The sequence below is a fragment of the Bos mutus genome, chromosome 18 (genome assembly GCF_027580195.1).
Source record: "Bos mutus isolate GX-2022 chromosome 18, NWIPB_WYAK_1.1, whole genome shotgun sequence".
In the NCBI taxonomy this organism is placed as follows: domain Eukaryota; kingdom Metazoa; phylum Chordata; class Mammalia; order Artiodactyla; family Bovidae; genus Bos; species Bos mutus.
The window spans coordinates 7,188,760-7,391,528 of NC_091634.1; the positions used below are offsets into that span (position 1 = coordinate 7,188,760).

The following is a 202,769-nucleotide window of genomic DNA, read 5'->3' on the forward strand; positions in this document are numbered from 1 at the left end:
GGTCTTTCAAATAGCTGAGAAAAGAGAAGTGAAAAGCAAAGGAGAAAAGGAAAGATATACCCATTTGAATGCAGAATTCCAAAGAATAGCAAGGGGAGATAAGAAAGCCTGCCTTAGTGATCAATGCAAAGAAATAGAAGAAAACAATAAAATGGGAAAGACTAGAGATCTCTTCAAGAAAATTAGAGATACAAAGGGAACATTTCATGCAAAAATGGGCACAAGAAAGGACAGAAATGGTATGGACCTAACAGAAGCAGAAGAGATTAAGAAGAGGGGGCAAGAATACATAGAAGAACTGTACAAAAAAGATCTTAATGACCCAGATAACCACGATGGTGTGATCACTGAACTAGAGCCAGACATCTTGGAGTGCGAAGTCAAGTGGGCCTTAGGAAGCATCACTACGAACAAAGCTAATGGAGGTGATGGAATTCCAGTTGAGCTATCTCAAATCTTAAAAGATGATGCTGTGAAAGTGTTGCACTCAATATGCCAGCAAATCTGGAAAACTCAGCAGTGGCCACAAGACTAGAAAGATCAGTTTTCATTCAAATCCCAAAAAAGGCAATGCCAAAGAATGTTCAAACTACCGCAAAATTGCACTCATCTCACATGCTAGCAAAGTAATGCTCAAAATTCTCCAAGCTAGGCTTCAACAGTACGTGAACTGTGAACTTCCAGATGTTCAAGCTGGATTTAGAAGAGGCAGAGGAACCAGAAATCAAATTGCCAACAACCACAGGATCGTCGAAAAAGCAAGAGAGTTCCAGAAAAACATCTATTTCTGCTTTATTGACTATGCCAAAGCCTTTGACTGTGTGGATCACAACAAATTGTGGAAAATTCTTGAAGAGATGGGAATACCAGACCACCTGACCTGCCTCCTGAGAAAACTGTATGCAGGTCAAGAAGCAACAGTTAGAACCGGACATGGAACAACAGACTGGTTCCAAACCGGGAAAGGAGTACGTCAAGGGTGTATATTGTCACTCTGCTTATTCAACTTATATGCAGAGTTCAGTTTAGTTCAGTTCAGTCGCTCAGTCGTGTCCAACTCTTTGCGACCCCATGAATCGCAGCACGCCAGGCCTCCCTGTCCATCACCAACTCCCGGAGTTCACTCAAACTCACGTCCATCAAGTCAGGGATGCCATCCAGCCATCTCATCCTCTGTCCCCTTTTCCTCCTGCCCCCAGTCCCTCCCAGCATCAGAGTCTTTTCCAATGAGTCAACTCTTCGCATGAGGTAGCCAAAGTATATGCAGAGTACAACATGAGAAATGCTGGGCTGGATGAAGCACAAGCTGCAATCAAGATTGCCGGGAGAAATATAACCTCAGATATGCAGATGACACCACTCTTATGGCAGAAAATGAAGATGAACTAAAGAGCCTCTTGATGAAGGTGAAAAAGGAGCATGAAAAAGCTGGCTTAAAACTCAACATTCAGAAAAAGAAGATCATGGCATCTGGTCCCATCACTTCACACAGCAAATAGATGGGGAAACAATGGAAACAGTGAGACTTTATTTTTGGGGGCTCCAAAATCACTGTAGATGGTGACTACAGCCATGACATGAAAAAACGCTTGCTCCTTGGAAGAAAAGCCATGACCAACCTAGACAGCATATTAAAAAGCAGAAACATTACTTTGCTGACAAAAGTCTGTATAGTCAAAGCTATGGTTTTTCCAGTAGTCATGTATGGTTGTGTAAAGAAGACTGAACGCCGAAGAACTGATGCTTTTGAGCTGTGGTGTTGGAGAAGACTCTTGAGAGTCCCTTAGACTACAAGAAGATCAAACCAGTCAATCCTAAAGGAAATCAGCCCTGAATATTCATTGGAAGGACTGATGCTGAAACTCCAATACTTTGGCCACCTGATGTGAAGAACTGACTCATTGGAAAAGACCCTGATGCTGGGAAAGATTGAAGGTGGGAGGAGAAGGGGACGACAGAGGATGAGATGGTTGGATGGTGTCACCACCTTGATGGATGTGAGTTTGAGTAAACTCCGGGAATTGGTGATGGACACAGAAGCCTGGCGTGGTGCAGTCCATGGGGTGGCAGGGAGTCAGACGTGACTGAGCGACTAAACTGGGAAAAGAAATAGAAGTCTCAGAAAACTGGGAAAGAAATAGAAGCACAGAGTTAGTACAGAAATAGTAAACTGCAGGAAGCAGATATCACCCCATGGAGATGTCTCTCCATTGAGAGACAAAGGGAAGAGAATAGAATTAGCAGAACCTAAACTTTTGGAGAAGTGCTTCTGGGAGCTGAAACCCACTCTAGAAAAGGGGGCTGCCTGGATGGAGTGGGTGTGACTGAGGGCATACATGGAACTTGTCACAGGAGTGCTGGAGGGAAGATGAAAACTGCAATCAGAGAAAGCAATGCTATGAGGCTGTCCTCAGGAACCAGAAGCAAATAGGAAGCAGCCCGTTCCCTTCTTCCTCCTCCAGTTGCCATTCTCCTTCTGCTGTTGTTCAGTCACTCAGTCATGTTCGACCCTTTGCGACCCATGGACCGCGGCATGCCAGGCTTCCCTGTCCTTCACCACCTCCCAGAGCTTGCTCAAACTCATGTCCATTGGGTCAGTGATGCCATCCAACCATCTAGTTCCCAGTTGTCCCCTTCTCCTCCTGCCTTCCTTCTTTCCCAGCATCAGGGTCTTTTCTAAAGAGTTAGCTCTTTGTATCATATGGCCAGAGTTGGAGTTTCAGCTTCAGCATCAGTCCTTCCAATAAATATTCAGGACTGATTTCCTTTAGGATTGATTGGTTGGACCTCCTTGCAGTCCAAGGGACTCTCAAGAGTCTTCTCCAACACCACAGTTCAAAAGCATCAGTTCTTCGGCGTTCAGTCTTCTTTATGGTCCAACTCTCACATCCATACATGACTACTGGAAAAACCATAGCTTTAACTATACAGATCTTTGTTGGCAAAGTAATGTTTCTGCTTTTTAATATGCTATCTAGGTTGGTCATGGCTTTTCTTCCAAGGAGCAAGTGTTTTTTCATACATGGCTGTAGTCACCATCTACAGTGATTTTGGAGCCCCCAAAAATAAAGTCTCACTGTTTCCATTGTTTCCCCATCTATTTGTTGTGTGAAGTGATGGGACCAGATGCCATGATCTTCTTTTTCTGAATGTTGAGCTTTAAGCCAACTTTTTCACTCTCTACTTTCACTTTCATCAAGAGGCTTTTTAGTTCCTCTTCACTTTCTGCCATAAGGGTGGTGTCATCTGCATATCTGAGGTTATTGATATTTCTCCCAGCAATCTTGATTCCAGCTTGTGCTTCTTCCAGCCCAGCATTTCTCATGATGTACTCTGCATATAAGTTGAATAAGCAGAGTGACAATATACACCCTTGACGTACTCCTTTCCCGGTTTGGAACCAGCCTGTGGTTCCATGTCCGGTTCTAACTGTCGCTTCTTGACCTGCATACAGTTTTCTCAGGAGGCAGGTCAGGTGGTCTGGTATTCCCATTTCTTCAGGAATTTTCCACAATTTGTTGTGATCCACACAGTCAAAGGCTTTGGCTTAGTCAATAAAGCAAAAGTAGATGTTTTTCTGGAACTCTCTTGCTTTTTCGATGATCCTGTGGTTGTTGGCAATTTGATTTCTGGTTCCTCTGCCTCTTCTAAATCCAGCTTTAACATCTAGTTCATGGTTCACATATTGCTGAAGCCTGACTTAGAGAATTTTGAGTGCAATTGTGCAGTAGCTTGAACATTCTTTAGCATTGCCTTTCTTTGATCTTTCCAGTCCTGTGGCCACTGCTGAGTTTTCCAAATTTGCTGGCATGTGCAGCACTTTCACAGCATCATCTTTTAGGATTTGAAATAGCTCAGCTGAAATTCTATTACCTCCACTAGCTTTGTTCATAGTGATGCTTCCTAAAGCCCACTTGACTTTGCACTCCAAGATGTCTGGCTCTAGTCCAGTGGTCACACCATCATGGTTATCTGGGTCATTAAGATCTTTTTTGCACAGTTCTGTGTATTCTTGCCCCCTCTTCTTAATCTCTTCTGCTTCTGTTAGGTCCATACCATTTCTGTCCTTTATTGTGCCTATCTTTGCATGAAATGTTCCCTTGGTATCTCCAGTTTTCTTAAAGAGATCCCTAGCCTTTCCCATTCTATTGTTTTCCTCTATTTCTTTGCATTATTCACTTAGGAAGGCTTTCTTATCTCTCCTTGCTATTCTTTGGAACTCTGCACTGAAATGGGTGTATCTTTCCTTTTCTCCTTTGCCTTTCACTTCTCCCTCTAGCGCCCCCTTTGTGCTGTGTGCTGAGTTGCTTCAAATCGGCCTTTCTAGACTCACTTCTGTCATCCTGGGGCCCTGCAAGGAGCTTCCCAGGTAGCTCAGCTGGGAAAGAACTGGCCTGCAATGCAAGAGACCCTGGTTCTATTCCTGGAGAAGGGATAGGCTACCCACTTCAGTGTTTTCAGTATTCTTGGGCTTTCCCGGTGGCTCAGACAGTAAAGAATCCCCCAGCAATGCAGGAGACCTGGGTCGCAAAGAGTCCGACATGACCGAGTGCATAAGCACATTACAGCAAGTGCTCTTTACAGCCCTATGGACTGTAACCCACCTTCTCCAGGCAATAATACTGGAGTGGGTTGCCATTCCCTTCTCTAGGGGACCATTTTCTAGCTCTATGACTTTGTGTGAGTCACATAATTTTCATTGTGCCTCAGTTTTCCAATCCGCAAAATGGAGACATCAGCACTTACCTGATATGGTTTTCATGAGAATTCCTTGATTTAGCACCCGTGAAGCACTTAAACACAATGCCAGGCACACAGCACTCTTATTAGCTGTTGTTGTTGCCACCATCGTCATTACTGATGATATTACTACTTGGGTTACTAAGAATTGACTCGGTCATCTTCCAGAGATAGCTGGCTGCCACAAAACACTTGGCAATATTTCAAAGCTACTCTGCACCCAAAGTGGCAGACAGTTGGAATTCCTCCAATTTAGAAAAAGGATGTTTTGGTTTTCATTTTTGGATGTGTTGTTGGTGGCTTTCTTGCTATTTTACTAATAATTGCTGTCAGTTCAGCCTTGTCATTACCAGTTTAGTTTGTTACGGGTTGTTTAGTTAAATGGCATGTATAATGATGCATATTTGCCTCAATCCCAGGCGTGTGTGGCCTGCAATTTTCCACTAATTAGACTTTTTAAAGACACATATGCAGTTATCTACTCAAATTTGCATCATCTGTTCCCCTATTGCCAAAGCAGATGTACACAGTGCCCACCCACCCCTCCTCCAGGAAATAATTTGCTTTTTATCTCCAAGTTCTTTTTGCACTGGTAGGCAGGAATGGGTGTTGGAGGGTACAGATGGATGGGGTTCTTGTCCCACTGAAGTGAGAGTCATCAAGCAGTGCAGACAAGAGGTGCTGGGCCTGAGTCAGACAGGAGTAGTGGGGCTGAGAGGAAGAAACAGCCCCGGTGAGACCTGAAATGCAGTAGTAGCAAATGGACCAAGGACCCCAAACACACCCCCCGCTTCAGCTGCCATCCCAAAAGGATCTAGCCACCCACCAATTCCCCAAAGAATCCAGCATTCAGACCCTACTCCTCTCAAATGGCTTTATTTCCCCAGTGTGGGGAGCTGTGATTGGACTCTGGTCCCTGTGCCACAAGGACCCGGTAGCCTTCTCCAGTCCAGCGGGCTGTGATACAGCCCTCAGAGAGGGAACGCCTGGGCTCCAGAGGCTCATCCTCCCAGAGTAGGGCTGGTTCTGGGAGGAGCCAGGCCTGCCGTGGTTTGCATGAGTGACCCTGACAGCATCCAAGGTGGTAGTCCACGGGCATCCGGTTCACCTCAAAGACAAGGCCGCCAGGTGCAGGAGTCAAGGACATGCTAGGCCTTACTCTGGGAGCAAAGCTCCCTCTGGCAGCTACTCCTTGACGTCCACCAGCAGGGCTCAGTCTGGGGGAAGAGAGGAGAGAAAAGAAGCGATGGGCATAGAGAGGAGGGCAGAAAAAATAAGAGACTGACAAAAAGAAAGATGCACAAAAAGCCCAAAAGAGACCAAGAATGAACCAGGGGCAAAGGAAGGCCAGTGAAAGAGAGAAACACTGAGATATGGGAAGAGACCCAGAAAGCAAGGACACAGACGTAGGTGGTGACAGACGCCAGACATACACACAAGTAGACGGTAAACACTGACCTTTGGGCCCAGGTGGGATTGGGGGGGGTGGTCCCCCTGGGGGAAGCAATGCAGAACGGCTCAGGGCCTCAGCTACCCAGCCCAGGACGCGGGTACAGTGCTGGACCTGGGGAGCAGCGGAAGACATCAGGGCACCCGGCTGGAGTCTGCTGCCCCTCACCCTAGCCGTCCTCCTCCAGCCTGGCCCGGAGCCCTCACCTCCAGTTCCAGCCCTTTCAGACGCTGCTCGTACTCGCGGATCTGTGTCAGCTGCTTCAGTGCTGTGTCCACCCTGGGGATCCAGGGTTTTAGGTGGGTGCCAGCAGCCTACCAGCCCCGCCCACCTTGAAAGACCCGCCCCCCGCAGCTCTGCTTTCCTCCCTAGCGTTCCAGGACGCTGCCCTGGTAGGCCTCGCCTCTAGCCTGGGCTTTTGTAGGAAGTAAATCACGAGATCGATCCGGGAGGACAGAAGCCCCGCCCAGAGCCAGGCCCCGCCCTCACTTCTGCGACGTGCGCTTCAGACGTTCAGAGTTGCTCTCCCGTTTGTCCCGAGCACGCGCCAGCAAGAAATTCTCCTTTTGCACTGACTCCCACGTCAACAGCCTCCGCTCCGCTTCCTTCGAGAGGTGGACCCCTGGACAGTGGGGCCAGAATAGAGTCAAAGGGACTGCCCATCCTCGGGCCACGCCCGCTCCTAGACCCAGCTTCCCCACCCAAAACCTCGAGCTTCAGTGATCTCCCAGACTGCACCTCCTCAGCGTTTTTGGTCTTCCACTAATACCCCACGCCCAGCCCCTTGACAGACTAAGCCCTGCCCACGAGTGCTCCTAAGCGTCCTCCTGTATATACATGCTCTTGTTTCTCTCCAGGTTCCGCCCCCTGAGTTTTTCTCTTTTGGGCCAAGCCGGGCTCTCACGAAAATGCTCGACGTCTGGGGATGGTGGCAAGCGCGCCCGGCGCCTGCGAAATCGATGGATGAGGGAGCGCACGTGCGATATGAAAATGAGAGGCGGGGCCAGTGCGGGCCGAGAGTGAAATTCCCGGATGAGGCTGTAGCGCTGCGCCTTCCAGTAGAGGTCGCTGTTGCCCTGCACTTTGCCGAAGGTATGGCTGTAGGGACCAGAGATCAAGAGTCACTAGAGGTAGAGGCGCCCCTTGGAAAAGCAGATCAAGATTACCTGTCAGGCAATATCTGTTTGAAACCCAAGGCAGAAGGCAGATGTCAGGATTAATAAAGTCAGAGGCATTTGGTAGCTGGGTTAGGAGGCTCCAGAGTCGGATGTTAGAGATTAAGTTGGGAAAGCTAACACGAATTAGGTAGATTTGAGTCAGGTTCACAAGTCAGCCTGGACACAAGTAACTAAAATAAAAAATGAAAATGGGGACATTACTATCAACATTATAGAATCCTCCTAAAAACCATTATGTGTGTGCTAAGTCGCTTCAGTCGTGTCCAGCTCTTTGCGACCCTATGTGTAGCCTACCAGGCTCCTCTGTCCATCCAGGCAAGGATACTGGAGTGGGTTGCCATTTCCTTCTCCAGGGGATCTTTCCCAACTAGAGATGGGACCAGTGTCTCTTAGGTCTCCTGCACTGGCAGGCACATTCTTTTACCACTAGCACCACCCGAGAAGCCAAAAACCATTATAAGAGAATGCTATTAATAATTGTATGCCAACAAATTAGACAACCTAGATGAAATGGAAGAATTACTAGAAACACACAAATTACCTAAACTGACTCAAGAAGAAATAGACAATCTCAAAAGACCTATAACAAGTAAAGAGATTGAATCACTAATCAGAAATGTCCCAACAAAATAAGCCCAGGACCAGATGGCTTAACTGGTGACTTTTACCAAACATTTAAAAGAGAATTAACACCAATCTTTCTCAAACTCTTCTAAAATATTGAAGAGGAGAGAACACTTCCCAACTCATTCTGTGAGGCCAGAACTACCATGATGATACCAAGGTGAAAGTGAAAGTGAACTCACTCAGTCGTGTCCGACTCTTTTCGACCCCATGGACTATAGCCTACCAGGCTCCTCCGTCCATGGGATTTTCCAGGCAAGAATACTGGAGTGGGTTGCCATTTCCTTCTCTAGGGGATCTTCCCCACCCAGGGATCGAACCTGGGTCCCCACATTGTAGGCAGGTGCTTTACCATCTGAGCCGCCAGGGAAATTAAAGTCAGATAAAAATATCACAATTATAGACCAATAGCCTTTATGAATATACATGAAAAAATCCTCAAGAATATATTAGAAAACTAATTCAACCGCATATTAAAAGGATTATAAGTGGGATGTGTGCATGCTAAGTTGCTTCAGTCGTGTCCGACTCTTTGCAACACTATGGACTGTCGCCTGCCAGGCTCCTCTGTCCATGGGATTCTCCAGTCAAGAATACTAGTCAGTAGGAAAATGCAAATCAAAACGAAAATGAAATAACAAGTTCATGCCCACTAGGACATCTATAACCTCTTAATAAGGAAAGCACCTATTAGTAAGGATGTGGAAAAGCTAAACACAGAATTAACACATGACCCAGCATTTTATTCTAGAAATAAAATCAAAAGAAATAAAAACAGAGACTCAAACAGATATGTAAACACCAATGTTATTGCAGCATTATCCCCAATAGCCAAAAGATGGAACAACCCAAGTCTCATTAGATGAATGGATCAACTAAATGCCTTTTATCAGTACATCAGTATTGTTCAGCCATAAAAAAGAATGGAGTGATCCATGAAAACATTATGCCAGACACAAAAGGACAAATACTGTATGACTCTACTTACCTCCAAGAGGCAGAGTCATAGAGACAGAAAGTAAAGTGGAGGTTACCAGGGACTGGAAGGGAGGGGAAAATGAGAAGTTATCCCTTGCTTAATGGTTACACACTCTGTTTGGAGTGATGAAAATGTTTAGGAAATAGTGGTGGTGGCTGTATAACGTTATAAATGTAATTAATGTCACTGCATTGTACACTTTAAAATGGAGAAGGTGGCAGTTTTTATGTTATATATATATAGCCACAATTTAAAAAATTTTAATCTTCAGCCTGGACTCAGAGAGCAGATCAGATTCCAAAGTCCAGGTCAAGAGCACACTCTGGCTGGATTTGGGAACAAGCCAGCATTAGATTTTAATCGGAGTTCAGAGACTAAAACTAGAATTACTTAGACTGGGATCAAAAATCATGCTGGGGTCAAGGGTTAAGCTGGGATCAAGAGTCACTCTGGGGTCAAGGGTCATGCATGAGGCCAGATCATCAGAGAGCAGTAGTGAAGTCGCTCAGTTGTGTCCAACTGTCTGGGACCCCATGGACTGTAGCCTGCCAGGTTTCTCCGTCCATGGGATTTTCCAGGCAAGAATACTGGAGTGGATTGCCATTTTCTTCTCTTGGGAATCTTCCCAACCCAGAGATCAAAGACGGGTCTCCTGCATTGCAGGCAGACTCTTTACCGTCTGAGCCACCAGGGAAGTAGGGACTCACCTGAACATCGCAATGAGCAGATTGAGCAGCAGGATGTTGGCCACCAGCAGGAAGACAACAAGGAGGAGCACCACCAGCCAGTTGGCATAAAGCGAGACACATTTGCCAGAGAGGTTCCCTTCGGGGTGCCCCCATGAGCCCTGCCCCAGTGAACAGTTGCCGTGCTCCATGAGGGCCACTGTGAAGGAAGACAGTTAGAGATGGAGCCAGAGGGACAGGGACCTAAGGAAGACAGAAATCCAGAGGGTGGAGGAGAGCAAAGCCCCGGGGAGAGGGAGACAGAATCCCAGAAAGAGAGGGGGACAGAGACGCAAAAAAAAAGAGGGAAGGGTCAGAGACCCAGAGATAGGGGAGGTGGAGGGGGGCTCACTTGGATGTCAGGTCCTCTCATCCTCCTTACCGTCCATCTCCCCCTGAGGGATCTGCCCAAAGATCTGCAGGTAGGGCCGGTAGAAGACACGGCGCAGGATATTCGGGAGGCTACGGTCCTGGGGCCTAAGGAGCCCCTCGGTGGCCACCCCGTAGGCAACCAGCCACACGCCGAGGAAGAAGAGGAAGAAGAACACATCCTTCACCTGCAGAAGAGGAAGATGAGACCAAGCCTGGCCCCGCCCTTCCCTACTCTAGCCCCGCCCCAGTACCCTAAGCCCCTCCTCCTCACCAGACGCTCAGTTACAGCGAATCCATGACAGCTTCTTGGCCCCGCCCCTTTCATCCTCAGGCCCCGCCCACACAAGCGCGACCCCACCCCTCACCATCTTGCTCACGATGACGATCTTGGGCCCCAGCTGTTTGTTGACTGTGAAGATGTGCAGCAGCCTCAGCGTGAAGATCATGAAGTCAAGGCAGAGGACAGTGCGGCCCAGGTCATACAGGCCCGGGGTCAGCCTGGGTATAGGGAGACGCGGCAGACGTCACTCAAGGGTTACAGGGTGCAAAGAAAGCCCCGAGTCTTCCCAACACCAGACTGAAGGCGAGGATGTGGCCTCTCCAGGGCCAGAACTGGCACACTCCCCACTCCAGTTCACCTGGGGTTTACTCAAAATTTGGCACCGTGACACTGCCAAGCAGGGCTTCGCAGGGCGCTGGTACCCATTAAATAATGGCTGTATGGAAAACGGCCTTAGCAAAAAGCTGGGAGGGAGGCCCCTATAACATCAAGTTGGGAAAACTGCAGGTATATTTGCCCAACCTATAAATGGCAAAATATGGAGCCTTCCAGCAAACCAGGAAGCAGAAGACAATGAACCTAACAGGAAAATGGATAAAGGATAAGGACACACAATTCACAGAAGAAGGTCAAACAGTGAATAATGTTAGCAATCCCTAAGGGGAAAACGAAAATTATATCCCTATTTTGCATCATCGTGTACTTCAACTTTGAAGGAATTAAAAACCTAAAGTTAAAGGTAAGACATCAAATCTTAATAAGAAAATATAGAAGAATTTCTTCATGAACTTGGAATAAGATAACTGTCATTAAGAAAAAGAGTCCTATATACAAGACACAAAATCATGGCAAAAGAAAATACTGAAAAGTTAACTACTTTGAAATATAAAATTTATGCATATTAAGAGATAACATAAATATGATGGACAGAGAAAGGCAAAATTCTCTGCCAAAAAATGTATAGCCTAAATTTGATCCTAAGGGAGTACTAGACAAACTCCAATGGAGGCAAATTCTCCAAAATAACTAGTCTGGACTGATTGTAAAAGTTAAAGATGGACTGCAAACCTGTCCCAGATTAGAGACAATTAAGGAGACGTGACAACTAAAGGCAACATGGAATCCTGGATTGGCTCCTGATCCAGAAAAAGGACATCTGTGGACAATTGATGAAATTTAAATAAAATCTCCCGGTTTTGATAATGTAAGATGTTAACATTTGGGGGATCTGGATGAATGGTGTATGGGAATTCTTTGTGCTGTTTCTGCAACATTTTTTATAAGTTTAAGGGTTTTTCAAAATGAAAAGTTAAAGAATAAAAAATGTTTAAAGAACATATGAAAGTGAAAAGACAAGTTTCAGACTGTGAGATGATATTTAGAACAAAACCACCAAGGACTGGGATCCAGAGTAAAAGAAGAGCTGCTGCTGCTGCTGCTAAGTCACTTCAGTCGTGTCCGACTCTTTTGACCCCATAGATGGCAGCCCACCAGGTTTCCCCGTCCCTGGGATTCTCCAGGCAAGAACACTGGAGTGGGTTGCCATTTCCTTCTCCAGTGCATGAAAGTGAAAAGTGAAAGTGAAGTCGCTCAGTCATGTCCGACTCTTAGCGACCCCATGGACTGCAGCCTACCAGGCTCCTCCGTCCGTGGGATTTTCCAGGCAAGAGTACTGGAGTGGGGTGCCATTGCCTTCTCCAATAAGAAGAGCACCTACCAAAAAGTATATACGTGCACGAGATCAGTTCAGTTCAGTTCAGTCGCTCAGTTGTGTCCGACTCTGTGACCCCATGAATCGCAGCACGCCAGGCCTCCCTGTCTATCACCAACTCCCGGAGTTCACTCAGACTCACGTGATGCCATCCAGCCATCTCATCCTCTGTCGTCCCCTTCTCCTCCTGCCCCCAATCCCTCCCAGCATCAGAGTCTTTTCCAATGAGTCAACTCTTCGCATGACGTGGCCAAAGTACTGGAGTTTCAGCTTTACCATCATTCCTTCCAAAGAAATCCCAGGGCTGATCTCCTTCAGAATGGACTGGTTGGATCTCCCTGCAGTCCAAGGGACTCTCAAGAGTCTTCTCCAACACCACAGTTCAAAAGCATCAATTCTTCGGCGCTCAGCCTTCTTCACAGTCCATCTCTCACATCCATACATGACCACAGGAAAAACCATAGCCTTGACTAGACGGACCTTTGTTGGCAAAGTGATGTCTCTGCTTTTTAATATGCTGTCTAGGTTGGTCATAACTTTCCTTCCAAAGAGTAAGTGTCTTTTAATTTCATGGCTGCAGTCACCATCTGCAGTGATTTTGGAGCCCAAAAAAATAAAGTCTGACACTGTTTCCACTGCTTCCCCATCTATTTCCCATGAAGTGATGTGACCGGATGCCATGATCTTCGTTTTCTGAATGTTGAGCTTTAAGCCAACTTTTTCACTCTCCACTTTCACTTTCATCAAGAGGCTTTTTAGTTCCTCTTCACTTTCTGCCATAAGGGTGGTGTCATCTGCATATCTGAGGTTATTGATATTTCTCCCGGCAATCTTGATTCCAGCTTGTGCTTCTTCCAGCCCAGCATTTCTCATGATGTACTCTGCATATACGTTAAATAAGCAGGGTGACAATATATAGCCTTGATGTACTCCTTTTCCTATTTGGAACCAGTCTGTTGTTCCATGTCCAGTTCTAACTGCTGCTTCCTGACCTGCATACAGGTTTCTCAAGAGGCAGGTCAGGTGGTCTGGTATTCCCATCTCTTCAAGAATTTTCCACAGTTTATTGTGATCCACACAGTCAAAGGTTTTGGCATAGTCAATAAAACAGAAATAGATGTTTTTCTGGAACTCTCTTGCTTTTTCCATCATTCAGCAGATGTTGGCAATTTGATCTCTGGTTCCTCTGCCTTTTCTAAAACCAGCTTGAACATCAGGAAGTTCATGGTTCACATATTGCTGAAGCCTGGCTTGGAGAATTTTGAGCATTACTTTACTAGCGTGTGAGATGAGTGCAATTGTGCGGTAGTTTGAGCATTCTTTGGCATTGCCTTTCTTGGGATCGGAATGAAAACTGACCTTTTCCAGTTCTGTGGCCACTGCTGAGTTTTCCAAATTTGCTGGCATATTGAGTGCAGCACTTTCACAGCATCATCTTTCAGGATTTGAAATAGCTCAACTGGAATTCCATCACCTCCACTAGCTTTGTTCGTAGTGATGCTTTCTAAGGCCCACTTGACTTCACATTCCAGGATGTCTGGCTCTAGGCGAGTGATCACACCATCGTGATTATCTTGGTCGTGAAGATCTTTTTTGTACAGTTCTTCTGTGTATTCCTGCCACCTCTTCTTAATATCTACTGCTTCTGTTAGGTCCATACCATTTCTGTCCTTTATCGAGCCCATCTTTGCATGAAATGTTCCCTTGGAATCTCTAATTTTCTTGAAGAGATCGCTAGTCTTTCCCATTCTGTTGTTTTCCTCTATTTCTTTGCATTGATCGCTGAGGAAGGCTTTCTTATCTCTTCTTGCTATTCTTTGGAACTCTGCATTCAGATGCTTATCTTTCCTTTTCTCCTTTGCTTTTCGCTTCTCTTCTTTTCACAGCTATTTGTAAGGCCTCCTCAGACAGCTATTTTGCTTTTTTGCATTTCTTTTCCATGGGGATGGTCTTGATCCCTGTCTCCTGTACAATGTCACGAACCTCATTCCATAGTTCATCAGGCACTCTATCTATCAGATCTAGTCCCTTGAATCTATTTCTCACTTCCACTGGATAATCAATACGAGATCAGTGAACATAATAAATTAACTGGGACAGAGAATATGAAAAGACAGGTGACAAAGTACATGTGCCATTAGATATGAAAGATGCCCAACTTACCACCTAGGAGTCTTGGATGCATAAATTAAAACAAGGAGAGGTCCTTTTTACCCATCAGATTGGCAAAACATGTAAAGGTTAAATGGAGAGCTACAAACTCTGATTGAAAATATCGGGTATCATCAAGCATGTCCTCAAGGGGGCAGTGTCTTACCCAGATGGTGGGTGTGTAGCTGGAAGAAGCTATTTTTCCAAGGAAAGCAATGAACCTCAAAAATACACATGCCCTTTGACTCACAAAATGTACGTCCAGGATGTAAACCTGTATAACTTTGGAATAATAAAAAATTAGAAACAACTGAAATGTCCATCCAGAAGGGACTGGCAAAATAAAACGGTTCATGCATTCAATTCTGGAGAATGCTGGAAATTTGTCCTGTGTAAACTGAGATTTTTGGTCTTTTTTTCCCCCTTGCAATAATTCTTCCCCCATCTAGAACATGATGAGCTTGACAAAAATATCTAAAATATCAGTGGGATTCCTAAAGAACGTCAGCACATGGCCTTAGTCCTTTCCTCTCAGAAGATACTTGATACAAAACATGAGGAATAAACAGAAGCACAATGTTCTATAAAACTTTCTTATCTTGCTGTTTGAAAAAATTATTCATTTCAAGGGACTTTGTACCATTTTTAACAGCACAGAGGAACCATGCCTCTCAGTGTGTCAGAATATTTAAAAGAATAGAGGGTCATTGCTGTCAACTGTCCAAATTATGAAAGGGGGCATCAGGACCCTTCATCCCCTACAAATAGTCACTAGGTTGTGACCACAAAGTTCTTTGCTGTCTTCAAAAGCAGCCATGTCCTAACAGCTAATACTTTATTTTTAAAAAATATATCATCAGAGTACTGGACTCAGAGCAGCTAATATCTGATTAAAACTTCATGTTATCTCAAGTAGAAAATGAAAGACACTTTAGAGAGAAATATTTGGTCTGATTCTCTCTCTTGAAGTTCAGAATCTTTGTCCCACTGCCTCATGAAAAGAATTCATTCATTCATTAAATCTGGCAAGGAAAAGGCTTTCCTGGCTGCTTTAGCTGCCAATGATTGGCTAAAGCCCCTTCTTCAGGAATTGGATGCAGCATTTTTAAAGAATAAGGAATATTTGCAAATACTAACATGGAAAGAATGTCAGGGACATATTATGGAGAAAAAGAAGAGGTTGCAAAAGAATACATAACATATAGTATCTTCGACAGAAAACAACAAAATTCTGTAAAGCAATTATCCTTCAATAAAAGAACGAATTTTAAAAAACTTATAGTATCTTCTGTGTATAATATCTGTGCATAAAAGAAGTATGTAAATGCATAGAGAAAGAACAGGCAGGATGTTCACCGAACTGTTGATGGAGGTAACTACAGAGAAAAGGAGGAAGCTTGGGAAAAAAAAAAAAAGGAGAAATCTTGCAATGGCTGAGGAAGATAATTGGTTTCTGTTTTATTCTCTTCTACACTGGGACATAATCTTGTTCAATAAGGATGTCCTTCTGCATTTCTTTAGGAATAGACTATATTCAGAGATGTTTTAAGTTGCTGGAAGATGAGACAGACGGGGCTTGAGGAGTTTATAATCTTGCATTGAGAAGAGAGACGCAAAAGCCATGATCTAATCTCTATGGCGGGGAGCTCTCAGGATGTTAGGGGAACACAAAGGAGAGACCCAGAGTCTGAGAAGAAAAAAGGAGTTTCAGAGACAGACAGTAAAGCTGAGGCAGAAAGGAAGTACAGAAGGCTGGCCTGGCCAAGGAGAGGAGGGAAAAGCGTTTCAGGGTGGGCGAACAGCATGTGCCAAGACCCAAAAACAACAATGTATTCCCAAGAATATTTTGATTTTCCCTTTGCCTTCTCTCTGGGCACCACACAACATGATCTGGAAACTATAGAAGAAATGAACTAACATTACTGCTAAGTCACTTCAGTCGTGTCCGACTCTGTGCGACCCCATAGACGGCAGCCCACCAGGCTCCCCTGTCCCTGGGACTCTCCAGGCAAGAACACTGGAGTGGGTTGCCATTTCCTTCTCCAATGCATGAAAGTGAAAGTGAAGTCGCTCAGTCGTGTCCGACTCTTAGTGACCCCATGGACTGCAGCCCACCAGGCTCCTCGGCTCATGGGATTTTCCAGGCAAGAGTACTGGAGTGGTGTGCCGAACTAACATTATTTACACATATATCCCAACCTGGGCAACAGAAAATACTTCAGGGTAATTCCCCACAATTTGTTTTATTAATTAGCTAAGAAATAAGCAGAAAGTCAAGATTTTTATGGAGTAAGTGAAAGTGAAAGTCACTCGGTCGTGTCCAGCTCTTTTCGACCCCATGGACTGTATAGTCCTTGGAATTCTCCAGGCCAGAATACTAGCCTTTCCCTTCTCCAGGGGATCTTCCCAACCCAGGAATCAAACTGGGGTCTCCTGCATTGCAGGCAGATTCTTTACCAACTGAGCTATCAGGGAAACCCTGATTTATCAGGGAGTAAAAAGTTGATAAAACACTCAGGCTTCCCTGATGAAATTTAAAACTATGAAATTTGACCCAGGAAAATCAGACATGACAGAATTAAAGTCACAAAGTAAAATTCACAAACATAGTTTGAGCAGATTTTAGCAAAATCTGAAATGGATTAAAAACACGAACACTGAACCGAATACTTGTAAAACTTAACTTGAACAGTAATCAAACTGAAGTAATTTCAGAAACTGAAAAAGAAAATAATTGAAGCTGCTTTCACCACCCTGCAATATAAAATTGATCAAGGCCGTTTAAAGTAACTAGAAAATACTTCCTTGATAAGAATCTGTCAGTCGAATTCTGATTACCATTTTATAATCATACAGATTCAAAATACCGAGGATCAAGGTCAACGCCACTTGCCTTGTGAAGAAGGAATTGCAAGTAGTTCTCAGAGAGGCTGAAGCGTAGACGAAGAAGAGAGAAAGGAATCAGAGAGGCACCCCTGCAGAGAAGGGCAGACCCAGACCAGGTCCAGGGACTGTGGCGTGGCGCCGGGGAGCCCCGAGAAGCAAGGGAGCTCTGAGAGGCCAGCCCTGGGTAGAGAAGGCCCCTTGCAGACCCTGTAGAGGATGGACTAGGGAGGGAAGAGAATGGGGTCCAGGAAGCTGCTCGAGGATCCAGCTGGGACAGGCAGCCATGGAGATGAGTTGGGGATGGGACAGAGGAAGTCAGGGGACCTGAGGATGGGGCCTGGGACCAAGGACTGTAGAGGAAGAAGAGGGAGAATGTGAGGGTGGCTCTCGGTGTGTGGCCTGGTGTCTGGGGGCCAGGACAGGGGTGCAGCTGCAGGGCCAGGCTGAGGACTAGAGAAACGTCTTGTGAAGTCCAGATCTATTAATAGAACAAAGAGCAGTGGGATTCTCATTTTACCCCATCAGCCCCAAAGCCAGATACCCACGTGTGAGCAAACGACTTACAGAACATCTTTAGCCAGTACTTTCAATCAAGGTGGGATCTGAGCTTTTTTAAGAAAAAATGTTGGGCACCTTTCATATCTAATGGCACATGTACTTTATCACCTGTCTTTTCATATTCTCTGTCCCACTTTTTAATTTATTGTGTTCACTGATCTCGTGCCTGTATATATTTTTTGGTAGGTGCTCTTCTTATACTCTGGATCCCGATTCTTGGTGGTTTTGTTCTAAATATCATCTCACAGTCTGCAACTTGTCTTTTCACTTTCATATGTTCTTTAAACACTTTTTTTTAAGAAAAAAAAAAAAGTGGAGTTGTTTTAAAATTGTGAACCACCATACTGTATATCTGTAACGGATACCACAGGTGGCTCAGTGGTAAAGAATCCGCCTGCCAATGCAGGAGATGCAGGTTTGATCCCTGAGTCAGGAAGATCCCCTAGGGAAGGAAATGGCAACTCATTCCAGTGTTCTTACCTGGGAAATCCTATAGACAGAGGAGCCTGAGGGACTACAATCCATGAGTCGCAAAGAGTCAGACACGACTTCGCAACTAAACAACAATACCGTATGCCTACAACTGATATAATATTGTACATCAATTACATGTCAATGAAAAAAAAAGAAAAGAAGAAGCAGAATTGGATTTAGCTGCTGCCTGCTGCAGAGAAGCCAAGAGTTGAGGCCCCTAACCCCGCCCCTCACCTCCCATCCCCACCCTCCCACCCCCAGGAAGGAAGGGTCAGAGGTCGTGGGCAGGGCATGCAACGTCGCAGGGCACTCACCTGCAGCCCACGCCCAGAACGAAGCAGGCGAGGGCCACCAGGTCGCACTGGTTCCAGGCGTCAGAGAGGTAGAGTTGCAGGCGACGGCGCAGTGGGGCCCGGTGGGAGTCTGTCCCGGGTCCCCCCATGGCCAGGCTGCCCAGGCCGCTGCCCAGGCCCTGGCGGAACTCCTCGCAGAGCAGGGTGAAGGCCCAGAAGTAGAGCAGCAGTTCCAGCACGCTGGGCCTCTCCGGCTCGAAGTCGATGAGCAGCACTCGCGCAAACAGCAGCAGGAAGAGGAGGTAGCTGACCACGTTGCCCATGAAGGCCGTCACCGGCGCCCCCCAGAACTGCGGCCAGCGGCGCAGGCGCGGCAGGCACCCCCCACAGCAGTCCCTGCGTCTGGGCGGCCTCAGTACCCCCAAGGGCATCTTCTCAGGGGGCTCTGTGGCCCTGTGCGGGAGAAAGGGGGAGAAGGGAGGAGGGCTCACCCTGATCTCTGCACCTGACTTTCACCACCATCAAGACTCAGCTTTCTGACCCTCCTCATCCTGCTTTCCAGTCAGTCCCCACCTTCACGCCTTCGGACGCCCTCCATCTCCTCGAGTTTTGACCCCTGATCTAACCTTTGAAATCTACCTTCAACACTGCTGAGCTTCCACCCCTGACTTTCCCCACCCTTCTGACCTCTGGCCTCTGGCCTCTGGCCTGACTTCTGACTCTTGTCTGGCTTTTGGCTCCAAGTCCCTCTTCTTTCCCCCTCACAATCTCTGGCTCTCTGTCTGACCTTGGACCATCTACCTGACCTCTGGCCCTCATATATAACCTCTGACCTCCTCATTTCGCGACCTCGGTTCCCCAGGTTTGACAATTCTGTTAACTACAGTTGGCACTTGCCATCTACCTCTACAGGGCTTCCCAGGTGGCACTAGTGGTAAGAGATGCGGGTTGGATTCCTGGGTCAGGAAGATCCCCTGGAGAAGGAAATGGCACTGAAAATGGCACCCACTCCAGTATTCTTGCCTGGAAAATTCCACGGACAGAGTAGCCTGGTGGCCTACAGTCCATGGGGTTGCAAAGAGTCGGACACTGAAGTGACTGAGCACACATCTGCTCAAGGATTAAATCAGGGGCTGCTGCAGCTGGCTGACCTTCAACACCCCTTGAAGGGAATTCAGGGTGGAGAGCAGGAATGAGGCACTCTGTGCTCTGGGGAAAACTGGCAGAACAGGTTTTCAGATAGATATTTTCAGGTGCTAATCTTATGAACCCAGTTCTTGCATCTCCTCATATCTAGAAGAGCACCAGATTCCTTCATGGAACTCCACCCTGAAAGTTAACTTCTGACCCGCAACCAATTGCAGATTATCCAGCTGCATTTTCTCAGTTAATTCTTCCTTCCTGATATCTGATCTCTCACTGTATAGCCCTACCTGAATTCTAACCTTCTTGGTCCACTCATATCTCTGGCACTTTTCACCTGAGTTCTGATACTCTTCCCAGTTACATCCTAATTCTTAATTCTGATCTCAAATCAGAAACAGCAAAATGAATACTACTACTAGTAATAAATTCAGAAAGCTAACAGGAAAAATAAACTGGCTTGGAAAGGCATCCTGTCTTTAAAAAAAAATAAAAGCAGAAAGGAAACCCCAAAGTGGAGACAACCCAAATGTCCATCAACTGATGAACAGACAGATAAAAAAAGGTAGCGGATTCAAACAATGGAGTATTATCCAGCAATTAAAAAGGGATGAAGCACTGATACATGTTACACAGTGGATAAATCTTGAAAACATGATGCTACGTTAACGAAACCAGTCATAAAATACCACGTAGTATATGACTCCATTTACATGAAATATCCAGAACAGGCAAATCCATAGAGACAGAAAATAAATTAGTGGTTGCCTGAGGCTGGGGAAGGGAGGAGAGGGGAGTGAGACTGTTAATAGATACGAGATTTCTTGCTGCAGTGATGAAAATATTTTAAAATTAATTTTGTGATGATTTCACAACCCTGTGGATATACTGAAAACGACTGAGAATTGTACACCATAAGTGGGTGAGCTGAATGTATGGGAACTATATCTCACTAAAGCTGTTCTAAAACAAATAAGCAGAAAGCACAATAACAGGTAAAGAAAGTGAGGTGCAGAAAGAAGAACTAGTGATTTCCCTGGTGGTCCAGCGGTTAACGTCTGCCAATGCAGGGAATACAGGCTCCTAGAGGCTGCGCTCCACAATAAGAGCAGCCGCCAGAATGAGAAGCCTGTGCACGGCAACCAGAGAGCAGCCCCCATCATGGCAAATAAAGAAAGCCCTCGCACAGCAAAGAAGACCCAGTGCAGCCAAAAATAAAGAGTTTGAAAAAATAAAAATTAAAAAAAGAAAGGAGAATTAGCTCCCCAGTAACAGGAAAATATAGACCTGGTAACAAAAATATGTGGTGGGTCAGAGTGCTCCCCAAAGTCTGGCGTCTTAAATCCAAGCAAGACACACACAGATTCCTGGATGCTTCACTGAGGGAGCACAGGAATCTGTCCTTTAAGAAAGTTCTCCAGGAAGGTGGCTCTCCACAGTGGCTAAGAGCACAGATTTAGGAACAAGAAGATCTGGGTTCAAATCCCACCTCCCACCACTGACCAGTCAATCACATGATCTGAGGTGGGTGACTTAATGCCTCAGTTATTTCATCTGTAAAATGGGGATAACAGTAGACACGATAGCATATAGTTGTTGACAGAAGTAAATGGGCTGATTTCAAAATGGTTTAGTACACTGGCTGCCCACTGTAAGTGTTCTATAGCATCATCTATTTTTTTATATTTATTTTTATGTACTTATTTGGCTGTGCCTGGTCTTAGTTGCAGGATGCGGGATCTTCGATTTTCACTGGGATCTTTAGTTGTGGCATGCAAAGTCCTACTTGTGGCTTGTGGGATCCAGTTCCCTGACCAGGGATGGAACCCAGGCCTCCTGCATTGGAAGCACGGAGTCCCAGATGCCGGACCACCTGGGAAGTCCCCATCATCTCTTGTTGTCATTATCATATGGTACAAATGTTGGGAACTCACCAGGCAAGGACACCATTATGGATCCTGACACTGGAACCTTCTATCAAATTTATTTCCGATTTTTTTTTTTTTAGTTTCCTCTTCTACCTTGACAAATATTTTATATTCTTTGTGCATTATCTAAAAAAAAAGTATACATACTATATTTAAATTTGACTTCACAGTAGGCGGTGTGTTTTACAGACTTCTGGCAGCCTGACTATGTTTCTAACAGTTACCAGAAACATTTTTTTCTTCTAGAATATTGGGGCTGAGGTTCCTCCCTTTTCCTATTCAAGTGGTTAAAGTAGAGATGTGTGTGTGTGTGTATGTATATGTTAGTTGCTCGGAAATGTCTCACTTTGTGACCCCATGGACTGTAGCCCACCAAGCTCCTCTGTCCATGGGATTTCCCAGACAAGAATACTGGAGTCGGTTGCCATTTCCTCCTCCAGGGGATCTTCTTAACTGCGAATGAGTACACTGTATTACTGTGGACCAAATATTTTGGTCCCTCCCAGTGGGAGAATTAGGAGCTAAGGAATTAGCATATGACTAGTTTTTGCCAATGAAATGTGGGCAAAAGTGACGTGTCACTTCCAAGTGGAGGCTTTAAGATCCAGTACCTCCCTGGTTGCCATTGAGGCTTCCCGGGTGGCTTAGACGGTAAAGAATCTGCCTGCAATGCTGGAGACCCAGGTTTGATCTCTGGGTCAGGAAGATCCCCTGGAGAAGGGAATGGCTACCTACTTCAGTATTCTTGCCTGAAGAATTCCAGGGACAGAGGAGCCTGGAGGGAGTCAGACATGACTGAGACTGACATACCCGGTTCTTGTCTCTTTTCCTGCTACCATGAAACTGACAACATCTCAGCTAGAAGGTGCTTGCTTATCCCAAAGTGGAGACCATGTAGAGCAGAGCCACAGACAACCCCAAAACGGAGCATGAATGACAACAAAGTCCTCACTGTTGCCAGCCACTGAGAGTTTGGGATGCTTCATCACTGTAGCATCACCCAACCGAACCTGACTAATACCGTACAACCTTCTTTTTATAGAAAAGAAAGTTGAGGCTCTTGGGTGGAGCCACTTACAAAGTCAAAGTCAGGATTTGAACCCAGGTCTGCTCGACTCAGGACCAAGTCCTTCATGCCTCTGTTCTGCAGAATTACCGAAGATTGGTAAGTATTCTATTGCATTTGCTTAGGGCTCTGATTTTGAAAACACCTTCATGGGTACCACAGCACGGAGATTAAGAGCAAAATTCTTGGAGACAGAAAAATAAAAGTGGCAAAAGATCCCTAAATGAACCAAATCCACCCAGTTCTACTTGCTCTGTCGAGACAGAAATACATGTAACATGAAGCAAATTGATTGCCAGTGAGGAACTCCTTGGCAGCAGAACCAAACTGAGAACCAAGCCTTGAGCTTGGCATCTGGGAAACCTCCTCGGTGTTTTCAGTGGCTTCAAGAAACCCCCATCTCCTAAAGCCCCACGTCTCCCCTCTGGCCTTGTTCCCAGTGCCTGGTGCTCCTGGGGCTGCCCCGGGTGCCCCCACCCCTTCGAGGTGCTGCTGCTTCACTCACTCGACAGGCCCTTCCCCATTGATGTCGCCATCCACGTCAAGCATCGGGTCCTTCTGCGTGGGCTCCTCATCTGACTTCCTGGCGTGGAGGGACACCCAGAGTGAGGAATAGGGGAGAGGGAGGGTAGGAGAGGAGTTCTCCAGAGAGACCCAAACTCAGCACCCAGAGACATGGCAGGAAGGAGAGGAATTACCCCAAAGGGACCTGCCCCCAGAGCCCTGGTCAGAAAGCAGAGGAATCGTATAGAGTCCCCCGAAAGCTTCCCCTCCCACAACGTGCCCCCAGTCTGGGGGAGGGAAAGAATGAACATGGTTAGGCAAAGCACTAGACAGACCACGTAGAAAGGCGGCCAGAACTGAGCAGGAAGGAGAGGCCGATCGCCCCACCCCACCCCCAATCCCGCCTCCTGCCAATTTAACCCCAGGGACTGACCTGAAGGTGATGAGGTCGGTGTAGATGAGTGGGGGGCAAAAGAAGGCAAGAACCAGGGCCCAGATGGGCGTGGTGCTGTCCATCTCCCCCCACCACTTCTGTGTCAGCAGAGACTGCGGGGGTGGGGAGGATTAGGAGCCTGAATCTCCCCCGCAACCCCCTCCCGAAGACCCCAGGCAAGGATTGGACCCTGCTCCAGAGCCCAGGGCAAATGCTCCCTGCAGTGGTGGGGCTGGGGGCGGGGGGGACGGAAAGGGTCAAAGGCAGGACCATGTGTCGCAGATTTTAGTAGAGTTAAACAGCCAACATTTGTTAACACAATACACCAGATACTGGGCTAAGCACTTCGGACAGATCAGCTCACTTAAGCTTCACCACCCCGCCCCCCAGGAGGACAGGTACTATTATTTTCTCCTTTTCCATAGATGGGGTACAGGGAAGTTACGGAAGGGGCGAAAACTGGAACCCAGGAGTTTAACCATCATTCAGAGTAAAGGACTCTGGGAAAGTACTTGAAGTGCCAGCAAGTCATTCCGACAGTGAAGGTGGGACTCCCTGCTGCGTAGGCAAACCTCGTACTCTGGGTGGGACTCACTGAGCCCCTGTCAGATTTAGACTAAGGAAACCAAGAGAAGTTTCAAACTGTCAGGATTAAGGGCTTCCCTGGTGGGTAGTCCAGTGGTTAAGATTCCACGTTTCCACTTCAGGGGGCGTGGGTTCGATCTCTGGTCAGGGAATTTCCACGTGCCACTGTGTGCCCCCCAAAAAAGAAAGAAAGTAGAAACTGACAACCAGAATGCAAAAATGCGGGGCTGAGTACAAATAATGAGGTACGAAATTTACTCCCAATTATCATAAATAAGTCTTTTTCTTTTTTAATGTCAGGATTAGCAGAATGGGAGAGACAGAGGGGCACACAGAGCTTCCCAAAGGAAGGGTAGGATTCCCTAAACCAGAGTTTGTCTCCACCTGGAACACTAGGTAATTGTCCAGTGACGCCGTTCTGATTGTTGAAACCTGGAAACGGGGACCTCTCAGGGAAGTGGGAAGGACTTCCTGTGTGAGAGGCGGGACTTCCTACTAAAGTCACCAGTATTCCTGTATCTGGAATAGAATTTTTTTTTTTTTTGGCCACATTGCACAGGCATGCAGGATCTTAGTTCCCTGATCAGGGCTCAAACTTGTGCCCCGTGCAGTGGAAGCACAGAATCCTAATCACTGGACTGCCAGGGAATTCCCTGGAATAGAACTTTTAAAAAAATATTTGTTTGTTTTATTTGTTTGGCTGTGTCTAGTCTTAGCTGTGGCACGTGAGATGTTTTAGTTGCGGCATGTAGGATCTGACTCCCTGACCAGGGATCAAACCCAGGCGCCCTGCATTAGGAACGCAGAGTCCTAGGCATTGAAGCACCAGGAATTCCTGGAATAGAACTTTCTAGAAGGGTGTGCTTTGCTGTGGGAAGGTTGGCTTTCCTGTGGCACGGCGTGGGGCTTCTTTGGGGAAGAGCAAGCTTTCTGGGTGAGGGCTGAGATTTTCTGGAGGAGGGGTGGTCTCCAGGAAGGGGGTCAAGACCATGGACTGCCCATGGTCAAGACCATGGCAGGGGCTCATCCTGCAGACTTCCCAGAGTCCAGCTGAGGACTGTGTGGGTGTCTCAGATGCTCACCTGTACCCCATCCTGAGCAAAGAAGGCACGGGCATCCGCCTGTGTGGCGAGCTGCAGGCAAGTGGCATCACCCCAGAGTGGGCAGCGCCGAAGGAGCAGGCGGGCGGACCGTTCCTCGCTGCTGCGGTAGCATTCTCCAAAGAGGTCTGGGGAGGAAGAGTTGTGGGAAGACAGTGGGAGGGAAGAGATGAGGGGATCGCAGGGGAAGGGGCAGGGTTACTAGAGAAGGAAGGGGGAGACTTACAACCCCCCTTCCTGGCTGCTGCCTGTAGTGCCCCCAGGCACCCATACCCCACGCACCAACACCCAGCCCCTCGAACTTGGCCGCCAGCTCCTTCCTCCGCGCCGCCTCCTCGGCCTCAGTCTCCAGGCGCCCCAACACTCGCAGCAACAAAGAGGCCCCAAGAGCTGAGGCCACAGAATTGGAACCCTGGAGAGACAGAGACATGGGGTCATGGGTAGGGACAGAGTTTGAAGTGAGATTCATGGAGGTGGTAGAGAAGATGGGAGGAAAGCTTGTGATCAAGGGAAGGGACAGAGGCCAGAGGTCATCAGAAATTAACCAAGGGAATCAGAAACCAAGGATGTCTGCAGATGGATCTGGAAGAAACTGGACGTCAAGGGAACATGTCAGAAGTCAGATGGTTCAGAGACTGCCCGGGCTGGGCTGGAATTAAAAGGACATCAGAGCCGAGAAGCAGTCAGAAGTGTCACCTAAAATGGCAGAGGAAAAAGGAAGACAGCATCTCACGTCTTGGCCAGACCTATTGAAAGACAGCTACATGCTCAGTCCGACTCTTTGTGACCACGCGGACTGTAGCCCACCAGGCTCCTCTGTCCAGGAGATTCTCCAGGCAAGAACACTGGAGTAGGTTGCCATTCCCTTCTCCAGGGGATCTTCCCGACCCAGGGATCGAACCTGAGTCTCCTGCATTGCAGGCAGATTCTTTATCACTGAGCCACCTAGTAAGTTGAGAGAGATGGAAGAGGCTGCTGCTGCTGCTAAGTCGCTTCAGCCGTGTCTGACTCCGTGTGACCCCATAGATGGCAGCCCACCAGGCTCCTCCATCCCTGGGATTCTCCAGGCAAGAACACTGGAGTGGGTTGCCATTGCCTTCTCCAGTACAGGCATGCATGCTAAGTCGCCTCAGTTGGAGAGAACCTCAAAACTTGGTCCCTCCGCAATGGCAACAAATAAGCTGGCTAAAAAAGAAAAAACTGTCAGGATCAGCTTTTTCAGAATTCTGGAATCTAACATAAAATTTACAACAAACAGGAGAATGCTTAATGAAGAAAGATTTCAGTAAAAGAGCACTGTGACATTTTAACTAATCCACTTATCATTGCCAATTCCCCAGCACAGTGGTTGCCTTGAAAAAAATAGCCCATATTCTGCTGCAGGTTGTTGTTCTGCTGAGGGAACAACTCAGATCTTAACTCTTTTTTTTTTAATGTCTATGGGATCTTCCCGGATCAGGGATGGAACCCATGACTCTTGCACTGGCAGGCTGATTCCTTACCACTGAGCCACCAGAGAAGGCCCAGATCTTACTCTTAAATAACTGTGGTTGTGTGCATCAACCTAGCTGGTGGCTCTCTGAAGGGGCGGCTCAAGGGCTGGCGGTTGTTTCACTGTTCTTGCAGCTTCCCTCAGAGCAAGAGTGGCTTCCCAAGTGGTGTTTAAAAACATTAAAGACAAACATATTAGCCTTGGCTCCTTGATGCAAATAGTAACAGTCAAGGCAAGCGAGAGATACTCTGAACAACCCAGGAGGGCAGAGGGAAGCAGCAGGGAAAGGGGATGCTTGGGGGAGTGAGGGCTTTAAAAAGCTCCTACGTGCGGCTTCCCTGGTGGCTCAGTGGACAAGAATCCCCCTGCCAATGCAGGAGAAACAGGTTCGATCCCTGGTCTGGGAAGATCCCACATGCCGCAGAGCAACTAAGCCCATGTGTCACAACTATTGAGCATCTGCTCTAGAGCCGGAAGCCTGCACACCTAGAGCCTGCGTTCCACAACAAGAGAAGCCACGGCAATGAGCCCACGCACCACGACGAGAATGGAGCCCACTCGCTGCAGCTAGAGAAAAGGCTGTGCGGCAACAACTTGTGGTGTGCGTGCGTGCTCAGTCATGTCTCTTTGCCACCCCATTGACGGTAGCCCGCCAGGCTCCTCTGTCCATGGAATTTTCCAGGCAAGAATACTGAAGTGGTTTGCCATTTCCTACTCCAGGGGATCTTCCCAAACCAAGGATCGAACCCACATCTCCCAGGTCTCCCGCGTTTCCCAAGTCTCCCGTGTCTCCTGCATTGACAGGCAGATTCTCTACCACTGAGCCACCAGGAATACAGTTAATAAAGACTCAGTGCAGCCAAAAATAAATAAAATTTTTTTAAAAAAGCTGCTGTATATACCAGGAAATCTAGAAAACTGCAAACGACAGAGACTGGATGCGTGCTCAGAAAAGACTAAGGAAACCCCTAAGCTTTCCCCTCTGGCTGACCTTTAGGCTCAGCCAAAGCAGGAAGCTGAAGCTAAAGCAGAATTGCAAACAGCCTACCCAAGTGTTGAAAGACAGCTCCACAAACAGCCAGTTTGCACAGTGGGAGAGTTTTATTCCCCCACCTACATGCATTTAAGGAAATCTCTGTCAAGTCACTATCTGACCACTAAGCTAACACAACCGGATTTCAGTGGTCATACGTAATAAAGAAAATGGACTTTACAAAAATAGAAAAGTCACTAAACAAACAACAACCCACAAGCAGCAGCAACAACCCCTGAAGGAAGGAGCTAAGCTGATTTCCAGAGTTGCCATATTATAATAGTCAAAATGTCCTGTTTTCAACAACAAAAGATCATGAGTGTTACAAAGAACCAAGAAAGTATGACCCATTCACAGGACAAAAGAAATTAGGAAGCTGAGTCAGTGGAATTACTAGAAAAAGACTTTAAATCAACTGTCTTAAATGTGCTCAAAAAGCTAAAGGAAATTATGAACAAAGAGCTAAAGGAACCCAGAAGAACGATGTCTCAGAAAATAGAGAATAGAAATAAAGATATAGGGACTCCCCTGGTGGTCCAGTGGCTAAGACTCTGCACTCCCAGTGCAGGGAGTCCAAGTTCAATCCCTGGTTAGGGAACTAGATGCCACACGCCACAGCTGAAAATAGTGCCTGCTGCAACCAAGACCTCTCACAGCCAAATAAATAAATAGATTTTTTTTTAAAAGAAATAAAGATATAGAGATTACAGAAAGGAACCAAGTAGAAATTCTGGAGCTGAAAAGTGCAATAACTGAAATGAAAAACTCTTTTAAAGGGCTGAAGAGCAGCGTTAAGGAGGCAGAAGAAAGAGTTTGTAAACTAGGTCCACTGTGATTATCCAGCTTGAGGTGCAGAAAGAAAAAAATGAAGAAAAATAAACAGACCTTAAGAGATCTGTGGGACACCATTAATCAGACCAACACAAGCATAATGGGAACCCCAAAAGGAGAGGACAGAGAGAAAGAGACAGAAAGGATATCTGAAGATATAACAGACTGAAACTTCCCACATTTGACGAAATACATGAATCTATACTTCCAAGAAGATGAAGAAATCCAAGTAGGATAAGTTCAATGAGATTCACACTAAGAAACATTATAACCATTTAAAAAATTTAAAAAAGCAAAAAAAAAAAAAAAAGAAAGAAACATTATAACCAAATTGCTGAAAGCCAAACACAAAGAGAGCTTTAAAATCAGCAAGACAGAAGTGACTCATGTAAGATCAAATAATTATATATGATAGTTACAAAACCATAAAACTCTTAGAAACATAGGGATAAAACTTTATGACCTTGTATTTTGCAATGGTTACTTAGATATGCCACCTAAAGCACAAGAAATAAAGAAATAAAAGGACAAATAGGACTTCATCAAAATGTAAACTTTTGTGCACCAAAGGACACTATCAATAGAAGAAAAAGACCGTGCACAGAAAGGGAGAATGTATTTGCAAATCATATATCTAATAAGGGATTAATATCCAGAACATATAAAGAATTCTTTAAACTCACCAACAAAAAAGACCGACAACCCAATTTAAAAATGGGCAAAGACTTGAATAGACATTTCTCCAAAAATATATAGATCGCCAAGAATCACATGAAAAGATGCTCAATATCATCGATCGTTAAGAAAATGCAAATCAAAACCACAATGAGGTACCATTTCACACCCATTAGAATGACAATTATAAAAAAAAAAGAGACAGAGAGAAGAAGGAAGGAGGAAAAAAAGGGGAAGAGAAAAGAAAGTAACAACTGATGGTGAAGATATGGAGAAACTAGAATAACTGTGCATTGCTGGTAGAAATTTAAAGGGTAACCCCATCATGGAAAACAGTATGGCAGTTCCTCAAAAAATGAAACCTAGATGGTCCAGCAATTCCACTCTCAGATATGTACTCAAAATAATTGAAAGCAAAGACACAAATAGATGTTCATACACTAATCATAGCCATATTTTCCACGAGAGTCAAAAGGTCAAAACAATCCACATGTCCAGCAGCAGATAAACAGATAAAGAAAATATAGTATATCCATATAATGGAATAGTATTCAACCTTTAAAAGGAAGGATATTCTAACACATGCTATAACACTGATGAACCTTTATCTCAATTTTTAAAAAAATCTATATTTAGCTGATGACCAGATTACAATCCAAAGTTGAAGAACTCCTGTCAAGGTATTTCTTTGACACAAAAATAAGGTCTATCTCTGATCCTACTTGAATTTCATGACTTTCTTTTTAAACTTCTCAAATGCATCCCAACACCTCAGCTTTAGTCCAGGCCCCCATCCTGGCTGCCTGAAGGATCCCAGCTTACTTTCCCAGGCGCTGTCCTTGCCTCTAGTTTTGTCTGCTTCTGCATTGCAACCACAACAATGCTTCTAAACTGCAAGAACAGTTAAGGTGAAACGACATCCCATCATCTTCAGGTAACAGCTAACTTCCTCACAGAGGCAACTATTTGAAAGGATGAGATTGAGGCATATGTACTGGTGTTGTTTAGTCGCTAAGACATGTCCAATTTTTTGTGACCCCGTGGACTGTAGCCTGCCAGGCTCCTCCATCGGTGGGACCCCAGACAAGAATACTGGAGTGGGTTGCAATTTTCTTCTCCTGGGGATCATGCCTACCGGGGTATGCAACCCCCAATCTCCTGCATTTCAGGCAGACTCTTTACGGCTAAACCGCCTGGGAGAAGCCCCAATGCATATGCATGAATAGGGTAAATGCCCAGCATACATGGTGAATGGAAGAATCGAGTTACAAGAAATGCATAGTGGGAGAGGCAGGAGAAAGAAGCAGCACTCAGAGTCATATATCAAGAATGGAGGGGGACCTCCCCAGCAGTCCAGTGGTTAAGATTCCTTCTTCCAATGCGAGGGTGGGCGGGGATGAGGGTTCGATCCCGAGTCCGGGAACTAGGATCTCACACGCTGCAGAGTATGGGCAAAATTAAAAATAAATCAATAAAACTTAAAAAAAAAAATGGAGAGGTGAGTGGGGGTACCAGAACCTTCCTGCTCAGGCACTGGAGTCCGGTAGAAATAAAGGACAGGAATGTAGGAGAGAGTAGAATCAGAGATCAAGTCAGCACTCACCATCTCCCAGAAGTACAGGGCCATCTGAGCCCTGTTGAGCAGCAGTGCCCAGAGGAGCAGGTCGCTCCAGGGGGCCTGCCCGGGGACAGCTTCCATCAGTCCAGAGGCAGCCTTGTCTGACAGCATAAACGACTGCAGACGGGAAAGGTGCGATGAGGGTTGGCTCCGCCCCAGACCCTTTCTGACTCCGTCCCAACCATCAACCCCACACCGCGTTCAGTCGCACACCCAGCTCTCTGATCACACCGCCTCCTGGCAGAGCCCCGCCCCCAGGTCCTTTCGTGCCCCCCTGCTCCCAACCTCCTTTCTTACATTCTCTCTGCTGTTGTCGCTCCGGCGAGTGCCCCCGGCGGGGAACGTCGGCGCGCACGTCTTCCCCAGCAGCATGCGCAGCACCTGCCCCACCTTAGGAAACTGTGGCTCCTCAGAGGGTTTAAGGGCTGGGGCTTTGGTGCTTGCACCGTGTGACACTTGGTCCAGAAGGTTGTGGATAAGAGAGTTGGGGGGCGCTGCGTTGTAGAGCTGGGCCAGGCGCACTGGAGTCAGGAAATGGCCCAGGCTGAGGCCATGGGAGATAAGCAAGCGCACGAACTCCGGTCGGTCGTTCAGGAGGGCGTCCATGAGGGAGGCCTCCAGGTGGAAGGACTGGTAGGGGTGGAATGAATGGGGGAAGAGTTGAGCACAGAGAAGGGCAGAAGGCCAGGTGAGGTCAGAGGTTAAGGACAGGAGATGGGAGTACAGAACCATGAGTGATGGACAGATGGGGAGAGAGGAAATAAGATGGGGACAGACAGACAACCAGAGATGGGTGGACAATTAAGGCTGGACAGGCCATAATGGAAGACAGAGCCAGATGTCAAAGGAGTTGGAGGATGGAGAACGCATCCCTTTTGTCTGGGTCCCCACCTCCGGGCCCCAACCCCTCACCCGCCATTGGATGTCCCCCCGGAAGAGTTCACTCTGGGCAATGTCCACACGGTTCCAAGCCACAGCCAAACGCAACTCGTCCAGGTAAGCTGAGGCTTCAGAGCTCCCACAGGCTGAAAGGGTGACAGGGACAGGGGGCATGAAGTCAGGGCGGGGGGACTGGGAACAGGACGAGCATCTGTATTGCTTCTTCTTGAGATGCCTGACATTTAAACTCGGTATAAAGTGAGTGTTGTTGGGCAGAGTCTGGAGCCTTTAAGAAGCCAGGCTATTACAAGCATAAAGTCATTCAGCTCAGGGACAGAACACAGACCAGTGGTTTAGAGGCCCCAAAAAAAGGAAAAGGAATCATTTACATTCACTTTACATTTATTGAGGTAAGCTATGAGCCAGGTGGGCTTCCCTGGTGGCTCAGACTAAAGAATCTGCCTGCGATGCAGGAGACCCAGGTTAGATCCCAGGGTCAGGAAGATTCCCTGGAGAAGAAAATGGCTACCCACTCCAGTATATGGGGAATTCCATGGATGGAGAAGCCTGATGGGCTATAGTCCATGCGGTCGCAGAGTCGGACCTGACTTAGCGACTCAACAGCAACAACAACAACGAGCCAGGCAGTGAGAGAGATGGAGAGAGAAACCGGACGCAGGCTCTGCCCCGAAGGAACCTCATTCCAGGGAAATATGTCCCAGAATCACATAAACACCGTCCCCTTGGAGGTGGGTGAAGAATGTGATCAAGGCCAGAGGAGGCTACAGCCACAGAGGTGTGGAGAGACCCAAGGGAGCCTCCTAGAGGTAGACAATGAGGAAGGGCTTTTGAAAGACTAGTAGGATTTGTAAGTCTGCGTCTAAAATGAGAAAAGAATCTCTGAGGCAGCAGGGGCAGCCCAAGCAAAAGCCTGGGTGCAGGAAAGCACAGGATATGACAGCAAACGTGAGTCACTCTGGCTTCCTGCAACTTGGGAGTATCTGTGAGAAGAAAGAGGAGCCCGTAGCAGGAAAAAAATTCCAAACATTAGCAGGGCTCCAGGAGACCCTGAGGCCATTCAAAAGAACAAAGAAGAACAAGTGGCCTTTAAAACTTTGATCTCAAAGTGTGCAGTCAACCTCGTGTGACCTTGGGCAAGTCACTATCCCCCTTCTCTGAGCATTGTTTCTTCATCTGCAACCCGAGGAGACAATCCTTCTAGGCATGGGTGAAGGATCAGAGCAAAGACGTGTGCTACCCGCTCAGCACGGGGCCTGGGTGTTCCTAGACTCTAATAAGCATCCGTCCCCTTCCCCCATTCCTTCTTCACCTGCCGAAACCCCATCCCTTCAACTCTGCCAACACTGAGCCTGTCCAGCCATCTCCAGTTTCCCCAGCAGAGTTGCCCTGCTGCAAGCCACAGACTTATACCACCACCCCCTCAAACCACATCTTAGAGAGTGGCTGTGTTTTCTCCCAGGAGGCTGGTGAGTTAACTTCTGTGAAGTGAATCACATTTGCTCACTGACTGCCATCCTCTATTAAAGGATGTGTCCCCACAAGAAATGGAATCATATTAAGGAGAGCTCCCATTTATCAGGCTTCCCCTGGGGCAGGCACTGCTGAGGCTCAAAACACTCCTGCCAGGTATTATCTCAGTGTTTTCAGAGACAGAAACTAAAGCTCAGAGAAGGAAAGTGTCTTTCTCAAAGTCACACAGCAGAGAGGGGGGCGACGCTGGTATTCAGATTTCAGTTTTATCTGATTCCAGAGTCAAAAATAACTACCTCACCACAGAATATGCTAGATGCAATTGGGGTGGGAACCTGGGGCTCAGAACGCATTAAAAATTCACACTATGCCTCTTGGGAGTTTTTTATCTAGGTGAGTGCTTTCCCTGTAAAACTCTTCTGACACCAAAATGACCCTCCTCACACACATCCCCACAGAGCCCTGGGGATCCACCTTAGCACTTATTTATCCCACTACCCCATCTTACTGACTCCAGGTTCTACTGGCTCTTCAAGGCCCAACTCAAATACCACCTCCCAATTGAATTTTTCTCGCCTTTCTGACAGCAGTTCCTCTCCATGTTTTTGTCTTGAATTTTACTTAAGATGTGTCCAAACAGCCCTGGTAGGAACTGCTTTTATCTCTGAAGCCTAAGCTAGTCTTGGCTGAATGAATAATGAGCTCCAACATCAGCCTCTACCATGTGGCCACTGCGCTCCCTGTCTTGGTTTTCATCATTCATTCCTCTAGTGAAATATCAGAAGTCCCTCACTGTGAGACGGCACTCTGGTTCATCTCTGATGCCACCACACCTCAGGGCTTAAAACATATCGGAGGCATGTAGGAAAGGCAGAAAGGGTGAGTGGGTGGATAGACGGAAGAATGGATGGATAAGATGGATGGATGAAAGAATGAATGGATGAAAAGATGGATAGATGACAGATGGATGGATGGATGGATGAAAAGATGGATAGATGAAAAGATGAATGGATGGGTAGATGAATGGATGGATGGATGGATGAAAGGATGGATAGATGAAAGATGGATGGATGGATGAAAAGATGGATGGGTAAATGAAAGACAAACGGATGGAAGAATGACGAGTGGGTGGAATTGTTAACAGAGGGGTGAATAGATTGGTAGAAGGATGGGTGAATGGCAAGATGGATGAATGGTTGAACAGCTGAAGGAATGGAAGGATGAAGGGAATAATGGGTAGATAGATCAGTGTACATGTGGCTGGCTAGATGGATGAAAGGATGGGTGGATGGATGCAACAGAAAGAAAGCAATGTTGGAACATACTGAAAGTATCTTGGGACAACTGTTCAATAGCACCATGCAAAGCCCCAAAAGGCACTGACAAAAGGAAAGAGATAAAAAGAGGCACAACTTAGATTAGAGAGGATGGGTAAAGTGCCGAAGACAGGAGAGGTGTCCAAAGTGGAACTGACAGAAGCAGAGGTTGGGGGATTCCAAGTCTTACCCTTGACAAGGGCCCTTAAGACGATGGTCTCAAATTCCTCAGGGCCGTCATCAGTTGAATAGACCGTCAGCAGCTCCTTCCGAGTCATGATCCTCTCCACCTGCAGAATACCAAATTCTGCCACCCCCACCCAACCCCCTGGTCCTGTCCACAGAGATAAAGGAGAACATTCCCCTGAAGGACCCCATAGTCTAGGTGCCCAGCACCCTTTACTCCCAGAACCTAGGGGTGTCAAGGCCCCCAGGCCTCTTCTCCCTCAGACCCAGGAGTCCAGGTTCCCAGGCTTTCCTCATATCCATGAGGCTGGGCCCCCATTCCCCTTCCCTTGGATTCGGGACTCCAAATCTTCAGCATCCTCACATCTCAAGACCCAGGAATCCAAGCCCCCAGCTCTCTCCCATCTCAGGTTCCACAGTTGGGCCCTCAGTGTCCTACCTGGGCCTGCAGGACCTCGGGGTCCCCTTTGGGGAAGAAACGCTTAATCAGATCTCGGGGTTCACGTCGCCTGCCCCCGCCACTCCCTGGAGCCAGAGTGTCCTCCAGGATCTCTGCCAGGCAGTCCGCAGCTCCCCCAGATCCAGCCACCAGGAGGCAGGGGAGCTGAGCCTGGGTGGCATCCTCTATCTGCTACAGAATAAAAGGGGCAGGCAGGTTAGGGAAGGAAAGCATTCACCCTTCCTGGAGCCTAGATTCCCAGCCCTCTTCTCCTCCAGGACTTGGGACCCAGGAGTACAGCCCCCAGGCCCCCTGGGCTCCTGTACCTTCAACATCTTCTCATCACCATCAATCAGAAGGAGGAGGACAGGGATGTCAATGCCAGTCCCTGCAGGGAGAACAGAGCAGAAGGCTTGGGCAGTTCCCATCAGCCTCTGCTGGGGATGGCAGTCACATTTCCCAGGAGTCCCTGGGGCAAACGCTGGCTTCTGCCTAAAATCCTCAGTCCTGAGGCTCATGGGAACTGTCATGCCTTTGAGGGTGTTGGGAGGAGCCGGATCTCAAAGACAGTAGTGTTCAACTTCTCAAGGAAGGACAGAGCTGGGAACCTGGACTCCTGGGTTCCTGAATGAGGCATGAGTCAATCCTGTGACTGATTAACTGACCTGGAGCCAGGAGAGGATGAAAGTTCAAACAGAAAATGAAGGAAATAAGGAATAGGAAGGACTATCCAAATACAATAAAGATATGTATTAAAGCCCAATGGCAAACTCATAAAAGTTTTCTATTAACTCTATTCCCATTAAAATAAGAAATGAGACAACATTACTACTAATCACACTTATCTGGGTGTCTTGAGCTAATGCAATAATGCAAGAAAATGAAATAACTAGAGTGAAACTTGTATTTTTTTTTTGAAGCTGGAAGAGACAAAGGTATTTATTTGAAGAAAAGATGATCTACATTCTCAGAAAATTGGAGAGACTCCACTCAAAATATCTAAATACTAATAAGATAATTTGGCTAAGTGGGTTAATACAAGAAAAATATACAAAAATCAAAACCTTTTTTCCAGCTAGTAAGAATATGTATCTTATCCACATTTCCACAAAAATGATAAAATACCCAGGGATTAATTTGTATAGAAAGTTATGATATTTTTATAAGATTGATAAAACCTTATTTAAAGACAAGGTATGACTAAATGGAAAAGTAAATACTATGCTAACCTGTCACAATGTAACACAAATTCAATGCAGTCTGGGGAAAGAGGGAAGTCGAAGAAGGTTGGCAGTGTTTTTCCTTTGTTCTTTTTTAATGCAACAAAATAATTTTAAAATTCATACGAAAGAATAAATATTGAAGAGTTAAGAAATTGTTGAAAAAGGACAGTGAGGAGGAACTTTCTCTGATATATATATTTAAACATCTTTAAACTGCTGTAAACAAAATATATTTTTGGCACAGGAATAAATATATAGAGAAGTAGAAGAGGAAAAGGTTTAGAAATAGTTCAGTGTATAAAGGAACTGAATATATAACTGAAGTGGCATTTCAATTTAGCTGCGAAAAGATAGTTTATTTATTAAATGGTCATGAAGAAAATACAGCTTCCCATTTAGAAGAAAGAAATGTAGACTCTACCTCAAAATATGTAAAAATCATTTCCAGATGGATTGAGGTTTAAATATAAAAGTATAAGATATTAGAAAAGAAGACTTAGAATGTTTGTATAGCATTGGAGTGGAATGGACTTTTCTAAAAAGACCAAGAGAAACCAAGGGGTTATAAAAGGAACAACAAATATATCGAACCACGTTAATATGATCAAATTTTTATGGAAGTAGACACCAGAATTAAAGTATCTTTTAAAAATTTTACAATACATCTAACAGTTAAAGCTTTCCTATCAATAGGATACAAAGAATTCTTATAAAAAGATTTTTAAAAGAATCCAATTCAAAAAGGGCAAACAATATGAATAGACATTTCATATTTAGTTCATATTGAATAGAAATCTGATCAGCCAACAAAATGTGTTTTTATCTTTTACTAACGGTTAGATAAATTAAAACATCAAATTAAAAGTGCGAAATCAGGACTTCTCTGGTGGTCCAGTGGTTAAGAATCTGCTTGCCAATGCAGGGGACACGGGTTCAATCCCTGGTCTAGGAAGATTCCACATGCTGCTGGCAACTAAGTCCGTGTGCGACAACTACTGAGCCTGAGTTCTAGAGCCCAGCTTCTCAACAGGAGAAAACACTGCAGTGAGAAGCCTATGTATGCATCACGACTGGAGCGTAGACCCCACTCGCAGCAACCAGAGAAAGCCCAAGCGCAGCAATGAAGACCCAGCACAGCCAAAGTTAAAAAAAATTTTTTAAGTGATACATCACTTTCTACCCATCAAGTTGGCAAATAAAAGAAAAATTAAAGCAAGATTATCCAGAGTTGGTTAAGACTGAATGGAAAAGAAAACTCACACATTGTTGATGAGAGAGTGAATGAAAACCGCTACACATTTTGAGAAAGTTACCTAGTACTATTAGTACGCACAGCAATCTCAGTTTCAAGATCTACTGTATAGAATTTTAAACACCTGGATGTTGGAAGTTCCCTGGTGGTCCAGTGATTAGTCCTGAGTTGCCTCCCTGGTTGGGGAACTAAGATCCCACAAGTGGTGGAGCACAGCCAGGAAAAATAAATTTTTAATTAAACAAAATTAAAATGAAACACTGGGATGTAATTATGGACATTTATACAAAGGTATTTTTTCAGCATTGTTTGTAGTGCCAAACACTGATAGCAGTTTAAGTATCCACCAATTGAGAAAAATTTAAATAAGAGATGGAACAAACATTATAAAGGAATATCATGCAACCATTAGAAGGGGATGCAAGATAAAGAAGTTTGGACCTAAAAGGATGGTTATAAGAAAGTGATACATATATGTATAGTATAAAAGAAAGAAAGACCAGAGAGGTGGAAATATAATCGCATAGGATTTTATAAACACAGAGAAAAGTATAAAAGGATAAACCCCAAACCATATAACACTGATTACCCCAATAGACGGGGCTGGAGCTGGGAAGGGAATTTTCTAACTTCTTTTTTCTTCTTCTTCTTTGACCTGTGGGTTATTTACAAACTACAACTCATGCAATGATAAGAATTTCCTTACATACTTTCGCATGGTTTGATTAGCTCCAATAAACACATATTAAAGTTGCCACATATTAAACACATATTAATTTTTAAAATTTAATTAAATATTAAATTAATATTAAAATATTGAGTGAAAGGAGGCAATTTCAAAAGGTCATATATTATATTCCATGTATTTATCTTCTGGAAGAGAGAGGCCTCATGTGATAGTAAACAGGTTAGTAAACAGGGCTGGGTGCCAAAGGAGTGCCTTGATGGGAACAGAACTGGTCTGTGTCCTGATTGTGGAAATGGCCACATGAATCTCTGTACATATGCCTAAACTCACAGAATTATACACCCCAAAAAGTCAGTTTACACCCCAAAAAGATAATTTAAAAAATAAGATTAAGGGAAACCTCCTACGTTGTTGGTGTGAATGTAAATTGGTGTAGCCACTATGGAGAACAGTAAGGAGGTCCCTTAAAAAACTGAAAATAGAGCTACCGTATGATCCAACAATCCCACTCCTGGGCATATATTTGGAGAAAACCATGATGCGAAAAGATACATGTTCCCCAACGTTCACTGAGCACTATTTACAATAGCCAAGACATGGAAACATCCTAAATGTTTATCGATGGAGAACTGATAAAGAAGATGTGGTGTGTATATGTTTATATATGTGTATGTGTATATATGGGCTTCCCTGGTGGCTCAGTGGCAAGACTGCACCTGCAGTGCAGGAGACCAGGGTTCGACCCTGGGTTGGGACAATCCCCTGGGGAGGGCATGGCAACCCACTCCAGTATTCTTGCCTGGAGAATTCCATGGACAGAGGAGCCTGGCAGGCTACAGTCAATGGGCTTGCAAAGAATTGGACACGACTGAGCGACTAAGTCAGTCCACTCCAGTGTTCTTGCCTGGAGAATCCCATGGACAGAGGAGCCTGGTGGGCTGCCATCTATGGGGTCGCACAGAGTCGGACACGACTGAAGCGACTTAGCGGCAGCGGCGGCGGAGCGACTAAGTACAGCACGTATGTATAAATATATGTGCATATGTATATAAGATGTGATGTGTGTATATATATAATTATAATTTATATATATATTATATATAATGGAACACTACTCAGCCATAAAAAAGAATGAAATAATGTCATTTGCAGCAACATGGACGGACCTAGAGATTGTCATCCTGAGTGAAGTCAGACAGAAAAAGACAAATATCATATGATAATTGCTTATATGTGGAATTTTAAAAAATGGTACAAATGAAACTATTTACAAAACAGAGTCACAGATGTAGAAAACAAACTTATGGTTACCAAGGGGGAAAGCAGGGCAGGAGGGATAAGTTGGGAGACTGGAATTGACATATCACGCTAGGTACAAAAAGTGCAAGTGTTAGTCGCTCAGCATGTCCGACTCTTTGAGACCCCATAGACTGTAGCCTGCCAGGCTTCTCTGTCTATGGGATTGTCCAGGCAGAATACTGGAATAGGTAGCCATTCCTTTCTGCAGGGGGCTCTTCCTAACCCAGGGATCGAACCCAGGTCTCCTGCATTGCAGGCAGATTCCTTGCCATCTGAGGCACCAGCAAAGGCTGTTATGTATAAAGCCACTATGTATAAAATAGATAACTAATAAGAATTCTACTCAACACTCTGTAATGACCCCTATAGGAAAAGAATCTTAAAAATCATGGATATCTGAGTCACTTTGCTGTACAGCAGAAAGTAACACCACATCGTAAATCAGCTATATTCCAATAAAAATTAATTATATAAAAAAAATCCCTACATGTGTGAGTCAGACTCTGGAACCACTGGGCCCGATAAACTAGTGTGTATGCCCTATACTTTGACTCTGATCAAGGAATAGTGGCTGGAAGGAACTTTGAGTTGTCTCTTCTGAGAGGGTGTGTTCTATGAGTGGGAAGAAAAATAAAGTGGTTCGTTAGCCAAAAATAAAATAAAATGATAAAAATAAGACTAAAATTGCCCCAAAACTAATTAAATGTCAAGAATTAGGTGGACACCTTTTAAAATATAAGAAACGTTTATAAAGAAGCAGCTTTCTGTTCAGATGATTTTCTACACTGGACATTTGTTTCTGTTTTAGTGATTATGCTCTTGTCTGTATCAGTTCATTGCTTCTACTTCCTCTAGATTTGTCTTGCTCTTCTGTTTCTTCTGTTTGGATCTTCCCTGGTGGCTCAGACAGTAAAGTGTCTGCCTACAATGCCTAGCATGTGGGAGACCCGAGTTCAATCCCTGGGTCGGGAAGATCTCCTGGAGAAGGAAATGGCAACCCACTCCAGTATTCTTGCCTGGAAAATCCCATGGATGGTGGAACTTGGTAGGCTACAGTCCACGGGGTCGCAAAGAGTCGGACACGCCTGAGTGACTTCACTTCTGTTTCTAGGATTTTTTTAAATTGGAGACAAATCATTGATTTTCAACCTTCTTTTTCTTTTCTTTATTATATACGCATTTAAGTCTACAGATTTCCTAAGCACAGCACAATGCTGTGCTGTGCTTAGTCGCTCAGCCATGTCCAACTCTTTGTGACCCCATGGACTGTTAGCCCACCAGGCTCCTCTGTCCATGGGATTCTCCAGGCAAGAATACTGGAGTGGGTTGCCATTCCCTCCTCCAGGGGATCTTCCCAACCCAGGGATTGAACCCAGGTCTCCCACGTTGCAGGAGGACTCTACGGTCTGAGCCACCAGGGAAGCCCAAGAATACTGGTGTGGGTAGCCTATCCCTTCTCCAGGGGATCTTCCCGACCCAGGAATCGAATCTGGGTCTCCTGCATTTACCAGCTGAGCTACCAGGGAAGCCCGAGCATTAGCTGCCCCCGCAAACATGTTGGTATGTCATGACATAACCATCACTCAGTTCAAAATATTACCTAGCTTCTTTTTTTTCCTTCTTTGATCCATGGGTTAATTACAAACTACAATTCATGCAATGATATGGATGAATCTCACAGAAGTAACGTTGACTATGAGAAGCGAGAATTTAAGACGTGAGGATGGTATGATTCTAGTCATATGAAACAGGTTCAGAACTACCTGACGCTGTGACAAACACGATGAGGTGGCCTTTGGGTGTGGTTAGGAGAAGGCTTCTGAGGGCTGGTATTATTCTGTTTCTTGATTTGGGTCCTGGTTGCCTAAGTGGGTTCAGTTTGTTAAAAACTCATCAAGCTGTCCACCTTTGTGCATTGCAGATTTCAAGATAAAGGATTTTTTTAAGCACAGCAAGTGATGGGAGAAGGCCCTTGACCATAGGAAACTCCCCCTGGCTGCAGTCCCCAGATTCCAACCAGAGGGGACCACTGGGATCCTGAGCAGTGAATCCCCAGTGGAGGAAGCCACTCACCTCCCACGCCCGTCTTCTGTTGGGCCAGGTAGGACTCGAAGCCCAAGCGGAAGCGGTTCTCGCCGCCCAGGCGGCCGTGTGTGCCGTCATCCACCAGGAAGAAGGCCGAGTAGTTGTAGTCAAGAGGGAACTGGACCCCATCCTCTGGGTCTCCGCGCCACCGGTACCTTGCGGGGAACGAGCCCTGGTGGGGACAAGTTGCCAGACCAGGGGGTCTCTCCATCAGGGCCAAGGGCACAGACACTCGGCGCTCATCCCTCCCCTAGCCCTAAGTCCCAGCCCCCTCCCCACTCAGACCGGGGGCTCCAGGCCCCCAGCCCCCCCTTCCAAGACCCCGAATCCCACCTTGGGGTTGGTGAGAGTGTCTCTATTCCGCACCACGCCCCAGGGGGCCACGCCCATGGCCACCACTTTGCTGCCCCCAGTGCTGGCCGTCTGGTGGTCCCGCACAGCCGCACCGACGTGCCGGCCGATGCCTTTGTGCAGCCCTCCAGTGACAATCCAGGCCCCTACACAGGGACACAGAGAGTAGTGGTGAGGTCCAGAGACAACGCAGAGACACAGAAAGAGACCAGAGAGAGAGACAAAAGCCACACAGAGACGGCAGGGGAGAAGACAGGCATTCCAGGGAAGTGGGGGGAGATGGGGGGGCCAGGAGGCACAACCCCACCCCGCCTGTCACCTGTGCTCTGGGCAGCCCGCACCAGCCCGCGTCGCAGCAGGTCCTGCAGCCAGGTCTGGAGGATGGGGCCCCCTGACCCCCCCAGCACTGACACCACCAGGTTCGGGGCCCGGAAGCCCCACACTTTGGTGACCAGAGTATAAACCGTAGCTGGATCCGTGCGGTCCGAGAGCCGGAGGAACTGTGGACACACGAGAGGAAGGGACACGGGGAGAGGGGACAGAGAGAGAGGGACAGAGATGCAGAGAGAGGAGCACAGAGATGGGGGGACAGAGACCCAGAGAGAGGAGGACAGACTTACAAAAGAGAGGGGGTGGAGGGGACAGAGACCCAGGAGAGATGAAGACAAGGATGGGCAAGTGGGGAGACACAGAGTTCAGCTGGGATGCTGAGGCACGCAGTCCCACTGGCCAACCCCAGCCTTGTCCAGACATGCTGGCCTCACATTGCTGATCTTGCGGCCGGCGCCCAGGAAGTCCAGGTCCCCGAAGGCATCTGTGGGCTTCTCCGTGGTGTGCAAGTCACTGTCCCATACGGTCACCACGGCTGCCCCGAATGCATCCTCCACAGCCACGGATGGGTGGGCACCCCGAGGATGCCCACACTGGCACAAGCTCCCCCTGGGGGCGGGAGGAGAAGAAGATGAACCCCAGGAGTGTCCGCACCGACCCCAAGCATCCTGCAGAAACATCCCTGTCTCTGTGTGTCCCCCCAGAGGCACTCACAGTCCATGCTGACCCTGGCACTGCCCTTCCTTGGTAGGGAGAGACTGGGGCAGAACAAGCACAGTCACCTCGCCCAGCAGCTGGAAGCCACAGTGGCTCAAGCGAGCCTGGGCAGGGAGGTCTATGTACAGGGCCCCACACTCACTGTTGCCTTCAGGGCCTGAAGTGGGAAAGTTCCGGGGTGAACTTGCTGCCCCCGGTCCAGACAGATGATATTCGCATGAAAAGGGAAATCAAGAGAGTGATTCAGAGAGCATGCATGTTCTAGAGGCCAAGGAGGCTGTGCAACTTTGAGCAAGTAGCTTCACTTCTCTGAGCCTCAATTTCCCCCTCAAATGAAAAGACAATAATAGCACAGCCTACTTCAGAGAACTGTGAGGAGCCAATGAAATAACGTTTCTTCAGACGGGGGCTGCATACCAGATCCAGTCTCCGTGAACTCCGCACAGAGCTTTAAATAACCTTGAATAGCACAGTGAGAAAGTCATTCCTTTTTGAGCTCTCCTGATTACGGTCAAGCAGAGAGCTCTGCTCAGCTGAGTGCTAGAATATTTGTCATGCCTAACTCTTTACTATTTTTTTTTTTTAATAACAGAGACAAGTTAGCCTTGGGCTCAGAAAAAGGCTGGCAACAGCATCCATTTAGAAGGTAAATACTTCGGCTTAGTTTTTATTGTAATTGTCTTTTATGGCTTGTTTCTTTCTCTTTGTGGCAAATGGAACGGATTTTCCATTTATGGTGATCATATATGAGACATTTTCCCCCTAAATAAATATATAATTATCCCTAGTGACTTAATGGGATTGGCACCTGAGTTTTAAAAGAGCAAGCACCGAGGGTTGAGAGATGAGGGATTGGTTTGGAAAGGTATCTAAATTTCTTTGGTCCCTGATGCCAGAAGGGATTCAGATATCAGGGGAGACCAGCATTTATGTAAACAGTGAGTGAGTGATAGTCGCTCAGTCATGCCCGACTCTTTGCGACCCCATGGACTGTAGCCTGCCAGGTTTCTCTGTCTACGGAATTCTCCAGGCAAGAATACTGGAATGTAAACAGAGTAAGCTACAACTTAAACAGACTAATTTTCTAGAAGGAACAGCACGAGTGGTCCATGGATTTAGCAAAAGTTGTAAAGCCAACAGGGGCTTCCCAGGTGGCGCTCATGGTAAAGAACCTGCTAGCCAAGGCAGGAGACAAAAGTTAAGAGACTAGGGTTCAATCCCTGGGTCGGGAAGATCCCCTGAAGGAGAGCATGGCAACCTGCTCCAGTATACTTTCCTGGAGAACCCCATGGACAGAGGGACCTAGCGGGCTACAGTCCATAGGGCTGCAGAGAGTCAGACGCGATTGAAGCCACTTAGCACACACGCGCACACGCAAAGACAACAAAAATAATCAAGCCATCACGCTGAATATACCAGCTCCTGGCAGAGTGAGGACTATGGGACACACACCTCCTCCTTTCTGAGTCAACCGTCAGGGTCCTGGCATGCCTCAGTTTACCCACCTGATCCTTTCACCCATCTCAACCCAGTCCCTGGGCGCCCCCCTCCCTCGTTCCTGTCCATCTACTTCCCATGAGCCCTTCCTGGCAAAATTTCTTCAAGGAATGTTCTAGAACCTGAACTCTCCAGTACGATAGCCTCTAGCCACACAGCGCTCCTTGTAGTCAAATAAAATTAAATACAATTAAAAATTCAGTTCCACAGTCGCTCTGGCCACATTTCAAGTGACTAGGAGCCACACGTGTGTGGCCAGTGGGTGCCATATTGGATGTGACTATAGAACATTTTCATCATTCCAGAAAACTCTAGTGGACAGCACTGGCAGACACCCCATCTGCCTATCTCATCTCCTACCCACCCCTTTCTCTGCGTGGCCACAGAAACCAAAACTGTACCCGAAAAAATCAGCGGTCACCTGCACGAAAAAATCAGCGGTTACCTGCATGTCCCCAAATACAATGGTTTCTATTCAGGTTTTATCTGACTCTGACAAAACAGCACCAGTCATGGCTAAAAGGCTCTGATTCTAGAAAACTTTTTCCTTGGCAGAGCACACCCGTTCCCCTGGCTGCCCTGTCCAGCCTCATCTGCGGCTTTCTCTTCCTCTGTGCCTCCCTCGAGTCCAGGTGTTCCCCAGAGCCAGGGCCACGTGCCTTCCCGACATGGGTCTCAAGCTCAGTGTCCCCGAGGGCCAGGCAGGTGAAAGAAAGAAGCATCAGGGGGAAGATTATAAGTGGGTGTGGTGGACACCGTCCTGACTTGAGGTAGCATGTCTGTCTTGAAGCATTCAGAAACACGTTTTTAAGGAACCCTCTTCCATGGCAGTGGGTGGGAGGTGGAGGGGTGGAAGGACGGGCCATAGAATTACCCATTCGCAACATCCTCCGATTTTATGCTTTCTTCCCACGCCCATCCTACTTCCACAGTTTCCAATACCATCTACAGCTGCTGCTGCTGCATCACTTCAGTCGTGTCTGACTCTGTACGACCCCATAGATGGCAGCCCACCAGGCTCCCCCGTCCCGGGGATTCTCCAGGCAAAAACACTGGAGTGGGTTGCCATTTCCTTCTCCAGTGTATGAAAGTGAAAAACGAAAGTGAAGTTGCTCAGTCGTGTCTGACTCTTCGTGACCCCATGGACTGCAGCCTACCAGGCTCCTCTGTCCATGGGATTTTCCAGGCAAGACTACTGGAGTGGGGTCCCATCGCCTTCTCCTACCATCTACAGTTAGGACTTCTCAAATCCTTCTCAAATCTAGGATGGAAGTCGCAGACCTTTCCTGAGTCCCTGACCCAGGTCTGCCGTGCCCTTGGTTCTCATGCTCCTGGGTTCCCATCTCTGGGGCTCCCAAGCCCCAGACCAGATGTCTAGGCCCATCCTCCCCTTACCCCTCATTCCACAAATCCATCGGCCCCCAGGCTCTTGCCCCGTGACTCTTTGCCCTGACCCCTCCCCTCTGTGTCCCCACAGCCCTGGCTGCCTCAGGCCTCTTCTCCTCCCACTTGACCCTTGCCCGACATGGGTCTCAAGCTCAGTGTCCCCGAGGGCCAGGCAGGCGAAAGAAAGAAGCATCAGGGGGAAGATTATAAGTGGGTGTGGTGGACACCGTCCTGACTTGAGGTAGCATGTCTGTCTTGAAGCATTCAGAGACACGTTTTTAAGGAACCCTCTTCCATGGCAGTGGGTGGGAGGTGGAGGGGTGGAGAGATGGCCATAGAATTACCCATTCGCAACATCCTCCGATTTTATGCTTTCTTCCCACGCCATCCTACTCCCACAGTTTCCATTACCATCTACAGCTAGGACTTCTCAAATCCCTCTCAAATCTGGGATGGAAGTTGCAGACCTTTCCTGAGTCCCTGACCCAGGTCTGCCATGCCCTTGGTTCTCATGCTCCTGGGTTCCCATCTCTGGGGCTCCCAAGCCCCAGACTAGATGTCTGGATCCATCCTCCCCTCGCCCCTCATTCCACAAATCCATCGGCCCCCAGGTTCCTGCCCCCCGAATCTTTGCCCTGACCCCTCCCCTCTGTGTCCCCACAGCCCAGCCTGCCTCAGGCCTCTTCTCCTCCCACTTGGCCCTTGCCCAGCCTTTTCCCCGGCTTCCTGAACTCCCATCCATCTTCACGTGGCCCCCAGGGAGTTCCACACCCAGAGCTGACCCTGCCCCTCCCAGGGCTCCCTGGAACACCCAGACCCGGTCCCCAACCCCTCAGGGTGGCATTTGAGGCCCTGTAACTTCTGGTCCCACCCTCTTCCTTGGTTTCCTCTCTCCGATGGCCCTGGCACCCTGAACTCTGCCCTCTCTTCAATTCGCAATGTCAACAGGGGGCGATTTATACATGCTGTTCCCACTCCTGGAATCCAGCCCACCTTCAGCTGTCAAACTCCAACTCTGTCACCTTCAAATGTCCCCTCACTGGCCCCTCTTCCTGTGTCCCCTCCCAGCCTTAACCAGATGCTCCCCCGGGGGCCAGCGGCGTGTCCTCTGCAGCTCTCACTTCCTTGCCTTAGAATTATCTTCTTCCCACCAGACCAGAGGTTTCTAAACTTCCTTGACCACCCTTCCCCTCAGTAAAAGTTTCTGAGCACTCACCCCCAAATAGTATTTATATTTACGCATCATTCAAGCCATCCTGCACTAATAGAATATATTCATAATAGAACACACCCTAAATTAGGAACACTGACATTTCCCATACCCCAAGGGTGGTCTTAAGGACACCAGAAAGCCAGAGCCTCCTTGAGAGACCATCACTGAAGGCCAGGAGCTCCTAAGAGCCGCCACTCTTCACCCCGGCTTACCCAGCGCAAGCACAGGGTCTACGCACACGAGTTAGTAACTGTGACCTTCCAGTGGGAGTCAGACATATTTGCCAGGGCTTACTAAGCACTGGGTGCCATTTCAGAAATACCGCAAGCATTAACTTGTTTAATTCTCACAATAGCTTCAGGAACTAGAGCCTGTTTTTATGCCCAGATGATAGATGAGTACAATGCCCAGAAAGGTAAAATGATTTGCCGGAAGCCACCTAGCGCCTCAGTTGAAATTTGTATCTCCGTTCAAATGTGAACCATGGCAAGGGCCTGTACTCTTGCAAACAGTGCTCCCCCTTGGAAGTGCTGAGTGAGAGTTTCTTGGAGGAATGAAGGAAGGGATGAATGAATGAGACAGAGACAGCCAAGAAAGAAAGACAAGAGAAAGTGACACCAGAAGGCAGACACCCAGAAGGGAAACTGGGAAGGAAAGAAACAGAAACCTGCCCTGGGGCTTTAACACTGATCCTGAGCGCGAGGCCGGTAAGTTGCAAGTGTTTGCAGACTGACCCAAGGCCTCCCCGATATACAGGGCCACTGGGGAACGCCCTTGGGAGTGTCTGCAGTGACAGGACCCGGGACCGAAAGGACCCGAAGGGCGCGGTTTGCGGTGTGCGGGGCTCAGCGGGCCCGGGACGCTCGAGGGTCTGTCCCCTGGGCGAGCTCCTCACCCCGAATCTGTGGGGTCAGCGACGAAAGTCGTGCACGTCTTCTTCTTGAAGATCTTGGGAATCCAGCTCTGGGGGGACAGGAACAAGGGATGAGGGGATCCAGCTCAGTCCTGCGGACACGGAGTGACCCGCCCGCGCCCTAGCGGGAGATCCGGGAGTCCGCGACGCCCAGCATCATCCTCTCCCGGACTCCAGTGATTCGACCCCCACCCCCAGCCTCCCCGCTTCTATCCGTCCCCAGGGACCCAGGAGTCCCTGCCTCCAGCAACCCCCCCTCCTTTGTCTGACCGGAGAATCTAGGTCTCAAGCGCCCTCCTCCCCGCGAGCAAGGAGGCCCGGCCCAGGCTCCCTGTTCCCTCAGACCCGGGTCCGGCGCTGTACCTGCTCCTTCTCCGCACCCACCATGCTGCCACGGCCACAGCCACCTATCTGGCAGCCCGCACCCCCTCCACCAACCCGGGGCTGCAGACGCTCCCGGGACAGACCGGATCCGCCGCCTCCCCGCCCAGCCCGGGGCGGGACCAGGTCTGCGGGGCGGGGAGCACAGGGGATGCGTAGAGCGGGAGGCGGGGCCGAGGCTGGAACAGGACTCGGGGCAAGGGGTCAGGGACCAGAGAGAGGGGGACGGGGACCCAGGGAGAGGGGGACGGGGACCCAGGGAGAGGGGGACGGGGACCCAGGGAGAGGGGGTCAGGGACCAGAGAGAGGGGGACGGGGACCCAGGGAGAGGGGGACGGGGACCAGAGAGAGGGGGTCAGGGACCAGAGAGAGGGGGACGGGGACCAGAGAGAGGGGGACAGAGGTCAGAGAGAGGGGGACGGGGACACAGAGAGGAAATGCCAGCGATGAGGGAGGGGTCCACTGACTACACTGACGAAGTGTTGGGGGGAAACAAAGACTTAGGTGGGGGCAGAGAGTTGGATGGGTGGAGGGCTACACTGACCCAAGACAGTGAGAAAGGCTTGGCTAGGTGGATAGTGTGCACACAGACACACTCAAGAGTGAGAAGAAGGGGACAGAATTCTCAGGACGGGGGACAGGGGTCCTGAGAGAGCAGGTGAAGAAGGCTGGGACCCCAAAGAGCTGGAGTGGCAGTGCTGGGATGAGCAGTGGGAGGTGTGGGTAGGCAGACGGGCAGGGCCGCATGTCCCCTGCCAGCTCTCTGACAGGGACAGCTGTGGCCGCCTGGGTAACCTGAGCCCCCCGCCCCCTGCGCCACATTTATAGCCCTGGCCTGGCCCCATCCCCTGCCCCCAGATCTGAGTCCCAGGGACAGGAGGTCACGGGTGTGTGTGCTGCAGCAGAATGCCTCTCACCCCTCGCCAGGGCCTCCATTCTGGCATCCACCATCTCAGCAGAGCAGCCCATTCTGGCCGGAAACTCCCGGGAATCTAACCCTCCAGTCCTTCCTTGGCAGGGGTCTCTCCCTTCACATACATCCCACCTGCTCCCCTCCCCCAGGGTCCAGGCTCCCCGACACTGGCCAACTAAAAATCTAGCCATTGTCTTGGCAGCTGCCAAACATGAACGCATTGGCAGCCCAAAGTCAGAGACCCTCGACTCCTCTCTCCTGGCCAAAGAGAGACCCCTTCATCCACCCCCTTCCCAGCTGAGAGGAGGAGGTGCAGGAGGGGAGGGGCAGGAGGGGACTGACCCAGAATAACTCAGGGCCCAGAGTAAATTTAGCCACAGAAAGGGGAGGGGAGAGACCCTATTGGCTGGGAAGTGGGAGGGAGGGCCTGCGAGGGGGGTCAGGGGACTCTGAAGACAGCCTCAGAGGGGTGTCCAGAGGCTGACTGTGAGGGCCAGAGGGCAGAGACGGGGAGGGACACAGCAAAGGAACGACACACGGAGCCAGAAAGGGAAGGAGCCCCAAAGGGACAAGGAGCCCAACATCCATCCTTGCAGCCACAGCCGCAGTGGGAGCCAGCCCTGGGAGCAGCTCTGCTGCCCGTCTGTCCCCATGGGCCTCTGCGGGCCATGGCTGCACACTTCTGTCCTCTGGGCCGCAGTGGCTAGCCTGCTCCTCCCCCCCGCCATGACCCAGCAGCTGAGAGGGGCTGGACCCGGCCCCAGCAACTGGGACGACCATGCAGGAGCTTCGGGGTCCTCAGAAGACGTTTCGGGCAAGTCTGACCACCACGGAGGCCATGGAGATGAGAACAGGGATGTTTCCACAGACAATGGGCACCATTTCTGGGGCCACGGAGACCACGGAGAAGAGGATGAAGATGTCTCCAGAGAATCTCAAGGCCATAGGTACCAAGGCCGCGAGGTGGGAGATGAGAACATCTCTGACGAGGAGGAGTACCCCGAGCATGCTCAGCAGGCCCACGGACACAGACGCCACGGAAATGAAGACGCAGATGATTCAGCTGAGCGCGGGGACCACTTGCCCGGCCACGGGAGCCAGAGCCATCAAGACGAGGAGGAGGAGGAAGTTGTGTCCAGTGAGCATCACCAACATCACATCGTCAGGCAGGCCCACCGAGGCCACAGAGAAGAGGAAGATGAAGACGAGGAAGAGGAGAATGTCTCCCCTGGGTATGGACAGCAGGTCCACAGACGCCAGGACCGCGGGGAGCAGAAGGACGGAAACGGCTCAGAGGAACACGACCGCGGCCATGGCCCCAGCCACAGACATGGGGGCCACAAAGGTGACGATGATGGCGGTGATGCTGTCTCCACCGAGCACAGACATCAAGTCCACAGGCACCGAGATCATGGGGAGGAGGAGGATGAAGATGACTCAGAGGAACATCACCACCACCACAGCCCCAGCCACAGACACCGGGGCCACGAAGAAGAAGATGATGATGAAGATGATATTGTCTCCACTGAGCACAGACATCAAGTCCACAGGCACCGAAATCATGGGGAGGAGGAGGAGGAAGATGACTCAGAGGAACATCACCACCATCACAGCCCCAGCCACAGACACCGGGGCCACGAAAAAGAAGATGATGATGAAGATGATATTGTCTCCACTGAGCACAGACATCAAGTCCACAGACACCGAGATCATGGGGAGGAGGAGGAGGAGGCTGTCTCAGAGGAACATCCCCACCATCACAGCCCCAGCTACAGACACCGGGGCCACGAAGAAGATGATGATGAAGATGAAGATGATGTTGTCTCCACCGAGCACAGACATCAAGTCCACAGGCACCGAGATCATGGGGAGGAGGAGGAAGATGACTCAGAGGAACATCACCACCATCACAGCCCCAGCCACAGACACCGGGGCCACGAAGAAGAAGATGATGATGAAGATGATATTGTCTCCACTGAGCACAGACATCAAGTCCACAGGCACCGAGATCATGGGGAGGAGGAGGATGAAGATGACTCAGAGGAACATCACCACCATCACAGCCCCAGCCACAGACACCAGGGCCACGAAGAAGAAGAAGATGATGAAGATGAAGATGATGCTGTCTCCACCGAGCACAGACATCAAGTCCACAGGCACCGAGATCATGGGGAGGAGGAGGAGGAAGATGACTCAGAGGAACATCACCACCATCATGGTGGCAACAAGGAAGACGAGGATGAGGATCTGTCCACGGAACACTGGCACCAGGCCCCCAGACATACCCACCATGGCCTTGGAGATGAGGAGGAGGAGGAGGAAGAGGAGATCACAGTCAAGTTCAGCCACCATGTTGCAAGCCCCCAACCCCAAGGCCACAAGAGCGCTAAGGAGGAGGACTTCCCAGAAGATTATAAAAAAGCAGTCCCTGGCCATGACCACCAAGGAGTCCCCAAGGAGGAAGATGAGGACATCCCTGCCAGGCTTGGCCACCAGGCTCCCAGCCACAGGCAGCAAGACCACAGAGATGAGGGGACTGGCCACAGAGGGTCCATCAAGGAAGAGATGAGCCCCCAGTCCCCAGAACATATCGGGGTGAAGGATAGAAGCCACTTAAGGGAGAGCGATTCTGAGGAGGATGAGGAAGAGAAGGAAGAGGATCACAGCTCCCATGAAGAAGCCAACGAAGGTTCAGAAGAGGGAGAAGACACCCGCCATGGCAGCCTGGATGACCAGGAGGATGAGGAAGATGAGGAGGAAGGGCATGGCCTCAGCCTGAGCCAGGAGGAGGAGGAAGAGGAGAAGGAGGAAAAGAGAGGAGAGAGAGCTAAGGTTTGGGTCCCACTGAACCAAGACCACCAGGAGGAAGACAAAGAGGAGGTGGGGCTCGAAGAAGATGAACTCCCCTTCACCATCATCCCCAACCCGCTGACCCGGAAGGAGGTGTCTGGAGGTGCCTCCAGTGAGGAGGAGAGTGGCGAGGACACGGGTGAGTGATCTGACTGGTTGGGGGTGGGGAGGAGCGGAGTCAGCCTGGGTCATTGCTGCCCTCTTGTCCCCACAGGTCAGCAGGATGCCCAGGAGTATGGGAACTACCAGCCTGGGTCCCTGTGTGGCTACTGCTCCTTCTGCAATGTATGTCTGCAACCCAGATCCACCCACCAAGCTGTTTCTAGACTTTGTTCCAGGGCTCTGGTGTGCCTTGGGAGGGTCGTGAGCAAAGGAGAATCAGCGACAGTTCAGAGTGAACAAAGACACTTCTGGGGCTACCTGGGGGGCAGACTGGAGGCCAGGAGGCTGGGGAGGAGGCTGGGACAATGGTCCAAGAGTGGGAGGGTGAGGCCTGAGCTGCACTTGCAGACCCGAGGACAGGGAGGAGGGTGCAAGGCAGAGCCGAGGGGTGGGGGGGGGCAGGTGGTGGGACAGGACTGGAGACGGAGAGCAGGGAGGGAGGAGGTGAAGAGAGTATCCGAACGTCCAGCCCACAGTAACAAGGTGATGTCGCGGCACCTTACAATAGGGAAATGAGAGGGTGGAAAGCAGGTTGGAGGAAGATAACTGAGCTCAGTGTTGGAGGTGAGGAGGCTGAGAAGTTGGGGAAACGTCCAGCCGGCAGGGTGGAGAACTGGTGGATGGCTCCCAAACATTTCCGTCTAACCTGGCTCCTCTGGTCCCCAGCGATGCACTGAATGTGAGAACTGTCACTGTGACGAGGAGAACATGGGAGAGCATTGCGACCAATGCCAGGTGAGACTTCTCCCAGACCCAAGGATCCCCCAGGCTCAGGATGGCCCCGGACCAGCTGAGCAACCCCAGCCCCAAATCCTGCCCTCTGCCGTCAAACCGACCTAACCCCTTACTCTTGATGTAGCCTGGATTCCAAACCCCATCCTACCTCTGACCTTAACCTCCACCTAGCTAGTCTCAGCAGCTAGTCTCCTGCCCTCGTAGTGCCCACGCCCCATCCTGACCCCGCCCCTGACCACCTCCTATTTCTCTCTCTCCGTGTCCTCGCCCCCAGCACTGTCAGTTCTGCTACCTCTGCCCGCTGGTCTGCGAAACTCTCTGCTCCCCGGGTGAGCATGGGCGGGGCCCAGGAGGAACCCTGGTGAAGGGGCGGGGACTAGTGGGGGCGGAGCCAACCCGAGGAGGGGACCGGAAGGCTGTAGGGCGTGGCTATGTGGGGAGGCGTGGCCCAGGCTGGGCGTCTTTGACAGGAATGGGAGGAGCACTGAGGGGTGGGGCCCGCACAGAGGGAAGGTTGGGGATAGATGCCAAAACTAAAGGGGTTAGGATTGCCTGGAGGATTGAGGGGCTAGCCGAGAACCGAGAGGGTGGGGCCAAAACAAGAATGGGGCTCCTGAAGAATGAGAACACCCAGAGCCGAGGGGAAGGAGTGGGCCCTTCAAAGGTGTCCTGGAAGAAGGAATTCATTTGGGAGAAGGAACCCAGAAAGGGGGGTGGAGCTAGTCCTGATCCTGGACTGAGTGAAAAGTGACCCCCAAATTAACCCGTGGTGTACCCCTCAAGCCTCTTCTCTCCCACAGGAAGCTACGTCGACTATTTCTCCTCGTCCCTGTACCAGTAAGTATGTGGAAGGGAAAGTTTGAGGGCTCCTTTAGAAAGGTGCTGTCCCGCTATGAATTACTAGACAACCCTGGGATTCTATTTCCCCCTTGGTGAAATGGGCAGGTTAAGGACCTCTAAGCGCCCTGGGGTGAGCTAGGGACACTTCGACTATCCAATCTCTGCGTCCTTCTCTCCAGAGCCCTGGCAGACATGCTGGAAACTCCGGAACCCTGACCCAGCCTCGTGGCTGCGGCGCAGACATACCTCCCTGGCCCTCCAACCCCTTTCCACGAGCCATATTTATTTCTCTGAATAAACGTGCTCCCCGAGACCTCACTGTCAGGCGTGGGGTCGTGGATTTGAGGGAGAAGGGGCCTGAACTCCTCGAGGTGTTTGGTTACTAGGTCCTGATAAATAAATCAGTCAACACGGGAGCTTTTTGAAACAGTTCTCTTTACCCGTGATCACTGAGTGACGCCTGGGGCAGGGAGGCCGACCAAGAGTCGGGGGCGAGGGCTCCCCCACCGTCCTTCCTCCCCCCACGCCACGTCGCCCAGTGGCATCGTGGAAAGAGGATTCTCCCATGCAAACCCCGGAGCCGGAGCGGAACGGGGAGCTCAGTTCTGCACCCCGTACCCCCGGGGCACGAACACGGCCACAGCACGGGGGGCGGAGGGGCCTCGGGGACACGAGACACTGGGGAGAGAGAGGGAACCCCGCCCGCAGCTGACCCCAGGCACCAGCGACGGGACGCGGCGGGGCGGGGCTGAGTGGCACAAGGGGCGAGGCTTTTAGCAGCGAGTCCCCCCTCCCCTCCTTTCGGACGAAGAAGGAAGACTTGGGCCCCGCAACTGAGAAGAAAGAGGAGGGGTCAGCCTCTCCCCGCATGCGGCCCGGGAGGGAAGCCCCGCCCCCTTCCCGCGGGGAAAGGGCACCCATCTCCCATCGGAAACTGATCAATAAATTACAAAGTAGAGGATAGGGAGGCGGAAGTTTGGGGCGGGATTTCTTCCTGCCCTCTTCTTCCCCCCTCTCAGTCCAGTGCATGTGGTTTGGTCCAGGCCCAGTCCATTTGTGAGGCGGGGACCAGCATTCCCCGTTCGTCTGTACAGATGGTCCAGTCCGCGGCGCGAGCTCCCCAGTACACTCTCCCCGGCGAGACCATACTGTGGGCAGGAGGGGGAACAGCCCAGCCTCTGAAAGGTTCTTCCGTCCGAGTGAGGTCACCTGCATTGACGCCAGGCGTGAAGATCCACTGTGCCGCCCCGATCCCCAAGATCGCCCAGTACGGTCCTCACCTGGAAGCCTACACTAGCAGGAATAGGTCCGGACAGAAACGCCATCTGCCCGGGAACTCCCAGAAGTCTGGCCTGGAGGGAGAATGAGCATTGGTTCAGCAAAGCGCAAGCGCAAGCGCAAGCGCGCGCGCAAACACACACACACACACACACCCCTGACACACACACACACACCCCTGACACACACACACCCCTGACACACACACACACACCCCTGCCCAGTTCCTCCTCCACCTAAGCGTCCTCCCTTGGATTCTCCCTCCCGAGAAGCCAACGACTGCCTGACTCCCTCCAAGCCAGTTTCCATTCCTTTCTCAAAGCCTCCGGTTCCTTCAAAATGCCCCAGGTGACACTGGACGAGTTCATTTCCCACCCTGGAAAACGGGGTATGCTGGGATTAATCCATTCCACACCCTAAGGAGGGAGTTGGCTTGTTGGAGCGGTCCATTTGTCGTGGGTGGGGAAAAAGGGACTAGACCATTTCAGAACTCGGGAAGGCTGCTGGAATGTGGAGATGGTCTCTCCCCCGACACCTAAGAAGGGGAGGGGAGCAGAGGCTGTCCCATTTGGTATCCGCCCACCTTCCGGCTGCAGCTTGCGGAGAGGGAGCCCGGGCGAGCCCAGAGCCCCTGCTGCGGCCGAACGAAAGTTGGGGGGCAACATCTCAGCTGAGTCGGGGGTTACGCCTCGGAGGTCCTTCTCTCGGAACATCTTCCGCCAGGATGGGGAGCGGCTGAAGGACTTGGCACTGTCCTAGGTATTAGGGGTGCAGCCAGCTGGTGAGGGACTAGGGCCGCGTTTGGACTCCGCTCCTCTTTTTGACCCCACCCCTCTCCGGCTCCCTTCGCTCATTTAGCCTCGCCCCTTCCCTGGCACCGCCTCCAACCGCGACTCCTTGGCCAATCAAGCCCCACCCCTTTAGCTGCGAGTCTAGAGGGGCTGCCGGGAGCGTGGAGTCCCCTACGCTTGCTGCTGCTGCGCCCACCTCATCCAGCCGCCTGTCTGTGCCCAAGGAAATGAGGTTGCTGAATTCCTTTTCCAAGAGCTGCCGGGCCTGCAGGGGAGAGGTGGGAGAGAGGCTGCAGCGTGCAGTCTGCAAGATGGGGATGCCCAGTGTGCCCCGGGCCCGGCGGCAGCTCACCTGTGCATTTTGCGTGGGGATCTGCAGAAGCAAGGCCAGGTCGGAGTAGTCGAAGGTCTCGTCCAGGGCGAGCAGTGCCCCGTGCACCCCGCTCTCCGTGAGGTTCGTGGCGAATTCCTTCAGGCCCAGCCCGGACACCCAACCCATGACCCGCTCATTGGACCACACCATCACGTCTGGGGATGGAAGGGACCCTCAGCTGCACCCTTCCTGGGGCCTGGTCCTTCGTTTATCCTCTATCTCCAACCCCATTTCCTCTTCCTGTCTCCACCCCGTCTCCCCTGGCCTCCCTCCCCTTCCCTATTGATGCTTCCTCCAACCCTGTCCCAAACCCCTCCACATGGCTCCCAGCTGGACTCATACTTTTCTACTCACCTCGGATCTGGGTCTGACTCTCTTCCCGCCTCCGCTCCAAGTCCTTCCTGTCATAGTTGAGCCGTTTCAGACACATGATCCCATAATGCAGGCTCACCCTGAGTAGCAGAGATAGCAGAGTCACAGAAGAGCCCCACAACCCCAGTGACTGTTTTCCCTGTTGCTTGTGGTTTTCTGGGAGAGGCTGGGGAATTGCTCCACTGGATCTGTTCTATTGATTGCTGACCTTCCCAGGAGCAGGGATATTTTTTAAAAAGCAGTTCCTGTTAGCCAACCTGTAAGGGGTATGGGGTCAGCTAGCCAAGCTGTCTCAGGACTTGGACTATTCCTACTGGACCATCTTAATGGGTGGAAGGGGCACAGGAGTCTGGATTTCCTAACAATCCAGGCTAAAGGACCAAAGATAGTCCAAGATGAATTAATTCCCACATCACTGGTCCTATTTGCCAAAGACTCTCTAGAAGTGGGGGCCTCCCCCACTTGGACTGTCGCCACTGGCCAGGCAACTCACCTGTGAAAGCTGTCCACCATCTTGAGCTGGCCCCGGAGTTCCTTCTTGTTAAGATGATCTAACATTCGGGCATCCACCAGCGACTCCATGAAGTAGCTGCGGTACTGGGGCAGCCCCAAGCTGGGCAGCCAGTCGTTCCCCACCCATTCGTGGTTCATGTCGCCATATGCCAGGATCTGGGGCCATGGGCAGGTGGGGGAGCAGTCAGGCCTTCTGACCCCTTCCCATGTGTGTATGAAAGGGTACAGTACCACCCTCTCTCTCCCAAATCCAAGGTTGTTCTTTCTCTATCCCGTAGCAGGACAATGGCCAGTCTCTGCTCAGGACAACGGGCAATCCAAAACTGTTTCCTTCTCCTTCATACTGACAACACAGGCCCTTGTCTACTCAAAGCATCATTATCACTTGCGAACTTGCTGAAATTGCAGAATCTCAGACCCTAGGCTACTGAATCGAAATCCTCATTCTCACAAGAGCCTCAGGTGATCTGAACAGTATATCTAAGTACTAGTCTAGCATCGTCCCCAACTCAAAACAACTGATCAGTCCAATATCACTATTCCTCCAAGTCCGCACAACAGATTCTTCCAGCGTAGCTCCCTCCCCAACAAAGGATAACGGATTCATCTACCACTCTTGCGCTGTCCGAGAAATTCTAGCCCGATGCTACAATCTGGCCCAGGACAATATTCTGGATCCACCCCCAAGTCCTTCACTCCTCCCAGCATGAGCAAACAATCCATACCTTGGGCTGTTGGAAACAAAGACCCAACATAGCTCCTGTACTCAGGTGAGTTCATACCTCTCGCCCTCTTGAGAATAAAATGTACTTCCTTCTACCCAACTTCTTCTCAGCCTGATGTACCCTGCCCACCCGCAACCCCGCCCCAAATGCTTTCCCTTTTGCCCCAGTACAAAGTGAGGGGAACAGCCTCACTTCCCTCTGCCATAGGGCAAAGAGCCACTCAGCGTTTCCCTCTAGTTACAGCAATGAAACAGCCCCTGGAGCCCGCGCAACCGACCATAGTGGGATGACCCGCACACCACTGGCAATGGAACAGTCGGGCTTCTACACGGACCCCACCAAGTCACAGTGACAGCCCAGAGCAGAGCTCCGCGCAGCGCCCCCCCGCGGTGAGGATGGAATGCTCCGGCGAGGGGCGGGGCGGGGCGGGGCTCGGAGAAGGAGGGGCGTCCATGCAGCGTGCACAGCCTGTTCATGCGCCCACAGCCCGCCCCGCGCCCCCTACCTGCTCCCAGCTGATCTCCTTGGTCTCCTGACCAGTTAGTGGGAAGAGGGGAGAGAAGGGGTGGGTTAAGGGGCAGGCGGAGGAGGGCGGGAAGGACGAACGGACGGACAGACAGCCACAGACTCACCCGCCACCCGGCCCCTGCCCAGGGAAAGTTAGTGCCACCCCCAAGGCCACGGGCAGGGGGCACTCACAGGCTTGGTCGTCGCGGTAAGGGACTCCATCTCCTCGTGTGTCATCCACACATTTCCTGTGGACTGAGGGGTGAGAGGTGTTATGGAGGTTGGGAAAGAGCTTCTGGACAGGGGAGGGGAAGAGAGTCGTGCTCCTGGAGGAGCCGAATTAGGCATGGGAACACATCATTTTCTGTATGGAACAAAATGATAAAATGTTAGAAGGCAGTAAATGCCATGGGGTAAAAAAAAAAAAATAGGTGTTCATATATGATGGAGCTGGGGACTAGTTTAGCTGTTGAGTTAGGGAGGCCTCTTGGAGGTGGTGACATTTGAGCTGAGACCTCAGGGATGAGTAGGAGCCAGCCTTGGAGGTAAAAAAGAGGGAGGGGTGCTCCAAGAAAAGGGAGCAGCAAATGTCAAGGAGCAGAGCAGAAAAGGAGCTGGGAAAGGGGCCCCTCATCATGGGACTTGCAGAGAACCATATGAATTTGGGTTTTTTTTCCGGGATAGGATCCTTCTGCTGCGGTGTGTAAGACAGACTGAGGGTTGGAAGTAGAGGGGAGGCAGAGAGACCTGAAGGGTGTCCCACCCTCAGAGATAATCCAGTGAGAGACTGTGCGGAGCAGGGTATATCTGACAAGACAGAGCTAGAATGAGTGGACTCAGGACTGGCTACTCTGAGGACAGTACTCTGAGGATTGGCTACTCCAGCAGGGGCTGGGATTGGCTCTGGACACTCACGGTGCGAGAGGAGGCAGGAGCAGAGGGTGAGGTGAGTGAGACCATCTCCTGGATGGCAAGGCGCAGCTTGAGCCGGTGCAGTGGGTTGCTGATGCCAATCTCACGCTGGATCTCCGTGTCTGACAAGTTGGCCATGATGGCACCACTCTTGACATTGGCCCGGCAGGCGGCCACATACCATGCAGGCATGCCTACCCACAGCTGGACCAGAGGGAGAAAGTGAGGAAGGGGTGGAAATGAGACAGAGAGACAGAGATATATCACAAGAGAAATGGGAGAAGGACAGAAAGAAAGGGGGAGAGGGAGACAGAGAGGTGGGGAAAGGCAAGTGGGGGAGAAACAGAAAGACATGAGAAAATTGGCAGTGAGGCAAAGACATCAAGAGTCAGAGGGAAACACAAAGAGACGAAGGACAGTCAGAGAAGGGTGAGCCCAGAGTCAGAAGGGAGAGAGAGACAGAGATGAGAGGCAGAGAGGCGGAGAGAAAGCAGCAAAGCACATTGAGAGAGAGAGACATGGGAAGAAGTACGGGGAATGACAAAAACAGAGAGATGAGGAGAGGCAGAAAAATAGAGAAAGAGAATCCCAGAGACAGAGGCATGGGAAGACACAGAGAGAGAGACAATAGAGAAAGAGAATCCCAGAGACAGAGGCATGGGAAGACACAGAGAGAGACAATAGGGGCAAGATGGGCATGGTGAGGGGCGAGGGGAGAAGGAATAAAAAGCAACAGGAAGGTCCACAAGAAACCTGACCCCTCCCAGGACCTCACCCCCCAGCTCCCTTCCCCGACACCTCTGGGCCAGGAGGATGGCACAGGGTCAGCCAGCCCTGACCATGGGATTCTCAGAGGGATTGGGGATGAAGAGTCAGGACATTTCTGGACCCCAGTACCTCTAGCCAGGAGACCACAGTGGGCCCATCCCAGGCAGCAAAAGGCAGGCCCTGACGGCAGGCCTCTTCCAGAAGTTCATGCCTGAAGAGAGAGGGCCATGGCAGGAGGTCTCAGGGGTAGATACACCTAGCCCTCTCAGATAGCTCCCTTCACCAACTGCTCCCCGGCCCCATCCACAAAAACAACTTTTATGAATGTAGAAAACGTGGCAGAAGGTAAAAGAACACAAATACTGTGGTTCTTTATAATCCCCCTCCCCCAGCACACATGTACACACACACCAAACAAATGAAAAGAGGAGGGAAAAAAACCCCAACCCTCTAGGAGTTCCCAAATTTCCAAGCACGCTCAGGATCTTGGACGCCCCCTCCTAGAATTTTCTTACTTATGACCAACCCTCCCCCGCACACACACCACACACCCACACTCACTTCCTCTTGTTCCTCCGGTCCTTATCTCCTGGGCCCGTCAGCTTGGCTAGCCCCAGAGGGTCAGTGGCCAGTGTCTCGTCTGAGGGTGTTCCAGCTGGAGGCAGGGAGGGGCCAAAATTTGGAGAGTCTCAGAGGGGAGGCAGAATCTTTGATGCTGGGGGGTTGAGAAGGATGCCAGGAAAGCAGAGGCCCAGAGGGATTAGTAAATGAGGCCACACAGAGGGAGTGATAAAACCACACAGGAAGCAATGCCACCTCCTAGGCAAAGAATTGGAGAAACCCCCCAAATAGAGCTGATGCACTGGGCTGGCCTTGGTAAAGGTGGCAGTGCTATGCTGCTAAGTTCTTAACAACTGGCTCCCTGGGGACGAAGAGGTATTTCCTGATTGGTAGTATTTGCCAGTTTCCATGGTGTAAATAATCCCACCAATTTCAGGCTACCGAATGTGATGTCAAAGCAGCTCATAAAATTCCTGAAAATTTGACTAACTTGGATTTCACAAGTCAGACAAGCAAGCTCCTCTCTATTAAAAAAAAAAAACAAAAAAAAAAACAGGTAAATGAAATAAATTCATTTGTCCAACCATCACTCAGGCAGGCCTCAGAGTACCCTTCTTGCCCCTTCTCCCCTCGACTTCTGCCAAGGTTCCAGTGCTCAAAATGCATTACCAAATGATTGTGGACAGGACTGTATGTCAAGTGAATATGTAAAGGAGGAGGAAGGAAGGAATAAAGAAAGGGAGAGGAAATCAGGGGACTCACCCAGAGAAGAGCTGTCCCGACCTGGTGGTCCCATTCTCCCCTTCTCCTTCTTGCCAAAGAGACGGCCTATGGACGACTTGATGCTCTTCTTCTTGGGAGCTTTGTGCAGGGAATCTGGGGTGCCCTCACTGGGTGAGCAGGACAGAGTGAAGGTAGATCCCATCTGGTAGGTTCCAAGTCTTTGTCCACTCCCATCTCCTCCTCCCAAGCAAGTCCCTCCCTGTCTCGTCCCTTATTCTTACTGACCTTCCCCGTGATGGCCCTCCATCCTCCAGGGATCCCGCCTGCAGTGCCAAGGCTTGTGTCATTCTCTCAAGGCGGGCAGAGCGAGGAGTGGGAGGTGGGGTGTCTCCTGGGATTGCCGGCCCCTCCCCTCGGGGAGCCACAGCTTCCTCCTTAGGGACATGATTCTGTAGACAGGCAGAGTTGCTACTGAGTCAGAGGGATCATGTTGGGGGCTCCTCATTAGTTGGGAGGTATACCAGGTGTCTAGGATACCCCTGATTTGGACTATCACTTCTAAAGATAGGCTAGATTAAGTGGGAGTGAATTGCAGAAATATAAAGCCAATAACTTCAGTCCCCCTGGAGCTTGACGAGCCCATATTTCTACTGTCTTAGCTTCTGGTGTCAGGAGTGGGATCTGCTCAGTTTCAAGAAAATCTAATGACTTACAAGTTCTGAAAATAGGAAAGCTGAGTTTAAGGCAATAAAACAGGGTTATAGCTCTTGTGCCTGCCTCTAAGGTCAATTCTGGGGCCATTATAATAGTTCTCAAATGTACATTTAGTCACAGAATATATATATTCTGTATCCAGTGGTTAAGTGGTTAAGACTTGGTCCTCTCACTGCTGGAGCCCAGGGTCTGATCCCTGGTTGGAGAACTAAAATCCAGAAAGCTGCATGACATGGCCAAAAAATAAAAATCCTATGCAGAAATTTAACGCATAAAATAGGTAAAAGTAGATCAGGTCTGACTAAAGTACAAGTTAGGGTTCAGGAATCTAGTGACTCAGCCTCCCCTTTGCCCCCCTTTTTTAAATTTTGAGAATTATTTATTTTTAGCTGCACTGGGTCTTCATTGCTATGCATATGCTTTCTCTGGTTGCAGTGAGCACAGGCTGCTCTTTAGCTGCAGTGCACGGGCTTTTCATTGTAGTGGTTTCTCTTGTGGCGCATGGGCTCTAGGGCACAGGCTCAATAGTGGTGCATGGGCTTAGCCTCCCCCCAGCGTGTGAAATCTTCCTGGAGAAGGGATCGAATCTGTGTTCCCTGCACTGGCAGGCAAATTCCCAACCACTGGACCACCAGGGAAGTCCTCCTTTGCCCTCTGAGTTGAGCTTTTAGGGGAAGCTAAGGTTGCTATCACTGGTGTGATGGTTATCGTTGCTGTTTGTTAGAGAGCCCTGTTTATGACCTCCCTCCACCACCACCATCACCACCAAGCTGAGGAGACTTAAGAATACTCACAGCTTTGTCGGTGCCCTCACGGGCAGGGCTAGGGGGTGCCAGACGGGGTGTTGAGTGGCCAGAGCTGGGAGGGGAGGGGCTGGCGAGGGTAGAGGTGGTGAGGGAGGGGGGCAGTGAGCAGCTGCTGCGGTAGCGGCCCAGTGAGTCCAAGCCAGAGCCTGACACCCGGCTCTCCAGCTCTTCTGCCCTTTGTTCTGTTGTCTCCTTCTCCTCTTGGATTAACCTGAGGAGGGAAATGGGGAGACAGGATGAGAGGACTGAGGCAGGCAACAGGAGAGGGAGCCTGGGGGGGCTTCCCTGGTGGTCCAGAAGTTAAGACTCCATGCTTCCAATGCAGAGGATGCAGGTTCAATCCCTGCTTGGGGAACTAAGATCCCACATGCTGCACTGCACGTCCAAAAGGAGGAGTCTGGGGATCCCGATGGACCAGGAAGGCTTGGTGGAGCAAAAATAATTCTGGGGAAGGCACAGTGAGGTCTTGGTGGATCCCTGATGGCCTTACAGGTTCAAAGGGAGTCAAGGGATCATGTTAGGCTCTGGAGGTCGTGGAAAGATTAGGGATGACAGGATGACCAGAGTGTGCCTCAGGATGACCCTGATGATGACCAAGTGGCTCTGGAAAATCATAAATGGATGACCATGGGCAAGAGGTCAAGTTATAAGGAGGATAGAAAGAGCAAGCTCATAATAAGAGAAGGCTGAGATCAGGGACTCTGAAGTCAATCTGGGATCTGGGAAGGTCATAGAGACATTTGGTGAGAGTCAATATCTCCAGTCAGAATGAGTTGGAATGGAAGATGGTGGTCAGGTTGATATGTTTGCTGGGGCCCATGCAAAGTGTGTTATCAGAGAATTGCTAAGTAGGGCAATTGCTGGGGAATCCAAGTAGACTTTACGTGATGGGGGAGTCTTAATAAACTGAGGATTTTTGTTATATCAGGTAGAAGTTCTTGTTATCTAGAGTCGAGGTTCTTGAGGTGTTTTGGATTGGGGACCTCGTGTAGAGATTCTTAGGGTACTGGGAGTCTCTGGGTAATGGCTGCTTGAAGTCATGAAAGCTGTGATATAATGGAGGACTCTTGATGGACTGGATTGTGATTTTTGGTATCTGAGGATGCAGTCTTGGGTATTTTGGGAAATTGTGAGTACTATTTGGGGTGGGGAGGTGTATAATGTATAAGTAGCACATAGGAGACTTCTGGGTATTTCCTCAGACTATTCCAGAATAGTGTTGGGCTGGGAGAACTCCTTGAGGATGATTAGGAAAGGAGTTGGGCTTAGGTATTCAGATCAGTCTCCAGAGCCAGAGGGGCTGTGGGCTTAGCTCAGGCAGGACAAGAAAGAACTGGGCCAGTGCTCACTTGATCTCTTTGTTGATGGCCTCCAGCTGCTCCTGAAGCATGATGGCCAGTGTCTGAACATCTGCCTGCCCGCTGGGGGACAGGAGCTCAGCTCCAAACATCCCCTCGGCCTCCTCTTCATCTGAGCCATCCAGCTCGCCAGGGAATGGAGGTGGCATGGACCCCGCAGGGGCAGACCTCTCCCACTCCTGTCTCTGTGTGGAGACAGAAGGATGGCAGGTGGACAGGAGCCAAAGGCAGATGCTGTGTCTTCCCTCACTGCTCCGGACCCTTCCCACCCTCCGTGACCCTGCCCTCATCCGTTGACACTAACTGCCCTCACCCTGTGATCCAGTCCCCACAGTTTCCCCAGCCCACCTTTCTCTCTTGGTGGGGCCCTTTTTTGACCCCCCCTGACACCCCCCACAACCTCCCCTGAGTCCACTGTTTCTTTTGACACAGCCCACTTCTTTTCTTCACTTAGCCCCATCCATTCTAGGATTCTACACCTTGCACATCATCTCCCCCAAAACCCTCTTCCCAGCCCATCATTCCTCTAAAGTTCTCACCAGGCAGCAGGACATCCACGCGAGGAGACATCAAGGCAAGTGGGGATGATGAAAGAAGAGAAGACAGTGTGGGCCCAGGAAGCCTTACTTCTCCACTAGTCCCCACCCAGAGCCCTGCATACTGGGAACCACCTCCTACTGCTGCCCTCCCAGGCCCTGCTCAGTCCAGGCCCCAGAAGTGGCTGCTGACCTTAGAGGGCTCATCCTTGACCCCTGACCAGCGGCCCCTCTTGCTTGCCCGGCCACTGCCAGCCCCATAGGGGTCCAGGTGGGCACCAGAAGGTAAGGTGGGTGCCTGAGAGTAACGGAGCTCCAGGGCACTGCCAGGGAGAGATCTGTGGGCATGGAGAGGGTGGAGACCAAGGGGTCAGGAAAAGGAAATAGAGGTCAGTGGTCATGTGGAAGGGCTTGGGGTCAGAGGACTGGAAGAAGGATCTTATGTTAAAAGTCAGGAAAAAAGGGTCTGGGGCCAGAGATCATGAAATCAGGGGTCAAAAATAAGAGGGGCCAGTGGAAGTCTCAGGAGGACAGGGAGGGGAATCGGGAGACTTGGGAAGCAGAAGGGATGTGCTTGGCCAAGGGGGCCCCATGGGCACAGGAAAGTTACTGTCACCTGGAGTAGGACGACGGTGGCCTCCCCCGAAGCTGGTCAATCTCCATCTGCATCCGCTCCATCTCAGCCAGGAGCTGCTCCTGGGGGAGGAGGTTGGAGAGGCCAGGTCAGAATCTGCCCCCTTCTGAGATCGGTCCCTCCCAGCTGGGCTGATTCCAGCCCCAGTAAAGCCTGCTCCATTTCTCTGGCCCTCACCCCCCAGGCTCCTCCCTACCTTGTTGAGCAGCAGCTCATCCTGAAGCTTCTTCATGTTGGCAATCTCCTCGCTTAGTGAGTTCTGTAGGGGGACAGGGGTGCAGTGAGGGGCCAGAACCTGGAAGAAGCCTCCAGTGCACAGAGGCAGGCCTGAGGGGACCCCAAGGGGAATGGGTGGATTGGAATGGTGAGCTAGAGGGTTGTGGAGTGAAGATGCTGCTGAAGACGGGAAGTCCCTAGGAGCCCAGAATTCAGCATCCTGTGTAATTTCAGCAGATTCAGAGTTTGAGGACCCATAGGGCTATAGGCTTGGGGAAACGCCAAGAATTCAGGGTATAGGTGCCCCAGAATTCAGCTCTAGGGTGTTCAGGTGAAATAGTGCTGGTCCCAGCAATAGAGCAGTCTGTCAGATTCAAATTCCGGATGCCTAGATTTGAGGAGATCTCAGATAATGGTTTGGGGAAAGGTCTGGGCCCCCAAGATTCCAGTTTATGGGAGTCCTAGATTGGGGCGCACCTTCTCCTCCAGGGCCCCCATGCGCTCCTTGAGGTGAAGCTGCAGTCGTTCGTTGGACTCGCTCAGCAGCTTGTCCACTGTCTCGGACAGCCGCTTATTGTGGTCATCGTTCATCTTCTCCCGCTGCCGGGCCTGCCCAGAGGAGAGCAGGGCACAGGTGCTGGAACCCTGAGCGCTGCCCCTGCTCCCAGCTCCCACCCACTTCAGCCCACCTTCTCATCTAAGGCTCATCCCCCAAGCCTCAAAGCCCCCTCACCCGCTGCAGCTCCTGGTTCTTCTCCTCCAACTGGGCCTCCAGCTGCCGAAGCCGCTCCTCAAAATTCCCATGACGTTCCTCAGCCTGGAAGTTGGAACCCATGGCATCTGACTGTTCCACTAGGACCCGTTCAGGCCCCAGGCCCCACCTCCTCCAAGGCTGGCTTCCAGGCCCCGCCCCTGGAGCTCTAGGCTCCTGTCCAACAAAACTCCAAACCTTGCACTTGAGTCTCAAGCCCTGCCCTCTTCTATAAGCTCTGTCCCCTTCTCAGTTCAGGTCCCACCCATCCTTTTAGTCCAAACTAGAAAACACCCCTGAGTCGGGAAGATCCCCCGGAGGAGGAAATGGCAATCCACTCCAGTATTCTTGCCTGGAGAATCCCATGGACAGAGGAACCTGGCGGGCGCTACAGTCCACAGGGCGACTTAGCAGAGAACACCACCTTCCACCAAACCTCTAGGCCTTTCCCCCATTCTAAGTCACGTCCCTTTCTAGATCCCAGGCCCTGCCTTTTCCATCTGAATTCAGGCTGTAGGTCTTCAACCCCTCCAGCCTCTAGGCCCCGCCTCCCCTAAGCCCCACCCCTTCGCCCCAGAGACTCAAAGCCCCGCCCCAGGTCTCCCTCACTTTATTGAGAGCCGCCACGCGCTGGGCCAGCTGGGCCTCAATTTCTGGCAAGGTCTCTGCTTTCTGCAGTGTCTGCTGGAGCTTCTGCTTGGCGTCGTCCAGCCACTCGGCCAGCTGACGGCTCTTCTCTTCACTCTGGGGGACACAGACAAGGGAAAGGGAGGAGCTTGGTCATATGGGCCACAGCCTCGCCCCTCCGCCCCTCCCGGGCCGTGCCCTCACCTGTCGGTACAATGACTCCTTGCTGGCCAACTCGTTTTCCAACTTGTCGTTGGCGTCGTGCAGAGAGGTGGCCTCGCGCTGGGCACTCAAGTAGCGCTTCTCTAGGGTTGTGATCCGTTCCTCCATATCCTCCCGCTGTGCCAGTGCCTGCAGAGGTGACAAAGGACCGCGTGGACTACAGCTCCCACTAGGTCCTGTGGGTAGCCTAGGCTTAGAACCTCAATTCAGGCACCCCAGGGTACACTGGGAAATGAAGTCCCCTGCCATCTGGGGGTCAGAAAGATGGAACCACACCTGCCAAGAGCTCCTGAGAATAGCCAACATTACATTGCCTGCCCTCTGCCACCTGACAGATAAAATGGCGGTGCAGCACCTCCCATAAACTTCTGGGACAGTACTAGCTTATCATACGGATGACCTAAGGCCCAGGGGATGGAAAGTCTCTACTCTTCTTGGCCCACTCAAAAACCCAAGTCTTACATTTTTCAGCAACTTCTGGCACAACTCAGATTTAGAATCACAGAGCAAATGCCCTAGGGTCTCACAGAAAACAAATGTCCTTTCCATCTGGGAGGCAAAATCTCCCAAGACCTCCCAGGGTAGCACAGGTTTATAAAACCAGAGAAGGTGTTCCAGGGTATCGTGGGGGATGAACATCTGCCTGGAGGCCGGTGTGGTGAGACCACACTTCCTAATAAGCCCTTGGGCCATCCACACTTCAAATCCGAGGTAAAAGCCCCAGTGGATGATGAAAGCAAAAGTGCTCTCTCTTCTTTCTCATTCAGTGCTTTAAAGAATCCATGCCCTACATTTCTCAGCAGTCCCTGCAGCGTGGGAGTTGAGATCAAGGAGCGTCAGCCAGGATGGGGTGAAATACAGCCAATGGAGTTCAGCTAAGAGGTGGGAAAGAATTTCCCAGTGGTAACATAAAAACTACGACCAGATACTGGGTGACTACCATGTATGTGCCATGTACCAACTCTCTGACAAGGGCCATAAATCCCATTTTACAGGTGAGGAAACAAGCTCAGAGAGAAGAATCCGCACACCTTGTGGACTGAATCCAGGTTCATGAGTTCTGTGACTATGGGTAGAAGGGAACAGGGAGGGTTGGGGGGAGGGACAGAGGGCAGCCCAGCAGGGGCTCCGGCCTCACCTCCTTGAGGTCGCGCTGGAGCTTGGCGTTAGCTTCCTCGGCCTTACCCAGCTCGCGGTGGGCGGTGCCCAGCTCCTCCTCCAGCTGGCTCATCTGGCGGCACAACACCGCCAAGCGCTCCCGCAGCTGGCACACCTCCGCCCGCTGCCGCTCCAGGGCCTCCTCCAGCTCCGCCGTGCGCCGGTTCGAATCCCCACCAGGACCCAGGCCATTGGCAAGAGTCTGGAATGGGGACAGTGAGGAAGGAAAGCACAGAACTCAGATCAGGTAACAGAGATAGAATGCAAAGAGAAAGCTGATAGGGGTGAGGGGGAATCAAAGATCAGTTAAGGGCCATGGAGATCACAAATTTAGCTAGCTGACCTGAATCAGAGGTCAAAGGTCAGCAAGAGTCTGAGGGATTCAGATGGACTAGGGTCTGTGAGAATCATACCAAACATTAAAGGGACCATCGCAAAGTCACGGGGCTGAGTAGGACCACAGGGATGGGGGCCAGTGAAGAGCAAAGAGAGGGAAAGATGTCCACCTCTTACCTGCCCATCCCCATCCTTGCCGGGCTCCTCTAGCCCCGACCGGCGCCTAGACAGCTGCTCTCGAAGGCTCAGAGTCTGGCAACAGGAAAGGGAGATCAGAGTGAAGGGGGTCCTAGAATCCCTGTTTTACTTCCCACTGGCTCTGGTCCTGCTGGGCCTACCCTTATTCCATAGTCTACCCTTCGGCCCTGTGTCCTCGTCTCTCCTTAGCCACCCACCAGAGAGGAAGCCACCCTTAATCTTAACCTTAGCCTCCTTGTGCCCAGACTTACCCCACCCAACCATTTCCTCCGAAGTCAGTTCTTTCCCTTAGCCGCCCCCAGCCCTGGTTCTAACCCTAGTCCCACTGTCACAGAGCGGTACTCTACTCCCCTTAGTCCTGCCCAGTGAATTTCACCTTAGGAACCTGGTTCTCCACAGTCCAACCCTATTGGTCCTGTGCCCTAGTCCTGTCCCCAGTAGATTCTAGGACCCATCCAATCAGCTCCACCCCATTGGTAGTTCATTAGTCCCGCCTCCTTCTTGGCTACACCCCCACCTCCTGATTGCTCAGCTCCAGTTCTTCCTCTAGCACTGCCACCCGCTCCAGCGCCATTCGCAGCCGCTCTCGGACCTGAGGATGGGGGCAAGACCAAGTGAGATGGAGATCAGACCTGATCAAGGACAGCTGATGCAGAACACCTTGGGATGGACCTGATAGGATGACATTATCATTCCTCTATTTATAATAGGTGTGCAGCCCCAACCAGCTAGCAAGGCAGCTTCACCCCCTGGTATACTCCTATCCTATTACTTTTTTCCATTATCAGGTCTCAGTCAGCAGTAGTCTGTTTCAATCAATTTCAAGACAGTCAACATTCTTCCCACTTGGGCTATTTCCAACCAATCACAGCCAGAATTTCTGCCATTCAGGACAGCCCAGCCGACCACAGGTTTCTGTTCTATATGCAGTCTCTTCTGATTCTCATACCTTCTCATCCAGGGCCTTGTGATGCTCGAAGAGGGATTTTAGAGCCTTGAGTACTTCCACCTCGGAAGAGACCCCGCCGGAGACTGGGCCTGGCGCTTTACCACGGTCATGCGCAGTGACCTCTCGTGCCTGGACACCAGGCATTCCAGGTGTTCTAGGAGAAGCTACAGGGATAGAGCACCGGGCCAAGGAAAAGTGTCAAGGGAAGAGAGGCAGAGTGCAGGAAGAGGATTCAGACAGGTGGGGCAGACACAGGGAAGAAGTGGAGCCAAGTAAAGAGGTGTGGAGAAACAGGTCCGGAGAAGAGAGGGATAACGGGTCGGGGGTGGGGCGGTCAGGAAGAAGTGGTACAGAAAATGAGAACAGTTATGGAGATAGGGGAGGGGACATGAAGGAAGGAGGGGACCAGAGGAGACCCGCCCAAGTTGTGGAAGCAGGAAGAAGAAAGGAAGGCAAGAAAGGGTATAAAAAGATGGGTCAGGCTTCAACACCCAAGGCCCCGCCCACCCTGCTTAAGTCCCGCCCCCAAGACGCCTCACCCGTGTATTGTTCCGCTCCGCCTTCAGCTCCGCAATTTCTTCCTCCCGTTCTAGTAGCTGCTCCCGACACAAGTTCAGCTCCTTCGTCAGAGCCGCAAACTCCTGTTCAGTGGTGAGCAGAACTGTACATTCAGATCAATCCTTTTCCCATCTCCCTCATTCCAAAGGACTGGGAGGTTAGTAAGTCCCTCCCCTCTTGGCCAAGTCCCGCCCCTTCAAGCGACCTAGGCCCCGCCCATTAGGGGCAAGCCCCTCCTCCTTCCAAGAGTCAAGTCCCGCCCCTTCCGGCCTCCCTGCCCCTTGCCTTCGCGAGCCGAGGCCCCGCCTCCCTCAGGCCCCGCCCTGGCCCCGCCCAGACCTGGGGCAGCGCGATGCTGAGCTGCCGCTGCAAAGAGTCCTTCTCGTGGCCCAGCTCGCGCAGCCGCAACTGCGCCGTAGCAAGCCCGTCCTGCGCTTCGCGCAGCGTCTCCAGCAGGCGCTCGCGCTCGGTGAGCATCGTGACCATGAGGCGCTCCAGCTCGCCGCCAGCCTCGTCCGGGCCCAGCGCCGAGCCCCGCCGGCCATCCTCGCTGATGGTGGGCATCACCTCGCACATCATGGCGGCGGTGCTGGCCTGCGTGTACCGGGAGGGGCCAGGGAACCGAGAGCGGCTTCGTCAGAGCGCAGGCAACGAAACTGAGGCACGGTCACTGGGATACTACATAGTGAGAACTGAGGCTAGACAACCCAAGCAAGTGCACAACAGAAACGGAAACCCATCCATTCCGATCATGGTGCAAGATAAACGGAAACCCAATGCTCTCAGGAAACCAGACCTGGGTGAGAGCACTTGGAGAAACTGAGGTCAGACTTCATCTGACAACGGGCAGCAAATCTAGACTCAGCCTACTGAGAGAAACCAAAGCCGAGTGACCCACTCCCTGAGAGAAAGTGGAAAGCTTGGAAGCCCCTCCCCTCCCACCCAAGGGCTTCCCAGGTGGCTCAGTGGTAAAGAATCCACCTGCCAATGCAGGAGACACGGGTTCGATCCCTGGGTGGAGAAGATCCCCTGAAGAAGGGAATGGCAACCCACTCCAGTATTCTTGCCTGGGAAATCCATCGGGTCCCAAAGAGTCGGACATGACTGGGTGCACTAGCACTCCCCTCCAGTCCAAATCCCGCCCCTGCAAGGGGCTCAGGCCCCGCCCATCACTGGCACTGTGGGAAAATCAGTCTACCTATTCTGGCCCTGCTGAGAATTCCCTTCAACCTCACTGTATGAATGAGAAAACTCAGGCCCAGGAGAGGAAGACTATGTCTTCAGGAGGTCACTGGTAGGTAGTCAGCTGTATAATGTCACAGGGATGGCCCTGAACTGCTATTCAGCCCAATTCCTGCCTCCTTAATTGACCAGATATCTAGTTACAGGAGAATCTAAAGACTCTCTCCAGGCAGAGGGGAAAAAAAGATGGCATGGACCATGCTAGCCATTTCACACTACACAGGAATCCTAGATCCAGCTACTTCTTCCCTCAGGTCACAGGAATCTAGGTTCCCCTGTCCCTTCTGTCTCCCAGAGAAAGGAGTCTGAGCCTCCATCCTTCTCTTTCCCAGACCCAGAAGTCCGAGACCAGATCCCTCTCCTTCCAGGGCACAAGAGCCTGGGCTTTCAATCTCCAACCGTATACCCAGAAATCTCAGCCTTCAGATTTCTCTTCCCTCGGAATCCAGGCCCCCAGGCCCCAGGAGTCTGGGTGCGTGAGCTGTGGGCGGGGATGAAGGGAGCTCTCCGAGACACTCCCTCTGCTCACATCAGGTCAGACAGGTCTGGCTGGCCCAGCGGAAAGCGGGAGGGACTTACACTCTGTTCTCTCCTTTCTTTCTCTCCCTTCAGGCAGAGGAATAACCGGTTCTCAGAGTGGATAATTCCCAGCCCCACCCAATATTTGGACTATATCTACAGCCTGGGACTGGAACCTTGGACTCCAGGGAGGAGAGGTAGGGACTGAGAGCCCCAGGACCTGGGAGAGGAGACAACTAGATGCCTGTAACCTTGGGTCTTTGAAGAGGTATATCTGGAAATCTAGACATCTGAGTCCAAACACGGAGAGGTCAGATTCAAGAAAATGTTTATAAGAGAGCAAGCCAGACTTAAGGAAATTAAAAAAAAAAAAAATTAGCATGGTATCTAAAACTCAGAACCTACTCATGAGATGCAGCTAGGGATGTTTTCAGGAGGCTGCTCTAGAACTTCAGATTCCCTAAGAAGGAAGCAAAACTCAACAAGGCTGACTGTAGACTCTAGACACAATAGAGCATGCAGAAAGGATATATGCTTCCATATATACAATGTGCTTGGGGTAAGAGCCTCACATGGGGCCAAATAGAGGGGCATATTCTGGAACCCAGGTCTAGAACCGTGAACCAGCCAAGAGCAATCCAATAACTTAAAAGAGTGTCTGGCTCACCCTCAGAACCCCAAACATAGAGGGGAGGGAGATGATATCTAAGGACAGACCTAACGCAATGCTTAACAAACCTAAGTCAGAAGACAAACAAGAACTCAGAACCTACCAGGGACGAAAATATAACACAGAATATAACAGACGTCACATTCTTGGTTTCTTCACATGTCTAGATAATGTTAGAACTCAGAGGGCAGAATATTTGCTCTAGAATTCAGAACATGCCCTGGAGCAAAGGAAAAAAACCTAGAAAATAGCAAGGAGTTTGCCTGGAACTTAGAATTGCCTGGGGGAGAATGCTGAAGGAGGCATTCTGGCAATTGAGAATTTACTGGCATAAGGACTGAGCTGGCAAAGGAGGTGGGGGTGGGGGTGGTGTGTTCTAGAAATGAGGACATTTCTAGGCTGAAGACTCCAGAACAAGAGAGGGCCTAGAGCATGTTTAGAATGCTGAAGTGGCAGATGGAAGAAGCCCACAATCCACCAGGGGACAAGTTCTGAGCCAAGGTCACACTGAGGGAAAAGATAGAGAAGGTAGGGATGGATGGGCTTAGAATACAGAACCTGAAGAAGGAAGGTGCAGTGTAATCCTGGGGACTTAAGACTGTAGAACTGGATGGTATATAAAATAGGGAGGTTCAGGGACTTCCCTGGTGGTCCAGTGGTCAAGACTCTGCCTTTCACTGCAGAGGGTGTAGGTTCGATCCCTGGTTGGGGACCTAAGATCCTGCATACCTCACAGCAAAGCCCAAAAATAAATAAAATGAAATACGGAAGCATATCCTAGAACTGATAACGTGGTTTGGAGAAAAGCTAGAGCCCATAAATGGAACACACACACACATTCTAGGAGAGAATGCCCCTGGGAAAACAACAGAATCTAGAACAATGCCAAGGATTGGCTAGAACCTAGAACACACCCAAAATGAAATTTTAAAAGAAAATAAGCAAAGACTGGCTTCTTAAAAATTGGAATATGTCAGGAATTACTTGGCGGTCCAGTGGTTAGGACTAGGCGCTTTCACTGCTGGGGCCTGGGTTGGATCCCTGGTCAGGGAACTAAGATCTGTGGGGGAGGAAGGAACATATCTAAGGAGAGGAAAGTGGGCTGGGAGCTTGGCTTGGGAGCACTAACTAGAAATTTGAATTTACCTGGGGAACATCATGACTCGAATTTAGCATCTAACCTAGAATTTAGAACATACCTTGGGTGAAAAAGGAACAGAGATGTTCACTGGGAGTATTCTAGGATTTAGAAAGAATTCCACGAAGCACTGCCAGGGTGCCTGTTTAGTTGGAAATATAGAAGACAATTCTAGATCACGAAATGAACCTAGGTCACAGAGCACATCTGGAGGAAGGGATGTATGCTCGGCTTATCAATCTGAGAATGTACTTGAAGGATAGGGCATCACGATATGAAAAAATCATAATGGGGTGCTGGAAGCATCTCAAGAACCTGGGTCTCAGGGGAAAATATTGGAAACCCCAGGAAGCCCAAAATCTGAGCTGATATGGGGATGAGGCAGGGGTTTTTCAAGGCCACCAGAACTGATGGGCAATAGTGAGGCTGTAGGGACTTGGGTCCCTAAGAGTAACAGCTGAGCAGCTAGATACTTTGGAGATCAGAGTTGGGGAACTGGACTCCTGAATCTTTGTGGAGGCAAAAGACAGGAGATGGAAGTTTGGAGCCTGAGTCCTTGTTGGAAGGGAAGGCAGGGGTAGATGGCTTTGATGAGCAGTACAGAAGGTGGGGTCTGAACTCCTGGGTCGCTGAGGGGAGACAGGATCAGGGACAGGGCATTTAGGTCTTCAAGGGGGAGGACGGGCAGAAGCCAGTGAATTGCATTAAGAATTGCATTCTGAGCCCCTGAAAAGGAGGAATCATGTGCCTGAATCCCTAAGAGGGCAGATGTTGGGGTGCCAGGAGGCTGGGTATATTTATTGGAGGGGAACAGGGCTTTGAACTGGGTCTCTAAAGGGGGTAAAGGCTGGGAAACTGGATTCCTTCCTGGAGTGGTGAAGGCTACCAGCTGGGGCCTCTAGCCAGAGGAAGTAAGGACTGACAAGGCTTCCAGAGCCGGGTAGGATCTGGATCCCCGGATGCCAAGATCCCTAAGGTGGACCAGGCAAGAACATTCAGAAGCCCCGACTCCTCAAGTAGCAGCTGGGGTCACCACAACTGGGGTGCTGAGGATGGGGCTGAGAGCCTGGCCAGAGGAATCCTGAGGCCCGGGCGCCCAGGTCGGGGAGGGCCTGGGTATTCCCGGGTCAAAGGCGCGGCGAGGGGGATCCCCGCGCCGCCGGCGCCCCCTCCCCGGCGGCGGCAGCAGGAGATGGGGGAGGCAAGGCTGCCGAGAATGGTGACCATGGACAGCTCCAGAGCGGGCCTGTGTCCAGGGCGGCCGCTGAGCCGGCCTGGACTGAGGAACTCGGCCGGCTGTACAAGCCGGAGGACCGGAGATGGGCTGACTGGGTCCCCGAATGGGGGACTATGCGGACGCGACCGGGGGAGGGGGGCGGCTCTAGCTGGGGGAGTCTGACACAGCCTTGGCCGGTGTCGATCTCCCAGGACTGGGCCGAGGAGGAGGATCTTGGTCCAGAGGGGGTTCCCGGGGCTGACCTGGGAAATTAAGGCTCCTGGGCCCTGGAGGAGGCGCAAGGCGGCAGTACGCCTGGGATCCTAGGGTTCGGTTGGGGACTCTGAGAACCGGGAGGGACACGCCTGAGTCTCTGGGGTCGGGCTGTGAAATCTGGGCTGTGAGGTCCTCGGGGAAGGAGAAGAGAATTCAGGTTCTCGGGGAGGCGGGGGAAGCTCGGCGAGGGGTCCCCCGGGTGGGCGCTGCCAAGCGGGCCGGGCCGGGCTCTTACCTACCTGGTCCGCGGCGGCTGCGGGCGGAGCTGGGCTGCAGGAGGGACGTGGGGGTGGGGTGGGGGGACCGGGCGGGGCCCCTGGCGGCGGCCGGGGCCCGGATCTGTAGCTCTGGAGCCCGGTCTCCGCGGCTCGCGCGGGCTCCGCGTCTGTTGCTCCGGCTTGGGCGCTGGGGACCCCCTCCCCTTCACCGTCTAACAGCCCTTTACCCCTTAAAATAGCCCCCTGCCCCTGTCACCGTTCAGCCTCCCCCCGCGAGGCCGCAGCCGCCAGATCTAGGGGTGCTCACCAGCGCCCCCCAAATCCCACCTTCCCCCGCCAAAAAATTCCTCCTCCCTCCTCCCCCCGGCAACCAGCGCTGGGGCGGTCGTGGCCCCTTTAACAGGAGACTGACAGACGGCGCCGAATGGCCAATGGGAGGCGGTGTCGGCGCCGGCCGGCGGTTAAACCCCGCCCCCGCGCTGCCTGGGAGGGGTCGCGCGGGCGGAGAGCGGGAGGCAGGGCTAAGGCGGGTCGGCCAATAGGCATGCGGCGTGAGGCGGCTGGGGCGGGAGGCGGAGCCCGGCATGGGGATGATGTCACCTGAAGCGAGTGGCGCGCGGCGTGGAACGCCAGTCGCGACCCCGGATTCCGGCGGTGGCGCGCGCCTGCCCTCGCGCCGCACGGGACAGGAGGGTTGGGCGGGCGGCGAGGTGGGAGTAAAAGATGGCTTTTAAGATGGGGGCGGCTCCCGGAGACACGCGCTCGGGTTATAAGGTGGGGTGAATGCCTGGTCGACGAGTGCACCTTACTCTGCACCCCCTGAGCCCGCCTCGGGAACTGCACGTGGCACCCCCACCTCCCGCGCAGACTATTGCGCGGCCGGCAGGGCTCCCCCGGCGGACTAGGCTAATGGTTCGCTCCGCCCCGCCCACACGGAGGCCGCCCACTGACTCTGGCGCGTTTCGGGACTCCTCGTCAAACCAGCTACAGAGAAAGGGGGCTTGGCTTCCGCCCTCAGAATCTCGGAAGGGTAGGGGGAGTTGTCTTCAGCTCTGATCCCGCGCTCAGACCCAGACCGGGTCCCAGCCTCCATCCTGGACTTATCCCCGGGAAGCCGGCCAGCCTCTGTCTTCGGACCTGGCAAAAAGTCTCAAGCTCCGCTCTCAGACCCTGAAAAGGGTCTGGTCTCGACCTCAGCTTCTCTCCCGCCCACATCTCCAGACACTCCAACCCCGGGATGCAGGACAGACACAGACACTCAGTGAGGGTCAAAGATCTTTAAATAAGGAGTTGGTGACAATAAATACTGTACAGGGGAGGGGGTGAGGGTCCAGATCTGTGGTTTCAGCCTCGAGACTCCAAGGACCTAAAAGGAGGGTGAAGAGAGGGGAGCCAAGCTCAGCGGAGGAGACAGCAGTAGGCATGGGAGAGAGCCAGGATTGGGGTTCCAGAGCCAAGAGCCCAGGGAAGTGGGTTGAGGGATTCCGGAGAGAGCAGGTTCCCCATCTTGGGGTGGGAGTGAGCTAAGTAGGGGCCCCCAAGGTAGTCAGAATGGCTTGGGGTGAGAGTCGGGGTCAAAGGTCAGAATCCCAAGGAAAGGAGCCAGGGCTGGGGGTGGCAATCAGTGTCTCAGAAATTACCGGCCTGGTCTGGGAGTCTGGGGATGAGGGAGGCAGAGGAGCCCCAGGGGTGTGGTGGCAAAGGGCTCACGAGTAGCTCTGATGTTGCTGGCGCCGCCGGGCGGAGCGCATCTTCTCAAAGCGGGCTTCCATCTCCTCCAGCACTCGAGGTGTGTAGCGTACCACCAGCTTCACCGAGCCCTGGGCAGCCTTCAGAAGCTCCACTGCCTTCTCATGCTGCTCGCCCTCAACGCTCTGCAGGGGCCGTTCAGACAGTTCATCTTTATCCCCTTCCTCCCTGGCAAAGCCTGATGACCCCCAATCCATCCCTCCTGCCCTGTTTATTGTCCCCACCACCTGGCCCCAGCTCAGACCTCATCCTCGGTGTTCTGGCCTCCAGTGTCTTATTCCCCCCAGTCTCTTATTCCCCAGAGTCCCAAGGGGGTCTTTCTATACTTCCAGGCTGAGCAGCCTTCCACTGCTCACAGTCCTCCCAAGCTGGCCCCAAGCTCTGCCTCCTTCTACTCTAACCACAGTGGGTTTTAATTATCTGCATGCCCTAGTCCATCAGAACCAAGCCTTTTCTCTTCAGCTCATAGGAGTGCAGAGTCACAGTCTCTGCCTACAGTACCTTCAACCTAACACTCTTCACCAACTCCTACTCATCCTTCAAAACCCAACTCAAGGGGACTTCCCTGGTGGTCCAGTGGCTAAGACTCTGTGCTCCCAATGGAGGGAGCCCAGGTTCACTCCCTGGTCAGAGAACTAGATCCCACATGCTGCAACCAAGACCTAGAGCAGCCAAAAAAACAACAACAAACTCAAATGTTCTTAATCTCCAAAAACTTCCCTCATCTACACTGGTCTGGTGCCACATCTGGGCTCTCACAGTGCTCTGTGCTTTCTCATTCTCTCCCTGGTTTAGGATTATTTCAGCCAGGGTTTATCTCCCTCACCAGAGAGGGTGTCCTTGGAAGTAGCAGCAGAGGCCAGTTACTCTCAGTATGTGTGCATGCTAAGTTGCTTCAGTCGTGTCCAACTCTTTGCAACCCTATGGACTGTAGCCCGCCAGGCTCCTCTATCCATGGGATTCTTCAGGCAAGATCACTGGAGTGCGTTTCCATTTCCTTCTCCAGGGGATCTTCCTGACCCAAGGATCAAACCTGGGGCTCCTGCATTGGCAGGCGGATTCTTTACCACTGAGCCACCTGGGAAACCCCCTAGTTACTCTCAGGGTCTACAGCAAAGCCCAGAACAGGGTGAGACACAGAGGCAGTGTTCAGTGTGTTGAGTGAATATGAAAAACAGGGACTCTGCTACCTTGGGCAGACTACGGCCCCCAGCCCTGCCTCAGCCCCCAACTCACCACACCATTCACTGACAGCAGCTGGTCCCCACGCTTCAGGCCTCCGTGGCGGTCAGCCACACCCCCAGGGATGACACGGGAGATGTAGATAGGCGAATTCTGCTCCTTGCCCCCCATGATGTTGAAGCCCAGGCCCTCATCCGTCTTGGGCAGTTCCACTACCCTGGGATGTGCATGGCCCTCACTGGCTGTGAAGGCGGCCACCGTGGCCTGGGAAAGAGAAAGCCTTGGGAGGTGAGGACCCCCCACAATGGGCATACGCATTCAGGTAGAGGCTAGGCCTCTGCCCAGGAAAGGGATTTGGCCAGGGAGCTTTCCTCAAGAATGGGGCACCGGCCACACAAGTCAACACAAGATCACTCTGGTGACAGGACGTCAGATTTAGTCACTTTGGACACTTCACTTTCAAAGAGAAAGTCTCCATTTGGTGTGTGTGTGTCTTGAATCTCACTTTTTTTGCCAATCTCACCTTTTTACAGAGAGAAAAAAAGGCCTGGACAGAGAGTCTCAAGCCTCGAGCAAGCAAACAGCATCTAACCGTGGCTAAGTAAGATTTCAGTGTTTAACCCAACTTCATTGTTTTCATCATGTAAAGGTTTAAAGTTATCTTCTGGTCAGGCATTTCATACTAGTTTCTAACTGTACTTGCTAATTGCCAGGAGAATTCCATGGACAGAGGAGCCCAGTGGGCTATAGTCCATTGGATCACAAAGAGTCGAACACGACTCAGTGACTAAAACTTTCTCTTTTCACTTTCAAAGATACTTTTATATGACATTGAAGCTACAAATGTGAGACTATTCAAAATACATTATAAATACTAGTAAAGGTGATAGATAGATATGGCAAACATCATGAAGGAGGAAACAGGAATGACTGGCTTTGGGAAGACGCTGAGCTGGACCATGAGATTCAGTGGATACCATGAGCCGTGGGGTGGGGGGAGCCTACCTTGGCCGTGGCGTGGGCCCGGATCTCAGCACTGCCGGTGATGTCCAGCGTGTCGTAGAGCTGCTCATACACCTGGTGAGGACGCAGCCCTGCCTCAGGGAGCCGCCAGCCCAGCTCCTCAGCACAGGCGTCCAGGCCCGCAGACCCTCCCACACAAGGGTCCGCCCCGCCCCCGCAATCCCGAGGCCACGGAAACTACAACTCCCGAAGAACCCCTGAGCTGAAGCGCGGGCACCACCCCCGCAACCCCCAGGAGCGCCGCCCCGGTCGCTGCTGGGAGGCGTAGTCCCTCGGCTCGGGGAGACCAGGAGGAGGACCACGGCCGCCCGCCCCGTACCCCGGCGCCGCGGTGCTCTCACCTCTCGGATGGCAGAGCAGAAGCGGCTCTGCAGGACTCGCTGGAGGGCCTGCAGCTTCTGCGGGGGCAGCTCCCCGCTGCGCTGGAGCCGCTCGAGGAGCTCCACCGCCCGGGACACTTCTGCGGGGCGGGGGCGGGGCGCACAGACACACACAGTCAGAGACGCGAAGACGCAGAGAACACGGAGAGATTGCGGCCAGAGACCAAGTCAGGACGAACGCAAACCCGGGGAAGAACAGCCGCGTCCCAGCCGGACGCCCGCAGAGTCGCCGCAGGTGGCAGAGGAGAGACTGCGGCCAGCTGGGCGCCCTGCGTGCCCGGGATCCCCATAGACACCCGCGCAGAGGTGTGCGTGCAGCGGGCGCCCTCTCCCCGGCCCGCTCGCCCACGGACCCTCCCACACTCTCCGACGGCCCGACTCTCGGCGCCCCGCCCCGCCCACTCCCGCCGGGCCCGCCCACCCGCCGGGGTCTTGCCGGGGGAGGGGCGGGATACCGGGATGCAGACCCGGGGCCGGGTGGGCAGGGCCGCGGGGCGCACTTACCCCGCTCCAGCCCCAGCGGCTCCACCAGCGCAGCCATGTCCGCGCCGCCGCTGCGAGGCACCCGCCTGCCGGTCGCCGGCGAGGAGGGCGGGGCTTCGCGAGGCCACGCCCCGGCGACGAGCGCCCCCTGCGGAAGCGGGGCCCTGCGCGCGCGCGCCTGCCCACCCGCCTCGGGTCCTGTCTCGCTCCCCTTCCCTCAGACCCCACACGGCTGTTGGGTTAGTGACCCCTCCTATTGCAGCTTCTGTCTGTCTGCACCACCTTCCATCTCATCTGTCTGTCCTGCCCGCCTCACCTGTCTGTCTCCTTTCTATCCGTTTTTTCTACATTCATTGTGGAAAGATTGAAGGCAGGAGGAGACGGGACGAGAGAATGAGATTGTTGAATGGCATCACCGACTCAATGGACATGAGTTTGAGTAAACTCCGGGAGTTGGTGATGGACAGGGAGGCCTGGCGTGCTGCGGTCCATGGGGTCTCAAATAGTCGAACACGACTGAGCGACTGAACTGAACTATGTCACACATTGGGCCCAAGATCATGGATACAATGGTGAGCAGGGCAACTAAGCCCACTGCTCTCCTAGAGCTTATTCTATGACGCGGGTGGTGCTGGAGGCGGGTAGACAGATATGAGAGTAGGGAGGTGACGATGTAGGAGGGACACTGGTGGAAAGTCCTTGGAGGTAAGATCTTCAAGAGAGGCAGCATGGGTCACTTTCCAGGCAGAAAGAGCCCCCATGGCAGGATAGCAGAGTAAGGACTGGAGTGGTTTATGAGGAAGGCGGAAAGATTGACAGGATATAACTGATGCACTGCCTTGTGTGTTGGCTTATTCATGCTGAGGATTTTGGACTTCATGGTAACTCCTAAGAGTAAAATGCCATGGTCACATGTGTATGTTAAGATCACCATGGACACTGTGTGGAGACTGGATTGGATGGGAGCAAAACTAGGATCAGGGGGACAGATCAGGAGGTCATCCCTGTAATCCTGTGATGAGCAGAGGCGTGGAGGGTATGTGGACAGATTTGGAGATGTTTGGATGTGTCTTAATTGTATATGAGGCCTGAGAGGCGGAGGAGAAGGGGATATTAAGGTGCGTGTGGGGCCTTTTGCTAAGATGGTCTATGCTGGTGACGGGACAGTGGATATTTTGACTGTGAGAAGCTGGTGCAGTAAACCAAGCCTGCAAGCAGTTCTGAGAATTTAGGCCAAGGTGGTAAATAACACCAGAAGAGTGGACAAGAATGCTAGAGAGAAGAGAATATAGAATGAAGAGGATTGAGGACTGAGTCCTCAAAACTCCTATTGTATAAAAGTCAGGAAGAAGACAAAGAATGGCCGGAAAGGTAGGAGGAAAACTCAACTGGGAGAACCACAAGAAGAGAGTGTTTTTGTAAAAGGAAGTGAGCAGTGGTGTCAGATGCTCTAGAGAGTCAGAGACATGTAGATGCAGACGAGGCTGGAGAAGCCTGGCTGTAGTTCAACCATCATCGGATGCAGAAAGTGCATCCTCAGTTAACCTCACCATTAGTGGGATGGAATCCAGAAAGGGGTTTTTGCAAAGTGAGAGGACTGGAGCAGGTTTGTTTACCCTCTTGCCGTCATAGTATTTTTCTCTTTTCATTTTAACAACAACAAAGAACAGAACATAGTTATGGACTTTAAAACAAAATGAAATAATACAGGAGGATAAATATTTTTGTCCATTTTAATCTTTTCCCAAACGTTTTATTTTGTATTGGGGTATAGCTGATTAATAATGTCGTGGTTGCTTCAGGTGAACAGCAAAGGGACTCAGGCATACACACACATGTATCCATTCTCCCCCAAACCACCCCCATCCAAGCTGGCGCATGACTTTGAGCCGAGTTCCATGTGCTGTACAGTAGGTAGGTCCTTGTTGGTTATCCATTTTAAATATAGCAGTACATGACCTAGAAGGATGAATATTGAAAAGCACCAGCCCCATGGGGCTTTCCTGGTGGTCCAGTGGTTAAGACTCTGCACTTCTAAAGCAAGGGGTGTGGGTTTGATCCTTGGTCAGGGAACAAAGATCCCACGTGCCTTGTGTGGAGGCCAAGAAAATTAAAAAATAAAAACAAAACAACCCACACGCACACACAAAACGGAAAGCACCAGCCTCTGTCCCCGTCCCGATTCTCCTCACTGCAAGAGGCAGTAAGGTGTGGCTGTTTCACCCGCTCGTTGCTTCTGTAGCTAAGTAACATATCATTTCTCAATTTTTCAATTTTAGGTGTTAGCAATATATTACATATTGATTTTCTGCTCTTACAACCTTTCCCCTCTCTTCCCATGGTAGTTTTATGGTACCAGTTTTTAGGTCAGTCAATAAAAGGCTCACATTATGTCTAAGTATTCGATACTTAACTGTTTGCTGTATGAGCTCAAGTATTGTCCTGTGATTACATTTCCTTTCTTGAACAGCTTCCATTTTTTCCCCCTGTAATGTCTATCTATTTTGTTTCTTTCATCGCATTCTTAATTTCTTTCAAACTCTGCATCACAACACATACTTTATTGACTCTTTTTATCCTGAAGCTTCTTGTAAACTTTAATCCTCTGACTCCAATCTGGACCAAGAAACTGCCATCCTGGGATATCCCTCCACTGCTCTGCTGAACTGGATCATCTCTTTTTAAATCCCTCATTTCGGTAAAGTATATACCCCGTTATTAATAACTTCCTAAAAAGATTGTTGGGGGGAAACAAAGATTGCAAGATTTGTCCTTCAAGAAAGTTCCTCTAATGCTTTTTTCCTCTTGCACGTCTAGTATCTAATCAACTACCAATGGTGAAGATCGCTCGGTCGTGTCCGACTCTTTGCGACCCCATAGACTGTAGCCTACCAGGCTCCTCTGTCCATGGGATTTTCCAGGCAATAGTACTGGAGTGGATTGCCATTTCCTTCTCCAGGGAACTTCCCAACCCAGGGATAGAACCCAGGTCTCCCACATTGTAGACAGACGCTTAACCATCTGAGGCACCAGGGAAGTCAATCAACTACCAAATGTGTCTACTAATTAATTGCAGATGGTTTTCAGTTCTGAAATTTCCAATAGACTTTTTATTAAGATTCCTGTTAAAACTTTACAATTTTAAAGATCTCGTCAAATTCTTCTTTTTTCTTTATTTTGGGAACATAATTATTTCAGCCTCTGATAATTCCAATGTGTTCTTATTGTCTTTTTCTCCTTGAATAGATGCTAAGTTTTGGCACTAAGGGTTAGCCTCTGGTTACTTAGATGGTAAAGAATCTGCCTGGAGTCAGGAAACCCTGGTTCGATCCCTGGGTTGGGAGATTGCCTGGAGATGGGAATAGCGACCCACTCCAGTATTCTTGCCTGGAGAATCCCATGGACAGAGAAGCCTGGTGACTTACAGTCGAGGAGGTCGCAAAGAGTTGGACATGACTGAGCGACTAAGACACACACACATCGTACTAAAGACCACGTAGGCTCTCCCTTCCTCTAAAGAAAGTTAAGTTTTCTTCTGGCAGGGGAGAGGTCTGGTTTTAGGTTTTTCTTAGGCCTGGTCTATTTCACATGTGAGCTGACTCCAATACTGTGTTATTCTGGGAGCCTCAAGCACAGCCATTTCTCCACTGCAGGCCTGGAACCCCAACCTGTCTCCCCCGGGGTTACATGGCTGCTCAGCAACTTAGCCTCCTTTAGTGCTTTCTGATGAGCCCCCCTGGGGGTTTTGAAAGGACAGTGAGCTGCTTAGGAGTTGGCAGATGCCTGCGGGGAAGACTACATGTCCATTCTGGGACTCAGTGCCCCATCTGGGAGTTTCTCCCTCAAGTCCCACTGTCTGGTCCAAACTCTGTCAGCTCAGCCCAGTCGAGGATTGCCACTTTCTGAGTCTTTTCCACCACTTTTTTGAGTCTGTCCTGCCACAATAATTGGCAAATATCCTCAAGGGAAAAGTGAAAGAACATGTTAGTCGCTCAGCCTTGTCCGACTCTTTGTGACCCCATAGACTGTAGCCCACCAGGCTCCTCTGTCCATGGGATTCTCCAGGTAAGAATACTGGAGTGTGTTGCCATGCCCTCCTCTAGGGATCTTCCCAACCCAGGGACTGAACCCAGGTCTCCCGCACTGCAGGCGGGTTCTTCACTATCTGAGTCACCGGGAGTGAATGTGAAGCTCACCTCTGTGTGCTTTCCCCTCCTGGTATCAGACCCCCTCAACTGGCCTACAATTGCTTGCTCCCCAAAGCCTTTCACAAGTTCCTTTTATATGTTTTGTCCAGTCTTTTATCTATTTATTTATGGCTGTGCTGGGTCTTTGTCGCTGTGTGCGGGCCTTCTCCAGTTGCGGCAAGCGGACTTCTCGTTGCAGTGGCTCCTCTTGTTGCGGAGCACACATGTCAGGGAGCGCAGTAGCTGCAGTTCCCGGGCTGCTCAGTACTTTGTGGCGCATGGATTTAGTTGCTCCAAGCTACATGGGATCTTCCTGGACCAGGGATCAAATCTGTGTCTGCTGCATTGGCAGGCGGATTCTTTACCGCTGAGCCACCAGGGAAGCCCTTGTCTAGTCTTTATGTACCTGGTCTCTTGGCGGGCTATGGTCCACAGAGTCACAAAGATGTGACTGAAGTGATGTAGCACTCACACTATGCCAGCAAAGTCCAAAATGGGCTGTTTTTCATAGCCAGCTCCAGAAGTATGGTTTCAACATCTGGAGTATCTATGAAAATACAGTAATTAGAGGAATTAAGTTGTTTTTTTTTTTCAATTATTCCCTAAATTGTTTTCTCCAGGACCAGTTTCTCTATTTATCTTGTGGTCTCTTTTGGCAGATTTTTTTCAAATGTCTGGGATCTTTGGTTATATGCTTGTAAAAACTGAGGCAGTTAAAAAAAAAACAACACTGGGGTGTGCAGTTGGATTTCGCTGACAGTTTGCCTCTAATTATCAGGCCAACTCTGCCTTCAGGCTGAGAAACTTGTATTTGCAAATGCCCAGCTCCTAGGCATTCTGATTGTGGAAACGGAGTGCAATTGTTCTGCGTACAAATCCTGTTCAAGTCTCCTATCCCAGGGACGGGGGAGCCTGGTGGGCTGCCGTCTATGAGGTCGCACAGAGTTGGACACGACTGACTAGACTTAGCAGCGGCGGCAGCAGCCTTCTTATACCTGAAGTTGCAGTCCTGAGCCTCTGTAAGTTCTCTGCCAAGGTCTGTGGATGGCTCCCTTCTCAAGTGGCCACCAGACTGACGTGTTCTCGCCACTGTCCTATTTCGTCTTTAATCCAGAAATGTGCTGACATCTCGACCGCTGACGGAACCTTGCTTTGTCACTCCTCTGCTATCATTAGGAAGTAAAAACGCAGAAGGTGAACCTGCCATCATGAACTGGAGGCCATTTTCTGTCCTGGCCCTGTGAGGACCCTCCACTCTACCTGATTTTTATTTTATTTATTTATTTATGCTATGCTGGGTCTTAGTTGTAACACACAGGATCTTCCATCTTCCTTGCGGCATGCAAAGTCTTAGTTGCTGTATGTGGGATCTAGTTCCCTGAACAGGGATCCATCAAATCCAGGCCCTGTGCATTGGGAGCTGAGAGTCAGCTGCAGGACCACCAGGGAAGTCCCTCTACCCAATCTTTTTACATCTTTAAAATTTTTTTTTAAGTTTTTTTTAATTGAAGTACAGATCTACAATGTTTCAGATGTACAGCAGTGATTCAGTTATACATGTATTCTTTTTCAGATTCTTTTCCATTATAGATTATTACAAGATCTACTGAGTATAGTTCCCTGTGTTATATAGTAGGTCCTTGTTGTTTTATATATAGTTGTGTGTATCTATTGATCTATTAATCCCCAACTCCTAATTTATCCCTCTCCTCCCTTCCGCTTTGGGTAACCATAAATTTGTTTTCTGTGTCTGTGAGTCTGTTTCCGTTTTGTAAACAAGTTCATTTGTATCAGGGCTTCCCAGGTGGCGCTAGTGGTAAAGAGCATGCCTGCCAATCCAGGAGGCATAAGAGACACAGGTTCGATTCCTGAGTTGAGAAGATGCCCTGGAGGAGGGCATGGCAACGCACTCCAGTATTCTTGCCCAGAGAATCCCTATGGACAGAGGAGCCTGGTGGGCTCCAGTCCATGGGGTCACAGAGTTACTTTAGCGACTTCAGTTACCTGAAGCAATTTAGCATGCACACAGCATGCATCATTTGTATTATTTTTTTTAAGATTTCACATATAAACAGTATCATATTTGTCTTTCTCCTTTTGACTTCACTTAGTATGATAATCTCTAGGTCATCCATGTTGCTACAAATGGCATTTCATTATTTTTATGGTTGAGTAATATTCTATGGCATATATAGTCCACATCTTCCTTATCCATTCCTCTGTCGATGGACATCTAGGTCGCTCCCATGGCTTGGCTATTATCCTATCTTTTTTGTTTTTTGGCCACTCCATGTGGCATTCGGGATTCCCTGGTAGCTCAGCTGGTAAAGAATCCACCTGCAATGCAGGAGACCCCAGTTTGATCCTTGGATTGGGAAGATCCCCTGGAGAAGAGAATGGCAACCCACTCTAATATTCTGGCCAGGAAAGTTCCATGGACTGTATCGACCATGGGGTCACAAAGAGTTGGACACAACTTTCACTTCAGTCACGTGGCATGCAGGTCTCTTTGAACCTGTGCCTCCTGCAGTGAAAGTATGGCGTCCTAACCACTGGACTGCCAGGGAACTCCCCTTGCTATTGTAAATAGTCCTACGTACATTGGGATGCATGTCTTTTCAGGTAATTTTTTCTGGACATATATGCCCAGGAGTGGGATGGTGAGTTATTTTTAAAAGTATTTTTAAAGGAACTGCCACACTGTTCTCCATAGTGGTTATACCAATTTACATTCCTACCAGTGGTGTGGGAGGGTTCCCTTTATCCACACCCTCTCCAGCACTTATTTGTAGACTTTGGGTGACGGCCATTCTGTCTGCTGTGAGGTGATCGTGTGGTTTTAATTTGCATTTCCCTAATAATTAGCAATACTGAACATCTTTTCACATGCCTGTTGGCCGTCTGTACGTCATCTTTGGAGAAACGCCTGTTTAGATCTTCTGCCCATTTTTGGCTGGGTTGTTTGTATTTTATATATTGAGCAATATGAGTTGTTTGTATTTGAAAATATTTTCTCATTCTGTAGGTTGTCTTTTCATTTTATTGATTCCTTTGCTGTTCAAATGCTTTTAACTAGGTCCCATTTATTTTTGCTTCTATTTCCATTACTCTAGGAGTCGGTTCCAAAAAAGTATTGCTGTGATTTATGTCAGAGTGTGTTCTATGTTGTCCTCTAGTTTTATTTTTAATACCTGGTCTTACACTTAAGTCAGCAGTCCATTTTTTAAAAAACTGTATTTTCACTGCACTGGGTCTCTCCTGCTGCATGTGGGCTTTCTTTAGTTGTGGCAAGCGGGGCTGCACTGTGCAGCCTTCTCATCGCAGTGCTTTCTCACTGTGGCACCTGGGCTGAGCAGCTCCTTGGCATGTGGGATATCCCCAAACCAGGGATCAAACCCATGTCCCCTGCATTGGCAGGCAGATTCTTAACCACTGGACTACCAGGGAAGCCCCAATCCATCTTATTTTTGTATATGGCATTGAGGATGTTTTTTTCTTTTACATGTAGCTGCCGGCCAGTTGTCCCAATACCACTTATAGACAAGCCTGTCTTTTCTCTTTACCTTTTTATCTTGCTCTCATGCTTCCTTTGTGAAAACATGGCCCAGAGCCCCATCCCCGCACCCAGCTAGGGGTATGAACAGCTCCACAAGAAATGTGTGGGAGTGCTAAAAAAAAGCAAGGAAGGAAGATACAAAGGCATCAAGGACCCTTAAGGAGGGCTTCCTTACCCTATTTTAAACAGCTCGCGTGTCCCAGGACTAGCCCCAGCCTTAGTTCATACAGTTCCAGTCCTGGAACACCAACCAGAGTGGGGCCATCTAAAGTCAGAAGGTGACAACCTCCTGGGGAAGACAGTAAGAGCAGTGAAGAAACCAAGCACCCATTATCAACAAGAAATTTTATTTTTAAATCCAAGAGACCAAAACAAATAAGGAGACTCCTACCCTTGGCTGGCAGATTTAGGTGGTGACCAGTAAGGTGGGGGAGAGGATGACAGCAGGGAGAGTAGGAACACGTCCAAGCAGCCGGTGAGCGGCCTCTTCACTCCGGCGCAGCCTCCATCAAATACCCGTTCTCCGGAGCGAGATACCCGTCGCCTCCCTCGGACTCCATGTACATGTCTCGGCCGTCGTTGCCCAGACCCTCGAGCCCGTTGTCCTGGCCACCGCCACCCCCACCTCGGGCCTCATCCCTGCCCCGATCGCCGCCCCGCTCCCCCCGCTTGTGCTCCCGGTCCCGGTCGCGATCTCGGTCCCGGCGCCGCTCCCGCTCGCTGCGGTGGCTTCGACGTCGGTCCCGGTCACGATCCCGGCCCTTCTCCTCTGGGCCGTCCGGGCCGTCGGGACCCAGCTCCCCGGGGGGCCCGTCATCCGGGGGCGCGTCGCCGGCCTCGGAGGGCTCGGCCATGTCGCCGCCGCCGCCTCCGCCGCCGCGCAGCTCCTCCTTGCGCTCGCGCTCCCGCCGCGCCCGCTCCCGGCTCCGGCTGCTGCGCCGCTTGCGGTCCCGGTCCTTGTCCTTGCTCCGCTCCCTGGAGCGCCGCCGCTCCTCCTTGTCGCGACTCCGCGAGCGCCGCCGCCGGTCCCGAGAGCGGGAGCGTCGTCGTTCCCGCTCTTTGTCTCGCTCGCGGCTTCGCTCCCGGCGCTCCCGCTCGCGGTCCCGGTCCCGGTCCCTGTGGGGCAGCGGGGAGGGGCCGGGCCTGGATGAGGTGGGCAGAGGTTTGCGGCAGGGCTCCCCCCACTCACCGCCCCGCTCCCAGGACACCGGGCCCGGCCTCACCTCTCATCGTAGCGGGAGGTGTCATCCCGGCCCGAGTGCCGGATGTTGACGTCCGCCCCGCCTCTCCGGGTGCCGCCCAGGCCGCCTCCTGAGGATGGGCAGACACAGGCCGGTCAGGGCGGGCGAGGACCCCGAGCCTCGGTGTCTCTGAGGCCCTGGCGCTCCCGACGGCGGGCAGTGCGGAGATCAGAAGGGCACAGCGCCAGCTGGACGCGCCTTCATCGGGCTCCGAGCTCACTTCCCCCGCCGGGGAGGCCCCAGCCCCTGACAGACCCTCTCCCCCGGTCATCCCGGGCCCTGATCTAACTGAAGCCATGACCCGCCCTCAAAGCCCACAGTGGCTCCCCACTGCCCCAGCCAAGGTCAGAGGCCGGCCTCCTCCCTGTCTTTGAGGGCAAGGGCCCCTGGCTCTAAAGGTTCCAGGCATTTTCCAACCTCTTCATGGTCTCCATGTCCTTCCTGCCCAGTTTTGGGGATCATTCACACGTTCCCCTGGAGTCTCATCTTCCTTTCTAAACTCCCACTTACCCTCCGCACCTTAACCCACACCTCACTTCCTCACTCAGCCTGCCCTGACCTACCGGCTGAGGCCCTTCTCCACTCACAGACCACACACTCTCCTCAGAACTTCAGTGGAGTTTCCGATTTCACATGTGTCTCAGGTGGAGTTTCCAATTCTGTGTGTGTATGTGTGTGTACAAGAGAGAGCTGATTAACAGCTGCCTCTCCCTCCAGCCTGTACTGAGCCTTCGATCAGGACGCGGGACCGGCAGCCAGGATATAAAGCTGGACGAGCAGCAAATGGAGACGAGGACAACCGGAAGCAGCAGCAGCTAACCTCCTTCACGTGGGAAACAAACGCAGGCTGAAAAGCCACCTGCCCAGGGCGACTCGGCAAGGAAGGGCAGAGCGGAGACGTGACTCCCTGCTGACTCCAGAAGCTGCCCTCTCACTCACCCTTCTGCCCCCACTGCCTGGAAGGGAGCTTCGTGAAGCTATTTCATCTAAGGAATAGCTTTCAGCAATGAGGGTGAAAAGGGAAAAGAGGCAGCTTGGACATGGACATGAAACATCCGAACAGGGGACAAGCCACCCAGCAGGTATGCGGAGAAACAGACCAGTGCCTCCAATGTTCAGGTCACAACCCAGCAGTGGAGTCACATCACTAACTCTGACAGGATGCAACCAACACGTTTCTTTAAAAGATAAAGAAACAGAATATAAAATACTAGTATATACTGTAGAAAAAATAAATTACTGTTGCATCAAACTCTTGTTTGCGTTAAATGTATTTTTTTTGCATGTACGCTGGGTCAAAATGCACTGGCTATTACCATCAGGAAGTCGGAATGCCAATCAAACTAGAAGATTCTGAGATTCCAGCATTCTACAATGGCCAACAGGAGACTGAAGGACTCACTCCAACCCAAAGAAACCAGAGAGGAAGATGAGAACCTATGTACTGAGTTGACTCAGCAGATACGTGTGTGATATACTCAGTAAAGGCAAGTCAAGCATGAGAACAGTGGGCTGAGGGCAGAAATAAGATCAGAGGGTACTGGACCCACCTAGGGTGTCTGCCTAGGGAAGACTATTTTCTCTGACAATTGGGTCACTCCCCCTCATTGGAGTTGGTCCTCAATAGCCAAGTCTGGATGGCACGACCTCAGCCCCAGGTCCAGGCCCAACGCTGAGCCACTTAGATCCACCCACCCACAAGCGCAGACTCATGCAAGACTGCGTTGTGGAAGGCCACACTGGCTCAGTGGGGAGAGCCAGAGGGACCAGCTCACACAGACAGCAAGCACACAAGGCAGAAGGCGCAGAGCTGCCTGCGGCCGCTCTGGATGCTGCAGGCTCAGCCATCAGGGCCTCAAGGTCCACAGACATCCCGTCTCTGGGCTCCAAACCACTGGGGTTTCTACACCAACAAGGCCGAGACACTGGGACTCTACACCAAAAGACCCCTGTATACTGTTTTCTGGTACTTGCTATTAACCTGACCTTGACTGAGACGGTAACTGACAATAAGAGACGACAGTGCGAGGGACTGAAGGTAGGAAGCTTTGAGGGCAGCGGCCAACCATGTATGTCTCATCCTTGACTAGAAGCCTACCATGCAGCTGGTGATCAAACCAGCGTTTACTCAGTAATCAATGAACGAACAGGCCGGATGAGCAGGAGCAAAGTCTAAGTGGATGACAGAATGACTTTTCAAGCCCCACTGTACACCACTTGCCAGGCTGTGTATCTGAGACGCTGAACTCAGTGAGCTCTTCAATTATTCCCACTTTCTAGGATGAGGAAAATGAGACACAAAAGGGGAGAAAGCCACCTGCCAGGTAGTGCACAAGTCAGAATTTGATCCCAGACTGGCTTCTCCAGGTCAGTACTCTCGCTCCTAACTGGTAACCCAGAATAAAAAACAAAAACAGACCAAGAGAATGCTGGAGACCGAGCGACTGAGCTGGAGAGAAGGAGAAGGAATGTGAGCATGGAGAAGAGAAGACAGAAAGCAGCAGAGGCGGGAAGAGAAGGGAGAGGGAGCCGGCAGGACCCTGAGCCCAGCTGGAGCAGGGCACGCTCACCTAGCCGCCGGGGCCTCCAGCCCTTCACGGTGCGGCCCCTCTCCACATCCACAAGCACTCTCCTGCCGTCAATCTTCTTGCCGTCTGCATGCTTGTAAGCGGCTGCAACAGATGCGGGGAAGGGGAGGGGGAGGAGTCCCCAGAGGGTCCTCTAGTCAGGCGACGGCCCCGCTCTGTGGCATCCCCACCCGCCATGTCCCCGTCAGCACACTTCGGCGCACACGCACGCACACACACAGGCCCACCAGCCAGCCAGGCAACTGACAGCCAGACAACCCTCTCCCAACCCGGGAGGGGCCTGCTCCATCTCACCACCTGCTTCCTCATCACCCCCAAACACTCGTGGGGGGGGCTGGCCCACTCCCAACCACTATGCTAACCCTAACCACTGCCCTGGGCTCCCAGGCCAGGCCTACTCCCCTTCGACAGAGCAGCCCCCTCCCACCAAGGCGGCCAAAGTCGCTGCAAAGAAACTGGAGGTTAACTTAAGGCTGGACTCTGCGGTGGGGGAGGGTTCCTCCACAACCCCAGGCATGCACCCTAAAACGTCATGCTGGGAGCAGAGGCCCGGCCGGCCACTCCGCACCCCAGTTCACACCGGTTTCCTTTTACTGTGGTTTTTGTTGGGGGAGGGTGAGCATGGGGGAACAGACATCAGAACAGAAAATGAACCAGAAGGGGGCAGGAGAAATCTTTAGATGGCAGGGAGTAGAGGGTGGGTTATGGGGGCCCCCTACAGCAGGTGGGGCACAGGGAAGTGGAGGGAGGCATGGGAGTCGTGCGGTGCTACTGAAAATCCCTGCCTTACCTGCCGAGACTGTACCCACCCAGCCCCCAGCCCAGCTCTCCCTCCACAGCCCAGTGCAACACGCGCCGGGAGAGGCCGAGCCCAACCTGAGCCTCAGGAAGGGTGCGGAGTAGAGGGGGAGATGCGGGGAGGGGCGCGTCCCGCGGGTGGGCAGGACACAGCCAAGGACAGGCTCGAGCCTGGGGCTGTCTCACGTGGGGCTCTCGGGAGGCCAAAAATGTCCCTGTTTCCCAACCCCCAGCCCTGGCTGAGGGGGTCATCCTCAACCAGCCACAATACCCAGCCCCGCCCCAGCCCGCTCCCCCCCCAAATAACAACCAGAGGAAGAGAAAAAGGTGCCATTTACCGATGCCGGCCTTGCGGGTGTCCAAACCGAGCGGGATGGGGGGGGCTCGGCAACTCCTGGGGGCCTGGCGAGGAGGCGGGCTTCCCGGGGGGGGACACGGGACCGCTTACCTGGAGCCCCCAAGCTTACCTGAGCACGCGCACAGACCCCACACCCACCACCATGGGGTCAGCTAAAGCTACGGGGAAGGGAGCCAGGGGGTTCTAGGGAGCCCCTGGAGGGGAGAGGAACCACATCTCCTGCACCGCCTGGAGGCAGGCAGAGGAAGTGGTGGACCCCAAAGAAACCTCATGGAGGCCTTGGAAGACGGGGAGACAGGGTTAACATAGAGCTTGGGAACTTGAAAAGACTATCTTGTTTGAATTCTAAAAGGCGGCTAGGGAGGCCTTAGCAAACCTGTTCACCTTCAGCTTTTCCCCATAAAATCCACGCTCAGCTAGGCACAGGCCCCACCCCCTCTCAGCACATGGAATGACTTTTCCACCTTGAACTTCTCACTCCCTCCCACCACCTGCTTCAGCCCAAAGGCTGGCACACAAGGGGACAACTTCGGGGGTCCAGGAGATGGGAGTACTGCCCATGATCCAAAGGGAAGGGGCCGCTGGGCCCCTGAACCCAGAGGAGGGTAGCGGGGGAGGGATTTCAGGACTGGGGACACAGTCAAGCAAAGGACCCCTGCTCTGGTTATGTCCCAAACCCCAGAAGAGGCCCAACCCGGGAAGAACAGCAGAGAAAAATGTGACGTGTGTATCTCTAGGCTTCGCTCTCTCTCCCTCTCTTAGGTCTCCAGCCAGTGGAAGGGTTTTCAGTAAAAGCTCCAGCACCTTCAGCTGTTCACAGCCTGTCGCTCGACCCCTCCCACAGCAATCCCCAAGTCCATGCACTCTGGAGAGCAGCTGGGCTCCACAGCCTCTCGGGAGGCTCCACTGTGACACGGCAGACAGGACGTGGGCAGAGCACCCGAGTCTAGCAACCAAAAAGACTCTCCAGGGCTACCACAGTGATGGCCCGCAGAAGGGGCAGGGGCCGGGAGAGGAAGGAGGGCTGAAGGGTTCCACCAGGAGCCCTGGCCCCACTGTGTTCCCGCCGCCGTGCCACGGCCGTCGGGAAGCCAGGTATGCTTGGGGTTAAACCGAGCCCAACTGGAGAGGCCGGCTGCCTTTCCCATCGGGGAGCATCTTTCCCCTCCTGGGATCAGCAAGATTGTCGGAGAGCACCTGGATGGGGCCAGAAGGGACAGAGGGCACCCAAACAAGGAAAGGGCTCTGGGTGCGGGGAGGCGGAGGGGCGGCTGGGGGCGGGAGGAGGGAGGCCTCGCTGCTCCTGAGCTGCCTGGCTAAGCTGGGCTGGTGTGCGGTGCTGAGTGATCTTACCCATGATACAAACCCTTATACCAACCATACACTGAGGTGTTGTAAGGGGAGCGTAAGCATCAGCTGCAAGCCAGCTGCGTGGTGGCTGCAGTGACAATAAGAACAGTCAATTAATACGGCGGCCCCTGGACACGCCGCAGCCCTGCCCACCCCCGCCCACCCAGCCCTGCCCATGTGGACGCCGCCGCGGCCTCAACGGGGGCTTTGGAGATGTTGGGGCAGGCGCTGAACACGCAGACCAGCCCACTGCCCGCTGAGGAACAGGGTGGGGGGCCAGGGGTGGGGAGGTGGAGGGTCGGGTGGCCCAGCCCCAGCTCAGCTGGGGGGAGGAGAGGGCAGGTTCAAAGGCCAGTCCTCACTGCAACCTGGCCACCCCCAAATCTGCTGGGGGAAATGGGGAGAGGCTCCCCGAAAATCCGACCCCTCCCCCCACCTCCAACTCGCCCTAGCCCCCACCAGTTCCCTCCTTGCCCCTGAGGTTCAACGTGTGACACTTACCTCCCCAGGTTCACACACACACACACACACACGTTGTGGGGGATTTTGGTTTTTGTTTTTTAAAAAACATGTATATAAAAAACAAAAAAAAAGATATATCAGAAACAGAGGGAGGAGGAGAAGAGACATCGCTAATGTCAGGTCTGGCGGGGAGGGGGTGGGGGACAGACGACGGGAAGGGGCTGGGGCAGCAGAGAAGAGAGAGGGCCAGAGGGCAGGGTGCAGGTGGGAGGTACTCACAGTGCATGTCCCGCTCGTGTTCGTACTCGATGAAGGCATAACCCCGGGGCTTTCCCGACCGCTTACTGTAGACCATGTGTATCTGGAGGGTGGGTGGCAGGAGGCAGAGGTCAGTTCTGACAAGGGGACAACTCACCCTATCAATCACACAGCTCTGGGCTGGATGATGCCAGCAACAGATACTTCTGACCCTCCCCCGGCCCCTTCAAGGACCCAGAGTGACTGATACTCTAATGGCCTTGGGCTTAGCAACTGATGTGCACAATGACCTCAAGCCCTTGCTAGAGCCCAGAGCACCTGAATAACTTCTAAATCAAATGAAAAAAATGTCCGTTATACATGAAGCCGTGCTCTAGAACAAGAGTCAACATACATTTTCTACAAAGGACCAGAGAGCAGGTATTTCCAGCTTGCAGGGCCACACAGTCTGTGTCACACCTGCCGAACTGCCTCGCAGCAACAGCAGCTGCAGACAATAAAGTGGGCCTGGCTGGATACCAACAAAACTTCATTCACAGACACTAAGTCTGCAGTTTGTTGACTTGTGCTCTAAATCAGCAGCTAGTAATCATGACGTCTTTGTTTTCCTTCTGCTACCCTGAGACTCCGGCATGGATGTGCAGGCAGGACAGAAACCCAGGCCGGGGAGTCTGAAGCCCAAAGTGGTGCAGTGCCTCCTCCCTCCCTCCGCACACCTTCAACTCAAGCACCCCTGCTCTGGTCTACTCACCCTTTTGATGGGTCCATACACCTCAAACTCTCTCCGGAGCTTGGACTCTGTCGTGTCATAGTTCTACAAGGAGACAGAAATGAAGTGAGAGAAGCCCTCAAACACCCCATGGACCAAGTCTACTGTCCACATCCACGCTCTCCGTAGCCTAGGGCTCCAGGGGTTGGGAGCTGGGGACTCACCACTCTAGCCACAAAGAGAGTCTTGAAGGCATCACCCTGAGCATTGGGATCATTGTGAGGGTCCCCTGTGCAGGATAAAAAAAAAAATTCTGTGAGTAGACGTTGTCAACAGTATCACAGAGCAAGAAAGAGACTGACGGACACAGGCCCAGAACTTCCGGTCACCTGGCCACCACGGGTAGGCCCCTCTCTGAGCCCCAACTGCCCTGAAGCATGGCAGACCTCATCTGAGTGGCTGATTTAGGCTGATTAAAGGAAGGGATGAGACTGACTTCAAGCTGACACGATGGCGGCCAGCCTACTGCCCCCCTTTTTCAGGCCTACATATCCTGAGGCCCAAGTCCCTCCCAGGTGGGAGTAGCTAAGCCCCAAGGGCATCTCTGGAGAAGCAGCCTGATCCTGCCAGGCACTGCTTCCTCTGCCACCTGCAGTGCCACAGTGCCACCCATCGGCAAGGCCTGCAACTGCAGCCCGTAGGAAAACCTGAGATCAAGCAACCCTTAGATGGCAACCCCTGATTTCTTCCCCGTGCCCTGTGGCCTCAGGGAGGAACCCACAGCTGGCCCTGAGGCCAGAAGGGGCGGATGGCGTGAACTCCCAGCCTTACTACTGCCAGACCACTGAGGACCAACCAGCTCCACAGACAGAGCCAGACTCTTACAGAACTAATTCCACAGGTGATTCGGACAGGTTATGTTCACCCCTGTGCCTGCCCCTCACTTCCTCACCCGAAGCCCGTCCCTCTGGGTTGTAACTGTCTGTGCCCACGTGTCTCAATCTGCATCTATTCACCCAAAAGATATCTGTTAAGCACTATGTGCCTGAAACTCCCATAGGTGCTGGGGTAACAACAGTGAAAAAAGGAAAAAAAGACCCCTGCCTTCCTGAAGCTCATCTATTACTGCAGGGAGGCTGCCGGTAAACAACCTAAGACCAACAATCATCCAGTTCTATCTAGTAACAACAGAGAGATGGGAAGAAGCATTTTACTGGGAAGGTCAGGAAAGGCCTCACTGAAATACCATTTGACATGAAGGTGTATTTAACAGGAGACAAACTTCAGCACCACTAGGGGTAGGTGGTACTGCAGTGGCATTATGGGGGACCCAATGACTGCCTGCAGGAGCGGATGGAGCCCAAACAGCAGAGAGCAGAGCTTCTGCATGAGCAGCCAAAGGTGCCCAGCAGACAGAGGGAAACCACCCTGGCACAAGAGACGCTATGGCTTTTGCTTAACCAAGAGGCCCAGGAGCGTGACCCAAGGTAAAAGCTAGCGCAGTGCCCACGAATTTCAGCTAAGACGGTGGCAATAAGCTGAGGTTCATCAGCAGTTCACTGGCAGCACGCGCACACCCTCGCGCCACTCCACCCTGCTGGCAGCTCTGCCCTCAGGGAATCCTTGGGCAAAGAGGTTATCTACGTAGCAGCCCAGAGCAGGGGCTCAAAGGACTAGACTGTGGGGTTGAGAAACGAGGAAGTATCTTAGAACTCTGACTCTTGCTAAGCGGACCCAGACTCCACAGACCTTCATTTTGTCTTAAAAACTGGAGTAACAAACCCTACTGCACTTGAAAGCTGTAAATAAAAAACACGAAATACAAGCAAGGTGCCCTTGAACAGTAGCTGTTAATGGTGGCAAGGCACAGCCCGTTTCTGCACTGGGGGACGGAGGCTCCTAGGGCAGAGAAAGCCTGCTGTACTTGAGCCATCCTTTTTGTTTCCTTTTCTATCATGGGGAAGTTCAACACTTAAGCAAAGAGAGAACAGTATAATGAACCCCTCCGAACCAACCTCGATGGTTACCACATGGCAACACTGGTTACATCTCTATCCCAAGCAGTATATTAAGGCAAACTCCAGATATATAATACCACTGTAACACCTAATAAAGACTTTAAGAAACAGTAACCACAGTACCAGTATTAAACCTTAAAAAGTTAACATTAGTTCTTTATCTTCAACAAAACGCAGTGTTCAAATGTCCTCAACTGTTTCAAAACAAGCTTTCTGCAGGTGGCTCGTTTAAACCAGGACCCGAACAAGCTCCACAATGACCATCTGGCTGAGGTGCCCTTTGACTCTTTAACCCCTTTGGTCCATTCCCTTCCCACCTGCTTCCCCAGCTTTCATGTTTATTTATGGAAACTGGATCACAAGTTTGTCGTATACAGTCTCCCATATCCTAAATTCAACTAACTGCATCCTCAGTACCGTTTAACATGCCAGGATTATTTTCTTTTCCTTTTTTTTAAACTCACGTGGGTCAGACTCCAAGGCCTGTGCCCCAGCAACAGAGCTGAGAGGCCCCCCAAGTCAACTGCTGTCAACAGCTGTGTGTGCCAGGTCCTACAGGAGCTGGGGCCACAATGGTGAGCAAATTCCACCAGAACCCTGCTTCCTGCACTGTGAACCAATGTAACACAGATGTTCGTCAGTGAATTCCTCCCGCAGACTGAAATGACCAAGCTGCAGCAGGACTCAGGGCTTTTGGTGTGCAAGGGGACTCCACCCGAGCAAGGAAGCCATGAAAGGCTTCCCTGAGGAGTGATGCTGCCAGAGACATAAAGGGCAGTTGTATACACACCAAGGTACCATGCGAGACTGGTGGAACAGCCTGGGCAGAGCCCCAGCAACAGGAGACCATCCGGGAAAGAAGAGGCAAGAGAAGACGCCAGTGCAGGCTGGAGCAAGAGGGGAGGGAGCATGGGCAGAATGCACCCTCAGCGGTCAGGGAAGGGACTTTGGTCTTTAAGTTGAAAGCCAAAGGAACCTATATAGGAATTCCCTGGCAACCCAGTGGTTAGGACTCTGCACTTTCACTGCAGAGGGCCCAAATTCAATCCCTGTTTGGGGAGCAAAGATTCTGAGGGCAACATGGTACAGCCCAAAGAGGAAAAAAAAAGCCGTTAGCAGAGAAAGGTATAATCAAGAGTTGTGTCTCAAAAAGCCCCACAGGACTTGCGGGGGACAGAGACGTAAGTAAATTCATTAGACTGCGTGTCCAGGCTAGAGGGGCCTTCGGTGGTGGTGGAGACAGAGAGGATGCTCAGATCTGTGACATTCAGAGAGTAGCATGGGTAGGTCTTGGTGACAATCGAAGGACACAGCAAGAAAAGGTGTTAAAAGCAAACTGAGTAGAAACAATTGGCCATGACTTGCAAAAGCTGGATGACCAATTTCCAGTAAAGGAAACATCGAAAGAAGACCAGGCTGGTGAGGAGAGGAAATCCTGATTGTGGTCCAGACACAGTGTAAAATGCCTCTGAGGCATCCAAGAAGACAGGAACGCAGTGAAAGCCAGAGTTCAGAGCGCTGAGGTGAGATACCCCGGTATTCGGTTGTCAGGTGTCTGTCTGATGAGCTCCATGAGCAATGGACTCCTCCAGGGAATGTGATTCAGAGTGACGTGATTCACCGGAGCCTCATGAGCATGGGAGGAAAACCCATCTTTTGACTATACAGTCCTTGCTCTAATAAGAAAAGGCCCCCTGAGGTTGATATGGGACTCTTTTGTGAAGTCTGGTTAATGACTACAATGTCCCTCCCCTAAACTCAGACTCCTCCTGTACCGGGAAGGGATGAAGCACTCCCAGCCCAAGGACCAGGGAGCTGAGGTGGAACCACAACTGCCTCATGAGTCCGGACCTCACTGCCTCGGCCTGGGAGACCCAGCTGGGCAGTGGCCGCCTGTCCAAGGGCAGACCCCTGCAGGAGGCAGCTCAGAGTATCAGGCTTCCTTTCTGTCTGCCCTTATTCCATGCTCTCCTGTTTAAAAGCCTAAACCAAATATAGGCCTTGGCAAATAGTGGGGGCTAATAAAGTGAACTGACAACAGCCCACATTCCGAAATAAGAGTCCTGGGGTGAACCTGGGGAAGGGAAACACAAGCATGCTTGAACAAGAGATGAAAAGAGGAGAGACTTACACATTTTTAGCTCTGTCTCGACTTCCTGCTGTCGCCGCTCAATCTTTTCCCGTCTCTGTCAGGAGAAAGGTAGACAACTGAATACAGATAGAAGGGCCCTGATATCAGGGAACATCCTAAAGTAAGAAAAAAAAAAAAAAAAAAAAGACGTGAGGCAGAAGGCAAACGTTACATACCTTCCTCTCCATGCGTTCCTCCCGGGTTTCTGCTCGAGTTGGAGGAGGGGCATCTCGAGGGTCCTGGGAATAAGAAGAGTGACAGCGGTGGGAGGAAGGAGAAGACAGCCAGGAAGAGCCAATCAAGAAATAACAAACATCTTGGCCACACTCTCCTGCACATTTACACACATGCCCACACAAACATGGACAGTTCCCAGGCCAGTGGAGGCGGGGGAACAGTGCAGATCAAAGCATGGTCCGTTGACGAATGTAATCTGTGAACAGTTACTGGTCTGTGACAAGAGAAGTAGAGAAACTGAGACAAAATACGCAGAAACGTCTACAGCAATCTAACAGAGTAGTTTTATGTTCATTGAACTTAGACGTGTGATTTTCTTTAACTCTGTATTCTCTAAAAATACTAGAAGAGAGAAAACAATCCTCTTGCATTTATCAAGAGCATCGATCTGCAGTCCTCTATCATATCACACTGTGAACATCACAATACTCGTCCTCTATTACAGACAGGAATCGGAACCAGGCCTGAAGCAAAGCAGAGCGTAGGGATAAGCAACTGGACACCCTCTGAGGGCCAGGGCAGTTCTTAAAGGCCTCAGCAAGCTCCCATCAAATAACTGGCACATGACCCTCGCCTGCCACACACCTACAGTTATTAGTTTAATTGGCTAATAACATTTTCCAAGTACCGGTTCACTGAGGGTGGCAAGTCTCACTAAAGAACCAATCTTCTGTCATCTCACTATTAACTTCTGGTCTGCAACTTCCTCCTCCTCCCCTTTCCCATTCATGCTAGAGGGTTAGTCTTCTGGCTGTGTGCCAACATACTCAGGTGTTCTTTGATCACCTTAAGACGTGGACTGTTATCCCAATTTCACAAATGAAAAAACTGAGGTCCATGAGCCTAAGTCATTTATTTATGTTTGTCCTGAGGGTACAAAGCTGAAATTCTCAAGACCACCATCTTAACAGCACATCACCTGGTGTTAACCCTTTAACAGCAAAAGTGGTAAATAAAATAAGAATTATTGACCTTCACTGACTACTTGGTGCCAAGCCCCATAACAAAATTTCCAATTAATTCTGTCAATTATAACAAAGAAAATATAAACATTCCCTTGCTATAGATGAAGCGACCACAGGACTAAGAGGATCTGCCACTTGTCCAAGGTTACACAGCTGATAAATATGCCAAGGACTACTTAACTGGACAGTCTGAATCCTCAACTGGTAGTCACTGTCACAAACTACTGAACTGCCACAAAAACTCAACAAGGGATACATAATGAACCCCAATCAAGACAAGAAAACTGAGACTTTCCTGGTGGTCCAGGGGCTAAGACTCCTCGCTCCCAGTGCAGGGGCCCTGGGTTCCATTTCCATCTCTGGTCAGGGAACTAGATTCCACATGCCACAGCTAACAGTTCCCATGCCGTGACTAAAACGGGGGGCAGCTAAATAAAGAAATAATAATCACCCAGCCTAGAAAACTGGCCAGACACTGGACTCTCCAATCCAGCCCCGCAACCCCCCAGAACCCAACCCAGGTCCAAGTCTGCTCACTGAACTCACCTCAAACTCTCGGATGTAGGGCGCGATGCCACAGTAAGGTTGATTGTGGTGTTTTTCATGTGGCAGTTTCTCCAAGGGTGGTAGGTATGGGATGGGGTCACGGGGAGCAAAGAGGGCCAGAAGGTTGGGCGGCAGGAACTGGGTCATCTTGCCAAGTCTGAGAGCAGAAGCCTTATATTAGGGTGGGCTGGGGGAGATAGGCTGGGAAGCCCCTATAACCCCTTGACTCCCAGGAAAAGAAGGAAATAGAGGCAAAAATCTCAGTATCAAAACAGGTTCTGTACAGCGCGCTCCTAAGTCACAAGGAAAAGGAGTAAATCTGAATGAAAGAGGGTTTTGGTGGGAGAGCTGTGTGAAGACGGGCCAAACCGGTAAGGGAAACAAAGACTAAAAAGGGTTTCTGAGTAGTGAAGTCTGAGTCCTGGGCAAGGAACCGCGGGGCTGAGGGTCCGTGAGCGGTTGTGGGGACATCAAGGATCCTGAGAAAGGGAGTCCAGGGCAGTGGCGGCTGGTGGTCCCATACCGTGGATAACAGGTTACGGGGCGAGGGTCGCAGGAAGTCTTGGATTAAGGAAGGGGGTCAAAAGTAGCAAGCCTCTCAAGCCAGGGGGTTGTGGGTAATAGATCTGGACCCCACAGGCGAAATGAATTATGGGTAAGGGTCCGCGGAGGCGACAAGAAAAAAGCAACATACCGCAAGGGCCTGTGGGTAAATGCTGAGGGGGAGAGGGGCTATGGAAAGAGAGCTTAAGTGACCAGACAACTCTGGATAAGGGATGCAAAAAAGTGCTGTGACGGTGGCGCGGGAAAAGGACCCGGCCGCGGGGAAAGGACTGGGGTTCACCGCAGGGGCTTGTGGGTAGCGGCCCCGCACCCGGTAAGGCCACTCAGTCACACTCACCCGCCGCGCGGCGCCCTCCTCGGCCTAGCGACGGTCCGGAGGCTCGCGGCGGCTCCGGCGGCCCCTCAGCAGCGGATACTCCGGCTCTCGCTCCGACTCCGGCGGCGTCCGCGTCCCTCAGTCTCTGTCGCCCACCTAGCGCGCGCACCAGGCCGCAGCTCACGAGCCCGCGCGGCCTCGGCTCGCGACAGGGCCAAGGGGTGGGAACAGCCTCAAATCCCTCCGCCGTTCGCAAGGCGCACGCGCTACGCCAGTCAATCACAACTCACTCACAGGGACCCTGGGGCCGCCGCAGGCACTGCGCACGCGCGAAGCCACTACCCCCGCCTTCCGGCGTCTTAGACGCCTTTGCCGCGGCAGGCTGGAAGTCACAGTGCGCACGCGCGTGAGCCCCAAGCCGTCCCCTTCCACCTCGCGCTCTGGACTCCAACCGCCTCTGTCCGCGAGACTCTTCTGGATGCTCCACCCCTTACCCTAACACACTTCCCGGATCTTGGGCGCATGCGTGTATGATCAGTTACCAGTATTATACCCTTCCGCCGCCTAGCAAAGAGTCCCTACGTGGAGGATGTGCTTACCTAAGCTATTAAATCAATAACTTCTCCATCTAGCGCACCATATACTCGACACTGTTTGGATTCTGAGGATGTAGCATGTGACTAAAGCACAGTCTCCCTTTTTTGAGCTTGCATCGTGCGGAGGGAGGCAATAAAGGCATTAAAAAATTAACTTCTGATAGTGGCCGTCACAATAAAAAAAGGGCAGAATAAGGTGTTCAGATGTGAAAGAGGAGCTATTTTAGAAAGGACGACGGGGCTTCGTTGGTGGTGTAGTGGTAAAGTTCGCATTTCCACTGCAGGGGGCGCAGGTTCAATCCCTGGTCAGGGAACTAAGATCCCACATGCTGTGTGTTGCAGCCAAAAAGAAAAAAAAAAAAAATTGAAAAGGATGATAATGGAAGGCTCTTCTGAAGATGACATTTAAACAGAGGCCCAAGGAAAGGGAGATCGGGGCGGGGTTAACAGCAAGTGCAAAGGCCCTGAATTAGGAAGGATGGCGGGAGTCCCAGGTTGTTGGTGGAGAGGGTAGAAAACTGATTTAGGGTTCTGTAGACCTGGAAAATCCCTGGATGTAGACCTGGATGGAGGGGCCTGGTGGGCTGCAGTCCATGGGGTCGCTAGGAGTCGGACACGACTGAGCGACTTCACTTTCACTTTTCACTTTCATGCATTGGAGAAGGAAATGGCAACCCACTCCAGTGTTCTTGCCTGGAGAATCCCAGGGACGGCGGAGCCTGGTGGGCTGCCATCTATGGGGTCGCACAGAGTCGGACACGACTGAAGAGACTTAGCAGCAGCAGCAGCAGACCTGTAAAAAGTTAAGTATTTTTTAAGTTTTTTGGATAGATTCAATTGCCTATTTAATAATAATTGATTCAATTGCCTATTTAATAATAATTGCAGGAATTATTACAAATTTAAATGACTATTATGTTTTAAGTACTTTGACGTATGTACGTATTACGTAAGTACGTATGTATATGAGAACCCCCTGAACTATTTTTTTGGAGCCTTCCCAAAATTCTAAATTTGTTTCGAAATAAAAAAAATTAATTAAAATAAAGCTAAACGTGCTTTAATAATTTTTTCCCTGTATCATTGAAAAGTAAATTTCTAAGGCACTGCACCTCTGAATGTTTCAGCATGCATCTTCTAAGATTAAGAGCATTCTTCTACAAACCACAAAACTACTTTCACCTCTGAGAAAGTTTATCCAGTCCCACAAAACTATTTTCACCTCTGAGAAAGTTTATCCATTCTCTATTTCAGATTTATTCAGAAATCAGACTTTCCCAATAGACCCACAAGTATTTTGTTTTAATCTCAACCAGAAGTCAATCAAGTCTCACGCATTGCATTTGGTTGTCCTGTCTCTTTATCCTTTTTTTTTCTTTATTCTCTCTTAATATAGAATACAGACACAGGCACTTTTTCCCAAATTATGTTGTTGGTTTTTCCCCTAAGTTCAGACCAGTTTCCAGTAGAAAGTCCCACATTCTGGATTTCTGATTATTTCCTCATGGTGTTTGCAGTGTCTTCCACTAACCCTGTTTGCCTGTAAAATGGAAATTGAGTCTGAAGTTCGAATAAACTGATGTTGAGCATTTTTGCTAAGATCTTTTCCCTGGTGATACTGAAGACTTTGACTGCATCACATCTGGAGATAGTCCCACTATTATGATGCTGAATTTGGCCACCTTATCAAGGAGCTAACTGACAGATCTCAGTCTAGAAGTACATTTTCTCTTTGGTAATCTGAGCAGTGAGACTTTGCCACAGTTCCCCAACCATCTCATCTCTCACCCCCTGGTTGTAGCAGCCATTGCTGATCTTTGCCTGAATAAAGTATCACATGGGGGAGAGGGCAGATTTTATTTGAAAATAAATAAGAAGTTACTAAAGGGCTTAGATCAGAAGATGGACAAAGCATAATTTGCATTATTAAAAGATCACATCAATGGCAATAGACAGAAGAAAATGCAGGAAAGAGGCTACAATTTCCAGGGAAGAGATGATGGCTTGGACTAAGAAGGTAGTGTTATTGAACTCAGGTTCAGCTACTCACTGCTGAGAAGTCAATACTCCAGAGATGAGTGTTAGTAGGAAAGGAACATTTGCTTTATTCAGGAGGCCAGGCATCTGGGGAGAAGGTGGACTCGTGTACCAAAGAACCAACTCCCCCCTACCAATCAGAGCACAAGAACTTGTATTTATTTATTTATTTTGACTGTGCCATGCCACATGGAGGAATCTTGGTTCCCCAACCAGGAATGGAACTTGTGCCCCCTACAGTGGGAGAGTGGAGTCTTAACCACTGGGCCACCAGGGAAGTTCCACAAGGACTTTTTTTTTTCTCCCTCTCTCTCTCTTTTTAATTTGGTTGCTTAAGTAAGTGTTAGTCACTCAGTCATGTCCAACTCTTTGCGACCTCATGAACTGTAACCCACCAGGCTCCTCTGTCTAGGATTCTCCAGGCAAGAATACTGAAGTGGGTTGCCATTCCCTTCTCCAGGGGATTTTCCTGACCCAAGGATCTAACCCACATCTCCTGCATTGGCAGGTAGATTCTTTACCATCTAAGCCACCAGGGAAACCCTGGTTGCTTATTATTTATTTATAATAGTGAAAGATGTTTATTAGTTTTCACAATCAGTAGCCAGACAAAAGAATAAAAGATAATTACAATTGCAAGCCACAATGGGAACACGAGTAACTTAACAATATAAAATAATTACATACCACTTAGGGGTCAAGCAGAGTGATGTGGTAAGTGGAAGTGCATACATGCACATGTTCTCATCCCCCAGCCAGTCTATGTCTTTTGGTTGGCGCATTTAATCCTATTTACAGTTAAGGTAATTATGTATGACCCATTACCACTTTCTTAATTGTTTCGGGTTTATTTTCTGTAGGTTTTTCCTTGTCTTATGTTTCCTGCCTAGAGAAGTTCCTTTGGCATTTGTTGTAAAGCTGGTTTGGTGGTGCTGAATTCTCTTAACTTTTTCTTATCTGTAAATCTTTGATTTCTCCATCAAATCTGAATGAGAGTCTTGCTGGGTAGAGTATTCTTGGTTGTAGGTTCTTCCTTTTCATCACTTTAAATATATCGTGCCATTTCCTTCTGGCCTGTAGAGTTTCTGTTGAGAAATCAGCTGATAGCCTGATGGGAGTTCCCTTATATGTTATTTGTCATTTTTTCCCCTTGTTGCTGTTAATATTTTGTCTTTGTATTTAATTTTTGTCAGTTTGATTACTATGTGTCTTGGTGTGTTCCTCCTTAGGTTTTTCCTGCTTGAGACTCTCTGTGCTTCCTGGACTTGATTGACTATTTCCTTTCCCATGTTAGGGAAGTTTTCAGCTATTATTTCTTCAAGTATTTTCTCAGGTCCTTTCTCTCTCTCTTCTCCTTCTGGGACCCCTATAATGCAAATGTTCACTCATTTAACGTTGTCCAAGAGGTCTCTTAGGGGTCTTCATTTCTTTTCATTCTTTTTTCTGTATTCTGTTGTGTGGCAGTGATTTCCACCATTCTGTTCTCCATGTCATTTATCTGATCTTCTGCCTAGTTATTCTGCTATTTATTCCTTCTAGTGTATCATTCATCTCTGTTTGTTTGTTCTTTAGTTCTTGTAGGTCTTTGGTAAACATTTCTTGCATCTTCTCCATTGTTTTTCTGAGATCCTGGATCATCTTCACCATCATTATTCTGAATTCTCTTTCTGGAAGCTTGCCTATCTCCACTTCATTTAGTTGTTTTTCTGGGGTCTTATCTTGTCCCTTCATTTGGATTTCCCTGATAGCTCAGTTGGTAAAGAATACACCTTCAATGCAGGAGACCCAGGTTTGATTCCTGGGTTGGGAAGATCCACTGGGGAAGAGATAGGCTAATCACTCCAGTATTCTTGGGCTTCCCTGGTGGCTCAGCTGGTAAAGAATCTGCCTGAAATTCAGGAGACCTGGGTTTGATCCCTGGGTTGGGAAGATCCTCTGGAGAAGGGAAAGGCTACCCACTCTAGTATTCTGGCCTGGAGAATTCCATGAACTATGTAGTCCATAGGGTTGCAAAGAGTTGGACACGACTGAGAGATCTTCACTTTCATCTGGAACATAACTTTCTGCTTTTTCATCATGATTCACTTTCTGTAATATGGTTTTTGTTTTAGCTGCTTGGGACTGTGCTTCTTCTGTCTGCCCTCTGATGGATGAAGCTAAGAGGCTTGTGTAAGCTTCCTCATGGGAGGGATTGGTGATGGAAAAAACTGGGTCTTGTTCTGGTGGGCAGGGCCTTGCTCAGTAAAGCTTTAATCCAATTATCTGCTGATGTGTGAGGTTGTATTCCCTTCCTCGTAGTTGCTTGGCCTGAGGTGACCCAGCCCTGGGGTCTGTGGGCTTTATGGTAGGGATAATGGTGAACTCCAAAAGGGTTAAGGTCAAGGGGAACCTTCCTAATCTGATGCTTTGAGTGCCTCCATCCCTGTGGTGAACCCCTGCCAGCCCACACATCCACAGGAGGCCCTCCAACACTAGAGGGTAGTTTTGGTTCGGTCACCTGTGGGGTCATTGCTCCTTTCTTCTGTATGTCGGTGCACACAAGATTTTGTTTGTGCCCTCCAAGGGCTTCCCTGGTGGCTCAGACAGTAAAGAGTCTGCCTGCAATGCAGGAGACCTGGGTCCAATCCCTGGGTTGGGAAGATCCCCTGGAGAAGGAAATGGCAACCCACTCCAGTATTCTTGCCTGGAAAATCCCATGGATGGAGGAGCCTGGTGGGCTACAGTTCACGGGGTCCCAAAGAGTCAGACACAACTGAGAAACTAACACTTTCTTTCTTTCCAAGACTGAACACTCTGTTTCCCCCAGACCTGTGGAAGTCCTGTAATCGAATTCTGCTTGCCTTTAGGGCTAGATTCCCTGGGGATTCCTAGTCCCTTTGTAAGATCTCCAGGCTGGGGAGCCTGACATAGGGTTCAGAACCTTCACAACAGTGGGAGAGCGTCTTTTGTATTATTGTTCTCCAGTTTGTGGGTCACCCACCCGGCAGGTATGGGATTTGATTTTATTGTGATTGTGCCCCTCCTACCATCTTGTTGTGGCTTCTTCTTTGTCTTTGGAAGGGTATCTTTGTTGGTGGGTTCCAGAGTCCTCCTGTCAATGGTTATTCAACAGCTATTTGTAATTTTGGTGTTCTCCCAGGAGGAGATGAGCGCACATCCTTCTACTCCACCATCTTGAACCAGAAGTGCCCCCACAAGAACTGAAACAAGAGTGTTTCAGGGATGTATAGGCAGAAGGAGGGAGCTACATGCAGAACAGTACAGTCATCTCTGACAATCATCTTGAAATTCGTCATGCAGTTGTCTGACCAACATCATCTTGATTGTTTTAAGTACAGTTAATCTTCAGTTGAACCATAAAGAAAGCTGAGTGTTGAAGAATTGATGCTTTTGAACTGCAGCATTGGAGAAGACCCTTGAGAGTCTCTTGGACTGCAAGGAGATCAAACCAGTCAATCCTAAAGGAAATTAGTCCTGAATATTCATTGGAAGGACTGATGTTGAAGCTGAAGCTCCAATACTTGGCCACCTGATGCAAAGAACTGACTCACTGGGAAAGACCCTGATACTGGGACAGATTGAAGGCAGGAGGAGAAGGGGACAACAGAGGACCAGATGGTTGGATGACATAACTGACTGAATGGACATGAGTTTGAGCAAATTCCGGGAGATGATGATGGACAGGGAGGCCTGGTGTGCTGCAGTCCACGGGGTCACAAAGAGTCAGACATGACTGAGCAACTGAACTGAACTGAATCTTCAGTTCCAGAGGTAGTTTGTTCCCATTTCTTTGAGGGCAGTTCGGGAACTGTGCAAGGCGAAGCAGCTTATGTCATGGCCACAGTCTGGTTATCATGCAGTTAACTTCTTCCACCTGGTGGAGGTTTTGGTATCTGCAAAACATCTCAAAGGAGACGGCTCAAAATATTATCTATAGCCCTTGAAGAAGAACTAAAGGTCGTTGACTTTGTTTAATGATTAAACTATTATTTGTTTGACTGCTCTTCTTTGCTTCTGCACTTTTTCATTTTTTTCTGATGAAATTTATTCTTTGGCTAAAGGTTTTTTTTACAAAATGCAGGCAGAAGACAAGGGCAGGGTGGAGGTTTGTCCTGGGAAGACCTCATAGGGTCCTGCCCAGTTACTATAGCAGTGGAGTGAAAAGAAGTGGTAAGATTTAGGATCTATTGTGAAGGTGATCTCATTTATTTAGTTGCTATAAGAGTGGAATTATTAGAAATAATTCCCAGAGGAAATTAAGGAGACAACTCAGTATAATGTGGGATCCTGGATTAGATTCTAAACTGGAGGAAGAACGTCACTGGAAAATTGCTGAGACTCAAATGAGGTCTATAGCATTATTTGTGAATGGTAATATACCATTGTTAATTTCCTGGCAAATAATTGTACTGTGGTTATGTAAGAAGTTGATGGTGAAAGCTGGGTGAAGGATATATGGGAAATCTGTGCTATTAATGCCTTTTGCAAATTTTCTGTAAGTCTGAAATGATTTCAAAATAACAAGCCTAAATAAAAACTTTTTAAAAGATTTGTGTTTGATGTGGGCCATTTTTAAAGTCTTTACTGAATTTGTTACAACACTGTTTCCGCTTTTTTTATGTTTTGGATTTTTGACCACTTGGCATGTGGGGTCCTCTCTCCCTGACCAGGGAATGAACCCACACCCCCTGCTTTGGAAGGTAAAGTTTCGATCACTGGACTGCTAGGGAAATCCCTAAGGAAAAACTTTAAATAAAGCTAATTTTCCATTAACAATAATCCTCACTCCTAGGTTTGTAGGCTAAGCGACTGGGTGACTGATGGTGCCATTCATTTAGAGAGGGAAGACGTGGGGAAGAGTGGGATTATCGAGGAGGAGTTCTGGGTTTGGACATGTCAAAGATGTCTGTTTGACACTCAGATGGAGCTGTGGAATTGCAAGTTGGAAGATATGGCAATTGCAGAAGAGTTCAGGGCTGGAAACCTAGATTTGGGAGTCATTGGAGTTGAGGTGGTACTTGAAGCCATGTGACTGAATGAACTCTGCTACTAGAGAAGATGGAGAGGGGAACATGTCTAAGCACTGAGTCTCAAGGCCCTCCATCAGAATTGAGATAAAGCAAGAAGATTCATCAAAGGAGACTGAGTAGGAGGGATCACAAATGTAGGAGAAAAGCCAGGAGAGTCCAGAGTCCAGGAAGCCAAGAAGGAAAGTGCTTCAAGAAAGAGGCAGGGTCTGGGACTTCCCTACAATGGTTAAGACTGCAAGGGGCATGGGTTCTATCCCTATTCAGGGAAATAAGATGCTCTCATGCAGCATGGGAGGGCCAAAGGAGGCTGGGGGGGGGGGGGAGGAGAAGGAGCCAGTGTCAAGATATGGAAGCAATCTAAGTGTCAATCAACAGATGAATAGATAAAGAAGATATAGTATACAATGGAATACTGCTCAACCACAATAAAGAATGAAATGTTGCCATTTGCTGCAACCTGGATGGATTTGGAAGGCATTATGCTAAGTGAAACAAGCCAGAGAAAGACAAATAGTGTATGATATCACTTATATGTGAAATCTAAAAACTACAACAAACTAGTGAATATAACACAAAAGAAGCAGACTCAGAGAAATAGAGAACAAATGACTACCAGTAGGGAGAGGGAATAGGGCAGGGGCATGATGGGGTAGGGGGGAAAAGAGTAATTATGGAACTAGATGAAATCATGTGTGTGAAACTTTTGAAAATTGTAAAGCTCTGTAGAATTTAAAGAATCTTTAATTCAATTTAAAAAAGGAGGAGGATGGGGCTTCCCTGGTGGCTCAGTGATAAAGAATCCACCTGCCAATGCAGGAGACACGGATTCTCCCTGCTCCAGGATGATCCCACATGCCGCAGACCAATGAAACCCATATACCACAGCTACTGAGCCTGTGCTTTAGTCCAGGAGCCCTACTACGAGCCCATGAGCTGCAACTACTGAAGCCCTCACGCCCTAGAGCCTGTGCTCCGCAACAAGAGAAGCCACTGAAATGAGACACCTGCCCGTTGCAATGAAGAGTAACCCCCGCTCGCCACAACTAGAGAAAGCCCTCACAGCGACGAAGACCCAGTACAGCCAAAAATAAATGAATTAATTAATTTTTAAAAAGAGAAGGTGATCTGAATCTTGAACCTTTATTCAAAAAAAAGAGGAAGAAGAAGGAAAGTCAACTATACTTCAATAAAAAATAAAAGGAAAGAGCTACTGATATGCATAGCAGGAATGAATCTTCCATGCACTATGCTAAGTGTAAGAAACCACATTGAAAAGGCTACACAGTGTATGATTTTATTTATACTCCACTCTTGAACAAGTATAGATGAAACAATGTATCTACTTAGTGAATGTGTTTCAGCACTCAATACTGCAGTACTAAACCATTTGGCTGTTTGAATTCCTGAAAGTGGAAACATGAACATGGAGAAAACACAGTACTCAGATTTTCAACTGGGTAGACCATCAGCACTCCTTTCCAACCTGGAGTTACTCAAGGGTCGGCCTTATTTGACATTCTGAAAAATGCAAAACTACTAGAAAAGAGGGAGAGAAAACAGAGCAATAGTTTCCAAGAGCTGGAAGTGTGGGAGGCAGCTGACTACAGAGGGAAGAAGGGAACTTTGTGGGTGGGGAGGGAACGGTCCTAAATTTTTACTGTAGTGGCAGTTACATGACTATTCATTTTTCAAAATTCATAGAAGTGTATACTGTAAAGGATAAAGTTTATTGTATGTGAATTAAACCTCAATAAACTTGACCAGAAACCCCCCAAAAAAACTGGTTTTCCCAAGTTAATTCATTATTTACAAAGGGAAAAATAATAACTTTATAATTGAAAATGAAGATCATGGCATCCGGTCCCATCACTTCACAGCAAATAGATGGGGAAACAATGGAACCAGCGACAGACCTTATTTTCTTGGGCTCCAAAATCACTGTGGATGGTGACTGCAGCCATGAAATTAAAGGATGCTTGCTCCTTGGAAGAAAAGCTATGACCAACCTAGACAGCATATTAAAAAGCAGAGACATCATTTTGCCAACAAAAGTCCATATAGTCAAAGTTATGATTTTTCCAGTAGTCATATGTGCATATGAGAGTTGGAACATAAAGAAGGCTGAGTACCAAAGAATTAATGCTTTCAAACTGTGGTGCTGGAGAAGACTCTTGAGAGTTCCTTGGATTGCAAGATGATCAAACCAGTTAATCCTAAAGGAAATCAACCCTGAATATTCATTGGAAGGACTGATGCTGAAGCTGAAGCTCCAATACTTTGACCACCTGGTGCAAAGAACTGACTCACTGGAAAAGACCCTGATGCTGGGAAAGACTGAAGGCAGGAGGAGAAGGGGACGACAGAGGATGACATGGTTGGATGGCATCACCGACTCAATGGACATGACTTTGAGCAAACTCCGGGAGATGGTGAAGAACAGGGAAGCCTGGTGCACTGCAGTCCATGGGGCCACAGAGTCAGACATGGCTGAGCGACTGAACAACAACAATTGAAAAACTCAGCAGATGCTCACCTAACCAAATGATCAAAATTAATGCCACTGATGATAAGATATAGCAATATAGTACCCCCAATGTGATGTGATGAAAAGGGAACCTCACCTATGTGTAGCATTCTCCCTCCTCCCACAGAAAAACTATCTATTCAGTTCAGTTCAGTTCAGTTGCTCAGTCGTGTCCGACTCTTTGCAACCCCATGGACTGCAGGACACCAAGCCTCCCTGTTCTTCACCATCTCCCGGAACTTACTCAAACTCATGTCCATTGAGTCGGTGATGCCGTCCAACCATGTCATCCTCTGTCATCCCCTTCTCCTCCTGCCTTCAATCTTTCCCAGAATCAGGGTCTTTTCAAATGAGTCAGCTCTTCGCATCAGGTGGCCAAAGTATTGGAGTTTCAGCTTCAACATCAGTCCTTCCAATGAACACCCAGGACTGATCTCCTTTAGGATGGACTGGTTGGATCTCCTTGCAGTCCAAGGGACTCTCAAGAGTCTTCTCCAACACCACAGTGCCAAAGCATCAATTCCTTGGCACTCAGCTTTCTTTATAGTCCAACTCTCACATCCATACATGACTACTGGAAAAACCATAGCCTTGACTAGACGGACCTTTGTTGACAAAGTAATGTCTCTGCTTTTTAATATGCTGTCTTGGTTGGTCATAACTTTTCTTCCAAGAAGCAAGCATCTTTTTATTTCATGGCTGCAGTCACCATCTGCAGAGATTTTGGAGACCCCAAAAATAAAGTTGGACACTGTTTCCACTGTTTCCCCATCTATTTCCCATGAAGTGATGGGACAAGATGCCATGATCTTAGTTTTCTGAATGTTGAGCGGTAAGCCAAATTTTTCACTCTCCTCTTTCACTTTCATCAAGAGGCTCTTTAGTTCCTCTTCACTTTCTGCCATAAGGGTGGTGTCATCTGCATATCTGAGGTTATTGATATTTCTCCCGGCAATCTTGATTCCAGCTTGTGCTTCATCCAGCCCAGCATTTCTTATGATGTACTCTGCATATAAGTTAAACAAGCAGGGTGACAATATACAGCCTTGACATACTCTTTTTCCTATTTGGAACCAATCTGTTGTTCCATGTCCAGTTCTAACTGTTGCTTCCTGACCTACATACAGGTTTCTCAAGAGGCAGGTCAGATGGTCTGGTATTCCCATCTCTTTCAGAATTTTCCACAGTTTATTGTGATCCACACAGTCAAAGGCTTTGGCATAGTCAATAAAGCAGAAATAGATGTTTTTCTAGAACTCTCTTGCGTTTTTGATGATCCTGCAGATGTTGGCAATTTGATCTCTGGTTTCTCTGCCTTTTCTAAATCCAGCTTGAACATCTGGAAGTTCACATATTGTTGAAGCCTGACTTGGAGAATTTTGAGCATTACTTTGCTAGCGTGAGATGAATGCAATTGTGCAGTAGTTTGAGCATTCTTTGGCATTGCCTTTCTTAGGGATTGGAATGAAAATTGACCTTTTCCAGTCCTGTGGCCACTGCTGAGTTTTCCAAGTTTGCTAGCATATTGAGTGCAACACTTTCACAGTATCATCTTTTAGGATTTGAAATAGCTCAACTGGAATTCCATCACCTCCACTAGCTTTATTCACAGTGATGCTTCCTAAGGCCTACTTGACTTCACATTCCAGAATGTCTGGCTCTAGGTGAGTGATCACACTATTGTGATTATCTGGGTCATGAAGATCATTTTTGTACAGTTCTGTGTATTCTTGCCACCTCTTCTTAATCTCTTCTGCTTCTGTTGGGTCCACACAATTTCTGTCCTTTCTTGTGCCCATCTTTGCATGAAATGTTCCCTTGGTATCTCTAATTTTCTTGAAGGGATCTCTAGTGTTTCGCACTCTATTGTTTTCCTCTATTTCTTTGCACTGATCGCTAAGGAAGGCTTTCTTATCTCTCCTTGCTATTCTTTGGAATTCTGCATTCAAATGGGTATATCTTTTCTTTTCTCCTTTGCTTTTGGCTTCTCTTCTTTTCACAGCTATTTGTAAGGCCTCTCCAGACAGCCATTTTCCTTTTTGCATTTGTTTTTCTTGGGGATGATCTTGCTCCCTGTCTCCTGTACAACGTCACAAACCTCTGTCCATAGTTTATCAGGCACTCTGTCTATCAGATCTACTCCTTTAAATCTATTTCTCACTTCCACTGTATAATCATTAGGGATTTTATTTAGGTCATACCTGAATGGTCTCATGGTTTTCCCTACTTTCTTCAATTTAAGTCTGAATTTGGCAATAAGGAGTTAATGATCTGAGCCACAGTCAGATCCCGGTCTTATTTTTGCTGACTGTATAGAGCTTCTCCATCTTTGGCTGCAAAGAATATAATCAGTCTGGTTTCGGTGTTGACCGTTTGATGATGTCCATGTGTAGAGTGTTCTCTTTTGTTGTTGGAAGAGGGTGTTTGCTATGACCAGTGCATTCTCTTGGCAAAACTCTATTGGGCAAACTGAGGAATAGTCCACTGACCTTCAATAGGGACAGTATTCTTCAAAAGTGTTGAGGTGATTAAAGACAAGGAAATAGTAAAAAAAAAAAAAAAAATTGCAGAATTGCAGGAGGCTAAGAGGACATCACGATAAACTGTGGAAAATTCTGAAAGAGATGGGAATACCAGAGCACCTGACCTGGTGGTCTTGAGAAACCTATATGCGGGTTTCCCCATCTATTTCCCATGAAGTGATGGGACAAGATGTCATGATCTTAGTTTTCTCAATGTTGAGCTTTAAGCCAACTTGTTCACTCTCCTCTTTCAGATATGCAGATGACACCACCCTTATGGCAGAAAGTAAAGAGGAACTAAAGAGCCTCTTGATGAAAGTGAAAGAGGAGAGTGAAAAAGTTGGCTTACCGCTCAACATTCAGAAAACTAAGATCATAGCATCTTGTCCCATCACTTCATGGGAAATAGATGGGGAAACAGTGGAAACAGTGTCAGACTTTATTTTTGGGGTCTCCAAAATCACTGCAGATGGTAATTGCAGCCATGAAATTAAAAGACGCTTACTCCTTGGAAGAAAAGTTATGACCAACCTAGATAGCATATTAAAAAGCAGAGACATTACTTTGTCAACAAAGGTCCGTCTAGTCAAGGCTATGGTTTTTCCAGTGGTCACGTATGGACGTGAGAGTTGGACTGTGAAGAAAGCTGAGTGCCAAAGAATTGATGCTTTGGCACTGTGGTGTTGGAGAAGACTCTTGAGAGTCCCTTGGGCTGCAAGGAGATCCAGCTAGTCCATTCTAAAGGAGATTGGTCTTGGGTGTTCTTTGGAATTAATGATGCTAAAGCTGAAACTCCAATACTTTGGCCACCTGATGCGAAGAGTTGACTCATTGGAAAAGACTCTGATGCTGGGAAGGATTGGGGGCAGGAGGAGAAGGGGACGACAGAGGATGAGACGGCTGGATGGCATCACCGACTTGATGGACGTGAGTCTGAGTGAACTCCGGGAGATGGTGATGGACAGGGAGGACTGTCGTGCTGTGATTCATGGGGTAGCAAAGAGTCGGACACAACTGAGCAACTGAACTGAACTGAAGAGGACACGAAAGCTCAGTGCAACATGGTATTCTGGATTGGATCTTAGAAGGAAGAAAGGACATTAATCAGAAAAATGGAGGCAATTTGCACATCATTTAGTCAACAGTATTGTACCATTGTCAGTTTCTTCAACAAAGGAACCATGGCAATGTAAGACGCTAACATTAGGAGAACCTGGGTGAAGGCTATCATGAATTCTCTGTGCTATCTTTGCCTCTCTTTTGTAAGTCTGAAAATATTTCAAAATTAAAATAAATTTTTAAAAAAGGTCTTATTGTAACACAGGAACAAAAATGATACCAAGGAAGAGGAGAGACCGTCTCTTAGTTTCCTGTTACTGCTATAGCAAATTACCTCCAAATTGTGGGTGGCTCAATTAAGGGGTGACAGATAGGGGTGTAGAGTTTCTCTGGGGGGGATAACAAAAATGGTCTAAATTCGACTGTGGTGATGGATGCAAAACTCATGAATATAGGAGGAGCCATTGGGTTGTATACTTTATTTATTTTTTCAAAGTGTGTTAGTCGCTCAGTCGTGTCCGACTCTTTGTGACCCTATGGACTGTAGCTTGCCAGACTCCTCTGTCTGTGGGATTTTCCAGGCAAGAATACTGGAGTGGATTGCCATTCCCTTCTCCAGGAGATCTTCCCAACCCATAGATGGAACCCCGGTCTCCTGCATTGCAGGCAGATTCTTTAGCATCTGAGCCATCAGAGAAGCCCCTTTTATTTTTTAATATTTATTTAGGCTGCTCAAGGTCTTTGCTGCAGGACTCAGGATCATCAGTCTTCATTACAGCATGAGGGATCTAGTTCCCGGACCAGGGATTGAACCCAGGCCCCCTGCATTGGGAGTGCAGAGTCTTTTTTGTGTGTGGGAGTGGTAAGTACAGAGTCTTAGCCACTGGACACTAGGGAAGTCCTCTGTGTAAATTGAAATGAGTGAACTGTAGCTTGATAAAACTTTAAAAATGGAAGGAAGGAGGGGGGAGGCAGGCAGGAAGGGAGGAGGCTGGGGTAGATCGGATGGAAACGATAGGCTCAGAGTACCAAGATACCACATGTGGATTATCTATTATTGTGGTATGTGTAACAAACCACTCAAAGACTGTGTGACTGAAAACAAAGACCATTCATTTTGCTCACAAGGCTACAAGCTGGGCAGGGTGGGGGGTGCGGTACAGGGAGAAGACTTATCTGTGCTACAGTGGGTAGCCTAGCTGGGGCAGGAGGATGCGCTTCTAAGATGGCTTACTCACGTGGCTGCAGGCTGATGCTGCTGATTAGCTGCAAGCTTAGTAGCCTAGGGTCCCCTCCACATGGGCCTTGTCATCTGGCCTGCACAAGGTTCCCAAGGAAAAGAGTGGGGTGGAAGGTTGCCTTTTATGACCTAACCTCTAAAATCACATAGCATCTCTTCCAAGGATGATTGTAGCTTTCCTTTTTTTTTTTTTTTGGCTGCCATGCAGTTTGTGAGATATCAGGTCCTCTTCCAGGGACTGGAAGGACTGGGTCACTGTTAGGACCCGGCAGTGAAAGTGCCGGGTCCTAACCACTGGACCATCAGGGAATTCCCTATGGCAGTAGTTTTAGAGTAATGAATATGGAGCCAGGAATGAAACTCTTCCCTGAAAGAATGGGAGTGGCCAGAAAGGGGAAGGATGAGTTTTTACGGAAGGCTGGGGAAAGGTGTCCATGGATAGCTTGAGTGTCAGAGGAGCTGAGGAAGGGAGAATTTTCTGGAAGTGAAAGAAGGGAGAATTTTCTGGAGGTAAAAGAGTGAGCCCACCTCCAGGCTCAGTAGTGGAAGGGTGTAAGAGATACGGCTATAGGAAGGAGGAAGGATCTGTTCATACCAAATGTTCAGAAACCCACAAAGAGAAGCTTCTGTGAGTTCTGAGAAAGAGAAGAAAAAGAGAGAGAGAGAAAAGACCAGAGAGAAGGGAAAAGGCCAGAGAGATGGGAGGGGGCGGCAGGGAGAGAGATTCAGTCACGGCAAGGGTCAAAGACCATGAAAGAAAGGGACATAGACACACAGAGAGGGACACAAATCCAGATGGATGGTGACAAAATATCGCAGAAACTGTAGACAGGAAAAGACCCTGATGATGGGAAAGATTGAGGGCGGGAGGAGAAGGGGACGGCAGAGGATAAGATGGTTGGATGGCATCACCAACTCAGTGGACATGGGTTTGGGTGGACTCCGGGAGTTGGTAATGGACAGGGACGCCTGGCGTGCTGCGGTTCATGGGGTCGCAAAGAGTCAGACACGACTGAGCGACTCAACTGAACTGTAGACAGGAAGAGGGCCAAAATTCCTAGGGAGCTAAAACCTTTAGTGGCTCTCTCCTCTCCCCCAGCAGAGGGCGTCCGGGGACTCATTCCCAGGAGTCTGGATGTCCAATCCCCACTGCCTCCCTCCAAGCTCAACCGATGGGGCTATTTTTACCCGGTGTCATTGGACACCGGTGGCTGGAAGGCCATCGTCGGTCTGTCCTTTGGTCCCTTCGAGTGACCCTGCGGCATCTCCCCAGCCCACCCCCCACCTGTTCCTGGCAGGCCCGGCCTTCTTTTGCACAATTCAGGGCCCCAGTTCAGGCCTTGCTGGGGCTCAGAAAGTCTGGCAGAGAAGCCAGGTGGAGACCCTGGGGTGGGGGTAGGAGAGGAGAGCGAGGGGATCCGGTGTGGGGGGCTCACGCTCATAAGCAGCTGCTGGAGCGTCCCCAGGATGGGGCAACCACCAGGACAGTGGCCGAGCCAACCTAGAGTGATGGTCGGAGAGAGATTCAGAAGTATGACTCCGGAGAGGCTCAGTGGTCCAGAGGCCCTGAGACAGAGACTTGCAGTAATCCAGAGAGACAGGGAAAGAAAGCTAGCTGAAAGGGAGCCCCAGAGAATCCCAGGGACAGAGACACAGCGAGCTAAGAGATAAGAGAGCCGGAGAGACAAGAAGCAGAGAGATGTAGGCAGAGATGAAAGACAGAGACCAAGAGAAACAAGAAATAAAGAGAGACAGTGATATCTCTTTTCAGAATCAAACTGAAGACGGAGATTCAGAGACCAAGACACAGAGACTGCCAGGAATCCCCAGACACAGGTGACTTTAGAACGGCAAAAACCCAGAGAAAAATGACCCAGAGACATACTCAGAGATACATCCCTGAAATCAGACAGGCCCAAAGCGAAGACATAGCCAGAAGCAGAGACATTCAAAAGAATGAGAGAGATGGAAATTTGTGACTCCAACAGAGGGGCTCAGATGCTCATTTTAAAAAATAGATGAGACACACACACACGGAAACCCGGAGGGCCGCAGAACAGAGGTCTCAGGAAATGGGGAGACAGAAAGGGGCCCCGAAGGCGGAATGAACCCGGAGAAACCCCAGGGCGGCGGCGGCCAGGCGGAAGGGCGGGCGCCCCGGCAGAGGGCGCGCGGCCGCCCTCTGCCCCGCCGGGGTCACGGCGCCCCCTCCCCCGCTCGCTGGCCGCGCGGCCGGGCTATTTTTACGCGTGGACACCGGACACCAGGCTGGGGCGGCAGCGGCGGCGGCCGAGGCGGGGCCGGGCCGGGCCGGGTCGGGCGTCGGGGCCACACGTCCGTCCGCGGGTCGCCGGGGCTGCGCGCGCCATGGAGCCCGGGTGCCCGCCGCCCTGCGGCTGCTGCGAGCGGGTGGTGCTCAACGTGGCCGGGCTGCGGTTCGAGACCCGGGCCCGCACGCTGGGCCGCTTCCCGGACACGCTGCTCGGGGACCCGGTGCGCCGCAGCCGCTTCTACGACGGCGCGCGCCGCGAGTACTTCTTCGATCGGCATCGGCCCAGCTTCGACGCGGTCCTCTACTACTACCAGTCTGGTGGGAGGCTGCGGCGGCCGGCGCACGTGCCGCTCGACGTCTTCCTGGAGGAGGTGGCCTTCTACGGGCTGGGCGGCGCGGCACTAGCGCGCCTGCGCGAGGATGAGGGCTGCCCCTTGCCGACCGAGCGCCCCCTGCCCCGCCACGCCTTCGCGCGCCAACTCTGGCTGCTCTTCGAGTTCCCCGAGAGCTCGCAGGCGGCGCGCGTGCTCGCCGTCGTCTCGGTGCTTGTCATCCTCGTCTCCATCGTCGTCTTCTGCCTCGAGACGCTGCCCGACTTTCGCGACGACCGCGACAACCCGGGGCTTGCCGCGGTGGCCGCCGCTGGCCCGGTAAGGGGGCGGGGCCTGAGCGTGGTGGGGCGGGGTTTAGGAGGAGGTGGGTCGCGTCCACGGGGTCCTGGCCAATCATAAGGTGGGGTAAGGGGCACTGGGAGGCGGGGCTTATCAGGAAGGTGGGGTCTGGCCGTGGGTGGGCGGGGCATTGGGGTTGGAAAACCAAACGAATCAGAATGCCGGGCGAGGGGCTGTGCGTGCTAAGTTGCTTCAGTCGTGTCCGACTCTTTGCCACCCTAAGGACTGTAGCCAGCCAGGCTTCTCTGTCCGTGGGATTTCCCAGGCAAGAATACCGGAGTGGGCTGCCATTTCCTTCTCCAGAGGATCTTCCCCACCCTTGGATCGACCCTGTATCTCTGAAGTCTCCTGCACTGGGAGGCAGGTTCTTTACCTCTAGCACCACCTGAGAAGCTGTGAGAGGGGCAGCAACCCAGGGACAGCGCCCGACTAGGGGATTCTACCATTAAAAGCTGGGCTGGGGAAGGGAAATGTATATAGCTTAATGGGGCGGGACCTGAGGATCTGAATAGGAGGACCTGCTTATCAGAAGGCGAGCGTTGAGGTAGGTGAGAAACCCGGCCTGTGGAGGGCAGGAGGAAAGGTGTATTAAGAAATCAAAACTGAGGGGTAAGGAGAAACTGAAAAATCGGCCGTCTGTGCAGCTGGCAGTAACCAATGGAAAGGATGGACTGGAGGCACTGAGGGCTGGGATCTGAAGAAAGCCACCTAGGGAGATGGAGATAGAGGGATGGGGGGCCTGAGGGCTGGGGTAAGAGGCCTCCATCGTAAAGAAAGTTGAACTGAGGTTAGTGAGAGGAGGAGCCCGGGTTTTGGCATTAAAGATAAGGTCTTCAACCATCATGGTCTAGGCTGGGTTTGGGGAGGCCGGGGCATAAGGGAGTGAGGCAAGGACTGGGACCCTCCCCGTCTGGAAGTTCAACGCTGGGAGCGGGATTTCGGAAGGGATGAGGTTGATCTCCACTCTAGCATCGTTTCAGGAGACCCTGCCAGTGAAGGATCAGGGATCCTAAAGTCAGCCTTACAGGGATGATCCCTGAGGTCCTGTCCTGGTAGGAAGGGTCTGCCAACTGGGTCAGCGGGGTTCTGGAGACAGAGGCTATTGGCCAATTTGTAAAGAAGTAGTTGAATATTTAACCCGCAAATATGGCCGTTCCAGTGTGTCCCAGCCCTGGCATGGTCCTTCCTGAATCCCTTCCTCCCTGCAGTTCCCGGCTCGGCTGAACGGCTCCAGTCCAGTGCCTGGACCCCCACCTCGCTTGCCCTTCGATGACCCGTTCTTTGTGGTGGAGACTCTGTGCATCTGTTGGTTCTCCTTCGAGCTGCTGGTGCGTCTGGCGGCCTGCCCAAGCAAAACAGCCTTCTTCAAGAATGTGATGAACCTCATCGATTTCGTGGCCATCCTGCCCTACTTTGTGGCATTGGGTACAGAGCTGGCTCGGCAGCGGGGAGTGGGCCAGCCAGCCATGTCACTGGCCATCCTGCGAGTCATCCGACTGGTACGCGTCTTCCGCATCTTCAAGCTCTCCAGGCACTCAAAGGGCCTGCAGATCTTGGGCCAGACCTTAAGGGCATCCATGCGCGAGCTAGGCCTCCTCATCTTCTTCCTCTTCCTTGGTGTGGTCCTCTTCTCCAGCGCAGTCTACTTTGCCGAGGTGGATCGGGCAGACTCCCATTTCACCAGCATCCCTGAATCCTTCTGGTGGGCGGTGGTCACTATGACCACAGTTGGCTATGGAGACATGGCACCTGTCACTGTGGGTGGCAAGATAGTGGGCTCTCTGTGTGCCATCGCGGTGTGCTGACCATTTCCCTACCTGTGCCAGTCATTGTCTCCAACTTCAGCTACTTTTACCACCGGGAGACAGATGACGAAGAGGCTGGGATGTACAGCCATGTGGACACACAGCCCTGTGGCCCCCTGGAGGGCAAGGTCAATGGGGGGTTGGTGGATCCAGAGGTGTCTGAGCTGCCGCCTCCACTCTGGGCCCCCCCTGGGAAACACATGGTCACCGAAGTGTGAGGGACAGTTGAGGTCTGCAGGACCTCACATTTCCTTGGAGGGAGGGCGGGAAGGGAGGAGGGGAAAGTTGGGGGGAGGGTGTTGTTTCTAGGATGAACTAAGTTATGTGGTAATGAACTGGGGAACACTAAGTCTTATTGGGTCTTGAGGTGTGGATTGGTAGCTCCTGTGGGTACCTCCTGAGATGACAGTGAATGGCAATGGGTTATACTGAGTTGAGATGGAGGCTCCATTGGTTTGTATTGCACTGGGTTGTGCAATGCTTGTGGAGCCTTTTGGGGTAGTGTTGAGATAGGTTTGGTCACATAGTTTTGTGAGTTTCTTGGTTCCTTGTTGGGTTGGGTTGGGTTGGGAGTCTTGTCCAACAGCATTGTGCAGGGTTCTGTGGTTTTATGAGTCCCCTGGGGCCATGTTGGATCAAGTAAGGTGGTCACCCATGGCATTGTTGGGACTGATTGTGTGTTCATGCATGATGTTGTGGAGTTGAGTTGAGACATTGGAAACTGAGTGGCTTTGTGATTCTTCTAGGGCCATGTTATTTTAGGTTCTGTGAACTTGTGAGCCATGTAGAAATACGAAGAGTCAAGTGATAGAATGTGAGCTTTCTAGGTCATATGAGATCAAGTTGGGTTGGAATGTAAATTCGTAGGAGTGTTTCAGGGTTCTGTCATGTTGAATTGCATAGCGTTATGTGGCTAGAAGTTTTCTGGGGCAACATTAAGTTGGATCGTAATGAGTTGTGTAATCATGTGAGTCTCATAGGGCTGGTTCACTTGTGTCATAAAACTGAGTTGAGTTACATCAAGGTGTGTTCGCTGAGTCCTGTAGGAATGTTGGGTTGAGTTGCAGTGTATGTATGAGGTCTATAGGGCCATGTTGGTTTGCTTGCATTTAGTGGACCTAGGGATAATAGCACTAGGAAGTAATCATGTGTCAAGGAGCAAATGTAGTGTGTGGACTCTAGGAGACCAACTGAACTGGTTTGCTCAGTGTCATCACTATAAGGGGGGCCAGGGCTGGTTTCTGTATCTGTAGATTCAGTTGGTCATGCGGAGGGCTTCTGGGTGAACTAGCAAGATGTAGATATCCCTTCCGTTTACCACATACCTGCCTTGTTTTGCCATTCAAACCAACCCCTTCTCTGTCTTCCCCTAGAGTTTTGCTTCCAGGCATGGAGATCAGAGCCACAAGGGAAGAGGAAAGGGGTAGAAACTGTACTCTGTTCAGACCTGATTGGGGGATAGAAACCCAGAGGAGGGGCAAAGAGAGCTGGGGAGGTATAGAGACCTAAGAGAGAAAGGGGAATCCAAAGAGGGAAAAAAGATCCTGAGAGGGGAAGACAGAGGCCCAGAAGGGTGGGTATCAGGCACCCAGAATGAGAGGGACAGAAACCTAGAATTGGAAAAGAGACCAGAGCACCCCAGAGAAAGTGAACCAAAAAGGAAAAAGGCAGAAAAAGTCAGTGCCCCTGAACCCAAGAGAGATGCACCCATGGAATCACACAAAGATCCACAAGTGGGTACGCCACCCCTCCCGAGGTTCAAGAAGTGTATCAGACAAACTGCAGGGCCCGCTTTATTTCCCTGGGGAGAAACCAGCATCTCAAAGCATGGGAGTGGCTTCCCAAGGTCGTGTGGAATGTTCCAGTTGGGGGCAGGACTTGTGGCCGGCTGCCTGACCCCATGTGTCCCCATCAGCCTGCTGATCAGCACCAGAACTTAACAGCTTCATTTCTCACAAATGAGGAAACTGAGGCTCAGAGGGGAGGGGGTTACCCAAGGTCAGAGATCTTTCGTACTAAAAGGGCATTTGGAGGAGGAGGAGGACAATGAAATCACTAACACATATAGGGCTTCCTATGTGCCAGGTACTTGTATTAATTCAAAGTACTTGTATTAATTTATTAAAATCCATCCAGTGGTTTACAGAGACTTGTTGTTGTTATTTTTAGCTAAAGACCCCCCCCCCACCACCACCCCTTTCTTTTTTGTTCAAATGAAATCTTACTTAGCACCAGTGTGACAAATCAGAGTGTTTGAACTGGTCTGAGGGGAACCTACCCTTTATGGAATTTCTCTTAGTAACTCGGTCTGCAGCTAACAAATTCAGTTTGGAAACCCCTGATTTAATCCAACCACCTTTTTACACAGAGAGATAGAAGGTACAGATTGTGGGAAGCTTTTGATAAAGGTCGAAAATAATGTAACCTTTAAATAATTTAACACTTCTTTCCGAAAGCGAGGGAAAGGCACGTTTGAAGACAGAAATGGAGACAGACCCCCCTCTCCCCATCGCAGTGACAGACATAAGGCAGAGTCTGGGAGGCAGGCACGGAGCTCCCAGCACAGGGACCCAAAGAGGACAAGACATGTGAACAGCGGACAGAGACACCCAAGGGGAGAAGGGAGAGGAGGAGAGAAGAGGGCAGCGGCCTGGGAGTGGGTAAGAGACACAGGAAGGGGGGCAAAGATCCAGAGAAGGGGGCAGAGGTGCAGAGGGGACGGACAGGGGACACAGAGGGGACAGGGACCCAGACAGAGGGAGATAGAGACCCGGAGAGAGGAAGAGACGGAAACTTTCCCATCTGCAAACTCACCCCTACTACCCCATCGGAGAATGGAAGTTCCATAGACATCTTCTGGTAGGGGATGGGGCAGGTAGGGTACTTAGGGATGGGGGAAACCTGGAGAGGTCTGGGAAGTGACTCCAAAGGACACTCCCGTGGACAGGGCCCCTCCCCCATCCCAATAAACAACCGCAGCCACCTTCTACGTCGCCTTGGCCTGGGATGGGGAGCAGTGAGGGGAACACCCTAATCCGGGGACACCCTTCCTGCCACCTTGCCATGCTATATTTAGGCTGAGGGAGGGGTATGGGATGACCCCTGCCCCCCCCCCACCAAGGCGGGTGTCAGTTTTCCTTCTGAAAATAGCTCCAGGGGAGGGGTGAAGCAGTTAAGTCTGTCCCAGGGACTCTCAGCTCCTGTCTGAGTCTCCATCTGTCTTAAGGTCTCTCTTTCTCTGGGCTTCTCTCCCCTTTCTCAGTGTGTCTGTCCCCTCTCTCGGTCTGTGCCTTCTCTCTCTCTGAGTGTGTCTCCCTCTTTTTCTAGGAGTCTGTCCCCTTTTCTTCTCCCCATCTCCCTTCATCTGTCACTATTCACTTTCTTTCTCCAGGCAGGTCATTCTGTTCCCAAACCATATCTTTGTCTGTCTCCAAGCCCTAGAATACCTTGAATTTCTCTTATCTGAAACTCAGGACAAGACCCTCTCCCCAGTCCCCACCCAGGAAATTCCAGCAGAGAGGACTTATGTGGGAGAGACCCCCGCATCTACCGTCTCCCCGGGCCTCGGGGCCTTATCACTCCCCGAACCCAGCTGGTTAATGTCTGGCCTGGAGCTCCTGGGAGCAATGGAGATGAGAGCAGAGGGTGGGAATCTGCCCGGGGATTGACACTAAACTGGCAAGAGAACGCAAAGGAATCTCAGGCCCAGACTCCTGGGTCTGCGGAGGAGGGAGTTTGGGGTCTGGACTCCTGGGTCTGAAGGAGGAGGGGGCTTGGGGTCTGGACTCTTGGGTTTGAGGGAGGAGGGGACTTGGGGGTCTGGACTTCTGGGTCTGCGGGAGGAGGGGGCTGGAGCTGAGGAAGAAGGGCTGGGCGGGTTGGGGGGGGGGGGCGTCCTAAGGAGAAGGAAGCTGGGGGCCCAGACTCCCGGCGTCTGCGGGAGGAGGGGCTGGGGGTCTGGACTCCCGTGTCCGCGGGGAGGAGGGGGCTGCGGACCCGGACTCCCGAGTTTGAAGGGAGGGAGGTGGAGGCTGGCGCCTGGCCTCCTGGGACTGAGGCGGGCTGAGGGCTGAGCGAGCCAGGCCGGGCTTCCGAGGTCTCGGCACGCGTGTGGAAGGCGGGATCCCCCCGGCCCCTCCTCCGCCGTCGGGCGCCGCCCCGCCCCCGCCCCCGACCCGGGCCCTCCGGAGCGTGTGCAGCGAGGAGCCGGCGGGCGAGCAGGCGTCCCTACAGCCAGCGAGCAGGAGGAGGAGCCGCCGCCGCGCCGGAGACGGCCGGGGGAGCCGAGGAGGGCGCCCCAGGTAAGCGCCTCCACGCCTCCTCCCCCGGGATTCCGGCGTCCGGGTCGTCCGGCCCCCGGGTAGGGAGGGACGGGGGCGGGGCCGGCGGGGGCGGGGCTTGGCGGAGGAAACTGAGGCAGGAGGGAAGCGTCTGAGACGGACAGTCCGCGACCCCCAGAGCGGTCTCAGGAGTCCCGACCCCCAGGCTTAAACTTTCCGGGAGAGGAGGGGCCGGGGAGTCCGCGCTTCTGAGTGCCTGGGAAGGATGGGCTTGGACCCCAGAACTCTCGGGTCTGAAGGAGGACGGCACTGGGGGTCCGGACTTCTGGGTCCGAGGGAGGAGGGGTTTGGGGCGCCTGACTTCTGCATCTGAGGGCGGGAGCTGGCGACCTGGGTTCCTGAAGGAGGAGAGAGCTGGGGAGCGGGGCTTTGGGGTCTGAGCGAGGAGCGGGCAAGAGCCTGGACTCCTGCAAAGGATGGGGTCGGGGAGGTGGGCCGCCGGCACCCACGACTCCAGGTCTGACGGAGAAGGCACCTGGGAACCAGGACTCCCGGTCTGAGGGAGGAAGCAGCTGGGAACCCACGCTCCCGGCTCTGGTTGGGTCAGCATGTACCCCTCTTCACATTTTCCCCTTCTCATTTCCCCATCTCCCAGCCAGGGCAGGCAGCCACTCCAGGTATGTGCAGTAGAAGTCTTGGACGGGCCCTGGCCTGTCCTGTGAGCGGAGAACATTCCAGGAAGCAGCCATGGGGGACCCAGGGCTTCTTAAGTGTGGGCCCTCGGGGACCCGGGTGTCCAGGCCAGCCCCGCCCCCGCCCCGTCTGTGAGATGAATGGGCCAAGGCGGATGTAATCTTTTCCAGCCTCCTTCGTCCTCAGCCTCTCCCCTCCCCTCTCCTTTCCTCCCCCCATCTGCTTTCCATCCAGGAGCCATCACCTGGGCAGAGCAGGGGCTTCTGAGAGGGGCTGCAGCCTTGACTCTTGGTCCCCTACACTTTCAGAGGAACACTGAGAAGCGGAGTGTTCTGGGGTTCAGGCCCCCTCCCCCACCTGCCTCTCTAACCTGCCTGTTCCCTTTTCCCCTAGGTGGTTGCCCCCTCCCTCTCCTGAGATGTCAGGAAGGAGGGGGTCACCTGTGTCCCCAGCAGGGGCCCCCCGGAGCCTGGGGGCCCCCAGCCCCGGAGCTCGGAGGTGGAGGAGGTGCTGACAGGTCCAGTAACCACCCACTGCTTCTCAGTCCTTTCCCAGAACCCACGGGCTTCCAGAATGTTCTAGAGAAACTGCAGCATCTATGCCCCCACCAGCATCTCCCAGCCCTGGCCAATTTCATGGATAGGGAAACCGAAGCCTCACCTGGGAGGAAGTGTCTTACCTTCTTACAGGCAGTTTTAAGCTGAACTTGGGTCTCTCTGGAACTACAGGGCATGACCATTCTCAGAAATTTTGGAGCTTCAAACCTCATCCAGGCTGCAGGACTTAGGGTTCCTTGGGGTTGTAGAGGCAAAATGGCAGAGTGGAGTTGCTGGGACATGTTTTGAGTCCCACCTCTGGCATTTGCTGGCTGTGTGACCTGGTTCAAGTTACTAGCCTCTCTGAGCTTGTATTTCCCCCTTTATTGGCTATTATTAATACTAATAGTAGAATAAGTATGATTAATCTAGAGGCTGGGCATTATCAAAGTCCTAAAATATAGGGGTCCTCCAAGCTTCTAGAACCTGTGGTTCTATCATGCAGATGCCCCTGGAGTAGCCATGTGTCCCCCCACGAAGTTATCATCCTCCTAATTCCAGCTTCCCTCTGTCTATCCTCAGGTGCTCCACGAGATGCTCCCGCACCCCTCAGGCTCCCTCCCCATCCTCCTGCTTTTCCTCCTCCCCAGTGTCCCAATGGAGCCCCACCCCCCACCCTCACCCCTGCCCCCATTTCCAGCCCCTGAGTGGGACCTCTTGTCCCCCCGGGTGGCCCTGTCCAGGGGTACCCCCACGGGGCCCCCTCTGCTCTTTCTGCTGGAGTCTGGGGCCTTTGGGGAGCCAGTCGGCAGCCCAGCTAACCGCAGTCGACGAGGGGTGAGCGAGACAGCACCAGCCAGTCGCCGTGGAGAGCTGGCCGTGTGTGACGCAGTCAGCGGCTGGGTGACAGACCGCCGGACTGCTGTGGACCTGCGTGGGCGTGAGGTGGAGGTGCTGGGCGAGGTGCCTGCAGCTGGTGGCAGTCCCCTGCGCCAGTACTTCTTTGAAACCCGCTGCAAGGCTGCCAGTGCTGGGGAAGGTGGCCCTGGTGGGGGTGGAGGAGGCTGCCGGGGTGTGGACCGGAGGCACTGGGTGTCTGAGTGTAAGGCCAAGCAGTCCTACGTGCGGGCATTGACCACCGATGCCCAGGGCCGTGTGGGCTGGCGATGGATTCGAATTGACACTGCCTGTGTCTGCACGCTCCTCAGCCGGACTGGCCGGGCCTGAGACCCAGGCCCAGGAACTGAGCAGGTAGAGGAAGAAGGAACTGGATGCTGAAAGACCTCAAGAGTAGCCTGGCTGCTCTAGGCCTCAGTCTGGGATCTTGTCAAATGGTCGCACAAAATCACAGTGCTCTGGTTTTGAGAGCTCATTCTGGGAAAGACAGATGATGAAACCAAATGGGGTTTTGAAGGATGAATAGGAGTTCTCCTGGATGAACTTAAGGGTAAAAATGATGATGATGATGATAGCCAATATTTTCTGAGTGCCTACTGTTTATGAACTCTAATACAACTTGTCAGATCAACTCTGGTGGATTTGACCATTGGAGTTCCCAGCTTCTAAGCTGCTGACCATGTGATCTCAAAGGACATCATCTTGCTGATCCTGAAGAGAGTGACAAGGAGGGGATACTTGGGGGGGATTATAAAACTGTGGGGGGGATTATAAAAACTGGAACACATAGGCAAGTAGTTGGGAGCTGGGGTTCAAATAAGAAACCTTATTTGGTCAGATGGGGCAAATGCTTAGAATGCTCTGTTTTGAGGTAGTGAGCTACCTACGACAGGAGTACAAGCAAGGTTGAATGACCAGAGGTCAAGATGGTTAAGATTTTGGCCTTGGTGGGGAGTTGGAGTCAGGTTTCCATCCCCTTCCCTGTCCCAGGCTTTGCAATATACTCAGAAAGAAATAGACCTTATCATTGTCCAGCTTGAGTAGGACATGAGGTTTTAACCAATTGGCCTGCCCCCGGCTGAGATCAAGGGAGAGTTGGACACTGATCAGTCTAGAATGAGCCAGGATAATCCAATAGGATAAATGGCCCCAGAAGCCTGAATGAGGGGGGTCTGTGGAATCCTGGGGCAGCTGCAGAAGGCAGCCTCAGTTTTCCCTGTCTGAAGAATGGGTTGGTGGAAAGAGAATGGGGACTGAGAAGGCAGAGGCTTTGATCAAAAGGGTTTTAAAGTGAGGAACTGACAAGAGAACTCAGAGGTAGACCGCACACCCTCAGAACACCCATTCATATGTTACCACTCTGTAGGCACACATATGTGCACACTCGCACACATGCACACACACATTTTTGCCTTTGTTTCTACAATCTTGTGTTCTAGGTCTGTGGTTCCTGCTCTCTTCTGCCACCTCCTTTGCTGTTGCTGTCTAAATTCTTGTCCCATAATCTCTGGGTCACTAGCTCTCTTTCTGTCCCTGCTTCTCACTCGCTGTCTCTCACTCACTCTTGTATGTATTTTTCTCATTCATCAAAACTCTTTCCACATCCCCCTCTTTATTGCTAAGTATTTCCCTCTGGGTCCCTCCGTCTTCGCCCACCCCCATACCCAGGTGGAAGTTTTCAACCAAATCAAAGGCAGGCAGGACAGACGAAGCCGAAGCTGATGCTGACTCCTTCAGCACACACAGGGAGGGAGGGCGAACCCCGGGGAAGTCTGGAAATCGTTACCCACCCCCTCACCCCCATCCCCCCTCTGCCGCTAGAGGTGGGCTGTCCTGGCAGAGGGAGGAGGTAGCTAAGAAGGCTGGGACCTTATAAGGAAGTGGGGGGGGGTTGTTTCTCTTGGATTCCCTGATGTGCTGGGTGACTCTGTCCTCCTTCCACTCTGTCTCTCTATTTCTGGGTCTCTGACACGCCCCCAGGTCCCAGCCCCTCGCTCTCTGCTGCCCGCTCTCTGGGTCTCAGACTCTAAACTCTGAATTTCTATTCCCCTCCCTCCCTCCGCCTCTTACCCTCCTCTCCCTCTGGGTGTCCCCCCACCATTTATCTGAGCTTTTGTCCCCTTCTTGGGGGTCTCTGCACTCTCTCAAAATCCCCGTTCCTCCATGCCTGAGTCTCTTATTCTATCCATCCAGCTACACACTAATAGGCCCTCCATTGGCTGCGTTCAGGGTGGGCGGGTTCTGTCACCCGGGGCGACAGCAACAACAAGCCTGCTCCTGCTAGGCTACGGGGCAGGGGTGGGACCATGGCGGGTCGGACCCTAGCTCTGCGCTACGGTCCCCCATGGTCCCCCATCTCTGGGACCGAGGTGCCTGGATCCTGGCCCAACTGGCATCTCACGAGCAGTGGCGTCGCCCACCACTTTATCCCGCCCGTGTCCTTCCCCCCGCCCACTGTGCAGGTGAGAGGACCCTAGCCTCTTGGCCAAGAGGAGACTGGGGTCGCAGACTCAAGGAGGAGCCTGGGGATTCAGACACTTGCTGAGAGAAAGGGCGATTTGGGGCTTCGACTCCTGTCTGACTGAAGGAGCGGGGTCTCAGGGTCTGGGGCCGAGAGAGGAGGCGCCAGCGAACCCAGATGCCTGGAACAGGCGGGAGGAAAGGGCTGGGAGCTGACCAGACTCCTGAGTCCTTTCAGCTGACTGCCCGCACCTTCTGCTCAGTCCACGGTCGCGGAGCCCCTGCCCCCGGCCTCAAAGCAGGATTTGCATATCTGGGCTTTCGACGAGGTCATCAGCAGATGGGAGACAACCTCCGGCTCAGCTCTCGTGCCTAAGACCCACGGAGGGCCCTACGCCCAGCCCAAGACCCCAGAACCTGCGAACCCCACCCGGACTGTGGGGATCAAGGATTTAGGGGGAAAAGTAAGGTTCTGGGATGCCCAGGTCCGGGGTAGACAGGGCTGGGGGCTGCATTGGAATCCCGTGCACCCTCACGCTGCGTCCCCGCCTCGCCTTCTCTCAGCTCAGACATCGCGGCTGGCGCCTCCCTCTGATCACCAAGCACCAGTGCAGTGAGACGAAGGCGCAGTACGGCGGCTGGCCCGACCTGGACCGGGGACCCACCTCTTATTTCGGGCCCCAACCCCTAGAGCTTGCGGACCACCACCGAGGGGGCCCTTCCCAGGTAGCAGAGAACCGCAGTGGCAGGATCTGGCAGAACTTTGAGCTCCTGGGGTTGGGGGAGGGAGCTCAGAAGCTAGGAACCGGGCTGAGACCCTAGCGCCGGGTCAGAAGAAACTCTAAATCTAGGGGCTAAAGAATGGGACCAAATCTGAAGTTGCATAGACTAGGGGAGGGGTTTGGCACTTTAGAAGCGAAGCCAGAAGGAGACAGGGACTGGGAACCCGAAAGCCCAGCTCTGAGGCTGGTCTAGTAAATCCTGGGGCGGGCCTAGGAGCTAGGGGCGGAGCTACGCAGCCTAAAGTACTCGAGGGCGGAGCTCGAATATTCTGAGGCCGGTTTGGTACCGGAGAAAGGGCTGGCTTCTCCTCTTAGGGTAAAGTAAGGAGGAATGGTTTCTGCTGAATTCCAGTGGCGGGACCAATCTAGGGGAGGAGCCAGGGAGGTCTTTCAGTGACTGGGGACTTGGCGGGCAGAATACTTGGATTTTGGAGGTGAGGCTAGTAAGGGTTTTGACTTGCGGCGCGAAGTTGAAGTGCACTGACGTGCAATTGACCAAGGATTCTGATTCTGGGGGCGGGTATCAGGGCCTGGCTCAGAGGGGCTGTTGAGACCCAAGAAAGAGGAATTCTCAGTCTGGCACCCAGGACATGGAACGGGTTATGAAAGTTTTCTTGCTCATTCCTCCTCCCCCGATCTTCCTCAGGCTTTAATCCCTTGGACCAAGAACCCCGAGCTGGCCGGCCGGCCTTTCACAATTTCTGACCGGGGCATACTGGACCGCCATCAACTCTATCTGACCACTTCGGCCCGGGATTTTCGGCCCTATTCGAAGTGAGCCTGCGTCCTCGCTTGGCCCCGTCCCCCTGCACAACCCGCGCAGAGGCTGGCGGGATGCCGAGCCCCCCGGTGTTGACTGCCCCTCTCTGACTCAGTAGTCTCGGCCTTCAGTCCCTGAGCGGGCAAGAACCAGAAATTCAAACCCAGCCCCTACCTCTTTTAGCGCTCTGGTTTACATAGTGTCAACTCTCAGGAACTAGGAGCCCGCAAAGGGCCCAAGAGGGAGTTCCGGATCTGAGGGCATGGCCCTGAGGGTCTAAGGCTGGCCTCTTTTGGTGTTTGAGTCCCCAGATAATTCCCCAGTCCCAAGCCTCCTAAAGGGTCCCAGACTCCTACAAATGTGTCCTCGAGGATCCAGCTGTGCCATCCCCATCCTGCCTCCACCCCAACCCAACAGGAAGGATTTGTCAAGCTATCCTTGCAAGGATTCGATGACCTCAAACTTCGGGGAGACGCCCCAGGCCGGCGGCCACAGCCAGAAGCAGCTGCCTTGTCCGTCCTCCTCTCGGCCACCCCAGCGGGCGAAAATCCGCTTGCCTCGCGGCCGCCCGGTAATACCCGTCGTGCCTCACCGCGGGGCGCTGACTCTGGCTCAGGAATCTTACAACCTCCCGCTGCACCCACTCCGCCGGCTGGATCGTTTCTGCCCGCTGGAGCTGCCCTGGGGCGGCCCCCACTGGAAGCCGGTGTCAGGCATCTACAGCGTGCCTCTTGCCTACCGCACCGAGAACTCCAACTACGGCAGCTTGAAGCCAGCGTTGGTCTGAATCAGACCAGCCAGCCCCGCCCTGGACACGCCCCCTGAGACGGGGCGGGGCCAAGCCTGGGAGACCGCGACTAGGGGCTCGCTGGTCGGGGCTAGGAGGGCCCCGCCCATCTGGGGGCGGACCAGATCTTGGTCCTTGGGCGGGGCGGATCTAAGGTCCACTCAATTGAGGGGGCAGGACTTCTGCGGCTGAAGGGGCACAGCTTATCTTTCGCTAAGAGTTAAAAGAGCCTAAATCATGCTCTTTGCTGGGTTTGGTTCCGGCATCCTGGCTTTTGGGGCCCGGGTGTGGGGCAGGTGGGATTCCACTGAATCCTTTTTGGAGGGGCGGCGCGAGTGGACCCCGACTACCTCTGGCCACAGAATCCGATATTGAAGCTACGCCCCTCCTAAGAAGTCGGATTTAGGCTTTGGCCGCTGGAGCAGGGTTGAGGCTGCAGCCAATCACCATCGGAAAATTGTCAGAGGGGCGGTGCTGCAGCCTCTGCCGGGTCCCCTCAAGATAGGTAGAGGCGCGTTCACAAGGCAAGCGGCACTGCTGAGGGCCTCCAATATCCGATTTCTTGTACTCCCACCACGACCTCCCTAGCACCTGGGGATTGAGCCTGTGAAGTCACCTTCTCCTTGGGTGTCTTCTGCTTCATGGTACGGGAGCCACTCAGGGAGTGGTGGGGGAGGGATGTGCCATTGAGCCACTCTTGCCTCTCCCTGACCTTGTCTGCCTCTCGCCCCCGGGGAGATTAGTGTCCAGGTTACCCCACCATGCTGCCACCCCCGGCGGCCTTGCCGCCCCCACAGCCTGCAGGTATAAGACCAGGTAAACACAGCAGGGGAGGCACCAAGGATGGAGATGTTCCAGGTAAGTCTGTAGGGCCCCTTGAGACTCCATCCAGGAAACAGCTGGGAGGAAGTGGGAGAGTCCGGGGATCTGGTGAAGGAGGCCTCTTTCTAGAAGGGTGTGGGGAGAACAGTAGGCCTGCCAGTGGGAGGAGGGCAGCAGGTGGGGCCTGAGGGCTTGGGGTGTCTGGGGTCCCTGGGGATGGGCAATCCTTGAATGGAAGGTGGCAGGCACAGGAGCTGGGTCCCTGAACGTGTGCATGCAGGGCTCGGGGGGTGGGGTGAGGGCTCTGGCTGGCCCTGAGGCACTGGCCTTGTCCCAGGGACTGCTGCTGTGGCTGCTGCTGGGCATGGCCGGGGTGTGGGCTTCCAGGGGGCCACTGCGGCCGCTGTGCCAGCCCATCAACGCCACCCTGGCGGCTGAGAAGGAGGCCTGCCCTGTCTGTATCACTTTCACCACCAGCATCTGCGCCGGCTACTGCCCCAGCATGGTGAGCTGCCGAGGGCGGGCGGGTGCCAACTCAGCTCCAGGCAGATTACTCGGGGCCAGGCCCATAGAAGACCGGAAGTGGCACTGGGAGTGGAAGGGTGGCCTGCCGCTTGGGGAAGGGGCCGGGCAGGTGGGAGGGAGAGCACAGAGGGTCCCCTGGACGCCTGAGTCTGGGATCTGTGGGGTGCAGTGAGGGAGCTCGGGGGAGAGCTCGGCCCCACGGAGACACTCAAGCTCCCCACCCTCCAGAAGCGGGTGCTGCCTGTCATCCTGCCGCCCATGCCCCAGCGGGTGTGCACCTACCATGAGCTGCGCTTCGCCTCCGTTCGGCTCCCCGGCTGCCCACCTGGAGTGGACCCAATGGTCTCCTTCCCCGTGGCCCTCAGCTGTCACTGTGGACCCTGCCGCCTCAGCAGCACTGACTGCGGGGGTCCCAGAACCCAACCCTTGGCCTGTGACCACCCCCCGCTCCCAGACATCCTCTTCCTCTAAGGATGCCCCACTTCAACCTCCCATGCCCATCCTAACTCCAGAAGCCAGCAGACACTCTTCCCCTCCCTTCCCAATAAAGACTTCTCAAACTGCACTCCGGCGTTGTCTTTTTGGGGGCTCGGGTGCGTGCACCCATTTGTACACACACACATACACACACACACAATGGCTCCAGTTTCAGAACCATTTTATACAAAGTCACAGTGTCAGAACTCTAGTAGAAAACGGGGGCGGAAGTGGGGGGGGGAAGGGTGATCAGCTCAGGAGGTGTCCATGGTTTCGCCTTCTGTGGGGAGAAGGAAAGCCACATGGTCAGCGCGGCCCAGCAGGCAGGGCCAGGGCTCCCTCCTCCCTCTCTGGGGCAGGCACAGTGGGGGACACTCACTGAGCTCGTTGAAGAGGAAGGCATCTTGGTATTCCTTCATGTATTGCGTGGAGCGTGACTCGTCCAGGAAGAGAGAGTAGACCCGCTTGATGTCATCCACCTGCACCTCGGTGCCCTGATGGGGACACGAGACCTCAGGGGGGCCTCACCCAGGAGTCAGGTCACGTCCCGCCATGGCCACCTCCTGGCTGTGGGCCCCACCGCTCCATCCCTCAGTTTCTTTACCTGTAAAATGGACTTAACAGCATCAACTGCAGCCAACAGATATTTACCCAGCACCTCCCATGTGTCAGGCTGGGAGCCACAAAAATAAACCCAAGGGCCTGAAGTTCCCGCCTTCGAGAACTTTTAAGTTCTGGGACTAAATGCCACCGCCTAGGGAAAGTCCTGGGAGTAGCGTGTGGACCGCTCACTCCTCTGACGCTGGGTGGACTCGGCGGCTCACCTTGCGTTTCCGGCACACCAAACTGGCAGCCGTGATGAGCTGGATGGCATAGCGTAGCGAGGTCTCCAGCCCGATGCGGGTCAGAACCGTGTAGGCGTCCTCACTCATCTCCACGTCTTCTTCCTCACACCTGCGGGCAGGGAGGGGCCGGGGTGTTCAGCCAGGGACAGAGCCATGAGGAGTCAGAGTCCTTGGAAGCCCAGAACGCGGAGTGAGAAGGGCCACCGAGGCAGGAGCTGGACCTCAAACTCGGGCCTCCCGTGCCTCCCCTTTTCAGGGCTCTTTCCCAAGCGCCAGGCACCCGCATAGCCCCTCCCTTGTCCAAAGAGCCCCGCCCCCCCATCAGAGGCCACTGCTCGGATGCCCCGCCCAGTCCTGCTTCTGGCAGGCCAAGTGACCTCCCCCGCAGACCTCAGTGGTCCCCACGTGTCAAGCAGGGTGGACACCAGCCCCTCAGGCCGGCAGCCTGGTCCTGCCCGGGAAGGCCAGGGGCCCCCGCCCGCACCGGATGCGAAGGATCTGCTTTGTGTCTTTCTCGCTGTAGGGGGAGGTGGAGACGATAAGCAGACGGTCCAGCAGGTCAATGGGGATGCCGTGGGGGCTCTGGTAGCTGGTGCCCCGGATCCTGCGGAGGAGGAGGAAGGGAGGGTCATCAGGGTGACGCTCTTAGAACCTGGCTCTCCCTTCTCTAACTTAGAATACCCCACCCCACCCGCCCCCTCCGCCACAGCCCACTCACTGGGCCAAATACCGCTGAGCCTTCAGCTTAGGGCTGGCGTCACTGCCTGACGTGGTAGCCGCCCCCTGACTGCGTCGCTCCCCCTCCGGAGCCAGACTGGTTTGAGCCAGAGATCTAGGTCTGGGATTACTGGATCAAGGTCCCACTCCTCTGCTGGACCCAGAGCTCCACGAGGGAGGGACTGGGCCCACCCTGTACCCCCAATGCACCTGGCCCAGCACAAGGTCAGGCATGTGGCGGGCGCCAGGAAATAGCAGATTCTTGTTATGTGTGGGAGCTGTGATCTATAACTGGGGCGATCACTCAATTACCATGTACTGAACCACTGCCCCGTGGAGGAAACAGTAACACATGGCTAGGCTCTTGGCAGCCTCTGTCACGATTTTTGGCCACCAGATAGCCTGGTTTCAGGTGTTTCTGTTTAAAGATATCCAATTCAGTATATAATATTGACTTTTCATGCTGAACTCAGGCCCACAGCCTCTGAACTTGTGCTTGACGGATGCTATCTAACAAGCGTTTTCTCCATACGGCCCATCCCTGCTGTGCTCAGAGACATTAGACAGCTGGGGGACATTTTATGATTAATTTTTTGGCTGCTCCACACAACATGTGGAATCCTAGTTTCCCAACCAGGGATCGAACCCCTGCTCCCTGCTTTGGCAGTGTGGACTCCCAACCATTTGACTGCCAGCAAAGTCCCCTAGGGGCCATTTTAAACTGCAAAATCATCAGGAACAAAGAGCATACAGTGCGACGCCTGTGGCAACAAAGAAAAGGATGCTTGATTACAGCACGTGAGCTGAAACTAGGAGGCGGAGCATTGCCTGCTTTGACCCTCACCTGGACTGTCTGCCGTGGGCCATTCGATGTTTCCCTGCTCTGCACACGTCCATGAATGACCACCAAAGTGTGGCAAATATCGATTTGGGGGCTACAGATCGTCTGTAGCGAGTAAGCATAATCACAAATATGGAATCTGCAGGATAATGAGGAGTGCCTGGGTTTGCAGCCTCTCACAGGTGATGCCTCTGATCCTGGCCTGACCTGCAGCTGCTACAAATGCACTCATTTGGATACCAAACTGCAGCCCTGCTGCCTTCCACGCGCTCATTTGGATACCAAACTCCAGCCCTGCTGCCTTCCACACGTGACCCAGGGCAAGTCACTGGGCCTTGCCGTCCCCCATCTTGAAAACAGAGCTGAGGGAACTCCTTGGTGGTCCAGTGGTTAGGACTCCGTGCTTCCACTGAAGGGGGCACAGGATTGAGTCCTGGTTGGGAAACTAAGATGTGGCAAGCCGTGTGGCATGGCCAAAAAATAAAATTAGTAAGATAAGGGGCTTCCCTGGTGGTCCAATGATTAAGACGCCAAGCTTCCAACACAGGGGGCACGGGTTAGATCCCTGGTTGGGAACTAAGATCCCACAGGCCCTGCAGTACGTGTCGTGCGGTGAAAGGAATGGAACGGAATGGGGCTGAGACGATATCTACTCCTGAGCTCCTTTTGAGGAAAGGCTGAGCCAAAAGCCAGGGGCAACTTGCTCATTATCCCTGGCAATCGCACCCCTTTCTTCCCTGTGCTTCAGCTGGCACAAGGCCGCAATCATGCACCTGAGCAGCCCCGGGCAGTGGGTCCAGGTGGCTGTGCTGGGTGCAGCCTTCAGGCCCCCGGCTCTCGTGAGCTCTTTGCCCCCCACTTTCTTCTCCCTTCCTGTAGACTTTTGAAGATGAGGTGAGGAAGAGCCAGCAGGCATAACCGGGCACAGCAAAACCCTATGGCAGAGGTTCCCAAGTTTTATGGTATCTGGTACTCTTCCTGCCTCAGGGATTTTTCCACTGTATCCTTAGGTCAAGAGAAATACTAAGCTGCATTCCCTTTATTTCTATTCAGCAGTGAGGTATAAGCGACTTGCTCCCTGTTCTCCCAGGGGCCTCCTCAGGGGCCGGCAGGGCTCACCGGGTGATGCCGCGGTTGGTAGCCATGATGAGGACAGGCGCCATGTCACTCTCCAGGGCCCGGTTGAGGAAGGAGAAGCTCTCAATGTCCAGCATGTGGACCTCGTCGATGAACAGCACCTGGGGGCCATTGGGCAGGTGTCAAGCCCACGCCCCCCACCCCATGCCCCTCTTTTCCCACGCCCCCCACCTGGCCTGGCCCAGGTACTCACGCCAGGGATGATCTCTGCCTTGCCCTCCTCCCGCCACTCGGCCACCTTGGCGTTGATCTGCTCTCGGACTTCGGACTTGATCTCTCCTGTGTCGCCTGCGGGAGGCAGGGGTTGGGGTGGGGGGCAGAGTGTCAGAGAGGAGAAGGGATCCAGGGCCGGGGGTGGGGGAAGGCAGTGGACGAAGGCAGAGAGAGACGGGACGCCGGGGACACAGAGAGCAAGCTGGAGTGGTGACTGACAGTGGCTGGGGACTCAGACCTCCCAGAGAGGCAACAGATAGGGAGAGACGAACCAAACCACAGGTGGAGAAGAACGGAAGCCGGCAAAGAGGGATGGCAGAGAGGGGGAGAGGGGAAAGAGGGCTGGGAGGGGCGGGGGGAGGGAGCCGCCTGCGGGGGTGGGACAGGAGGGCCTCACCTGAGAAGAGGGCCAGGAAGCCCTGGGTGCGGGAGTTGATGACGTCGATCTCGTGGAGAGACACCGTGTGCACCACCTCCTTGCGCTTCTGCAGCTCCCCGTCTGGGCACTGCACGAACTTGGTCTATGGGCCGGGGCGGGGTTCGGGGTAGACAAGGGCAGAAAAGAGCATGAAGCGGGGGCCCCGGGGCTGTCGAGCACAGACGGGCTCCCTGGAATGGAGCTAGGAACCCAGGTGGGGGTTATGCAGAAACCCCAGGCCTGAGGGGTAAAGACTCGGGCAGCCCAGAGCACTGAAGGACACAGGGGTTCCTGGAGGACCCCGGAAACCCCTGGCTGTCCTGGAGAGGACAGGGAAGCACCAGGAGGGCCAGGGCCACAGGGCTGGGTGACAGAAGGGTCCGGATGCTGCAGGCGCTGGGGGTGGGGGAGAGGTGTCTGAGCGAGGGGGCCCAGGAGCCCTGCCCACCTGGGAGCCCATGGCGTCATAGTCTCGAGCCCGTGTGAAGGAGCGTCCCAGCTTGGAGATCTTGCCTGTAGCCTTGTCGATGGTGATCACGTCCCTGCAGGGGAAGGCGGGCAGGGGTGAGGACAGGAAGGGCCGGAGCTCCCCTACCCTGGCCAGCGGTGTGGCCCCCATTGCTCACCCGGCCTGGACCTTGTCCTTGGTCAGGGACTCGATCATCTTGGTGCCCAGGTCATATATGGTCTCCATCTCTGTGGTCTTGAGGGTCAGCTTGCCGACTTTGGAGCCCTGAGGGGTGACAGGTAAGGGGTTTAGAGGGGGCCCTGATGTCTCCCCAGCACAGCTTCAGAACCAGCATGACATGGGGCAGTGCTGGGGGCTTCATGAAGATATCCACTGTCACAGCCTCGGTGACAGCTTTGTGGGTATGTGTATGTCAAAACCTAAAATCCTGAAAACTTTCTGGGGCATGGCTTTTTGGAGGTCAGTTGCGCCTTAATAAAGCTGTTATTAAAAATCCAGTAAAGGGGACTTGCCTGGAAGTCCAGTGCATAAGACTCTGTACTCTTAATGCAGGGGACCCAGGTTCGATCCCTGGTCAGGGAACTAGATCCCATATGCCACAACTAAGACCTGGCTCAGCCTAAAGAAATAAATAAAACCAGTAAAGAAACAAACAGGGACTTCCCTGGTGGTCCAGTGATCAAAACACCACACTGTCCAGGCAGGAGACGTGGGTTTGATCCCTGGTTGAGGAACTGAGATCCCACATGTCGTGAGCACTGCCCCTGCCCCCCAAAGAAAAACAAACAAAAACCTGAAAGACAAAATCTGTAAAAATAACAGGTACCTGAGGTCCCACCGAAGGGTCAAGGGGGAGGACCCACTCTAACATTTGTTTTTCATACCCAAATAAAAGGTGGTCTTTTGCTAACCACAAACCCAGAAGAACACAGCTAAACACAGCTAAGATAACAAAAATGCCACACCCCACCCCCAAGAGATAAGCTAAGAAAACAAAAATGCCATACACCCTCCCCACCAGATAAGCTAAGAAAACAAAACATCACACTCCCCGCCCCCGTAAGGTAAACAGTCACCAAGTCTGGGCTTTTCCCAGCACATCCTGTCTCACCTGTTTCCTGGAGGTGTTTCCATAGCGAGATGCTCCCTTTGTAGGGAGAGGTGGCAGGTGGGTTTGGGGAGGGAGTTAAAGGGAGTTTTGGTTGTTCATTTACAGTTTTTCTTTTTGGCTGTGCTGGGTCTTGGCTGGGGCATGCGGATCTTAATTCCCTGAGCAGGGATCGAACCCAGGCCCCCTGCATTGGAAGCATAGAGTCCCAGCCACTGCACCACCAGGAAGCCCCTGGTTGTTCATTTTGATGAGGATAGATCCATGGATTTCTTTTGTAATGTCTTTAAACTCTAATTTAAAGAACTATCTGGGGAATAGCTTTCCCTATACTTCAAGAGTCTTCCACCATGGTTTTTTTTTCTACCATGTTTTTAAAATTCAAAATTTAATTGCCAATGCTAAGTCGCTTCAGTTGTGTCCGACTCTGTGCGACCCCAGAGACGGCAGCTCACCAGGCTCCCCCGTCCCTGGGATTCTCCAGGCAAGAACACTGGAGTGGGTTGCCATTTCCTCCTCCAATGCATGAAAGTGAAAAGTGAAAGTGAAGTCGCTCAGTCGTGTCCCACTCTTAGCAACCCCATGGACTGCAGACTACCAGGCTCCTCCATCCATGGGATTTTCCAAGCAAGAGTACTGGAGTGGGGTGCCATTGCCTTCTCCGTTAATTGCCAATAGATAAGACTAATTTAGGAGGCTGTTACAAGTGCTAAAAGCGCAACTGACCGAAATTATTCACTTTAAGTCTATTTCCACTGAAAATGAGAAGCTAATGAAAAAAGAGGAGGATGTTCCTACAAGACACAGAAACAGAAGGTAGGACTGTGCATCAGGTCAATGGACTTGAAGCAATTTTAGATTTCCTTTTATTTAGCATTTTATTAACACCTGTAACTTAATATTTAACAGAGAAGTACAAACACGGATGAACCTCAAAGACATACACAAAAAGTCGTATATTGTCAGATTCCATCAGAGGCAAATCCATTAAGACAGGAAGTAGATTTGTGGTTGCCAGGGACTGCAGGTGGGGTGGGAGGGGAGGAGGAGCGACTCTGAAGGGGTTGATGGTTAGTTTATGTTGTGTGATTTTATGTCGGTGAAAAACAAGAGACCTAAGAGACCAAAGAGAGATCGAGATGAAGGGGAAACCAGACTATGAAAGAAGACTTAAAAGACATGAAGTTTTTAACATGGGCAATCTTGGAATACACAGGTGGGTGATAAAAGCTAATGAAACTCAAACAGGTGAGGGCGGCCATTTCTATGGTGTACTGCAGAAAGAGGCAGAAGGAAGGGGCAGGGGTGGGGTGCTGGCTAAGTTTTAGGTTTTTTAAAAATCTTTTTTTTCAGTTTTGTTTTGGATGTGACCATTTTTTAAAGTCCTTATTGAATTTGTTACAATATTGCTTCTGCTTTGTCTTGGTTTTATGGCTGAGTGGCATGTAGGATCAATTCCCTGACCAGGAATTGAATCTGTGGTGGAGTTGCGGAGCCCTAACCACTGGACCACCAGGAAAGTCCTGTTAATTCTTACTGGAGTATAGTTGAGGTATTAGGATTTATAAATCCAACGGGTCTGTAAGCCTATTAGGAATTAACTGTGAGAAACTTCAAAACCTCCTCTGTCATTCCATTGCTTAGTTTGTTTTTTTTTGGGAAGTATAGTTGATTTACAACATTGTGTTAATTTCTGCTGTACAGCAAAGTGATCCAGTTAGACATAAATATGTTCTTTTCCATATCCTTTTCCATTGTTCCACCACTTAGCTCACAGTGCCCCTCACAAATAGACAAACCGCCATCAATTCAACTGACCCTCTCTTGCCGGCATATGGATGACTCTAAGCTGCATCTCGAATTTTCCATGGGATCATGACCTCAGTGCAGACCCGGCACCGCATTCCACCCCCCCCACTCCCACTGCCGCCACCCTGCAGCCCTTGGGGTAGCCTAGACTCAGGAGCAGACTCACCGTCCCTGTGGCTGGCCGATCAATCTGGATCTCTACCACCTCCCCTTCGATGATCTCGGTCTCCTCCCTGGCGAGAGAACAGGTGTAAGGAGATAGGCCGTGGCCTGGGCCCTCAGGAACTGCCCACCCCTGTGGGCCCCTGGGCGCAGGACGAGCTGGCATCCCTCAGGGGGCATCCCGAGGCTGCTGGGAGCTACCATCACTCCTGCTTACTTGATGCGCACGCCGATGGAGCGCCGGAAGGCCTGGGTCAGTGCCTCTGTCTTGCTCATCTCCAAGGAGAAGATCTCACTGCCTGCAATGGCTGTGAATGGGGTGTCGGGGCCCAAGGCCTGCGCCATGCCTGAGGAAGAGGGGAGGCAGTTTGGGTAGGTGGTCCAGGCACCAGGTCCCCACACCTCCCCAACCAGCTCTTCTCCTTCTTCAGACAGGAGGAGCAGGAGAGAGGGGCTGGGTGCTGCAGGGCAGACAGGGAGACTTGCAGAAAGCGAGTGATGGAGGGCCATGTTGGGAGGCCCTGGGTGGGACCCCCATGCTGCCCAGACCAAAAACTTTACGATTCTACAATCATGCCAGACCTGCCTCCCAATCTCTAAGAACTGTTTAGCCTCAGGGCTTGGGGGAGATGAGCAGGGGTGGAGGCAAGGGGCTGAAAGAGAAGGTTAAAAGAGACTGTGCAGGTTCGAATCCCGGCTTCAATGTTTAGCACCAAGTTATCTTAAGAAGTCTAAGCTGCTCCCCAAGCCAGCCTGCCCCTCTGGGTAATGGGAACCATAACATAACAAGCGCTGGCAGAGGACGACATTGCTGCATAGGAGCAATGATGGGGGCGGGCAGGCATGCCCTGGTGCTCAGCCGTGACCCCGACATGTGACTGGGACCAGCACAGGGAAGGGCCTCCTCTATGGTCTGGAGCCTGGGGTCAGCTGGCAGACAGCAGGCGGTTTCTGCCATCACTCCAAGCTCCGGGCCTCTCTGCCAGCTCCCCTTCCTGAGGGCTCTACCCAGCTCTGAGCCAAATCTCCCAGACAGGAAGTCATTGAACCCTCCTGACCAGTGCGAGGTGGCAACTCTTCCTGGTCCCCTTTCCAGAGGCAAGCCACACTCTTCGCCTGGGTATCGCACTCCCTACTGTCTGTTCAGGAGACTCCCAGACTTGCTGCGAGTCTCAGTTACAGTACTGACTCACCTTGGATGTCCCTCCTGACAACTGCCACCCCATTCTTGCCCCATCACCCTTCATTGGAGGAGAAGCCTCCTCTGTTCTTTACACGGACAGGACTGTGTCCACGAACACCTGCCCCAGGCTGGAAGCCCCTTAAAGTCAGGACTTCAGTCTTAATCATCTTGGTGTCCCCAGATGTGAGTGTTATTTTTTCTTAACTGAGGACCTGTTACCTTGAGTCTCACTGCCTGGCCCCACAGTCCAGGCACAAAGGTGAGAGTGAGTGGGAAGAGAGGAGAGTCCAGGAAACCTTCAACAAGGAAAAGATGTCAGAGTGCAGTTTTGAAGGACAGATAAGAGCTCAACAAGGATAAGGGACAGTTGTGAGTAAAAAGCACTTAAATCACTAATGGATTGCAAAAGAGACTGCTGGTTGTCTATACAATGCTCATCTTTCACATCTTCCTTTGTTCCAGAACGCCCATTTCACTAAGGTAGCAGTAGTCCCAATTAACATATAAAAAAAATTTTAATGCCTCTCTCTCTCTTGTGCAGTAGAGTGTGGTCATTAAGTTCTAGTCAATAAAATATAAGCAAGAGAATGTGGGTGCCCTGAGATAGCTCCTTAAAAGGAGCTCCTTCTAGGAGGTACACTCTCATTGCAATTCCTTTCTCCTTCTTCTTATATGGAGTATGGGTGGGATGGCTGGAGCATAGGCCACCTCTTTGCAACCCGAGGTGTCCCTGACATGGAAGCAAGTAATCTTGAGGCAAGAAGGTAGGAGCCCTCATAGGACTGCTCAACAAGCCTGAATTGGCTTATGTTCAGACTCTTCTATGTGACAGAACAAACCCTTAGTGTTTAAGCCACTTCCATTTTGTGCTGTCCGTAAGACATGGTTGAACCTGACCCTGACTTACATGGGAGGATCATCCAGTGAGGCCAAAAGAGCTACTGCCTGGAGAAGTGCCTTACCCATGGCAATGGCTGTCTTCCCAGTGCCTGGCTGGCCAGCAATGAGAACCGCCCGGCCAGCGATCTTCCCTTCTCGGATCATCTCCAGCACCACACCGGCTGCCCTCCGGGCCGCCAGCTGGCCCACCATGCCCTGGGAAGCCTGGGGGTAGGAGGTGACAGAACATATAAGGAAGGTGACTTTCTACTGAGCTGCTACTGCATTTCGACCACTTCAGGCCCAAACTGTTGGCTAGGCCTTCAGAAAAAAAGGCTTTTCTCCATCCCCATCTTTTAGAGACCTGTGTGTGGCTGAACTGTATAAACACAGCATAGCCGAAGACCTGGAAGATCATAACAGTCCCTACATTCCCCAGGGCCCTGGGTCCCCTCCACCTGAGGCCTCCCTGGAGCAGCCTTCCCAGCCTGACCCCCTGGGCTCTACCTGCCGTGGCTCCAAGGCATCATCGAGTCCCAGCCCCCGGATGTGGGAGTGAGCGCCTGCGTGCGGGGAAAGAACCAGAAGACACGGTTACCTGCCAGCTCCTGTTGATGCGTGGTGTGAGGGGTTGGGGCCTGGCAGGGTCCACCCCACCCCACCCCACCCCTGGGCATCTAATCTGTTCTGGAACTCAGGATCCTCCCTGCTTAGATAGGGGAGAGATGGGGGGATGGTGTGCAGGACCTTCCCCTCTTGGAGTTCCTGGGTAGGTGGGCTCTGTCAAGGGCACAGGGGCCAGGCAGGCACTAGGGCCCATTCCGGATCCATGCTCACTCACCGATACGCTCAATCCGTGTCACATCACGGATCTCTGGAACCTTGGTTGTGGCTGTCTGGGGTTGGAGGAAGAAGCGTCAGTACAGACTCTGTGGTCCTAGCTGTCCCTCCTGCCCTCCTCCCATGAAACAGTCCTTTTCTCTCCTCCCCAGAGGCAGGCTGGCAGCCCAAACACCAGACCCTCCTTGGCAATCACCCACTAAGGCTGGTGGGTTGACCCCATGACACTGTCAGCCCCAGCTCTCTGTCACTAGGCCTCTGTGTGTGCAGGTCCCTGGGTCCTGTGCTCTCCCCACTCTCCTCACTGAATCACTCAAGCACCAGTCATTAAGGGAGGCCTTCCCTCACTCAGCCCCTGCCTGGCTAGTTCTAGGGTCTCTGGACATCCAAGCAGAAGGAAGGCCTCCCCTGGTAGATCAATCTCACGCCCATAAGAGACTCTGTTGGATCAACATTCTCAGCTCCAATGGACGCTCTATCCCATAAAGGGCACAACATACATCTCACTGCTTTACCTCAGGGCTCAGTGTTTGGGGTATGAATGAATGACCTTCTGATCTCATTCAACAAGCAGGTACTGAGGCCTCCTGTGTCCCCAGCTCTCCAAAGAGCAAAGTCAGACACTATCCCTTCTCACGAAGGGGGGAGAGATCAGTAAACACTGCCTGGGATAATTCAAGAACCCAGTGGAGATCCTCTCAGATGCTCATGGCAGTGTTATTCATAACCCAAAATATCCATCAGTGGATGAACAGATAAACAAAATACGGGTAGCCATACAACATAATATTATTCAGCCATAAAAAGGTATGAACCTCTAATCCATGCTACAAGGGTAAACCTTGAACACACTATGCTGAATCAAAGAAGCCAGACACAAAAGGTCACCTGTCACATGATTCTATTTATATGCAATGTCCAGAATAGATAAATCCGGAGATATAAAGTAGATCAGTGGCTCTCCAGGGTGAATTCAGAAAGGAGGCCTAAGAAGCCAGCATACTGACCCAACTCCTTGGCCACCTGCCCACAACCCTGTTTCTGCTCACAGATCTCCTCACCAGAATGAGAGGAGATACAGTCATAGGACCCCCAGGAAAACCCTCCTCTCTGGAACCAAGAGTTCAGACTTCCTGATCACCATTAGGTCACATGCCTCCTCCCTTGCTGTTTGTGACCCTTCCCGCTCACTCTTCCTCAGAGGAGGTTGATCACTGCCCCCAAACCACTACCAGAAGATTGAGAACATACTCCCACTCACCCCTACAGAGCCTATCAGACACTACTTGAGACAGAAAAGAGACATTGATCCAGGAATCCCAACCTTTAGCCATCTCAACATAAACAGACCTGCCTCCTACAAAACCTTTCCTTTCACCATAAGCCTCTCCTACCCACTGCTGCCCACTGATCCCATGGAAACAGAGGTCATTATGAAATTCTGCCCCTACCATCCCCTCACACTTCCAATGCTTTATCCACACCCATTGGAACTGCGTCTCAGGAGGGTGGCCACTGCCCTTTCCTCTTCACTTCACCATCCACTCCCCTTTGCCATGACAACAGACACAGGGTGATAGTTCACACCACAGGCACCATCTCATCTCCATCCTAGCCCCATCTTGACTGGGGTTACCCTGGGGACTGAGGCCTCGGGGAAGCCATGTTCAACCCCCAAGCTAAGGCTACATTCTTTCTTTATTCAGATGTTTCTCAGAAAAGTACTTGGGGCCTGGCCCAGTATACTTGGGTCTCTCCAAACGGAGTTCACATGTATTCATTCAAGTGATAACCTATTGAGCATCCACACTGGGCATGCCCTGATGAAGTGCTAGGAATATGAAAACAGTTGAAACAATTCCATTACAAGATCTCAAGCCTCTGTGCCCCCAACCATTTTCGACTCTGCGTTCTCAACACTCTTTCTTTTGGCTCAAGACTCAGTAAGCAACTCCACGATCTGAAGCTCATACGGCAGGTCCCCGCCTGTATTTCTCCCTTGTACTCAGGTACCACCCACACCATCAACAACCCAAGACTGTTTTATGGCTTGGAGCCCAAGATACTACAACCCTTATCAGACTTCAAAGCAAAGGACTGCAGAACTGGCCACTGGTTGCGCCCAGAGGATTGGAAGTTGGAGTTCCTACAAGATGATGGAGTCGGATATGACCACTGATACCGTAAATATTCACTTGAACCCAGGATGCCGGGATCCTAGTCTCTTCTTTTTTCCTCCCTCAGATTCAGAGACCCAGGCCCCCAGTTCCCTCCTTCCTCAGATCCAGGAGTCAAGGTCCTCAGCCTCCTCTCCACTAAGATCCAAGAGTCCCCGTCCAGTCTCCTGCTTGAGACTCCAGCCCTCAGCACGCCGACACTCACCACGGTTGCCATGATGCTCATCAACCGCCAATATCCTAGCGGAAACGGAAACGCGCTAGGAACGAAGTGTTCTGGCCCCTCTAGACTGCCAAGTCATCCAAAAATCTCGGTGGTTCTTTATAAATATGCAAGCTCTCCTTGTGGGGCGTGGTGTCACTTTTTAGGCCCCGCCCACGCGCCGAGGCTGCGTCCGTTCCTCTCGCCTCCTGGCTCCTCCTCCTTTTACCCAGAGCCTCCTCGCTAAGGCGATTGCAAAACACTTTTAACACTTCTTCGGGCAACCACACGTTCCCCACGCTTCCTTTCCTCCTTGTCGACCGTCTTCCCTCCCACTCCAACTCTGGGGCCTCAGCTTCGGATTGACAGGGTTGAAGGCCAATCAGCTAGCGCAGCAGCAAACCCCCGTTCACCCGAGCTCCCTTCAGCTGTCGAGGCGGAGGCGGGGCCGAGCCGAGTGAACGCTACACTGTCCACCAATGAGAAGATGCGGGAGCCCCGCCCCCGGGCGCAGACCAATGGCGTTGGCCGGGGGGCAGGCGCCGCCTCCTGGTGGCCGCAAGGTTTCACTGCAGGAGCCCCAGGGGGCTCAGTGACGCTGCGGCCGCTTGCAGCCCGGGTCTGACCGCTCAGGGCGGGGGTGCGGTCGTGCAATAGGAAGCCGAGGGCGGTGCGAGCTTCCCGTCGGGCACCAGCTACCTGGCCCGGCGCCCTGCCCAGTGCATTCCTTCGACACCTCTAGGGCCCCCACCGGTGGCCCCCGGGAGCCCTCTAACCGCGTCGGCCATGCCTCTAAACCGCACTTTGTCCATGTCCTCCCTGCCAGGACTGGAGGACTGGGAGGATGAATTCGACCTGGAGAACACAGTGCTCTTCGAGGTGGCCTGGGAGGTGGCCAACAAGGGTGAGCAAATCGGGCAGAGGGACCCGGACGAGAAGAGCAGGCGGGGATGGGGGCCCGGAATATTGAGTAACAGCGAACGAGGCTGCATGGCATGATTCTGGGTCCTGGGCAAGGAGCCTGTGACTCCTGTGCCCTTGGAGAGGGGCTGGAGTTTGTCTCCTGGGCCCTGGAGGGAGGGGATGAGTCGCATAAGATGAAAGGAGCCTGGAAACCCAGGTCCTGGGTCCTAGGGGAGAGGGAGTTAAAATGAAAAAGACCAGAGACTTGGGTCCTCGATAGGGAAGGAGATGCGGGGGAGGGGAGGAGGTTTTGGCACTTCAGAACTGTGGCCCTAGGTGGGGAAGGATCTTGGGATGTAACTCCGGATTTGAAAGAGAGCCCACTTGGAGATGGGATGCACGAATCGTGGTGGGAGAATTTGGGGAACTGGTCATTTGAGAGTAAATGTGTGAGGAGGCTGGAGACCCTAATTCTTAGATCCTAGGGTGAAAGAGCTTTGGGGCCTGGATGGCAGGGTTCTGAGTGCCTGAGCTCCGGATTCGGAGGAGTAGAGGAGCCTCTTCAGACACATGCGCGCTGGATTGGGGGAAGACTGGGAAGTCCTAAGTTGGTCAGGGGTTGGGCCCTGGGATGGGAGTGGCTGGGGGCCTGGATTTCTGGGTCCCAGGCTCCAAAGCACCTGATGTTCTGGTTTGGAGAAGGCTGGGGCTGGAAACCCAGGAGCGAGGCATCCTAGTGCCACAGAAGGAAGGAAGCTGGGATTTTGCATTACTGAGTTTGGGGAGAGAAAAGAGGGCAGGGGGTGGTGGGGCTGCGGGTGTCTGCAAACACGGAGCCATGGATCGCCAGGGTCCAGGCTCCAGGGGGTAAGGAGTCTGGAGGCCCAGACTCCTGGGTCTGGAATGGAGTCATGGGCGGGGCAGGGCCATGAGTGCCTGTGTCCCCCTGTGGGGAGAGAGAACTGGGGAACTGGTCGTCAGAGTCCCTGGTGGGTGAGAGATGATAGCTCTGGCTTCTTAGGGATGACTGTGGGAACCTAAATGAGGCCATGAAGAGGGATTCTCCCTTATTGTGTCCTGGAGCCTGACTCGGAATTTAAACCCAGCTCCCTTAAGCTGGCAATTCAAGAACTTGGACCCTGATAACCCTTGTCAGCTTCTGTCCTCCTCGGCCCCAGCCCCTAATTCTGTCACACCTGGGAGCCAAGGCCCCCAGTCTCTTCTCTTAGACTCAGAAGTCCAGCCTGAACCCTCTTCTCCCTCCAAGTCCTGACCCCAGCCCCCTCCTCCCATCGACCCAGGAGTACCATCCATCAACCCCCTCTCCCCTCCTCCCTCTGACCCTGAAGTGTGGGCTCCCAGTTCCCTCTTCCTCTGAGCCAGAGGTCCATGGCTCCTGCGCCCCCGCGCCCCCTCCCAGGCCCCAGGTCTGTGGACCTCAGCTGGGGCCTGTTCTCATGTACTTGGGCCCGCAGTGGGCGGGATCTACACAGTGCTGCAGACGAAGGCAAAGGTGACGGGGGACGAGTGGGGTGACAACTACTACCTGGTGGGACCGTACACGGAGCAGGGCGTGAGGACCCAGGTGGAGCTGCTGGAACCCCCGACCCCGGCCCTGAAGAGGACGCTGGACTCCATGAACAGCAAGGGCTGCAAGGTGGGGCATGGCCCGGCCGAGCGCGGGGTGGGGGCAGCGGAAGGAGGAAGAGCAGGGGGTGGGCAGCCCCAGGGATACAGGGAGGCCCGCACAGAAACTCAGGATGGCCCAGTACTTTCCCAGGCAGACATAGAGGAGGTAAGATTGACAGACACTCAGAGAGATCCAGGACTCTGCGAAGTGAGTGGGTGAACCCCCAGCTCTAGGACATTGGTGAATGAACACAGAGAGCAGGTACAAGACAGACTGAAAGGCGGTCCTAAGAGGAAGAGGCCAAGATCCTCAGATGCAGAGAGGAAAAGAGCTAGATGGACAGATAAAACCTGCTGGGTGTGGGGTGGGGGTGAGGCAGGAGGTCGGAGCAGTTGTTCTGGAGCCTGAAGTTCAAATTCACCGGCTCTGGGGACTTTCCTGGCAGTCCAGTGGTTAAGACTTTGCCTTCCAATGCAGGAGGTTGTGGGTTTGATCCCTGGTCAGGAAGCTAAGATCCCACATCCTTGGTTGCCAAAGAAACAAAACATAAAACATAAACAATGTTGTAACAAATTCACTAAAGACTTTAAAAATAGTTCACAGACACAAAAAATTCCCCTTCTCTGCTTCCTCCTGTGTGACCTTGACTGATGAACTTGCTGATAGCATCCACCGTAGAGATTTCTTGGGAGGATGAAATAGCTCATAAAAAGTCTTCAACCCAGGTCCTGGCATGCAGTTCGCACTGTCTGTGAGCTATTATCTTCGTGGTTATTATTATCACATCATTATTACTTAAAACAGCTTGCAGAGGGAGGTGGGCAGGTAGACAAACGAGATAGCCGATGGAGACATGCTGAGTGTCCCCAAAAGTGACGGTTGCCCAGGGATTAGAGCAACAGGGAAATAGAGTCTAGATAGGGAAGAGAGGTAGCCTGATGTTTTAGAGAGAAGGGTCTAGAAGGAGAGAGGAAGCTGGGTAACTGAGGAAGAGAGGCAGGCAGACCCAGGGGACAGAATTTCAGATGTGCAGAGTTGGGAATTAAAAAGAGGAGGGGAGGGGGGATAAATAACAAAGAGGAGGGCGAGAGTGCCAGGCACCTAGTGAGGACTGAGGATGAGAACAGAGGTTAGGCCTGAAGGCAACAGGGCTGAGGCATAGACAAGTTGGGTTCTGGGAGGGAGAGGTACATGCTTGCCTTCATTCATTCACGGCCTCTGGTTTGGGACGGGGTCTGGAGTCCAATCAGGAGGGGCTGTGTCCCTAAGGAACCCTAGGGCGGCCCAGTCCCTCCCCCAGGGCAGCTGCTGTCCACGTGCTGGGGGCCTAAGAATAGCCCCCCCAGCCAAAGGGCAGACAACAGCTGGGAGGGGGAGGGGCATCAGGGAAAAGCCTCATTGGGAGGAGTAGGGTGGCTCAGCCGGATGGAGGTGTGGCAGCAGGCCCAGAAGCTGGGCCACAGGAATCTGGAGGAAGCCAACAGATCAGAGAAATATGGCAGGGGGCAGAAATCCAACCTGGAGGCTTAGAAACTCAGCAGTGGTAGCCCCCAGGGTGTGGAAAGTGGGCGGGCAGTATTAGAAAGCAGGCTGCAGAGTGTAAGATGGGCTGGGAGCAGGGGAAAGAGGAAGCAGGTGAGGTATATGGTGAAAGAATCAGAAACAAGGCAGCAAGGGGTAAAAGCAGCAGCCAGTGAGCCTCAGAAAGGAAAGCTGATGGGAGAAAGCCGCTTGATGACTGGTGGGAGAAATGTGGCAGTGGACATAGAAACAAGGCAGCGGGTTGGAGAAATGATTAGCAGGGCAGTACGGGGCTCAGAGGCAGGACATGAGCAGTGTAGGTTATAAGTAGTGAAGGGCGACAGCTGTTATAGCAACTAAGCAAGGGGGACTTTCCCACTCAGGGGGCACAAGTTCAATCCCTGATCAGGATCTAAGATCACACATGCTGTGTGGTGTGGCAAAAATAAACAAAAATTTTGAAAAGAAAGAAATGAAGCAAGGAATGGGGAGAGATGCCACAGCCGAGATGAGAAAAGATTGTGGGAGGAATAACTAACAGCAAACGGAGGAATAAGGCCACGGGTGAAAAATTAGCAGCAGATAAAGAAAAAGAAGGTAGAAGAACCCAGGCTGTGAGCCTGGACGTCTGGGGATGGAAGACACACAGATGCTGTGACCAGAGGCCGGTGGCCAAAACCCTAAGCCTTCCTGTGTTCCCTCTGCAGGTGTACTTCGGGCGCTGGCTGATTGAGGGGGGCCCCCTGGTGGTGCTCCTCGATGTGGGGGCCTCAGCCTGGGCCCTGGAGCGCTGGAAGGGGGAGCTATGGGACACATGCAACATCGGGGTGCCCTGGTACGACCGGGAGGCCAACGACGCCGTCCTTTTTGGCTTCCTCACCACCTGGTTCCTGGGTGAGGTAGGCCCCACTCTCAGCGCCTCTGTCACTCCTTTTGACCCCAGGTCCCAAATTACAACGGCCATCAGCCCCTGGCCAGAGGGTTGCCAGGTGGTTGGAGGGTTGTTGGTGTCTCTTCTGCCCAAGCATTCTGGGAATTGTAGTCGTTTAATCCAGGGATTAGATCTAATCTTTGGGAACATGGACATCCAGGGGCCTAGATTGTTCTTTCTTCAGAGAGCCAGTCTCAACTCCAGATCATCCACTCCAGTCTTCCAAATATGGAAATTCCAAGCTCCTAGCTCTAGAGGAGGCTGGCTTGACGGGAAGGCTCACCCTAGGGAATTCTGGGAGTTGTAATTCTCTCATCCTATATTGGGCTGCTGCTGCTGCTGCTAAGTCACTTCAGTCGTGTCCGACTCTGTGCGACCCCATAGACGGCAGCTCACCAGGCTCCCCCGTCCCTGGGATTCTCCAGGCAAGAACACTGGAGTGGGTTGCCATTTCCTTCTCCAATGCATGAAAGTGAAAAGTGAAAGTGAAGTCGCTCAGTCGTGTCTGACTCTTAGCAACCATATGGACAACAGCCTACCAGGCTCCTCTGTCCATGGGATTTTCCAGGCAAGAGTACTGGAGTGGGGTGCCATCACCTTCTCCATATATTGGGCTAGACTTGGCTTTCAGATGGGGCCCCGGATGTTTAGGAATCCCCAGCCTATCTGAGAACCAGGAATCCTGTTACTGACCCTCTTCTAGGTTTTAAAAGACTCAAGATGCTTTTCTTTCCCCACACCTTGGGACAAACAGTTTATAAACTGGCTGCTTCTAGGGCATCCTGGGAGTTGTCCGTCAGCAAGTGTTCAGTACAGGTCTACTCTTGACTGGCATAAAGGGTCTCCAAGAATTGTGTTCATGACCTGGGGAAAACTTTGGTCTTTCCAATCACCCCCGCTGGGACTTAGAAGGTTGGTCAAAAAAACAACTCCCATCAGCCTCTGGGGATGAGGTCAGGTAGTCCAGTGGCTTCAAGGATTGAGAGATCCTTGTCTGATGGGGATTACAGTAGGTCACCACCTACTCTGTGCAGTAGTGGGGGTAGATTTACTGCTCTCCTGCTTCCTCATCTACGTGGGGGATCACTGGTTGTCTTCACAAAATACATGGAGACACAGCAGCCCTGTCTCTATTGCCCCACAGTTCCTGGCCCAGAGCGAGGAGAAACCACACGTGGTCGCACACTTCCACGAGTGGTTGGCAGGTGTCGGGCTCTGCCTGTGCCGCGCCCGGCGGCTGCCCGTGGCTACCATCTTCACCACCCACGCCACGCTGCTGGGGCGATACCTGTGTGCTGGGGCTGTGGACTTCTACAACAACCTGGAGAATGTGAGCTGGGGATGTGGCAAATGGGGGTTGCCAATGTTACAAGACAGCCCAAAGCTGTCTTCAAAGCCCAAGGGGATCAAGTTCTCTCTTCTCCTGGGACCCAGGAGTCCAAATCCCCAGTCCTCTCCAAGCTCAGACCCAGGAGTCCAGCTTTCAGCCCCCGTCTCACCCAAGACACTGCAGACTGGACCTTCTATCTTTCCCCAGTCCTTCTAACCTGATCGCCCTTTCTGCCTGCCCAGTTCAACGTGGACAAAGAAGCAGGTGAGAGGCAAATCTATCACCGCTACTGCATGGAGCGGGCCGCAGCCCACTGCGCTCATGTCTTCACTACTGTGTCCCAGATTACCGCCATTGAGGCTCAGCACCTACTCAAAAGGAAACCAGGTAGGAAACAGGCTGGGGACCGTAGACGTAAACGAGGTAGTCTGTGCCAAGGCCTGTACCAACCTTTTTTTTTTTTTTTTTTTTTGCTGTAAAGAGCAGAGAACTACAACTCCCAGAAGGCCATAGGTTGCTGGCCTGAATATGAGGCTGCCTGACTGTATACCCTAGAGACTAATGGGAGGTGTAGTTTCTTTAATTTCAGAAATGGTAAAATTCTTTTACTGACTAATATAGATATTGGTCTTACAAAGAGGAAGGAAGTTCCTTGCATTTTATTTTTGAGAAAAGCAGTGTTAGAACCAATTATTCTTTCCAAACTAGAGCATCTATTGTCGATGGGTGCAAGGCCTTTGGCTGGACAGCTCCTTATATTCCTGGAATTTTATCCCAGCAGCTGGTGGGGGTTATAGTTTTTCAATGATACAGTTTAATTTCTATGACAATAGCAAACAGTTGGGGCCATAAAAGAGGCTTGAAGGTAGAGAAACAGGATGGGGACATTGATTCATTCCCCCAGCTCAGGGTGCTGCTGCTGCTGCTAAATCGCTTCAGTCGTGTCCGACTCTGTGTGATCCCATAGACGGCAGCCCACCAGGCTCCCCCGTCCCTGGGATTCTCCAGGCAAGAACACTGGAGTGGGTTGCCATCTCCTTCTCCAAAGTGTAGGGGAAACAAAAGAACTACAACTCCCAGAAGCCTTGATGCTGATCTGTTCCCTGTTTAGTTAGCCATTCACAGGGGCTGATGGGAATTGTGGTTAGGCTTCTGAAATAAGCAAGCAATATTGGGCAAGAAGGTGTCTGAGTGGTAGGGCAATTGGGTCACTGCAGGAACTCACAGAGGAGCTATCGAAACAAAAACATTGTGAAAGGAAAGGGGTCTTTCCTTCATTTATTCATTCAGCCACATTGATCTGAATGAAGAAATGAAGAAATGAAATGTGGGACCTTCTCCCCCAATCCCAGATATCGTGACCCCCAATGGACTGAATGTGAAGAAATTCTCTGCCATGCATGAGTTCCAGAACCTCCATGCTCAGAGCAAGGCTCGAATCCAGGAGTTTGTGCGGGGCCATTTTTATGGGTATGTAGGCCAGATACTTAGGTCTCGAGAGAGGAGGGGGTTGGGAGCCCAGACTCCTGGGGCCAATAGAGGGGAGAGCTGAGGGCTCAGTCTCTTGAGTTCTTGAGCACCAGCACAACGGCTGAGTATTTAAGGAAATCTCTGTCTAAGGAGAAAAGAACCACAGTTCCCATGATGAGTTCCCATGATGCCTCTGTCCTAAGATGTTCTTTGCCCCAGTGGCTTCTGGGGTTTGTAGTTTTGAGGCTGGGGTGAGTGGGCGAGGGTCTTGGCTTCACCCTGGGTTGTGGCTTCTTTAGGCACCTAGACTTCAACTTGGACAAGACCTTGTACTTCTTTATCGCCGGCCGCTATGAGTTCTCCAACAAGGGGGCCGACGTCTTCCTGGAGGCCTTGGCCCGGCTCAACTATCTGCTCAGAGTAAGGCCTGGGCTGCAAGGGGTCAAAGAGAAGGAGAATGGAGACCTGGGGAGGTGGGGGCAGGGAAACCTATGTATAAAATGGGAGTGTAGGGACGACTCAGAAAGAAGATCAGAGTCCCAGTGGGGACGGTAGCTCTGTCCTATATTCTTGACAGGAAGGGACATGGCAGGGTCCTAGTGGTCTTGGGGGGTGAAAATGGGTGGGTGGTCTCAGCCTTCTCCCATGTGATGCTCACTCACACACACATACACACACACACACAAGGCCCTCCCTTTCCTCTGCCCCAGGTGAATGGCAGTGAGCAGACGGTGGTCGCCTTCTTCATCATGCCGGCTCGGACCAACAATTTCAACGTGGAAACCCTTAAGGGCCAGGCCGTGCGCAAGCAGCTTTGGTCAGCAGTCCTTGGCCCAGTTTTCCTGCGGCTCCCACTCCCATCTGTGTGCTTTGGGTCCCCCGTTTCTCCCGGAGTCTCAGTTTTGTCATCTGTAACATGATCAACCCATCCCCGACCTGATTCCTAGCAAAGTCACTGGCTTCAGATGTGTCCGGCCCCGGGGCATACGAAATTGCAGTCACAGGCAGGGTGAATGTGACTGCAGGACCAGGGCTCTGATATCCAACCAGCGAGTTCAGCTCACGCCCCTGTCCCACGCTGGCTTTGTAACCTGAGGCCAGCCACTCAGCCTCTCAAGCCTTTCTCTCTTCCTTCCTTTTCTTGGCTGTGCTGGGTCTTCATTGCTCTGCATGGGCTTTCTCTAGTTGTGACGAGCAGGGGTTACTCTCTAGTTTCAGTGCGTGGGCTCAGTAGTTATAGAGCTCGGGCTTAGTTGCTCCATGGGATGTGGAATCTTCCTGGACCAGGGATTGAATCCGTGTCCCCTGCATTGTGTCATATACGGTCGTGGAAGTAAAAGTCACTCAGTCATATCCGACTCTTGGCGACCCCATGGACTATACAGTCCATGGAATTCTCCAGGCCAAAATACTGGAGTGGGTAGCCTTTCCCTTCTCCAGGGGATCTTCCTGACTCAGGAATTGAACCTGGGTCTCCTGCATTGCAGGCAGATTCGTTACCCACTGAGCTATCAGGGAAGCTCTCTTTTTTCTTTTAGTATTTATTATTTATTTGACTGCCCTGAGTCTTAGTTGCAGCACATGGGATCTTTCGCATGTGAACTCTTAGTTGCACAAGCCTGTTTCTTTTTCTTTTTTTAATTAATTATTTTATTTTTGGCTGCACCTGGGTCTTTGTTGCTGCACATGGGCTTTCTCTAGTCATGTTGAGCTGGGGCTACTCTTGAGCTGCAGTGTGCAGGCATGTCATTGCAGTGGCTTCTCTTGTTGCAGAGCACGGGCTCTGGGGTGCACAGGCCTCAGTAGTTGTGGCTCGCAGGCTCTAGAGTGTGGTGTCAGTCGTTGTGCACAGGTTGGTTGCCTGGGGCATGTGGGATCTTCCTAGACCAGGGATTGAACCTGTGTCCCCTGCATTGGCACGGGGATTCTTAACCACTGGACCATCAGGGAAGTCCAAGCCTCAGTTTCTTCAGCTGTAAAACCCACTCACTAGCCATTGGCTGGCTATTCCTTGAGCTCCTACTGTGTGCCAGGTGCTGTTCCAGGCATTGGGAACACAGTTGTGAACCAGAAAGGTAAAATCCCTGCCCTCATTGAGTTCACGTTCTAGAAAGTTCTATAGAAAGTGCTCTGGCCAAAAAAAAAAAAAGGCAGGACTGGGATATGAGATGGGGTTGTCGTGATAGGTCACAGTGAGAAAGTACCAGCAAGTAGAGACCAAGAGAGGAAATGAGGGAGAGAGCATTGTGCATATCTGGGGAACAGCATTTCAGGCAGAGGGAACAGCAAGTGCAAAGGCCCTGGAGCATGTTTGAGAAACAGCAAGGAAGCCAATGGGGATGGAGCAGAATGCCCTAGGGAGATGGGGTAGAAAATGAAGCCAGAGCTCTGAGAGGACCATGAACAGAGGAATGTCAATGACATTGTAGGGTGGCACTTGGGTAGCTTTACTTGTGTCCATACATTTTCCCCTCTCAGAACGTAATTTTCCCTTTTAATAAAATGGGGCTTAGGATTGCTAGTACAAATCCTAATAATAGCTGACATTTCTGGAAGGTTCACTGTGTGCCGGGCACTGTGCATTTTTTGTCATGACCTCATTGAATTCACACTGCAAACCTTTGAGGTTGCTTCTATTTTTATCCCCATCTGACAGATGAGTCACCGAAGTCAGAGAGGGAAGCCCATCTGTCCCTGGCCACACAGCTGATGCAAGGCACAAGGAAACCAAGCCTTCTAGGACCTAATACCCCGAGTCCCCATCCTCCAGCCCAGAAATCCCCAGGGCTTCTCTCTGCTCAGACCTCAACTTCCCAGCTGCCCCAGAAGCCTAACAATGAATGGCAGCTGGTCTCTATGTAATGTTGTCGCTCTGCTTCCTCCAGGGATACGGCCAACACAGTGAAGGAAAAGTTTGGGAGGAAGCTTTACGAATCCTTGCTGGTGTGAGTGCCCTGCCCTCAGCCCTGCATCCTCCTGGGCTCTAAACCCTCTCGTCACCCATGCCCAGATGCATCCCCCTGCTCGCCTTACAGGGGGAGCCTCCCAGACATGAACAAGATGCTGGACAAGGAGGACTTCACTATGATGAAGAGAGCTATCTTTGCCACACAGGTATGGTTTGAACTCCCGAGTCGAGAGATGGCGATTCCCAGAAGCAGCCCCTGAGGCAGACTGCCATGTTAGCTCTGACCCCAGAGATGGCTGGGAGTTCAGCTTTATTGCCAAGCCCTTATTCCAGGAATCAATTTTGAAGTCAGAAGGGTGTGAGCTGACTGGTATATTTTCAATTCCCAGAAGCCTTTAGGGTAGCCTGCTTTCCCACAGCTTATTCTGCCACAGAGGCTGCTGGGAGTTGTAATTCCTTTGAGTCCTTGGGGACTCCATGAACAAAAGGTAGAAGGGACCGTAGACTAAAGTCAATAATGAAAATGTTAGTTGTTCAGTTGTGTCAGGCTCTGTTCAGTTTACTGCAAAAGGAGAACTACAACTCCCTGCTGACTTTGGGCTTTGCTGCATGCTACCTCTACCTCTTCCCCCAGAGGCTGCTGGGAGTGGTAGTTTTGTTGGTCCTCTGGGGGTAGACTGGGGTCAGCTGAAACACTCCTTGAAGAACACTGAAAATTCTCAGCAGTTGGTGTTTCTTCTCCCACTGGTTGTTTCTAAGTTCTCAGATAGCCTTGGGAGTTGTAGCTTCTTTACATACCTGGGGTTAATTAGAGGGATGGGAAACCTTAGAGACTATCGGCAGCCACAGAATGAGAACTACAACTCCCAGCAGCCCCTGGGGGCTTTTTGCTACCTTGACTCTCCCTGCCCCCAGAGACTTCTGGGAATTAGAGTTCTTTTCTTCTCTGGAGTCATGGGTTTTTGGTATCTGTGGTCAGTGTTGGTGATCCATTACCTGGGGAATGGAAACCAAGACAGCCAAGTTGCTCAAATAAGGTGTGACCTGTTTTTGGCCAAACTAAAATTTCCAAAAGTTCCTTAGGCAGTTGGCCTCACTGAGGATGTTTCTGCCATGAGGCTGCTGGGAGTTGTAGTTTCCTGGGCTCCTGGAGTCAGTAAACTGAGGAGGAGTAGATATTTTAATGAGAGGAATGATGGGACAGCTGCAAAGAACTATACATCCCAGCAGTCTCTGGGACTGCTATTGCACTAGCTCTGTCTTCCTCTAGTGACTCGTGGGAACTGTGGTTTCTTTTGAGAGTGGGCTTTTGAGGGTGGAGGTGGAGAGGAGATCCAGGATTTTCATAAGAAAACTGTAACTCCCAGCAAGCAGCCCCTGAAAGGCACAGTCTCTGCACCCATCAATTGCTGGGAGTTACAATCCATTTGGGTTTCTTTGGTGACAGCCCAGAGTACAGAACAAGTTTAGCTACAATTCCCTGTATTCTGTGAGGCATGTTAACCCTGGCTCTGCCTCAAAGACAGCTGAAGATTATAGTTTGTTTTCAGCTCATGGTGGTTAAAAGGAAATGAAAACCTTTACAGATAGAGCCAAGTAGGAAATCTACAACTCCTGGTAATCTCCTGGGTTTGTTGCTCCACAACCTGGTGAGAATTGTGGTCCCCTTAGATCCCCAGGATCAGCATGGCTCATGGGGAAGGAGGGAGCCCTCTGGGCCCTTGCCTGACCCCACACCCCAACTTGTGGCCCCTACAGCGGCAATCTTTCCCTCCTGTGTGCACCCACAATATGCTGGATGACTCCTCAGACCCCATCTTGACAACCATCCGCCGAATCGGCCTCTTTAATAGTGGTGCTGACAGAGTCAAGGTGAGCGCACTGGCCAGGGCGGGGTTGAGCAAAGTCGGGGGGAGTGGTTTAGGAGGAAGGGGTGTGATACGAGGGATGGAGCCTGGCCCTCATGTTCCCAATCTACCCTAGTTTATGAAAGGACTGCAGTGTTTAGAAAGAACCTTTGCTTCTGAGGCAGACAGCCTTGGATTCCTATCTTTGTCCTGACACTGACTTGTGTGGGTTTGGTCAAGTCTTGCATCCTCTCTGAGCCACCCAGAGAGCACCCTGGGAGCTCCCTCCACCCAGGGAGGAGCTAAATAGGGTGCTCAGGTTGAGCCCTTGTTTTTCGCTGCCAGGTGATTTTTCACCCGGAGTTCCTGTCTTCTACGAGCCCTCTGCTCCCTGTGGACTATGAGGAATTTGTCCGTGGCTGCCACCTTGGGGTCTTCCCCTCCTACTATGAGCCTTGGGGCTACACACCAGGTGAGTTCAGCATCTGGCATGATCCTGAGCCAAGGGACTCGCCCTCCCTGAGCTCCAAGCTCCACCCTTGCGAAAGAGGAACAATGGGAACAGTCTGTTCATGTGTTTCTGTGACACAGCAGCTCATGTGATGAGTAACTAGAGGGCTGATGTCAGAGTTCACACGTGATTTCTCTGTTTGCTACTGTTTGGTTTCCGCAAACAGCAACAGCTTAAATGCACAGTTTGCTAACAATCCAGCTACTTTCCTATGTTTTTAAGGGTAAATAAATACCACATTTGCTGTAGTATTTCTTCAGTGATGAGTAATTTGACAGATCTTTTAAACAGTACTTGTGTGATGATTAGGAAACTTGCCAGTTTCGTTTTCATCCACGGTTAGAACGATGTGACCAGCCCCAACCCTATTTTTCCCATGGTGATGGTGGTTTAGTCACTAAGTTGTGTCCGACTCTTTGCGACTCCATGGACTGTAGCCTGCCAGGATCCTCTGTCCGTGGGATTCCCCAGGCAAGAATACTTCAGTGGGTTGCCATTTCCTTCTTCAGGAGATCTTCCCGACTAAGGAATTGAACCCAGGTCTCCTCCATTGCAGGCAGATTCTTTAGCCACTGAGCTAGAAGTGCTACCTCTAGCCTCTATTTTTTTTTTTTTTAATAAGCCTTGTCATATGTAGTGCCTACTTTTGCAGCTTACAGATATTTTTAGAAACACATAGGAAGTATAATAAACTCCTTGAAGCGTTTCTCAGCATTATTTTAAGGTAGTAAATGAGGTATAGAAGGTGCTCTGCACACAGGGTTAGTAATAATGAGAGATCTTATCTTACCTCCTATCAAAACAGACTATGGGGACTTCTGTGGTGGTCCAGTGATTGAGGTTCCTGGCTCCCTATGCAGGGGGCATGGGCTCCATCTCTGGTTGGGGAACTAAGATCCCACATTCCACACAGTGTGGCCAAAAAAAAAAAGCAAAACAAACAAACAACAACAACAACAAAACAGACTATGAAGTTATGAAAACCAAAACAGTGTAACCTGGCACAGCAAAGTATCTTACAAGTTTTAAGGATTCGTTAAAATGGTCGACACTGGCCCAGAGTACCGGGCTCAATAAATTAGCATCTTTATTGACCAATTATAGACTTTTTCTTACCCTGAGCCCTTGGACAAGTGAATTCCCTTTTCTGGACCTCTTAGCGTCTCCTCTAAGAAATAGGGACTATCACTCGTGGGCTAATGCACAGCTTGATTTTTCTGGCTTCTGATTTACTCAGCACAGCGCCCGGCACTTATTAAAGGCTCCAGTAGAGGGCGCCATTGAAGCTTTTATTGGGATTTAAGAGTTGACTCATTGGAAAAGACTGATGCTGGGAGGGATTGGGGGCAGGAGGAGAAGGGGACGACAGAGGATGAGATGGCTGGATGGCATCACTGACTCGATGGACGTGAGTCTGAGTGAACTCTGGGAGTTGGTGATGGACAGGGAGGCCTGGCGTGCTGCAATTCATGGGGTCGCAAAGAGTCGGACACGACTGAGCGACTGATTTGATCTGATCTGAAGACAATACTGTAAAGACGGAAAGTAAGCAGACCTTTCTCACACCTTCCCGCAGCTGAATGCACGGTAATGGGTATCCCCAGTGTCTCCACCAACCTCTCCGGATTCGGCTGCTTCATGGAGGAACACATCGCAGACCCCTCAGCTTACGGTCAGCGTCCGGACTGAGAGCCGAAATATTTGAATCCTGGGAAAGAGGGGCGTGGACTCTTGGGCCACTAAAAGGAGGGAGTGGACTCCTTAGTCCCAGTGGGAGGGAGGCCTCCTGGTCCTCGCAGAGTCCCAGAGAGAATGAAGGTTTTCAGTCTGTTCTCTGAGACCCCCCGTCCTGGCCCCGACAGGTATCTACATTCTGGACCGGCGATTCCGCAGTCTGGATGATTCCTGCTCGCAGCTCACCTCCTTCCTCTACAGCTTCTGCCAGCAGAGCCGAAGGCAGCGCATTATCCAGCGGAACCGAACGGAGCGCCTCTCTGACCTTCTGGACTGGAAATACCTAGGCCGGGTATAACTCCCCTCCCTGTCCTCTGCCGGTGAATCAGTCACTTCCGGCTCTGGGTGTCTGATTCCCCAAGCCTCGAAAGCTGACACAAAGGGCACGCTCTCTTTTTTGTAACGCTTGCTGTCCCTTTAAGAAACTATCATCCAGAAGATATCTGGGTTGGAAGTTCTCTATTTGCATAAGGGTGTGGCCAAAGATGTACCTGATTGGAGAATCCCGACCCTCTTAGTGGGTGTGGCTCAGAGTCTGTCCATTCACAGCCTTGCTTATCTACATAAGGGGTGGAGCCTCGGACGTGATTGGCCTAGAGATTAAATGGAAATCACCTGGCGTGTGCTGATCTGATTGAAGGTGTAGCCAGGACTCGCCCCGCCGCCAAATCTCGGGGGCGGGGTCTGCTCCTGCCCCCTGATGCCCACCCCACTTCTTTTCCTCCAACAAGTACTACATGTCAGCGCGCCACATGGCGCTGGCCAAGGCCTTTCCAGAATACTTCACCTACGAGCCTCACGAGGCTGACGCGGTAAGTGGATCCGGAGGTCCCTCTGGTGGGCCAGGAGCTAGAAAGGGGGTTGGGGGGGTGAGGTGGGGTGTCCCTCCTGGAGTCGCAAGGCCTCGTTGCGACTGGGACGTTGGACGCCCAGGCTGGCTCTAGGGGGCCTCTGCTCACTCTGCGGTTTGTGGCCACACCTCCGTACACAGACCCAGGGCTACCGCTACCCACGGCCAGCCTCAGTGCCACCATCACCCTCGCTGTCGCGACACTCCAGCCCGCACCAGAGCGAGGATGAGGAGGAACCCCGGGACTTACCACCTGATGAAGATGACGAGCGCTACGACGAGGACGAGGAGGCCGCCAAGGACCGGCGCAACATCCGCGCCCCCGAGTGGCCACGCCGCGCCTCCTGCACCTCTTCCACCGGGAGCAAGCGTGGGTCTGTGGACACAGCGCCCTCCAGCTCAGTCAGCACCCCCAGCGAACCCCTTAGCCCCGCCAGCTCCCTGGGCGAGGAACGCAACTAAATCCCCAACCCCACACTATCCCTTCCCGCCCCCCGCCCCGCCAACCCTGCCTCCCTTATCCAGAGAATGGATGTGGAATGGCGCTGTCTCAAAACTTCACTCCAGATCTTCAACCCTCTGTGGGGTCCACAACCCCGCCTCCTCCGCCATACACTCCAGCCCCTCTAGCCCCGCTCTTGGAATCCCCAACACTCCAGTATCCACAACACTGTGCCTTTATTGTGCCCTGGAGTTCCCCCCCGGGCCGTCCCAGAGGCCAGGGATCTGCCATTGCCCTGCCGTGGTGCCAGAGGTTTTCAGAAACCTGCTCTGTTGCCTTTTATGCTGGGGCTCCTAGAATCCCTTGCGCTTACTAATTCTACAGCATACAGAGTCTGCCACGTGCAGGCCTGGCCAGGACGCCACTGAGCACTAGAAACCATGTGGCGTCTCTGCTAGTGAGACAATCAAGTCCAGAGCTGGCGCCCTTTCAGGGACTTAACTGAGTGCAGGTTCTCTATTTCAGCTCCAGAACTCGAGCTCCAGGCCAGTGCAGTCCTGTTTACTCTGAGGGAGCCCTCCCTGGGGTGTCCAACTCTGCCTGGAGGATCCCTCCACCCCAACTCCCTTCTTCCTCTGCACTTTGGCCAAGCAAGTGGGGGCAGAACCACTTGGCTTCTCATTCCTACTGGAGAACACTGTCTTGGTCTAGATGCCTTTCTGGCCTTTTCTGGACCAGACCCTACTCCTCCTTCCCTGAATCTGAATTCCCCCATATCTCTAGACTCCTGTGGCTTCCAGGGAATCCCTCTGTTGAGGACAACTGGCTGTCTTCTCCTGCACCCTCCCCCAAACAACCCTCAACCGCTAGACCCACCATGAAACCACTGGGTTCTGGGTCCCAGCTGCTGATTCTAGAACCCCGCCTCTGTGCTGCATCCTGGTCCCATCCCCTAGATCTAGAACTCAGCCCACTGGATTCTAGAACCTCCATATTTACCTCACCTCGAGGCTCTTCCATCCCCAAGCTGTGCCCTGTCCCCAGCTTTGGTGAAAGAGAGGGGCCCCTTATGTGTGCTGTGCTGTGTCTGCTGCACTTGGTTTGCAGTTGGGAGCGGAAGGCAGAAGGGGTGTGATTGAAGTGTGTCCAGAGATGAAAAAATACATATATATTTAAGAATCTCAGGTCTGTTCTGATGTGAGGGCTTGGTGGACCTGAATCCTGGCCCCGCCCTCCTCTTTACTCCTATTCCTCCCCCTGCCCAAGGCTGGGTCCCTGTTCCCTTGTCTCACTCTGCTGTCTTAGAGATTTGGCTTGCCATTGGATTCCACTATTATTTCAAAGGCACCTCTTGTTTTAGACTCAACTTTTAAGTCCCAAAGTTGGCTCAAGCTCTTTGGCAGAAAGGGGCTGTCACTGGAAAAAGGGCCTGTAGGGTAGCCATGAACCATATGTGGCTATTTAAATTCCTCAGTAGCACTAGTCATATGCAAGGGTGGCCACATGTGGCCCATGGCTACCCTATTGGATAGCACAGATAGAGTACATTTCCATCATTGCAAAAAGTTCTGTTGGACAACACTAGTTCAGACCATGTTTCTACTAGGGACTCTGGCCTCTGCACTTTGGCCTTACTGTCCCCTGGATGGCTATTTGTGGAAAAAAACTTTCAGTTCTAATCTTCCCTAGGCTACATGTGCATCTCCAAACCAATCGCTTTTCAGGGAGTAGAAAGATCTGGTTGTTTGAATTTGGACGTGTTATCTTCCTTCTGTTAGCCACTATTTGTACCAGAAACCAGAAGTCCCCTCCCCCACCAGCAGAAAGGGCACGGTGCTTGTCTACCAAAAACAGGATGGGGGTAGGAGGTCAGTTTTTGTCCCCATTCCCCCCCCACCCCGCCCCCGCTTGGACTTAGCAGCTGCCTGCTAAGGCATCTTCAAGCTTCTATTCCCATTTGGGCAATTTCATAGTGCTGAGCCCTGAACCCTGGCTCAGTACCTGTTTCACATGATGTGGTCTCAGCTGTTAAGACCCACGGGCCGGATTCTACCTATTATGTGCCTTGAGTTCCACACAAGCAGCCTTTGGAGGTCAGATCTGGGTGTGCATTGTGATTACCATGGGTAATTTACACAGTAATTCTCAAGTCACCCACTAAAGGAGCTGGCAATTTTAATACTGAACCTCCCAGAATTGAGCCAGACAGTAACTTTCGGAGCTCAGCAAGTGCCTGGCAACATAACTCATCTGAACCAGTTTCTAGTTACTAATTAACAGCTGTCTGCTTCCAGCTACCAACCCCAGGTTTTACCAAACTCTCCCTGGAATCTGGGCTCTACCCTTTTACGAAGGGCAGTTAACAGCCTGGCGAAGCAGAGAACCTACTACTGCAACACCCCACAGGTGTTATGTCTTAGACTCCTTTCTCCCTGCCAGCCCAGTCCAACCAGCTTTATGAAGAGACCCCACCTTTTCCCCACCATGATACACACACAAAACCAGGATATGCTGCAAAAAGCTTTATTGTTTCCATATGGTCCAAGGCTTGAGAGAGGGCTCCAGGGTGTTAAAAAAGCTGCCTAGTAGCTGCAGAGAGGGGCTTCAGGCAGCCCTGATGTTAGGTGGGTTCTTCAATGGCCACTGGTCTCCAGAAGCTCCTAGTCGTGCTTGAGGGTGAGCCTTTCGAAGAGATACTCGCCCAACCCAGCCTGGGGACCAGCCAGCCTGCGGAGGTTGGTCAGGTGGTCACCCATCTTCTTGATGAGTTTCACTTCCTCATCTAGGAAGTGGTTCTCCAGGAAGTCACAGATCTAAGGAACAGAAGAGAAAATGTTGCCACTTACAGATCTAATAATGGGACAGATCGGGCAGGGAGGCTCAGAAGAAAATCTGCTCATTCAAATGGTCAGTGCTTAGTTGGAATGTAAGTATCATTCTGGGTAAGGTCTTAGGATGGGCAGATGTGAAAGGAGATACTTACGTGGGGGTCTCCGCGGGCAGAAGCCAGGCCATGCAGATCCAACAGGGCTTGATTCAGGTTCTTCTCTACGAGAAGGGCGGCCTCCATAGCGTCCTGGGTTTTACCCCACTCATCTTGAGATGGCTTCTATACCGAAAACAGAAACGGCTCAGTACTAGCCACTCTGCAGCTGCTAAGTCGCTTCAGTTCTGTCCGACTCTGTGCGACCCCAGAGATGGCAGCCCACCAGGCTCCCCCGTCCCTGGGATTCTCCAGGCAAGAACATTGGAGTGGGTTGCCATTTCCTCCTCCAGTGCATGAAAGTGAAAAGTGAAGTCGCTCAGCCGTGTCTGACTCTTAGCGACCCCATGGACTGCAGCCTACCAGGCTCCTCCGTCCATGGGATTTTCCAGGCAAGAGTACTGGAGTGGGGTGCCATTGCCTTCTCCGACTAGCCACTCTAGAAAGGACTAAAAACTGATTTTCCAGTAGTTGCTAGAGTAAAGGGTTTAGCCAGAAAAAAACCTCGAAGAGCGTGTATATTTCATCCTCAGTATCCTACAAACTACACGTCCCAAGACACCACACGCTGCGTCCTGGACCGCCGCGTCTTGGGTGAACGGCTGCGCCTCCATTTCCAGCCATAACAAACAACCCACACAAGACTGAACTCAGTCTCCCAAGAGCCTATGCAGTACCCAAACCGCTACAATCAAGGGGTCTCTCGCGCAGGGATTCTTGGGAGATGTAGTCCGCTGCCCACACACTATTTACCTGCACGTCCAGGAAGAGGGCGCGGCCGCCACGCTGGTTTTGCAGTTTCAAGAGACGCTCCGCGCCCTCGCGCTTCTCCTTGGCCAATTCGCGAAAAAAGTGACCCACACCCTCCAGGGCCACATCGTCGCGGTCGAAATAGAAGCCCTGCAGGAAGAGATGGCGGGAACAATGGTAAGCAGGAGGCGAGGCCAGGCAACCGGACTCTGCCTTCTGACTATCGAAGGGGACAAAGAAGGCCAGCGCGTGCGCAGAGGGCCTGAGGTGCGCAGCTGAGGGAAACTTGGGCTGGGGGCGTCTTGGGGAACCTCACCAGAGAGAGGTAGGTGTAGGAGGCCCGCAGTTGCATGTTAACCAGGCGGTTGACGGCGGCCTCCACCTCGGTAGAATAATTCTGACGAATCTGGGAGCTCATGATTGGTCGGTAATAATAAGGAGTTAAAAAATGGTGGCTGGTCCCGGTGATCGCGGACAGCTGAGTGGCTGACTCCGAAGGTTGCGACTGGAAAAAAGGTTGGAGGGTGGTCGGAGGCTGGAGCAAGGGGCGTCCCTGGGTCTGTTCCGTCCAAGCACTGTTGAAGCAAGAGACAGATCCGCGGGGCCGCCGAGCGCACTTCAAAAGCCTGTGGGCAAGGCGGCTTCTTTTATAGCGCGCGGGCCCTCGGAAGTGGGGCGGTCAGGGAGAGCGGTCGGCCAATCTGCAGTGGCGGGAGGCGGGACCTAGTGCCCGGGAGTGACCAATCAGGAGCAGATGGGGCTTCCAGCTCCCCGCCCCGAGGTGGGAAAGTCACGCGCCTGTACCAGGAGGGAGTTGTGAAATGGAAATGGGGGGCTGGGGGTTTTCGCAATATTCAAAGGCTTTGGGGCTAATTCTGGGAAGCCAAGGGATTCTAGAGGGGTCTCGCTTATAGGTGAACGATTAATGAAGACACTGGGAGCTCTGCAAACTAATGATCCCTGGGTCCCCCGGGGTCTCTCAGGAAAGTAAGCTGGATTCTGGCGTTGTGTCAGAGCATGGACGTTACTGGAACCCCGGGGGTTCTTTAGAGGTGTGGAAACCTCCAGAAGACTGGAAATTGCTCTGGGAGATAAGAGGGTCCCCGGAGCAGTGAGAAGTTTGGAAAACTGTGAGATGATATTTCTGGAACCCCAAGGACCTGGAGCCTTGGGGTTCAAAAGTCGGGGGAAGTTTCTGCAGCTTTAGAGTTCAGTGGAAGTCCATATTTTTGTGGAAACTTCCTGGGGAAGATCTTTAGACCCTGGAGGTGATCTGCAAGATTAAGAAAACAGCTATAGAGCCCTGGGGTTCAGCCCCATAGTGGGGAGGGGGGAAATGTTTCTGAAAGTCTTGTAAGGGCTTTTTAAAGAGGTTAGGAGTCTTGGAGAATCCTTTGGAGCCCTAGGAAGATAAGTCTGGGCCACTTGGAATACCTAGGGGCTATTTTAGGAGCCTCTCTTTTTTTTTTCTGGGAACTGAGTTTGGGAGGGGGTGAACCGGAACTTGGGGGGGGGTCTCTCTGAGACTGGATTTCTGAAGATTATTTTGAAGGCAGCCAGAAACTGAGAATTCGTTTTTGGCTCTGAAGTAACCTCTCTGAAGTTGTCCCAGTCTTGCCTGACACATTCTTCAAGATCACAGAGAAGCCCTGGTTCCTGAGTAAACAAGAAGGGCCTGGGGACCTGTGGATGGATGTCTGTCTGCAACCAATGGACGTTCTTAACGTGTATCTGGGCCAGGCTGGTGCCTGTGTGGCAGATCTGGTTCACAACAGGACTCTGTCCTCAAGGAGCTCCGCGTTTTTGGGGGGAAAGGAGAAACAAAGACAAGAATTTGACCCTCTGTAAGTGCCCTAATGGAGGCAGCTGGCGGGCTGGGGCAGAAAGCTGAGGCTGCAGGGGTGTTGGGGGCAGAGGTCAGGGCCCCTCCTTGCAGAGAAGTTTCTCCAAGCAGCTTGGGCAGGGTACCACCTGATCAGGGGGAGGCCAGTCAGGCTGGTATCTGGGGTCCTCAAGGGGTGTCTTGGCCCAGAGCCAGACTAGTAGCCGTGCTGAGTCATGCTGAACTCAGCTCCGGAAGGGGCTCTGGGAGGGGCGGGGGGAGGCGGGTGAGGCCCGCTCACTGACCTCATCTCCTGGGGGGTGTACTGCAGTCTGGCTGGGACCCGGGGAACTGGGCCTGGCTGGGCCCCAAGTCTGACCGCCTCCCCCAAGGTGCTGCCCTGAGTGTGCTTTGTCTCTTGAGTCTTACTGTCTTTTTAGTTCCCTTGATGGTTTCCCTGGGCTCCTCCTGCCTGTGTCCATATTGTCCCCTCTCTCTGGGCAGTGACTCAGTCTCCCCTTACAGCTACTTTTTCAGACCTCCATGTCTCCCCTCTCTGGGTGTCTCTGGGGAAAGCCTGTGGGGGAGGGGCAGTTGCCCCAGGCACACAGTCACAATGGGGCCTGAGTTATTCATTCACCAAATTGCATACCTCAGCCCAAAGACCTTTAGCCTCGGCCTAGAGGAGCAGTGACCTGGAAAGTGCTCTCAGGTGGAGGGAGAGGAAGGGTGTGATAAAGGTGATCTGAAGCTGGACTGTTGGATCGGGGGATGAGGAAAGACTGGAGACCCAGGGAGACAGGGACAGAGAGACAGGGAGGTCAGAGAAAGGCAAAGACAGAGGGGAACAGAGAGCCAGAGAGATGACAACCAACTCTGACTATCTCAGTGACCTTGCTACTGCCAAGTCACTTCAGTCGTGTTCGACTCTGTGGGACCCCATAGACGGAAGCCCACCAGGCTCCCCTGTCCCTGGGATTCTCCAGGCAAGAACACTGGAGTGGGTTGCCATTTCCTTCTCCAAAGCATGAAAGTGGAAAGTGAAAGTGAAGTCACTCAGTCGTGTCCGACTCTTAGCGACCCCATGGACTGCAGCCCACCAGGCTCCTCGGTCCATGGGATTTTCCAGGCAAGAGTACTGGAGTGGGGTGCCATTGCCTTCTCCGTTCAGTGACCTTAGTAATCCCCTTTTGAGATTCCCCTTCTTTTTAAGAATTTCCTTCGTTTATTGTTGGCTGTGCTGGGTCTCCCTGGCTGCATATGGGCTTTCTCCAGCTGTGGCAAGTCGGGGCTACTCTCTAGTTGCGTGCGGGCTTCTCATTGGGTAACTTCTCTTGTTGTGGAGAACGGGCTCTAGAGAGCGGGTTTGAGTAGTTGCGGCTCATGAGTTTAGTTGCCTCGTGGCATGTGAAATCTTCCCAGAGCAGGGATCGAACCCATGTTCCCTGCATTGGCTGGTGGAGTCTTAACCACTGGACCACCGGGGAAGTCCTTTTAAAAGAAAAATAATTGCTTGGCTGCACCAGGTCTTAGTTGAGGACATAGGATCTTTGTTTCAGCAGAGGGATCTTTTAGTTTGGGATCTATTAATAGTTCCCTGATCAAGGATTGAACCTAGGCCCCCTGTATTGGGGGCACAGGGTCTTAGCCACTGGCCGGCCAGTGGCTCTTCTGAGCTCAGCATCTTCCCACAGGCTGGCTCCCATCCTGAAGGCACAGGGCCAGACCCCAGACTCCTCCCCCCAAAACCTATCAATCTCTGCTCATGTCCCTCCTCTGCCTAGACAATTCTTGCTCAGGCCGCCTCCAGAGTCTCCCTTGGACCCTCTCCAGCCTCCTCAGCCATCCAACCTCCAAGGGTTTTCCCAAAAGGCCTGAGCCCTACCCCTGTTCTCCTAGTCCTCCTGAGGCCTGCACACCCGCTTCTTCCCCGTTTCTCCTCCTCAGTAAATGTACAACTTCCTGTAGTCCCATGTGGTGGAAGCTTCCGGGCCCTAGTTCCTGGGGTTCAGGAGGCCTGCTTTGTACCCTGCTGTCCTGACCTCCACAACACCACCCCCCCAGCCTCTGTCAGGCTGGGGCCTGGCCCAGTGCTGCCTCCAACACAACACCCTGGCTGTGACAAGGACACAGGTGATTCAAGCCGCCTCAGTTCCCCTCAGGACTGTGGGCTCCTTGAGGGCAGAGCCACAATTTAACTCGCCACTGACCCACAGAGGGCACTGGTTACCCTCAGAAAAAGATGGGTCAGCGCATGAAGCCTGGTCTCCTGCGACAGCCAGGAAGCGGGCCCAGTGACTCAGACTCCAAAGTGTGGTCCGAAAGAGGTTTATTGTGCCCACCCCCCAAGACCACGCCTCCCTACCCTGCCCCACCCCAATAATTAAAAAAGTAAGAAAAACTCCCATGGCCCCCAAATCCGCCCCACCCCCCTGAAAAATGCCATAATTTATGCAGAAAAAGTCCAAGGCAGTTGATGGCCTCAGCCCATCTTCTTCCAGATGGTGAGCGAGGCGGTGAGCACTCCAGCCACAAAGATGGTCACTGTCTGCCATGTGGGTGTCCCAAAGTAGGAGAGGAGGCCGTCCTGGGGACAGGGACAGCAGGCACTTCATCGACTCAGCCAAGGGGCAGCCCCTGGGCCAGCACATGAGGGAGCAGGGAGGGGTCAGAGGGCACAAGTAGGGGCAAGGGCCTACGAGTGGGGAAGTTAAAGGATTATCATAGAACTTGAGGGATTCCAGAGGAATTGGAGGGAGGCACCAGGGAGGGCAGTGAGGCATCGGGTCAGGGGTCACTAGGAGGTCAGAGGTCATGAGGAGGTCAAGGGTCATGGACAGGTCATTGGGCACCCTGTGAATCAGGGGTTGATCAGACATATGACCCCAAAATGGGGAAGGGGGCACTCCTATGGTGGGCACAGAAAGGCCCAAGGGCCCCAGAGGAGTGGGGGAATGGGGTGGGGTTAGAGGTCTCACCCAACCACCCTGGTCCTGGATCCAGCCCAGCAGCCGCTCTCGAAGGAAGTCCAATGTCCAGCCCATGATGGTCCTGATCAACTCGGGCACCTTGGTGCACAGGGCCTATGGGAAGTGGGGACTTCAGGGACTGAGCCTTGTCCCTACTGCCTGGGGCCACTGGCCCCCAGCCTCCCTTCTCACGCTCTGTCTCCCTCCTGCCCTTCTGCAGTCTCTTTTCCACTCAGCGTCAGAATAAGCCTCATAAACTGTAATATGGATCTCGTCCTTGTCACCTGCCCTGTTCACAAACCATCTTATGGCTCCTTGGTACCTCTGGGATGAACAATCAAAAGTGCAGCTTGGCCTACAGGGCCCTGTGTGAAGGCTCTGACTTGAACACATTCCACTTTTCCTCTTGGTTTCTGCACCTCATTGCCCTTCTTCCACATCTTCATTCCCACCAAATTCTTCACCTGCCTCAGGACCTTGGCACATGCTGATTCTTTTGCCTCAACAGGCCTCAACCTCTTCCATTCACCCCTCAAAGCCCAGGTCTAATGTCACTTCCCCAGAGAGGGCTTTCTGATCTTCAGGCCAGGTAAGGCCTGACACCCCCCATACCCAAGACCTACTCTTCAACTTCCTTAGCTTTCCTTCTCACCCTTTATCTCACTGCTTCTCACCTGTTGTCCCCAGCTCCATATAGAGCCCTCCTACCACCCTGACTGAGTCCCTCTCATCTCTTACATTCAAGCCCCATCAGCTCAATCTTGCAAACACATTAAGGAATCTACTTCCCCACCTCCACTGCTGCCACCTCAGTCATCCATTATAGGACTATTATAGGTACCCCTCATCAGCTTTCCAGTTTTTGCCTTTGTGCCTCAAGATCCCTTTTTCTACTCACAGTAGCCAAAATAATTTACTGGGGCTCCCCTCCCCCAGTATTTTATCATGAGAATCTTCAGAGAAACAAAAAGAATTTCACAGTCAAGAAGCATATACACACAACCTAGATTCTACAATCAACATTTTGCTGTCCTTGCTAGACAGAAGAAGAGATGGTTAGATGGCATCACTGACTCAATGGACATGAGTTTGAGCAAACCCTGGGAGACAGTGAAGGACAGGGAAGCCTGGCATGCTTCAGTCCATGGGGTCACAGAGTTGGACACAACTTAGTGATTGAACAACAACATCCTTGCTAGAAAAATCTTTTCTGCTTATAAATCGGGTCATCTAACTCTTGTTTAAAACCAGCCAATCACTCTTGCTACACTCAGAGTAAAGCTGGCTGATCTTTACAGAGGCCCACAAGACACCTTGAAACCTGCCCTCATCACTCACCTTCTCCCTCTCCTTACTCTATCCTAACCACGTGGGCCTCCTCATTGCCCTCAACACACCAGGCTTGGTCCTACCTCAGGTCCATTGCATGTGCTGCGCCCTCTATCGGATACATTTCCCCCCATCTTTATATGTATCACTGCATCTTTCTTGTCATTCCATCTTAGGCTTTAATGTCACCTCCTCTGAGAAATGGTCTTGTGGCTCCTTTGCACAATCATGTCACCAGAGTTTACTTTGCTCAGCAGTCATCATACAACACGGGCTTCCTGAGAGCAGGGACCTAACCTAGTTCTGTTCTGCGTCCTGGGTGCCAAGTACAGGTCGCACACATCATAAGCCCAATAAATGTTTGTTGAATGAATGTGTGTGTATGTGTGTGGGGGGGGCGTCGCTCAGTTGTGTCCGACTCCTTGCGACTCCATAGACTATAGCTGGCCAGGCTCTTCTGTCTTTGGAATTCTCTAAGCAAGAATATTGGAGTGGGTTGCCACTTCCTTTACCAGGGGATCTTTCCGACCCAGGGATCAAACCTCGGTCTCCTGCATTAGCAGGTGGATTCTTTACCATCTGAGCCACTAGGGAAGCCCATGCTGAGTGAATAAATACATGAATGAAAAAGCTGATGAGTGGCCCATAGCTGACTCTCTCCATTCCCTCTGTGGTTTCCGGGCTGTCCCGAGGGTTGACCTCATGACTCCCAGGTCCTCTCAGGCCTGAAGGGAGCCTCCCTGGGCTCAGGGCCCTGCAGCCGCCCACCTTGAGCACCAGTTTGCTGGCAAAGTAGAAAAGGGCGACAACCCGGCCCCAGTTGAAGTTGCCGTCGGAAAACATTTCAGCCGCCACTCGGAAAAAGACCTCTCGGGGAGAGTCTGTGTCCACAGCTGCGATCATCCTGCAAGAGAGAGGAGAGCCAGTGTTGGGGAGGGAGGATCAGGCAGTGTGGCAACTCTGGGGTCCACCCAAACCAAACCCAAGACCTGAGCCAGGCTGAAATCAAAAGAGGCCATCGTGGGGGAAAGCCGCAAGATGGAAACTGGGGAAAAAGACTCCATGAAGGAGAGTTTCAAGATCCCAGGGCACGGGAAGGCTGGGAGTCCAGAGTGCTGAGTTGAGTGATGGGACCCTGGACCTCTGGGTCTGAAAGAAAAGGGGGCTGGACTCCAGCCTCCCAGTGGAAGTGGGGGTTGGGAGCTGGGACTCCTGGGTTCTGAGAGAGAAGGGGCCAAGTCGCAGGACTCCTGGGTCCCAGGGGCCACACCTCTGCAGCTCCATGTTACTGTCCAATTCATCTCCGATGCGCTTCAGACACTCGCTCAGCTTCTTGGTGGATGCATCCTGGGGCACCTGCTCCAAGCCCAGCTCGGGTGTCTCTCCCCCCATTCGCCCTGCTCGATCCTGGATGAAACTAGGGTGGGAACGGAGTTGCGGGGATACAGAATCAGAATGGGGTCTCATTCCCCAAATCCGTTCCGCAATAATCAGACCTCAAACTCACCCCTGAAGCAAAAGGGCCCCTGTCTTCATGATCTGCTCAGAGCTGGTGGGCCCTAGAGGAGAAAGGAGGGAAGAGGTGCCTGGACTCTTGGGTCCTAGGAGGATCCAAGGAACTGGAGTGGCTCCTGATCTCTGGGGGAGGACAACGCTAGGGGGCTCTGCATTTCTGGGCCCCTCATAGATAAAGTGAAGTGGGAGCCCAAGCAACTGAATCCCCGATGAAGAAAGAAGCAGGGGTCCTGGGCCTGTTAACCTTCATTCTTCCCGGGGCGGGGGGAGAAGGCTGAGGAAACACTTCAAGGGTCCAGACCCCTGGCCTGAGGCGACTGAGGGGAGACCCGCCCCTCCCACCAGGAAGTGGTGCCGGCGACAAGCCCGGGCCTGCCCCCGGGGCTTGGATTATGGGGTTCTCCCGCTCCTTGGGGGCCAGAGAGCACCAGGCGGGAAGGGATCGGGATGCGGAGGCCGGAGAGTCGGGGACCCCCGGGGAGGGAGTGGGTGGAGGCTGGCAGCGCCGGACCCGGGAGTTTCTATGCCGGAGTGCTTGGCGATCGCACGGCCCCACACCGGCAGGAGGGATCGTGGGGTCGGTCGGCTGGGGGCTCGCCCTCCCCCCGGCTCGTCTGCCTCCCGCCTCACCCCCGCCTCTGGGTTGCTCCCCGGACCCGTCCATCACCGCCGCTCCCGCCGCCGCCTCTCGCCGGGTCCGCCCGGGCGGCCGCAGCACGCCCCTGGTCACGTGAGCGCCCCGCTGAGCGTACGTCCTCTCACGTGACCGCCCCTCAAAATGGCCGCCGCGCGCCTCTGCCCCGCAGGGCTGCGCGGAGCCCGGACCACACCTGCCTCACCTGCTTTTGGAGAGCTCGGCCCCTATCACGTGACTGTCCAGTCTGCACTTCCCTTTAGGAACTGGTCGTGGCGCCGTTTTACCGGCTAAGCAGTAGTCGCAGCTGTAACTTTTCTTCATTCCTGCAGTATTTTCAAAAGTTTCAGGGGGGACTCAAGCCCTTCGCAGGATAGAAAGAATATCAGAAGTCAAAAATAGCATTTATTGAGGCAGGACATTCCAGATGATTAATGTCTATGAATGTTTATGTGTGGGGGGCGGGGGAAGGAATTTAAAGTTCAAGAAGTGATAGATTGGCAGGGTGTGGACAGAAAGGGACCCCAAGAGAGGCTCCTGGGGTGCTTACTTGAGCATGTGCTGTGCTGTGTTCAGTGGTGTCCTATTCTTTGGGACCCCTGGCAGACTCCTCTGTCCATGGGATTTCCCAGGCGAGAATACGGGAGTCGTTTGCTAGTTCCTTCTCCGGGGTTTTTTCCCAGCCCAGGGATTGAACCTGCATCTCTTGTGTCTCCAGAATTGGCAGGCAGATTCTTTACCACTGAGCCACTTGGGAAGCCCATGCACATATTTAAAAATTCCTTGAGCTGTACACATAAGATACGCACTTTAATGTATGGAAATGATTATATCGCCTTGTAAAAAGAAAACAGTAAGAAGAAAAAAAAACTGAGATTAGAAAAATTGGCTGGGTCAAATGATGAATGGTTTAGCATATAAGAGAAGGGAATCTATTTCCCAGAGGTGCCTGGGAGCCAGGGAAATTGAAGATTATAGTGCCTTAGTCCATCAGCCTAACACCACCAGTTTATTGACAAGTTTATTGACAGTAAAGTTTATTGACCCATGAAGATGATAGAGATGACACAGCAGAGCAATCATGGAGCATCTTGACAGAGAAAAAGATAGAGTTATTATTGGTTTGGAGGAAATGTAGAGTTTAGGTGATGACTATATGATAGGCTCAAAGCCAAGCAGTTGGTGGACTGTGAAAGGAACCAGGGTTCTGTATCCTTGCAAACTACAAGATTAATGTGGGTGTGGACCGTTGGGTCCAGAAACCCGTTGCTCTGCTCTTGAGTTGGAAATTGAAGCTGCTACTCTGTATCAAATGAGTTAGATCCCACAGGCAAGAGTGGGAGTGCAATGTTTCATTTTTACTGATTGAATTTTTAACGCTTGATGATTTTAGAGAACAAAGTTTCTCTGTGAGTAAGAAAGCATGTCCTTGGGAGAAACAGTGTTTTCTATTAATTTAGAAGCTTGCTTTATTTGTGTGTTATTCCAGCCCAATGAATTAGCCCTCCTTCCATCCCAATTACAGAAAAGGAAGAAAGGGCTTTTAATGCTGCCACAGATGTCTAATGGAGAAGGCAATGGCACCCCACTCCAGTACTCTTGCCTGAAAAATCCCATGGACAGAGGAGCCTGGTAGGCTGCAGTCCATGGGGTCGCTAAGAGTCGGACAAGACTGAGCGACTTCACTTTCACTTTTCACTTTCATGCATTGAAGGAGGAAATGGCCACCCACTCCAGTGTTCTTGCCTGGAGAATCCTAGGGACTGTGGGGCCTGGTGGGCTGCCGTCTATGGGGTCGCACAGAGTCGAACACGGCTGAAGCGACTTAGCAGCAGCAGCACAGATCTCTAAACAGTACAACTGTTAATTAGTTGGGGGGGGAACCATTTTGATAGTTCTGAAGTCAAAATTGTTTACAATAATAAAGATGCTATATCAGAACTATGAAGTCCAATTCCATCATGGGCCCCCAATGAGACCTACAGGTATTCACACCCCTGTGTTAGTCCCCTCCCATATTGAATAGACTGACAGTGTGACTAATAGGATATTGTGGAAATAACAAAGTGTAACTTTCAAGGTTAGGTCATAAAAGTCACTGCAGGTTCTGCCTGGCTCTTTCTTGGATCATTTGCTTTATTAGAGGAAGCAGCTGGCATGTTGTAAGGACATTCAAGCAATCATCCTCAGGGGAAACACACATGTGGAGAAACCAAGTTCTCCAGCCACGTGAATGAGCGGCTTTGGAAGCACATCCTCCAGCCCCAGTCAAGCCTTCTGATGACAGCTGTGCCCACCAACATCCCGTTTGCAACCTCATGGGAGATCCTAGGCCAGAACCACCCAGCCAAGCCACTCAATGGATTGCCAACCCTCAGAAACTGTGTGAGACAATCAACATTTATTGTTGCTTTAAGTTGCTACGTTTGAGGGCAATCAGTTACACAACAACAGATAACTAATACGTCTAGGATAGTGAAAGTGAAGTCACTCAGTCGGTCGGACTCTTTGCCACCTCGTGGCTCCTCCATCCATGGGATTCTCCAGGCAAGAATACTGGAGTAGGTTGCCATTTCCTTCTCCAGGGGATCTTCCCGACCCAGGGATCGAACCCAGGTCTCCCACATTGCAGGCAAATGCTTTAACCTCTGAGCCACATCTAGGATAAGTACAGGCTATTTACAGATGAGGAAACCAGAGCCCGGAGAAGGAGATGGATTTGCCAAAATTGTCCAGTTCTTATGGGTGCTATCTCCAGGGCAACTGTATCACTTGGACAGGGCTTTCTTTTCTGTTTTTTGGTTCTTTTTTTTACTTTAAAATTTTTTATATTGTCATTTGCTCTTTCGTTTTTGACATCTTTTTAAAAATATTGATTTATTTGGTGTGCCAGGCCTTAGTGGTGGTACGAAAGATCTTCAGTCTTCTTGTGGTATGTGGGATCTTTAGTTGTAGCATGTGGGTCCAGTTCCCTGACCAGGGATTGAACCCGGGACGCCTGCATTGTGAGTGTGGAATCTGAGCCACTGGGCCACCAGGGAAGTCCTTCAGTGTATTTTAATAATAATGTATAGCGGAGGACTTCCCTGGTGGTCCAGTGGTTGAGAATCCACCTGCCAATGCAGGGGACATGAGTTCCATCCCTGGTCCTGAAAGATTCTATATGCCACAGAGTAACCAGGCCTGTGAGCCACAACTACTGATCCTATGCTCTAGAGCCGGGGAGTACTGAGCCCACACGCCACAACCACTGAAGCCTGAGTGCCCTAGAGCCTTTGCTTCCCAAGAGAAGCCACCACAGTGAGAAGCCCATGCAGCACAACTACACAGAGTAGGCCCCACTTACCCTCACCGCAAACAGAGAAAGCCTGAGTGCAGCAACAAAGACCCAGCACAGCCAAAAATAAAATAAGTAAATAAAAATTTTAAACAGCTTAGAAAAGAATATCAAAAAGTATATATATATGACTGAATGGTGGAAGTAGTGAAAGATTTCCTCTTCTTGGTCTCTAAAATCACTGTGGATGGTGACTGCAGCCATGAAATCAGGAGACTATTGCTTCTTGGTAGGAAAGCTATGACAAACCTAGACAGTGTGTTGAAAAGCAGTGACCCTACTCTGCCGACAAAGGTCCGTATAGTCAAGGCTATGGTCTTCCCAGTGGTCACGTGCGGTTGTGAGAGCTGGACCGTAAAGAAGGCTGAGCGCCAAAGAGCTGATGCCTTCGAACTGTGGTTCTGGAGAAGACTCTGGAGAGTCCCTTGGACCAGAATGAGATCAAACCAGTCAATCTTAAGGGAAATCAACCCTGAATACTCATTGGAAGGACTGATGCTGAAGCTGAAGCACCAGTATTTTGGTCACCTGATGCAAAGAGCCGACTCATTGGAAAAGTCCCTGATGCTGGGAAAGACTGAGGGCAGAAGCAGAAGAGGGTGTCAGAGGATGAGATGGCTAGACGGCATCACTGATGCAATGGACATGAACTTGGGCAAACTTCAGGAGACAGTGAGGGACAGGGAACCTGGTATGCTGCAGTCCATGGGGTCACAAAGTGTTGGACACGACTGGGTGACTGAACAACGTGACTGAATTACTTTGCTGTATACTTGAGAGCCCTGGTGGCTCAGTGGTAAAGAATTCATCTGCCAAGCAGGAGACGCAGGTTTGATCCCTGTGTTGGGAAGATCCCCTTGAGAAGGAAATGGCGATCCACTCCAGTATTCTTGCCTGGGAAATCCCATTGACAGAGGAGCCAGGCTGGCTACAGTCCACGGGGTCACAAAAGAGTCAGATACGACTTGGCAACTAAACAACAGCAGCACTTGAGAGTAACACAATATTGTAAATCAACTGTACTTCAGTTTAAAAAAAGAAACTGACTGCCACGCCAGACAAAGAAGAACTCTTTGCACACCGAGGATGGGCCACAGAGGAGAGGGCTAATGTGCTGTAGATGTTAAGTTATTGAGGGTCAGAGGGCCCTGGTGGCTGATTTAGGTAAGTTTCTGGGGTGAAGAACAACGAGTAGGATTTCTGCTTAGACATATTAAAAATGAACCCATTTATCGGGTTATAAAAGTTATACTAGATGTACTGGTTCACTGTCACTGTGTAACAAGTCATCCCAGAGCTTAGTGGCTTAAAGCAACAGTTATTTTATTATCTTTGATAGACCCATGGATAGTGAGATTGAGCCAGGTTCCCTGGGCATTTCCAGCTTGGGGTCACTCAACGTCTGCAGTCAGATGATGGCTAGAACTGGAAGAGCAGGGAGACTGAAGGGTATTGGGACTTGATGGAGCATCTCTTTATCTTCATGGAACCTCAAGACTTTCCATGTGGTTCCTTTTTTTTTTTCATATCCACACAAAGAAACTTTTATTAGGCACCAACGATGGACCAAAGAAAAGGACTTCCCTGGTGGCTCAGACAGTAAAGCGTCTGCCTACAGTGCGGGAGACCCAGGTTCAATCCCTGGGTCAGGAAGATCCTCTGGAGAAGGAAATGGCGCCCCACTCCAGTACTCTTGCCTGGAAAATCCCATGGACGGAGGAGCCTGGTAGGCTACAGTCCATGGGGTTGCAAAGAGTCGGACATGACTGAGTGACTTCAAATACATACATACATGGACCAAAAACTGTTAAACAAATCCACTGATACAGACATTCAATTTTCCCTATAAATTTCATTGTTATGTATATGGTTGTCTTTTCCAGTTAAGTTAAAGAAAGCTCAGAGACTCTTTTTAAATCTTAGAGGAGATTCTAATTTCTAAGGTTAGCCATTACATATAAATAGTAAAAGAATTCCCTAGTGGCTCAGTTGGTAAAGAATCCTCCTGCAATGCAGGAGACCTGAGTTCGAGTTCTGGGTTGGGAAGATCCCCTGAAGAAAGGAACAGCTATCCACTCCAGTATTCTGGCCTGGAGAATTCCATGGACTGTATAATCCATGGGGTCGCAAGAGAGTCGGACACGACTGAGTGACTTTCACTTTCACAAATATTAAAAAACTATTGAGTAGGAGTGTGGACAAAGTTGACCTTTTTTCCAATGCAGAAAATCCTACAAAGGATGAAAATTGGACAGCAAAATTGACAGGAGAATCCAAAAGTGATCATTTCACTTTGGCAGATGCTGAGCTGAAAGTGGTAGAAAGATACTCATCACAGATATTCACGTGTGTGTGCGCGTGCTCAGTCATGTCTGACTCTTCGCAACCCCATGGACAATAGTGCACCAGGCTCCTCTGTCCATGGAATTTCCAGGCAAGAATACTGGAGTGGGTTGCCATTTCCTTCTGTCCCTGTGATTTTTTAGTGTGGGATGGTTTCAGTTGCCTTACAGCTTGGTGGCTTTGGGACAGCCAAACTATTGCCTTATGGTTGAAGGTTTCAAGAGAATTTCAGCTAACAAAGAAGAAATTGCACTGCCTTTCCTGATCTGACCTCGAAAAGCATACAGTGTCAGTTCTGCCTTGTTGCAACAGCTACGTAGGAGTCAGGAGCCCACTGCACTTCTGGGGAAGGGAAACTAGACTCTACTTCTCAATGGAAGGATATGAGCAGGGAGAGGAGATATCTTTTGAAAATATAAGATGGCACGCCAGTTCAGCTGCTTTAGCAAAGATCAGCATAACAGTGGCTTAAACAATGCAGAAGTTTATTCCCCTCTCATGTCACGGTCCAAGAAGTTGCAACCCTAAGTGCTATTAACAGTGAGGATAGTTCCAGTGTCAGAAAGCATGATGGTTAATTTTTTTAAGATTTATTTTATTTATTTTTGGCTGCACTGGATCTTTGTTGCTGCCAGGGCTTTCTCTAGGTGCAGTGAGTGGCTGTAGTGCATGGGCTTCTCATTACAGTGGCTTCTCTTGTTGCTGAGCACAGGCTCTAGGCGAACAAGCTTCAGTAGTTGCGGCACATGGACTCCATAGTTGTGGCTCATGGGCTCAAAAGCGCTGGCTTGGTAGTTCTGGCACAAGGGCTTAGTTGCTCCATGGTATGTGGAATCTTCCCAGACCAGGGACCAAATCCATGTCCTCTGCTTTGGAGGTGGATTCTAAACCACCAGACCACCAGGGAAGCCCCTGATGGTCAACTTTACGTGTCAACTTGAGTGGACCACAGAATGCCCAGATGTTTGATCTAAAATTATTCTGGGTATTTCTGTGAGGGTGTTGTTGCATGAGATCAATATTATATCAGTAGACTTAGTAAAGTAGATTGCATAAAATGCCTGAATAGAACCAAAAGACTGACTGACCCTCCTCTGAATAAGAAAGAATTCTTTCTGCCTCATTATCTTAGGACTATGACATTAACTTTCTTCCCACCCTTGGACTCAGATTAGAACATTGGCTTTTCCTGGGTCTTGAGCTGCCAGCCTTCAGACAAGACCTGTATTGTCAACTGTCCTGGTATTCAGGCCTTCAGACCTGGACTGGAACTAAACATCAGCTCTCCTGAGTCCAGTTTGCCAACACATCCTGAAGATCTTGGGGCATGCTTACTTCCATGATCACGTCTTTCTTCTAGCTTTCTATTCTAGCTTGTTGCCTCACCATTCACAACACAGCACTTCCATCTCACGGTATAAGGTGGACACACCGACGTCCAAGACATCTCCACACCAGGAAGGGAAAGTCGGGATGGGTTGCCATCCTCCTTGCCTTTTAAGGCCATAACTCAGAAGCTGCCAGCATCCCATTGGCCAAAAGCCATTCACACGCAAGGGAGCCTAGGAAATGTAGTCTTTAGCTGTGCAGTCATGTGTCCAGTGAAACTTCTCTATCAGAGGTGACATCTAGGCATCTCTACCAACAATTAAATGGTTGAAACCAAGCAAGCAGAGGACTGAAACCCAATATGGTGATAGCTGAATGATGCATAGTGGGACTTGGAATAAGCAATGTTGTTGCTCAGTTGCTAAGTCATCTCCGACTCTGCAACCCCATGAACTGCAGCACGCCAGGCTTCCTTGTCCTTCACTCTCTCCCAGAGTTTGCTCAAATTCATGTCCATTGAGTTGGTGATGCCATCCAACCATCTCATCCTCTATCACCGCCTTCTCTTGCCCTCAGTCTTACCCAGCATCAGGGTCTTTTCCAGTGAGTTGACTTTTCGCATCAGGTGGCCAAAGCATTAGAGCTTCAGCTTCAGCATCAGTCCTTCCCATGAATATTCAGGGTTGATTTCCTTTAGGATAGACTGGTTTGATCTCCTTGCTGTCTAAGGGACTCTCAAGAGACTTCTCCAGCACCACAGTTTGAAATCAGTTCTTCAACGATCAGCCTTCCTTATGGTCTGACTCTCACATCTGTATGTGACTACTAGAAAAACCACAGCTTTGACTATATGGCCCTTTTGTTTGCAAAGTGATGTCTCTGCTTTTTAATATGCTGTCTAGGTTTCTCATAGCTTGCTCCTCAGAAGAAAAACTATGACAAGGTATGACAAGCAAACGATAGAAAACTCATTTAACTGATGTCTCTCAGTGTTCTGAAATTTCTACCAAATTTCTTATTTCCTCATAGTGAGAGTTATTAGTGTCATAAAATCGATATGTCCATCTCATCTTCTGGAATGTGGTAGATATGAACTTCCTAGATTCTCTGTAGTTCATTCAGGTCACATGACTAGTTTTGGCCAATACATTCTGAGATTCTGTGTATCACTTTCACGTCAGAGCATTTATGTTTTTGTACAAAAGCTTCCAGGGTATTCTTTCCTTGGCCACACTTGACCAGCAGGACTCCAGATACTAGCGGCTCTGTCATTTTGGGTCCCAGAAAGATACAATCCAGAACTCTCAGTCAATATATAACACAAGTGAGGAAAGAACCTTGTTATGCTAAGCTGAGATTTGGGGATTGTTTGTTACTGTAACGTAACCTAACCTATACTCACTGCTATGGTAAAATATGGAAATTAGATCTTTCTTAGAGCACAAAGTTAACCCTAAATGGTTGGCCAAGTGCCCACATACAGCCCCATTCTAACTCTCTGTAATTTGGGTGGGAATGACTTCCTACCCCTGCCACACAGAAGGGCATATGACCCAGGCTTTGCCAATAAGACCACTGAATGCTTGTGAACATTCCTGTTGAAATGACTCTCTATATCTTTTTTTTTTTTTTTAAGCAAAGGTTTGTTTTGTTTTGATTGTAAAGATTATTTTTTTGATGTGGACCATTTTTAAAGTCTTTACTGGATTTATTACAATATTGCTTCTGTTTTATGTTTTTATTGTTGTTTGTTTGTTTTGGCCGTGAGGCATGTGGGATCTTAGCTCCGCAATTGAGGATCGAACCCAGAACCCCTGCATTGAAAGGTGAAGTCTTACCACTGGACCACCAGCAAAGCCCCTTGTTTTGAATATTTTACTTATTCGTTTATTGGGCTGTGCCATGTCTTAGTTTTGGAACTTGAGATCTTTGATCTTCATTGTGGCATGCAAAATCTTTAGTTGCTACATATGAACTCTTAGTTGCGGCATTTGGGATCTAGTTCCCTGACCAGGGATTGAACCCAGGCCCCCTGCATTGGGAGCATGGTATCTTGGCCACTGGACCACCAGGGAAGTCCCGTGATTCTCTATACCTTAATGGGAGCCTGGAGCTTCTGGAGGCCTGACCTCAAAGTGAAGGGCCATTGGCTAACATCTACAGAGAACCTACTGTGTGCTAGGGCCCATTTAATCCTCACCAGAAGGTGTTTAGTGTGGTATCTCCCATTTCCTGATGACGAGACAAAGAGAGAGGCTAGGGAGGGTGCAGTTAGGGACGCCTTCTACCCATACACTATTCCCCAGCCAAGGTCACACAGGCCGAGGCAGGCAAACTGTGGATCTTCCCACACATGTCTGTTCCAGGAGCTTGTGGGAAATACGGTCCTGACCCCACCTTCCCCCACTCTCATCCTTCCAACCAATTTATGCTCTAGTGACCTCTTTGATGGTGGGCTCTCTCCAGCTCCTATCAAACCACCACTGCCAAGATCTCTGTGGAAACACAACTTTATTATTTATTTTATTTAATTTTTGTATTTACTTTGCCATGCCCTGAGGCTTACAGGATCTTAGTTCTCTGACCAGGGATTGAACCCAGGCCCCAGAAGTGACAGTGCCGAGTCCTGACCACTGGACAGCCAAAGAATTCCCAGCATGTCTTTATTTGTTCAGGGCATACATCAGTGTTTGTCTTGGGGGAAGGTGATTCCAATGGCCTTCCTCACCTCCTCAAGGATGTCAGCCAGGAGCTCACTTTCCACCAGAGGAATCACAGGACTTTCCTTCAGGCCTGGGGGAGAGTGCAGTTAGGGATACCCTCCTACTCATATCCCCCAAGACCAAAAGAACTACAATTCCCAGAATCCCATGAGGCACACTAATTCATGGTTCTAACATATGGATGCCACAGGAGGTCCTGGGAGATGTAGTTCTAAACAGTTGCTTGAGTGGATGAGTAGAGAGGATACCCACCTCCACTACCAGGCTTGCCCTGCTACCCTCCCGCCCTCCCACCCCTGTTCTCCACATGCTTACCTTTCTGCAGGCATTCCCGGACATGCTTGGCCTCATAACTCATGCCCATTCCATTTGTAAAATTGAACTCCTTGCCTGGGGCTGGAGGCAGTGGGAACTCCTTATGCTCCCCCTTCACCACCAGCTCTGTTGGGCTCCAGCAGGGGTCGAGGAGCTGAGAGAAGAGATAAGAGGTGGTCCCACCACCCTCACCAACAGGGCTGCTCAGGAGCTCTCTCTTGTCAGTTAAGCACCTATCACCTGCCATCCTCAGGAAGGGTTTGGGTCCCCACCCAACCTAGCCCTGCCCTGGTTGCTGGAGGATTATTTCTTAGCATCAGGATTGCCACAGTACAAGACTGTCTTGTCTGTTCATTTCCCCAGGAACAAACCTTTCTGTAACCCTGTGCTCAGGCCGTGAAGACAGATTATCATTGCCTCTGTGGAATCCCCCTTTGCAAGGAGGAGCAGAGACAACCCATCACCTGCTTATCCATTTTGTTTTAGCCCCTGGGGAAGCCTAAATTATTCCCATACCCAAGTCTAAGTCAAAATGGAAATACAGAGATACAGCTGGGGCAGATTCTGCAGTTCCAGTTTGGGGCAAGGTACAAATTCTTCTGCTGAGAATAGAATTTCTTTCTAGCAACATGGCTCCAGGAAGCCCCATGAAGCTGCCATTTGATAATGCCTGTATTCTGTCCTGAGTGCAATTCCAAAGGTTATAGCTGCTCTCAGAGGGTGGTGACTAAGAACTGGTTTCTCCCAAGAAAGGACTAAGGACTTTTGACAGACCAATGGGTTCACCCTCAGGAAGGAGCCTGGAGGTCCAAACTCCATCCCATGGCCTAGTAGCTGAGGATGAATTTCTTATCAATGGTGTGGGAAGAGGTACGTTCAGTCCCCATCCATCTCCAACAGACACGACTGGCCTATTCCTCTCGCTAAGGGCCCTGGTTCCCAGTACTTGGAGCCATCCCAGCTCAGCCAACCGTGCCTCACCTGGGCCATGCCCTTGGTACCACTCACGGACACCGTGTTGGAGAGCTGGGCAGAGATGCTGCAGGTGAAGCTGCCGTGGACCCCTCCTGGGTACTGGAGTATCACAGTGACAGTGTCGTCCACACCTGGGGAAGGCACAGGACAAGGGCAAGCCTGGCCTCACATCCTGCCTGAGTGCTTCCCTGGAGGCTCATTGGTAGAGTCCGCCTGCCAATGCAGGAGAAACAGATTCGATCCCTGGTCTGGGAAAACCGCACAAGCTGCGACGCAACTGAGCCCGTGTGCCACAACTGCTGAACCACGTGCTGAAGCTATTGCGTGTCCTGGAGCCAGTGCTCCACAAGTGAAGCCACCGCAACAGGAAACCCACACTGTGAGTACAGAGTAGCCCCAGTCGCTGCCACCAGGGAAAGCCTGAGCAGCAGTGAGGCCCCAGCACAACCAAAAAAAAAAGTCCCGTCTGAAGAACTTTGGGCAAGGTATCTTTTTTTCCCTAAATTGTAAGTATTTATTTGGTTGCACTGAGTCTTAGTTGCAGCATGTGGGCTCTTTTAAGTTGCAGCATGTGAAATTTTTAGATGCCTCATACGGAAATCCAGTTTCCTGACCAGGGATTGAACCCCGGCCCCCTGCACTGGGAGCGCAGAGTCTTAGCCACTGGACCACCAAGGAAGTCCTGAGATTTCATCTTTAATATGACTGAAGCCAGAAGTAGTGATATGTCCTACCACATGGATGAACCCTGAAAACATGTCAAATGAAAGAAGCCAGACACAAAAGTCACACGTTGCAGGATTCCATTTATATGAAATGTCTGGCTTCATGTACTCAGTCGTGTCTGACACTTTGTGACTCTCGTGGACTGTAGCGTGACGAGCGCCTCTGTCCTTGGAATTTTCCAGGCAAGAATAATATTTGGCAAATCCATAGAACCACAAAGCAGATTTGTGGTTGGTTAGGGCTCAGGGGCCTGGGAAAATTGGTGGTTTTTGTTTTTGTTTTTTTGAGTAATGAAAATATTCTAGAATTGATTACACTTCAGGAGAGATAAAGTGGGAGAGATTGGGATCGACATATACACACTACATAAAATAGGTAACTAATATGAATCTACCAGATAGCAGAGGGAACTCCACTCAATACTGTGCAATAACCTATATGGGAAAAGAATCTAAAAAGAGTGGCTATAGTATATGCATAACTGAATCACTTTGCTATATACCTGAAACTAACACAATATTGTAAATCGACTATGTCTCCATGCTACATTTGCTGTATGATGCATGCACGTGTGTGCTAAGTTGCTTTGATTGTGTCGAACTCTTTGTGACTGTAGTCTGGCAGGCTTCTCTGTCCATGGGATTATCTAGGCAAGAATACTGCAGTGGATTGCCATGTCCTCCCCCAGGGGATCTTCCTGACCCAGGGGTCGAACCCACATCTCTTCTGTCTCCTGCACTGGCAGGCAGGTTCTTTACCACTAGAGCCACCTAGAAAATCCCATAAAATCACCTATACTTCAATAAAAATTAATTTAAAAATTGATTATAGTGATAAATGCACAACTCTGTGACTATACTAAAGCCACAAAATTATATACTTTCTTTTTTTTATTTTTTTAATTATATACTTTCAATGAATAAATTGTATGGTATGTGAATTATATCACAGTAAAGATGTAATCTAAATAAATAAATAAAAATATGCTAAAAAAGTAAAGAGAGAGAGACTTTACCTCTCTAAGCCTCAGTTTCCTCCATTGTAAATACCTGTTGTATAGGTTTGTGAGAATCAGTTACCTGATCTCTGAAATGGGGATAATAAGAGAATTTGCCTCATAAGGCCATTTCAGGTATTACATTAAGTGCTATAAAATGCACAATGTACTTAGAAGACTATTTAGATGACAATAAGTGATATATAAGCACTTATTGTTAAAAATTAAACACAGCAGGTAAAGTACTAGCCTGGTTCCACATCAGGCAGGCCACAGATGGAGGAGTCTACTGACTCAGGCCTCTCTCTTTTTGGAACTTGGGATCCTAGTTCCACCATGTGGCATGGGGGAGCCTAATTATCTGACCAGAAATCAAACCTGTAGGCCCCTGCAGTGGAAATGCAGAGTCCCAACCGCTGGACTGCTAGGCAAGTCCCCTGACTCAGCTCTCTTTTAAGCCCAAGTTCTTATCCCAGGTCTGCTGTGTGACCCTGGATAAATCACTACCCCTCTCTGCACTTCAGTTTCCTAATATGTAAAATGGAGACAACTTTAATATATCAGAAAGGTCATATCTATAATAACCCTAAAGTTATAATCTATAATAACCTTAATATCTATTAAGGTAGCACTTAGTAAACAGGATCTGTTTTTATAACTACTATTTAGCCTAGGAACTAGCCAGATGTTAGACGGAGACAGTTTTTCTAAAGAGTGACCTTCCTCTCAAGTACTAATTTCCTGGCTATTCATTGCTTTCTGCAGTTTGCAAAGATGGCCACAGCAATTCCTCTTGTTCCTCTATGAGCGCCTCTTTGCAGTAGCTTCTTCCATCAGGAGGTAAAGTCTATTTGCCCACCTCTGAAATCTGAGCTGATGTTGGGCCATGGAACAGTGGCAAATATGGTAGAAGCAAAGGTCTGAAAAGTGTTTGCATGCTGAGGTCCACCTTCCTGTTGCTCCACCTGGAACTCTGAGACCACTATATGAATGAACCTGAGTTAGCCAGCAGGAGAGGCCATGTGAAGGAGAACCAAGGCTCCCCATAGAATGACGAACACCTGCAAGACATAGTGAGGCCATCCTGGAGCATCCAGCTCCAGTGGGACAGCCCGCCAACTGCAGCTACACGACTAAGACTAGCAGAAGAACCACTCAAGCTGAGCCCAGCCCAAATTGCCGACCCACAGGATCACAAGCTAATAAATGATTGTTATTTAAGGTCGCTAAGTTCTAGGGTAGTTTGTTATGCAGCAAAGGCTAACTGAGACAAATGCAAAAAATAATAATTGTTTATATTCAATAACTGCTTACCATTTGCTTCAAAAATTACTTCATTAACTCCTTATGATAACTCTATTATTGACATTTTACTTAATTAAAACTAATTAGGTAACTAGTTGGTAACTGATTAAGACTCAGAGATGTTGTGTCCCTTGGCCAACATCACACAGCAAAGTCCCAGCACAGACCCTGCTCACATTCTCAACTCTGGGCCCAGGCTAGGGGTAGCTTGGGTGGCTTCATGTGGGAAGTTTCTCTAGCTGTCTAACCTGATACTCATCAGGGAGGAGACTTATCCCCAGTTCACTGCTCCCAGTAAGAGAGGATCCACTCCTATTAGTCCAGGATATTCCCTGGTGGCTCAGTGGTAAAGAACCCACCTGCCATTGCAGGAGACACAGGTTCGATCCCTGGTCCAGGAAGATCCCCTGAAGAAGGAAGTGGCAATCCACTCCAGTATTCCTTGCCTGGAGAATCCCATAGACAGAGGAACCTGGCATATTACGGTCCATGGGCTTGCAGAATTGGACACAACTTAGTGACCTGACCAGCCAACCAACCAAGTCCAGGATAGACCGTACCTGTTTCATGGCGCCTTCCCACAGCTGAAATCTTCTCTGGCTTCTGCCCACCGAAGACCATGGAGATGAACTGGAGGCAGTAGATGCCAAGGTCTAACAAGCCACCTCCCGCCTGGGCCCAGTCTGTGGCCCGGTGTACGTGGGTGAGATTCTTCCCAAATTCTGCCCGAACCACCCGAAGGTCCCCCAGAGTTCCCTGGGCCAGGACAGACCTCAGAGCCTCTACAGCAGGGAAGAACCGGGTCCAGATGGCCTGCAGACCACAGAGGGAAGAAAGCAGGATGCAGGAAGAGAAGGAAAATGATCAGGACCCAAAAGTTAACCAGTTTTTCTCTCTTCGAGGACTCAGTCTTGAGTGGGTACCCACCGCTCCCCAAACAAGGCCCCTCTGTCTTCCTTCCACAGCCTGGCAGTCCCCAGGCTGTGTCTAGCCTGACCCTCTCTGCCACCTTCTCTCCTCTCCAGTCCTGCAGCCCCAAGGCCGGCCTTGTCCTTCCTTATCTGAACCATTACACCAGTCCCCCAATGTCACGGGCTGAATTGTCTCCCCACCAAATTCATGTTGAGGCCCAACCCCTCCCCAGAACCCCCTAATGTGAAGTATTTGGTGTGTGTATATGTGTGTGTGTGTGTGTGTGTTTTGCCACATCTCGTGGCATGTAGGATCTTATTTCCTTGACCAGGGATTAAACATGCGCCCCCTACATTGGAAGCATGGTGTCTTGATCACAGGACTGCCAGGGAAGTTCCTGGAGGTGGGGTTTTTTAAGGAGGTAATTAAGTGAAAATGAGGTCATTAAGGTGGGCCCTCATCCAATAGGACTGGTGTCCTTAGAAGAAGAGGAAGTTAGGACACAACTCTGCCCAGAGGGAAGACCATGTGTAGACACAGGGAGGAGGCTGCCATCTGCAAGTCACAGAGAAAAGCCTCAGGAGGAGCCAACCCTGCTGACACCTTGACTTCTCTAGCCTCCAGAGTATGAGAAAATATTTATTTTTAAAATTTTTATTTATTTTTTATTTCTAAAAAATTTTATTATTTTTTTGGGGGGGGCTTCACCATGAGGCTTGCAGGATCACAGTTTTAAACCCAGGCCACTGTAGTGAAAGCCCAGAATCCTAACCACTAGGCCACCAAAGAACTCCCCAGAAATATGGGAAAAGAAATCTCTGTTGTTTTAGCCACCTGGTCCGTTAGTAGCACTTTATTATAGGAGCCATGGCAAATTAACACACCCAGTCTCTCCGCTCCAGTCCAATCCCCACATGGCCCAGAGGGATCTTTCCTTCTCTAAGAGCTGACCCTGTCTCACCCCTGCCCAGTCCCCTTCTGTTGCTCCCCATTGCCTAACGTCAGCTTGCATTTGTTGGGTATATATTATGAGCAAGACAATATGTACATGCTGTGCATAATGAGTTCTCCCAACATCTCTGCCAGATAGCTATCATTATGTCCATTTTTTAAATCAGAAAACTAAGGCTCAGTTGAATCAAATTATTTGCCCAGGGTCACAGAGCTAGGAACTGGGCAACTGGAATCTAGAGTCCTCTGACTCTAAAGCCAGAAATCTTGACCTGTCCAAGATAAATTTCATACTGCTGCTGCTGCTGCTAAGTCGCTTCAGTCGTGTCCGACTCTGTGCGACCCCATAGATGGTGGCCCACCAGGCTCCCCCGTCCCTGGGATTCTCCAGGCAAGAACACTGGAGTGGGTTGCCATTTCCTTCTCCAGTGCATGAAAGGGAAAAGTGAAAGTGAAGTCGCTCAGTCGTGTCCGACACTTCGCGACCCCATGGTCTGCAGCCTACCAGGCTCCTCTGTCCATGGGATTTTCCAGGCAAGAGTACTGGAGTGGGGTGCCATTGCCTTCTCCAAAATTTCATACTAATGAAATGAAATCTGCAAATTCTTGTTTTAAGTCTTAACTCTGTTTTCCCTCTCTGGCCTCTACCCACAAGAAACCTCCTTGATCATCACCCAAGTTGGGACAGGGTGTCTGTGCTCCATGAACAGCTCAGTCCTATGTCCACAAAAGCCCATGTCCATGGACATTGGGGTTACCCCTTTTCCATGACCTAAAGTGATCTTGAGCTCCTTGAAAACTGAGCCTCTGTCTTGTATGTTATGAATCCCCAGTTCCTAGGATTGAATCTGGTACACATTAGGTGCCAATAAAAATGAAGAAATAATAAATTCACAGAATTTTGGCACTGCTATCTCGACTACTTCTTGGGCACATAGAACTTTGCAGTCTAGGAGGCTCAGCAATACTGAGCGTATGATAACTAGACAGAACATGGGGAAGTAAGAGCTATTGTGACTACTGGCAGAACCTACAGCAAAATGTTTAAAAACCATAATACTCAGACTTCCCTGGTGGTGGTCCAGCAGTTAAGACACTGGGCTTCCAAAGTGGGCACAGGTTCCATCCCTATTCAGGAAAGTTCCACATGCCTCTTGGTGTGGCCAAAAAGGAAAAAGAACCATAATACTTCTTAACATGAAAAAAGCTTGGGGTGGTGGTGGGGCGGATGGTGTCATGTGGTGGCCATCTTAACTTCTGGCATTAGCCATTGGTGTTGGTGGCCATTTTAATTACTGGCAATTTGCAAGATGTCAGAGGTCCCTATAGGTAGCCAAGTCTGATAAGGGTAAAAACAAAGGCAGTTTGACATTGAGGTTTGGTAGGGGGTTCCTTGCTACTTCGGATCTCTAACTTTGTAAATCCACCCAAACTAAGCCCATTGCGGTTTTTGTGCTCCTTTCACTATCGGCATCTTTTTTTGGAGACGCTGACGCACAATCCTTCAGGCGGCCGTGTTTGCTAAGGGCCAAAAGCAATGGCTCCCACCCATGGGGAGATGTTGCTAGTAGATTCCCTGACATAGCTCAACGGCATCCCGACAAACGCAAGGACCCTGGTTCATTTTGTAGTCATCTTAACTCTTGGCAATCCACCCTTGTGTTCCTCCAAAACTGTTGACCGACAATCACGTTTAGCCATAGCAAGTAGCTCTAATGTGGGATATTGGAAGGGCCCTCCACCCTCACCTCCATAAAGAAGAGGCCTCGGGATCGGGCCTCAGCAACCATTTCGCGCACTTCCGCGGCGTTCACACCCATGGGCTTTTCGCACAACACAGCCTTGCCCGCTGTCAGGCAGAGTAACACTGCGGCCTTGTGCTGGGGGTGCTGGGTGCCAATGTAGGCCACCTCTATGGCGGGAGGAGAAAGGTAGAGATCAATAGCCCCACCCACTGAGACCTCCGGCACCGCCCACCGTTTAGAGGCCCCGCCCCCAAGCTTCCTGGAGCCTGTGTTCCTCCAAGCAGGTAGGAAGTCCTACCGCAGTGGTCAAACTCTAGCTTCCCATTTGGACGGTGCTAAGGGCTTCTGCTTTATTGACTAAGCCAAAGCCTTTGATTGTATGGATCACAACAAACTGGAAAATTCTTAAAGAGCTGGGAATACCAGACCACCTGACCTGCCTCTTGAGAAATCTGTATGCAGGTCAAGAAATAACAGTTAGAACTCGACATGGACCAACAGACTGGTTCCAAATTGGGAAAGGAGTATGTCAAGGCTGTATATTGTCACCCTGCTTATTTAACTTATATGCAGAGTACATCACGAGAAATTCTGGACTGGATGAAGCACAAGCTGGAATCAAGATTGCAGGGAGAAATATCAATAACCTCAGATATGCAGATGACACCACACTTATGGCAGAAAGCAAAGAACTAAAGAGCCTCTTGATGAAAGTGAAAGAGGAAAGTTAAAAAGTTGGCTTAAAACTCAACATTCAGAAAACTAAGGTCATGGCATCCAGTCCCATCAGTTCATGGAAAATGGGGAAACACTGGAAATAGTGACAGACTTTATTTTGGGGAGATTCAAAATCACTGCAGATGGTGACTGCAGCCATGAAATTAAAAGATGCTTGCTCCTTGGAAGAAAAGTTATGACCAACCTAGATGGCATATTAAAAAGCAGAGACATTACTTCACCAACAAACGTCCATCTAGTCAAAGCTATGGTTTTTCCAGTAGTCATGTATGGATGTGAGAGTTGGACCGTAAAGAAAGCTGAGTCCCGAAGAATGGATGCTTTTGAACTGTGGTGTTGGAGAAGACTCTTGAGAGTCCCTTGGACAGCAAGGAGCTCCAACCAGTCCATCCTAAAGGAAATTAGTCCTGAATATTCATTGGAAAGACTGATGCTGAAGCTGAAACTCCAATATTTTGGCCACCTGATGCAAAGAACTGACTCATTGGAAAAGACCCTGATGCTGATTGAAAGACTGAAGGCAGGAGGAGAAGGGGACCACAGAGGATGAGGTGGTTGGATGGCATCACCAACTCAATGGACATGAGTTTGAGTAAGCTTTGGGAGTTGGCGATGGACAGAGAAACCTGGCATGCTGCAGTCCATGGGGTCACAGAGTCGGACAGGACTGAACGACTGAACTGAACTGAAGGGCTTCCCTGATGGCTTAGAGGCAAAGAATCCGCCTGCCAATGCAGGCAACTCAGGTTCGATCCTTGGGTCAGGAAGAGCTCCTGGAGAAGGAATGGCAACCCACTCCAGTATTCCTTCCTGGAGAATCCCATGGACAGAGGAGCCTGGCAGGGTCACAAAAGGGTTGGTCACTACTTAGCGACTAAACAATAAAACCATTCTCTACTATCACTCTATTTCCTTCAGATTATTTCCAGTCTTCTGAAATTATCGTATTCACTCACTTAGTCCTCACAACACCACCAAGAAGTAGGATTATTATTTTGCCCGTTTCAAAAATGAGGAACCTGAGAAGGGCAAGCAGAAGAGGGGAAAATGCCCACTCAGCCAATCTGACTCCAGAGCCAGGCTGTTGTCCAACTACGCTGCCCTGCCTCTCCATCCAGGCTCCTCTGGAACGCAGAAGCCCGAGCCACACGGGTCGTATTTAAAACCTGAAAGGTCTCGCTCAGAAATTCAAGCCCTGCCTTTACCGCGGAGGTGTGGCCCCTACTCTTTATTTCATGCCGGACAGATAATTTCAGACGAAACCGGATCCTATCGTCCCGTCTCCCAGCCCAGAGTCCTTTCGGGCGCCCAGAGGGATTGGCTTATCGCGCAGAGCCTCGCTTCTTCTACGGAGCAGCCTGAAGGCAGCACCCCCGGTGACGCCCCCTCTCCCCCTCCGCCGCCCGGGCCACTCACCCACGTCGGGGTCCTTGGCCAGTTCCTCATAGGATCCATAGGCCTTGGGGATGTCGTGTTTCTTAGCAAACTCCTTCGCCCGGCTCAGGTCACGGGCCGCTACCGCCACTACCTAGAGGGACATCTGAGTCAGACTGGAGGGGCTGGGGCAGGTAAGGAAGACGGGTAGATGGGAGTGAGGTGATGGAGAAGGCCTCCGTGGGGATGGAGAAATTGATAACTCCCATAACGGGGGACGGGGGATGCGGTCCTGGGGGATGAGGTGACCGGGGGCTGGACACCTGGGTTTGGGAAAAAGAGATCTGAGGCAGACGATTATTCAACCCCGATTATTAAACTCCCTAATATTTAAATGTCTCCCTTACACAACAAATCAGATCAAGACTCTCCCAAACCTCGCGTAATTCGTGTTAAAAAGACAGAGGTGAGAAAAGAGCGATACGGATTTTGAGGTTGTTTCACGGCCTTGTGGGGCTCGGAAGTCCAGAAGCCTAGTTTCCTCCTCCCTCAGACCCCCCGCCCACTCTTCCCCAGGTCTCTGGAGAGAGGGAGGACCTGGTGCTCAGAGCGAGGCAGCATCCGCAGCATCGTCGTGAAGTCGCTGGAGATAAGGCCAGCCGACACGATGCCCCAGCGAAGCGCCATCGCCGCAACCCGGAGTCCCAAATGTCCCTACCTTTTCCCGGCGGGAGTTAAGGACCAGATGCCCGGCGCTCCGGGGGGCGTGGCCCGATTCCCCGCCTCCATTGCTCTTACGCCGCTCCTCATTGGCCACGGCGCCTGTGCGCCCTGTCAGTCCCAAAGGATATTTAATTCTAGCATCCCCATTGGAAGAACCCACCGAAGGCTCCGCCTAACAGGGATGGACCAAAAACACTTCGAGAGTCGTCTTCCCTAGAGACTAGCCATGTGACACAAGGAGAGGCGCTTTCTTTTCCATTCAACTTCGAGCCTTTGAACTTACCCCTCTTTTGTTCAGAAAGCCGCGTACCCTTAGGAACTGTTCAGAGGGAGAGAGAGGATAATAATAGCAAAGGTAATATATTCATTAATTTTTACTAATATTTCTTAACTATTAATATTTATAGAACGCCCGTGGAAGTCCAAGGCCCCTAGCTCCGTGCTTTCCTTTCCCCATCCCTAATTTCTCACCACAAACCTGCGAGTGAGATTCTATTGTGCCCTATTTACTGACGCAGAAACAGACCCAGAAAACCATGATCATTTTTAGCTAGGAACGTGAGCAATAAATAAAAAGACTGGCCAACTTCACCCACAACAAATTCGTCAATTTTCCTTATAGACATTTAATCTGCTGTCGCCTCCTTCTCCTCCTGCCCTTAGTCTTACCCAGCATTTACCCAGTCTTACCCAGCAGTCTTACCCAGTCTTTTCCAATGAGTCGGCTTTTCACATCAAGTGGCCAAAGTACTGGGGCTTCAGCTTCAGCATCAGGCTTTCCAGTGAATATTCAGGGTTGATTTCCTGTAGGATTGACTTGTTTGATCTCCTTGCAGTCCAAGGGACTCTCAAGAATCTTCTCCAGCACCACCATTCAAAAGCATCAGTTCTCTAATGCTCAGCCTTCTTTGTGGTCCATCTCCTACATCCATACACGACTACTGGAAAAACCACAGCTTTGACTATACAGACTTCTGTCAGCAAAGTGATGTCCCTGCTTTGTAATATGCTGTCTAGCTTTGTCATAGCTTTCTTTCTTTCCAAGAAGAAAGCTACTTTAAAAAAAATTCATGGCTGCAGTCACCGTCTGCAGTGATTTTGGAGCCCAAGAAAACAAAGTCTGTCATGGTTTCCACTTTTTCCCCTATTCATTTGCCATGAAGTGACAAAACAGGATGCCATGATCTTAGTTTTTTGAATGTTGAGTTTTAAGCCAGATTTTTCACTCTCCTCTTTAACTAAAGAGCTTCATCCAAGAACCTCTTTAGTTCCTCTTCACTTTCTGCCATTAGAGTGATATCTGCATATCTGAGGTTGTTGATATTTCTCCTGACAATCTTGATTCCAGCTTGCAAGTCAACCAGTTCGTGATTTTGCCTGATTTACTCGGCAGAGAAGTGAAATAAGCAGGAGACAATATACAGCCTTGACGTACTCCTTTCCCAGTTTGTTATTCCATGTCCAGTTCTAACTGTTGCAATAAAGCCCCAGCACGGGACTTACTCTGTTCACGTAGGCTACAGGTGCCCTCTCAAATCGCGGGAGGTGCCCCACCTTAGGCACCTTCTCGAGTGGGTCTTAGAAGCCCAGGCAGGAAAGTGAATGCAGAGAGCCCCTGCGCTCCATGGAATCAGCCTGAATAGGAAAAGGAAAGAGAAAGAATGACATGCGGAGACCAAGCTTAGGTGAGCAAGGCCCGCACTTTATCTTCCAAAGTAGTTTTTATACCTTAAGTTGTGCATAGAGGATAATGGGAGGTGGGGGTGGGGGTGGCGGGTAGAGTCATGCAAGGTCAGCAGTCCTTGATCCTTATCAAAGCCAAGCTTTCTTTCTGCAAACTTATCATATGCAAAAGTTTTAGGTAATTTACATCATCTTCAGGCCAGGAGGCCTGTTAACATTTTATGACCCTTCAGAAAACTTATTTTTCTCTAAAGGTGATTATTCTAAAGTCAGGTGCCACCCTCTGAAAGCATTAGATGAAGTTGCATTCCTATAGGGCAAAAGTGTGGTGGGCTATAACAAGAAAAGAATTAACTCAAGGGTCCAAGGTTACAAACATTAAAGCTACTACTTACATTTTTATACATCAAAATATTAATCAATACACTCCCAGGGACACAGTAGGTAAGGGATATGGAAACTTGGCAGCAAGCATTAGCTCAACAAAGAAATCCTCTACTAGTTCTATTCTAACAATTTTAACTCTCTGAGAAGCTCTGCATTGTTAGAATGTCTTAAGCTTCCCATGCCTCTCATGGTTGGGAGGCTGTGAATCTGAACAAACCTGTCAGGCAAGCTAGAAAGTCATCAGAGGGGTTTGAATTGAAACACTCCTATTATGCCCAGGAGACATATTAACTAGAATTTTAAGTTGATTTTCTTACAGAGAAAGGTGGTCGGGGATAGCCCCGCGTTAATGTCAGAAGAGTTGGTGAAAGTCATAAAATAGTAAAACAGATTCTGGTTTTGGCGTAGATGCTCGGGCAGGTCCAGGGGGGCCCCTTGAGCCCTGACTCGCCTTTGCATATCAGGCCTCTCCGCATGACCTTTGTCATGGGTGGGCACTCCCGTGCTGGCTCCCAGCAGTCCAGCATACAGGTTTCTCAGGAGACAGGTAAGGTAGTCTGATATTCCCATCTCTTTAAGAATTTCCCACAGTTTGTTGTGATCTACACAGTCAAAGGCTTTAGTATAGTCAAAGAAGCAGGTGTTTTTTTTGTTTTGTTTTGCTTTTAATTCTCTTGCTTTTTCTATGATCCAGTGGATGTTAGCAATTTGATTTCTGGTTCCTCTGTCTTTTCTAACTCCAGCTTGTACATATGGAAGTTCTCAGTTCACATACTGTTGAAGCCTAACTTGAAGGATTTTGAGCATTAACTTGCTAGCATGTGAAATGAGCACAATTGTATGGTATTTTGAACATTCTTTGGCATTGCCTTTCTTTGGAATTGGAATGAAAGCGAACCTTTTACAGTCTGTGGCCACAGCTGAATTTTCCAAATTTGTTGACATATTGAGTGCAGCACTTTAACAGCATCATCCTTTAGTATTTGAAATAGCTCAGCTGGAATTCCATCACCTCCACTAGCTTTGTTTGTAGTAATGCTTCCTAAGGCCCACTTGACTTTACATTCCAGGCTGTCTGCCTCTAGGTGAGTGACCACACCATCGTGTTTATCTGAGTCTTTAAGAGTTTCTTGTACAGTTCTTCTGTGTATTCTTGCCACCTCTTCTTAATATCTTCTGCTTCTGTTAGGTCCATACCATTTCTGTCCTTTCTTGTGCCCATCTTTGCATGAAATGTTCCCTTGGTATCTCCAATTTTCTTGAAGAGAGCTCTAGTCTTTTCCATTCTATTGTTTTCCTCTATTTCCTTGCATTGTTCACTTAAGAAGGCTTTCTTATCTGTCATATTTCTCTGGAACTCTGCATTCATTTGGGTATATCTTTCCCTTTATCCTTTGCCTGTCGCTTCTCTTCTTTTCTCAGCTGTTTGTAAGGCCTCCTCAGGCAACCACTTTTCTTTTTTTGCATATCTCGGATGATACATGTCGTAATGGTGGGAACACTCGGCAGTATAGAGGCTGGGGCTGGGGGCACTCGTAGCCGAACCTGAAGACCAGGAAAGCCTGGGCAGACGAGGGCATGATTGAAATGCAATTTGAAAGATTTTTTGAAAAGAGTGGATTGATTTATTTACTTATTTCTGGCTGTGCTGGGTCTTCACTGCTGCACGCGGGCTTTCTCGAGTTGTAGAGATGGGGGCTGCTCTCTAGATGTGGTTCACGGGCTTCTCACTGCAGTGACTTCTCTTGTTGCAGAGCACAGGCTCTAGGTGCTCAGGCTTCAGTAGTTGCAGCACAGAGGCTCATTAGCTGGGGCTCTCAGGCCCCAGAGCACGTGGGCTTTAGCAGTTGTGGCGCGTGGGCTTAGTTGCTCCACGGCATGTGAAATCCTCCCAGACCAGGGATCGAACCAGTGACCCCTGCATTGGCAGGTGGACTCATCCACTGCACCGCCTGGGGAGTGCTGCATTTTGCAAGATTTTGATGTAGGTTTTCCTGGTATAGAAACAGAGATGGCCTTCCAGACAGAAGAAACAACCCATGCAGGAAAAAAGCTGAATCCAGTTAGAATTGAGAGCTTGGAGTGCAGGGGACGCATGAAAGATTCATTTACAGACAATAATTGGGCCATTTGTGAAGGGTCAAAGAGCTCACCCTGCAGGTGATGAACTGTGAAGGAGCAGGAAAGGAGATGATGACCTGTGTCATATTCAAACGTTAGAAAAAAACCTGTGAAATTAAAGGTCACACAGAAACTGTCAGCCAGGCAATGACTGGGTGGATGGTGTGCTAGGAAGAGACCAATAGCATTTATACATTAACTCTTTTGTTCATCAGAATTTTTTTGAGTGTTCATGCTGTGCCAACCCCCCAACCCCCCGCCCAAACCAACCCCTCATCATTCTTCAGAGAGCGAACTTTGGATCCAGCCTGCTGGGGCTCCAGTCCCCACTCTGCCACTTACTAGCTGTGGGACATCAGGCAAGCATCTTGGCTTCTCTTATTAGCCTCATCTGTAAAATGGGAGTGATGAATGTTACCTCCCAGGGCTTTTGTGAGGATGAAATGAATTTTATTTATAATATATAATGTGTTTGGGACAGCACCTGCTACATTCTAAGTGTTGCGGGACTGTTAGCTACTGTGCATTCATTTCCATCTGTTGCTATAAGAAATTACCCACCATCAGTTGGTAATATTAGGGTTTATACTATGAGAGTTCTGGTGGCTGCTCAGAGCCCATGAAAAAGGTGAGGAGGTACATGATGGAGAGTTTAGACTATGTTTTGTTTTTTCAAAACAGCTTTTTTTGAAGCGTAGTTGGTTTACAATGTTATTTTCAAGTGTACCACAAAATGATTCACATATATTTGTGTATGTGAATATATATGTATGTGTGTGTGTGTATATATATATATTCTTTTTCATTACAGGTTATTATGAGGGGCTTCCCTGATAGCTCAGTTGGTAAAGAACCCACCTGCAATGCAGGAGACCCAGGTTCAATTCCTGGGTCGGGAAGATCCACTGGAGAAGGTATAGGCCACCCACTCTAGTATTTTGGGAGTTCCCTTGTGGCTCAGCTGGTAAAGAATCCGCCTGCAATGCGGGCGACTGGGGTTCGAGCCCTGGGTTGGGAAGATCCCCTGGAAAAGGAAACAGCTACCCACTCCAGTATTCTGGTCTAGAGAATTCCATGGACTGTATGGTCCATGGGTCGCAAAACGTCAGACACGACTGAGCGACTTTCACTTCGCTTCACTTCATGAGATACTGAATATAGCTCCCTGTGCTATACAGTAGGTCCTTGTTGCCATGATCTTAGTTTTCTGAGTGTTGAGCTTTAAGCCAACTTTTTCACTCTCCTCTTTCACTTTCAACTCTCTTCAGCCCCGTGGACTGTAGTCTGCCA

General features: G+C 50.9%; 16 protein-coding genes and 1 long non-coding RNA gene across 29 annotated transcripts; 8 read left to right on the forward strand and 9 right to left on the reverse strand.

The window, feature by feature from the left end:
• Positions 1-5,600: 5,600 nt before the first annotated feature.
• Positions 5,601-48,591, reverse strand: TRPM4 (transient receptor potential cation channel subfamily M member 4). 5 transcript variants are annotated; one of them, XM_070387348.1, is made up of 25 exons: positions 48,458-48,591; positions 48,077-48,144; positions 42,803-42,977; positions 42,358-42,538; positions 42,021-42,184; positions 41,676-41,859; positions 35,467-35,528; positions 35,141-35,329; positions 34,706-34,805; positions 31,742-31,854; positions 31,127-31,459; positions 30,815-30,946; positions 25,463-25,592; positions 25,163-25,308; positions 23,496-23,608; positions 23,064-23,141; positions 18,443-18,874; positions 10,434-10,566; positions 10,079-10,253; positions 9,679-9,856; positions 7,095-7,288; positions 6,680-6,812; positions 6,397-6,469; positions 6,199-6,304; positions 5,601-5,957 (listed from the first exon to the last, which is right to left on the reverse strand). In XM_070387348.1, exons 1-25 carry the CDS (start codon positions 48,479-48,481, stop codon positions 5,953-5,955), a joined length of 3,621 nt encoding a protein of 1,206 aa, XP_070243449.1. In that variant the 5' UTR covers positions 48,482-48,591; the 3' UTR covers positions 5,601-5,952. The 5 variants fall into 5 exon arrangements, 4 of the variants coding, with proteins under 4 accessions (XP_070243449.1, XP_070243448.1, XP_070243451.1 ...); XM_070387347.1 differs by having other exon boundaries at positions 35,141-35,332; XM_070387350.1 differs by lacking the exons at positions 42,358-42,538; positions 48,458-48,591 and adding an exon at positions 43,228-43,242 and having other exon boundaries at positions 35,141-35,332.
• Positions 48,592-49,853: 1,262 nt separating this feature from the next.
• HRC (histidine rich calcium binding protein) lies at positions 49,854-54,391 on the forward strand. The gene is made up of 6 exons (XM_070387351.1): positions 49,854-52,377; positions 52,453-52,523; positions 53,067-53,135; positions 53,410-53,464; positions 53,936-53,972; positions 54,155-54,391. Exons 1-6 carry the CDS (start codon positions 50,040-50,042, stop codon positions 54,189-54,191), a joined length of 2,607 nt encoding a protein of 868 aa, XP_070243452.1. The 5' UTR covers positions 49,854-50,039; the 3' UTR covers positions 54,192-54,391.
• Positions 54,392-55,046: 655 nt separating this feature from the next.
• On the reverse strand, positions 55,047-76,074 carry PPFIA3 (PTPRF interacting protein alpha 3). The gene is given in 30 exon segments (XM_070387352.1): positions 55,047-55,184; positions 55,256-55,327; positions 55,837-56,008; positions 56,241-56,309; positions 56,397-56,572; positions 56,772-56,869; positions 57,283-57,458; positions 58,727-58,789; positions 59,450-59,650; positions 60,344-60,425; positions 60,776-60,869; positions 61,538-61,665; positions 61,784-61,947; positions 63,007-63,229; positions 64,368-64,555; positions 65,106-65,250; positions 65,529-65,608; positions 65,743-65,805; positions 66,240-66,371; positions 66,496-66,579; positions 67,123-67,257; positions 67,345-67,491; positions 68,501-68,722; positions 69,034-69,108; positions 69,572-69,646; positions 70,004-70,080; positions 70,083-70,167; positions 70,543-70,644; positions 70,901-71,155; positions 75,862-76,074. Coding segments are annotated over 28 exon segments (3,555 nt in total). The 5' UTR covers positions 71,141-71,155; positions 75,862-76,074; the 3' UTR covers positions 55,047-55,184; positions 55,256-55,268.
• A 350-nt stretch (positions 76,075-76,424) lies between these two features.
• On the forward strand, positions 76,425-77,014 carry C18H19orf73 (chromosome 18 C19orf73 homolog). Its single transcript, XM_070388459.1, is given in 4 exon segments — positions 76,425-76,533; positions 76,576-76,655; positions 76,657-76,799; positions 76,831-77,014. Coding segments are annotated over 4 exon segments (516 nt in total).
• An 88-nt stretch (positions 77,015-77,102) lies between these two features.
• Positions 77,103-80,781, reverse strand: LIN7B (lin-7 homolog B, crumbs cell polarity complex component). Of its 4 annotated transcripts, none has more exons than XR_011467613.1 (6): positions 80,679-80,758; positions 80,136-80,254; positions 79,777-79,848; positions 78,826-79,035; positions 77,485-77,714; positions 77,103-77,206 (listed from the first exon to the last, which is right to left on the reverse strand). XR_011467613.1 is itself a non-coding variant. In XM_070387357.1 (6 exons), the coding sequence occupies exons 1-6, from the start codon at positions 80,713-80,715 to the stop codon at positions 77,185-77,187; spliced, it is 624 nt and encodes a 207-aa protein (XP_070243458.1). In that variant the 5' UTR covers positions 80,716-80,781; the 3' UTR covers positions 77,103-77,184. The 4 variants fall into 4 exon arrangements, 2 of the variants coding, with proteins under 2 accessions (XP_070243458.1, XP_070243457.1); XR_011467612.1 differs by having other exon boundaries at positions 77,481-77,714; XM_070387357.1 differs by having other exon boundaries at positions 77,551-77,714; positions 80,679-80,781.
• A 44-nt stretch (positions 80,782-80,825) lies between these two features.
• LOC138991750 (uncharacterized) lies at positions 80,826-90,487 on the forward strand. Its single transcript, XR_011467614.1, has 3 exons — positions 80,826-80,896; positions 83,242-83,355; positions 90,359-90,487. It is a non-coding gene; the product is annotated as an uncharacterized lncRNA (long non-coding RNA).
• SNRNP70 (small nuclear ribonucleoprotein U1 subunit 70) lies at positions 88,731-103,194 on the reverse strand. 2 transcript variants are annotated; one of them, XM_070387354.1, is made up of 10 exons: positions 102,963-103,194; positions 102,062-102,218; positions 100,490-100,552; positions 100,314-100,368; positions 96,389-96,453; positions 96,207-96,269; positions 95,477-95,558; positions 92,212-92,313; positions 89,624-89,711; positions 88,731-89,516 (listed from the first exon to the last, which is right to left on the reverse strand). In XM_070387354.1, exons 2-10 carry the CDS (start codon positions 102,206-102,208, stop codon positions 88,889-88,891), a joined length of 1,293 nt encoding a protein of 430 aa, XP_070243455.1. In that variant the 5' UTR covers positions 102,209-102,218; positions 102,963-103,194; the 3' UTR covers positions 88,731-88,888. The 2 variants fall into 2 exon arrangements, with proteins under 2 accessions (XP_070243455.1, XP_070243454.1); XM_070387353.1 differs by having other exon boundaries at positions 88,731-89,543; positions 102,963-103,193.
• A 17,028-nt stretch (positions 103,195-120,222) lies between these two features.
• Positions 120,223-124,844, forward strand: KCNA7 (potassium voltage-gated channel subfamily A member 7). Its single transcript, XM_014478109.2, is given in 3 exon segments — positions 120,223-120,871; positions 122,101-122,683; positions 122,686-124,844. Coding segments are annotated over 3 exon segments (1,368 nt in total). The 5' UTR covers positions 120,223-120,316; the 3' UTR covers positions 122,916-124,844.
• A 1,758-nt stretch (positions 124,845-126,602) lies between these two features.
• On the forward strand, positions 126,603-129,835 carry NTF4 (neurotrophin 4). The gene is made up of 3 exons (XM_070386802.1): positions 126,603-126,998; positions 128,064-128,187; positions 128,789-129,835. The coding sequence occupies exon 3, from the start codon at positions 128,801-128,803 to the stop codon at positions 129,431-129,433; it is 633 nt and encodes a 210-aa protein (XP_070242903.1). The 5' UTR covers positions 126,603-126,998; positions 128,064-128,187; positions 128,789-128,800; the 3' UTR covers positions 129,434-129,835.
• Positions 126,925-127,587, reverse strand: LOC138991639 (protein enabled homolog). Its single transcript, XM_070386718.1, has one exon. The coding sequence runs from the start codon at positions 127,585-127,587 to the stop codon at positions 126,925-126,927; it is 663 nt and encodes a 220-aa protein (XP_070242819.1).
• A 56-nt stretch (positions 129,836-129,891) lies between the features above and the next one.
• On the forward strand, positions 129,892-133,897 carry SAXO3 (stabilizer of axonemal microtubules 3). Of its 2 annotated transcripts, XM_070387362.1 has the most exons (5): positions 129,895-131,565; positions 131,827-132,027; positions 132,128-132,289; positions 132,992-133,119; positions 133,523-133,897. In XM_070387362.1, exons 1-5 carry the CDS (start codon positions 131,410-131,412, stop codon positions 133,890-133,892), a joined length of 1,017 nt encoding a protein of 338 aa, XP_070243463.1. In that variant the 5' UTR covers positions 129,895-131,409; the 3' UTR covers positions 133,893-133,897. The 2 variants fall into 2 exon arrangements, with proteins under 2 accessions (XP_070243464.1, XP_070243463.1); XM_070387363.1 differs by lacking the exon at positions 132,128-132,289 and having other exon boundaries at positions 129,892-131,565.
• A 716-nt stretch (positions 133,898-134,613) lies between these two features.
• On the forward strand, positions 134,614-135,767 carry LHB (luteinizing hormone subunit beta). Of its 3 annotated transcripts, XM_005895365.3 has the most exons (3): positions 134,614-134,750; positions 135,052-135,219; positions 135,468-135,767. In XM_005895365.3, the coding sequence occupies exons 1-3, from the start codon at positions 134,736-134,738 to the stop codon at positions 135,708-135,710; spliced, it is 426 nt and encodes a 141-aa protein (XP_005895427.1). In that variant the 5' UTR covers positions 134,614-134,735; the 3' UTR covers positions 135,711-135,767. The 3 variants fall into 3 exon arrangements, with proteins under 3 accessions (XP_005895427.1, XP_070243466.1, XP_070243467.1); XM_070387365.1 differs by lacking the exon at positions 134,614-134,750 and having other exon boundaries at positions 134,821-135,219; XM_070387366.1 differs by lacking the exon at positions 134,614-134,750 and having other exon boundaries at positions 134,821-135,219; positions 135,471-135,767.
• Positions 135,768-135,880: 113 nt separating this feature from the next.
• RUVBL2 (RuvB like AAA ATPase 2) lies at positions 135,881-149,135 on the reverse strand. Its single transcript, XM_005895366.3, has 15 exons — positions 148,720-149,135; positions 146,339-146,393; positions 146,005-146,060; positions 145,581-145,722; positions 143,653-143,782; positions 143,440-143,506; positions 140,514-140,620; positions 140,336-140,429; positions 139,867-139,990; positions 139,450-139,544; positions 139,239-139,357; positions 137,046-137,165; positions 136,541-136,670; positions 136,096-136,210; positions 135,881-135,996 (listed from the first exon to the last, which is right to left on the reverse strand). Exons 1-15 carry the CDS (start codon positions 148,738-148,740, stop codon positions 135,971-135,973), a joined length of 1,401 nt encoding a protein of 466 aa, XP_005895428.2. The 5' UTR covers positions 148,741-149,135; the 3' UTR covers positions 135,881-135,970.
• A 166-nt stretch (positions 149,136-149,301) lies between these two features.
• On the forward strand, positions 149,302-165,972 carry GYS1 (glycogen synthase 1). Its single transcript, XM_005895368.2, has 16 exons — positions 149,302-149,620; positions 151,095-151,276; positions 153,478-153,669; positions 154,846-155,031; positions 155,274-155,418; positions 156,384-156,501; positions 156,801-156,921; positions 157,212-157,318; positions 159,387-159,446; positions 159,537-159,615; positions 161,168-161,281; positions 161,602-161,728; positions 163,344-163,439; positions 163,630-163,793; positions 164,233-164,313; positions 164,493-165,972. Exons 1-16 carry the CDS (start codon positions 149,503-149,505, stop codon positions 164,811-164,813), a joined length of 2,211 nt encoding a protein of 736 aa, XP_005895430.1. The 5' UTR covers positions 149,302-149,502; the 3' UTR covers positions 164,814-165,972.
• A 1,328-nt stretch (positions 165,973-167,300) lies between these two features.
• FTL (ferritin light chain) lies at positions 167,301-169,133 on the reverse strand. Its single transcript, XM_005895370.3, has 4 exons — positions 168,843-169,133; positions 168,530-168,676; positions 167,777-167,902; positions 167,301-167,606 (listed from the first exon to the last, which is right to left on the reverse strand). The coding sequence occupies exons 1-4, from the start codon at positions 168,942-168,944 to the stop codon at positions 167,454-167,456; spliced, it is 528 nt and encodes a 175-aa protein (XP_005895432.2). The 5' UTR covers positions 168,945-169,133; the 3' UTR covers positions 167,301-167,453.
• A 3,652-nt stretch (positions 169,134-172,785) lies between these two features.
• On the reverse strand, positions 172,786-176,897 carry BAX (BCL2 associated X, apoptosis regulator). 2 transcript variants are annotated; one of them, XM_005895371.2, is made up of 6 exons: positions 176,792-176,897; positions 176,154-176,205; positions 175,917-176,063; positions 175,415-175,550; positions 173,327-173,431; positions 172,786-172,935 (listed from the first exon to the last, which is right to left on the reverse strand). In XM_005895371.2, the coding sequence occupies exons 1-6, from the start codon at positions 176,823-176,825 to the stop codon at positions 172,831-172,833; spliced, it is 579 nt and encodes a 192-aa protein (XP_005895433.1). In that variant the 5' UTR covers positions 176,826-176,897; the 3' UTR covers positions 172,786-172,830. The 2 variants fall into 2 exon arrangements, with proteins under 2 accessions (XP_005895433.1, XP_014333610.1); XM_014478124.2 differs by lacking the exon at positions 176,154-176,205 and having other exon boundaries at positions 176,792-176,810.
• Positions 176,898-186,298: 9,401 nt separating this feature from the next.
• On the reverse strand, positions 186,299-197,318 carry DHDH (dihydrodiol dehydrogenase). The gene is made up of 7 exons (XM_005895374.3): positions 197,163-197,318; positions 196,608-196,719; positions 194,457-194,620; positions 191,406-191,658; positions 187,824-187,948; positions 186,843-186,996; positions 186,299-186,597 (listed from the first exon to the last, which is right to left on the reverse strand). Exons 1-7 carry the CDS (start codon positions 197,250-197,252, stop codon positions 186,488-186,490), a joined length of 1,008 nt encoding a protein of 335 aa, XP_005895436.1. The 5' UTR covers positions 197,253-197,318; the 3' UTR covers positions 186,299-186,487.
• Between the last annotated feature and the right edge of the window lie 5,451 nt (positions 197,319-202,769).

Bases quoted from the DNA above. Each gene is read 5' to 3' on its own strand.
- TRPM4 (XM_070387347.1), bottom strand. From the start codon at position 48,481: ATGGTGGGTGCGGAGAAGGAGCAG. The intron at 41,860-42,020 runs GTGGGATTCGGG...TGTCCCCACCAG, and splicing joins ACACTCTCACCAACCCCAAG to GGCTCGTTCCCCGCAAGGTA. The intron at 25,309-25,462 runs GTGCGTGGGGTA...CTTCCTCCCCAG, and splicing joins GTTCGAGGGGCTGGGTGTTG to ACCTCTTTGGAGAATGCTAC.
- HRC (XM_070387351.1), top strand. From the start codon at position 50,040: ATGGGCCTCTGCGGGCCATGGCTGCACACTTCTGTCCTCTGGGCCGCA. The intron at 52,524-53,066 runs GTATGTCTGCAA...TCTGGTCCCCAG, and splicing joins GCTACTGCTCCTTCTGCAAT to CGATGCACTGAATGTGAGAA. The intron at 53,973-54,154 runs GTAAGTATGTGG...CCTTCTCTCCAG, and splicing joins TTCTCCTCGTCCCTGTACCA to AGCCCTGGCAGACATGCTGG.
- LIN7B (XM_070387357.1), bottom strand. From the start codon at position 80,715: ATGGCTGCGCTGGTGGAGCCGCTGGGGCTGGAGCGGG. The intron at 79,849-80,135 runs GTGAGAGCACCG...CGTCCTCACCAG, and splicing joins TCTGCTCTGCCATCCGAGAG to GTGTATGAGCAGCTCTACGA. The intron at 77,715-78,825 runs GTGAGTTGGGGG...CGGCCCCTGCAG, and splicing joins TGCTGTCAGTGAATGGTGTG to AGCGTTGAGGGCGAGCAGCA.
- SNRNP70 (XM_070387353.1), bottom strand. From the start codon at position 102,208: ATGACCCAGTTCCTGCCGCCCAACCTTCTGGCCCTCTTTGCTCCCCGT. The intron at 100,369-100,489 runs GTATGTAACGTT...TTCTCCTGACAG, and splicing joins AGGAACGCATGGAGAGGAAG to AGACGGGAAAAGATTGAGCG. The intron at 96,270-96,388 runs GTGAGTCCCCAG...GTCTCCTTGTAG, and splicing joins CTCTCTTTGTGGCTAGAGTG to AACTATGACACGACAGAGTC.
- LOC138991639 (XM_070386718.1), bottom strand. From the start codon at position 127,587: ATGCTGACCCAACCAGAGCCGGGAGCGTGGGTTCCCAGCTGCTTCCTC.
- NTF4 (XM_070386802.1), top strand. From the start codon at position 128,801: ATGCTCCCGCACCCCTCAGGCTCCCTCCCCATCCTCCTGCTTTTCCTC.
- SAXO3 (XM_070387362.1), top strand. From the start codon at position 131,410: ATGGCGGGTCGGACCCTAGCTCTGCGCTACGGTCCCCCATGGTCCCCC. The intron at 131,566-131,826 runs GTGAGAGGACCC...CCTTCTGCTCAG, and splicing joins TCCCCCCGCCCACTGTGCAG to TCCACGGTCGCGGAGCCCCT. The intron at 132,028-132,127 runs GTAAGGTTCTGG...GCCTTCTCTCAG, and splicing joins TCAAGGATTTAGGGGGAAAA to CTCAGACATCGCGGCTGGCG.
- LHB (XM_070387365.1), top strand. From the start codon at position 134,989: ATGCAGGGCTCGGGGGGTGGGGTGAGGGCTCTGGCTGGCCCTGAGGCA. The intron at 135,220-135,467 runs GTGAGCTGCCGA...CCCACCCTCCAG, and splicing joins CCGGCTACTGCCCCAGCATG to AAGCGGGTGCTGCCTGTCAT.
- RUVBL2 (XM_005895366.3), bottom strand. From the start codon at position 148,740: ATGAGCATCATGGCAACCGTG. The intron at 143,783-145,580 runs GTAAGGCACTTC...CCTCTTCCTCAG, and splicing joins GAAGACAGCCATTGCCATGG to GCATGGCGCAGGCCTTGGGC. The intron at 143,507-143,652 runs GTAAGCAGGAGT...TTCTCTCGCCAG, and splicing joins TCCATCGGCGTGCGCATCAA to GGAGGAGACCGAGATCATCG.
- GYS1 (XM_005895368.2), top strand. From the start codon at position 149,503: ATGCCTCTAAACCGCACTTTGTCCATGTCCTCCCTGCCAGGACTGGAG. The intron at 151,277-153,477 runs GTGGGGCATGGC...TTCCCTCTGCAG, and splicing joins TGAACAGCAAGGGCTGCAAG to GTGTACTTCGGGCGCTGGCT. The intron at 155,032-155,273 runs GTGAGCTGGGGA...CTGCCTGCCCAG, and splicing joins TCTACAACAACCTGGAGAAT to TTCAACGTGGACAAAGAAGC.
- FTL (XM_005895370.3), bottom strand. From the start codon at position 168,944: ATGAGCTCCCAGATTCGTCAGAATTATTCTACCGAGGTGGAGGCCGCC. The intron at 168,677-168,842 runs GTGAGGTTCCCC...CTCTTCCTGCAG, and splicing joins CCTACACCTACCTCTCTCTG to GGCTTCTATTTCGACCGCGA. The intron at 167,607-167,776 runs GTAAGTATCTCC...TCTGTTCCTTAG, and splicing joins CTGCCCGCGGAGACCCCCAC to ATCTGTGACTTCCTGGAGAA.
- BAX (XM_005895371.2), bottom strand. From the start codon at position 176,825: ATGGACGGGTCCGGGGAGCAACCCAGAGGCGGGG. The intron at 176,064-176,153 runs GTGAGTTTGAGG...TTCCCACCCTAG, and splicing joins GGGGCCCTTTTGCTTCAGGG to TTTCATCCAGGATCGAGCAG. The intron at 172,936-173,326 runs GTGAGACCTCTA...CCCTGTCCCCAG, and splicing joins TCCAGGACCAGGGTGGTTGG to GACGGCCTCCTCTCCTACTT.
- DHDH (XM_005895374.3), bottom strand. From the start codon at position 197,252: ATGGCGCTTCGCTGGGGCATCGTGTCGGCTGGCCTTATCTCCAGCGAC. The intron at 194,621-196,607 runs GTGAGTGGCCCG...CTCCCGCCATAG, and splicing joins GGCCAAGGACCCCGACGTGG to AGGTGGCCTACATTGGCACC. The intron at 186,997-187,823 runs GTGAGGCACGGT...CTCTTCTCTCAG, and splicing joins GTACCAAGGGCATGGCCCAG to CTCCTCGACCCCTGCTGGAG.